Genomic DNA, 248,650 nt, shown 5'->3' on the forward strand with positions numbered 1-248,650 from the left:
CATCATCAAAAAGTCTACAAACACTAAACGCTGGAGAGGGTGTTGAGAAAAGGGAACCCTCTTTCACTATTGGTGGGAATGTAAGTTGATACAGCCACTGTGGAATACAGTATGGCGAGTCCTTTAAAAATTAGGAATAAAACAACCATATGACACAGCAATCTCACTCCTAGGCATATACTCTGAGGAAACCAAAATTGAAAAACACTCATTTACTCCAATGTTGTGGCAGCACCATTTACAATAGCTAGAACATGGAAGCAATCTAGATGTCCATTGACAGATGAATGGATAAAGAAGTGTGGCACATATACACAGTGGAATATTACTCAGCCATAAAAAGGAATGTATTTCAGTCAGTTCTAATGAGGTGGATAAACCTAGAGCCTATTATACAGAGTGAAGTCAGTCAGAATGAGAAAAACAAGTATCACATACTAACGTGTATATATGGAGTCTAGAAAGATGGTACTGATGAAATTATTTGCAGGGCAGCAATGGAGACATCGACACAGAGAACACTTACAGACCTGGTGGGATGGGGGGAGGAAGGAGACAGTGGGATGTATGGAGAGAGTAACATGGAAAATTACATTACCATATGCATAACAGATAGCCAATGGGAATTTGCTGTATGATTCAGGAAACTCAAACCTGGGCTCTGTAACAATCTAGAGAGGTGGGATGGGGAGGGAACATATGTATACCTAAGGCTGGTTGATGTTGGTGTTTGGCAGAGACCAACACTGTTATATAAAGCAATTATCCTTCAGTTTAAAAAAATTAAAATTAAAAAAAGAGGGGAAGGCTCTAGGCTCTGTAAAAGCTGTAGTCAGAAGCCTTGGCTCCCAACAATAAAACAAATATACCCATAGTTCTTCTAAGTAGCTTCAGAGACTCTAAATCAGGGATCCCCAACCACTGGACCACAGACTTGTACCGCTCCAAGGGCTCTTGGGAACTGGGCCACACAACAGGAGGTGAGTGGTGGGGGAGTGAGCAAAGCTTCATCTGCCACTCCCCATCATTCATATTATACCTGAGTGTAATCACTCATATTACACCTCCTCCAACTCCCCTCCCACCCCGTCCTGTCTGTGGACAGCTTGTCTTCCATGCAACTGGGTTCCTGGTGCCAAAAAGGTTGGGGACTGCTGGTGTAAGTAATTAAAAGGTATTTTTAATAATAAGTTTGAAAACAAATGGTACATATACTGCTACAAAATTTAAAATCTTTAAAAAATACTTTTTAAGGATTTATGAACAGAAAGTAAAAAACCCTCCACTCCTGTCATCACACAGCTCCTCCCTAGATGGAGCCCCAGCACCACTGTTGACTGTCTTGTTGACTTCTGTTCATCAGGAAGAACTTGTGAACATGTGGTCTTCCTGTTTTTAAGCACAGATGATAGCTGTTCTTTCCTTTTTTTCAGCTAATATTATATCTCAGATTATATCAATGCATATAGTTGTCTCATTCCTTTTAATGGCTACATAGTGCTACACTTTCTCCATTTCCTACTCCTTATTTTCAATACTTGTCAAGCAGAGTTTTTAAAACATAGGGATTACAACCTGATTTTAACATCCTAATTTGTTGTGCTCATATTATGAGAAACCATTGGGCAGACAGTATTAATACATTTCCCAGCCTCTTTGTCACCCTGTGTTTATCTCCAGGTTTTGAATTAGTAAAATGATTTTACTTATCAATTTGCTCTAGTGATAAACTTATTTGTTAATCAGAATGATCAGAACTCTAGTGGATCTACAGGTTGTTTGGCATTAAGTTCAGCCCCACTGAGGGTTCTAAGGGGGCTACTTCCTGCTGCTGCTGCTGCTGCTAAGTCGCTTCAGTCGTGTCCGACTCTGTGCGACCCCATAGACGGCAGCCCACCAGGCTCTGCTGTCCCTGGGATTTTCCAGGCAAGAACACTGGAGTGGGTTGCCATTGCCTTCTCCATTGTGTGAAAGTGAAAAGTGAAAGTGAAGTCGCTCAGTCGTGTCCCACTCGTAGCAACCCCGTGGACTGCAGCCTACCAGGCTCCTCCATCCATGGGATTTTCTAGGCAAGAGTACTGGAGTGGCTTGCCATTGCCTTCTCCGACTTCCTCTGTAGAATAAACACACCTGATTTTTTTAATTGTGTCTCCAGTAATGATATGATTTGCTTCAAATGAAGAAGTGGACCTAGAAATGTGTTGCCTTAGGAGAAGGACTTTAAAACTCTTAAACATTTTGTTTTTGGCTTTCCCCACCCCCAGGTGCATTTTGAAGGAAATAGCCAGATATCACTCACAGTGACTGTGTGGTTTTATCAATGTAATGAATGTCCAGTGGACAGCTTTCAGCCTTAACAATTTTTAAGTCAACTGTGTGAGTCTACCATGAGTTCATGTCTATTCCAAAGGCATTTTTCCAATAGGTTTTTGCACTACATAAATTGTACTTTTTTTGCATTAACAGCAAATATTTACATATCACAAGATGTTTATTTTTTTCTATAATTTTTTCCTCCCCCTTCACTCAGTGATGTCAAGCTCTTGCAAAAGGATTTATTATCTTTATTTATATGTTACAGTGTTTTCTTTCTTATCCAAATCAGAGTGCAGGCCACCAATAAACCTGTCTCCCAGGTTTTGTGTCTTGAGAGACTCCAGAGCCAAACTCATTTTCTAAGATTTGAGACAAAGTTGTCACAGATGTTTTTTGTTGTTGTTGTTGTTGTTGTTTTAGTTTCCAGAATTACATATTACTTTAGAATTATGTCAGGGCTTCTGTTTACTTGCAGATAGTGTGAAGTTGCTGTTTTGTGTCACTATTTCCTTTAACACTATGATCCATTTTTCCACTCAAAGATCTCTGGTTAAAATACTAGAGATAACTAATAGGAAAAACATACGACACATGTAGTTTAAGTGACATTATAGGAAAGAGAGGTGTTGCCCTCCAAAAAAAACTATGGTTAAAATATAGGACAATATTTTATGTTCATCTCCTGTGTCCCCTGCATTGCAGGCAGATTCTTTACCACTGAGCCACTGGGAAAGCCCTCTAAAAGAGAAGAAAGAGAAAATATGCTTTCTCAAAGTGGGAACCCTTCCTGGGATTTGCTCATGAAGGACAAACGTGTGCTATGACTGTCTTTTAGATACAGGATTTAATTTTTTTTACATTAAAAAAAGTGGTAAAACATATATAACATAAAATTTGCCATATAACCATTTTTAATCATACAATTCAGTGGCATTAATCATGTTTACAAGGTTGTGCAACCATCATTGTCTAGGTAACTTTTGGTAAAGTTGTTATTTCTGCAGAGTCATTCTGGTACGTTTCATTTTTCTAGAAGTGGATTTGTTTCCTGTGAGTTTTGAGCTTGACTGGCATAAATGTTTTCACAGTATCTTATATGCTTAATCTCTGCAGCATCTCTGTCCTTTTGGCTTTTAGTTTTCTTTAAGCTTTCACTTTTTTATTAACAATCTTGCATAACTTTTTCCTATGTTCAAAAAATCAACTTTTTGTTTTATTGAGGCTCCGTGTTTTTTTTTTTCTAATTCCTCACTTCATTTTTTCTTTCCTTCAACTTTTCCTGAGATTTTTTTCCCTCTAAACTCTTAAATTGGAAACATTAATAATGTCATTATTTTTCTAATATAAGTATATGAAGCAGACATTTTTTTCTGAGATCCACTTTAGCCGCAACCTACAAGTTTTGATACTTAGTACAACCAGTAGTCAAAGTATTATGTATTTTATAAATACTAATTTAATTCATTAACTATATCTTTTATCTATGGGTTATTCATAAGTATAATGTTTTCTAAGTTTCAAATGCTAATGGCTTTTTTCTAATAGATTCAACCATGTGGAACTGCTAACATTCAGTCTTTTTATAAGCTATAAAATGGCACTTTCATATAGTTAAACATAATCATTTTCTTTGGTTATTAATATATAACTTAATTTCATTTTGGTCAGACAACATTAGATTGTGGATTTTAAACCAAAGGTAACCACATTAACACAAAAAGTCCTTGTTTCTACCATTTTGTATTTTATTTGGGGGTTTTATAATGTTATAAATCTGTATGTAACCAGTAATTTTCAAATAAAAATCCTCCCCAAATACTGGAATGTTTTCTAATACATGCAGGCTGGTTCTCTAGGATGCAGACTCAGATGGAGTTTAGTGCTGGGGTGTATATCAGGGGTGCCCTTGGGGTCAGCATTGTGGAATCAGGAGGGACGAAACGGGATAGGGCAGAGTAACACTGGCCAGATGACCTTAGCTGACCACATGGGGGTCTGGAGTGATGAGGGCTCTCCAGGGTTGTCTTGACTCATCCACTGGCCAGGCTGTCATACCTCCCCCTGGATGGGTAGTGCACATAGACTGCTCCTGGAGGGGCTGGTGGTTTCAACTTGCCCACTGAGCACTTCCAGCTGCTGGACAGCGAGTCCTTGAAGGGAGGTCAGGACAGCACGTCTCCATGTTCCCCTCACAGCATGTATCACAGCTCCAGAGGTAGGTGATGAAGGTGTACTGTGGGGGAAACTCTTGATGACTGATATGTAAGTCAAAACAGTGATTTAGTGATTCTACTCAATACCTTCTGGTCTAAAAAATAGAGGAGAAGGTCCATATAGGGGAGATATCCTCATTCTCCAGGGTCAGCCCAGTTGTCACCTCTTCTAGGAAGTCATCACCCTAGGTAACTCGTATTTCTGTAGGACCCTGAGCGCCTCTCATTTGTTAAACTGAACCATGGTTGGTTAGTGTCCTGTTGTCTCCATCCTGAGATACTTCATTTGTCAACAAGGAGTCTGTTCTTTCCTTTGTGCACTGCTTCTATATGATGTAGCTTAGAGGTTAAAGCATCTGCCTACAATGTGGGAGACCTGGGTTTGATCACTGGGTTGGGAGGATCCCCTGGAGAAGGAAATGGCAACCCACTCCAAGTATTCTTGCCTGGAGAATCCCATGCGTGATGGGCTACAGTCCACGGGGTCGCAAAGAGTCAGACACGATTGAGCGACTTCACTTTCACTTTCACCCTGATTGTGAGTGTTCACACGTGGTCTGTTTTCTCATTAAATCAAGTGAGAAAAAGACTTGGAATTAACCCTATCCACTTTTTAATTACATCTTCCAGCACAGTGTGCATCATGTAGGGGGTGTTCAGTAAATGTTTGTTGAATGAATAAATGTTGACTGAGAACAAACCTTCCTTTTCAAATTTATAATTTTGAAATTCTAAGAGGTAGCCTGGGATAACAGAGAGCCCTGGTTTTGGAATTAGTCACACTGACCTGCCTGTCAGGTCTTTCTCTGCTCTCACCAGCAGTGTGGGGGTCCAAAGAATGTACTGTCCAGAGTGGGACACTTGAGAGTGATGAGAAACCAATAACCAGCCAGGATTCCAGGGAAATAAACTGGCACCATTCTTGATAAAATGGGCTCTGGACACCCTACAGCCATGTAGACTTAGTTTCATGCTTGGGAGAGTATCTTAACCTCTGCCTCTCAGCTACTTTGTCTGGAATATGAATATAATTCCTGCTCTTGAACCATTGCTTTGGTTGGGATGATGGATGGACCAAGAACATCCAAATACACAGGGTGCAATCACTGACCTTGGTGATTCTTAATCACCAAGAGAAAAGAGCAAAAGGGGTGTGGATGAAGGAGGTTTGTAGACTGTAGAAGGTGTATTTGAGGAGGTCCTCATCTGATGGGCTAAACCAGACTGTTCCTCCTTCACATGTAGTTAAAATGACACCAGCACATGGGGAAGAGCACAAGCTCTGGAGTCAGCCTTCCAGGGGCAAATCCTGGCTCCTCTGGACACTAACTGGGTTTAGATACAAGTTCAGCTGCCTGCTAATCATGGGCTTTTTAGGTTGGGAAGCCCACTGTGCTTCAGTGTCTTTGTCTGAAAGTTGAAGTGGGGATAGTATGATGCTCAGAGGGTTGTTGCAAAGATTAACTGTAACAGTGACACTCCCAATGTGGTCTGTGCACTAGTGCCAGTCTGTGGACTGTTTATAACCAGGTTAGAAGTACGCACAGGAAATTTAAGAAAGCTAGAAACTCAGAGCCATCAGCTATGGCTGTGACATCCACACTTAGGATGGTGGGATCCTGAACATCCCAGAGACCAGTGCGACTGTTGAACTTGCAGGGAGAGGGAGGGGCCCATGGCTGAGCTGCACACTAGCCGTGCACAGTGGATCACTGATTAGGTAGCAATGGACTGAAAATGTGAAATTAAATAAAACTGATGCTTAATCCCAGACAGGTGAGAAACACTGCTTTTGAACAATGCTGGATGTGTGATTAGCTGTCGATCAGTACTACCCTCGCCAGTACTACCCTCTTTATTAATTATCATCTTACTTAAGCTTAAAGACCATATGGGCTTTCAAAAGGTCCTGCTGTACATTATCAATATTTTTAATAGCATTAAAAAGTTGGATATAATTAAATTTCTCTTTACATTTAGAGGTCCCCCTCCCAAGCTAATACTGTGCATGTATTTATATTGATGCTATTCTTGAATCAGCAACATGGTCCTAAAGTTGAAGAAGGTACCTGGAAACACAACAGGCTACTTTAAAACTCTTCAGAGGTTTTGAAATACAAGGTTTTATGTGTGAGCTCTTAATTTTCCTTTAAAAACAGAAAGAATAGGGCTTAACTGACCTTTTGTTTTTTAAACCTAATGTTCTAAAGAATTTTTTTTCTGAAAACTAAAACATCAATGTGTGTTGAAAACTGGGATAAACATATATTTATTTGAATTTAGACCTAAAAAATAACATTACAAGAAGGAATAACATGCCCAGCACTATGAAACCTCCATCTGTACTCCAGACCCATCTGGCTTGCCTTAGGAGTTAAACTGGGATTTTGTGTGTGTGTGTGTGTGTGTGTGTGTGTGTGTGTTTTAAGAAGAACCAATGTTAAGACACACTAAGAATGTTTTACACAAAGTTTACATTGAATGGTTCTGAGTAAATTCACTCTTTCACTCAGCAACCATGCTCACAAGTATCCATCCCAATAGGTGGAAGCTTGGGGTATTCCATAACAGTGTTTGATCCAAAATCTAATCATACTGAATTCTGGAGAACACTATGTGAAAAACATTTTTAAAATTACATTTTGCAGACTATCTAGACAAAGAATGAGTCTCTTAGATGTAGTTTATATCACATTAGAAATGTCATGAGTAATGATAAGCAAAGGATTGAGGGTTTTAAAACCCTACATTTCACAACAATAAATTTTTTTTAAATCTGAATTTATATTGATTCCAATAAGACAGAAAATAGGAGGAAGGGAAAGCTCTTTTTTGCAGTAGAATGCCAACTCACAAATCTAAACAGATTGACAGAAAAGTCCCATATGGCGGCCATCATTGTCATAAATAATTCAGGCAAATTTCATCATTGGCTGAATAGACAGTGAATGTTTGGGGGTTGGGGGAGACATGGCATTTTCATGGGCTCAAACTATTTTCTCAGATTAATTCTTTAGGGAAGAATTATATTTTTAAGTAGAAAAATCTGGCAAACACCAGGCTAAGAAAGTAACCAAAATAAACATTACTAATAATGAACCTAATGACACCCTTAGCTTTTTTTTCATGTTTCTTTAAAAATTTATTTAAGTATAGTTGACTTACAATGTGTTAACTTCTGCTGTACAGCAGTGATTCAGTTATAGAGATACATACATTATATTTCATATAAATTAAATCAGGGTGACAATATACAGCCTTGTCATACTCCTTTCCCAGTTTTGACCCAGGCAGTTGTTCCATGTCCGGCTCTAACTGTTGCTTCTTGACCTGCATACAGATTCCTCAGGAGACAGATAAGATGGTCTGGCACTCCCATCTCTTTAAGTTTTCCAGTTTGTTGTGATCCACAGCAAGGCTTTAGCATAGTCAATGAAGCAGAAGTAGATGTTTTCCTGAGCAGAGACCATAAGGCCCCCAAAGCCTGGAAATATACTTCCTGGTCCTTTACAGGAAAACTCCACCCGCCCTGCTCCAGATCCCTGCTGTTCTAAACCAGGCCTGTGGACCAGCATCCTTGGCCTGCCCTGGGAGGCTGTTAGAACACGAAATCTTGTCTTTAACCCAGACCCACTGACTCAGAATCTCCGGATCCCAGGTGACTCCTGCTCCCAGTACAGAGAAGCGCTGGATTAGAAGCCCTGCTCCATCATTCTGTGGTTGCACCCTCCCCAGGGGCAGGCAGAGAGGACCAAGGGGTGTGGCCACCTGGAGCCCCGCCCCCTCCAGGCGTGCTCTGAGCACCTGGACCCCCAAATCCCTGCTCCCAGAGCCAATGCCCGCCTCCCTCCCGAGGCCCATGTCCCAGCCCGACAGGAGGTCAAGATTCAGCTCTTTAAGTGGAGGAAGAGGGTGGTCTGAGCTTGGACTTAAAGCCTGGGGGTGCTTTTTCTGAGCAGCAGATTGCTCAGGGCACAAAGAGGGTCAGAGCCAGAGTTGGGAAGAACAGGGGGAGGGCTGGGGGCTGGAGCGGCCCCTCCCTCTGCTGTCCTGCCTTCTGGCTTGGAGCTCAGTGTCCAAAACCCCAGTATGCCAGGTTTTAATAGTTATGAATGTGTAGTTGACAATTTTGATTGACTGATTTATAACTTTTAAATGTTTAAACATATAGTTGGGCTTCATTTGTACTGGGGCCACGGATGTGAGTGACAGGTCTGTTAAATGTTTCTCAAAGTGTGTTCAGAGGACCCACTGCATCAAAACCCACTGGGTTGTTGGTTAAAAATTCAAATTCCGCCCAGGAACCTGCATTCTGACCCCTCCTCTGGTGACTCTGATCCACAGCAGAGCTACAGGAGCACGTGTAATGAAGGTGGGGGTGTGTGGAGGGGAGCTGCCAAGAGTGGTGTGAAGTGTCAGGGAGAGAGAGGGAGGTCCCAGGTCAAAGGTAAGTGCTGACCACGAGCTCACTCCCTTCCTGCTTCTCTCCTGATTCTCCTCACAATCTGGCGTGACCCCACCCCCTGGAGCTGGCTGCAGGGAGAAGCTACCAGAACGGGACAAGGGTGTCCTCCTGCCCATTGTGGGGCCCTCGGGGGCTGCCCTGCAGAAGGAAGGACCCGAGTCAGGGGCAGTAGGAGCTAAGGGGCTGTGAGCGCCTGGAAGGACCTCACGGACCCACCCGGGGAGTCAGGCTGAAGCTGCTGAGCAGGTCTTTGGGCAGGAAAACCTCCTGGTCCCGCGGGACTCGGGTGGAGTGGGGACAGACTGTGTGGTCCCACCTGCCTGGGCTCACAGGCTGCATCTGTCAGGAGTCCTATGACATTGATCAAGGTCCTAAAGTGCTGTAAGATGGGGCTTCTAATACCCTCTGATCCTGTGTTAAAATTAAACACGATAGTCTTTTGTTCAGGCCCGTGACACTGGCAGAATGGGCAGATGTCGCAGTCTTCATACTGCCAGGAATTTCTGTAGCCACCGACAAGCCCAGAAGCGGCATGGTAAGTAGTACAAGAAAGCCCATTTGGACATAGCCCTGAAGGCCAACCCTTTTGGAAGCACTTCTCATGCCAAGAGAATTGTGCTCAAAAAAGTAGGGGTTGAAGCCAAACAACCAAATTCTGCCATCAGGAAATGTGTCAGGGTTCAGCTCATCAAGAATGGCAAAAAATCACAGCCTTTGTACCCAGTGATGGTTGCTTGAATTCTATTGAGGAAAATGATGACATTCTGGTTGCTGGATTTGGTTGCAAAGGTCATGCCATTGGTGACATTCCTGGAGTCCGCTTTAAGGTTGTCAAATTAGCCACTGTCTCTCTTTTGGCCTTATACAAAGGCAAGAAGGAAATATCAAGATCATAAATTTTGATGATGAAAGCATGATAGTAATAAATTTTTATATACCAAAAAATAATTAAATGTGATAGTTAAGTAAAAACACATCCTGGCACATAGAGCAGAATAAGGGGCGGCTGGGACTCTCATTACCTTACACCTCTGCACTTCTTGATGCTCCATATCATAGGCACTTGTTACTGGCTGTGCTCAGTCACGTCTGACTCTTTGCAACCTTATGACTGTAGCCTGCCAGACTCCTCTGTTCATGGGATTCTCTAGGCAAGAATACTGGAGTGGGTTTCCATTTCCTCCTCCAGGACGTCTTCCTAACCCAGACAAGGAACTTGCCTCTCCTGTGTCTCCTGCATTGGCAGGCAGATTCTTTACCATTGAGGCTGGGAAGCATCTGTCACTACCTGATAAGATCAATTTCCTCAACTCCCCAGGGGGCGCTTGTGGTAAGGAATCTGCCTGCAAGTAAAGGAGACCAAAGAGATGAAGGTTTTATTCTTGGGTCAGGAAGATCCCCTGGAAGTGGAACTGGCAACCCACTCCAGTATTCCTGCCTGGGAAATCCCATCCTCTGTCCATGGGGTCCCAAAAAGTCGTCATGACTGAACACACACCCCCCTCAGACCCCAGGCACAGGAAGACTCCAGTCACAGTCCTGTTATAGACTCGTGCTTGGCCAGTGGCCCGGAGCTTCTTGAGCTTCCCTGCACAGGAGCAACTCCTGAAATTACTGCTGAGCTGCTCATCCTGTACGGCTCCTAAGATTTCCCTCCCAGCAAGCCACACCTTAGGACTCAGGCTCAGGTTTGTGGTGAACTAAGGCTGTGGTGGTTTGGTTGCTAAGTCATGTCCGACTCTTGTGAATCCATGAACTGTAGCCTGCTAGGCTCCTTTGTCCATATGGGATTCGCCAGGCAAGAATACTGGAATGGGTTGCCATTTCCTTCTCTAGGGGATCTTTCTGAACCAGGGATTGAATCTTGCAGCTTCTGTATTGGCAGGGAGATTCTTTACCACCAAAGCCACCAGGGAAGCCCAACTAGGCTGGGCTCCTATGAAACCTCCAAGGATAACTGTGCTATACTGAACATCACCACCAGGGGACAGAAGAATCCATGTATCCAGGTGAGCAGCGTGGAAAGGCCATGGAATGAGGGGCCAGGAAGACCTCTCAGCGGGCAAGAGGTATCACAGACCCCCACCTCACCCATCTCATCTACACCCTAGACACAGAATCACCCGATTTGTTTACTCTGTTCCTCATCCAGATAGAGTCCTTATGGCTTAAACACGGCAAAGGCCTGTGGTTTGTAAAATCAAAAGGGGAGCTCTGTAAATCCCAGTACTGAAGCCTCATCTCAGTTAAACCAGAATCTCGGGAGAGGGAAGGCAGGAGGCAACGCTTTTTAAAACCCCACAGGTCTTCTTTGGAGAAATGTCTATTTAGTTCTTTGGCCCATTTTTTGATTGGGTCATTTATTTTTCTGGAGTTGAGCTGTAGGAGTTGCTTGTATATTCTCGAGATTAGTTGTTTGTCAGTTGCTTCATTTGCTATTATCTTCTCCCATTCTGAAGGCTGTCTTTTCACCTTGCTAATAGTTTCCTTTGATGTGCAGAAGCTTTTAAGGTTAATTAGGTCCCATTTGTTTATTTTTGCTTTTATTTCCAATATTCTGGGAGGTGGGTCATAGAGGATCCTGCTGTGATGTATGTCAGAGAGTTTTTTGCCTATGTTCTCCTCTAGGAGTTTTATAGTTTCTGGTCTTACGTTGAGATCTTTAATCCATTTTGAGTTTATATTTGTGTATGGTGTTAGAAAGTGTTCTACTTTCATTCTTTTACAAGTGGTTGACCAGATTTCCCAGCACCACTTGTTAAAGAGATTGTCTTTAATCCATTGTATATTCTTGCCTCCTTTGTCAAAGATAAGGTGTCCATATGTGCGTGGATTTATCTCTGGGCTTTCTATTTTGTTCCATTGATCTATATTTCTGTCTTTACAAACACATGAAAAGATGCTCAACATCACTCATTATCAGAGAAATGCAAATCAAAACCACTATGAGGTACCATTTCACACCAGTCAGAATGGCTGCGACCCAAAAGTCTACAAGTAATAAATGCTGGAGAGGGTGTGGAGAAAAGGGAACCCTCTTACACTGTTGGTGGGAATGCAAACTAGTACAGCCACTATGGAGAACAGTGTGGAGATTCCTTAAAAAACTGGAAATAGAACTGCCTTATGATCCAGCAATCCCACTGCTGGGCATACACACTGAGGAAACCAGAAGGGAAAGAGACACGTGTACCCCAATGTTCATCGCAGCACTGTTTATAATAGCCAGGACATGGAAGCAACCTAGATGTCCATCAGCAGATGAATGGATAAGAAAGCTGTGGTACATATCCACAATGGAGTATTACTCAGTCATTAAAAAGAATCCATTTGAATCAGTTCTAATGAGGTGGATGAAACTGGAGCCTATTATACAGAGTGAAGTAAGCCAGAAAGAAAAACACCAATACAGTATACTAACGCATATATATGGAATTTAGAAAGATGGTAATGATAACCCTGTGTACGAGACAGCAAAAGAGACACTGATGTATAGAACAGTCTTATGGACTCTGAGAGAGAGGGAGAGGGTGGGAAGATTTGGGAGAATGGCATTGAAACATGTAAAATATCATGTATGAAACGAGTTGCCAGTCCAGGTTCGATGCACGATACTGGATGCTTGGGGCTGGTGCACTGGGACGACCCAGAGGGATGGAATGGGGAGGGAGGTGGGAGGAGGGTTCAGGATGGGGAACACATGTATACCGGTGGCGGATTCATTTTGATATTTGGCAAAACTAATACAATCATGTAAAGTTTAAAAATAAAATAAAATTAAAAAAATAATAAAACACACACACAAAAAAAATAAAAAAATAAAACCCCACAGGTAATTCCACCCTGAAGCCAAGAGAGGACCTCTGTTGGAAGCAAAAGTTCTCATTTCTTCCCAAATGGCAGCAACTTTCATTGCTAGAAAATGTCACTCAGTCTTGTCTGACTCTTTGGAACTCCATGGACTATCAGTCCAGTTCAGTTGCTCAGTCGTGTCCGACTCTTTGCAACCCCATGAACGCCAGGCCTCCCTGTCCATCCATCAGAATTCCATGGAATTCTACACATAAGAATACTGGAGTGAGTTGCCTATTCCCTTGTCCAGGGGATCTTCCCAATCCAGGGATCAAACCCGGGTGTCCTCCATTGCAGGCAGATTCTTTACCATCTGAGTCACCAGGAAAACCAAAGATGGTTTGATTTCTTCCTACTTTGTTACTGACCCTCCCCAGTCAGACCCAAACGGGGGGCTGGGTGTGTTTGTGTGTGTGCTTAGTCACTCAGTCATGTCTGACTCTGCAACCCCATGGGCTGCACTCCTCCAGGCTCCTCTGTCAGTGGTATTTCCCAGGCAAGAATATTAGAGTGTGTTGCCATTTTCAGCTCCAAGGGATCTTCCTGACCCCGGGATCAACGCAAGTCTCCTGCACTGCCAGGCAGGTTCTTTACTGCTGAGCCACCTGGGAAGGCCCTCTGCCAGGTGTGGCTTGTCCCAATGGAATGTGCTCTAGAGGACACACTCTCTCCTAAAAGCACTCCTGGGACTGCTGTGTGTGATTCCTGTCAGCTGGGGGATGGAGGGGTTCTCACAGGACAGGCTCAGCTATGCTGCTCTTGGCTCCAGGTCGTAATGCTGGGTCAGCATCTCTGCACACAGCCCCCTTGCCGCCATCTTGAATCATAGAGCTGGGCTCAGCGTCTCTGCACTCAGCCCTGGGGCCGCCATCTTGAAACACAGTGCCGGGCACAGAGACACAGGGCCCTCAGAGCTGAGGTGTCAGCGCAGCCTTTTCACACCAGGGAGTCTCGTCTTAAGAGCCAGGTGTGAGGCTTCTGCACGAGGTGCCCTGTGAGCAAGTGAAATAAGACTCAGCACAAAGGGAGAGAAAAAAGGTGACACTTTATTTCATTATCCAGATTCTACTTTTTACTCCCAGGGAATTGTTGATAGGCTTTGTCGATGACGGTTCCATCACAGCCCAGCCTCCCTGAATATTAAGGGCCCCACCTTACCTTTAGTGACGGTTTCCTTTGTTACCTGTGGAGATAATCTTGATGAAGAGAAAGAGACCAATTTCTCCCTGTGCCTGAAGGTTCAATAGGAAACGTATTGATATAATCAGTTTTGTTTGTTTTGTTTTCTTTAATGCATAAGGTAACTCCCTCTTGTCTGGGGCTTGATGTTGCGCCTGAAATAAGTGGGAGTCCCTGGTGCCCTTCATTTGAGGAAGACAACCTGGTATTGCTTAAACGGGAAAGGTAAGGACATAGGCGTCAGGGTACAAATAGAACCCTGTGTAACCCCATACACAGGTATGGACTTTGAGATGACAGGCTAAGATGGCCTTGTCACTATGGAAACATGTGTCCATGCTTTTGAGACAGGAAGGAAGAGGGGAACATATATTGAGAAAAACAGGATCCCACAGAAACTGGCTTGAACCAGCTAGTCAAGGTGGTGTTGAGTGTGGTCTGGTCTCTGATTCTGCATTATAACAGTAAAAGTCACTCCCCTCTCACCATGGCTGGTGCTGTGATAGTTCAAAGGCTGGCCATAGAAGGCCAAAAAGTGATACTGAAGGGGTAGGGGGCGTCTGGCTGCTCGCCGCTCAAAAGCCAATAATGAGACCAGGTTGGTGGAAAAGAACGTTATTTTAGATGCCAGTATGTATGAGTGGCCTTGGAATTTGGCCTTGGAATACGGAAAAAAGCAGGGCAAAGACTAATAGAGTTTTGCCAAGAAAATGCACTGGTCATAGCAAACACCCTCTTCCAACAACACAAGAGAAGATTCTACATATGGACATCACCAGATGGTCAACACCAAAATCAGATTGATTATATTCTTTGCAGCCAAAGATGGAGAAGCTTTATACAGTCAACATAAACAAGACCAGGAGCTGACTGTGGCTCAGATCATGAACTCCTTATTGCTAAATTCATACTTAAATTGAAGAAAGTAAGGAAAACCACTAGACCATTCAGGTATGACCTAAATCACATCCCTTATGATTATACACTGGAAGTGAGAAATAGATTTAAGGGGCTAGATTTGATAGATAGAGTGCCTGATGAACTATGGATGGAGGTCTGTGACATTGTACAGGAGACAGGGATCAAGAACATCCCCATGGAAAAGAAATGCAAAAAAGCAAAATGACTGTCTGAGGAGGCCTTACAAATAGTTGTGAAAAGAAGAAAAGTGAAAAGCAAAGGAGAAAACGAAAGATATAAGCATCTGAATTCAGAGTTCCAAAGAATAGCAAGAAGAGATAAGAAAACCTTCTTCAGTGATCAATGCAAAGAAATAGAGGAAAACAACAGAAAAGGAAAGACTAGAGACATCTTCCAGAGAAGGCAATGGCACCCCACTTCAGTACTTTTGCCTAGAAAATCCCATGGATGGAGGAGCCTGGTAGGCTGCAGTCCATGGGGTCGCTAGAGTCGGACACAGCCAAGAAACTTCACTTTCACTTTCATGCATTGGAGAAGGAAATGGCAACTCACTCCAGTGTTCTTGCCTGGAGAATCACAGGGATGGGGAAGCCTGGTGGGCTGCCGTCTATGGGGTTGCACAGAGTCAAACACGACTGAAGTAACTTAGCAGAGATCTCTTGAAGAAAATTGGAGATACCAAGGGAACATTTCATGCAAAGATGGGCTTTATAAAGGAAGAAATGGTATGGACCTAACAGAAGCAGAAGATATTAAGAAGAGGTGGCAAGAATACACAGAAAAACTGTACAAAAAAGATCTTCACAACCCAGATAATCACGATGGTGTGATCACTGACCTAGAGCTAGACATGCTGGAATATGAAGTTAAGTGGGCCTTAGAAAGCATCACTATGAACAAAGTTATTGGAGGTGTTGGAATTCCAGTTGAGCTATTTCAAATCCTGGAAGATGATGCTGTAAAAGTGCTGCATTCAATATGCCAGCAAATTTGGAAAACTCAGCAGTGGCCACAGGACTGGAAAAGGTCAGTTTTCATTCCAATCCCAAAGAAAGGCAATGCCAAAGCATGCTCAAACTACTTTACAATTGCACTCATCTCACATGCTAGTAAAGTAATGCTCAAAATTCTCCAAGCCAGGCTTCAGCAATATGTGAACCGTGAACTTCCAGATGTTCAAGCTGGTTTTAGAAAAGGCAGAGGAACAAGAGATCAAATTGCCAACATCCGCTGGATCATCAGAAAAGCAAGAGGGTTACAGAAAAACATCTATTTTTGCTTTATTGACTATGCCAAAGCCTTTGACTGTGTGGATCACAAGAAACTGTGGAAAATTCTGAAAGAGATGGAAATACCAGACCACCTGACCTTCCTCTTGAGAAACCTATATGCAGGTCAGGAAGCAACAGTTAGAACTGGACATGGAACAACAGACTGGTTCCAAATAGGAAAAGGAGTTCGTCAAGGCTGTATATTGTCACCCTGTTTATTTAACTTCTATGCAGAGTACATCATGAGAAACGCTGGGTTGGAAGAAGCACAAGCTGGAATCAAGATTGCTGGGAGAAATATCAATAATGTCAGATATGCAGATGACACCACCCTTATGGCAGAAAGTGAAGAGGAACTAAAAAGCCTCTTGATGAAAGTGAAAGAGGAGAGTGAAAATGTTGGCTTAAAGCTCAACATTCAGAAAACGAAGATCATGGCATCTGGTCCCATCACTTCATGGGAAATAGATGGGGAAACCGTGTCAGACTTTATTTTGGGGGGCTCAAAAATCACTGCAGATGGTGACTGCAGCCATTAAATTAAAAGATGCTTACTCCTTGGAAGAAAAGTTATGACCAACCTAGATAGCATATTGAAAAGCAGAGACATTACTTTGCCAACAAAGGTCCGTCTAGTCAAGGCTATGGTTTTTCCAGTGGTCATGTATGGATGTGAGAGTTGGACTGTGAAGAAAGCTGAGCACCAAAGAATTGATGCTTTTGAACTGCGGTGTTGGAGAAGACTCTCGAGAGTCCCTTGGACTGCAAGGAGATCCAACCAGTCCATTCTGAAGGAGATCAGCCCTGGGATTTCTTTGGAAGGAATGATGCTAGAGATGAAACTCCAGTACTTTGGCCACTCCATGCGAAGTGCTGACTCATTGGCAAAGACTCTGATGCTGGGACGGATTGGGGACAGGAGGAGAAGGGGAAAACAGAGGATGAGATGGCTGGATGGCATCACTGACTTGATGGACGTGAGTCTGAGTGAACTCCGGGAGTTGGTGATGGACAGGGAGGCCTGGTGTGCTGTGATTCATGGGGTCGCAAAGAGTCAGACACAACTGAGCAACTGAACTGAACTGAACTGATGTATGAGTCGGGGGAGGGTGGGTACCTGTCCAAAGGCTGACTGTCCCCACTGTTGATAGTGGACAAGAGCTTTTATAGACAGGGAGAGGGCTATGAATGTAAAGAGCAGAGTCAGCGCTGACAGTTGTCTTGAAATTAGTCATTGGTGATCTGACCAGTGTCACCTTGATTGTTTTAAGTACAGCTAATCTTCAGTTTTCTGTGATTGGGGTTTTCAGTCTGTCAAGATTTCTGGGAGAAATATCAATCACCTCAGATATGCAGATGACACCACCCTTATGGCAGAAAGTGAAGAGGAACTAAAAAGCCTCTTGATGAAGGTGAAAGTGGAGAGTGAAAAAGTTGGATTAAAGCTCAACATTCTGAAAACTAAGATCATGGCATCCGGTCCCATCACTTCATGGGAAGTAGATGGGGAAACAGTGACAGATTTTCTTGGGCTCCAAAGTCACTGCAGATGGTGACTGCAGCCATTAAATTAAAAGACCCTTGCTCCTTGGAAGAAAAGTTATGACCAACCTAGACAGCTTATTATAAATGAGAGACATTAATTTGCCAACAAAGGTCAATCTAGTCAAAGCTATGGTATATCTAGTAGTCATGTATGAATGTGAGAGTTGGTTTATAAAGAAAGCTGAGTGCTGAAGAATTTAAGCTTTTGAACTGTGTTGTTGGAGAAGACTCTTGAGAGTCCCTTGGACAGCAAGTAGATCCAACCAGTCCATCCTAAAGGAAATCAGTCCTGAATATTCTTTGGAAGGATTGATGTTGAAGCTGAAACTCCAATACTTTGTCCAGCTGATGCAAAGAACTGACTCATTTGAAAAGACCCTAATGCTGGGCAAGATTGAAGGTGGGAGGAGAAGGGAACGACAGAGGATGAGGTGGTGGGATGGCATCACCAACTCAATGGACATGAGTTTGAGTAAACTCCAGGAGTTGGTGATGGACAGGAAGGCCTGGTGTGTTAGAGCCCATGGAGTCACAAGAGTCGGACACGACTGAGTGACTGAACTGAACCAGTTCTCAGACGATACAGACACAACTGTGTCCCACAATTAAGTCAATTCTGACACTGTCTGCCTGGAGTTTTTGTTAGACCTTGCTATAGGTCAAGGACCCAGTCCCACAATACTACCCCTTCTTCTCAACTTCAGAAGCCAGTGGTGAGTCTAGGTGGCTACCTGTTTTTCTTTTGGACTGATCATAAATCAGGCTTCCCATAACCTCCTCCTTGGGTTTGTAATTTTCTAGAGTTTCTTACAGCTCAGGAAAACAGTTTACTCAACTAGATCACTAGTTTATTATAAAAGGATTCAACTCCAGAACAGCCAGATGGAAGAGATGCAGAGAGCAAGGTATGGAGAGGGGCAGGGGTTTCCAGGCCTCTCCAGGTGAGTCGCACTCCCTGCACCTGCACAGGTTCACTAGCCGGGAAGCTCCGTGAACCCCATCCTATTGGTTTTTTATTGAGGATTCATAGAAGCATACTTTAGGCAAGACTGGTTAATGCATTAGCCATTGGTAGTTCAACTGTTTCCTGTCCATCTTCTCCCTAGACATGGCAGGGTGCGGCTGAAAATGTGAACCCTTTAATCAGGTGTTTGGTTTTTCTGACAAACAGATGAATTCACTAAAACTCAGGTGTAGTTGAAAGGGGCCTGTTATAATTATCAAAAGATACTTCTTCACTCTTACCTTAGAGTACCTAAGGGTTTTAGGAGTTCTGTGCCAGCAACATCATGAAGACTAAATACATATTCTAATTATAAGTCACAACATCACAGGCTTCAAGGTTCATCCACGCTGCAGCATGTGTCAGAATTTCCTTCCTTTTTAAGGCTGAGTGATATTTCATCGTATGTTTATACCACACTTTGTTTATTCATTCCAGAAATACTTCTTTGAATGCATTTATTTTCTTCATATATATTTGTATGGGCTTCATGTATGGGGAAAATGTCTGAAGTTATTCATTTCCCTCTTGAATTGATACCTGCTTATTGGCTGATTCAAAATTTATTTATTTGAGGGATAAACAAAGTAAATGTTGACTTCTTGCTTATGTACTTTTCTCTGTGCATCAGTTTACTGCTGAGTAACTGCCCTTCATTCCAGGAGAAGAATGTGCTGTGGTCTTTCCTTTTTCCTCATCTTATCAAAACAGGATTCTTCGGGGCCAGCCTAGCAGTAGAACAGACACTGGGGAGCCTGGGATTGTCATCTAAGTAGCCTGGCAGCTTTGTGCCCGTCATCTGTGCTCACCTCCACTGACCAGTACTGGCCACTAGTTCAGGTTATCTCGCGATGGGGTGGGGTCTCTTCCAGAAAGGCCACCCAGGGTCCTGCTCCATTCCAGTTGGAGACCTTCCCACAGCTCCCTTGTTTGGTCCTGATGAGGGAGGGCAGCGTGCCCGGAGGGCAGGCTGCTATCTCCTTCTGCCAGCTTTCTCCGGTCATCACCACAGCTGAGGGGCGTTTCTGCTGCCGCCTGCCCCTCCCTCTCCATCTTCTGGGTGGGGACACGAGCTCAGAGCGCGCCCTCTGGTAGACTTTGCAGCCCAGGGAGGGAAGGAGGGCGCATGAGGTCCTGAGACCCGCGCCCTGCCATTCCCCCACCGCCTCCATCAGCGGCGCCTTCGGCCTTGCCTCTCAGCTGCGTGTGGCCCCCGGTTGCCCCCACCCCACGCCCCCGGCCCGCGCGGGTCCAGGCTGGCAAGATGCGACCGGTGTCCCCGGAGGAGAAGCCCAACCCGTTGCAGGACGCGAACTTCTGCTCCCGGCTGTTCTCCTGGTGAGCCCCGCCTGGGCTGAGACACCCCGCCGCCTCAGGGCCAGTGCCTGATGCTGCTGCGCCTTTCAGGGGCTGAGGGTCGAGTGTCAGGGCGAGAGATTGCTTTCCGATGGCTGCTTGTAGCGGTGGGGTCTCCCCATGCGGCCGCGGGGGTCCCTGTCTGCGCCCTCTGGGTGAGGCGGCGGGAAGGGGTAGCAGGAAGAGGGACCTGGTGGCGGGGTGCAGGGTCTCTGTGCCTTGCAGCTCGCTGCCCAGTCAGCGTCCTTAGTCCCTGGGGGCAGGAGCGGCAGCGGGAGCAGGAGGCAGGGAGGCTGAGAACGCAGGCTGCCTAGCGGGGCCAGCGGGAGAAGGACCGGACCCCGCACGCCATCCTTAAGCGGCTTCCCCAGTACAGTTCTGGATTCATAGTTCTGAACTAATTCTTACTTTCCCCACTAAGCAAACAGCCCTGAACAGCTTCCATTATCTAATTAGTGCTCTGCTCCTGTTGCCATCTTCCGATAATGTCCCCACCTTTCCCCACATTCCTTAGGTGACAGCTGAGTCCAACCGCACTGGGTTCCCTTGTCCCTGTGACCATGTTTCCCTGCCTCCCTCTTTCTGTCCATGTGCATCTCTCACTGTACATCCTGGTATCTAGTTGTGACACATTTTATGTGTGTAAGAACACTATTGTTTTTTATTTAATGAACGGGGACATGATTCTTGAACCTATTTTGCTTTTACCTGGGATACATTGAGACGACTGGAGGATGTATTTGACCAGTCCCTTACCTAACTGTGAATGCCTCTGCTTCCACCTTTGAGAGTCACCCTAGGAATGGGGTCCCTGAAGCCTATGGTGTCTTATTTGCATCACTAGCCTTTCCAGAAGCAGTGCATGGTCTTGATGTAGGTGGTCCTACCCAGGAGTCTTCTGGTCCTGAAACCACTGAAGGGTCCCTGAACTGGGAGGAAACTCACAGATGAGAAGGGACTCAGAGAGATGAAGCTCTTAACTGAAGTTTTCCATCTGGTAGCTGCTGCTGCTGCTACTGCTGCTAAGTCGCTTCTGTCATGTCTGACTCTGTGCGACCCCATAGATGGCAGCCCACCAGGCTCCCCCATCCCTGGGATTCTCCAGGCAAGAACACTGGAGTGGGTTGCCATTTCTTTCTCCAATACATGAAAGTGAAAAGTGAAATTGAAGTTGCTCAGTTGTGTCTGACTCTTAGCAACCCCATGGACTGCAGCCTACCAGGCTCCTCCATCCATGGGATTTTCCAAGAGTACTGGAGTGGGGTGCCATTGTCTTCTCCACCATCTGGTAGCTGGGACCACTAACTAGGTATGGTGAAACCTTTGGGTTTAATCACATTTGAGTGATTATTATATCTTTCGTTCCTGGCCCCTAAACCTTCATCTTTCCCACACATTCTGGTGTTTCCTTTGTTGTTATGTGGGAGGGCCTTGGGGATCCCCAGGAAACAGAAACTCCTGTGCATGTTTTGATGGTGGTGTATTCAGTGTGTGTGGCTACATCTCTTGGCCGTTTGATAGCCCTTAAGGAAAGAGGGTCAAGAAAGAAAAATATGGGTGCGGGATTCCCTGTTGACTCAGTGGTAAAGAATTTGCCTGCCATAGCAGGAGCCCAGGAGACGTGGGTTTGATCTCTGGGTGAGGAAGATCCCCTGGAGGAGGAAATGGCAATCCACTTTAGTATTCTTGCCTGAGAAATCCCATGGACAGAGGAGCCTGGCAGGCTAAAGTACATGGGGTTGCAAAAGAGTTGGATATGACTGAGTGATTAAATAGCAACAACTGTAAATGATACCAAAGTAGAGACACCTCTCCTAACTTCAGGCAGGGCGAGGAACTCTCCAGGGATGTTCTATTTGTGGATTTTCAAAAGGTGTGTATATGGAAATGGAAAGATGAGGACTTCTCATTGATTTGGGTAGACCACTATTTCCAATTTTCCTGCTGAATTGGAAGGCGCTATTACCTCTTATTTTACATGTGAAGTCACTTAAGCAGAGAGTTTGAGTAATTTTTTTAACTTTATTTTATATTGGAGTATAGTCAATTTACAATGTTGTGGTAGTCTCATGTGGACAGGAAACGGACTCCATCATAGTTGCTCAGTTGTGTCCGACTCTTCACAACCCCATGGACTGCAGCGTACCAGGCTCTTCCGTCCATGGGATTTTCCAGGCAAGAGTACTGGAGTGGGGTGGCATCACCTTCTCCGATACATGTATCCATTCTCCCCCAAATTCAAAGAGTTTGAGTAACTTGTCTGCATCACACAGCTTAATAGCGAAAGTTGGACCCCAAATCAGGAGTCTGGCTCCCGAGTTTGTATTGCCCTTTATGTAACTGGTATTCTGAGCTGCTTCTCTTTGGATACTTGTTCTTAAATGCAGGGAGAAAGCAAATGCAAACACACCTTTGATCTTGTAGGCAGGAGTTTCTCAAGGGAAGTTCTTAAAGTTCTTGCTGTTGGAGATGATGCTCGTGAAACATCACTATAATCAAGCTTTAGGGCAGCTGTTCTCAGAGTATGGCTTTCAGACCTGTGGCATCCTTGTCACCTGAGAGCTTGTTAGAAATACAAATCTCCCTATCAAGTCCTTTTAGACCAATTCTGTAAATTTAGAAATGGTGGGGGTGGGGTTAAACAAGCTCCAGGTGATTCTGATGGAAGGTGGAGGAGGCTGGCTTCTGCTTTAAGCCTCTCCTAGCACTGGCATTGTTCCTTCAGTGCTAACTGTTAAAAGGGGTCCAGACTTTATGAAGTTAGTTGGTGACCACAATTGTCATCCTGTTTGTGAAGTCTGAGGTACCCTTGTGATTTCCTTGTGTCCCCCACTCACTGTCCTGGGAAAGTTGAAATGAGCCCAGGCAGGAAGTGCTGCCCAGAGACAAGGCCCACCTTGTAGAGAAGCTGAGTTTTCATCTTCTCATTGGGTGTTTGCTTTTCTTCTCACATTTCATCTGCTTTCTCAACTTGTAAATGATGGCAGTAACTAGCTTACTGACTTTATACAAATGACCACACTGAGATTTTAGTGTTTTCACAGCACAGGTAGGACAGAGAGTCTAAGAGAAAGAATACATTTTGACTATTGGTAATTGTAGATCATGGAAAAAGCAAGAGAGTTCCAGAAAAACATCTATTTCTGCTTTATTGACTATGCCAAAGCCTTTGACTATGTGGATCACAATAAACTGGGGAAAATTCTGAAAGAGATGGGAATACCAGGCCACCTGACCTACCTCCTGAGAAATCTGTATGCAGGTCAGGAGGCAACAGTTAGAACTGGACATGGAACAACAGACTGGTTCCAAATAGGAAAAGGAGTTCGTCAAGGCTGTGTATTGTCACCCTGCTTATTTAATGTATATGCAGAGTACATCATGAGAAATGCTGGGCTGGAAGAAACATAAGCTGGAATCAAGATTGCCGGGAGAAATACCAATAACCTTAGATATGCAGATGACACCACCCTTATGGCAGAAAGTGAAGAGGAACTAAAAAGCCTCTTGATGAAAGTGAAAGTGGAAATTGAAAAAGTTGGCTTAAACTCAACATTCAGAAAACGAAGATCATGGCATCCAGTCCCATCATTTCATGGGAAATAGATGGGGAAACAGTGGAAACAGAGTCAGACTTTATTTTTCTGGGCTCCAAAATCACTGCAGATGGTGACTGCAGCCATGAAATTAAAAGACACTTACTCCTTGGAAGGAAAGTTATGACCAAACTAGATAGCATATTCAAAAGCAGAGACATTACTTTGCCAACAAAGGTTCATCTAGTCAAGGCTATGGTTTTTCCTGTGGTCATGTATGGATGTGAGAGTTGGACTGTGAAGAAGGCTGAGTGCTGAAGAATTGGTGGTTTTGAACTGTGGTGTTGGAGAAGACTCTTGAGAGTCCCTTGGACTGCAGGGAGATCCAACCAGTCCATCCTGCAGGAGATCAGCCCTGGGATTTCTTTGGAAGGAATGATGCTAGAGCTGAAACTCCAGTGCTTTGGCCACCTCATGCGAAGAGTTGACTCATTGGAAAAGACTCTGACGCTGGGAGGGATTGTGGGCAGGAAGAGAAGGGGACAACAGAGGATGAGATGGCTGGATGGCATCACTGACTCGATGGACGTGAGTCTGGGTGAACTCTGGGATTTGGTGATGGACACGGAGGCCTGGCGTGCTGTGATTCATGTGGTCACAAAGAGTCGGACATGACTGAGTGACTGAACTGAACTGAATTGTGAATTTTAGAAAATAATATATATATTTTCTATTTCTATAAAAAACTTAAAACAATAGAAGAAGAAGGGCCTCCTAGATAGTTGGCACAGAGGTAAAGAATCTACCTGCCAGTGCAGGAGACACAAGAGAGGCAGGTTTGATTCTTGAGTTAGAGAGACCCCCTGTGTAAGAAATGGCAACCCACACCATTATTGTTGCATAGAGAATCCCATGGACAGAGGAGCCTGGTGGGCTACAGTCCATAGGGTTGCAAAGAGTTGGATGTGACTGAGCACATACAAGAAGAAAGGAATAAGGATTTTTTTTTTATTAGCCAGGTCTACCTGCTAATATTTTGGTTATTTCTCAGTCTTTCCCCTAGAAACCTTTGCATATCTGCACATGCAAAGTTTTTTTTTTTAATTAAAATTATAGCTCATGATTTTTTAGACTTGATTTTTATTGAAGTTGCTTAACCATGTTGTGTTCATTATGCACCACAATGAGACACCAGCTCACACATGGGGAAAAAAGGAAGAAACAATAGTGTTGGCAAGGATGTGAAGAAACGAACCCTGCACAGTGACCGCGGGGTTGTAAAATGTGTATCACAAAGAACACATATTTTATGATTTGATTTATGTGAAGTCCTCAGAGCAGTCAAATTCAAAGAGGAACAGTGTGACCTCATGGTTGCCAACGGCTGGGGGTAAGCGAAGTAGAGAGTTAGTGTTTGATGGCACACCGGTATAGAATGAAGAGATTTCTGGAAACTGGTTGCACGGTAATGTGAAGATAGTTACCAATAATGAACCGTGTGCTTGAAAAATTGTCAAGATGGTAAATTTTATATTGTGTGCATTTTCCACAGTTTTAAAAAACTTAATGCAAAACAAAAATGGCAACTGATGTGCCTCATTTGGAAGTGTTCCTGTGTTAGAGTCTAGATTTTTCCATTTCCTGGTTATATGACCGTGAGCCAGCCACATAACCTCTCAGTATGGCCTCAGGAAAGTGGGGAGAAGACCTGGAGAGAACACCTCCCTGGGATGCTGAGAGGGTCAGTGATGCTCTGAACAGGGCAAAGTCCCCCAGACAAAGAGCAGTCATCACCACCACAGAGTGCAAATCCCATGTGGTCCCCAGTAGAAAGCCTCTGATAACTTTGATAGATGAGGTTACAACAACAGCAGCCCCCAACAGGAAGAAGAGAGACTCCTCTCCTTTCCTGGCAAGGACACAGGCAATGAAAAGCCATGGACTCTGTAGGAGCCCTCCCAACCTCCTCTTCCCCTCTATAAAAGTGCTCTCCAGCCCTTGCACTTTGGGGACTTACACTTGGCTCTACACAAATGCAGACCTCAAACTGCCATCCTCTGCTGATTCTGAATAAACCCATCTTTGCTGAAGAAATATCTGGCAGTCTATTTGTTTCAGGTCAACAGACGGTAGGGAATCAACACACTGGGGGACCTATGGAAGACTCTGGGCACAAAATTATCCACTTGATACCTCTGAAAGGATACTAGTCTCAGGCTGATCAGGTGCAGAACTACAAAGACCAAAAAAATTAAGAGTAAACTACAGAAGATAAATTTAAATTTGTTAGGCAGTTCGTTTTGTTGTAAGGACATACCAGTAAATTTGACTATACCTTTGGGATGTTCTATTTCTTGCTTGAGGCTCTGGTTATTGTATAAAATTACCAAAACTCATCAAGCTAAACATTCACTGGGAACAGGTCAAGGTCAGAGAAAGAGCCCTGGAGAGCTCACCCAGCCTCCATCTACAGCATGTGGATTTCTGACTGTTAATGAAGAATAACAGATGGTATTCTGAAAATGGTTCAAAGAATCATAGTTTGAAATTAAACATTTCTATCCATTCACAATCGATAGTTACTGAGGGCCTAGCAGGACCAACCTCCCTAAATCATCTCAGCACTCGGCCAGTTCACATCCCCCCTCATGTCATCAGCTTCTCTGAAAAGTGTCTCCAGGGAGTCTGTCTTGATACCAGACAGTTTCCACATCCACACTCCCTTTGCAAGGGGACAGTTCACTGAGATGTGGCCAGTGTCAGGGGAGCAAGGATTTAACAGCTTCCTGATGGGCCAAGTGCATCTAGTCCAAGACCCTGCCCCAGCCTCATCCCTGGGGACAGGTCCTGCACTCACCCCCAACCTGCTGGCCTTTGGGATGAGGGTGGAGAGAAATGCAGAGCTCACCCCAGAGGCTGCAGTGAGGACAGAGTCTCAAGGGACTGGACAATCCAGTCCCCAGCTGGACACGCTTCATTAACTGTGCTTCTTATTTCCAATAATGAGGAATAAGAAAAAGTCAGTAAATCATAATGGGAGAATGGACTGTTTTATGAAAAAATGGGGCCTATCCTATATCAAAAACTAAAAAAAAAAGAAATATTCTAGCTGCCTTTACTTTTAGAAATAAAATAAGAAAAAAGCTATAATAAAACACAGAGATTTAGATGACATTAGGATATACTACAGAAGACATACTACAAAAGCAGCAGGAGAAATGAAAAAGAAAAGCTTGATTTTATTTAATGATATATAATTTTAAACCTCTAAAGAACAAATGAAAATCTGAAAAAGTATTATATGCACTATTACAAGTTATTTCAAAAATATAAATACTCTATAGAAAATATATTAATAGACATTTGAAGAAAGACAAATGATCAAGAGACATAAAAAGTGTTCCATCTTTTATAGTTTCTGGTCTTACGTTGAGATCTTTAATCCATTTTGAGTTTATTTTTGTGTATGGTGTTAGAAAGTGTTCTAGTTTCATTCTTTTACAAGTGGTTGACCAGAGTTCCCAGCACCACTTGTTAAAGAGATTGTCTTTAATCCATTGTATATTCTTGCCTCCTTTGTCAAAGATAAGGTGTCCATATGTGCGTGGATTTATCTCAGGGCTTTCTATTTTGTTCCATTGATCTATATTTCTGTCTTTGTGCCAGTACCATACTGGCTTGATAACTGTGGCTTTGTAGTAGAGCCTGAAGTCAGGCAGGTTGATTCCTCCAGTTCCATTCTTCTTTCTCAAGATCGCTTTGGCTATTTGAGGTTTTTTGTTTTTCCATACAAATTGTGAAATTATTTGTTCTAGCTCTGTGAAGAATGCTGTTGGTAGCTTGATAGGGATTGCATTGAATCTATAGATTGCTTTGGGTAGTATACTCATTTTCACTATATTGATTCTTCCAATCCATGAACATGGTATATTTCTCCATCTGTTAGTGTCCTCTTTGATTTCTTTCACCAGTGTTTTATAGTTTTCTATATATAGGTCTTTAGATTCTTTAGGTAGATATATTCCTAAGTATTTTATTCTTTCCGTTGCAATGGTGAATGGAATTGTTTCCTTAATTTCTCTTTCTGTTTTCTCATTATTAGTGTATAGGAATGCAAGGGATTTCTGGGTGTTGATTTTATATCCTGCAACTTTACTATAGTCATTGATTAGTTCTAGTAATTTTCTGGTGGAGTCTTTAGGGTTTTCTATGTAGAGGATCATGTCATCTGCAAACAGTGAGAGCTTTACTTCTTCTTTTCCAATTTGGATTCCTTTTATTTCTTTTTCTGTTCTGATTGCTGTGGCCAAAACTTCCAAAACTATGTTGAATAGTAATGGTGAAAGTGGGCACCGTTGTCTTGTTCCTGACTTTAGAGGAAATGCTTTCAAGTTTTCACCATTGAGGATAATGTTTGCTGTGGGTTTGTCATATATAGCTTTTATTATGTTGAGGTATGTTCCTTCTATTCCTGCTTTCTGGAGAGTTTTGATCATAAATGGATGTTGAATTTTGTCAAAGGCTTTCTCTGCATCTATTGAGATAATCATATGGTTTTTATTTTTCAATTTGTTAATGTGGTGTATTACATTGATTGATTTGCGGATATTGAAGAATAATAGCAAATGAAGCAACTGACAAACAACTAATCTCGAGAATATACAAGCAACTCCTACAGCTCAACTCCAGAAAAATAAATGACCCAATCAAAAAATGGGCCAAAGAACTAAATAGACATTTCTCCAAAGAAGACATACAGATGGCTAACAAACACATGAAAAGATGCTCAACATCACTCATTATCAGAGAAATGCAAATCAAAACCACTATGAGGTACCATTTCACACCAGTCAGAATGGCTGCGATCCAAAAGTCTACAAGCAATAAATGCTGGAGAGGGTGTGGAGAAAAGGGAACCCTCTTACACTGCTGGTGGGAATGCAAACTAGTACAGCCACTATGGAGAACAGTGTGGAGATTCCTTAAAAAACTGGAAATAGACCTGCCTTATGATCCAGCAATCCCACTGCTGGGCATACACACTGAGGAAACCAGAAGGGAAAGAGACACGTGTACCCCAATGTTCATCGCAGCACTGTTTATAATAGCCAGGACATGGAAGCAACCTAGATGTCCATCAGCAGATGAATGGATAAGAAAGGTGTGGTACATTTACACAATGGAGTATTATTCAGCCATTAAAAAGAACACATTTGAATCAGTTCTAATGAGGTGGATGAAACTGGAGCCTATTATACAGAGTGAAGTAAGCCAGAAAGAAAAACACCAATACAGTATACTAACGCATAGATATGGAATTTAGAAAGATGGTAACAATAACCCTGTGTATGAGACAGCAAAAGAGACACTGATGTATAGAACAGTCTTATGGACTCTGTGGGAGAGGGAGAGGGTGGGAAGATTTGGGAGAATGGCATTGAAACATGTAAAATATCATGTATGAAATGAGTTGCCAGTCCAGGTTCGATGCACGATACTGGATGCTTGGGGCTGGTGCACTGGGACGACCCAGAGGGATGGAATGGGGAGGGAGGAGGGAGGAGGGTTCAGGATGGGGAACACATGTATACCTGTGGCGGATTCATTTTGATATTTGGCAAAACTAATACAGTTATGTAAAGTTTAAAAAAAAAAAAAGTGTTCCATCTTTACAAATCAAATGGCAACCCACTCTAGTATTTTTTCCTGGAAAATCCCATGGACAGAGGAGTCTGACAAGCTACAGTCCATGGGTTTGCAAAGAGTGGAACAGGACTGAATGACTAAGTACACATAAGTCAAATAAATTCAAATTAAAACTCTTTGAATTATTTTTAACTTTAGGCCCAGAAAAACTGTAATTCAGGTACTCAAAGGTGACAATGAAATAAGCTCACAAACAGCTGTTAAGAGGGCAGATTGGTTTGAACCTAATGGAAAAGAATTCAGCCCTTCACTAATTATTCTACTTCTGGGAATTTGGAAAAAGGAAAGATGCACATTTTGGTCATAGATATATGATGGTCATAGATGTGCATCACATCCTAATTATACATTTCAATTAAATACCACATTTTGACAGAAACAGACTCTCAGACTTTAGAGAATGAACTTATGGTTGCCAGGGAGAGTGAAGGGGGAAAGGGATAGTTAGGGAGTTTGGTAGGGACATGTATATACCACTGTATTTAGGATGGATAACCAACAAGGATCTACTGTATAGCACAGGGAACTGCTCAGTGTTATGTGACAGCCTGAATGGGAGTGGGGTTTGAGGGAGAATGATACATGTGTATGTACAGCTCAGTCCCTTTGCTGTCCTCCTGAAACTATCATGTTGGCCATTGGATATACTCCTATACAAAATAAAAAGTTTAATTAAAAAATAAATGCCATGTTTTGCACATTAGATAATGCTCTAAATAAATGTTAAACTTTCCCATTGAAAGTTAGGAAGGAATCTGGATCCAAAGATATTTTGATGTTGAGTATCTTTTCCTCTTCAAGCAGAATTTTAAAGAGGGTCTTTTGTGGGCTTCCCTTGTGGCTCAGATAAAGGTAAAATAATCTGCCTGTAATGCAGGAGAACTTGGTTTAATCCCTGGGTCAGAAAGATCCCCTGGAAAAGGGAATGGCTACCCACTCCAGTATTCTTGCCTAGAATACTAGAGAATTCTGTGGACAGACCATGGGGTCCCAAAGAGTCAGACACAACTGAGTGACTGACGCTTTCACTTTGGGTGCAGGGTGTCATCATCTGGGTAAGTCCCAGTGCTGATTCCCTGAGCATTTTCTGTAGGGGACAAGTGTGGAATAAATCACCCAACATGTTTCAAACCCGCTTAGTGGTAAAGCTCCTAGATGTGCACTGTTGTTTTGGAAGGAAACTGAGACCTAGAGATGTTAAAGGTCGTGGAGCTGCTGAACTGGAGTGGAGACGTGAAGCAGAGGACAGCTGAGGCCCTGGGTGCTCAGCACCACTGCTGAGACTAGAGTCCAGTCTTCTGACCCCTGGACTGGGGTTCTTTAGGGGTGCCAAGTTACCCGGATTAGCAAAATCTGAAATTCAGTTTATCTTATCGCTTCTTTAATGATTCATGGATATTCATACATTCAACAAATAGTTCTTGAGCATCTGTACCTATGTTGTCCTGGGAATAACAGGAGAGAAGAAATGTAATCTCTGTTGTTGCTATTATTTAGTCGTTCAGCCGTGTCTGACTCAGCAACCCCATGGACCAGCACATTGGGCTTCCTTGTCCTTTACTCTCTCCCATAATTTGCTCAAGTTCATGTCCATTGAGTCGGTGGTGTCATCTAACCATCTCATCTTCTGCTCTCCTCTTCTCCTTTTGCCTTCAATCTTTCCCAGAATCTGAGTCTTTTCCAATCAGTCAGCTGTTTGCATCAGGTTGGCCAAAGTATTAGAACTTCAGATCAGGCCTTCCAATGAATGTTCAGGGTTGATTTCCTTTAGGACTGACTGGTTTGATCTCTATCCATGGGTTATTATGGTCTGGCCTTGGAATTTTCCTTACCCTGGCAAAATCAGTAAAATGGTATTTACCTATGGGCTGTCTCTGCATTCTAACTATTATCATTTAAATAATGTATAATCAATCTGAATATGTTTTTTTGGTGGGATCATCTGTACAGTTAGTTTTTTTTTTCCCTTTATAATAAATAATTGCAGAGTGGTAAGTTGAGATTATGTAAATATCATCTTTTGCTTCAAACTTTCAGCCAGTTTTTAATTTCCATTGATGATTTTCTTGATCCTTTTTTATTTTTGAATTGTTAAACATTTTTATTGTGTAGATTTATAACTTTACAGGACATGCAGGATAAAAAAGTGTAAAGTATCAAAAAGCATACAAAATTTCAGCAGTCTTTTGGACCAGCACTTGATTTGCACATGGGACTAAGCATCTGTCTAGAATAGACATGTCTTGGGACACATAGTTTACAGATTTACTCACAAAACAATTTCCCAAGGGCTTTTCTTCATATAAAGATAAAAAATATCTTACACTTGAAAATTATTCAGTGCAGTACATTTTCAGTTATGTACATAGCTTAAAATAACTGATTACTCCTTTTAAGTTTCTTTGGATTTGTTTGCAAGAGCTTTCCTTTCTCTCCTGTTTACGTAGCACTACGGATTCATGGATTCTTTTATTATTTACTGGGTTAAGGTTCATTGCCATTTGTTTGTTTTGATGCTCTAAGTATCTCAGATTTGTCTAGCAAGAGCCATTCAAGCTCCTCTGTCTTTCTACACATCCTCATGATTCCTTGAGCACTTCCTTATTTTATGGCACAGGATGTCCCAGACCCATCTTGGACTTTTTCTGCCTGTTGGTCTTGGCCTGTAGACAGTGAGGCTTTTGCCGGGATTGCCTGGGGCTCTTCTCACCAGGGCTCGTACTAGTTATGAGCAGCCCCCACAGAAATTCTCCTTTTACAGTCAGTGTTGTGGCTGGACCGGCCCTTGTGGTTCTTAGGATTGTGAGACACATCTCAGCAACAACCAACCATCAGGGAACTTTGAAATGGCAAGGTGTATCACTCACATGCCCTGGAGGGTACAAGGCACCCCTGGGGTGACACAGCGAGGTCCTGGGTGGAGAGAGAGAGAGAGCTCATGAGCAAGCTTGGACTTGGGATTCTGCCTTTTTGAGGTTGAGAATGGGGTGTCTAGGATTTTACAGGTTCACTCTTTATTAATGAATTTAAAAAATAAGAGCGGGAATTAAAGTGCGGGAAGGGAGAAGCAAGCAGTCAGTGAGATGGTCTGTTATCAGGTCAACCAGAGCTTTCTGAAAGAGGGAACTTCACGGGTGGGGTGGCCTGGCTCTTTATCTCATTGTGTAGCTGTCAAGTGTTCACCGGAGATGGATGTCTTTGACATGTCTACAAAGCTTCATGACAGGCACTTATATTGCTGTAAAAAAAACAAAACAAAACAAAAAAAAAAACAGAATTATCAGTGCTGACACACACAGCCCCAACCTTGGAATCAGTCATTTCTTCATTTGGTTCCTTTTTTGGGAAGAAGGATATTAAAAAGCCAAGACCTGGGTGAAGGGGGCCAAAAGACACAAACTTCCATTGTAAAATAAGTTATACAGTAGGATTAACTATAGTCACCAGACTGCATGTTACATCCTCGTGAAAGTGAAAGTCCCTCTGTCATGTCTGACTCTTTGTGACCCCCATGGACTATACAGTTCATGGAATTCCCACCTGCAACGCGAGAGACCCGAGTTTGATCCCTGGGTTGGGAAGATCCCCTGGAGAAGGCAAAGGCTATCCACTCCAGTATTCTGGCCTAGAGAATTCCATGAACTCCATAGTCGATTGGGTCGCAAAGAGTTGGACACGACTGAGCAACTTTCATTTTCATGAAGGTGTAATATCCAGTCTGGTGACTACAGTTAATCCTACTGTATTGAATACTTGAAAGGTGATAAGAGAGTAGACCTTAAAAGTCCTTCCCACAAGAAAAAAAAAAATCATAATTGTGTATGTTAAACAAAACCCCAAGAAACTGGGGCTGGAATGCTCTTTGCTACCAGTGTGTCATTGCTTCTGGGGCCTCTCAGCCTACAGAATTAGGGAGTGTGTATGTGTCTGTGTGTGAGTGTGTAAACACATGTCTAATTATTCCATCATATCTCTATATATTTAAAATATAGCTTTTTTTTTTTTTTAACAAAGCCCATCACTGTAGGATTCTAATTAGAGCTGTGTAATTTAGATATATGTCATTGTCCTCTTAATTTTTAACAGGTGGCTAAACCCCTTGTTTAAAATTGGTTATGAACGGAAATTAAAACAAGATGACTTGTACTCAGTGCTTCCAGAAGATCGCTCCCAGCGACTTGGAGAAGAGCTGCAAGGGTGAGCACAGGCAGCAGGGAGAAGGGGAGGGAGAGTGAGAATTTCCAAGTGGGGCTAAAGGTATGTGTGTTGGGGGGTGCGCTTTGCTTTCCACTGTGTTCTCTGGAGGCTTCTCCCCTGACACTGCACACACACCCCCTCAGGATGACCCCAGGCTTAGCCCACTTTAGAGGCTGGGGGTAGCCTGTGTTCCCTGTGCATCTGTGGATGTGGAGGGAGCCCGAAGCCATGGCCCTGGTGGCCGAGCTCTGTCCCTGGAGGTGGGGCCCCTGGAGGAGGGTGTCTGCCCCCATGAGCTGCTCATGATCTGTGAGTCCAGCAAAGCTTGGCAGGTACTTGTTTTCTGAGACTGGGACTTTTCCCTCAAAACCTGGTCTGGTGCTTTTACTGGTGCTTCAGTCTACACTGCTCATCCTTCAGGCGCCCTGTGACCCATTAGCCAGCATCTATGGGGCAGCCACAGAGTGCTCTGTAGTGAAGGCTCGTCTTCTGCTCTGCCCTCTCCTCCGTTTTACCTGTAGCAGGGCTCTTCTTCACTGTGCTCTGTTTCTCATTGCAGGTACTGGGATCGAGAAATTTTGAGAGCCCAGAAAGATGCACGGGAGCCCTCTTTAATGAAAACAATCGTCAAGTGTTACTGGAAATTCTATTTTGCTTTGGGACTACTTATATTTCTTGAGGTAAAAGTTTTTACTTAACTGTGCATTAACTTCTCAGTGTATGCAGATCAGTACTGAGATGGATGAGATGGGGACAAGAGAGGACAGAGCTTTCATGTCTGAAGTTAAAACTTCTCTGTGAATCATGATGTAGTTCAGCGGTTGTATTTACTTTTAGAATGGACAGGTGCTTAAAGACAAATTCTCCAGGGGATTACTATTGGGTTGGCAGAAAAATTCTTTCAGATTTCCCATAACAGCTTTTGGCAAAACTTGAATGAACTTTTTGCTAAGGCAATATTTTTCTTTTAACCAGTTAAAACATAGTATTGTGAAAGGATGGCACTGACATTTTATACCATACTAGGACATTGTTAGTGCTCAGTAAATGATATAAATGCTAAAAGTGATCCTTGAGAAAAAGAAGATCCTACAACCTCAAGGAATATTTGCCTCCTGGTTTGGAGGAAGTAAACTTGCACCTGAGCTGAAAACCTAAAACATTTTATAGTCACTCAGCAAGCAATTGTTAACTTGCCCAGGACACATCTGATAAATGCTCTCCCAAGAAGGGATCATCACCTCTCCCATTCCAGAGGAACAGGATCCAGGGCCCTGCATCTGGGCAGGAGCTGCCAGAGCTCCAAGAGCATACCATTCCCTGGGCTGCTCCCTCTCCATGGGCCAAGTTATCCAGGTCAGAGACTCCCGTGGGGAGGAGCTCCAGCTTCACCATGAATCGTGGAGAATCCATGCACCATCTGTGCTGGTTTCAGTCCTGACTATTGAGGTGGTTTGCTGTTTGAAAGGAGTATCTTGGTATCCTGGCATTGGCAGAGGGTCTAGGAGGGGATGTGCAGGAGAAAACCAAAGGCTGAAAGCTGCGAGGTCAGTGACTTCCATGACCCTGCAGATCCTGGGTCAAGATCCCCCAGTGAGACTGTCCACCTGGGGACACAGTGCCGTCAGCCCCCTGTTCTGGCTGAGCCTGCTGGGGGTCTGCTGCAGACCCCCCTGGGTGGCTCGTGCTCCCCGTGGTCCCTTAGTGCTGCCTTAGGGACACGGGTGGCCTGTGAGTGTGTGAGAGCAGGAGGGATGGAAGATGCAGTTGCTGTGAAAGGGGTGTTTTAGGTGGAGAAGGGGTGAGCTGTCCTCAGTCCATTGTGTTGGGGGTGAGGTGGGGGAGCCAGGTGGTTTAAAGGTGGGTGGCATGGCTCTTATTTAAAGGCTGTGTTGTACTGAAGGGCACTGTGGGCAGTGGGCAGGTGGGCAAGTGAAGTCTGATGCACACAACTGGAGAGACAGAATCTGTCAGCTCCCAGGTGACTGGGTGGTCCTGGGAGATGGAGTTCTTGTTGATGACAAAGGAGGGTTGACCATTGTGCCAGAGGGTGGGGCAGGTGTGTGGGGCAGAGTGCCACCTTAGACAGGGCTCTGACCTCCGAGATGCTGCAGTGCCTTGTGAAGGGCGGGGTGGAGTGTTTATTTCAAAGTTGTCCAGCCCCAGGAACACTTCCTGCTGGGGATCCAGGAAGGCCAGGCCTGGGGGCTGTGTCAGGTGTCAGTTGGTAGAGCCCCAGCCCCTCCTTCAGGAGGCTGGTTGTGGGGTGGTCATGGCAGAGAAGTGGGGAGTTGAGGACCTTGAAAACAAGGGAGTTCATGCTCTGTAGTACTAGAGGTTCCAGTAGCGGTAACAGGGGCTCCTACTCAGTAGTCATGGTGGTGGCAGCAGCTGTACTATTGGTAGTGCAGTAGGAACAATGGTAAGTCTCAAAACACGTTATGTATCAGGAACTGCTGTGGGCACGGTATGTGTAATATCACTCTTATTCCTTGGGCTAACTCAATGAAGTTGTAGGTTTCATTTTACCCCCATTTTAGAAGAGAGGACTCTAAGTCCAAGTAGTTACATAGGATGCCCGTGGTCACACGGAGCATAAAGAACAAATTGAGGTTCCACTTCGGGTACTCTGACTTACGAGCCTGTTCACCTCAATGCCTGAGAGCTCGTCCAGGGTCAGAAAGGCTTGTCTTTAGAGCTTTGTATTCATAGTGTCAGACACATGCATCCTGAATATTGTCTAAAGATAATAAATAGGATGCTAAGAACTTCCTGGAGCAGGAAGTCAGATTTGGGATCGTAAATGAGGGTAGAGTCAGGTGACCATGTCGCGTGGGTGCCAGATTTGACTAGAATGTTGATGCTAGAAGCAACATCATGCTGTGTTCAGATAGAGCAGGAGGTCTTTAACGTTGCCATCATTACCATCCCTAAGTGGGGATAATTTTAGATAGCAGAATATCTAAACTCAGCTCAGGACTCTCTAAAACATGAACACATTACTTTTGACCTCCTGCCGTCTTTTAATTCCTCTGGTGCACAGAATGACTCATGGGTTACCCATGGTTCCCAGACAGTGCTGTGACCCACCACAGTGCAGGCATTCCTGGCAGCACCAGTGGGAAGAGAAACCAGGGTGAAACCATTCTAGGGTGAGGCTTTAAGGGTTAGGATTTCAAAGTGTGAAACCTCTGTCCTGTGAGAATTGAGGAGTGCCCATAATGCTTGGAGAAGCAAGTACCAGGCTAATGTTCAACCTGGAGCACGTGCAGGTCACCCCTAATTAGAACAGAACAGCCAGCGAGTTCCTAGCATGCCTGGCCCCTGTGTGTACTTTCATGGGGATCTTGGGTGAGGAGAACAGGTCTCTGCCTGCTTGGGTCCCTCAGGGTGGAGAGGAGGATCCTAAAGACTCTTCCTGGACCAGAGACACAGAGACCACCTCCCCAGGTCATCAGGGCTTCTCTCTGAGAGATGAGGTCTCCACTTGCTGGTGTGTAAATGGGGTGACCTTGAAGTGCCAACAAAGGTCCATCTAGTCAAGGCTATGGTTTTTCCAGTAGTCATGTATGGATGTGGGATTTGGACGGTGAAGAAAGCTGTGTGTCAAAGAATCGATGCTTTTGAACTGTGGTGTTGGAGAAGACTCTTGAGAGTCCCTTGGACTGCAAGAAGATCCAACCAGTCCATCCTAAAGGAGATCAGTCTTAGGTATTCATTGGAAGGACTGATGTTGAAGCTGAAACTCCAATACTTTGGCCACCTCATGTGAAGAGTTGACTCATTGGAAAAGACCCTAATTCTGGGAAGGATTGGAGGCAGGAGGAGAAGGGGACGACAGAGGATGAGATGGCTGGATGGCATCACTAACTCAATGGACATGGGTTTGGGTAAACTCCGGGAGTTGGTGATGAACAGGGAGGCCTGGCATGCTGCAGTCCATGGGGTTGCAAAGAGTCAGACAGGACTGAGGTAACTGAACTGAACTGAAGAGCCTCAGTGGTTTTACTCACTCCCTACCCTGAGTGGGGAGGAGTGACCAGGGTTTATGTCCTCTTTGTGGGAACCTTAGAAATGACCGGCCTTGTCTAATCACTGACCTTTGTCCAAGGCCACTTTTGCTGGTTGTGTCAGTTTTAGGTAGAGGCTATAGGAAGGTACATATTTGTATAAATCTTCACTTGGGAGCTCAACTGATGGGCAGGAAGTAAGCAGAATCCTCTGTGTCCCAAAGTGAGCTTTGTGCCTGGACTTAGGGCTGGTTCCCCAAGAACTGGGTGGTCTTTGCATTTATTTCCCAACCCTTTCTTCCATGTGTCCCTCACTTCTGCTTAACCAGGGAGGCTGAGGAGTGGCTGCTAGTGGCAGAGATACTCTGGGCTCAAAGCAACCACCGAGGATCACGCAGCAAGGGAGAGGAGGAGGGGGCATTAAGCCAAGCAGACAGGGACCTGCAGAGCAGACCTGCTGTGTGCACCCTGCTGGTTCCTGAGAGCTTAGCATTAGCCATTAGGTGTCAGTAATATCCACAGTGATGACCTTGAGACATATATGAGGGTGATGCTTTTCAATTCATTAAAAAAAAAAACTGTATTTTTACTGTCTCATTGAAAACTTTTTCTAAAAATTGAACGATGATTGACTTAAAATATTATATTAGTTTCTAGTGTATAGCATAGTAATTCAATATTTTTTTACATTATAAAATCATCACCCTGATCAGTCTAGTTACCCTCTGTCACCATACAAAGTTATTCCAGTGTTATTGACTGTATTTCCTATGTTGTAAATTATATACCCATAACTGGAAATTTGTGCCTCTTCATCTCCCTCACCTATTTCACTCATTCTCCATCCCCCTCAATCCATTATCTTTAATAAGTCAAGGAAACAGGTGACTCCATTAAAAAGATTACTTTCATAATGGTGACAAATTCAAAATTCTGCTTAGAAGTGAAACTTTTAATTACTGTCCAGGAAAGTTGGCTTCTAGAAGTGACTTTTCTTGAGAGTTCTTGTTCTGCCATGATGGCCTGTAAACAGCAGTGAGTTTTCTAAGCCCTTTGTGAAACAGCCTCTGCCATTAAGAATAGAATAGGTCTCTTCCCAGGACTCCTGTCTTTTGTGCAAACTGTAGAAATCATTGCTAATTTTTCACTTTCTGGTGTGATGAGAAGGTTCTGATTTATGGTTCCACAAAAGAAGCTGTGCATCTTTAAGTACAAATTTGGCCCAGCCCTGGAATCTCCATTTCTCCAAGCAGCCATGGCTCCTTCTCATTGGAAATGGTATTTAGAGACTATGGTCTGGGCACTAGGGGTGTTCACTGCTGTTGAGTTGGCTATTGTTTCTCAGCTTTTTCAATGGACAAAGATATTATACATTTTTTGTAGTAAACAGACCTTGAGTTTATATGGATATTTCCAGTCAAAATTGGATTCAGGGCAGTAGTGCTTGTACTTTATCTTTTTATGCTTAGATTGCTATCTCTTTTCCTCTCATAATCTTTTCTCTTTTCTGCCATGCCTAATGGTGGCTCAGATGGTAAAGAGTCTCCCTGCAGTGTGGGAGACCTGGGTTCTATCCTTGGGTTGGGAAGGTGCCCTTGAGGAGGGCATGGCAATGCACTCCGGTATTCTTGCCTGGAAAATTCCATGGATAGAGGAGTCTGGCAGGCTATAGTTCCTGGGGTCACAAAGAGTCAGACACGACTGAGTAACTTCAATGAATCCCTGTTCTCAATGATACCGACATAATTATTCATTTAAAAATCTTATAATATCAACACTATTAACCATAATGTGACTTTTGAAAGCATATTGTTGTTGTTGTTGCTGTTCATATTGTTCTTAGATAGGCATATCACACAGGGAATGTGTTTTCAATTTTTTTTTTAAACCACTTTTAACAGTTCTTTATTGTATAACTGCCAGAGAAGGCAATGGCACCCCACTCCAGTACTCTTGCCTGGAAAATCCCATGGACGGAGGAGCCTGATGGGTTGCAGTCCATGGGGTCGCTAAGAGTCAGACGTGACTGAGCGACTTCACTTTCACTTTTCACTTTTTTACTTTCATGCATTGGAGAAGGAAATGGCGACCCACTCCAGTGTTCTTGCCTGGAGATTCCCAGGGATGTAGGAGCCTGGTGGGCTGCCGTCTCTGGGTCACACAGAGTCGGACATGACTGAAGCGACTTAGCAGCAGCAGCAGCATTGTATAACTGCCAACCTACTGGATGGATATAGTTTTTGTTTTATTTTACTCTGAAATTTTATGAATTGATTTTGAAAACTTCATTGTTTTATAATTATAATTCTGTATAATGTTTTCACAATTCCAAAGTCAAATCAACAGAAGAGGCTATTTTTAAAGAAGACTGGTATCCTTGTTCCATTCTAATTCTTCTCCCTCTTTAGATATAACATTACAAATTTGATTCATATTTTAATTTTGTAAATACTGTATTTTATAAACATTTATTTTTTTCCTGTGTTTTGAATGAAAGGTCTGAATTTCATATTTGGAGTCTCAAGAGTTTGGGTTCATAAGGAATTTTCTTAGAAGTATGATATGTAACACAGAACTCAGCATAAAACCTTCTGTGGTACTTGTAAGTCCTTCAAAGCAGATTCATGGCCCCTCAAGGCCCAGATGCCCCGATGATGCAGGATAATAGCAGATGTTTCCATGGGATTAGATTCTACATCTAGAATCTTCCAGGCAGAGGGAACTTCAGGGTCCATCCTTAATAAGTTGAACCTAACCCAGTTTCTGGAGGCTTGGCTTCAGGCCTCAGAGTGCTCTTAACCCCTCCTAGGTGATGCTAAGGTGCAGTCAGGATGAAGACCACTGTGTCAGGAGGAGTGAAGTTATATTTTAGCATCCTAATGTTATTATTTTCCCAGATTCACTGATTTTCCTCCTTAGCTCTAGATCTGTCTCAGCTCTGCTGTTTGTCACCTGTTCTCCCATTTCTGAAGGTAAATTGCCCCTTCATTTTTCCCACAAGCTCATTTTTCCTGCTTATATATTTCACTCAAGCATTTTTTCTTTGTCTGATATAGCTTGTTTCTGTTTTCTGTGTTTTTTTTTTCCTTGTGAAGCAGAGTTGGTGGAGTTGGGTAAGAAACCTTTTAAGTATGTGTGGAAATGTAATGGAGAAACTATAATGAGTAGGGAAATTTTAGCACTTAATCCTGTGAGAAGTTCCCCTAAGAAGCAGGAAATGGGGCCCAAAGTCAAGTGCTTTCAGGAGGCTGAATACCAAGGACTCTTCCAAGAAATGTCTGCCCCAGAGACTCTCAGATTCTTATAGAACCTTGATCAAATGTTGTTGTATTATAATAGACTCTTTAAAAAAATCTTTAATGATTTCATAGTTGTGAAGAATTCCTATGAAGATGTAATAACTCTATTCTGAATTGGTTTGTGGAAAGAATATTCACAAATCAAACTTAGACTGACGTTAAAGATGAAGAGTTTGAGGGAACAACTTTTGATCTTGTGCCTGCTTATCCAGAACGTTTTAATTTGGTTAGTTTCAAGTTTGATAGGGAATATTTTCTCAGCTGTTTTATTCCTTACTAGTTGAGGATTAGTATCCAGAATAGACAGAAGAGTAGAAGCTATAGGCCATGGACTGGCATTACTCCTTAGTGAGGCTGTTCACCTGGGTTATTAAAGACTGTCTCTCAGCAGATAAACCCAGAGACTTAGGCGGTAATGACCTGCCTTTATTTTGCACTCTTTTTTGCTGAATTTCTTGCATTTATTAGTATTCTTTTAGATGGGTGATATTACTCTTACTCCTCCTGTAATTGAAACGATACTAGGATCAAATAGATGAGTAACAGACAGCTGAGTAACACCCAACAAAGGTCCATCTAGTCAAAGCTGTGGTTTTCCAGTAGTTATGTATGGATGTGAGAGTTGGACTATAAAGAAAGCTGAGCACCAAAGAATTGATGCTTTTGAACTGTGGTGTTGGAGAAGACTCTTGAGAGTCCCTTGGACTGCAAGGAGATCCAACCAGTCTATCCTAAAGGAAATCCATCCTGAATATTCATTGGAAGGACTGATGCTGAAGCTGAAACTCCAATATTTTGGCCGCCTGTTACGAAGAACTGACTCATTTGAAAAGACCCTGATGCTGGGAAAGATTGAAGGCAGGAGGAGAAGGGGATGACAGAGGATGAGATAGTTGGATGACATCACTGACATCAGTTTGAGCAGGCTCAAAGAATTGGTGATAGAAAGGGAAGCCTGGCAAGCTGTAGTCCATGGGGTCACAAAGAGTTGGACATGACTGAGAGACTGAACTGAACAGACAGCAGTGATTTCCAAAGAGAATCACAGTTTTAGGGCATTTTGGGATGGCAGGTGTTACCACTGAGCTTCTGGTGGAGAGCCCCAGGTTTGTAGCCTGCAGCACTGGGCTTCCCTTGATCATATCTGGGCTGGGACTGCCATGTGTTGTTTGATTTTTGCTTCTCTGTATAAGTCTCCAGACTTCTATCTCAGTAAACTGTATCAACTGTGTGTTTTACAATCTATGAAGGGCTCTTCTTAAGCTCTTAGTGCCTCCAGGGGTGAATGATGAGGCTTCCTAGAAGTGTAACAGTGAGCCTTTGTGTTCTTGAGAACTGGTAATCTTCCTCTGATATGGTCATCTTACTCATAATTCTTCCAATAAACAGTCTTCTCTTCTCTGGAGTAGATGAAAGCTCCTATGACCTTGTGGGAGGTAAGGCAGGTGTTAAGGCCTGTGAACATGTGTGTGTAGAACAAGACAGACGTTTAGGACTATAGTGTCACATCCTTTTGAGAGATGGGGTCAGCTTTCTGCAAATAATCTGATCAGGCACCAGTTAGTTGAGCAGAAAATGCTTTTTAGTTATGCTTTGTGATTTGAGTTTGGGATTCTTCTCCTTCTCTTCCTCTTGTGGGTTCCTCAACATTTTACAGACAGAAGAGAGCTATCAAAAACAAACCTGACAGGGGACTTCCCCGGTGGTCCAGTGGTTAAGAGTCTGCCTTCCAATGCAGGGGTCATGGGTTTGATCCCTGGTTGCGGAACTAAGATATCACATGCCTCAGGGCAACTATGCTGGCGCTTTCCAACTAGAGAAGCCTGCACACTGCAATGAAGACCCAGCATAGCAAAAAAAGAAAAAAGAAAGAAAATAGGTTTGTGTTAGAGATTTCTTGGTGGATGATGTTTTACAGTCGAGTAGACCAGTTAAAGTTGATAGAGATCAAATCTAGACATTAATTGAGAACAATCAATGTTATATCCTGTGGGAGATAGCCAACATACTCAAAATATCAAAAAAAAAACAAACCCTTGAAAGTCATTTCACCATCTTGGTTATATTAATCACTTTGATGCTTGGTTTCCACCTAAGTTAAGCGAGGAAAAAAAAAGAAAAATCTTCTTGACTGTTATTTCTGCATGCAATTCTCTACTGAAATGTAACTATTAATAAAATGCTCCTTTTTAAAAATAAATTGTGATGGGCAATGAAAAGTGGATACTGTACACTAATGTGGAATGAAAGAGATCACTGGGTAAGTGAAATGAACCACCACCAACCACACCAAAGTACAGTTTTCATCAAGAGAATGTGGTGTTGTGTATATGGTGGGACTGGAAGGGAGTCCTCTATTATGACCTCCTTCCGGAAAACCAAACAGTTAATTCCAACGAGTACTTCTCCAAGTTAGGCCACCTTAAAGCAGCACTTGATGAAATGTGTTGGAATTATTCAACAGAAAATGAATTATCTTCCATCAGGATTATGTAAGACCGCATGTTTCTTTGATGACCAGGCAAAAACTGTTACAGCTTAGCTTGGAAGTTCTGACTCAACTTCCATATTCACCAGACACTGCTCCTTCAGGTTTCTGTTTATTTTGTTTTTTACAAAATTCTCTTAATGGAAAAAGATTTAATTCCCAGGAAGACTGCAAAGGGCACCTGAAATTGTTCTTTGCTCAAAAAGATATAAAGTCTTGGGAAGATGGAATTATCAGTTTCCTGAAAAATGGTAGGAGATAGTGGAACAGAATTTTGAATACGTTGTTCAACAAAGTTCTTGGTGAAAATGAAAAATGTGTCTTTTACTTTTACTTAAAACCTGAAAGAACTTTTTGGGCAACCCAATACTAAGGCTTTATTGTCTTTGAATGTAAGATTTTGGCTGATGTTAAAACTGTTGTCTGCTTGTCTTACTGGAGAGAGTAGATCTGTGTATTTTTCTTTTAGGTTAGCCATAAATGTAGCATTTTGTCAAGATGGCTTTTTAACATGCTAACAATAAAAGTAAGGCTTGTGTTAAGAAAACCTGGCATGACTTGTATTTCTAATTAAGGCTTTTTTTCTTTCAGGAAGGCACCAAAGTAGTTCTGCCCATATTTTTGGGGAAAATTATTAGTTATGTTGAAAACTATGATCCTGCCAATTCTGCCGCTTTGCACGAAGCCCAGGGCTACGCGGCGGGGCTGAGTGCCTGCGTGCTCGTGTGGGCCGTTCTGCACCACTTGTGCTTCTACCACATGCAGCGCGTGGGGATGAGGCTGAGAGTAGCCGTGTGCCATATGATCTACCGCAAGGTGAGTGTCGCTCGGTACCACGGTGTGTACCTCCCCTGAAGCATCAGGAACATTTAGTTACCTGTACATTAAACATCTTGTACCTGGGATCATTTACACCTTCCTAGAGAAGCTTGCAGTTTGCATCAGGCCAATTTTGTTGTTGTCATTTAAGCAAACTTTACCAGTAAATAATGAAAAGTTTTGTATTGAGATCAGGTCAGGGCTGCCTTTGATAAATTTTATCCACAGGTTTTTATGTAATATCCACACAGCTTGTAATGAAATCTAATTAAAAAATAAGTATAAAAAGTGTCAAATTGGTTTTCAGTGTTTTCATGCCTTAATCTTGTAGCTGTATTTGTGGCAATTTGTTGTTCATTAAGACCATCTTTTACACCAAATTTGTATTTAAAAGTAAACTTCATTGATCAGATTTGTAAAATTAAATCTAGGACCACAAAATGTATTTGAGAAAGGGAATGATTATATGTTTAAATGACCCATCTAGTCATATTGAATGTAATTGTGTGAACTAAAGAAAAATATAAATGGAATCCATGCCAAACATAGATTCTCTCGCTATATTCTATAGCTATGATTGTTTATAATGGTATTAAAGAATAGAGCTGAATGTTGGGATGAAACTTGAAATCTTATGCAGTTTTTAGTAATTTTGGTGGGAATTTGTTGCTATTCATTCAAGTTATTTTCTCAATTCAATATTTCCTTTTTCTTTAGTATGCATTTTAGCACTTTTAATAAGACCTGACTTGGTGTGTTCAGTCATTTTGTGTTGAGAATTGCCATGGAATTATTCTATAGTTTAACCTAGTCTTAAGTAGTTTAAAAGAATTAAGGATTTTAGCTGTTTTCACAAGGGAATTGCTACAGTGTTAAGAACTGAAGGGCCCTATATAAACTTGACCCTGAATATCTCTTTGCCCTGGGCTGTTTGTTTTTTTCTAGGAAAAAAAATTTATTTAGCTGTATTTTATTCTTGAAATTTGCTGAGAGAATAGATCTTAAGTGTTCTCACCACACACACGGAAGAATAACTATGTGCGATGATGGGTTTGTTCATTTGTTTTCCTACTGTAACCATTTCCCAATGTTTATTTACATCAAAACATCAAATTTCACATAGTAAATATATTTAATTTTATTACAAATGAATAAAATCCTCAATGAAAGCTGAAACCAGGCGATTTAAATGAAAATTTTTGCTTCTTTTCCTATTTGTTACTTATCTAGAGCTCCTATTTCTTGGGAATACCTTACTGGGGGAAATGTAGAATGTCTTCTCCCATCTTTGCTTGAGCAGACTCTTGTTAAATCTCGGGACTGTGCGGACTCAGAGGCCTGGCATCTCACTGTCTGTGTTTGGCACATGAACCCAGTTTCTCCTTGGGTAACATACCTTCCAGTTAAGGGTCTTCATTGTCAGCCTTCATCATTTTTGTTATTCTCTTGCACCTTCTGCCATTTAGTAGACAAATACTCAGATTTCCCCACAAATTAGCTAGATGTTCATCTTTCCAGATCATACTTAGCTCCCATAAGTATGCAGGAAATTTCACCAGAACTGCAGTGTGAAAACCTTAAGTTAGATTTGAGATGATGGTTTAGTCAAACAAAGCTCTTTCTTTGCTGCACAAGTGAGCCACTGTCCACCTGGTTTTTTTTCCTCTTCCCGCTAACACTTTGGAATGTCTCCTTTGGGGAATCTGATCTGACCTTGTATGTTGCTTATGGGAATGTAAACATCTCCCAAAGTGTTCATTTACTGGCTTAATTAGCCTAAAACAATTGTTTCTTTACAAAGTCAGAAACTGTATACATAACCTGAAATTCCAGAAACATGGGAATTTCCTCGTGCACAGCCTTACATGTAGATTTCTACTGAGATGCAAAAATAAGACACTTCTTGCAGGTCACAGGTGGGCCAATTCCTTAGGGTAAACCTGGTGCTGCCGAGCGGCTCTGAAAGGCCCCTGTGAACGTGTGTGGTTCATGCTGAGGCCCTGCCTCCTGATGCCTGGTCCTGAGGAGAAATCAGGTCGGGTGTTGGAAATGGAATGGCTGCTAAACTCAGTCATAGTTTGTAATTTTGAACAGGTATCATGTATAGTGGAGAAGGAAATGGCAACCCACTCTAGTATTCTTGCTTGGGGAATTCCATGGACAGAGGAGCCTGGAGGGCTACAATCCATAGGGTCACAAAGAATCAAACATGACTGAGTGACTAGTACACACATCATATATAAGATGACTTGTCATTTATTTACCTTTCTGCAGCTTTGGTAAAATTGCTTTTGACTTTGGTTCATTCATTTTAAAAAATTGTGGTAAAATATACACAACATAAAATTTACCATTTTAACTGTTTTTAAGTGCACCATTTGGTGACATTAAGTACATTCACATTCTTGTGCAGCCATCACCACTGTGCATCTCCAGAATTTTTTCTTCTTCCCATACTGAACCTCTGCACTCATTAAACACTAACTCCCCAGTCCCCTCCTCTTAGTCATCACCCTTCTACTGCTTCTTTCTATGAATTTTACTCCTCTAGGTCCCTCATATAAGTGAAATCATACAATGTTTGTCATTTTGTTTATGCCATGTAAGTACAATGTCTTTAAGATTCATCTGTCTTGGAGCAGATGTCAGAATTTAAGTCCTTTTTAAAGATCGGATCATATTCCTTTACATGTATATACAACATTGTGTGTATCCATTCATCTGTTAGTGGACATTTGAGCTGTTTCTACCTTTTGACTATTGTACATAGTGCTGCTATGAACATGGTGCACAAATAATCAGTTCAAGTTTATACTTTAATTTGAGTACATTCTCAGAAGTGAAATTGCTATACTATATGTTAATTTCATGTTTGGTCTTTTGAGGAACTGCCATAGTCTCTTCCATTGTGGCTATATCAATTTTAAATTGAGGACTAAATGGAACATTTTTATGAACCATGACATTTTGTTTGGATCGATGGCTACAGCTGGTGGTCTGTTGAAACAGCTCAAGGTGGTCTGTTCAGGTTCCTCAGATCTCTAGGGAATTTTTCAGAGCCTTTTATCAAATGAAGGAATCATACAGCATAGACTGTGCTTTTTGTCATGTCAGCAGACTGGAGTTAAGAACACAGGTTCCTCACAGGATTAGTGTTTTGACTATTATACTGGTTAGTTTTAGAATGAGGAAATTAAGACCAAAGTGTTTAAATGATGTCACACCTGGAATTAATGACTGATCACATATATAGTCCAAGTCCCCTTATCTCTTTCCTTGAGGCTGCCTCTCTCATCTTGTTGTTGTTCAGGCACTACTCAGTCCTGTCCAGCTCTTTGTGACCCCGTGGACTGCAGCACACCACCCTTCCCTGTCCTTCAGTATCTCCTGGAGTTTGCTCAAACTCATGTCCATTGAGTCAGGGATGCCATTCAACCATCTCATCCTCTGTTGTTCCCTCTTCTTCCTGCGCTCAATCTTTCCCAGCATCAGGGTCTTTTCCAGTTTGTCAACTCTTGGCATCAGTTGGTCAAAGTATTGGAGCTTCAGCTTCAGTATCTGTCCTTCCAATGAATATTCAGGGTTGATTTTCTTTAGGATTGAGTGGTTGGATCTCCTAGCTATCCAAGGGACTCTCAAGAGTCTTCTCCAACACCACATTTCAAAAGCATTAATTCTTCGGTGCTCAGCCTTCTTTATGGTCCAACTGTCACATCTGTACATGGCTACTGAAAAGGCCATAGCTTTGACTATATGGACCATTGTTGGCATAGTGATGTCTCTGCTTTTTAATATGCTGTCTAGTTTTTGGCTCAGAATTGCTTTGGTTGACCCTTAAGTCTATATCTATATTTCTTTATCCTTCAGGCAGGTCCAGGTTCACTGAGAAACGGGGTGGAGGGTTTTGCTTCTGTCTCCTGCTCCTCCCTTTGCTGTCCTTGTGGGCAGAGCTGGCGCCACATTGAATCATCAAAGGATGAACAAGGGTCCCTAGAGCCCTGCTTTCAGGCATCATCCTGCTCGTCCTGACACCACACAAGACCCCATGAAAATACAGTCCATTTTGCTATGTTCTCAGACTGACTTGGTATCACTGTAGGAATCCGATTCTCTGTATCTTTCTCTCATTTCAGTCACTTCGCCTGAGTAGCTTGGCCATGGGGAAGACCACCACAGGCCAGATAGTCAACCTGCTGTCCAACGATGTGAACAGGTTTGATCAGGTAAGCTGCCCAAGGGATCCTCTTCCATTCCCTATCGTTCTCACTGGATTTAGCTTATTGGGATGCCAGGTGCCAGGATTTGGTGTCAGCCAGGGTTCTGTTGAGGACATAAGACAAGGGTTCTCTTTATCCAATGCTCATTTCCTCTGTGTGCAGCTTAGATGTGATAATATGTGTTGTCCTGTAGATGAGGGTTGTATTTTTCTGACATTGTCTGTAACATACCTTAGTAATAGACAGGCAGCAGTGTTCTTGCACAGCTTGGTTAGTGTTCCTAGGGGTCCTCCTGGAGTGGCCCTTCTTGGTATGTGGTGTTGGTGTTGTGGGATTGTCTTCCTCCTCCTCTGGATGATGTAGGCCTGGTGGGCAGGGATTGTTCTTTCTGTGTGCCCTGTACAGTGCCTGCTGCATAGGGAGCCTTTGAGGAATATGCCAAGCGTATGGTCCCCAGTCAGACACAGCCTCCTCTCTGCTGTCCCATGATACCCATTTCACACTTACTTTATTAATAAATCATGTTACCCAGAGTGTTGTAGCTGTTGATCAGATCTGTATAGACCACTTCTCTTTCCTGGATGATCCTGGCTTTTAAGTTTGGGGCTTCCCTTGTGGCTCAGGTGGTAAAGAGTCTGCCTGCAATGCAGGAGGCCTGGTTTCTATCTCTGGTGAAGGAAATGGCAATCCACTCCAGCATTCTTGCCTGGGAAAATCCCATGGACAGAGAAGCTTGGTGGGCTACAATCCATGGAGTTGCAAAGAATTGGGCATGACTAAGAGACTAACACTTTCACTTCTCCTTGAATATTTATTCACTAAACATGATGTAAGGCCTCTACTTAATTTGAAGGTGAATAAGCCTTAATTTCTGCACTGGAAAGGCCACAGCCTGTCTGGAAGGTAAATGCACAAGTAGGTATCGGAGAGTGTGGTAGGTAGCATAATATAGGCTCTTCTGTGGAGATGGGGGCTGAATTTTGGGACAGAGAGTTTGGGGAAGCCCTGAGCTCATCTGTGTTGTGGACAAAATCAACATCTTCATTCAGTGCTACTGGTCGGGTTCTCCCTGGCACGTCCCTGAGGCTGGCCCTGTGCTGCCCCAGAACAGCATCATCTGGGGTGGACACTTGGACTTCTGCTTCATCATGAGATATAAAACTCACTGATATCATTTCTGTTTAGATTCCTGTCTGTTCCTTCAGAACAGATTGTTCTACACTTTGTCCTTACTGGTTTTGATTTTATACAGTCCTAAGAAGGCTTTGTGTTTCTCTTTTAAGGTTACAATGTTCTTGCACTATCTGTGGGTGGGGCCACTGCAGGCTATGGCAGTGACTGCCCTGCTCTGGATGGAAATAGGAATATCTTGTCTTGCTGGAATGGCAGTTCTCATTATTCTTCTGCTTTTGCAAAGCTGTGTTGGAAATTCGTTCTCGTCACTCAGGTAAGAGAAACACTGGTTTAAAAACTAGGTGATATGTGCTTGGTTAACATTCATCATTTGCTCGATGCTTCTCTTCAAAAACAAAACCAATGCCTTTTCTAGTCTCTTCTTTATGTGAATTGTAGGGCCTTCAGGCTTAGCCAGTGGAGGCTCCAGCCCTAAGCTGAAGGCTTATCGTGAAGAGGGAAAGGTGACGGCACTCACTGGCTCCTTCCAGCACCATACCTGTATAAGTGGAGTGTCTATGAGCAGAAGTTACCTATATTGAAGTTATTTAAGTATTATTAAATAGTAACAATCCTATATGCTCAAGTTTAGCTGCATATATTTTTGTTATGCAATTTTTAGGTATCTATGTTCATGTCTTGGTTTTAATTCAGTGTTTCCATTAACTTATATGTGCCTCAAGGACAAGATCAATCTTAATTAACTTTGTCTTCGTACAGCCCCACAGTCCTAGCAGCATATGTGATAGAACAGTGTCTGGTGATGAAGGGCCTAATGGTGATGAGATAGACCTGAAGCAGGTCCCAGAGGGTTGGAGGTGGGTCATTGTCTAGGTTGTCAGGTGATGGGGGTATTGTGCTGTTTGAAGGTTTTTTTTCTTCCTTTTTTTGGTGACTTTACATGTGATATTTTTGTCTATTTGAAATTTCCTTTCCTCTCTTGCTGTGGAGAGATGTTTCTTACCCTTTGAGGCTCTGTTGCAGTGCTGCCAGGTCTCTGAAGTGCTTCTTGTTCTCCTTTCCCAGTGGAATTAACAGCCCGATCTTTTCTGCTCACCGGCACTTCATTCCTATCTTATCACTGCACAGACACTGTCTTCCCATTAGATTCAGTGTCTTTTTGCCTTCCCTGCCCAACTGCGACCTTAGGTGGAGAGTTTGTACCTGACTTACTTCAGGTCTTCCTCAGCCAGTACTGTGAGTTCTCCAAGTTACTCCTTGAATTGGGCTGAATGGTTGACTTCCTAGAAGTCTTTTTCTCCATTTGCACTTTGAGAAGGACCTGCCTGTGATGTCAGCACAGAAGAGCTGTAGGGAATCATGGATCCCTGGTCCCTCCCTGTGCCCCCTGCTGCTGCTGAGGAAAGTTGGGCTGTGGTCACTATGGCTCATCTCACGTCTGTCCCCTCAGGAGTAAGACTGCAGCTCTCACAGACGACAGGATCAGGACCATGAGTGAAGTCATAACTGGCATCAGAACAGTAAAAATGAATGCTTGGGAAAAGTCATTTATAGACCTTATTACCAGACTGAGAAGGTAAGTTTTTGTATGTATCACACCATATTTTTGTACTTTCCCCCCTGCTTTTATAGACTGAAATTAGAAGTCTTACCACTTTTCACATGAAGATAAGCTTAAATACTATGAATCCACACCTCACATGTGGCAGGCAGGTTAAGTGAAAGAGGGGAGATGTCATTTTAATCTGCTGTTCCATTTATGATCTTCTTAAAGGCAAAATTATATATGCTTCTGAAGTCAAACAGTCAATAATCACATGAAAAAAATGTTCAACATCACTCTTTATTAGAGAAATGCAAATCAAAACTACAATGAAGTATCACCTCACACTGGTAGGAGTGGCCATCAAGAAAACATCTACAAACAATACCCTTTTGCTCTGTGGTGGGAATGCAAATTGGCACAGCTATTATGGACAACAGGATGGGGATTCCTTAGAAAACTAGCAATAAGGCTACGTGTGACCCAGCCACCCCACTACTGGGCATATGACCTGAGAAAGCCAGAATTCAAAAAGACACATGTACCTCAATGCTCATTGCAGCACTATTTGCAATAGCTAGGACATGTGCTTCCAGAGGGGCCATGGTGCCTGCCTCTGTCTGATGTCTTGGTGTCTCACAATTTTGGGGTGTCTTATTCTCTTCCCCCACAAGTTCATGAGTTCCTGGAGGGGATGGACTGTGTCTTTCTGTCATCAGTGGGGAGCCTGGCCCAGGACTTGTGGTTATGAATGCTTGTTGAATGAATGTTCAAACCCAGTCTGATTGACCCATAGTGTTTAAAAGGGTGACAGGAAGCCTCTGCTTAGTTGGAAGAGTGAAGCAGTGATGAAGTGTGTGGTCCTGGTGTCGGGATGGAGCCCTGGAGGTGGACTTGGATATTGATGCTTCTTTTAAAACCTATTCCGTTCTCTCTTTTCTTCCAGGAAGGAAATTTCCAAGATTCTGAAAAGTTCCTACCTTCGGGGCATGAATTTGGCATCATTTTTCGCTGTGAGCAAAACCATGATTTTTGTCACCTTCATCACCAATGAGCTCCTTGACAACCTGATCACAGCCAGCCAAGTGTTTGTGGTGGTGATGCTGTTTGAGGCTCTGCGGTTCTCGAGCACCCTCTACTTCCCCATGGCCATCGAGAGGGTGTCAGAGGCCGTTGTCAGCATCCGAAGAATCAAGGTTTGGGGACAAATAACTTTTTCAAGTTATAGGCAGATTTTACCTAAAATAGCTCCTTTATGTGGTCTCACTGTGTGCCAGTTAGGTGAGATTTAACTCTCCCAGTGCCAAAGCTGGCAGACTTCCCAGAATGTTGTAGGTACTTTCTTCTTTTATTAGGTAGAGTGTGTTACAGATATCCTAAGACTGGTTCTCATGTAGGACCAGTAGTATATATAGATAGCAGTGGCACAGGGCTCTTGAGTAGTGATGCCTGCAGAGTGACTAAAATGTCTAAAAGCAAGAGAAGCAAACAGATTGCATCTCCTGTGCTGACTCCGATGACTAGGCAGTGACTGCTCAGTCCTGGGGTACAGAGTTCCTCTCTGGGCCGGGAGGGGAGGAACTTGCTGAGAGCTCCGTGCTGCTTGTACAGGAAGAGTGGCCTCAGATTCACTTAATTCTCTGTGTTCAAAAATGAGTTCTTTCCTCCACAGATGTTTTGCTTGTTGGTGTCTGAGCCTGCCTTTTGTATCTGCCTTTTCATCCCTGCCCCCTTTTAATTACTGCTTAATCCTCTCTCTAATTGCCCTCTGCTTTTCAAATTTGTAATTCCCACCATTATGTGAACTGAGAACATCCACATTCACAAAATGGATTTAGAAAGGCATGGGAACCAGAGATCAAATTGCCAACATCCATTGGATCATAGGAAAAGCAAGACAATTCCAGAAAAGCATCTACTTCTCCTTCTTTGAATACACTAAAGTCTTTGATTGTGTGGATCACAATGAACTGTGGAAAATTCTGAAAGAGATGGGAATACCAGACCATCTTACCTGTCTCCTGAGAAAACTGTATTCAGGTCAAGAAACAACAGTTAGAACTGTTGCTGGAACAAGGAATGGAACAAAGACTGGTTTCAAATTGGTAAAGGAGTACATTAAGGCTGTATATTGTCACCTTCCCTCAAGGCTCAGTCAATAAAGAATCTGCCTGCAATGCAGGAAGCCAGGGTTTGATCTCTGTGTTGGGAAGATCCCCTGGAGAAGGGCCTGACAACCCAGTCCAGTGTTCATGCCTGGAGAATTGCCATGGACAGAGGAGCCTGGAGGGCTACAATCCATGGGGTCCCTAAGAGTCGAACACGACTGAAGCAACTAAGCACAGCACAGCACATCAAGGCTGTTTATTGTCACCTTGCTTATTTAACTTATATTCAGAGTATATTATGTGAAATGCCAGGCTGGATGACGCTCAAGCTGGAATCAAGATTGCCAGGAGAAATATCAATAACCTCAGATATGCAGATGATACCACTTTAATGGCAGAAAGTGAAGACAAACTAAAAACCTCTTGATGAAAGTGAAAGAGGAGAGTGAAAAAGTTGGCTTAAAGCTCAACATTCAGAAAACTAAAATCATGGCATCTGGTTCCATCACTTCATTGCAACATATGGGAAAACAATGGAAGCAATGACAGATTTTATTTCCTTGGGCTCCAATATCACTGCAGACGGTGACTGCAGCCATGAAATTAAAAGATGCTTGCTCCTTGGAGGAAAAGCTGTGACAAACCTAGACAGCATTGTTAAAAACCAGAGACATTACTTTGCTGATAAAAGTCCATATAGCCAAAGCTATAATTTTTCCAATAGTAATGGACAGATGTGAGAGTTGGACCATAAAGAAGACTGAGTGCCAAATAATTGATGCTTTGGAATTGTGGTACTGGAGAAGACTCTTGAGAGTCCCTTGGGCTGCAAAGATTTCAAACCAGTCAATCCTAAAGGAAATCAAATCCTGAGTACTCAGTGGAAGGACTGATGCTGAAGCTGAAGCTGAAGCTCCAATACTTGGCCACCTAATGCCAAGAGCCAACTCACTGGAAAAGACCCTGATGCTTTTTGAAGATTGAAGGCAGGAGAAGGCAGCAACAGAGGATAAGATGGTTAGATAGCATCACTGAATCAATCAGCATGAATTTGAGCAAACTCTTAGAGATAGTGAAGGACAGGGGAGCCTGGCATGCTGCAGTCCACGGGGCTGCAATGAGTTAGACACTACTTGATGACTGAACCGCAACAAAAGCACTATATTATTTGATTTTATTGATATATACCATGAGCTGTAATAACAGTAAATATTATTCCATATGTTATTTAATATGTTCTGATGTGAACTAATACTTTAAGTACAGTTGGTAAAACATTGTTTAGATTGTACAAAGGTTTTTATTGCAAATCCCAGGAAAGCAGTTTTTTTGTTTGTGCTTTCTTCCACAGTTTTACAATCTGTTTTTGTTGTTTGTTTGTTTGTTTTGTTTTCTGTAGGATTTTCTATTACTTCATGAGATACCAGAGCTCCACCCTCAGCAGCCATCGGATGGTGAAAGGATAGTGGACATGCAAGATTTCACTGCTTTTTGGGATGAGGTAACAAGTCTTCCATTCTAGGATCCTGACTTCTAACAGACATCTGTGACATGGATTTACTGGAGAATTTTTAGATTTTATGCATGGTGTAAACTTTGACTTGCTTATTTATTGAAAGTATGTTTTAAAAATTCCCAAAATTGGGACTAAAGTTGTATCTAATGGAGATTGAGTATAAAATCAACCTAAGACCTTTGACTCATTGCTTGCTCTCTATCTCATTTTCAAGAGAGCTTTCAAAGTATTAGCACCTTTTGAACTTAAAGTACATACATTTGTAATGTTAGCGTTTATAGGAATGGACAGAAAATGCTGCAGTGTGGAATGGGTTAATTGCACAACTGGTTGTTTAAGAGGCTTTGGGGAGTTAGTGTACAATTTTGCCTTGATTATCAGATCACATTATTATACGTAGAGTGAAGCTGTGATCTGGATTTTGGCTGGGGTAGGGTGAGGGCTCCCCCATCCTGAGCTTCTGGATGATTCTGTACACTTTTTTGGCAGCCAGGGGCAGGAGGAGACAGCAGGTGGGCATAATGAGCACCAGTGATTCCCAGTTAAAGGACTGCACTTAATGACAAGTTGACAGAGTTGTTAACAAGATGATGACAAGTTGGTGGTTTCCAACACTTGGTTTATTTGTTAGTTGCAGGCAAAGAGAAAAGACGACCGGGTCTGGTCTCAAGAAGCTGTCAGTATTGCACACAAAGTGCAGCCCCTTTACCAACGGAAATGCTGCCCCCACCCCAGGTTTCATGGTCCTCTCTGCTCACCCTCCTGCATCAGTGTGGATCAGTCAGGAAAACTGAATCCCACAACAGGAGAGGGAGTTCCATGCAGAGAGTTAGTTACGTAGGTGATAAAAGAGGGAGGAAAAATTAGAAAGGGTAAAACAGTGGTGGATGAGACAACCCAGAGATTAGCAATGGCAGGAAGCTGCCCTCACGTCCAGCACTGGAGGGACTCAGGGAGGCAGCACCTCCACCAAAGGTCCAGCCTCCAGAGCAGAGCCTAGGATCCCAGCTGCTGTCAGAGTGGGGACCACAGAGCACGTGTCCTGACTGTAGACTTATCCTGTCTTTCGTGCCTATGACTCTGTGGTGCCACCTGCATCTTGTTCACCTGCTTCTGACTCAGCACCTGCCTTCCCCACTGTCAACACAGTGGTTTGTTCCCAGATACATGAAGCCACAACCCTGCACCTTCTGTCCATGGAAACTCACACACGGTGCCTGACCTTCCCTGATGGTTTCTCCTACCTTAATATAGTAGATTTATCTCCTGCTTGGTGTTTCTCAGTATAATGCTCTTGAAGCATTTACAGAAATCACCACTAAAATTCCATTTTAAAGGCCACTCTATGTGAATGCTAACACATTCTTTATATGACTCATTAGCAGATTTCTTTTTTTCCCAGTAAACACATAGATTTATTTTATCATTTATTTATTTTTTGTAGATTTATTTTAAATAAGTGTGATATATGATGCAGATTGGTTCTGCAGTTTTTAATGAACTGAAATAAAAGTATCTATATACAACAGTATCTGCCTGTGCAACAGATATCTGTAAGGTAAAATAAGGGATTTTAGATGTACTACAGTCTATGTGAAAAAATCAGGTGAAAAATCTGAAAAGGTTTCTATATACCTTCTAGAGTAAAAAAAAAAAATATCAAATTATTAATAACTCAAGGTACTAAACTGCTAAAGGAAGAGGAACAGGCCTTGAGGCTTTTCTTGTAAACTCTAATTCCATATTATGGTTTTGTTAGAGCAGCATTCAAAATTACAGGAGAGGCTTCACCAGCCACATTTTCATAGAAATAGATACAGTGTTAACATTACTGTGTGGCAAGGTGTTCCTGTCTACCTAAATGACAATGATGCCATTGCAGCTAATATTTACCACTTTGGGAGAAGGGAAATTCTATGTATTGTCAACTGAATCATGTATCTTATAGCACTCACTAAAATCTAACACTCATGGCACTATTGTGAGGTACCTAGCTGCGAAGTTGGTTCAGTCGTGTCCGACTCTGCACGACCCCAGAGACGGCAGCCCACCAGGCTCCCTGTTACTACTGAGGGAAACACAAAAATGTAAGCCTGCCTTTCCCCAGAAACCTCTGAAGCCAGAGATTTTAAACAATGAAGGCCCTTGAAAACACTAGAGATATGTACAGATTTGCAAGGAAAAGAAACTCTAGCTGTACCAGCAAGTAATGAAGAAACAGTAAATCTTGATTTTATGAACCTTTAATTATCTAAATGTAAGGAGATTTGGCTTAAGAAATGGACAAAAGCAATTTGTCATTTCTTACCATAAAATGTTGAAAACCAAGTGCTAAATTCAACCACTATGGATTAAAGAAACGAAAACAAAAAAGCCTTAGTAATTGGAGCCTTAATGAGCAAAAGCTCATTTTAAATTGATTTGAGCCCCTGAACTAATCCTGTGTGTCAAAGTCAGGGAAGAAGGATCCCTCTAAACCTGAAAAAACTAGTGCTTTATAAGGAAACTAAAGAAATGAAAGTGTGCCCTCGTGTGAAGAGTTGGCTCGTTGGAGAAGACTCTGGTGCTGGGAGGGATTGGCAGGAGAAGAAGGGGACGACGGAGGATGGGATGGCTGGATGGCATCACCGACTCGATGGACGTGAGTTTGGGTGAATTCCGGGAGTTGGTGATGCACAGGGAGGCCTGGCGTGCTGCAATTCATGGGGTCGCAGAGAGTCGGACATGACTGAGCGACTGAACTGAACTGAACTGATGTGAATGAGTAAAGATATTAAATATAATTAAGATAAAAAAAAAAAAAAGAAAGTGTGCATGTTATCACACCACAGGAATTGAAACTGGTAAAGGATGGGAGAGAAGAAAGAAAAAGTATGATCTGTTTACCCAGGGCAATTATCATTAAAAATCCACAGTAATCTGACCAACTTAATTTTTTCTGAATTACACTGCTCACATTTACTGTGTTAAAACTTAAAATGATTGTCTAATTAAAGAGTAAATGATTCTAAAACAACTTCTTTCTTGCCTCATAGAAGTTACTTTTCAAGAAAGCTTGGTGGAAATCTTTTTAAGGCACAACAGTGTTAGGATAATTTTTTAAAGTACAGGGGAAAATAAAATTAAATCAACTTTATACTTTTTATTAGCCATAAGAAAACTTTTGGGTGGTTCAATAGATGAAGGCTTTTGACTTTGTATAAAATCGTTTAAGTTGCTTGGGTTTTGAATAAAATAGAGATGTTTTCAATTAAATGCTAACACTTAAGTATCTTAAAGCAGGTTTTTTACTGCCCACATCAACAGTTACATCCTCAGACCAACTTTTTCCTTCTTTAATGTGAAATATCGAATCACCAAAATTTTAGGTTAAGTTTACCTTTCAGGCTGTCTTTAAGGCACTGTTTTTTAATTTCTCAGAGATATAAGGTGCTTTACAAGTATCAACAATATGCTGCTATACTTCACTATTTTTCTTGTTTCTATGTAGAAAGAATAACTGTTATTAAGCACAGAATTTTGCTCTAAGGCTGCTAAATTTATAAGTCTATTCCACTTTGGAAATGATAGCCAAAAATCCACCTGATTGATGCTGCTTCAGCATATTCTTCTGAATTCTGGTCACTAAACTACATCCTGAGTTCGAATAAAAATAATGCAGCTTTCAGGCTTTAAAATGACAACATTTAAACTGTCAAGAGAGTCATGGGGTTGTTTGCACAGGACAGTGTTTTCCATCACTTACAGAGTCACAGCTGACATGTCAAGAAGAGAGAACCAATATCACAGCAACAGTCATTTAAGGTAAAAGAAGACACAAGGATTCATGCAGAATGTTTTAAATATTCCCTTGAACAAAGTGATTTAACTGATTTTTCTTCAAGGGCGATGCTCATATGGGAACAGTTAAGGGACATAGAATAACATCTTCCACGTGGGACATATTGAAAGAAAATGTTATTTCAGTTAGTTACACACCAGTCCTTGTTAATTTAGCAGGTCTGTTTTCACATTGTAGTAGTTTTGTTTTTTAGATCTGTAGAATTTATAGAGAAAGAAAATGACATCCTGCACACCCAAGATGAAGACATTTCCTCTAAAGAAACTGGATGTGTCAAAGGCAGACTTTGGCACAGGTTGGGAGGTCAGAGTTACAGTGGCGTTAGTTGTACCTGATGTGGTTGCTATGGTGGGAGCTGAGGAGGGGAAGGCAGAGTTGTGGTTTTAGAATTGGTTGGCATTGGTTGGCAATGGGCACAGGACAGAATTCAGCACCTGGCAGTCACTAATGTTGAGTTATCTGAACAGTAGCTTTTACCTTTCATTTTTTCCCAACGAAGTTAGTATTAGCAACCTTAGCATCAAAATAGGAAACACAGCTGTTGTGGTTTCCCAGATTTCTGGTGCTGGAGAGGTGCCTCTGAGGAGTGGCAGCACTGGGGCTCTCGTGGTGGTGCTCAGTAAAGCTGGGCTGTAGTCACATCAGGGCCAGGGTGGTGCCCTGAGCTGGTCATCACACAGAGCGCGGCCAGGCAGCCTGCATCCCAGAGCAGCGGGTGGGAGAGCCCGATAATGTGTCCTTCGTGCAGGTGTTCAAGTGGACCTGGGGTGCCCAATGCTGTCTGTCCTTCTGTCCCCTGCATCCTCCCCCCTCCTCAGTGTATGCAGGTGTCCATTGAATTGCTTTTGTGTCAAACTATGCAGCATTTTAAAGTGAACTATATTGTTCTTTCAAGAGCTTAATAACATGGTCACAGACTTCTGTGTAAATTGCACTGTAGTCCAGAACACCCTGTTCTGTTGCCCTGGCCTTGCCTATGGAAGGACTGTGCCCCTTGCTGGGGTCATTAGTCATTAGGGCTGTCAGGTTAGGTCATGGGTGAGAGAGCCCTCGGAAGGAAAGGGGAAGACATTGGGGTTTTGGAGAGAAGCTGAGTCTGAATGAAGCCCCTGCTGGGCTGGGAGGCAGGAGACAGACGTGAGCTCTGTAACCTGCTCCCCTAGACAGCCAGGTGGGTAGGTGGGGGCAGGTCTCAGGGACCCTGGTCTCATTCATGGAATGATGGGACTTGATCTCAATCTTTATGCTTTAAAATAAATGGCCCCAGGACTTCTCTGGTGGTCTAGTGGTTAAGAATCCACCTTCCAGTGCAGGGGACATGGGTTCCACCCCTGGTGAAGAACTAAGATCTCACACTCTGGAGCAATTAAGCCCACACACTGCAACAAAGACCCAGAGCAGCCAAAATAAGAAAAATGGTCCTGTGGGAGCCTGCAGATCTCATGGGACCGGGATTTCAAACTCCGTCTGCACAGAGTCCAGGCTCAGATGATAATCCTTGAGTCAGTGTCCCCCAGCCTGGATAACCAGTGGGGGAGGGGACCCAGCAGCCATGCACTGTTGAGTGCTGCCCCCTTCTGGTCACCGCGGAGCAGTGCCGGATCCTGAAGCCTGAACAGGGAGGGAACCCTGTCTGGCCCTGACAGACGGTTCAATTCAGTTCAGTAACTCAGTTGTGTCCAACTCTTTGTGACCCTATGGACTGCAGCACACCAGGCTTCCCTGTCCATCATCAACTTCCAGAGCTTCCTCAAACTCATGTCCATCGAGTCAGTGATGCCATCCAACCATCTCATCCTCTGTCATCCCCCTTCTCCTCCCACATTCAATCTTTCCCAGCATCAGGGTCTTTTCAAATGATTCATTTCTTTGCATCAGGTAGCCAAACTATTGGAGTTTCAGCTTCAGCATCAGTCCTTCCAGTAAATATTCAGGGCTGATTTCCTTTAGGACGGACTGGTTGGATCTCTGTGCTGTCCAAGGGACTCTCAAGAGTCTTCTCCAGCACCACAGTTCAAAAGTCCAGGTTCAATGCACGATACTGGATGCTTGGGGCTGGGGCACTGGGACGACCCAGAGGGATGGAATGGGGAGGGAGGAGGGAGGAGGGTTCAGGATGGGGAACACATGTATACCTGTGGCGGATTCATTTTGATATTTGGCAAAACTAATACAATTATGTAAAGTTTAAAAATAAAATAAAATTAAAAAAAAATAAATAAAAAGCCATGGGGAAAAAAAAAAGCATAAATTCTTTGGCGCTCAGCTTTCTTTGTAGTCCAACTCTCACATCCATACATGACTCCTGGAAAAATCATAGCTTTGACTAGATGGACCTTTGTTGGTAAAGTAATGTCTCTGCTTTTTAATATGTTGTGTAGGTTGGTCATAGCTTTTCTTCGAAGGAGCAAGCATCTTTTAATTTCATGGATGCAGTCACCATCTACAGTGATTTTGGAGCCCCCCAAAATAAAGTCTGTCACTGTTTCCATTGTTTCCCCATGTATTTGCCATGAAGTGATGGGACTGAATGCCATGATCTTAGTTTTCTGAATGTTTTTTAAGCCAGCTTTTTTACTCTCCTCTTTAACCTTCATCAAGAGGCTCTTTAGTTCCTCTTCACTTTCTGCCATAAGGGTGGTGTCATCTGCATATCTGAGGTTATTGATATTTCTCCCAGCAGTCTTGATTCCAGCTTGTGCTTCATCCAGCCTGGCATTCCGCTTGAAATTACAGACTGAGGGCCTGCAATAGGAAGCTGATGTTTGTAGGTGGTTCACTATTTTGTAGTCATAACTGAGTGAAAAATAATAAAATAGGAATCCCAAGCATCAGGCAGGAAGAAAGGAGTGGAGACGCTTAAAAAGCCTAAAAAATATTTCTTGCGTATTAAAATCGATGCATGATACTGGATGCTTGGGGCTGGTGCACTGGGACGACCCAGAGAGATGGTATGGGGAGGGAGGAGGGAGGAGGGTTCAGGATGGGGAACACATGTATACCTGTGGCAGATACATGTTGATATATGGCAAAACCAATACAATATTGTAAAGTTAAAAAATAAAAAAATCAAAAAAAAATTAAAATCTAGCTTCTTGTTGATACTTTGCCATTCCCCAAATCTGAAACTAGTTTTTTTTTGGTGATGAAAAATCATTGTCATTATTTTAGTATGTGAATGTTGTATAATCAGTTCAGTTCTTTCTAGAAAATACTTTCAGTTTGAAGATTATCCAGACTTTTAATCCAGACTCTGTGCTTTTAGTCTTTAGGGCATTTTACTGAATCACGTGTAACCACTGTTTTTTTTTCGCTTGACACAGGAGTTACTGGCAATTTTATTAACACTTTGAATATGTAAAGACACACACACACACCCTTAAGTCTACCAGGAATACAACCTGTGATTGGCTTGATGAGTACTTTGTCCTTCTCCCTCACATTGGAATGTGTGCTGTTGCATGTACCTTCCTGTTTTATATTTTTCTTACAGTACAAGTACTTTACTGCTCCTATTTAACCAGGACAGGTAATGCATGTAAGACACAGGAAATTGAGGCTTTATCACTTTATCCCATAATGTCATAATAAATTTCTTTATTCCCCAATTGTTGTTGTGTTTGTGCTACAGTAGAGCTCTCATTAAATGAGAGCTTTGACTGTTACTTACAAGAATTAATTTACCAAGAGTGACTTCTTCATATAAAGTGCCCCTTTGCTTGCTGAGCATTACTGAGGTTCATTTTATATTGAATGAAAATGGAGACATTTATGGAGATTCAAATTATTTATTGAAGGGCTAGGCACACCAGGTACTCATCCTGCCACCTTGTGGATTAATGAGATAGACAGTTAAAACCAAGGGTCATGATGAAAACTTGAAAAGAAAGTGAAAGTGTTAGTTGCTCAGTTGTGTCCAACTCTTTGCAACCCCACTGACTGTAGCCCACCAGGCTCCTCTGTCCCTGATATTCTCCAGGCAAGCGTACGGGAGTAAGTTTCCATTCTCTTCTCTAGGGGATCTTCCTGACCCAGGGATCGAACCCAGATCTCCTACATTGCAGGCAGATTCTTTACCATCTGAGCCACATGATTAAAAACCTCCCACACTGAACATTGTATTAAGCACATTATTTTAATAAACTAGTGTGCATCCTTCAGTTTGCATTTCAGGCAGGTGCCTTGTCATCTCTTCTATTTAAAATCTGTGGCTGTCTAGAGCTGTGTCCGGAAATCTGGTCAAAGAAGGAGCCTTCCTAAAGGCAGCTAAAACTTCTTCAACACCCCAAAGAGATAGGATTGGATGAAAAGACCTCTTGGACAAAGTATATTGCATTGGGATGGAGAAAAATGTTGGTTAGTGTTAGCATATCAACAACTATTACATTATTTTCTCTATTTTCTAAAGTAAGGTATGTGTTACTTTATTGAAATGGGTACATTTTTATAAACTTTAATTTGCAGGAATCAGAAACCCCAACTCTACGAGGCCTTTCCTTTACTGTCAGACCCGGTGAACTGTTAGCTGTGGTTGGACCTGTGGGAGCAGGAAAGGTAAGTTGTGATGCCCTTGATGCAACACCACAGTCCCTGTTAAATTCTCAAGAGTGGAACCCGGAGCTGAGTGTGACACAGTTTGAATTGGCTGTATCTAGAACGGAACTGGTGTCAGGAATTTGGATGTCTCAGTGAAGGAGATTATTTATGTGACAGCTGTTCAGGTTGGATACAGACAATGGGGACTTCTTTTTGTCACGGTGGCACCTCCAGGAATTCTGGAGGTGGTAAAGGCTCTTCTAGGAAGCTCTGAGCATTTCCTTACGTGACTTGACTTGGTCCCATCAGTGCACGTGCAGTGAAGGTGCAGCCATGTGCTGGAGATAAAGGTACAGACTTGAACAAGACCCCGATTCTCTGCCTTTCAGAGGCAACCAGGTTCTGGGGCAACACAGGTATGCAGGCAGGTTATTTCAGCCCAGTGTGGTGAGCACTCTGATGGTGTGGACACGGATATGTCATTTCTGTGTGTTACAGGAGATTTGATGGGTATGTGTAGGTGCACTTAGTGTCCTGTGTTTTGTATGACAAGATACAGAAACTTAAATATGGGATGTGTGCAGGAGAGGGTGATGATTTCCTCCATGAAGGGCTTTTAAAATTTTTATTTTTTTAAATTGGAGAATAATCGCTTTACAATATTGTGTTAGTTTCTGCCATACATCAACAGATATTTCCTCTCTCTTGAATCTCTTTCCCACCTCTCACCCCGTCCTACCACTCTAGGTTGTTGCAGAGCACAGGATTTGAGCTCCCTGGGCATGATGGACTTCTATTCTTCAAATACAACTAGCTCAGAGTTCTTTTAAATAATAATCTTTGGATATATTCTTCACACATAGCTTTAAAATTTTTTTAAATATATTTTTAAATTTATTTGGTTGCATTGGGTCTTTTCTTTTTTTTTTGAGGCGGGGAGGGGTCTCTAATTGTGGCATGTGGGTTGAGTTGCCCTGAGGCATGTGGGATCTTAGTTCCCTGACCAGGGGACCAGGGATCTAACCAGAGCCTCTGGCATTGGAAGGCGGATTCTTCTTTTTTTTTTCTTTCAGTGTTTATATTCTGAAAGTAGTTATTATTTTTTTTAACATTTTATTTTGTACTGGGTTGTAGCCAGTAAACACTGTTCTGATAGTTTCAGGTGAATGGTGAAGGGTGCATGTCAGCCATACATATACATGTATCCATTCTCCCCCAAACTCCCCTCCCATCCAGGCTGCCACATAACATCGAATAGAGTTCCGTGAGCGATAGAGTAGGTCCCTGCTGGTGATCCATTTCAAATATAGCAGTGTGTACCTGTCCATCCTAATCTCCCAAACTGTCCCTTCCGCCCATCCTGGAAGGTGGATTCTTAACCACTGGACCACCAGGGAAGTACCCACATAGCTTTTTTTCTTGTTGCAAATTATGTTTATTGATGATAACTTTATATAATTTACTCCCTATATTTGATGTTACAAACTTTAGGGTCTTTGAGATAGGCAGGATCCTTGTATGTAACTGGCATAAACCCCAAAATTTGAGCTCTCTTAATTGCTTTTGTGATTTCTTTTTGTTTTTTCCCACAAAGACCTGTTATATGCCTTCCATAAATGCAACCAGTAAATGGAGAGATAAACTGGGATAAAAGCTGTAGATTCTTATAATCTACACATTTTTCATACAAGGTACATTTTTTCAGAGGCTTCTTATAAGAATTTTCCATTGGAATAGGCAGGTCCCTGTTGCTGGTTACCTGTTAATATTATGAACAACTTTTTCTCCACATCCCTGCATGAATCCCAGGATTTGTGAGGCAGACAACAGTTGTTGTGAAAATGTGTCAACTTTCTCTTGCCTAACCCACTGCAAAGAGCTACCATAGCCGCCATGGTTCCTTGCTCTTCCCCTCCCCACATAGCTTTTTAAGAAAAAGTATTTGTCAAGTAAAAGATACCCAGATGCAAGAACAATTGCATTAAACATCAGATACAGAAAATACACATCATGCTTCTGCTCTGCTAGTGAAGGATGTTAAACATTCTTAGTCTTTGCTGAGTAGAGCACTTCATTCGGAGGAAACTCTGGCAGAGTGGATTGTTACAGTATTAATATTCCTTATCAACCTTTAGTCTACATTGACCAATAGTGCTGGTACTTTATCCTCTTCTGATATCATTGATCAAGCACCAGGGTGGGGTCCGCTGTGCTGCGGGGCGTGTTCCGTCCTGAGTGCTGCCTGTTCACACGTGTGTGTTGCCTTCTGTTTTAGTCGTCACTGTTACGTGCTCTGCTCGGGGAGCTGCCCCCGAGCCAGGGGAAGGTCAGCGTGCACGGGAGGATTGCATATGTTTCTCAGCAGCCCTGGGTGTTTCCAGGAACTGTGAGGAGTAACATTTTATTTGGGAAGAAATATGAAAAAGACCAATATGAAAAAGTAATAAGGGCTTGTGCTTTGGAAGAGGTGAGTAATGACTCTTGAGTTGCATGTATTCAAATTTCAAATAATGATAATATTGGTTTAAGCTCTAAGATTTGTTGAAAGTTCTTTTTATTTGATTTTGAAAGGTCTTTTATTTGTTGCTTTAAGCTGGACTTCTGAGTAAATATGCAGTCATATACATTGTTGTTTTAATTCTGGTGTGATAATGATGGTCACAGAATTCCTTTGTTTCATTTGGTGAAGTTTCATTCACTTTTAGATTCTTTTTTTAATGGACAATTAACAAAAATTTGTAAGAATAGAGAGCTCCATGTAATGAACCCTCATGTTCCCACCACTAGGTTCAGCCAGGGTCAGCTGGTGGCCAGTCTTGCTGGGTCTTTACCCTGCCCTGTGCCACCCCTCCACCCAACACCCCACCCCATCCCCTGGTATTCCAAAGCAGATCCTAGATCTCAGATTAGTTCACCTGTAAACATTTCATTGTTGTTCAGTTACTAAGTCCTGTCCAGCTCTTTCTGACCCCATGGACTACAGCAGGCCAGGCCTCCCTGTCCTTCACCATCTCCTGGAGCTTGCTCAAACTCATGTCCACCGAGTAGGTGATGGCATCCAACCATCTCATTCTCTGTCATCCCCTTCTCCTCCTGCCCTCAGTCTTTTCCAGTGTCAGGGTCTTTTCCAATGAGTTGGCAGTTCATACAAGTGGCCAAATTATTGGAGCTTCAGCTTTAGCATCAGTCTTTCCAATGAATATTTAGGGTTAATTTCCTTTAGTATTGACTGGTTTAATCTCCTTGCAGTCCAACGGATTCTCAAGAGACTTCTCTAGAACCATAATTCAAAAGTATCAGTTCTTTGGCATTCAGCCTTCTTTATGCTCCAACTCTCACATTCATACACAACTACTGGAAAAAACCATAGCTTTGACTATATAGACCCTTGTCAGCAAAGTGATGTCTCTGCTTTTTAATATGCTGTCTAGGTTGGTCATAGCTTTTCTTCCAAAAGAGCAAGCATGTTTTAATTTCATAGCTTCAGTCACCATCTGCAGTGATTTTTCTTTTTTTCATCTGCAGTGATTTTTGAGCCCAAGAAAATAAATTCTGTCACTGTTTCCACCTTTTCCTCACCTATTTGCCGGGAAGTAATGGGAGCAGATGCCACATAAATCAACAGTAAACATATTCTGTTACCATAAGCAATATAGTATGTAACATTTGACTGTCTATTATCTTTAACCACTTTTAAAAACTTAAAAAAAATGGTATGGTATGGTATGGTATGGTATGGGGAGGGGGGAGGGTTCAGAATGGGGAACACGTGTATACCTGTGGCGGATTCATTTTGATATTTGGCAAAACTAATAATTATGTAAAGTTTAAAAATAAAATAAAATTTAAAAAATAATAAAAAAAAGCTTTTAAGGATTTTAAAAACTTTTAGGCATTACATGAAGGTATCATGCTGATAAATTTTAGTTTGATATTTTCCCACATAGATTGCTTTACCTTACAAATCCTTCTTGGATGCCTGTAAGTTTGTACTTTCATCTTATATTTACACATTCCTGCCAACTTGGACATTTTCTTTTCAGACTGCCTTAACAATCATAGGATAATAAGTTAATTGATCCTTCTGTGTCTAGGTATAGAAGCCTTTGAGACTTGAGTTATTTTAGTGTTGCCTTCATTTCAAATATAATCTTCAGTCACCACCTGGGCAGTGTGATGTGAAAGAGCAAAAGGCTATGAACTGGTTCAAAAGGGCATGATCTGGTTCAGATTCCAGCTCTTCTGTTTAACAGTTGAGCATCCTCAGACCAGTGATATGACCTTACTTAGTCTCAGTTTCCTCATCTGTGAAATGGGGCCAGGGCTTCCTGTGAGCTTGTTGTGAGGATTAGAAATAATCAGTGTCAGGGTCCAGCACAGAGCTTCGTGCACTGATCTTACCCCCCAGGAGCTGAGAGAAGCTGTGTGAATGTGTACAAATGATGGAGTAGAATAAGACGGGTCCTTCATGAGAGATGAGAGATATGAACAGAGCCTTAGGAACCCAGCAGGTAGAAATGAATCCAGGATGGTTTCATGGGAGAGTGTGCTTAGGCTGAGCATGGGAAAGTGGGCAGGATATTGACAGGCCGTTAGAGGAGGGGCGATTCCACATGGAAGAAAAGCTGTGAAGGAAGCAGGGCTCCTGCTGCTTGACTCTAGAGTCCAGCCCTCCTCTGCCAGGGCCTCACGTCCATATCCACATTTACCATTTCAGCAGTCTGCTCCGTGGTGCTTCTACTGTAAGTCTCCACTATCGCTGAAGAGCCCTAGATGTGCTTCTGGATGGATGGCACCAAACCAGCATCACCATTTCCTAGTTTGCCTCTAGTTTGTGTGTCTGCTGTTTAGTGAGAATTGGGGAAACTTAACTTAAAGGAAAATAACGTGAATAAGAACACCTTTCTGTCAGTGGGGGGAATTGTAGTCTATACTCAAGTCAGGCTTTTCCCTTTAACCTAATTAGAAAATAGTGGCCGGGAAATTAGCCTGACTTGGATTTTATTTCAAATCCTGTGAAATGTTTTTCCCATTTGGGGCTGGTCCATAAATAATCATCAGAGTCAACAACACGCTTGCAGTACTGCTACCAGACTCAGAGAGAGCCTGTTTCTTGTGCCCTAACTGTGCTCAGTGAATGAGTGGATTTAGGTGCCTTTTCTAGAACATGATTAAGATTGCTGTGCTATGATGTGTTACTATTTTGAGAGACAAAACGAAACAATGTAGAATCAAAGCATAAAAGCTAAGTGGAACAGTTTGCAAGGACTTCAACTGTGAAGCAGCGGCCAACAACTCTGTGTGTGTGTGTGTGTGTGTGTGTGTGTAGGGCTGGGAACCTGTCTTAAAATGGCTCACTGTTGTTCATGAAAACCAAAGCAAGGGATGGTAATAACTTCTGAACTCAACAAAGAAAGAAGGTGAAATAATGATGAATTTTCATGACAGATCAGTTGCTGCCTTTCATTGGATGTACCTCAGTTAAGCTTTGAGTGAGCAGAGAACCTGTGTGTCTGTGTGCCTGTCAGGGAGGGTTACGATAGAGACACCTTCTTTCTTCTCTTTATGGTCATGTGCTTTGCATGTTATGACCCACACTGTGAATGTGGTCCCGCTGTTGGTTTTATGGGAAAACAGGCATCAGCCACCAGTAGCAAGTTATAATCACTTTCAGTCCTTTCTCCATTTATGGAGGGTGTTCTCACTTTTGAATTTAGTGACTTTTGTTTTTGTAGTACATTCTGTAGAAGAGGAATGTGAGACTTAGGGAGATCAAAGGACTTGTCTATCATGCAGACTCCAGTGTGCTACCCGTTTTCTCCCCAGATTTGCTAAAGTAGAGACAGAGTGAGCACGTCATCTGCAGAAAGGTACTGCTGTGTATCTTAGGTTGATGCCTGAGGGGTTTAGTAGATAATTCAAAGATTTCTAACATAATAATTGTGTAACTTAAACCTGATTGTTATCTTGTCATTTTGGGGATATTGTGTCATTTTTTTTTTTAATTTCCCCAGATGCTCTGGGGAAAATAGACTGATTTGTCTATTTACTTCTTAAATAGCATTCAAATATAACTCATGGTAGATTCCCAGATCCTCAAGTCAAAGCTTCATATCTTTCTTAACTTTGAGTTTTTCCTGCTTTCACAGATAAGCATCTGCTTAGTCCAGCTGATCTACTTGGTGTACGTCAAGCACACTGTTTCTTTCCTTTTGGTTTCCCTGCCCAGCCTGCTCTTTCTGGTCTCATTTCTTGTACAGACCTCATCTATCACACTATAACTTGCCTTAAGTATCACTGTGAAGACATTGGTCAGGTGGTATCCCTTCTCTGAAAGGGGGAAGCAGAGACCAAGATCAGCAAAAGTGATAATTTAAGATACAATGTGTCTCTGGCACAGACCTTCACACCTGCATGTCCAGCTGCACCGGTGGCACTCGGTGGCATCACCGAGTGGTCATCTCAGCTTGTCCACAAGAAAAGCCTCCTAAACCTGCATCCGCCATCTTCCCCAACTCAGCAAATGGAGACCCTGTCTTTCCCCTTCTTCTACCCAAACACCACAGTCCTCTGCTCTTAGAGCCAACACCCATCCCGTCAGCAGGTCTTACAACTCTGCCTTCCAAATGTGTCTGGAGTGTGACCCCATCTCTCCATTCCCACTGTTTTCTAGCTTATTCCAGTAGTGTCCTCACTTGTATCTGCCCTCACCCTTCCCCACTTACTGCCTGGTTTCTGCAAAGCACAGGAATTTCCTTGTAAACCTCAGACCATGTCAGTCCTCCCCTCACCCACCTCTTACTGGAGTGACCCCAGGGTCCTCCTGCTCTATCTCTGTCCTCACCCCCTCATTCTCACTCTGCTCTCCTGCCTCTTTGTCCTGAACCCCTTGGGCATCTCCCTGGGGCCCCTGCATCCGCCCCTCCCTCTGTGAGGAGCAGCCTCTCCAGGTCTGCCTGAGCCCCTCCCCCTCCCCAGATCTGCTCATACCGGCTCTGAGCAGAGCCCTCACACCCCAGTGTGGACTCACTTCCCCCCTTCACTCTCCATCCCCCTGAGCTGGCTTGCTTTTCCTTCTTGTCCTCAGTTCTTGTGCTCGGGTTAATTTTCCATATCATCATCTCCCACCATGGAAAGAAATTCCAGGGGCTCTGTTTCCTCGTGGCTGAATTCATTGTGCCCAGAACAATGCCTGGTGTGTAGTCAGTCCTCAATAAATACCTGTTAAAGTGGTCAAATGCATAAATGTTTAAAAAAAATACAGAATTAAAACAAATGAAAAGCCCTGAGAGGTTTTTTTAATTTTCCTGGTTACAGTTTAGTCACTATGAAATAAGTCCATTGCTGTTGATTAAATACTTGTATGAAGAAATGATGCTAAAATGTTAGGATGGCAGGAGGAGATCACACTTTAAGTCTTTTTCTTTTTTCCTTTTCTATCTCCATGCAGGATTTGCAGAATTTGAAGGAAGATGTAATTGTGAGAGGAGATGGAGGAACCCCACTGAGTGAAGGACAGAGAGCCCGGGTCAGCCTCGCCAGGTAAGTGGGGTTTCACTTGTCATCCTAACTCTCCTCCTCTGCGGCTCCTAGTGGACGTGAGCATGCAGACCCCGCTCACCGGGTGAGCCTGTGTGAAGCAGGGTCTTGGTCCTTTCCCTGGGCTCTTGGGATGAACATGGAGTTGCTGGACGCCATCATGATTCAGAGATGAGATCCAGCGAGTGTGAAGTGTCCTCTCCTGACGTCTCTCTCTGTTTCCTAGAGCTGTGTATCAGGATGCGGACATTTACCTCCTGGACGATCCGCTCAGCGCAGTGGACGCAGGAGTCAGCAGGCACTTGTTCGAACAGTGAGTTTGCTTCTGTTTTCTATCATTTCTGCTTTCCAAGAATACTGTAGAGATCAGAGAAGGGAGCTCAGGAAAGCCTTTGTGCTTTAGGAGTCTCAGCTCACTCTGCCTTGGTGTTCCTCTCTCCCGTTCCTTCCCTCCACACAAGATCCATCGTAGAGAAGTTTTGCATCATGATGAGGTCAGGACAGGAAAATACAGCAGGTGCTTCTAGTGTGTGGAGTAGAGTGGGATTGGTGCTTTAGGGAGTGAGGGATAGATGGCTGATTCCCCCATGACTTGCAGGTAATGGATCCAGACCCCAGGGATAAGAAGGATGTACAAATTTTAAATCAAAGAGTAGGCCTTGGGAACCTGATAACTGGATGCCAATCCTTTTCCTCCATCATGTGTTAAAGACACATTAGAAGTGAAGTTTTCAGTAGCAACATAGGGCTTCCATGGAAAGACTGTTGGTTTATTAATCCATTGGTTTGAAAATATTTAATAAAGTCTAGAATTTACAAATGATTTATTTCACATCTGAGTATGACTCAGATGTTTTACATTGCTTCATGGGTCCTTACTAAGATTAATACTTAGACCCTCATGTAGGGTTACCTTGAATTTGAAACTTGGTATCTTGGTTGAAGTCCTGACTCTCACTTTGTTCTGCAATGTGTTGTCAGTGGCTCTTTCTTGGCCACAGAACTCCTGAAAGTGGACAGCTCTGATGTCTCTCTGTCCTAACACATGCTGACCGAGGGCTCTGGTGGAGTCTAGACTGACCTCTTTGAAAGCCTCATGAATTTGCTCTTTCTGAAGCAGCCTCCACATCTACCCCACAGTTAGTTCTCTTGCTGTTGTTCACCTTGTTAAAGCCAATGAGCCTTCCAGCTGCACTTATTAACACCCTACTGTGTGCACTGAGATTGATGCCCTTACAGATGTTGCTGCACAAAACCTCAGTTTGCAAGGAGGATGGTGAGCTAGGAGAGGGGAGGACCACACTGGGCTGAACTAGGGAGACTAGGATGCCCAGCTGTCATTCCTGCCTCTGAGGAACCTGTCTCTACGTGGCGCTTGTTAAGACAGATGCCTGGGGAAAGGTCAGCTGAGTCAAGGTTTAGAGAGTTTCCATACAGGGTAGGAAATACTAGCGGAAGTGGCAGCTGGAGGCTTTCACTGAAGTTGGAAAGCTCCTTGTGCCTGGGGCTAGGCGGGCAGTGCCCTGGGGGCCTGCGGGCTGGGCAGGTGTGTGGAGGCTGAGAAGAGGACCCAGTTCTTTGCTGAAGGAAGGGTAGAAGCTCAGGTGTGGAGGGAGGAGGAAGCAGGGCTGTGAGGAGAACATCAGGCACGTCCTCACCTGGAGGAGGCGGGGTGTTTGGCAGAAAGAAGCTGTTTGGAAATTCTCGCTGTGAGGTCCTGTGTCAATTTGCTGAGGCTGTGTCCATCCAGCCTGCTCTCACAGGAGAACATAGCCTGAGTGGCTTAGAAATAATAGCAGTTTATCTCTCTTGGTTCTGGAGGCTGAGAAAGTCCAAGGTCAGGGTGCTGAGAGATTCAGCGTCTGGTGAGGGTCTGATTCCTGTGTCCTCACATGGTGGAAGGGTGAGGGAGCCCTGTGGTTCCTTTTATCAGGACACCAATCCCATGTATGCAGATTCCACCCTTATGACCTAGTGCTCCTGATGGCCCCACCTCCTAACACCAACACAGTGGGAAACAGCTTTTAATGCATGAATTTTGAGGACAAAAACATTCAGTCTATAGCAAGTTGTCACAGATGGGGGTGCTTGAAGAATAGAAATTAATTCTCTCACCGTTCTCAAGGCTGGGAGTTCAGGGTACGGGCAGCTTTGGTCTCTGCTGAGCACGCCTCCTCACCCACTGGCAGCAGCTACCACGCTGTGTCCTCAGGCGGTCTTCCCTCTGTCCTCAAGCACCCTGTGTCTCTGTCCTTTTTTATTAAAGTTTCTATTGAAATATAGTTGATTTACAATATTGTGTTAATTTCTTTGTACAGCAAAGTGGCTCAGTTATACACATATATACATTCTTTTTAATACTCTTTCATTCTGGTTTATCTCAGGATATTGAATATAGTTCACTTCACTATACTATAGGACCTTGTCCATTATACACATAATAGTTTGCATCTGATAACCCCAAATTCCCAGTCCATCCCTCCCCCCCACCCCCTCCACCCATGCAACCCCAAGTCTATTCCCTATGTCTGTGAGTCTGTTTCTGTTTTGTAGATAGCTTCATTTTTGCCATATTTTACATTCCAAGTGATACGTGATATCTGTCTTTCTCTTTCTGACTTACTTTACTTAGTATGATAAGGTCTAAGTCCATCCACATTTCTGCAAATGGTATTCTTTCTTTCTTTTTATTTTATGACTGAGTGGTGTTACATTGTCTATATGTATCATATCTTCTTTATCCATTTATTTGTCCATGGATATTTAGGTTTTTTCCATGTTTCGGTTATTGTGAATAGTTTTGCTATGAATATAGGGGTGCATGTATCTTTTTGATTTATAGTTTCCTCCAGATATATGCCCAGTAGTGGGATTACTGGATTGTAAGGTAATTCTGTTTTTAGTTTTCTGAGGAACCTCCATAGTGTTTTCCATAATGCCTGTGACACCTGATATTCCCACCAGCAGTGTAGCAGGGTTCCTTTTACCCCATTCTCCCTCAGCCACTGTTGTTTTAATAATGACCATTCTGACTGGCATGAGGTGATACCTCATTGCAGTTTTGATTTACATTTCTCTAATAATTCAAAATAGTGGGTTTCTTTTCATGTGCCTATTGGCCATCTGTATGTGTCCTTTGGCGAAATGTCTATTTAGTTCTTCTGCCCATTTTTTGATTGGATTTTGTTGTTGTTGTAGTTGTTAAGTTGTATGAACTGTTTGTATATTTTAGAAATTAAGCCCCTGTTGGTCACATCATTTGTAGTATTTTCTCCCATTCTGTAGGTTGTCTCTTCATTGTGTTTATGGTTTCCTTTGCTGTGAAAAGCTTGTAAGTTTGATTACATCCCATTTGCTTACTTTTTTCAATTAAAAATAATTATTTGTTTATGGCTGTGCTGGCTCTTTGTTGCTGTGGAGTTTTCTCTCTAGTTGTGATGAGCAGGAGCTTCTCTCTAGTTGCAGTGTGTGGGCTTCTCATTTCAGTGGCTCTTCTTGAGCAGAGCACCGGCTCTAGGGTGTGTGAGCTCAGTAGTTGAGGCTCCTGGGCCCCAGAGCACAGGCCTGGTAGTTTTGGTCCATGGACTGAGTTGCTCCGTGGCATGTGGGACCCTCCTAGACCAGGGATCGAAACCATGTTCCCTGCATTAGCACATGGGTTCTTCACCAGTGTGCCACCAGGGAGGCCCCCATTTGTATATTTTTACTTTTATTTCTGTTGCCTTAGCAGACTGACCTAAGAAAACATTGGTATAATTTATGTCAGAGAAAGTTTGCCTCTAATCTCTTCTAGAGTTTTATAGTGTCACATCTTTTGATTAAGTCTTTAATCCATTTTGAGTTTATTTTTGTGCATGGTGAGAGGGTGTGTTCTAACTTCACTGATTTACATGCCTGTGTCCATGTCCTTATGTCTTAGTCTCCTCTTCATCTAAGCACACCAGTCAGATTAGATTAGGTCCAGTATAATTAAGGGTAATGGTTACCTTTTAAAAGTCTCTGTCACTGAATTCTACAGTACTGATGGTTAAAGTGTCAAGTGAATCTGAGGGGACATGACTGATTTAAAGCAGGTCCAGAACATCAAAGTGAAGAGACTTCAGCAGAGTCCAGTGTGTGAGAGGGAGATGTGTGAGGAACTCTGAGCTCTGGATACGAGGAGCTGGGATTCCACATCCACTAAGCAGGGGTCGTTAGTCTTTGGTGGGACCTGCCCGTATGTAAAATGTGCTGAGTGTTGAGGTGATGAAAGAGTTGTGGAGATGGATGGTGGTGATGGCTGCACAACTATGTGAATGTACTTAATGCCACTGGGCTGTATGCTTAAAATTGTTAAAATGGTAAATTTCACGTTAGGTATATTGTAACACTTATACAAACCTGCATAGTAGTACTGAATCTGTGAGAACATGAGAGAACAGGGCAGATGACACATGGCATGGTCTCCAGCTCTCTGATCTGACCCTCCATTCCCAGCCTCTCCCATTCATGGCTTGATGAATTTTCCCTTAAAGAAGTGCCTGTGTCTTGTCACGAGTTCAGTGACAGGCGCTAGTGCTGTGACAGCGATTCCCCACCCCCACCCTCCTGGCATCATGAGTATCTCAGCCTCCTTGTTCCCAGCGTCCCGCCCTGAGCTCACAAATGTGTGTCACCCCATCTTGTGTGCATCTGCACAAGTTCTCCATCAGGCCAGGAACAGATTCTACTGGCTGTTGCATCTGTGTCACAGGGGAAGGCTGCTGCTGCTGCTAAGTCGCTTCAGTCGTGTCCAACTCTATGCGACCCCATAGACAGCAGCCCACTAGGCTCCTCTGTCCCTGGAATTCTCCAGGCAAGAATAATGGAGTGGGTTGCCATTTCCTTCTCCAATGCGTGAAAGTGAAAAGTGAAAGTGAAGTCACTCAGTCATACCTGACTCTTAGCAACCCCATGGGCTGCAGCCTACCAGGCTCCTCCGTCCATGGGATTTGCCAGGCAAGAGTACTGGAGTGGGGTGTCATTGCCTTCTCCACAGGGGAAGGCAATTGGTGTAAAATATAGTGTGCTGATCACAGAAGTTCTCCTGAGCTGTTTTTCAAATACAGGAGATATTTATAAAATCCTCTCAAATATTTTGGGTGCACCACTTTGGATATATATTTGATAGAAGCAGGCTTAAAACTGTTGTTTGCTAATCAGAACCACATTCTCTAGGGTGACTTAAAACAAAAGCAGAGAGCATGAAAGCAAATTAGGAAGTCACTCAGCAGCAGCTGGAGAGTGTTCTCAAGTTAGAGAACTGGATGGAACAATATGCTGTGAGAGGTGGTGGTCACGTGGAAGCTTAGTCATGTGAAGTGTTTTGTATTAAAAGTGAATGAATCACACTTTTACTTATGATTAGAAGATTCCTTCAGTAATGGAGGATGGTCACTAAGGTTTATGAGTTTTACAGTTTATGCTGTGAACACTAAATGGGTTCTGTCACCTACAGAAGGTGAGGGGCCTTGGGTGAACTGATGCTGTCTCACCTGTGTCCAGTCATGGATCCTGTCCTGGTTCTGCCCCACATCCCAGACCCCTGCCTCCTGCATTATCAAGTCTTCAGTTCTGTCCGGATCAGACTCCCATGCTGCTGTCTACACAGCTCACCCTCCTGCTGCAGCCCTTCTCAGACCCCTCTTCACATTCGGGAAGCAGCTCCAGGTCCTCAGACAGAGAACAGGCTTCTTCTACCCCCATCAGCATTTCTAGCTCATCCCCATATTCACTCAGTATCCAGTTGTGCTGGCTCTGTGGGGTCCTTTCTCACCCTCTCTGTCTGTGCATACTGGTCCCTCTGTCCCAGAGCCAGGGAGCAGTGCACAGGAGACAGAAGGAAGACGGACCCTGCCGTCCCCTCCTGCTCCTCCAGGGGCGCTGTGCCCTCTGTCTTCCCACAGCCTCAGTGGGTGCACTTGGCCATTTATGAGTCCCCCCTCCAGCCCCAAAGCTGTAAATGCAGGAAGGCGCCTCAGCCCAGTGTGTTCAGTCCCAGAACCCCTGCACCTGCTGTGTCTTCTTCCAGGATGTTTCCCCAGAGAGTCTCAGGGCTCCCGTGTCTCCCTATCTAAGACAGCAGACCCCCTTGCTTTTTCTTTAGAGCACACATCACTGCCCAATAGTGCATTTTCTATAATCGTTCAGTGCATCCCCCTGGGCAAGGTGCAGAGTGTTGTCTTCTATGTTGACTTCAGCATATCCTCAGCACTTAAGATAGTGCCTGGCTCCTCAACAAACCTCTGTTGATTGAATGAATGGAGGTGTGGCCTCTGTCTATTTCATTTGTGTCCCCTCCACCACGGGATGTGTCCTCTTTTAGAGTGAAAAGTGAAAGTTGCTCAGTTGTGTCTGACACTTTGCCACCCCATGCACTGTAGGAATTCTTCAGGCCAGAATACTGAAGTGGGTAGCCTTTCCCTTCTTCAAGGGATCTTACCAACCCAGGGATCAAACCAAGGTCTCCCTCATTGCAGGCAGATTTTTTACCAACTGAGCTATCAGGGGCCGCCCTTATATATGATTATATGTGGGATTATAGGATTAACACAGTCTCTGTATCAGAATAACAGCTAAACAACTGGTTGCTGACTCAATAATTGCTATGTCATGACTTGGAAATTTTTAATCTAAAAACTTGGAAAATAATATATCTTCCTAATGATTTGGATAAAAGCACTTTTTAGGAAAAAATATAAAGCCATCAGTTGATCACTTTGTTATAATTATGTTACCTCATCTGTGATGGACTGTTGAGAAAACATTTTAAAATTTTTGTGTTGGTCTATCTTGGACATAACAGCCCATTGGATTTGATTAACAAATCCAATCTTCTAACAATTAACAAATCATCTGAGACTACTGGCAGGTAATTATGAATTAAGGATAAAAAATTCTATTTAAATGCTTTAGTACGATATCTGAAAAAAGTGTTAAGAAACAGTATGAATGCTGAACTAACACATGTTACAGGGTAAAAATGAATCCTTTTGGACTTAATGAAGCGATGGTTTGTGTGTCTGAGTCCTGGGGTCCTGATTCTGATCACACACCCCGTGTCCAAAGTGTCCCTGTAGGACTCTTCTGTACCTCGTCCAAAGCACAGGGCCACTTGTGGTTAGGGAAGAGCGGAGAAGGGGGCTGACATTTACTGAGCGTGCTGGTGGTTTGATTTCTCAGAACGTGTGGATGACGTTGTCACTGACGTTCTGAGATGAAGAAACTGAGGTTTAGTCCCTTGTCCAATGTTGTCAGGCTCCTGAGAGGGACTGAGCTGAAGTCTGCTGCCTCCAGACTCTCCATCTGACTCACTCACAGGCTGAGCTCTGGCCCAGGTTCCTGAGATTTTCTCTGTGAGGGGCTGGGGCACTCAGACCTGCCTGTGATCACGCGGGCCCAGACCTGGGCACTTGCTTCCCTAGAGGGGTTGTGGACCCTTTGGGGTTAGACTGGGCTGAGTTCTGAGGGGTCTGCATTTAAAATGTAGGAGCAAGTTTTTTTTTTTCTTTCTCTGTGAAAAAAATTTAAGGTTGAATAATGAGGGGGGTCTTGACTATAGAGCACTGGCATGTGCTCTGAGCCACTGGGTGATTTCCACTGTGATTCAGGCCATTTGGATTCCGTTCTTTTATTCTCATGTTTGGAAAGTGTTCATTCCTAATGGAAGAAGACTTGCTTCCTGGATGGAATATTCCTCTGGAATATTGCAGAGACTACTGGAGGCCACATTGGCATTCATTTTTTATCTAACATTCTTTGGGAACAAGTGTCTAGCAAATGCACTCTGGCAAAGATTACCTAGAATCTATTAGTTTTTTGTTGTTGTTGTTAATATTTACATCATTAATTATAATCACCCAGAAAGCTGTCTAAGAATGTACACATTTTTATATGACATAGATCCCTCTCTTCCCATTCCTACATAGCAATAAAATAGTATTTTAGTTCAGTAGAATTTCAGAATCTCAGTATTACTCAATTGTTTTTCTTTATGAAACATGTATATAATTGTTAAGCTGAGTTTTATTAAAAAACCTTAGCTGTTTGTGCCTCCTTCAGTGGACTGCTTTTTAGAATTTTTTAAGCAGAGTTAGGTTCAAATTTGCTGCTGATAAATTTAAGAACCTAGTCGGATTAATTGATTTATGTTTATTTAATATTTATTATTGATTTGGTATTTAAATTGCAGATCTTTGACTGCTGTGTGGTCTTTGTCTTATTCTTTTCAAAATATAAGTTTCCAGTTTGAAGCACCCCCATTAACGTGCTTTTGCATACTGTACCTTTTACATTTGTAGGTGTATTCGTCAGGTCTTGAAGGAGAAGATCACAATCTTAGTGACTCATCAGCTGCAGTACCTAAAAGATGCAAGTCAGATTCTGATACTGAGAGATGTAAGTAGTCTATAGAAGTCTGTGGAATTGCTAGCACTCAGGTGTGTCCAAGGACAGACATCCCTGCAAGTCACTCTCCTCGAATTCATGGTAAACACCCTCTTCTCCTTGAGTTTTATGCCCTCTTCTTCTCACAGCTGCTGTTCATGCCTTGAAGGATGAATCCAAAGACCTGTAGCCCACCTGGCTCTTCTGTTCATGGGATTTCCCGGGCGAGAATACTGGAGGGGGTTGCCATGCCCTCCTCCAGGGGATTTTCCCGACTCGGGAACTGAAACTGAGTCTCTTACCATCAAACACTGTCTCATTGACAGGCAGGTGCTTTACTAGCGCCATCTGGAAAGCCCAGAAATATCACTACTACACTCTAAGCCTACACTCGAGGGCTTCCCTTGTGGCTCAGTTGGTAAAGAATCCTCCTGCAATGTAGGAGACCTGGGTTTGATCCCTGGGTTGGCAAGGTTCCCTGGAGAAGGGAAACACTACTCACTCTAGTACTTTGGCCTGGAGAATTTCATGGACTGTATAGTCCTTGGGGTCGCAAAGAGTTGGACACGACTGAGCGACTTTCACTTTCTTTCACACTCTAAGCCACATAAACCCTAGGTTACTGAATCATCAATCTTCTAATGAAATCTGTTAACTGTAATGTTTATTTAGAATATTTTATTTTCTTCTTCCATGACTTAAGTCAAAGTGTATTACTTAGAAATTAGAGATATGAATACCTGTTTGTATCTAGGTGATTGTTATACCTAGTTTGCTTCAAGAGCATCTACGATTAACAGGAGAAGCGAGGTTGGGTAGCTGAGCACCCAAATCAGAGATGCCCTCTCTGCTGGTGTCTCCAGTTGCCGGTCTCCCTGCCCAGGTCTCTATGTGCCCGATACGTGTGGGAGTCTGTGCAGCAGGAGGACAAGGCCTTGCCTTCACGAGGCTCCTGTTCTTATGGGGAGGATGTGACAGACAGTGACATCCTGGCTGCCTCCCTGAGGAGCTGGTGCCTTACGGGGTCTGAGTAACATGAAGGTAGGGGGATCATGCAGTCACCTGGGGGAGGGGGTCTGAGGCAGGAGGTCCTCAGCAAGGAGTGACCTGGCAGATTGAAGGAACAACAGGAAAACCAGCGTGTCTGACAAGAGTGAGCAAGGGAACGAAAGGGAGCTGGTCTCTGAGTAGTGGGCAGGGGACCAGAAGTGGGATGGAAGCCTTGCATGGTCCAGAGCAGAGGAGGGATGTGGTCTGATGTGGGAGTTAAGAGATTCCCCCATTGGTCACTGGAGGGGCGACAGAAGGAACAGTTAGGAATCTTAGTAAAGCTGAGAAGACAGAAGTGTGGGCTCAGGCTAGGGTATCAGTTTTTAGAGCTACTGTAACCTAGTACTGCAGACTGAGTGACTTACAACAACAGAAGTTTATCGTCTCCCTGTTCTGGAGGCTACAGATCCCAAATCCAGGTGCTGGCAGGGCAGTGCTCTCCCTGAAGGCTCCAGGGGAGAATCCTTCCTTCCAGCCTCTGGTGTTCACGGGACTTCCTTGGTTTTCCTTGGCTTCCAGCTGCAGCACTGTGATCTATGCCTCTGTTGTCACATGGCCATTGTCCCTCGTTGTGCCTGTGTCAGGCTAGGTCTCTTCTCATAAGAACATCAGTCATATTGGATGTAGGGTCACTCTGCTCCAGTGTGATCTCATCTTAACTTGATTACATCTGCAGAGACCCTGCTTCCAAATAAGGTCACATTCACAGGTGTCATGTTTGAACATGTCTTTTTTTAGGGAGGGAGCACCATCCAACCCACAGCTCATAGCATGGTTGAGGGTGGGGTGGAAATTAGTGAGAAGTGTTCAGACTTGGTGGTCGTTTGGTGCTTCACTCATTGGCTTTTTCACTTCTAGGTCTCAACACCTTTGTTATTAAGCCCTGACTGTTCCACAGGCCTGTTCCACAGGCCCTTGGTCAGATCCCTGACTTCTGAAATAAATCTCTGCTCCAAGAAAGATTATTAAAATACAGAACCCCTGCCTCTCTGGAAGCAGTTCCATGTGTCAACTCTTTCTCCACTCCTCTAGAAGGAGCTAAGTTTTGCAAGGTTGAGAGCAGTTGATTTCATGTGCAGAGGGGGCGATTCTAGTGTGTAAACCCAGTGTTGACAGTGTTATGAGCATAGGATCAGTGAGCCGGAGTATAACCTATTTATTCCATCCCTAGATGTTTTGGGACCCCCTTGTTGCTTCCTTTGAGGACACTACCCCCAATTTTAGTACTCACAAAGCAACTATTTGTCCACTGGTGAGCACTCGTGGATGAATCAGGGACCATCCTCACTGTTTGTCTGATTCCTCTCTCACAGCAGAGAGGGGATGGCTGCCCCCTTGTCCCATCGGAATTGTCAGTGCTTGACTGCTGAAATTGCTGTCTTTGTACCACCAGTCATTTCATTGTGCATATTACAGATTTGATGTGGCGAATGGTGATTTCATTAAAGAGCTATGTGAATTTTGCCTCCCAAGTGGAACAAGACACAGTACATTTTGCATAATTTTCTAGTTCTGCAGTATCTGACAGTACCCAGATACTTCCCTACATTTCTCCCAGTGGACCCCCTCAAGGGAGAGGGTGAGAGGAGTCACAGTGAGGGTCCTGGGCCAGCTCCCTCCACCTGAGCTGCCTCAACCAGAGCTGCTCTCATTTGATGAGTTTTGCATCCTGACATTTTTTTCCTCTGATGTTTTATTTGCTACTTAGTGAATCAGCTGAGTTTGGTTTTATGGGGTCAGAAAATAGCAAAACATCTGCACATTATTTTATATGTCTTTGGAAGGGAGGGAAACTGTGCAAGGATGTGTCACATGTGTTCAAATAAAGTGATTTGATTGGCTGTAGCTTAAGCAGTTGTCTGATTTGGGGAAACCTGGTTGGATGCTTGTGGTTGGTCATTCCTAAGTTTTTTCTTGGATCTGAGTGCATTGATTCTGGCTTAGTTTTTGGCTTGTGGGCACAGACTGCCAAGGTTTAAGAGCCATCCCAGCCCCATTACTTTAAAAGGTGGAATATTGAATTTTCAGTTGGGAACTTGCTGAGTGTGTAGGGGCCGTTGTAGAGACCATGGAGAGGCCTCTCATGGGTTTTCTGTCCGGGGCTGGCTCCTATTATCCCTGCCGGGCACATGATAGTGCGACAGTGACAGTGGTCAGTGAAGATTTCATGAGTGACTCTTACCCATATGCAGATGTGCTTGTGCCCACCTCTGGGTTAAGCTTAAATTTCTTTCCTGGAATTGCCACATGAGGCTTCTCTCAATTCCTGTGTTGTCTAAAAAGACTGTGCTGATCCTCCCACCAACCTCTGTGCTTCTTGCTTCCCTAAGTGCCCAGGGTAGTCATGTCAATGGCCTTTATTTTTAACACATGAGCACACCTTTCTTTCATATCCCCCAGGACCTAACACAGGGACAGGGTTTGGCAGAGAATGCAGTGCTCAGTTGTGTACTGAGCTGACTGAACTAGATTTCTCAACAAGACTTCTAGACCCAGGGATCATTTTTTTTTTCCTTCAAAAATCATATTTTAAGACCAGATAACTTTTTTGATTAGTATTTAGGTTGGTTTAATATTATCAAATATCAATTAATTTCTCACATTTTTTTTTTTAAATTTTAGGGCAAAATGGTGGAAAGAGGAACTTACTCTGAGTTCCTGAAATCTGGGATAGATATTTTTTCCTTTTTTGAGAAGGAGAATGAGAAGTCTCAACCATCTCCAGTTCCAGGAACTCCCACTGTGATTTCTGAGTCTTTGGTTCAGTCTCTCCAGTCTCCCAGACCCTCATTGAAAGATGCTGCTCCAGAAGACCAAGATGTGAGTTTCTCATCCTGCAGTGTGCCCGGGTCTGTCTGCTCTTGGTGGTCTCAGGGACCTTCAGTCTGCTTGTGACATCTTCATTTGTCCCAAAGTAGATCCTAAGTTCCCAAAGTCTTGTTCAATGGAATTAGTAGAGTTAGAAGAGCATGAGGGGAGCAAGCCTGCCTGGGGTTCCCCTTTGAGTGTAGGATGGAGAATCTTATGGAGATCAGAAGTGGGTGCACTGCTATGTATTTTGGAGTGCATGTGGCTCACACTGATTGAGAACTCTTCAGTTTACCTTAGTTACATCCTAGTCATGCTGGTGGCCCCTGGCTTCTCTTAGGCATCCAGAGGCTTAATGTGAAGACCCCCTTAGACTGAGTCCTGCTGTTGCCACGTTAAATCAGCTACTTTTCCTATATGTTGAAATGTTCTGGCACTGCAGGTGACTGATGGTAGTGTTTTGCCTCGGTGTCAGATGGTTTGTGATAGGCCAGAGGTAACGTGTGCAAAGGGCCTGACACATGGTAGACACTTTGGTGTTAGTTCCCATCCTCCTTTCTTACCCTTCAAAACTGAGAACCACATCTTATCAACCTTGAAGCCCAGTGGCCAGGGTAGAGCCAAGGACACACTAGGCTCCTGTGATGCTACAATGCATTCCAAGTCCTCCAGACAGAAATGAGGAAATGCACTAGATCTCCCATAAAAACATACACAGATATTCCCTTGATAGCCAAACCCTCAATATCCAAACCCAGGAGCCTGGAATGGTTCTGATAAGTATTCAGATTATCAGTTCACTTTCTAAACTCAGGAATCATTCTCTGAAACTTAGGAACCATATAGATTCAGATCATATGCTTGCAATGTGCTATCCAAACTCATATTACTCCAGCTCTCTCTGTGAACTCAGTTTACTGTATTTGGCTAGTATTTTGAGCCCCGAGAATGTTTTATGTTTCTATCATTGAATGACACAAGTCATCTAGAGGAATACATTAGCTCCATATCATTTTGTGTGTTATCTTAGATCAAACTTCTGCATTTATATGTTAATTGATTTTGTTGTGTGTGTTGAGAATCATGATGTATTTTAAGCAAAACTGCCCAACATTGAATGAACTCATGCAAATGACATATCCTTATTTCTAATATATTCCTAGAAGTAGGATGGCTGGGTCCAAGGGTAAACACATATGTGGTTGGCCAGATATTTCCCCACCCTTCTCTGTAGGAGATGGACCATCCTGCACTCCTATCAATGTATGAGATGTGTCTGTTTCCCACGGCTTTGCAGTGGAGGACATTGCTGAGCTCCTGAAATTTGGGATTCATTTTTAAAAATTTCATCTCTCACTGCATTTTTCCTTTCTAGACTGAGAATATACAGGTTACACTACCTCTGGAGGACCATTTGGAAGGAAAAGTTGGTTTTAAGACCTATATGAATTACTTCACAGCTGGTGCTGATTGGCCTGTCATCATCTTCCTTATTCTAGTCAACATCGCAGCTCAGGTACGTAAGGGCGTTTATTTTGGTTTGTGCACTCAGCTTGATATTCATATACTATTTATACTGTATTTTATAATTATTTTTAAATATATATATTAAGAGATTTATCTCAAAGAGTTTGCTCATGCAGTTGTGGGCCTAGCTTGGTGAATGTGAAATCTGAAAGGCACGCCTGCAGACTGAAACCTTAAGACAGGAGCTGACCCTGATGTCTTAAGACAGAAGTTCTACCTCCTCTAGGAAGCCTCAGGTTTTGCTCTTCAAGCCTTCATCTGACTGGACGAGGCCACCGCAGTGTTGAGGGTGGTCTCCTCTCCTGAAGTTCTGATGATGGATGTGAACCACATCCACAAAATACCTTCACAGCAACATCTAGATGAGTGTTTGGTTGAATCACTGGAGACTGACCTAGCCAAGCTGAAACCCAGAACTGACCATCACTGTACCTGTCAAGCTTTTGCTTTGAGAAAAATCCAAACATTTGTACTGTTATTACTGTCTTTTGCAGTCCACTTGGATTTGCATTGACGTACATTATATTTGGGGAGCAAAGTCTCCTAGGGAAAAGGGGGTTTCTTTTAAACGTATTAAGTTGTAAGATGCACTCCCCTGACCTGTGGTTATCTGGGGTGTAGGGTTTGGCACAGACCTGAACTGGAAGGACTGTCTTCATGTTCTGGAGCCTTTCCATCCCCCATCCTAGTGAGCGGGGTGTGAGGCTCAGTGATGTCAGTGTGTGAGTGACTGTTGTTTCCTGCTCCAGGTTGCCTATGTTGTGCAGGACTGGTGGCTTGCATTGTGGTGAGTGATTCCTGGTCTGACCCAGAGTACTATGAAATCTACACAAAGCCCTCTTTCCCACAGAATCAGGGGGAGAGATGGGGCTTGTTCAGCCTCCTCTTCTGACCCCCACGTAGTTTCCCTGAAGAAAGAGGAAAGTTCCTGCGGGTGGTGTGTGATCCCCCAGTGGTCTCTCCCCATGTTCTTCCCCGTAGCAGCTTCTTCACAGACAATTCTTTTTCTTTTTTTTTAACTTTTAATATTGTATTGCAATATAGCTGATCAACAATGTTGTGATAGTTTCCTATGAACAGTGAAGGGATGCAGCCATACATATATATGTATCCATTCTCCCCCAGACTTCCCTCCCATCCAGGCTGCCACCTAACATTGGGCAGACTTCCATGTGCTATACAATAAACCCTCGTTGGTTACCTGTTTTAAATATAGCAGTTTGTGCATGAGCATCCAAACATTCTATCTATCTTTTACCGTGGCAACCATAAGTTCATCTTCTGTCTTCCCAGATAATTTTGAAAACTGAAAGTCATGATTCAGATTTTTAAAAGGAAGACACACAGAGGGCCTTGTGAGCTGGGAAACACTTTCCAGCATAAAATACATTTCTTGAATGGTGGTAACTTTTTGGTGATATTTGTGTAAAATCTATGTATATCTATAGTGTAATATTTTTTATTTTCTGTTTCATAGGTCGAATCTACAAAGTGACCTGTATTCTGGGGCATCAGTAAAAGAAGATGAAGATGTAGTGTTTGTTCTGAACTGGTACTTAGGAGTTTATTCAGGTAAGGTTGAGTCATCTGCTCTGTAATACCAGAGTTTAAGGTGCTTTCAATGAGTCTGCATGAGCAAGAGGGCTTCCAGAGTAATTCAGTAATGTCTTAATAGAATAAGTATCTGAATTACATTTACTCTGTGACTTACTTAGAATAGTTATTTTAAAGATATACTAGAAGAAAATAGGTTGAATGAAGACTCTTAATTTGGTCCATACTGGATTTTGGTAGTTAAACCAGGATTGCATATTGAGAAAATCAGCCACTGGATATATGTAGCTATTGTGTATTCTAATAGGTTCTTTAACTAAATCTTATATCGCTGTATGGATGGGTAAGGGGAATAGAAATGGATCCCCACCCAGTGGTTCAGGTTGTTCCGGTTCTGTCTGAATAAACCGTGGCTTTTATTGATCTTGGATGAAATCCTCTGGCAGCGTGGGCCCCAGATAAAAGCATTATTCCCTCCCAGGTATGCAAAGCTCCCATTTCCACACTGCTCATCTCCTGGGCTTCACTAATAACTTGAGAAACTAAGCATGGGAAGTCCAGTGTCTGGAATTAGGATTCCTTCTCTTTCGTACCCTGAGATCACAGTGTTATTTCCTCCCCAACTGTGTGATTAATTCAAAATTTGGCTTGCTAGACTAATATTTTCATGACTGTCTCTATTCACAAGAGTATTTAGAATATATATAGCATAGCATTACATACTATTTAAAGGATGTCTTTAAGAAAAACTTTAAATGCCTTCTTTATCCATTCATCTGTTGATGGATATTTAGGTGGCTTCCATTTCCTAGCTTTTGTAAATAGTGTTGCTATGAACACTGGGGTGCATGTATCTTTTTGAATTATGGTTTTCTCAAGGTATATGCCCAGTAGTGGGATTTCTGGGTCATGGTGATTCTATTTTCTATTTTTTAAGGAACCTCCATACTGTTCTCCAAAGTGACTGTAGCAATTTACATTCCTACTAACAGTGTGAGAGGTTCCTTTTTTCCACACCTTCTCTAGCATTTATTGTTTGTATATTTTTTGATGATGGACATTCTGATTGGTGTGAGGTAATAGCTTATCAGAGTTTTGATCTGCATTTCTCTAATAATGATATTGGGCATCTTTTCACGTGCCTCTTAGCCATTTGTATGTCTTCTTTGGAGAAAGATCTATATAGATATTCTGCCCAGTTTTTGATTAAGTTGTTTGTTTGTTTTTTTGTTTGTTTTGATACTAAGCCGCATGAGCTGTTTGTATATTGTGGAGATTAATCCCTGGTCAGTTACTTATTTTGTAATTATTTTCTCCCATTATCAGGACTGTCTTTTCATCTCATTTATGGTACATATATACACTGGGTTGGGGGGTAGCTCAAATGGTAAAGAATCTGCCTGCAATGTGGGAGACCTGGGTTTGATCCCTGGGTCAGGAAGAACCCCTGGATAAAGGCATGGCAACCCACTCCAGTATTCATGCTTGGAGAATTCCATGGACAGAGAAGCCTGGCAGGCTACAGTCCATGGGGTTGCAGAGAGTTGGACATGACTGAGCAAATAACACACATATACACTGGAATATTACTCATCCATAGAAAGGAATGAAATTAGGTCATTTGTTGAGACACGGATGGACCTAGAGTCTGTCATACAAAGTAAAGTCTGAAAGAGAGAAACAACAACAACAAAAAATACTTGAATTAATGCATATATCTAAGGTTATTGATATTCCTCCTAGCAATCTTGATTCCACCTTGTGCTTCTTCCAGCCCAGTGCTTCTCATGATGTACACTTCATATAAGTTAAATAAGCAGGGTGACAATATATAGCCTTGACATACTCCTTTTGCTATTTGGAACAAGTCTGTTGTTCCATTTCCAGTTCTAACTGTTGCTTCTTGACCTGCATATAGGTTTCTCAAGAGGTATATCAGGCGGTCTGGTATTCCCATCTCTTTCAGAATTTTCCCCAGTTTATTGTGATCCACACAGTCAAAGGCTTTGGCATAGTCAATAAAGCAGAAATAGATGTTTTTCTGGAACTCTCTTGCTTTTTCGATAATCCAGCAGATGTTGGCAATTTGATCTCTGGTTCCTCTGCCTTTTCTAAAGCCAGCTTGAACATCTGGAAGTTCACGGTTCACATATTGCTAAAGCCAGGCTTGGAGAATTTTGAGCATTACTTTACTAGCATGTGAGATGAGTGCAATTGTGAGGTAGTTTGAGCATTCTTTGGCATTGCTTTTCTTTGGGATTGGAATGAAAACTGACCTTTTCCAGTCCTGTGGCCACTGCTGAGTTTTCCAAATTTGCTGGCATATTGAGTGCAGCACTTTCACAGCATCATCTTCCAGGATTTTAAATAGCTCAACTGGAATTCCATCACCTCCACTAGCTTTGTTTGTAGTTATGCTTTCCAAGGCCCACTTGACTTCACATTCCAGAATGTCTGGCTCTAGGTGAGTGATCACACCATCGAGATTATCTTGGTCGTGAAGATCTTTTTTGTACAGTTCTTCTGTGTATTCTTGCCACCTCTTCTTAATATCTTCTGCTTCTGTTAGGTCCATACCATTTCTGTCCTTTATCGAGCCCATCTTTGCATGAAATGTTCCCTTGGTATCTCTAATTTTCTTGAAGAGATCTCTAGTCTTCCCAATTCTGTTTTCCTCTATTTCTTTGCATTGATCACTGAGGAAGACTTTCTTATCTCTCCTTGCTATTCTTTGGAACTCTGCATTCAGATGCTTATATCTTTCCTTTTCTCCTTTTCTTTTCACTTCTCTTCTTTTCACAGCTATTTGTAAGGCTTCCCCAGACAGCCATTTTGCTTTTTTGCATTTCTTTTCCATAAGAATGGTCTTGATCCCTGTCTCCTGTACAATGCCATGAACCTCCGTCCATAGTTCATCAGGCACTCTATCTATCAGATCTAGTCCCTTAAATCTATTTCTCAGTTCCACTGTATAACGATAAGGGATTTGATTTAGGTCATACTTGACTGGTCTAGTGGTTTTCCCTACTTTCTTCAATTTAAGTCTGAATTTGACAATAAGGAGTTCATGATCTGAGCCACAGTCAGCTCCCGGTCTTGTTTTTGCTGACTGTATAGAGCTTCTCCGTCTTTGGCTGTAAAGAATATAATCAGTCTGATTTCGGTGTTGACCATCTGGTGATGTCCATGTGTAGAGTCTCCTCTTGTGTTGTTGGAAGAGGGTGTTTGCTATGACCAGTGCATTCTCTTGGCAAAACTCTATTAGTCTTTGCCCTGCTTCATTCCATATTCCAAGGCCAAATTTGCCTGTTACTCCAGGTGTTTCTTGACTTCCTACTTTTGCATTCCAGTCCCCTATAATGAAAAGGACATCTTTTTTGGGTGTTAGTTCTAAAAGGTCTTTTAGGTCTTCATAGAACCATTTGACTTCAGCTTCTTTGGCATTACTGGTTGGGGCATAGACTTGGATTACTTTTATATTGAATGGTTTGCCTTGGAAACAAATAGAAATCAAGAGGAGAGTGAAAAAGTTGGCTTAAAGCTCAACAGTCAGAAAACGAATATCATGGCATCTGGTCCCAAACTTCATGGGAAACAGATGGGGAAACAGTGGAAACAGTGTCAGACTTTATTTTGGGGGGCTCCAAAATCACTGCAGATGGTGATTGTAGCCATGAAATTAAAATACACTTACTCCTTGGAAGGAAAGTTATGACCAACCTAGATAGCATATTCAAAAGCAGAGACATTACTTTACCAACAAAGGTCCATCTACTCAAGGCTATGGTTTTTCCAGTGGTCATGTATGGATGTGAGAGTTGGACTGTGAAGAAAGCTAAGCGCCAAAGGATTGATGCTTTTGAACTGTGGTGTTGGAGAAGACTCTTGAGAGTCCCTTGGACTGCAAGGAGATCCAACCAGTCCATTCTGAAGGAGATCAGCCCTGGGGTTTCTTTGGAAGGAATGATGCTAAAGCTGAAACTCCAGTACTTTGGCCACCTCATGCGAAGAGTTGACTCATTGGAAAAGACTCTGATGCTGGGAGGGACTGGGGGCAGGAAGAGAAGGGGACGACCGAGGATGAGATGGCTGGATGGCATCACTGACTAGATAGACGTGGGTTTGAGTGAACTCTGGGAGTTGGTGATGGACAGGGAGGCCTGGCGTGCTACAACTCATGGGGTAGCAAAGAGTCGGATATGACTGAGTGACTGAACTGAACTGAACTGAATGCATATATGTGGAATCTAGCCTCTTCGTGGATCACTGCCTTATTGTTGCAAAGGGCCTTGCATAACTCAATGAAGCTATGAGATATGCCATGTAGGGCCATCTGAGACAGACAGGTCATAGTTCAGAGTTATGAAAAAGTATGATCCACTGGAGGAGGGAATGGCAAACCACTCCAGTGTACTAGCCATGAGAAACCCATGAACTGCATCAAAGGGCAGAAAGATAAGACACCAAAAGATTAGCCACCAGGTCAGAAGGTGTCCAATATGCTACTGGGGAAAAGCAGAAGACAACTACTAATACCTCCAAACAGAATTAAGTGGCTGGGTCAAAGTGGAAATGATGCTCAGCTGTGGATGTGTCTGGTGGTGAAAGTAAAATCTGAGGCTATAAATAATATTGCATAGGATCTTGGAATGTTAGGTCCATGAATCCAGGTAAATTGGATGTGGTCAGGCAGGAGATGGTAAGAGTAAACATCTACATCTTAGGAATCAGTGAACTAAAATGGACGGGAATGGGTGAATTTAATTCAGATGACCATTATATCTACTACTGTGGGCAAGAATCATTTTGAAGATATGGAATAGCCCTCATAGTCAACAAGAGTCCAAAATGCAGTTCTTGAGTGCAACCTTAAAAACAACAGAATGGTCTCAATTCATTTCCAAGGGAAACTATTCAACATTTCAGTAATCCAAGTCTATGCCCCAACCACTAATGCCAAAGAAGCTGAAGTTGACCAGTTCTATGAAATCCTAGAAGACCTCCTAGAATGAAATGCCTAGTCCCAGAGAATAGCAAGGAGAGACTGGAAGGACTTCAATGGACAATACAAAGAAATAGAGGAAAACAACAGAAAGGGTAAGGCTAGAGATCTCTTCAAGAAAATTGGAAATATCAAATGAACATTTCATCTGAAGATGGGCACAATAAAGGACAGAAACAGTAAAGACCTAATTGAAGCAGAAGAGATGGAAATAACACACAGAAGAACTGTAAAATAAAGATATTAATGACCTGGATAACCACAATGATGTAGCCTCTCACTGAGAACCAGACATTCTGGAGTGTGGAGTCAAGTGAACCTTAAGAAGCACTGCTGCCTATAAAGCTAGTGAAGGTGATAGAATTCCAGCAGAGTTATTTAAAATCCTAAAATATGATGCTATTAAAGTGCTGCACTCAATATGTCAGCAAATTTGGAAAACCCATCAGTGGCCACAGGACCAGAAACAGTAAATCCTCATCCCAATTCCCGAGAAGGGCAATACTAAAGAATGTTCAATGCACCAGACAATTGCACTCATCTCCCATGTGAGTAACGTTATGCTCAAAATCCTTCATGCTAGTTTTAAGCATTATTTGAATTGAGAACTTCCAGATGTTCAACCTGCATCTAGAAAAGGCAGAGGAACCAGAGATCAAATTGTCAACATTTTCTGGATCGTAGAGAAAGCAAGGGAATTCCAAAACAACATCTACCTCTGTTTCATTGGCTAAGCTAAAGCCTTTGACTGTGTGGATCATAACAAACTGTGGAAAAGTCTTAAAGAGATAGGAATACCAGACCATCTTACCTGTCTCCTGAGAAACCTGTATGTGGGTCAAGAAGCAACAGTTAGAACACTGTATGGAACAACTGATTGATCCAGGATGGAGAAAGAAGTATGACTAGGCTGTTTGTTGTCACCCCATTTATTTAACTTATACACAGAGCACATCATGTGAAATGCCAGGCTGGATGGCTTATAAGCTGGAATCAAGATTGCTGGAGAATATCAACCTCAGATGTGTGGGTGATAACACTCTAATGGCAGAAAGCAAAAAGGAACTAAAGAGCCTCTTGATGAGGGTGAAGAAGGAGGGTGAAAAAGCCAACTTAAAACTGAATATTAAATAAAAACTAAGATCATGGCATCCAGTCCCATCACTTCATGGCAAACAGAAGGGAAAATGTAGAAGCAGTGACAGATTTCCTCTTCTTAGGCTCTAAAGTCAATGTGGATGGTGACTGCAGCCATGAAATTAGAAGACAATTGCTTTTTGGTAGGAAAGCTATGGCAAACCTAGATAGTGTATTAAAAAGCAGAGATGCCACTTTGCCAGCAAAGGTCCATATACTCAAAGCTATCTTTCCAGTAGTCATGTACAGATGTGAGACCTGGACAATAAAGAAGGCTGAGCACTGAATAATTGATGCTTTAGAACTGTGGTATTGGAGAAGACTCTTGACAGTCCCTTGGACAGTAAAGAGATAAAACCAGTCTTAAAAGAAATCAACCCTCAATACTCATTGTAAGGACTGAGACTGAAGCTCAAGTTCCAGTACTTTGGCCTCCTGATGCAAACAGCTGACTCACTGGAAAAGACCCTGATGCTGGGAAAAGTTGAAGGCAGAAGAAGAGGGTTACAAAGGATGAGCTGGTTGGATGGCATCACTGGTTCATGAACTTCGGCAAACTCTGGGAGATGGTGAGGGACATGAAGGCCTGGCATGCTGCAGTCCATGGGGTTGTGAAGAGTTGGACACAACTTGGTGACTGAACAACAACAAGGAATATAGGAAAAGTGGTACAAGTGAACCTATTTGCAGGGGATGAATAGAGTTGTAGAGAATAGATATTTGGACACAGAGTGGGAGTGGGGAGGTGAGAGAGATGAATTGGAAGATTAGGATTGACATAAATACACTACCATGTGTAAAACAGATAGCTAGTGAGAAGCTGCTATATAGCACAGGGTGCTCAGGTCAGTGCTCTGCGATGACCTAGAGGGGAGGGATGGGGGGAAGGGAGGTCCAAGAGGGGAGGGATATATGTATACATACAGCTAATTTACTTTGTTGAACAGCAGAAACTAACACAACATTGAAAAGCAACTATACCCCCAATAAAATTAAAAACAAACAAACAAACAAACTAAAAATTGAAATATCCTCACAGGAAATGCTTGTACAAGCTTTTTACAAAGAGTAAGTTATGTAAAAATCCACTCATTGAAATTTGGTATTTATTTTATTGATCACTTGATAAGAAACTTGAATCTACCAGCTTTTTACCTTCTGAATTGGTGGACAATGAGGGCTTAAAGAAGAAGAAAGGGATTCTGTTATACATTCATATAGGATGGTGGGCTAAGGCACATGCCTCTTGATGGAATTCAGGAATAAGCAGCTTTCAGAGTTTAAATAACACTGATGTGGCAGCTGAATGGAAAAAAGTACTTGATGGATTGCCAAAGTTATCCCCACTCTATGTAGCATTGTGAATTGAAGAGATATTTGGAGGGCTATTTTAATTTTTACATGCATAGTAGTACTCATTTATGTCATTGATAAGACATAAATTTAAATGATTATATTTATTTACAAATGCTTTGGGGTTCTGTAAAATAGTGAGAGATTAGTTTAGATTATCTTGTTTAGATTATCTCATGTCAAAATATAATTTGTAGTTTCTTGCAGTACAATAATTTAAGAGATTGTCCACTTGCAACTTAACATGGTCTTTTCATACTCTTTATAGTTACTTGGGCATAGAAGTAGCTAGTTTATTTTTATTATTTTAAATTTCTATTAATTTTTATTATAGTTGCTTTCCAATGTTGTGTCAGTTTCTGTTATACAGCCAAGTGAACCATTGAACATATATATCTTTGGATTGCCTTTCCATTTAAGTCACCACAGAGCATTAAGTAGAGTTCTCTGTGCTATACAGTAGGTTCTTAAAAAGCTACTTTACATGGAAGTAAATTTTCTTGTAAATTACATGATAGATCATGCCTCCTTTTCCCTGTTAATTCACGTCTGGTAGCAAAACATTGGAGAAGGAAATTGTCAATCCATTCCAGTATTCTTGCCTGGAGAATTCCATGGATAGAGGAGCCTGGGGACTACAGTCCATGGGGTTGCAAAGAGTATGACACGGCTGAGCAACTAATACGTTCACCAAAGCATACCTTACTTTTAGATTATGGGACATGTTGTAAATAATGAGATTTGAAATATGGAGAAAGAAAGGTCAGCTACTTGTATAATTATCTATCTTATAAGTTTTATTAGAACTTGTAATTGAATTAGGCAAGCCTAGAATGAAACTGTAGTTTACACTAATTTTTTTTTCCCTGTGTTATTTGTATTTAGTGAGAGGAAAACAGTAATTTTTACACTTTTCTTTATAAATGTATTTTTGAAAGCATTAAACTCTTAGAGAATCTACTTTATATATATATATATATGTGTGTGTGTGTGTGTGTGTGTGTGTGTCAGTTTTTTATTCTGTATTCTATATATGTAAACCTCTATACAAATTTGATTTAGAATAAAATACACAGTATCTTTTTAAACTGCCTGCCATGCTTTGGCATGGTTGAGGATAAGACAGAGATCTTGTGCTGAGTGATGTTTCTTTATTTCAGGGTTAACTGTGTCTACTGTCCTTTTTGGCATCACACGGTCTCTGTTGATATTCTACATCCTTGTTAATTCTTCACAAACTTTGCACAGCAAAATGTTGGAGACCATTTTAAGATATCCGGTATTGTTCTTCAGTAGAAATCCAATAGGTAAGTCAGACACCAAATTTTTTAGTGAATATATCTTGTTAACACATTAAGTACCTGGTTACATTGTCATATTTGAAAGTGGAAGAGATGCTTGGAAGAAAATCACTGTGTATGTTTATTCATTTTCTACAAAAAGCTTCACTGATAACTTTTCCTGCCAGAGAAAATCTGAATATAGGAGCATATAAGCTTTTATTCCAATTTATGCATGTCTGTAAAAATACATGAATGTTTACTTTGCAGGATGATTTAGGTGTCCATTTGTTATGTGGCATATGAAACACCTAACAGAAGATGCAAATGTGTAGACATGTTTTTTTTTAATATAAATTTATTTATTTTAATTGGAGGTTAATTACTTTACAGTATTTTATTGGTTTTGCCATACATCAACATGAATCCACCACAGGTATACACGTGTTCCCCATCCTGAACCCCCCTCCCTCCTTCCTCCCCGTACCATCCCTCTGGGTCGTCCCAGTGCACCAGTCCCAAGCATCCAGTATCATGCATCGAACCTGGACTGGCGACTCATTTCATATATGATATTATACATGTTTCAATGCCATTCTCCCAAATCATCCCACCCTCGCCCTCTCCCACAGAGTCCAAAAGACTGTTCTATACATCTGTGTCTCTTTTGCTGTCTCACATATAGGGTTATCGTTACCATCTTTCTAAATTCCATATATATGCGTTAGTATACTGTATAGGTGTTTTTCTTTCTGGCTTAAACATTCGCTGTGTTACATAGTGTTAAGCTAACTAGGAAAGACCTTCTTCCAGGAACATCCCTATAGAAGACAGGCTGTGTGTTTCTTTCTTTCATTGCCCATCCATTTCTGGGACTACAGAGCTCTGACATGTGCCCATATTTTGAGTTTTACCTAAATGGTAATGTAAGATTAATTAAAATACAAGATCAGTGAAATGTAAACATCCTTTTCAATAAAATCAACCCTCTAGTTTTACAATGGACTTTTGCTTACATTTAAGAGGTCTTGTGGTACATAGCAGGTGGATCTTCAGTGTGAAGTGTGTCCCTGAAGGTTTCCCAGTGGTTGCTTCTCCCTCCCTGAGGCCTTCGACCTGTCTTGCTTCTGAAGGTAGCCTTCTGACCTGGGTTCCTCTGAAGAGTTAGTTCATCAGCGCATATGCCACTCTGTTCAGTTGGTTAGACTTGTGCTGGGGTCCAGGGTGGCTTTGTGTTTGCAGGTGATGATTGATAGGGCCTGTTGAAGCAGGGATGTGACTGGAGAGAGGACAGCAGTAGCCTTGGCCTGGCCACCAACTAGCTGTGTGATCAAGGCCAAAGTAGGTAGATACTACTGGGCAGGCAAATCTCCAGGCAGGATGTTGTCATGGTTATAAGTATGGACCCTGGAGCCAACTTCCTGGGTTCAATCATGGTGCTAGTTATTAATAGCAATAGCCAGTTATAGTTATGTTAATACTTATATGATAGTTATTTAATTTCTCTGTGTTTCAATTTTCTTACCAATAAAATGAGGATACTATTCACACACTTACCAATAGCTTGACGTTGTGGGCATTAAGCAGGTTAATACGTTCACAGCACTTAGCACAGGGTCAGTGCATAATTAACCTGAGTGAGGATGATGGCATGGTGTCTGGGAACTTCTCTCCTGTGAAATGGGAATAACTGCTGCCCTTCCTGTTTCACAAGACTGTTGTGAGGATTAAATAAGACTGTGTAGTGCAGCATCTTGTGTAGATTTATTCAACACATGTTCTTTAGTCCAGGCACTGTGAGGAGCACAGGATGGTAAACTGCAGAGGCCCACACAATCTCATCTTATTATGAAGCTGGAGTGAGGAAGTGATTGGAAGAGTCTTTGCTATTACAGCTGTGAGGTCTCTCTACTTTGCCTGTTAATGTGAAAACCACAGTCATAAATTTGGGAGCCATCAAGTGGGACTGAATTTCTGTTATCACAGCCTCTGAGTGGTTGTGACCACTGTTAACCAGGCTCTTGATGACCTGTAGACTTCTCCAGATGCTGATTTATTATTCAGGGATTTGGAGCCAAGTTTAAATCTTTAAGGTCACTAATCCAAGAGCAGCAGGCATACATAGTGTGTATCTTGTCTCCCCATCCTGTGTCTATTATCAGAACTTCATTTCTTCAAGAAAATAGAAGCCCAAATAAGTACTGCAAAGATAGGCCCAAAGGTTTAGGGGCATCAGTTATTTGCTCTTTTAGCGGTACATATATTAAATTAAACTCTTCTCTGTGTTTATTTTCAAAAGTAGAATTTTTAATAGATGATTTATGATGCTCTTGATTTCTGGTATGTGATGGGTGGCATGAAGAGAAAACCACATATAATGTTATTTCTTATTACCAAGTTCAAGCCCGTTCTGCTTGCCTCACAATGCCAATGAGTCTTACAGATGATGTGTTAAGGCAAAGAATAATGACTTTATTTGGAAACCTGGCAGACTGAGAAGCTGATGGACTAATATCTCAAAATAACCATCTTATTGGGGTCTGGATGCCTGGTTCTTTTACAGAACATAGGGGAGAGGAGGCGAGGAAGTGAAGTCAAAAGGCCACTTATCTTGCACAATAAGAGGGTGTTTTTTTCTGCAGCCATTCACAGCTAGTGAGGGTCAGATTGTCTCCCTGTGAGCTGATAAAAGCCACTTTAACATTCATGCAGAGGGCGGGGTTCCCTGACAAAAGCAGTGACTAGCAGCGGTCAAAGAGATCCAGCATGGAGTCAGTGTTGGCTCCTCCCTGCTACAATTCCTTTGGTGTGCACCTCCCCTGTCTGGGGCCAGTGTCCTGTTCTTTCTCATCCTGAGTCTTCTCAGTGAGCACCACCCTTGCAAGGGTGGCTGCAGAGTCCTGATGGCTGCAGCATCTTTTGTTTAATGATGTGACAGGTGACATTTTTAGTTCACACCAGACATTTACCAGAACTTCTCATATTCTATCCTGCAGCCTTAGTTCAGTTCAGTTCAGTTCAGTCGCTCAGTCATGTCCGATTCTTGGCGACCCCATGAATCGCAGCACACCAGGCCTCCCTGCAGCCTTAAGGATATACTATTATTGTGGATTCTGAGAAGGGAAGTAAAATCAATGATAAGTGATTCTTGGTCATTTAGTAATATTTCAGTTTTCCTGCCTACATCCCTCTCATCTTAGATACTTATGCATAAGTCTGTACTTGTCATACCTGGTATACTTCTGAAAATAATGGCTTATTACCCCAGTAGTAAACTTACAACTTGGAAATGAGCACAAGCCATAATTTCCCAAAATGTGAGCTGCTGTGAGCTATCTGGAGGGGGAAAAAATTGCAGAGAGGTTATAATTATGTTTATTTAAAAAGTATCACTTGGCAAAAGTAATCTTGATAATTAAAGCAAAATTGATTTAACAATTAGGATTAACTTAGGTATTTTGCAACTATTTATTTACCAATTTACCACTTGGAGTAAGTCTTAGATGGCATGAATCTAAAGAGAGGGAACATTCTCAAATCCACCAACCCTTCCTGTTACTGCCACAAGATTCCCCCATTCTTTTAGAAATCAGGACTCAATTTCTATTCCCACCCACTGCCATTTGGGGGTATTTTTGTTTCTCTTTAGGTATCATCCAATTTTGTCTTTCTTTTTACCACTGACATTCGCTTATTTCATATGAATTTGTAATGTATTAAATTTGTTGTTGTGTTACCACTAAGTCATGTCTGGCTCTTTTGTAGTCCCATGGACTGTAGCCTGGCAGGCTCCTCTGTCCATGGGATTTCCCAGGTAAGAATATTGGAGTGGGTTGCCATTTCCAACTCGAAGGTGTCTTCCTGACCCAGAAATTGAACCCTTGTCTCTTATGTCTCCTGCATTGGCAGGTGGATTCTTTAGCATGAGCTCCTAGGGAAGCCCAATATATTAAATATTTAATACATGTACTTTTAAAAAAAGATTTATTTATTTGTTTTTAGTTGCATTGAGTCTTTGTTGCTGCACATTGTTGTGGCTTTTTCTGCTGCAGATCTCAGGCTCTAGGCACATGGACTTCAGTAGTTGTGGTGCACAGGTTTAGTTGCTCTGTGGCATGTGGAATCTTCTTGCACCAGGGATCAAACCCACGTTCCCTGCACTGGGGACACTGTACCACCAGGAAAGTCCCTAATTACGTATACTTCAAAAATATTGTTTTGATTTGTTCATGAATTGTTTCTCTTAAAGCTCCTATCTGAGAAAATGAGTAATTTTTTGTTTTGTTTTTTTTTGTTTTTAATTTAGTTTTATTTTTAAATTTTACATAATTGTATTAGTTTTGCCAAATATTTGTATCCTGTTCTTGCAGGAAGAATTTTAAATCGTTTCTTCAAAGACATTGGGCATATGGATGACTTGTTGCCCCTGATATTTCAAGATTTCATCCAGGTAGTGTACCAGTCCTGCCAGAGTTCTCACAAGGAAGAACAGAGTGCCCGTTTCTCAAGGATTTTTCACAGGGACTGGAGGTGGGCCTTTCAGCCTGGTGATGTATCCTGTTATCTTCAGTAAGAGGCTGTGTTTCTGAGAGAAAAGTGTGCTGGGATTGGGAGGCTGAGTTAACATGAGTAACAACTGGGGCAGGAGTGGCTACACGGTCAGGTAAAGGTTGGTTTGGAGCAGCAACATGCTGGGTAAGTGGTTCTCCCTCTGCCGTCCAGGTGTCTGGCATGGATTCCCTTTACTGTGAGCACATTTCATAACAGAGAGACAATCATCTCTCAAGGAAAGATAACCTAGATTAACTAAATTATGCATTGTATTGGGCTTCCCAAGTGGCTCAGTGGTAAAGAATTTACCTGACAATGCAAGAGGTGCAAGAGATGAGGGTTCCATTCCTGGATTGGGCAGATGCCCTGGAGAATGGAATGGCAACTCACTTCAGTATTGTTGCCTAGAAAATTTCACAGAAAGAGGAGCCTGGTGGGCTATAGTCCATGGGGCTGCAAAGAGTCGGGCACAACTGAGCACAAGGATGATGCACTGCATTCCCACAGAGGACAGTTATTTGCTACATCATTTTATTTGGATAAAGCCAGATGTAGTTACTTTCAAAGAAAAGATTAGTTAAAAATAAGGTAAAAATAATACTTTAAGGAGGACAATGTTGTTTAGTTGCTAAATTGTGTCAGACTCTTTTGTGACACTATAGACTGCAGCCCACCAGGCTTCTCCATCCATGGGATTTCTTAGGGAAGAATACTGGAGTAGGTTGCCATTTCCTTGTCCAGGGAATATTCCTGACCCAGAGATCAGATTTGTGTCTCCTGCGTCTCCTACAGTGTAGGCCGATTCTTAACACTAAGCCGCCTGGAAAGTCCAACAAGTTTAATAGAGAGCAGCTTTAATGATACAAAGGCTTTTAAGCCAGTAATTTGATTATGGGCTCAGAGTCATCTCAGAAAATGTCTTTTGTTTTTGTAGATAGTTTTTCTTTTCACAAGCTAATTACTCTGTCTTAAGGTGTATTATTGCCAAATTCAGACTTAAATTGAAGAAAGTAGGGAAAAGCACTAGACCATTTAGGTATTACCTATCTCAAATCCCTTATGATTATACAGTGGAAGTGAGAAATAGGTTTAAGGGACTAGATCTGATGGACAGAGTGCCTGATGAACTATGGATGGAGGTTCATGACATTGTACAGGAGATAGGGATCCGGACCATCCCCAAGAAAAAAATGCAAAGAGGCAAAATGACTGTCTGAGGAGGCCTTACAAATAGCTGTGAAAAGGAGAAACTAAAGGCAAAGGAGAAAAGGAAAGATATAGCCATTTGAATGCAGAGTTCAAAAGAATAGCAAGGAGAGATAAGAAAGCCTTCCTCAGTGATCAGTGCAAAGAAATAGAGGAAAACAGTAGAATGGGAAAGACTAGAAATTTCTTCAAGAAAATTAGAGATACCAAGGGAACATTTCATGCAAAGATGAGCTCAATAAAGGACAGAAATGGTATGGACCTAACAGAAGCAGAAGACATTAAGAAGAGGTGGCAAGAATACACAGAACTGTATAAAAAAGATCTTTACAACCAAGATAATCACGATGGTGTGATCACTCACCTAGAACCAGACATCCTGGAATGTGAAGTCAAGTGGGCCTTAGAAAACATTATTACGAACAAAGCTAGTGGAGGTGGTGGAATTCCAGTTGAGCTATTTCAGATCCTAAAAGATGATGCTGTGAAAGTGCTGCACTCAATATGGCAGCAAATTTGGAAAACTCATCAGTGGCCACAGGACTGGAAAAGTTCAGTTTTCATTCCAATCCCAAAGAAAGGCAATGCCAAAGAATGCTCAAACTACCACACAATTGCACTCATCTCACACGCTAGTAAAGTAAAACTCAAAATTTTCCAAGCCAGGCTTCAACAGTACGTGAACCGTGAACTTCCAGATGTTCAAGCTGGTTTTAGGAAAGGCAGAGGAACTAGAGATCAAATTGCCAACATCCACTGGATCATCAAAAAAGGAAGAGAGTTATAGAAAGACATCTATTTCTGCTTCATTGACTATGCCAAAGCCTTTGACTGTGTGGATCACAATAAACTGTGGAAAATTCTGAAAGAGATGGGAATACCAGACCACCTGACCTGCCTCTTGAGAAACCTGTATGCAGATCAGGAAGCAGCAGTTAGAACTGGGCATGGAACAACAGACTGTTTCCAAATATAAAAGGGAGTACGTCAAGGCTGTATATTGTCATCCTGCTTATTTAATTTATATTCAGAGTACATCATGAGAAATGCTGGGATGGATGAAGCACAAGCTTGGAATCAAGATTTCCAGGAGAAATATCAATAACCTCAGATATGCAGATGACACCACCCTTATGGCAGAAGTGAAGAAGAACTAAAAAGCCTCTTAATGAAAGTGAAAGAGGAAACTGAAAAAGTTTGCTTAGAGCTCACCATTCAGAAAACTAAGATCATGGCATCCAGTCCCATCACTTCATGGCAAATAGATGGGAAACAGTGGAAACAGTGTCAGAGTTTATTTTTTTGGACTCCAAAATCACTGCAGATGATGAATGCAGCCATGAAATTGAAAGATGCTTACTCCTTGGAAGGAAAGTTATGACCAACCTAGACAGCATATTAAAAAAAGAGACATTACTTTGCCAGAAAAGGTCCATCTAGTCAAGGCTATGTGTTTTTCGGTGGTCATGTGTAGATGTGAGAGTTGGACTGTGAAGAAAGCTGAGTGCCAAAGAATTGATGCTTTTGAACTGTGGTGTTGGAGAAGACTCTTGAGAGTCCCTTGGACTGCAAGGAGATCCAACCAGTCTATCCTAAAGGAAATCAGTCATGAATATTCATTGGAAGGACTGGTGTTGAAGCTGAAACTCCAATACTATGGCCACCTGATGCAAAGAGCTGACTCCTGGTCCAGGAGGTTGGCAGAGCTTCTAGGAGGTAACCTTTGATCCTGGATGAGAGGGAAAGGCTGCTGTGGATAGTGGAGCAGAAGATGTTGGTGGAAGCCAAGTTCGTGTGTGGAACCTAGTCTTTCTATCACCAGCTGAGGGGGGTGGGAGGGAAGGGGCTGGAAGGTCCTTGTTCAGCTGTGTGAGCATAACTGTGTTAAAACTCATTTTGATGATTTTGCTTATCCTTGTATTTGATAAACCTTAGTAGATTCTTGCGGATAAGGCAATGGCACCCCACTCCAGTACTCCTGCCTGGAAAATCCCATGGACGGAGGAGCCTGGTAGGCTGCAGTCCATGGGGTCACTACGAGTTGGATACAACTGAGCGACTTCACTTTCACCATTGGAGAAGGAAATGGCAACCCACTCCAGTGTTCTGGCCTGGAGAATCCCAGGGATGGGGGAGCCTGGTGGGCTGCCATCTATGGGGTCACACAGAGTCGGACAGTACTGAAGTGACTTAGCAGCAGCAGCAGCAGTAGATTCTTGATCATTTTTATTACTTCTAAAGTGTTTATTCCATGTACTTTCCCTCATCTAATTTCTTCTCCCTTAAATTAAATTTTAGATAATTTATTTAATATTTTGTGATAGTGATGCCAAGTGTGGCTAAGGAAACCCCTGGATTCTGAATAGTGGTCCACACTGCAGGACAGTCCACCCCCTCAGGTGATGTCACTCAGATACCGCATCCCAACAGAAAGACAATCAGGAGTTTGTGCACCATCCTGTACGCTGACTCTCACAGGTACCAGCCTGTTCAGTCACATTATATGAGTGGTTGGGCACATTGGAGCTGTTCACCATTTCAAAGGATGAAGGAAACCAGCCTAAAAAAATCAGTTTATGTGGTGTGACTGCACCTGATAATCATTTATGATGCCAACAGCTTTAAAGTGTGGCAGTGCTGAGCCCCGCAGTCTCCCTTTCCAAGCCCCGGTCCAAGCTCTCCTTCTTACCATCTCTGCGCCACAAAGTCGCACTCTCCTTTCTGTAAAATGGAGAAAGTAACACCCACTTCCTAAGTTTGTTGGAAAAACAAAATGAAATTCATTTTAATATTATTTTTTGCATAACATCTAAATTCATATTGAGCACTAAGTAACTTTTTAAAATACCACATATGTGTTTTAGGTAAGAGAAATAGTTTGATGACTGTGGTATTTGTTGTTGTTCAGTTGCTAAGTCACGTTCAACTTTTTGTGACCCCATAAACTGCAGCATGCCAGGTCTTCCTGTCCCTCACTGTCTCCTGGAGTTTGCCCAAGTTCATGTCCATTGAATCAGTGATGCCATCCAGCCATCTCATTTGCTGCCGCCCTCTTCTCCTTTTGCCTTTGGCAAAGTGGCATTATGTTGCATTAAAATTATTGTCAGAGACAGTTTCAAGGACCATAAATATCATCTCATGAATTTGTACCACAGAGATTCTAGATTTGTAATCCTTGAAGATTTTGATGGATATTTTCTTATATAGATTCACAAAATAAAAATCAGTTGTTTCAAGATAGACCACTGAGCATTAAATATTTCAGAGTCATGTAATTTTCATACAATTTTCCAAAGTCCCAAATAACACTGAGGAAGAAGTCTCAATTATCTACAATTCTTGTCATTGAAATCATCACCTCCAAGGAGTCTTCCTACTGGTAAAACAAGTGAAAATGAAGGTGAGATGAGGAAGTTAGGTTTAGGCATTTTAATTTTACAAAAGAAAAGTTTGGGACTGCTCTGAGTGTGTGAACTTACACACAGCTGCTCTCAGCAAAATGCTGTAATTTACTGAGGAAAACTAAGTTGCAAAACGCTTATTCCCCACACATCCCTCATTCAGGGGGAAAAAAAAAATCAGCAGCTTGGCAGAGCTGAACTGAGTCTTCATGTCCTTTCATGGACACAAAGGGCTAATCCTGAGGGCACTTGAGTCACCAATGGCGGCCATGGTGGGACCACCAGGGACCATATAAGTCCCTCCTCAACACACACAGAATGCACTGACTGCAGTTTTATGAAGTGAAAATGCCTAAGAAAAATAAAATGTGAAGGAGGTGTCCTCAGTCATTTCTTTCCAGAGAGGGGAGCGCAGAAGAACAGGCCACTGCATCTGGATATTGAGAATGAAGCCTGAAACTCAGTGTAATAGGTTATTATGGGTCACTTGCCTTTACAGCCTTTACTTGTCTCAGCACCACTGACCCTTGAACTTCATTGTGTAGAGATGTCAGGGAAAGTGTGTAGAGTATTCCAGCCTCTCCCACTGAATAATGAGTTAGTCATTTTGACATTTCTGTGGTGTGTTTATCCCTTCCCCAACCCCTTCCTCAAATCCCCCTTGGGGATGTTTATTTTTAATATATATTTAATATTAGTCCTTTGTGGATATTTTCTTCCAATCAGTGGCTTGCCATTTATATCTTTAGTGGAGATCAAGGTTTAATTTTGATGAAGTCTAATGTTTACCTTTTTTTTTCTTTCATAGTTGATGTTTTTGTAGCCTAAGAAATCTTTGCATATCCTTAGGAATGTGAAGATACTTTTCTATGTTCTACCTTTTTATTTAAAACAAATTTTTTTCAGTGATTCCTCTTTCCTTTTTATTTTTAAGATGAAAAATTTCAATATACATACATCATTTACACATACATATTATATGCATACAAGTATATAATGTGTATACACTCACATAATTAAGGAAATTAACCTTTCATACTGTTTATAGAACATATATAATAGAAAAACTGTAGTGTTCAACAGAGGAGAATTTAATAAATTATAAAAAAATGCATGTTATTGAACACTGTGCAGTTGTTAAAAATGATGGTCCTGAATAGTAGTTATTCAAAGAGTCTGGGATATAGTTTTAGATTTTCTTTCTTTTTTTTTTGTATTTTTTTGTTTCTTTTTAAAAAAGTTTATTTAATTGGAGGCTAATTACTTTACAATACTGTATTGGTTTTACCATACATTGACATGAATCTGCCATGGGTGTACATGTGTTCCCCATCCTGAAACCCCTCCCACCTCCCTCCACATCCCATCTCTATGGGTCATCCCAGTGTACCAGCCCCGAGCATCCTGTATCATGCATCGAACCTGGACTGGAAATTCGTTTAACATATGATAATATACATGTTTCAATGCCACTATGCCAAACCATCCCACCCTTGCCCTCTCCCACAGAGTCCAAAAGACTGTTCTATACATCTGTGTCTCTTTTGCTGTCTCACATACAGGGTTATCGTTACTATCTTTCTAAATTCCATATATATGCATTAGTATACTGTATTGGTGTTTTTCTTTCTGGCTTACTTCACTCTGTATAATAAGCTCCAGTTTTATCCACCTCATTAGAACTGATTCAAATGTATTCTTTTTAATGGCTAAGTAATACTCCATTGTGTATATATACCACAGCTTTCTTATTCATTTGTCTGCTAGTGACATGTAGGTTGCTTCCATGACCTGGCTATTATAAACAGTGCTGCAATGAACATTGGGGTACACCTGTCTCTCAATTCTGGTTTCCTAGGTGTGTATGCCCAGCAGTGGGATTGCTGGGTCATATGGCAGTTCTATTTCCAGCTTTTTAAGGAATCTCCACACTGTTCTCCATAGTGGCTGTACTAGTTTGCATTCCCACCAACAGTGTAAGAGGGTTCCCTTTTCTTCACACCCTATCCAGCATTTATTGCTTGTAGACTTTTGGATAGCAGCCATTCTGACTGGCGTGAAATGGTACTTCATTGTGGTTTTGATTTGCATTTCTCTGATAATGAGTGATGTTGAGCATCTTTTCATGTGTTTGTTAGCTATCTGTATGTCGTCTGTGGAGAAATGTCTGTTTAGTTCTTTGGCCCATTTTCTGATTGCGTTGTTTATTATTCTGGAATTGAGCTGCAGGAGTTTCTTGTATATTTTTGAGATTAATTCTTTGTCAGTTGCTTCATTTGCTATTATTTTCTCAATTCTGAAGGCTGTCTTTTCACCTTGCTGATAGTTTCCTTCGTTGTGCAAAAGCTTTTAAATTTAATTAGGTCCCATTTGTTTATTTTTGCTTTTATTGCCAATATTCTGAGAGGTGGGTCAAAGAGGATCCTGCTGTGATTTATGTCAGAGAGTGTTTTGCCTATGTTTTTCTCTAGGAGTTTTATAGTTTCTGTTCTTACATTTAGATCTTTAATCCATTTTGAGTTTATTTTTGTGTGTGGTGTTAGAAAGTGTTCTAGTTTCATTCTTTTACAAGTGGTTGACCAGATTTCCCAGCACCACTTGTTAAAGAGACTATCTTTTCTCCATTGTATATTCTTGCCTCCTTTGTCAAATATAAGGTGTCCATAGGTGTGTGGATTTATCTCTGGGCTTTCTATTTTGTTCCATTGATCTATATTTCTGTATTTGTGCCAGTACCATACTGTCTTGATGACTGTGGCTTTGTAGTAGAGCCTGAAGTCAGGCAGGTTGATTCCTCCAGTTCCATTCTTCTTTCTCAAGATTGCCTTGGCTATTCGAGGTTTTTGTATTTCCATACAAATTGTGAAGTTATTTGTTCTAGTTCTGTGAAAAATACCGTTGGTAGCTTGATAGGGATTGCATTGAATCTATAGATTGCTTTGGATAGTATACTCATTTTCTCTATATTGATTCTTCCAATCCATGAACATGGTATATTTCTCCATCTATTAGTGTCCTCTTTGATTCCTTTCACCAGTGTTTTATAGTTTTCTATATATAGGTCTTTTGTTTCTTTAGGTAGATATATTCCTAAGTATTTTATTTTTCTTGTTGCAATGGTGAATGGAATTTTTCCTTTAATTTCTCTTTTATGTTTTCTCATTGTTAGTGTATAGGAATGCAAGGGATTTCTGTATGTTGATTTTATATCCTACAACTTTACTGTATTCACTGATTAGCTCTAGTAATTTTCTGGTGGAGTCTTTAGGGTTTTCTATGTATGGATCATGACATCTGCAAAGAGTGAGAGATTTACCTCTTCTTTTCCAATCTGAATTGTTTTATTTCTTTTTCTGCTCTGTTTGCTGTGGCTAAAACTTCCAAAACTATGTTGAATAATAGTGGTGAGAGTGGGTCTTGTTCCTGGCTTTAAAGGAAATGCTTTCAATTTTTCACCATTGAGGATAATGTTTGCTGTGGGTTTGTCATATATAGCTTTTATTATGTTGAGGTATGTTCCTTCTATTCCTGCTTACTGGAGGGTTTTTATCGTAAATGGATGTTGAATTTTGTCAAAGGCTTTCTCTGCATCTATTGAGATAATCATATGGTTTTTATTTTTCAATTTGTTAATGTAATGTATCACATTTATTGATTTGTGAATGTTGAAGAATTCTTGCATCCCTGGGATAAAGCCCACTTGGTCATGATGTATGATCTTTTTAGTATATTGTTGGATTCTGTTTGCTGGAAATTTGTTAAGGATTGTTGCATCTATGTTCATTAGTGATACTGGCCTGTAGTTTTCTTTTTTGTGGCATCTTTGTCTGGTTTTGGTATTAGGTTTTAGGGTGATGGTGACCTCATAGAATGAGTTTGGAAGTTTACCTTCCTCTGCAATTTTCTGGGAGGGTTTGAGTAGGATAGGTGTTAGCTCTTTTCTAAATTTTTGGTAGAATTCATCTGTGAAGCCGTCTGGTCCTAGGCTTTTGTTTGCTGGAAGATTTCTAATTACAGTTTCAATTTCTATGCTTGTGATGGGTCTGTTAAGATGTTCTATTTCTTCCTGGTTAAGTTTTGGAAAGTTGTTGTTTCTAAGAATTTGTCCATTTCTTCCAAGTTGTCCATTTTATTGGCATATAGTTGCTGATAGTAGTCTCTTATGAGCCTTTGTATTTCTATGTTGTCTGTTGTGTTCTCTCAATTTTCATCTCTAATTTTGTTGATTTGGTTTTTATCCCTTTGTTTCTTGATGAGTCTGGCTAATGGTTTGTCAATTTTATTCATCTTCTCAAAGAACCAGCTTTTGACTTTGTTGATTCTTACTATGGTCTCTTTTGTTTCTTTTGCATTTATTCCTGCCCTAATTATTAAGGTTTCTTTTCTTCTACTAACCCTGCTGTTCTTCATTTCTTCCTTTTCAAGCTGTGATAGGTGTAGAGTTAGGTTATTTATTTGACTTTTTTCTTGTTTCTTGAGGTAAGCCTGTATTGCTATGAACCTTCCCCTTACAGCTGCTTTTACAGTGTCCCTTAGGTTTTGGATTGTTGTGTTTTTATTTTCATTTGTTTCTATGCATATTTTGATTTCTTCTGTGATTTGTTGGTTATTCACCAGCATGTTGTTCAGCCTCCATATGTTGGAATTTGTAATAGTTTTACTCCTGTAATTGAGATGTAATCTTAACTGTATTGTGGTCAGAAAAGATGCTTGGAATGATTTCAATTTTTTTGAATATACCACGGCTAGATTTATGGCCCAGAATGTGATCTGTCCTGGAGAATGTTCCATGTGCACTTGAGTAAAAGGTGAAATTCATTGTTTTGGGATGAAATGTCCTATACATATCAATTAAGTCTAACTGGTCTATTCTATCATTTAAAGTTTGTTTTTCCTTGTTAATTTTCTGTTTAGTTGATCTATCCATAGGTGTGAGTGAGATATTAAAGTCTCTCACTATTATTGTGTTATTGTTAATTTCCCCCTTCATACTTGTTAGCATTTGTCTACATATTGCAGTGCTCCTATGTTGGGTGCATATATATTTATAATTGTTTTATCTTCTTCTTGGATTGATCCTTTGATCATTATATAGTGCCCTTCTTTGTCTCTTTTCACAGCCTTTGTTTTAAGTCTATTTTATCTGATATGAGTATTGCTATTCCTGCTATCTTTTGGTCTCTGTTTGCATGGAATATCTTTTTCCAGCCTTTCACTTTCAGTCTGTATGTGTCCCTTGTTTTGAGGTGGGTCTCTTGTAGACAACATATATAGGGGTCCTGCTTTTGTATCCCTTCAGCCAGTCTTTGTCTTTTGGTTGGGACATTCAACCCATTTACATTTAAGGTAATTATTGATAAGTATGATCCATGAATTAAGGCAAATTGGAAGTGGTCAAACAAGAGATGGCAAGAATAGACATTGTAGGAATGAGTGAACTAAAATGGACTGGAATGGGTGAATTTAACTCAGATGACCATTATATCTACTACTGTGGAAAGGAATCCCTCAGAAGAAATGGAGTAGCCATCATGGTCAATAAAAGAGTTCGAAATGCAGTACTTGGATGCAATCTCAAAAACGACAGAATGATCTCTGTTCGTTTCCAAGTTAAAGCATGCAATATCACAGTAATCCAAGTCTATGCCCCACCCGGTAATGCTGAAGAAGCTGAAGTTGAACGGTTCTATGAAGACCTACAAGACCCTTTAGAACTAACAACCAAAAAAGATGTCCTTTTCATTAAAGGGGACTGGAATGCAAAAGTAGGCAGTCAAGAAACACCTGGGATAACAGGCAAATTTGGCCTTGTAACACAGAATGAAGCAGGGCAAAGACTAATAGAGTTTTGCCAAGAAAATGCACTGGTCATAACAAACACCCTCTTCCAACACAAGAGAAGACTCTACACATGGACATCACCAGATGGTCAACACCTAAATCAGATTGATTATATTCTTTGCAGCCAAAGATGGAGGCGCTCTATAGAGTCAACAAAAACAAGACCAGGAGCTGAATGTGGCTCAGATCATGAACTCCTTATTGCCAAATCCAGACTTATATTGAAGAAAGTAGGGAAAACCACTAGACCAGTCAGGTATGACCTAAATCAAATCCCTTATGATTATACAGTGGAAATGAGAAATAGATTTAAGGGACTAGATCTGATCCATAGAGTGCCTGATGAACTATCAACTGAGGTTCATGACATTGTACAGGAGACATGGATCCAGACCATCCCTGTGGAAAAGAATTGCAAAAAAGCAAAATGGCTGTCTGGGGAGGCCTTACAAATAGCTGTACAAATAAGAGAAGCAAAAAGCAAAGGAGAAAAGAAAAGGTATAGGAATCTGAATGCAGAGTTCCAAAGAATAGCAAGAAGAGATAAGCAAGCCTTCCTCAGCAATCAATGCAAAGAAATAGAGGAAAACAACAGAATGGGAAAGACTAGAAATCTCTTCAAGAAAATTAGAGATACCAAGGGAACATTTCATTCAAAGATGGGCTCGATAAAGATAGAAATGGTATGGACCTAACAGAAGCAGAAGATATTAAGAAGAGGTGGCAAGAATACACAGAACTGTACAAAAAAGATCTTCACAACCAAGATAATCACGATGGTGTGATCACTCACCTAGAGCCAGACATCCTGGGATGTGAAGTCAAGTGGGCCTTGGAAAGCATCACTATGAACAAAGCTAGTGGAGGTGATGGAATTCCAGTTGAGCTATTCCAAATCCTGAAAGATGATGCTGAGAAAGTGCTGCACTCAATATGCCAGCAAATTTGGAAAACTCCGCAGTGGCCACAGGACTGGAAAAGGCCAGTTTTCATTCCAATCCCAAAGAAAGGCAATGCCAAAGAATGCTCAAACTACCGCACATTTGCACTCATTTCACACGCTAGTAAAGTAATGCTCAAAATTCTCCAAGCCAGGCTTCAGCAATACGTGAACCGTGAACTTCCAGATGTTCGAGCAGGTTTTAGAAAAGGCAGAGGAACCAGAGACCAAATTGCCAACATCCACTGGATCATCGAAAAAGCAAGAGAGTTCCAGAAAAACATCTATTTCTGCTTCATTGACTATGCCAAAGCCTTTGACTGTGTGGATCACAATAAACTGTAGAAAATTCTGAAAGAGATGAGAATACTACACCACCTGACCTGCCTCTTGAGAAATTAGTATGCAGGTCAGAAAGCAACAGTTAGAACTGGACATGGAACAACAGACTGATTCCAAATAGGAAAAGGAGTACGGCAAGGCTGTGTATTGCCACCCTGCTTATATCTCTTATAATCAGAGTACACCATGAGAAATGCTGGGCTGGAAGAAGCTGGAATCAAGATTGCCGGGAGACATGTCAATAACCTCAGATATGCAGATGACATCACCCTTATGGCAGAAAGTGAAGAGGAACTAAAAAGCCTCTTGATGAAAGTGAAAGAGGAGAGTGAAATGTTGGCTTAAAGCTCAACATTCAGAAAACGAAGATCATGGCATCTAGTTCCATCACTTCATGGCAAATAGATGGGGAAACAGTGGAAACAGTGTCAGACTTTAATTTTTGGGCTCCAAAATCACTGCAGATGGTGACTGAAGCCATGAAATTAAAAGACACTTATTCCTTGGAAGAAAAGTTATGACCAACCTAGAAAGCATATTGAAAATCAGAGACATTACTTTGGCAACAAAGGTCCGTCTAGTCCAGGCTATGGTTTTTCCTGTGGTCATGTATGGATGTGAGAGTTGGACTGTGAAGAAGGCTGAGCACCGAAGAATTGATGCTTTTGAACTGTGGTGTTGGAGAAGACTCTTGAGAGTCCCTTGGACTGCAAGGAGATCCAACCAGTCCATTCTGAAGGAGATCAGCCCTGGGATTTCTTTGGAGGGAATGATGCTAAAGCTGAAACTCCAGTACTTTGGCCACCTCATGTGAAGAGTTGACTCATTGGAAAAGACTCTGATGCTGGGAGGGATTGGGGGCAGGAGGAGAAGGGGACGACAGAGAATGAGATGGCTGGATGGCATCACTGACTCGATGGACATGAGTCTGAGTGTACTCCAGGAGTTGGTGATGGACAGGGAGGTCTGGCGTGCTGCAATTCATGGGGTCGCAAAGAGTCAGACACGACTGAGCGACTGAACTGAAGTGAACTGATGATTCCATTGCCATTTACTTTATTGTTTTGGATTCACGTTTATACACCCTTTTTGTGTTTCCTGTCTTGAGAATATCCTTTAGCATTTGTTGGAGAGCTGGTTTGATGGTGCTGAATTCTCTCAGCATTTGCTTGTCTGTAAAGCTTTTAATTTCTCCTTCATATTTGAATGAGATCCTTGCTGGGTACAGTAATCTGTGCTGTAGATTATTTTCTTTCATCACTTTAGGTATGTCTTGCCATTCCCTCCTGGCCTGAAGAGTTTCTATTGAATGATCAGCTGTGATCCTTATGGGAATTCCCTTGAGTGTTATTTGTTGTTTTTCCCTTGCTGCTTTTAATATTTGTTCTTTGTTTTTGATCTTTGTTAAATTGATTAATATGTGTCTTGGGGTGTTTCACCTTGGGTTTATCCTGTTTGGGACTCTCTGGGTTTCTTGGACTTGGGTAATTATTTCCTTCCCCATTTTAGGGAAGTTATCAACTATTATCTCCTCAAGTATTTTCTCATGGTCTTTCTTTTTATCTTCTTCTGGGACTCCTATGATTCGAATGTTGGGGTGTTTAATATTACACCAGAGGTCTCTGAGGTTGTCCTCATTTCTTTTAATTCTTTTTTTATTTTTTCCTCTCTGTTTCATTTATTTCTACCATTCTATCTTCTACCTCACTAATCCTATCTTCTGCCTCCAGTATTCTACTGCTGGTTCTCTCCAGAGTGTTTTTGATCTTTGATTGCATTATTCATTATATATTGACTCTTTTTTATTTCTTCTAGGTCCTTATTAAACGTTTCTTGCATCTTCTCGATCCTTGTCTCCAGGCTATTTATCTGTAACTCCATTTGTTTTCAAGATTTTGGGTCATTTTCAGTATCATTATTCGGAATTCTTTATCAGGTAGATTCCCTATCTCTTCCTCTTTTGTTTGGTTTGGTGGGCATTTATCCTGTTCCTTTACCTGCTGGGTATTTCTCTGCCTTTTTATTTTGTTTATATTGCTGTGTTTGAGGTGACCTTTCTGTATTCTGGCAGTTTGTGGAGTTCTCTTTATTGTGGTGGTTCCTTGCTGTGGGTGGGGTTGGACGGGTGGCTTGTCAAGGTTTCCTGATTAGGGAAGCTTGTGTTGGTGTTCTGGTGGGTGGAGCTGTATTTCTTCTCTCTGGAGTGCAGTGAAGTGTCCAGTAATGAGTTTTGAGATGTCAGTGGGTTTGGTGTGACTTTGGGCAGTCTGTATATTGAAGCTCAGGGCTATGTTCCTGTGTTTCTGGAGAATTTGCGTGGTATGTCTTTCTCTGGAACTTGTTGGCCTTTGGGTGGTGCTTGATTTCAGTGTAGGTGTGGAGGTTTTTGATGAGCTCCTATCGATTAATGTTCCCTGGAGTCAGGAGTTCTCTGGTGTTCTCAGGTTTTGGACTTAAGCCTCTTGCCTCTGGTTTTCAGTCTTACTCTTACAGTAGCCTCAAGTCTTCTCCATCTATACAGCACAAATGATAAAACATCTAGGTTAATGATGAAAAGTTTCTCCACAGTGAGGAACACTTGGAGAGGTATACAGTTACACGAAGAAGAGAAGAGGGAGGAGGGAGATAGAGGTGACCAGGAGGAGAAGAGCGGGAATCAAAAGGGGTGAGAGCAAGCTAGCCAGTAATCACTTCCCTATGTGCTCTCCACAGTCTGGATCCGTCAGAGATGTTCACAGAGTTACACAGAGAAGAGAAGAGGGAGGAAGGAGACAGAGGTGGCCAGGAGGATAAAAGAGGGGAATCAAGAGGAGAGAGACAGATCCAGCCAGTAATCAGTTCCCTAAGTGTTCACAATCCGAACACACAAAACGATTCACAGAGTTGGGTAGAGAAGAGAAGGGGGAGGGAGGAGATAGAGATGACCTGGTGGAGAAAAAGGAGAGTCCAAAGGGGGAGAGAGCAATCCAGCCAGTAATCTTTCTCCCAAGTAAAAATGGGTACTGAAGATTGGGTTCTTGAAGGTACAAAATTGATAACAAATACCAAAAAGCAAAGATTAAAAATCTAGACTAGAGGTTAGATTCTCAAAAATACAATATTAAAGAAAAAAAAGTCACGAAAATTATAAAATATATGTATATGAAGTTTGCTTTAAAAATAGGGTCTTTTTTTTTGCAAAGAAATAGTGGGTTATAAAAATGAAAATTAAAGGAGTAATAGAGGACTTAAAATAATTTTTTTTATTTAAAAAATTAAAAAAATGCTAATAGTAAAAGTATCAGATTAGATCAGATCAGTCGCTCAGTCATGTCTGACTCTTTGCGACCCCATGAATCGCAGCATGCCAGGCCTCCCTGTCCATCACCAACTCCCGGAGTTCACTGAGACTCACGTCCATTGAGTCAGTGATGCCACCCAGCCATCTCATCCTCTGTCGTCCCCTTCTCCTCCTGCCCACAATCCCTCCCAGCATGAGAGTCTTTTCCAATGAGTCAACTCTTCGCATTAGGTGGCCACAGTACTGGAGTTTCAGCTTTAGCATCATTCCCTCCAAAGAAATCCCAGGGCTGATCTCCTTCAGAATGGACTGGTTGGATCTTCTTGCAGTCCAAGGGACTCTCAAGAGTCTTCTCCAACACCACAGTTCAAAAGCATCAATTCTTTGGCACTCAGCCTTCTTCACAGTCCAATTCTCACATCCATACATGACCACAGGAAAAACCATAGCCTTGACTAGATGGACCTTTGTTGGCAAAGTAATGTCTCTGCTTTTGAATATGCTATCTAGGTTGGTCATAACTTTCCTTCCAAGGAGTAAGTGTCTTTTAATTTTATGGCTTTAGTCACCATCTGCAGCGATTTTGGAGCCCAGAAAAATAAAGTCTGACACTGTTTCCACTGTTTCCCCATCTATTTCCCATGAAGTGATGGGACCTGATGCCATGATCTTCATTTTCTGAATGTTGAGCTTTAAGCCAATTTTTTCACTCTCCACTTTCACTTTCATCAAGAGGCTTTTTAGTTCCTCTTCACTTTCTGCCATAAGGGTGTTGTCATCTGCATATCTAAGGTTATTTATATTTCTCCCGGCAATCTAGGACTTTCTCTGGTGGTATTGTGGACCATGTGGGGTCAGTTCATTTTCATATAGTTCCTTGATCTGGCTTACACTTCTCAAGATCTATAGGCCCCTTCCTATGTAGTTGGTGCTAGCTGCAGGGTTTAATCTATTGCACCTGTCACTTCCAAAGCAGTTGCCTCTGTTTATTTTAGCTTCTTCGGTTTGCTGGCCTCTTCAGTGTCTAATTTCCATCTTGACACAAGGGGGCGGTGGTGGTCACATTTTAGGCTCACTTGTTCAGTCCTGTTGTGGGGAGGGAGGAGCCCTGCAAATGTATATCACTGGCCTGTGTGGGGAGGGCTCACAGTGTATCTGCCACACTGGGTTTGTCCCCACTCACAGCATGTGTGCTTTCCCAGTCTACACTGTTCAGGCTCTAGGTTTCTCTGCTGGGAACTGTTTGAGGTGGGCCTGGGTTGCATGCCCTTCTCAAGTCTAAGCCATTCAGGTTCTCGAATACTCCACAAAGGAGAAGACTTGGTTGAGCCTGTGTTTTGTGCCCTTCCCAGGTCCAAGCAGCTCAGGTGACCAGGTGCTTGGTGAGCACAATCACCCCCAGTTGAAGGCTGCAACTTATCACCTCCCCTGTCCCTGCCGCTCGGTTTTCTGGGTGTACAATGTGTGCGCCTTCTCAGGTGTGCCGTGTGTCTCTTCTGGGGAGCTGATCTCTGTCTGCGACCCTCCCGGCAGATGTCGACCATCCAGAATCCCAAGAAGTCTTGGTTAGCAATGAAGCCTTCTTGCAGTTTGGTAGATAATGCCTCTTTGGGGCCATGATTTCCCCCTTCTGGCTCTGGCTGCCCACCCCTGCCTTTCTCTAGCAGGGGATGGGCTGGTCTGCAGCCAGCTAGCTTTGCTCAGTCCTTTGTTCTGGGAGCAGGCCTGGCAGTGTCTTAGGTTAGGGCTTTTCTCGGGATAGCTATCCCACACTCTGGGTTGCTATCTCTAGTTAGTTCCCTCAGATTGCCCTTGGGGCATTCAGGGCCTGTCCTTACCCTAAGCAATCAGCCCACTCCTGCCTGTTCAGCCCCAGCTTACTAGTGGCGGATGTGAGCATCTGGGCTGCTTCTCCGCTGGGAGTTGCTGTTACACACGTAATCTGTGGGTTTTAATTATTTATTTATTTTTCCTCCCTGTTAGGTTGCCCTCTGAGGTTCCAAGGCTCACCACAGACTCACCCGTGAGCGTGCTTTCTGGTGTTGGAAACGTCTCTGTTTTTTAAGACTCCCTTCCTGGGATGGATCTCTGTCCCTATCTCTTTTGCATCTTTTTTTTATCTTTTATATTTTGTCCTACCTCCTTTCGAAGACAATGGACTGCATTTCTGGGTGTCTGATGTCCTCTGTCAGCATTCAGAAGTTGTTTTGTGGAATTTGCTCAGTGTTCAAATGTTCTTTCGATGAATTTGTGGGGGAGAAAGTGGTCTTCCCGTCCTATTCCTCCACCATCTTAGGACTGCCCCCTTGTTCTACCTTTTTAGATATTGATGCATCCTGCACTAATTTTTATATGTGAAAGAGTAATTAGTGGTTGAGTTTTATTTTTTCCAATTATTCTGGACACATTTGCTAAAGACTTTTATGCATTGGATTAAGGAAATCTGCATCTGTATAATTTATTTTGTTCCTCAGTAGTTGCAGTTTATGCCAATATTTTGATCCTTATGCCAATACTGCATTCTTAGTTACTGTACATTTTAATAAGAGATGAAACCCACAGTTTAAATTGTGTAACTTTGTGGTTCTTTGTCAAGGTTGCTTTGATCATTCTGGATTCTTTTATGTGTAAATTTTAGAAGCCTTTCAATTTGTTTTTAAATAAAAGCCTGAAAATTTTATTAATATTTCCTTTTAGCTATAGAATATTTGAGAAGTCTGAGTCTTAACAATGTTGGATCTGCAATTACTAATATATGTCTCTCTCTGCTTATTTAGGTCTTTAATTTTAGAAATATTTTGAAATTTTTATTATAGACATCTTACACTTCTCTGGTTAAATTTATTCATGAATATTTGCTTTTTCATAGTATTTTGGATTGTTTTCTTAAAATTATTTATTCATCTATTTTGGATGTACTGGGCCTTCTTTGCTATGTATGGGCTTTCTCTACTTGTAGTGAGAGGGGGTGACTAGTTGCTGTGGGTGAACTTCTCATTTAGCTTTTCCTGTTGCAGAACAGGGCTCTAGGGTACATGGGTTTCAGTAGTTGTGGCACATGGGCTCAGTAGGTGCAGCAGTCTGGTTCTAGAGCCTGGGCTCAGTAACTATGGCACATGGGCTTAGCTGCTCTGCACATGTGGATTATTCTCAAACCAGGGATTGAACCCGTGTTCCCTGCATTGGTAGGTGGATTCTCAACCAGTTGGACCACTAGGGAAGTCTTGTTTCGGATACCATTATTCACTTGCTTGTTGCTAGTATATAGAAATATAGTTGATTTATTTGTGAATTAACTTTGCATTGCCTGGAGTCAATAGTGGTATTTTTTTTTTTTTAATTCTATAGTTTTTTGTCCATATGCAATCATGTCAGCTGTAAATAATGACAGTTTTGTATCTTCATTTCCAATATTTATGACTTTTACTTCCTTATCTTGACTTTTTGTGGCTAGAGTTTCCAGTTAGAGTTTTTTTTAATATAAATTTATTTATTTTATTTGGAGGTTAATTACTTTACAATATTTTATTGGTTTTGCCATACATCAACATGAATACACCACAGGTATACACGTGTTCCCCATCCTGAACCCCCCTCCCTCCTCCCTCCCCGTACCATCCCTCTGGGTCGTCCCAGTGCACCAGCCCCAAGCAACCAGTATCATGCATCGAACTTGGACTGGCGACTCGTTTCATATATGATATTATACATGTTTCAATGCCATTCTCCCAAATCATCCCACCCTCGCCCTCTCCCACAGAGTCCAAAAGACTGTTCTATACATCTGTGTCTCTTTTGCTGTCTTGCATATAGGGTTATCGTTACCATCTTTCTAAATTCCATATATATGTGCTAGTATACTGCATTGGTGTTTTTCTTTCTGGCCTATGTCACTGTATAATAGGCTCCAGTTTCATCCACCTCATTAGAACTGATTCAAATGTATTCTTTTTAATGGCTGAGTAATAGTCCATTGTGTATATGTACCACAGCTTTCTTATCCATTCATCTGCTGATGGACATCTAGGTTGCTTCCATGTCCTGGCTATTATAAACAGTGCTGCAATGAACATTGGGGTACACGTGTCTCTTTCAATTCTGGTTTCCTTGGTGTGTATGCCAAGCAGTGGGATTTCTGGGTCATAAGGAAGTTCTATTTCCAGTTTTTTAAGGAATCTCCACACTCTTCTCCATAGACCAGTTAGTGTTAAAGAGAATTGGTTAGGTTAGATAATCTTGTATTCTTAGGGCAAAATCTTTCAGTAATTTTTTATTACAAAGAATATTAATTGCATTTTTTTAGGTAGGTATATGTTATCAGATTGAAAATGTTTCTTTTAATTCCTCAATTGCCAAGAATTTTAGTTTTTTTTTTTTTTTTAATGAAGAATAGGTATTGAATTTTAGCAAATATTTCTTCTACATCTCTTCAGCTGGTCATATGATTATTTATCTTTACTCTTTTAATGTGAATTATAGTGATTGGTATTTGAAAGTTAAACTTAACATTCCTGGAAAAGACTTGGTCATAATGTAGCATTTTTTAAATGTATTGCTGTATGTAGTTTGTCAAGAATTTTTGTACCTGTTGTTCATGAAGGATATTGGCCTATAATTTGCTTTTCTTAAAATATCAACGTGTTTTCTTAATATGTCAACTTTTGTTAACAGAAGTATGTCAGTCAGTTCAGTCACCCAGTCATGTCTGACTCTTTGTGACCCCATAGACTGCAGCACGCCAGGCTTCCCTGTCTATTACCAACTCCCAGAGCTTACTCAAACTCATGTGCATCAAGTCGGTGATGCTATGCAACTGTCTCATCCTCTGTCATCCCCTTCTCCTCCTGCCTTCAGTCTTTCCTAGCATCAGGGTCTTTTCCAATGAGTCAGTTCTTTGCATCAAGTAGCCAAAGTATTGGAGTTTCAGCTTCAGCATCAGTCCTGCCAATGAATATTCAGGACTGGTTTCCTTTAGGATGGACTGGTTGTATCTCCTTGCAGTTCAAGGGACTCTCAAGAGTCTTCTCCAACACCACAGTTCAAAAGCATCAATTCTTATGTATCCTCATGAAAATACATGGGAAATATTTCCATTTTTAATGGTCAGTTTAATGTCGGCTTGACCGGACTACATTCCTCAGCTATTTGGTCAAAAGGTGATCTGTGTGTTGCTCTGTAGGTATTTTGTAGATGTGATTGAAATCCATAATCAGTTGATTTTGAATAGAAACAAAGCCTCCCTGAAGTAAAAAAAAATTCTGCTTGTAGAGAACAGTATCAGCTCCTGCCCAAGGGTTCCAACCTGTCCTTTGTAACAGGCAACCCTGAGTATTTTGGACTTGCCCAGTCAAGTTATATTGTGAAATATTATCTTTTTTATATTGCTAGAATCAGTTCATTGGTATGTCGTTTAATATTCCAAGACAGTTTGGTTTGCAATTTTTCTTTCTTTTAATGTCTTTATCTGGTTTTTATATTGTGATAATGCTGGACCCTGGAAAAGTACCCTGGAAAAGTTTGGTAAAGCTTTTCTGCACAAAGTTTTTGTGAAGCCCTCTGGACTTACAGTCTTTTCTTTGAGAAATTTAAAAATTATATATTCAGGGAATTCCCTGGTAGTCCAGTGGTCACGACTTGGTGGTTTCACTGCTGTGGGCCTGGGTTCGATTGCTGGTAGGAAAACTAAGATCCCACAAGCTGCACAGTATGGGCAAAACAATAAAATAAAGTAAAAATTTTAAAAAGGATTCAAATTCTTAAATCAATATGCAGTTATTCAGATTTTCTATGTCATTATTTTAGTTTTGTATGTCATTTTTAAAAGACATTTGTCCTTTAAATTAAAATTTAAAAATTTATCTGCACAATGCTTATTATATTCTCTTTATAATGCTTATTGTATCTTTTGTATTAAAATGAAAGCTAAAGTGTTAGTTCTTCAGTCATGTCTGACTCTTTGTAACCCCATGTACTGTAACTTGTCAGGTTCCTCTGTCCATGGGATTCTCTAGGCAAGAATACTGATGTAGGTTGCCATTTCCTTTTCCAGGAGATCTTCCCAACCCAGGGATCAAACCTGCATCTCCCCTATTGCAAGCAGATTCTTTACAGTCTGAGCCACCAGGGAAGCCAAATCTTTTGTGTTATCCTCTTTTAATTTGTGTGAATTGTAAAATTTCTCTTTTTTTTTTGTTTGCATTTTGTGATGATTTCAAAAAACCACACTTTGTGTTTGTTGATTTTTCTACTTAGAAGTTAGTTTTCTTTTTCATTCAGGTCTTTTGTCATTTAGTTGATCAGTTGTGCCTGACTTTTTGTGACCTCGTGGACTGCAGCATGCCAGGCTTGCCTGTCCTTCACTGTCTCCCAGAGTTTGTTCAAACTCACGTCCATTGAGTTGATGATGCTATCCAACCATCTCATCCTGAGTTGCTCCCTTCTCCTCCTGCCCTCAATCTTGCCCAGCATCAGGGTCTTTTCCAGTGAGTCAGCTCTTCACATCAGGTGGCCAAAGTATTGGAGCTTCAGCATCCAATCTTTCCAGTGAATAATCAGAGTTGATTTCCTTTGGAATTGACTGTTTTGATCTCCTTGCTGTCCTAGGGGCTCTTAAGAGTCTATTTTTTCATTCTTCTACATACTTTAATATGCTGTTTTTTTTTCTTTTATTTATAAAATGGATTTTAAAGCCCTTGACTTTTAGCTTTTTTAAAGACTTTTTTCTTTTTTAAAATTATTTTAATTTTTGGGGAATATGGTTGATTTACAATGGTGTGTTAATTTCAGATGTACAGCAAAGTGATTTAGTTATACATTTACATATATTCATTCTTTTTAAGATTCTTTCCTCATATAAGTTATCATAGAATGTTGAGTAGATTTCCCTGTGATATACTTTTATAGTGCTCTTCTTTTTAAGGTGTACCTTGTTAAGTTATCAAATAAAAGGACTCCAGACTTAAATTTGTATTAACGTTGAACCCTGACAAAAGTGGAAAGAAAACCATTGATCAATGAGATACACTAAACATGAAGGAAGAAATATACCATGTTTCCCTAAAGCTTCCTGTTGTGCTGGTTAGCAAACTGTGAACCAAACCCCACCATTCACTCTTCAGTGGAGTTAGCTGTGACTCTCGGTTGAGAGTGAATTGAAGGATACCCAGGTCCCAGAGCTGACATGGTTGTGAAAAGATCCAAGGCAGCCAAATGAGGGATGAAGGATGTGATTAATGTATCACAAGCAAAGGCCAGGTTTAGAAAAGCTTAGTCTTGGGGTTTGTCCTTGTGTGTGTACATGTGTTAGTCACTCAGTTGTGTCTGATTCTTTGCAATCTCATGGACTGTAGAATGCCAGCCTCCTCTGTCCATGGAATTCTCCAGCCAAGAATAATGGAGTGGGGTGCCATTCTCTTTTCCGGGGGATCTTCCTGACCCAGGGATCAAACCCTGGTCTTCCTGCATTGCAGGCAGATTCTTTACCATCTGAGTCACCAGGGAAGACCAGGGTTTGTATAGATCTCATCATATAGCTAAGACTCACCAATGTTTTATAATATCCTGATTTACAGAGTTAAATGAGTTGGGTGATATCAAAGGAAACAGAGGTGATGAAGGAGGGATCTGAGAACCAGAGTTGATCTCTAAACTTCCTGAGACGTACAAGCTACTGTATCTGCTGACATGAAGACTCAACACTGACCCTCGGTTAGTGTTAAGCTTGTGTGCTTAGTCGCTCAGTCGTGTCCAACTCTTTACAACCTCACGGATTGTAGCCCACCAGGTTCCTCTGTCTCTGGGTATTCTGCAGGCAAGAATACTAGAGAGGGTTGTCATGCCCTCCTCCAGATCAAAGGCAGGTCTCCCACATTGCAGGCAAATTCTTTACCATCTGAGCCACCAGGGAAGCCCTATTCCAGCACAATATTGGGCTAATGGAATTTCTCCTCCAGGTATAGATTGTCATTCTCAGCCAACTGAAGAATTTTTCTGAATTGTGAAAAGTCACCATTTTCTCTCAAGTGAAAGATTTCATCTAATAATTTTTTAATTTATGTGGATTCATAGACTTTGGATAGAATTTCCCAAATGGTGTGCTCCAAATGGGAAATATATAAAAATAATGATTCTCCTTATCTGGGGAGTATCAAGACTTGGGTCACTTGCTTCTGAGTCAATATGCTTCTTTCTGTATACTCCATCACTGTCTCTGTTCCATAGTGTGACAGAGGTGCAGAAGCACTGGCCATGGTGATGTGGTGCATCAGATGGGCCTGGAATCCAACCAGCTGGGGGGAATTGTGTGTGTAGCTTGAATTGGGCTTTTTGTAATTCCTGGGAATGTAGAAGAAAGAAATGAGGTTGGCTTCAAGGAAGGGATTTATTGTGTGTTTATTGTACACTAGAATATTTTGTTTCCTTCTTCAGATGTTGGCTCTTTGCTTAGATACTATTTTCATCTTCTACAAACTTCTATAAAGGGTTTGAGATGGCTGGCAATAAAAGATTCACAAATGTATATACATATAAAAGTAAAAATGCTCAGTCATGTCCAACCCTTTGGGACCCCATGGACTGTAGCCTGCCAAGCTCCTCTGTCCATGGAATTTTCCAGGCAGGAATATTGGAGTAGGTTTCCACTCCCTTCTCCAGGGGATCTTCCAAACCCGGGGATCTTCCAAACCCAGTGATCAAACCTGGGTCTCCTGCATTACAGGCAGATTCTTTACCATCTGAGCCACTTGGGAAACCAATATGCTGTGCGTGCGTGCGTGTGTGTGTGTGTGTGTGTGTGTGTGTATGTATAATAAAGCTGTTAGAGACATCCTCTTTGAATTGCTTTATAATTTAGGGCCATGAAATCTGAACCTAACTTCAGAGTTTCTGAGAGCATTAGTAATGGGTCTTCAATGGCTTCCTAAGGAAAAAGAATTGGCACAGCTTCCATGGAGCCCTTCATTTTGATCTTACCTCTGCTTCCCAGGTTACCTTCCAGGCTGGGTTAGTCATAAAAGGCCCTCACCTGGAATGGTTTAATCGCTCAGTCTTGTCTGACTCTTTTTGACCCCATGGACTCTAGCCTGCCAGGTTCCTCTGTCCATGGGATGTTCCAGGCAAATATACTGGAGTGGGTTGCCATTTCCCTCTCCAGGGGAACTTCCTGACCCAGGGATCAAACCTGGGTCTCCTGCATAGCAGTCAGATTCTTTAATGACTGATCCACCAGGGAAGCCACCTGGAGAGACCCAGATTATTGAAATGGATGAATGTTGTCCATCAAATGATACAAATTTGCTTAAAACCAGTAATTTGGATTTTTTATAATTGACGTTTTAGTAGTTTTTTTGTTTTTGTTTTGTTTTGTTTTGTTTTTGGACAAACAACAATGGCAAGACAAGTGACCTAAAGGCTAGACGTAGAAGGAGCTGGAAGGACCCCTTCCCATGAACATGAAGGTTGTAGCCTGGTAGGATGTACAGTCAAGCCACTGGCTGTAAGAAATTGTTTTCTAATAGGTCTAATAGGAGGGAGGTCAGACAGCCCTATTTTTCTCCACTTATGATTAGCATTTATTCCTTCAGAACTCTGCCGGGGTCCAGCCCCAGCAGGATCCAGGGATACACTCAGGAGGAATGGCATCAGCGAATGAGGAAAGTAAAAGGGGAGAGAAAGAGTCTTGATCTTCCTTGGTTTACACAGAAAGCCAATAAAGCTCCTGACACGGAACTTGCTCTGTTCACGGAGGCCGCAGGTGCCCTCTCGGTTGGGTGAGGATGCAGGACGCCCTCTCCCCGGTGAAGATGCAGTGCACCTTCCCGATTGGGTCTTAGAAGCCCAGGCAAAAAAGTGGACTCAGAGGGCCTCTGTGTTCCATGTAGTCAGCCTGAAAAAAGAAGAGAGTGAGAAAGAGAGAAAGAGAAAGAATGACACGGGGAGACCAAGCTTTGGTGAGTGAGGCCCATAACTTTATTTTTGAAAGGAGCTTTTATACTTTCAGTTGTACATAGAGGATAATGGAAGATACAAAGTCATGCAGGGTCAGTAGTCCTTGACCCTTATTGAGACCAGGCTTTCTTTTTGCAAACTTATCGTATACAAAGGCTTTAGGTGATTTACATCATCTTCTGGCCAGGACGCCTGCTAACATTATTCTTCTGATAAAGGTTAGTCAACCAGAAAACTTATTTTCACTAAAGGTGATTTTTATAAAGTTTGGCACCACTCCCCGAAAGCACTAGATAAAGTTGCATTTCTATAGGGCAAATATGCAGTGGGGTATAACAAGGAAAATATTTAAAGAATTTATTAACTCAAGGGCCTAAAGTTTAACACCAAGGCTACTACTTATTTTTTCTATACACCAACTATATCAACTAATATACTCCCAAGCACACAAGGCAGGAGATGTGTAAACTTGGCAGCAAGCATTAGCTCAACAATGAAATCCTTCACCAGTTCCATTCTAATAATTTCTGACTCCTTGAAAGGTTCTATATTTTTAAAATGTTTTAAGTTTCCTATGCCTCTCATGGTTCAGATCAGATCAGATCAGTCGCTCAGTCGTATCCGACTCTTTGCGACCCCATGAATCGCAGCACGCCAGGCCTCCCTGTCCATCACCAACTCCTGGAGTTCACTGAGACTCACATCCATCGAGTCAGTGATTCCATCTAGCCATCTCATCCTCTGTAGTCCCCTTCTCCTCCTGCCCACAATCCCTCCCAGATCAGAGTCTTTTCCAATGAGTCAACTCTTCGCATGAGGTGGCCAAAGTACTGGAGTTTCAGCTTTAGCATCATTCCCTCCAAAGAAATCCCAGGGCTGATCTCCTTCAGAACGGACTGGTTGGATCTCCTTGCAGTCCAAGGGACTCTCTAGAGTCTTCTCCAACACCACAGTTCAAAACCATCAATTCTTTGGTGCTCAGCCTTCTTCACAGTCCAACTCTCACATCCATACATGACCACAGGAAAAACCATAGCCTTGACTAGACACACCTTTGTTGGCAAAGTAATGTCTCTGCTTTTGAATATGCTATCTAGGTTGGTCATAACTTTCCTTCCAAGGAGTAAGCATCTTTTAATTTCATGGCTTCAGTCACCATCTGTAGTGATTTTGGAGCCCAGAAAAATAAAGTCTGACACTGTTTCCACTGTTCCCATGAAGTGATGGGACTGGACGCCATGATCTTCGTTTTCTGAATGTTGAGCTTTAAGCCAAATTTTTCATTCTCCACTTTCACCTTCATCAAGAGGCTTTTTAGTTCCTTTTCACTTTCTGCCATAAGGGTGATGTCATCTGCATATCTGAAGTTATTGATATTTCTCCTGGAAATCTTGATTCCAGCTTGTGTTTCTTCCAGTCCAGCATTTCTCATGATGTACTCTGCATATAAGTTAAATAAACAGGGTGACAATATACAGCCTTGATGTACTCCTTTTCCTATTTGTAACCAGTCTGTTGTTCCATGTCCAGTTTTAACTGTTGCTTCCTGACCTGCATACAAATTTCTCAAGAGGCAGATCAGGTGGTCTGGTATTCCCATCTCTTTAAGAATTTTCCACAGTTTATTGTGATCCACACAGTCAAAGGCTTTGGCATAGTCAATAAAGCAGAAATAGATGTTTTTCTGTAACTCTCTTGCTTTTTTCATGATCCAGCAGATGTTTGCAATTTGACCTCTGGTTCCTCTGCCTTTTCTAAAACCAGCTTGAACATCAGGAAGTTCACGGTTCACATATTGCTGAAGCCTGGCTTGGAGAATTTTGAGTGTTACTTTACTAGCGTGTGAGATGAGTGCAATTGTGCAGTAGTTTGAGCATTCTTTGGCATTGCCTTTCTGGGAGGCTGTAAACAATCACATGCATAGCTATAAGAGTCCGGATAAACCTGTCAGGCAAGTTAGAAAGACATCTGAGGGGTTTGAATTGAAACACTCCTATTATGCCCAGGAGACTTATTAACTAGAGCTCTAAGTTGATTTCCTTCAGAGAAAGTTGGTCGGGTATAGCCCCCCATTAATGTTAAGACAGATTCTGGTTTTGGGGTAGATCCTCAAGCAGGTCCAGGGGGTCCCTTGAGTCCTGGTCTGCCTTGCTTGTCAGGTCTCTTCTGCATGACCTTGTCGTGGATGGGATCTCCCATGCTGGATCCTGGCAGAACTCCATCCTCTTCACTCTGAGTTTTCTTTTGATACCACAGCACAGGCGGGGAGAAACAGGAAAAGCACATGGGTCTCCATCCAGATCATGCAGTTTGCTTCCCAAGGGCACCTGGCCACAGAGTCACAGTTCTGGTTGTTTGTTCCTCCTGCCTGCAGCTGTGGCTCTGGGACTCCCTGAGCACAAACTGTTCTTCTCTTTCACTAGGATAAGCAATACCTTCCTGGGAAACTTTAGGTCAACCACTTACCCTCCCAAATTTATTATTTCTTATCTGTAAAGAATACCCAGCGTTAACATCTCAACCTTCTCATCATAGCTCCTTTTTGGTCAAAATTTCCATCAACTGTGATTAGTGCCTGCACGTCATTCATGCCATTCTTTCTATTTGTTAAACAAGCCTATAAAATCAGTCATGAGTCTTAAAATTGTCTAAAAATATTCAGGTAGTATTCCCTGTGTTTCCCCACCCCCCTGTGCAAATGACCATGGATTTGTATACACCTGAGATTGTAAACTTTAGAGTCCTTGGTCCAGACTGAATCTGCAAGTGAATCCGCAAGTTCCTACCACCTCACCCCACTTTCATAGCAGGCAGACACTAAATGTTGATTGCATTGTTATTGCCTAATAACTGTCCTCCAGGGTATCATACTTTTCCTGATAAAGATGGATGCTTAAATCAGCATCAATCAATGATTTCATTTTCGATTCTACCTACTGTCTTTTTAGAGCAAGATCACTTCCCAAGAGAAAATCATCTCAGGGGATAATGTGATGATTAAGAGAATGTTCATGGAACTCAGCACAGGGCCTTACACACAGTACACACATTGTAAATGGAATCTGGTGGTGTTATAATAGTTAACCTTTGTAATTGGCATTTTAAATACTTAGTGTAATGATAGAAAGGTGGTAATATGTTGGGGGAAAGCTTAAATATGTCATAATGGCTCATGACATGGGCTTCCCAGCTCTGTGACTTAGGCTTTGCGGTTTCCATCAAGTTGCTTTTCCTCTCATTGTGCCTCACTGTCTCCATTTGTAATGTAATAATACTGTTACTAGATATGTTACACTGGATTTATAATTAACCAATTATTTATCCCTACATAGACAGCTGAGGCATCTGGATTCCTCATCTGTGATGCCTGCTCACTCCTTTCTCTAGTAACACCTGATGACTCCTGAAAGTTTGAGATGCAGCTCCTACTCTCTGAGCCTCAAATAGTCTCCTCTGTTAAAAATAATAATTCCTGCCTCAAAGGTCTACTGAGTGTATCACAAGAGCTGATACCTAGAAAGTTCTTATCAGAGTGTTTGGTGCATGCAATAAACATCATGAGGACCACCTATAATTTTATTTTTTTGCAAGGGGAAGCATTCCCTGCTGTTTCAACAAGTTTCAAGAAAAGGAGTTTAATCCTAACAAATCAATAAAAATTTATCTTTGAAAAGTATGCTTGACACGAAGGCCTCTGTATTTTTGCTATTTCAGATATTTCTACTTGTGATTGGTGTGCTGGGTGTGATGGTGGCTGCAATTCCTTGGACTGCTATACCTGTGATTCCCCTTGGCATCATTTTCTTTTTTCTTCGGTGGTATTTCTTAGAGACATCACGAGATGTGAAACGCCTGGAATGTACAAGTGAGTACCTGGGCTCTCAGGTTGGGAGGGCAGTGCAGTCTGTCTTCCATTCATACTGCAATTAACCAGACCCCTGAAACTCTGCAGAGTGTTCTGTGGAATTTCTCACTGCCAACATTAGGTGATTGAATGTTCTGGCCCCTGAGAGTAGGTTTGGCCCTTAAGGCAAATGGAGCTGGCGGCGGGTCAGCTGCACTTTGCATTTTAGCCCAAGGAGGATGGATGTGAGCACCATGAGGACAGGGACCGTTTCTGTCTAATTCTTGGCATACTTCCTAACACGGAGTATCCACTCTATTAATACTATTCTTGGACATATTTCTTCATGTTGGAACTATTGTAGAGGGAAAATATAGAATTTTTATTCAAAAGAAAGCTGAGCGCTGAATAATTGATGATTTGAACTGTGGTGTTGGAGAAGACTCTTGAGAGTCCGTTGGACTGTGAAGAAATCCAACGAGTCCATCCTAAAGGAGATCAGTCCTGAGTGTTCATGGGAAGGACTGATGTTGAAACTGAAACTCCAATACTTTGGCCATCTGATGCAAATAGCTGACTCATTGGAAAAGACCCTGATGCTGGGAAAGATTGAAGGTGGGAGGAGAAGGGGATGACAGAGGATGAGATGGTTGGGTGGCATCACTGACTCAATGGACATGAGTTTGGGTAAACTCTGGGAATTGGTGATGGGCAGACCCTACACATGGACATCACCAGATGATCAACACCTAAATCAGATTGATTACATTCTTTGCAGCCAAAGATGGAAAAGCTCTATACCGTCAACAAAAACAAGACTGGGAGCTGACTGTGACTCAGATCATGAACTCCTTACTGCCAAATTCAGACTTAAATTGAAGAAAGTAGGGAAAACCACTATACCATTCAGGTATGACCTAAATCAAATCCCTTATGAGTAAGCAGTGGAAGTGAGAAATAGATTTAAGGGACTAGATCTGATAGATAGAGTGCCTGATGAACTATGGACGGAGGTTCCTGACATTGTACAGGAGACAGGGATCAAGACCATCCACATGGAAAAGAAATGCAAAAAAACAAAATGGCTGTCTGGGGAGGCCTTACAAATAGCTGTGAAAAGAAGAGAAGTGAAAAGCAAAGGAGAAAAGGAAAGATATAAGCATCTGAATGCAGAGTTCCAAAGAATAGCAAGGAGAGATAAGAAAGCCTTCCTCAGCAATCAATGCAAAGAAATAGAGGAAAACAACAGAATGAGAAAGACTAGAAATCTCTTCAAGAAAATTAGAGATACCAAGGGAACATTTCATGCAAAGATGGGCTTGATAAGTGATAGAAATGGTATGGACCTAACAGAAGCAGAAGATATTAAGAAGAGGTGGCAAGAATACACAGAAGAACTGTACAAAAAAGATCTTCACGACCAAGATAATCACGATGGTGTGATCACTGACCTAGAGCCAGACATCCTGGGATGTGAAGTCAAGTGGGCCTTAGTAAGCATCACTATGAACAAAGTTGGTGGAGGTGATGGAATTCCAGTTGAGCTATTAAAAATCCTCAAAGATGATGCTGTGAAAGTACTGCACTCAATATGCCAGCAAATTTGGAAAACCCTGCAGTGGCCACAGGACTGGAAAAAGGTCAGTTTTCATTCCAATCCCAAAGAAAGGCAATGCCAAAGAATGCTCAAACTACCGCACAATTGCCCTCATCTCACACGCAATAAAGTAATGCTCAAAATTCTTCAAGCCAGGCTTTAGCAGTACGTGAACCGTGAACTTCCAGATGTTCAAGCTGGTTTTAGAAAAGGCAGAGGAACCAGAGGTCAAATTGCAAACATCTGCTGGATCATAAAAAAAGCAAGAGAGTTCCAGAAAAACATCTATTTCTGCTTTATTGACTATGCCAATGCCTTTGACTGTGTGGATCACAATAAACTGTGGAAAATTCTGAAGGAGATGGGAATACCAGACCACCTGACTTGCCTCTTGAGAAATCTGTATGCAGGTCAGGAAGCAACAGTTAGAACTGGACATGGAACAACAGACTGGTTCCAAATAGGAAAAGGAGTACGTCAAGGCTGTATATTGTCACCCTGCTTATTGAACTTCTATGCAGAGTACATCATGAGAAACACTGGGCTGGAAGAAGCTCAAGCTGGAACCAAGATTGCCAGGAGAAATATCAATAACCTCAGATATGCAGATGACATCACCCTTATGGCAGAAAGTGAAGAGGAACTAAAAAGTCTCCTGATGAAAGTGAAACAGGAGAGTGAAAAAGTTGGCTTAAAGCTCACCATTCAGATAACTAAGATCATAGCATCTTGTCCCATCACTTCATGGAAAATAGATGCGGAAAGAGTGGAAATAGTGGCAGACTTTATTTTTTTGGGCTCCAAAATCATGACAGATGGTGATTGCAGCCATGAAATTAAATGACATTCACTCCTTGGAAGGAAAATTATGACCAACTTACATAGCATATTCAAAAGCAGAGACATTACTTTGCCAACAAAGGTCCGTCTAGTCAAGGCTATGTTTTTGTAGTCATGTATGGATGTGAGAATTAGACTGTGAAGAGAGCTGAGCACCAATGAATTGATGCTTTTGAACTGTGGTGTTGGAGAAGACTCTTTAGAGTCCCTTGGACTTCAAGGAGACCCAACCAGTCCATTGTAAAGGAGATCAGTACTGGGTGATCTTTGGCAGGAATCATGCTAAAGCTGAAACTCCAGTACTTTGGCCACCTCATGTGAAGAGTTGACTGATTGGAAAACACTCTGATGCTGGGAGGGATTGGGGGCAGGAGGAGAAGGGGATGACAGAGGATAAGATGGTTGGATGGCATCACCAACTCGATGGATGTGAGTTTGAGTGAACTCCGGGAGTTGGTGATGGACAGGCAGGCCTGGTGTGCTCCAATTCATGGGGTTGCAAAGAGTCAGACATGACTGAGTGACTGAACTGAACTGAACTGAAAGTTTCCAGAAGTGACAAGGAAAGGAAAATATTAGGAAAAGGAAAGGAGCCTTCAGGAAATATGTGTCAGAAGTTATATATTTGAAAAATATTCTTTCACATGTTCTAGTAAGTTGCAGTTGTTAAAAGAATTGGAAAGATGTGTGTTAGTCACTACTCATATCTGTCTCTTTGAGACCGCATGGACTGTAGCCCACCAGGGTCCTCTGTCCATGCAAGAATACTGGAGTGGATAGCCATTCCCTTCACCAGAGGGTCTTCCTGACCCAGGGATTGAACCCAGGTCTCCTGCATTGTTGGTCAACTCTTTGATATCTAAGCCATCAGGGAAGACCCTTTGAAAAGATAAGCACTGTTATTTTCAGGTCTGCCCTTTGTCATTTTCAGTATTTGGGGTAATACCACACTGTTTGAAAGCTGAGTGCCGAAGAATTGATGCTTTTGAACTGTGGTGTTGGAGAAGACTCTTGAGAGTCCCTTGGACTGCAAGGAGATCCAACCAGTCTGTCCTAAAGGAGATCAGTCCTGGGTGTTCATTGGTAGGACTGATTTTGAAGCTGAAACTCCAATACTTTGGCCACCTGATGCGAAGAGCTGACTCATTTGAAAAGACCCTGATGCTGGGAAATATTGAGGGTAGGAGGAGAAGGGGTCGACAGAGGATAAGATGGTTGGATGGCATCACTGACTCAGTGGACATATTTTGGGTGAACTCCAGGAGTTGGTGATGGACAGGGAGGCCTGGCGTGCTGTGGTTCATGGGGTCGCAAAGAGTTGGACATGACTGAGCGACTGAACTGAACTGAACCACACTGTTTGTGTACCCCTTTCTCAAAGCTATTCATATAAATGATGCTGAAAATAATCCCTTAGGAGAACACAGGAGGGGGATCAGTTCACTATGTATTTATTTGATAACTCCATTCTCCTTCCTAGTTTTAGAATAATGGGGAACAGAGGCATCCCTGGTGGTCCTGTGGTTAAGACTCTGTGCTTCCACTCCGGGGGCCACCACTTTAGTTCGTGGTTGGGAAACCAGATCCTGCAAGGTACAGCAAAAAAACAGAATAATGTGGAACACATTTTATGATTAATTATTCTATTAAACAGGTAATCACAGATAATGAAATAATTAATTTTTCTCTTATTAATGCACACATTTCATCAATATTAAAACAAAAATAAGGAAAATATATTGTTATATATTTTTTAAAAGTTATAAAAACAATAGCCAAAAAGTAAGGAGATAATATGTTTGCATCAGAGACTCAACTGTGAATAATTATTGCAAATTAAAACCAACTTAACCTTCTAGAAACCAAGACAAGAACAGATATATGTTGAGTCTCATGCTTCTCTGTATCTACTAAGTGGAAAAAAATCTCAGTTCATCCAGTCAAAGGAGGTGTTTTTTGTGTGTGTGTGTGGCATTTGTATGTTTTATTTCTAATAATAAACACTTGAGGTACTTAACGTTATTTGCAAAAAGGATAGTGATCTTCAGTTTCATAAAATCTGTAGAATACATTTTCACTCATCAAGAGAAGCAGCTAACTTCCTGTGAGGTCGAGTTTGGTGAGGTGTTTGGGGGAGCAATAGTGTCCAGGTGTCTGTGACGTTCTACCTGTATAGCTCCATAGGATGGTAGGACCTGGGGAGACAGAAGAGGAAGTGATGAGCTCCATCCAGTCTTCTGTGTAGAAAGGGCTTCAGACATTTTATGGTTTGAGGCCACTCCTGAAATGGAGTCATTCAACAGTCTTGTTGCAAAGTTCTCTGGCACATTGAGAGAGGGATTGTTCCAGAAAGAATATTTGACAGAATTTTTGCCTGGGGCAAGGGCTATTTCTCATTCATATGGAAGTGGAGAGAAGGGTCCCTCCTAAGGCTTTTGTCAGAAGCAGTACAGGATTTTCTCAGTATTTGATCTGGAGAGTTTGAGAACTTTAGCACTATCACTGTGGAATATTTTGATTTTTTTCACCCAGTAGGCTGAAAGAAGTTAGACCATACATTTCATCCAGGTGCCCCATCCTGTACACCTCAGATAACCACATGTGGTGGCCAGTTGATTAGAATGTTTATGTTCTCTCTCTAGGTGGTAGTGGTGGTTGCGTTCAGTCCCTGGGTCGTGTCTGAATCTTTGACCCCATGGACTACATGCAGCATGCCAGGATTCCCTGTCCTTCACCATCTCCCAGAGTTTGCTCAAACTCAAGACCATCGAGTTGATCCCACCATCTCATCCTAGGGCTGAGTAGATGGTGACCTGGGCCCCAGCACAGGCTATCCTCCCCCAGTCCAGGGCTTCCCATCCTCTCTGAGCTCCAGTGTCTCACAGAAGGAAGCCTGATACTTCTTTCCTTATAGAACTGGGGACACTAAACACAAGAGGAGATTCTGTGTCTTTACCTATTTGTACCTCAACCCCTCCAAATGCACAGTGCCCAGATGTACATTGGTACTGACTGAAGTGTCACCAGACAGGCATTCAGATACTGGACTAAAGGGTGAGGACCCGTGAACAGTGTGGAGTTTCCCCCTTGATCCTTTCCCCATCATTTTATAAAATCTCTGTAGCCTCCTGTAAGATGTATTACTAACTTCTCATAAACAACCTACTTGTACTAACAGGTCTTCTCTAGGACACGCACAGGTAACAAGGTGATGTCAGTATTTCTTCCTGATACAGCACAAGTTATCACTCACCCCAGACAGAGGTCACAGGCTCACTATGTGCCCCTGACAACAACAAATTAAAGCCTCGTTCATGGTGAGGAATGAAAACCCCACCAGGGAGTGTCCTCCCTGCCTGAAAGCCTGCAGCCCACCTGTTCCCTGACAGACAGGAACCTGACCCTGGTGCTCGTGGTCAGTGTGCTCTTAGAGAAGAAGGCAGGAACAAATAGTCATGTGACACCCGACCCCAAACCCACATGAAGTCACTCAAAAGAAAATGGATACTAAGGCCACTGTCAGATTCTAAAAGATTGATGTGAGTGTCACATGCTGCAGTGATCTCTGAACACTAGGACATTTATCTAGCAAGCAGTTATAAAAACATCCATCAGATTCCCAGAGCAGAAGTCAAGAGTGTTCAAAGACTCCATCTGCCAGGTCCTGTGGGCACAAGGGCGGTGCAGTACCAGGTGATCAGTGACCCGCACAGAATCTCCTGGTGCAGGTGCAGGGGGAGGCCCAGGATGGGGGAGACAGCAGACTGTCTGCTCCCCTTATCTTACTGCTGTTCTGTGTTTGGCTCTGGTTCAGGGTGGGGGATGTACTGACTCTATCCCAGCCCTTAGGTAACATATCTAAGGAGGAAACAAAACACAGATAGCTCACCTAAATTCAGTGTGGTGAGGACTCTAATGAGGAATTAAATTTTAAAACGCTACTGATTCAAAAATTAGTGAATAGTAATTACTCACCCATGAAAAAGAATTAAATATTGCCATTTGCAGCAACATTGATGGACTTAGGGAATATTATTATTAGTTAAGTCAGAGAAAGATAAATATGATATCACTTACATATGGAATCTAAAAAATAATACAAATGAATCTGTACACAAAATAGAAATAGACTCAGAGACATAGAAAACAAACTTACAGTTGCCAAAGGGGATTGGGAGAGAGGGAAGAACAAGTTAGAAGTATGGGATTAATAGACACACTGCTATTAATGTGTCAAATAGACAACAACAAGGAATTACTGTAAAGCACAGGGTATTTTATTCAGTATCTTGTAATAACCTGTAATGGAATATAATCTTAGAAAAATAACTTAATGACTACCTGAAACTAGCACATTATTGTAAATCAACTATAATTCAATATATTAAAAAAAAATTGTGAACAATTTCCACCTGGTGAGATGCCAGAAAAATTTGGAGGGAGGCATGTTTGAGAGGATCTCGAAGAAAGAACAAGAATTTCTTTATCTAAATCTAGCTGTGATTTGAATTTGATCAAAGATAGTTTCAAGAAGAATCTTTCATTCCCAGGTCATTAAAGTGAAGCTTGGTGTGAGCAGGAGTTTAGGGTCACATGGAGGATTCCCTTTGGCGGGACATGTGACCACAGAGCCTGAGAGGCCGTGGTTTCCTTGCGTCCAGCCTCCCTGACTTTCTCTGTCATGTGTCTGTCTCTGCTTCCCCAGCACGGAGCCCGGTATTTTCCCACTTAGCATCTTCTCTCCGGGGACTCTCGACCATCCAGGCGTACAAAGCTGAACAGAAGTTTCAGGAACTGTTTGATGCACACCAGGATTTGCACTCAGGTCTGTCAGTTTCTGGAGATGATTTCAAAGAATGGAATGTGCTCCCTTCTGAGGCTGACCTCCCTCTCAGGTGGCCTGGCTGCCCACACCTATCTCTGTGTCACCCCTCGTCCCCTTCTGCACACCTGCCTCCCCCACCCCTTCCTCTCAGCATCCCCTCTGTGCTCCCTTCTTCCCTGTCATCCCCTGCTTTTCTCCCCTGACTGGCTTGCATTGTCCTTGCATCACTGTGCCCTGTAAACTTCTGTCTCTTTAGGGCAAGAATCAGCAAACTTCTTTTTTGTGAAGATCCAGATAGAAAATATTGTAGGCTTTATGTGCTATATACTGTGTCTGTTGCAACTATTCATCTTTGCTGTTGTAGCACAAAGACAGGCAAAGTAATAAATGAGCGAATGGTTGTACCTGTGTTCCACTAAAACTTTATTTACAGAACCAGGTGGTGGCTGTTTTCGCCCTCCAGGCTGCAGTTTGCTGACTCTTTTCAGAGCAGGGAGGGTGGCAGATGTGATTGAGGAAATAATTTCCTGATTTGCCACCCACTTGATTATGGTTTTTTCAGTGAAATTTTTTCCCTAGGTAGAAAATTCAGAATTTCCTCTAAGTCTATAAAATCCAAGCCACTATGGATAAAAATATGGAGATTCCAATAATTACTGTATTTTGAAGATAATAATGGCATTTTGAAAGTCACATGCAGATCCTGTTAGCTGATGGTCATATAGACACTGGCTCCTTATAAACACGGCAGGGCCCTGCAGTGAGGGCAGAAGGTGCTGAAAACAGTGTCAGCTGTGCTGTCTGCTGTGTGAGAGCTGGGAGCAGTTGGCCCTGTGAGAGGATGATCTTCACACTGAGGCCCAGCACTGCAGGAAATGCACCGATGAGATGATTTTCCATCTTCCTTCTTGTAATCGTATTTCTGTTGATAACCTGTGGGTTGAAGTTTTCAATGCATGCTTCCTGGACTTATTCCTGTGTCTCCCATACATTGTCTTGTGTTAGAACCTAGTTTTCTGGAATCTTCAGGTTCTTTGAGTGTGTAACTTTGCTGTCCTACCTATGTAAAATCTTCTGTAGCTCAACTGAGAAAATGTTCTCCCTCATGAGAAGCAGCTAACATGGTTTTTCTGTTTATGTTACACTTATTACGGTTCACAAATCCAGAGGCTTGGTTCCTGCTTTTGACGACGTCCCGATGGCTCGCTGTGTATCTGGATGTCATCTGTGCCATCTTTGTCACTGTTGTTGCTTTTGGGGCCCTGATTCTGGTAGAATGTAAGTACACATGTGAATACTTGTATGTTTACATTTTTTGGCTTTGTTTACAGTTATTAAAGTCTTGTCATCATGTCTAATATATACTCTTTGCTTCTAATGAATTGTATTAAAGTGTCTGCAGTATGTGACTCCACAGTGTGGTCCATGTGAAGTCGTTTGTGTCTTGATGAGAACTTTTTTCTTTTTTTTCATTTACTTATTTACTTACAGTAGGTTCTTTTGGAGGCCATTAGAAAAAATTATTGGCATATGGTTGATTTACAATGTGTTAGCTTCAGGTGTATAGCCAAGTGAATCTGTTATACATATATCCACTTTTTTTAAAGATTCTTTTTCCATATCCCATGAACATTAGGGTGCATGTATTTTTTTAATAATGTGTATTTTTATTAATACTTCAAATGAATTGTCCTTTAGAAAAAAATTTCTGTTTTTGACTTTCAGAATCCTTAGGAGCAAAGACCAGGTGTGACGTGCCTGTTCCAGCAGACCTGTGGTGACTTGGGCCACTGCTTTGGCTCACCCAAGCCATTCTTTCATTTTTGTTTTAAGTTTTATTGGGGTTTTGTTCATTTACACTGTTGTCTTAGTTTCCAATGTATAGAAAAGTCAATCTGCTATACATATTACATATATCCATTCTTTTTTAGGTTCTTTCCCATGTAGGTCATTACCGAGTTCTCTGTACTTTACAGTAGTTTCTTATTAGTTATCTAGTTTATTATTTTATATATAGTAGTATGTATGTGTCAATCACAGTCTTCCAATTTATCCCTCCCCTCCCTTATCCCCTGGTAACCATAAATTTATTTTCTACATCTGTTACTCTACTTCTGTTTTGTAGATAAGTTCATTTGTAGCCTTTTGTTAAATTCATATATAAGCAATATCATATTCTGTTTTTCTCTGTCTGACTTAGTTCACTCAGTATGAAAATCTCTAGGTCCAGTCATGTTGCTGCAAATGGTATTATTTCACTCTTTGTTATGGCTGGGTAATATTCCACTATATGTATGATAGTGCATCTTCCTTATCCATTGCTCTGTTGATGGACATTTAGGTTGATTCCATGTCCTGGCTATTGTGAATAGTGCTGCAGTGAACATAAGAGTGGATGTATCTTTTGGAAATATGGTTTTCTCTAGATATATACCCAGGAGTGGGACTGCTGGATCATATGGTAGTGAAAGATTGTTGTTGAATCACGTGAATACACTGGGATTCTTGGCCCCTGGAGGAGAAGAATTCAATCCGGGTCCAGAGACGAGGCTTGATCTCTCAGAGCTTTTGTGTAATAAAGTTTTATTAAAGTATAAAGGAGATAGAGAAAGCTTCTGACATAGGCATCAGAAAGCGGCAGAAAGAGTACCCGCTTGCTAGTGTTAACAATGAAGTTATATAATCCAAAGAATGTCTGGAGGTTGTAAAGACCTCATCAGACCTACTCCCATAATTTACATTTTAAGATAACACTGTCCTCAGGCAGGATACATCCTTGTAAAGACCAGGTCTACTCCCATAATTAACATTTTAAGATAACAGAAGGTTGAATCCAAAGACTGTCCTTAGGCAAGATACATTTTTGTTATATAACCCTAAGGAATGTGGAAAAAGAAAAAAATGTTTGTCCTTTCTTCCTCCTTGAGAATTCCAGACCCTGCTCTCCTTGGGGACCCCTAGACTCCCTATCAACATGCCTAGGAACTGACTCTCTCAGTGGCTCTCTTTTTAGTTTTTAAAGGAACCTCCATGTTTTTCTCCATAGTGGCTCTACCAATTTACATTCCCACCAATAGTGTTGGAGGGTTCCCTTTTCTCCACATCCTCTCCAGTATTTATTGTTTTGATGACGGTCATTCTGACTGGTGTGAGGTGAAACCTCGCTGTAGTTTTTGATTCTTTTTTCATTTTTTTTTCACTGTAGTTTTGAAATGCATTTTTCTAATAATTAGAGATGTTGACCATCTTTTCATGCATTTTTTTGGCCATCTGTGTTTCTTCTTTGGAGACCGTCTCTTTTAATCTTCTGCCCATTTTTTGGATTTTTTTGTTTATTTATTTATTTATTTTTTGATATTGAACTGCATGAGCTGTTTGTATATTTTGGAGAGTCATCCCTTGTAAGTCACTTTGTTTGCAAATATATCCCCCCATTCTGCAGGTTGTCTTTGGTATTTTTTATGGTTTTCTTTGCTTTGTAAAAGCTTTTAAGATTAATTGGGTCCAATTTGTTTATGTTTTATTTTATTTTCATTACTCCAGGAGGTGCTGCAATTTATGTCAGAGAGAGTTCTCCCTGTGTTTTCACCTAAAAGTTTTGTAGTATCTGGTCTTACATTTATGTCTGTAATCCATTTTGAGTTTATTTTTATGTATGGTGTTAGGGAAAGTTCTAGTTTTATTCTTCTACATGTAGCTGTCCAGTTTTCCCAGCACCAATTATTGAAGAAATAGTCTTCTCCATTGTATGTTCTTGCTTACTTTGTCATAGGTGATCATAGGCACATGGGTTTATCTCTGGGCTTTCTGTCCTGTTCTGTTGATCTGTATTTCTGATTTTGGTGCCACTTAGCATTTGGTGTCACTTTCAGTTACTGTAGCTTTGTAGTATAGTCTGAAGACAGGCAGCATGATTCCTCCTAGCTTCATTTTTCTTCTTTGTTTTTCTCAAGATTACATTGGCTATTTATGGTATTTTGTGTTTCCATACAAAATGTAAACTTTTTTGTTCTACTTCTGTGAAAAATGCCATTGGTAATTTGATAGGGATTGCATTGAATCTGTAGTTTGCTTAAGTAGTTTGTTTGTTTGTTTATAGTAGGTCTTCATGGAGATCTTTTTATCTTTCTTTGAATGGGCTGAGGTCTACATAACTGTAGCAATGAAAGGTTGTTGTTGAATCACGCAAATACACTGGGATTCTTGGCCCCCGGAGGAGAAGAATTCAATCCGGGGCCAGAGACGAGGCTTGATCTCTCAGAGCTTTTGTAATAGTTTTATTAAAATATAAAGGAGATAGAGAAAGCTTCTGACATAGGCATCAGAAGGGGGCAGAAAGAGTACCCGCTTGCTAGTGTTAACAATGAAGTTATATAATCCAAATAATACCTGGAGGTTGTAAAGACCTCATCAGACCTACTCCCATAATTTACATTTTAAGATAACACTGTCCTCAGGCAGGATACATCCTTGTAAAGACCAGGTCTACTCCCATAATTAACATTTTAAGATAACAGAAGGTTGAATCCAAAGACTGTCCTTAGGCAGGATACATTATTGTTATATAACCCTAAGGAATGTGGAGAAAGAAAAAAAGTTTGTCCTTTCTTCCTCCTTGAGAATTCCAGACCCCTCTCTCCTTGGAGACCGCTAGACTCCTTATCAACCTGCCTAGGAAATGACTCTGTCAGCAAAATGGCCTTTTGAACATCCCAGGTAGTGTCCTGTAGTTGGGTAGGGAGAACCAAGTTTACTATTAAGCTTAATGTATAGCTTAGGTTATAGGTATAACTTTAGGGCTACTTGGATCTCTTGGTTGTAGGGGTCTGATGTACTGGTGTGAGAAAGAGTCTCTGTAGCAAAAAACAGTATCCTCACTGCTGTGTGGGTCACAGATGAGCAGTTGTTGGAATGTGTGGCATGAATTCACTATCCCTCACTATTCCATAGAAATAACCCTGAATCTCAGTATTTAATGCAAAAATGGGAGTACTTTTTTAGATTTTATTTTTTTCCTTTTTTTAATCTTATTTTTTAACTTTACAATATTGTATTGGTTTTGCCATATATCAAAATGAATCTGCCACAGGTATACATGTGTTCCCCATCCTGAACCTTCCTCTCTCCTCCCTCCCCATACCCTAATTTTTTAGATTTTAAAAGAACTGCCTTGTTTTGCAAAACCCATTGCCTTGTTTTTGTGATTTCAACTGCAGCTACATTGGACATAGAAAGTGAAATTACATAATGATAATTGAAGCATAAGGCTACAAATCTGAACAGTGACATCCTCACCTATATTATACTGTCAAGTGTATCTCAATCCAGGTGGGATTAATATGATAAAGGATGAAAATGTTAAGGACATAAGAGAAGTAGAAGAGATTAGGAAGAGATGGCACAAATACACAGAAGAACTGTACAAAAGAGATCTTAATGACCTGGATAACCATGATGATGTGGTCACTCACCTAAGCCAGACATCCTGGACTATGAAGTCAAGTGGACCTTAACTTCAAAGCATTACTATGAGCAAAGCTAGTGAAGGTAATGGAATTCCAGCTGAGCAATTTAAAATCCTAAAAGATGATTCTGTTGAAGTGTGGCATTTAATATACCAGCAAATTTGGAAAATTCAACAGTGGCCACAGGATTGGAAAAGGTCACTTTTCATTCCAATCCCAAAGAAAGCCAATGCCAGAGAATGTTCAAACTATCATACAGTTACACTCATTTTGCATGCTAGCAAGGTTATACTCAAATCCCTTCAAACAAGACTTCAGCAGTACATGAACCAGGAACTTCCAGCTGTACAATCTGGGTGTACAAAAGGCAGAGGAACCAGAGATCACATTGCCAGTATTCACTGGATCATAGAGAAAGCAAGGGAATTCCAGAAAAAACATCTGCTTCATTGACTATGTGAAAGGCTTTGACTGTGTAGATCACAACAAACTGTGGAAAATTCTGAAAGAGGTAGGAATACCAGACCATCTTACCTGTCTCCTGAGAAACCTGTATGCAAGTCAAGAAGAAACAGTTAGAACTGTACGAGGAACAATGGACTGCTTCAAAACTGGAGAAGGAGAATGACAAGGCTGTATATTGTTACTATGTTTATTTAACTTATATGCAGAATATATCATGCAAAATGCTGGGCTGGATGAAGCACAAGCTGGAATCAAGATTTCTGGGAGAGATATCAATAACCTCAGATATGCATATGATACCACTCTAATGACAGAAAGTTAGGAGCCTCTTGATGAAAGTGACAGAGCAGAATGAGAAAGCTGGCTTAAAACTCAGCATTCAAAAAACTAAGATCATGATATCCGGTCCCATCTGGGGAAAAATTGAAAGCAGTGACAGATTTTATTTTCTTGGGTTCCAAAAATCACTTCAAACTGTGACTGCAGCCATGAATGCAAAGATGTTTGCTTCTTGGAAGGAAAGCTATGAAAAATCCAGACAGAATATTATACAGCAGAGACGTCACTTTGCCAACAAAGATCCACATAGTGAAGGTCTATTTTTTCCAGTAGTCATGTAAGCGTTGTCAACAGATATAAGAGTTGGGCCATTAAAAAGGCTCAGGGCCAAAGAATTGATGCTTTCAAGCTGTGGTTTTGGAGAAGACTCTTGAGAGTCCTTTGGACTGTAAGGAGATCAAACCAGTCAATCCTAAAGGAAATCAACCTTGGATATTCACTGGAAGGACTGATGCTGAAGCCGAAGCTCCAATCCTTTGACCACCTGATTCAAAGTGCTGACTCATTAGAGAAGACCCTGATGCTGGGAAAGATTGAAGGCAGGAGAAGAACGGAGTGGCAGAGGAAGAGATGGTTAGATGGCATCACCGACTTGATGGACATGAGTTTGAGCAAAGTCCGGGAGATAGGAAGGACAGGAAGCCTGGTGTGCTGCAGTCGATGGTGACACAGAGTCAGACATGACTTAATGACTGAACAAAACTTTGTTCAATTCAATTGCTCAGTTGTGTCTGACTCTTTGTGACTCCATGGACTGCAGTATGCCAGGCCTCCCTGTCCTTCTCCAACTCCCGGAGTTTTCTCAAACTCATATTCATTGAGTTGGTGATGCCATCCAACTATCTCATCCTCTGTCATCTAACAACTTTGCTAGTTCTTTCTAAATTCATAATTTTTTTTTAAAAATTACTTGTTTATTTGGCTGTACTGGGTCTTAGTTGGGGCATGCAGGATCTTCAGTCTTAGTTGTAACAGGCAGGACTTTAGTTGCAGCATGTGAACTCTATCTAGTTCCCTGATAGTGAAGTCTATCTAGTTCCCTGACCAGGAATCGAACCTGGACCCCCTGAATTGGGAGCTCAGAGTCTCAGTTATTGGAACACAAGGCAAGTCCCTCATAGTTTTTTTTTTTTTAACTTTATTATTGTCTCATACAACAGAAGTAATATTATGAGTAATACTATAATTATATGCAAACAATTTAAATATTATAAAGGAATCTTCTCACCAGGATTTCCCTGGTGGCTCAGAGGTTAAAGCATCTGCCTGCAATGCAGGAGACCTGGGTTTTATCCCTGGGTTGGGAAGATCCCCTAGAGAAGGAAATGGCAACCCACTCCAGTATTCTTGCCTGGAGAATCCCACGGATGGAGGAACCTAGTGGGCAACAGTCCACGGGGTCACAAAGAGTTGGACACGATTGAGTGACTTCACTCAGTCTTCTCACTACTATAAATAAAATAGCTAACTAAAACAGACCTACTGTATAGCACAGAGAACTCTATTTAATACTCTGTAATGACTTATGTGGGAAAATAATTTTAAAAGAGCAGATTACATATATGTCTGGCTAATTCACTTTACTGTACACCTGAAACTAACACAACTTTGTAAATCAACTATACTCCAATAAAAATCATAAAAATAATGGAGTCTTCTTAGTAGAGTGACAGAAGGACCTGTGTGAGGAGTTGAGAAGTAGACTGACTTTATCCTTCTTCTTCCTCATTTAGCTTTGGATGCTGGGAATGTTGGCCTCGTGCTGTCGCTCACCATCACACTTACCAGTATGTTGCAGTGGTGCGTCAGGCAAAGTGCAGAAGTTGAGAACATGGTGATGTTTATTTTTCTGTTCTTAGCCTTTTCAGGTCTTCTTGCTGTTATATGGCATAAAAGCAATTCTGATGTAAAATAATAAAACTGTTATTTTTACATCATTTTACAAAGTTTTTTACATTCTCCTGCATCTTTTTAAGGGCTTCCCTGGCGGCTTAGATGGTAAAGAATCCTCCTGCAATGCAGGAGCCACAGGAGGCTCGGGTTTGATCCCTGGGTTGGGAAGAGCCCATGCAAAAGGGAATGACTACTCCTGTATTCTTGCCTGAAGAATCCCCATGGACAGAGCAGCCTGGCAGGCTACAGTCCATGGGGTTGCAAAGAGTCAGGCATGACTGAGCAACTTTCACTTTCCATGTGCTTAACGTTAATGTAAAATAAAATATATACATATTTTTCTCAGTCATGTGTATGCCATGTCAGAAGGTTTTGTATTCATCATAAACTGTCTTCAAATACAATAAATGTCCCTGTAGGAGGGAGATTCTGAGATTCTGAAGACAATATAAGCTAATTTCTTAGCCGCTTGTTTACATTTGTTTCTTAATAGATAATTCCTCATTTTTGGTAAAAGAAAATACTACAGTGTTTTGAGGTTTATTTAATTACTATGTTTCTCCACCCCTCCCCCATTTTATCATTTATTCTTGTGTGAGTTGAGCACCAAATTTGCTGGTGGCCCTTCTTCTTGGTAGGGTAGGCTCCCTCTTAGAATGTGCTCTCTAAGGTGTGGAGTCATGGTTGTTTAGAAGACCTTTTTTTTTCTGTTTGTTTAGAAGACCTTAATCGATGTGTATATTATACACTTTTGAATATTTGTACCTTCTAAAGAGAGAAAAGCAATAAAAATGAAGTTTTTCCTTTTCTTTCTTCTAACAGAGTAGAAGTAGTGAAAGTCTCTCAGTCATGTCCAACTCTTTTCGACCCCATGGACTATACAGTCCATGGAATTCTCCAGGCCAGAATACTGGAGTGGGTAGCCTTTCCCTTCTCCAGGGGATCTTCCCAACCCAGGGATCAAACCCAGGTCACCTGCATTGCAGGAAGATTCTTTACCAGCTAAGCCAAAAGGCAAGCCCAAGAATACTGGAGTGAAGTTCCCCTTCTTCATGGGAACTTCCCAACCCAGGAATTGAACCAGCATCTCCTGCATTGCAGGCAAATTCTTTACGAACTGAGCTATCAGGAAAGCTCAGAACAGAGTAGAAAATGATCGATTATTAAAATGAGGTTTGATGACCATCCAGTTCTGTTCATCTGTAACACATGGCCCTTCTGTGGCCACACATTACTAATTGGTGTCCAAAAGTATTCCTTAATTTGAAAAAATTCTTTTTTAAAAAAATTCAGATATGAAAGGATGATCAATAAAAGTTTACCATAAATTTCTTTAATTTTTTAACTTTAATATAAAATTGAAGGAAGTAGTCGTATGTAAAAGTGTTGAAGATGATGAACAAGTTTTCAAATCATCCAAGGCCTCATCAGACTCTTACTTCTGTCCTTTGTGGATGCTGAGATCTAGGTTGTTCTGAACTGTATAAAAGCTGAAGGTTTCATTTACAATCTCTGAACATCCATAAACAAGACCCTCTGATACTAATTTATGAGATTTCATACATGTTTCAGATGATTTCAGTAGAAAGAGTGATTGAATACACAGACTTTGTGAAAGAAGCATCCTGGGAACTTGAGTATCGTCCACCACCATCCTGGCCCAACAAAGGAGCGATTTCCTTTAACATTGTGTACTTCAGACATATGTCAGATGGGCCTCTGGTATTGTGGAACACGTATGCATACTTTTACCCAGGACAAAAGGTTAGTTTAAGCCATTTGCCTTTTTAAAATCCAGCTAAAGATTTAACACCACATCTGCTCTTGGCTTCCTTGTCAGTGTGTCAGGGGGGACTCTGTCCTAATGGATGCAGATTAGATTAGTGACATTGTAGGTGAATCTTTATTGGAAACTAACTATGGAATCGGGATACCAGGAAATTTATTCACTGTGTTGAGAGCTCCCTCATGATGGTTGATGGTCCCTGGGATCCAGGGCACCGTCTTATCATGACTCAGGACACTATATGTGACACCTGATTATTCATACAAAGTCTGGGACATTAGCCTTGTCTTCCTGGCCTAACTCTCCAATATCTCATTCCTTTCCATTTTTTCTTGTTTGTATTTCTGAAATCTTCTCTTCCTCCCATGGTGCCCTCTGGTTGCAGCCTCCTTTTGTGTCCCTTAGCCCTTCCTGTAGCCTTGTCCTCCTCTCACTCACACTGAGCTGCCATCCCCCTGCCCTCCCCCCATAGACTGATTCTTTCTTTAGCACAGATCTGATCCTTACTGGCCTGGCTGAACCATAGCATAGCTTCAAGTCCACTCCTGCAGAGGCTGTGGGGTGAGCTTGTGTCTACCATAGAAAAGCCTCAATAATGACCCAGTAGCAGTGAGGAATCATGGTATCATATGGAGGCAAGGTCTAGAGATTGGTTCAAAGTCAAAAGCAAATTGATGGGAGCAGAGAAGATCCATGCAAAAGATGGCAAAGAGGCTTGTGACCTGGACCTGCCAGCATCCATGTCTGCTGGTGATGTTCCTTCCACACTCAGTTTGAGGCCCTTAGCTGGGATCAGGACAGAATTTTGAAGAAGAGACTGAACCGGAACAGACAAGGCATTAGGAGCTCTTCCCCACCTCGCTCTGCAGCCAGTTGTATCTGACACACCCGCCCCCACTGCACTGGGATTGTGCGTACCCACACACACGTCCTCCCTGTTCCCAGTGGACATGCTGCCCCTCAGAGACCCAGGCCCTCCATCATCTGGATGGTGAAAATCTCCACATATTCTGAGTCAACCCTAATGCATCTTCGAGACCCTGAGTTCTTCCTTAGTGTCTTATATATTCTTTTAAGGTAGAGTTTATGGTACACCTATATTTATAGCAGCCAAAACTTGGAAGGAACTAAATCTTTACAGTGAAGTATTATTCGGCCTTAAAAAGGAAGAAAATTCTGACCTGTGGATAAACCTTGATGACATCTTGCTAAATGAAATAAGCCAGACACAAAAGGAATGAATACTCTGATTCCATTTATGTGAGATTCCTAGAGCTGTCAAATTCAAGAAGACAGGAAGTAGGATGGTGGTCTCTAGGAACTGGGGGAGGGGAAATGGGGAATTGTTTGTTTAATGGGTAAGAATTTCAGTTTTATGAGGCAGAAAAAAATTATCAAGCTTGGTTGCACAGCAATGTGAATGTACCGAACACCCAACTGTCTACTTAAAAATGGTTAAATAGTTAAATTTTATGTTATGTGAATTTTATCATAATGAAAAGAAAAGATAGCACCTGTAGCATGCTTTGTAATTTGGGATCTGTATCTCATAGTACCTTGAGGCTTTTTAAAATCAGGGAGCATTTTGTTTTCATATTTGTTCCCAGAAAGTAGAATTCTGCAGAGCACAGAGAGGGTGCTGAGAGACTGCTGGTTGTGATGGTGAGTGAGTTACACAGGTGTGAGCAAGCAGAAACCAACACACAAACACAAACACATGCTGCTGCTGCTGCTAAGTCACTTCAGTCATGTCCGACTCTGTGCGACCGCATAGATGGCAGCCCACAAAGCTCCGCTGGGATTCTCCAGGCAAGAACACTGGAGTCGGGTGCCATTTCCTTCTCTAATGCATAAAAGTGAAAAGTGAAAGTGAAGTCATCGCTCAGTCATGTCTGACTCTTAGCGACCCTGTGGACTGTGGCCCACCAGGCTCCTCCATCCATGGGATTTTCCAGGCAAGAGTACTGGAGTGGGGTGCCATTGCCTTCTCCACACAAACACATGAAAACTCCATAAATAACTGAAAGAACTGCTCTTTAAAACTCTTAGCACCACACAGACCCATCTAGTGGAAAATAGCTGTAATGCTTTATTGATTATGTCAAAGCCTGTGACTGTATGGACCATAGTAAACTGTGGAAAATTCTGAAGGAGATGGGAATACCAGATCACCTGACCTGTCTCTTGAGAAACCTGTATGCAGGTCAGGAAGCAACAGTTAGAACTGGACATGGAACAACAGACTGGTTCCAAATAGGAAAAGGAGCACGTCAAGGCGGTATATTGTCACCCTGCTTATTTAACTTCTATGCAGAGTACATCATGAGAAATGCTGGGCTGGAAAAAGTACAAGCTGGAATCAAGATTGCCAGGAGAAATATCAATAACCTCAGATATGCAGACGACATCTCCCTTATGGCAGAAAGTGAAGAGGAACTAAAAAGCCTCTTGATGAAAGTGAAAGAGGAGAGTGAAAAAGTTGGCTTAAACTCAACATTCAGAAAACTAAGATCATGGCATCTGTTTCCATCAATTCATGGCAAATAGATGCGGAAACTGTATCAGATTTTATTTTGGGGGGATCCAAAATCACTGCAGATGGTGACTGCAGCCATGAAGTTAAAAGACGGTTACTCCTTGGAAGGAAAGTTATGACCAACCTAGATAGCATATTAAAAAGTAGAGACAATACTTTGTCAACAAAGGTCTGTCCAGTCAAGGCTATGGGTTTTCCAGGGGTCATGTATGGATGTGAGAGTTGGACTGTGAAGAAAGCTGACCGCCAAAGAATTGATGCTTTTGAACTGTGATGTTAGAGAAGACTCTTGAGAGCCCCTTGGACTGCAAGGAGATCCAACCAGGCCATCCTAAAGGAGATCAGTCCTGGGTGTTCATTGGAAGGACTGATGTTGAAGCTGAAACTCCGATACTTTGGCCACCTCATGCGAAAAGTTGACTCATTGGAAAAGACCTTGATGCTGGGAGTGATTGGGGGCAGGAGGAGAAGGGGACGACAGAGGATGAGATCGCTGGATGGCATCACCGACTCGATGGATATGAGTTTGGTTAAACTCCGGGAGTTGGTGATGGACAGGGAGGCCTGGTGTACTGCAGTTCATGGGGTCGCAAAGAGTCGGACGTGACTGAACGACTGAACTGAACTGAATGAATTAAACCCTTGTAACATAAAAGAATATTCAACTTAATGCCTGAATGTTACCCAGGGGAGCAGCTTCAGTTAGTAAGAGAGCAAAAGCTTGTCCTATTTATTTCCAGTTCCATTGTAGGTCAGGAAAATGGTGAACCGCTGTGTCAGGAAAACATTAACATCACAGTTCTTGATACAATTTTGTCCCTGAGAGCACTGTTTGTGATGTTTACTTACACTCAGACAATGTGTCTGTCAGATTTTCTTTTTTAAAAGTAATTCTTCTAACCTGAACTTGTCTTAAATTTTCCCCAAAGCCATAAAATATGAATTATCTAGGACACTCTGTAGTACAACTTAGGAACATAACAGATTCTTCTTCCTTCTTAAAACCTGTAAATAATAGGATCATTGCGATTCTAAAATGTTTGAGGGGAAATTGAATTTGGAGACTGAATTAATAAATTCAGTAACTTGACTTTTGATCTATGCCTTGGTCCACTCTCAGTATTATTGTTAGCTTCATTTCTGTGTTTGGAAATGATACCTGGGCAGTGTGTCCATGAATTTATTTCATTCAGGCTGTGTATAACCCAGGTTCCATCTCCTGCTCACCTGTCCCAGCCCCTGTCACTCCAGGACACGCCTTTGGTGTTGGATTTGATCGAGAGAAGCTATTGCCCAGACTGGGGGTCTGGGGACATGGGAGTGAGCCAGCCCAGCAGAAGGGGGGCTTTACTCTCTTTCCCTCATTTCTTCTTCTATCCCAGTTCCTAGAAGTTACAGTCAATAGGAGAGTATAGTAGGTACTATGCAGAATTTTAATTCACAGAAGAAATAATAAGTGAAAATAAAGAACTAGGACTTCCCCAGTGGTGCAGTGGATAAAAATTTGCCTGCCAAGGGAAGAGACACTGGTTTAATCCCTGGTCTGGGAAGATTCCACATGCCACTGAGCAACTAAGCCCTGAACCACAACTACTGAGCCTACATGCCACAAGTACTGAGCCTACATGCTACAACTACTGAAGTCTTTGCTCAGCAACAACAGAAGCCCCCTCAGTGAGAAGCCTGTTCACTGCAGGAGTAGCCCCCACTTGTCACAACTAGAGACAGCTTGTGCAAAGCAATCAGGACCCAGCACAGCCAAACAGAAAAAAAATCAACATGAGGTAAATAGCACTCTAGACTTCTGGTTAGAGTCTGAACATGGGCTGCATTTTTCATTTAGATGATTTTGTGGTTGATTTGATTATTTTAGAGAGTCCTGAACAATAAAGTATTGTCCAGCTCTTGAGGTAGATTGATTTTGCTTTGTTTTTGCTCACAGCTATTATTTGGATGATACAGTTTTACAGATGCTTAGTAGACCATGCTATAATGTGCAAAAATATTAGTTTACTACTTTTTCCCTTTTTTACATAATATTTTCTTAAAAACCGCTCCCTTCACTCCCAGATTATCCCCTTCCCCTGCTGGCTTCCTAATTCCCTGTGACTCAGACTATGGTGTCAGGGCCAGCAGCACCTGCCTCTCCTGGAGCTTCTTAGAAATGCAAAGTCTCAGGCTCACCCAGACCTCTTGACTCAGATTCGTATCTGAACATGACCTCTTCCTTTCTCTCCCATGGACAGTTTTTGATGAGTGATAACCTGTGATTCTCAAGAAATGTCCTTTGACAGTTTGAAATTGAACTCAAGAATTCCCAAATCTCTGTTGCAACTGAGCAAGAGGCTCTAGAATGTTCTGTGGCCCTAGATTTACTTACTTTTATGCTCTATAAATTGCACTTTTACATTATAATCTAATTCTGTGTGATTCCACCGCATTATTTGTGTCTTTCCAGTGGAGTCTGTCTTCATTACAGGCAGTTTTCATCCTGCTGTCTGTCGTTCCCCACACCAGTCTCGTGCAGGGACTGGAGGGATTTCCCACAGACTCAGCCCTGCCTGGACCTGGAGTCAGACACAGCCCCATGTAGCAGTGTATATTCGGCTGTTTCACAACCTGATGGGATCAAAAATGAGTCTTTCTGCCCCAAGCAGGGCATGATGTCTGTTTGGCCTGTTCCCCAGTCACCATGTGTCCCACTTATGCAGATTTCTCTCTCAGTCCGGCTGTGGGTGCCGGTTCTTCCTGCTGATGGCTAGTCCACCTGCCCACAGGTACCCTCTTCGCTCTCACTTGCCACATATATGCCTGTGTCCACGTCATACTTTAACTCTCTGACCATAAGATCTCTCTGGTGGGCCTGTTCCTTTAACTGCAACTACACTTCTCCCCACTTTCTCTGTTCTGTCTACACAGAGGGGCATGATAAGTTGTCAGGCCATCCAGGGGATAAGGAGGCCCATCAGCAGATGGAAAAGAGGCCAACATATGTGGATTTGAGTCGCATCCTGCTACTTATTAGCTCTGATATTCAGACAGACCAGTTTATCTAAGCCTAAATCTTTTCTTATGCAAAATGGAAGTGAAAGGATGTAACCTATAGGCCTGATGTACAATTTAAGATAAGACATGTAAAGCACCAAAAGTAAATACTTGGACAAAAATGGTCATCATTTTCATAGGGTGTAAAATGACCATAACCACTTACACTGTGGAAGGTGGTTTCTGTCCCATAAGAATGAGGTGTTAGCCATTTGAAGTTGTATTTATGGCTATAGGATCCATCTGCTGTGTCTGTCTCTGTCTGATTTATCTTATACATAAATAATATGGTAATAGATTTGCCATAAATTTCTCTGGCTTGAGTTAAAAATCTCAGCTCCCAGTGGAAGTTTCTTTGTCTCAGGGCACCACAGGTAATACAAATAAGAAAAAGTCAAATCCAATACAGATCCTGATGTCAACATATACAGTCTAGTTGAAGAAACAAGAATATGGCTATATTAACTATGTAAGCTAGAACGAGGTCACAATTTTTATGGATGTATATAAAAAATGACATAACATCTCTTAGAGTTGGAACAAACCCACATGAGGAGACACGGAGAGTATTTCCAAGGAATTAGACATATGAGACAGACTTAGAGATGTGTCGTTAGGGTTTCAGCAGGTGGGAATGCATGTAAAAGGCATTCCAGGAGGTGGGACCAGCATAAGCAAAAGTATGATGTCCTGATACAGTGAATGAAGACCTAGACACACACATTTTTACATTCAACCCTCACCACTACTTAGTGGTGCCAAGGAAGCTGACTCGTGTACATGAAGAATGGAGAGGTTAGAGAGGACAGTTTTGTAGAAGAGACATCCTGGGATGGAGTGTTGAGTGCTGAGCTGGAATTCAGAAGTTTAATCTGAGAAGTGAGAGCACATGGACCAGAGTAGGCAGGTGCAGGGGACAGGGAGCCAGGAGCTGTTATGCCTCCAGCAAGACATCCTGGGAAAGTGATTCCACTTCTTAGAATCAAATTGATGTTGATTAAAACAAAGCTATATCACCTGGATTTGTGAACATGCAGGGAAATGGGTGGGAGCAGAAAATGGTATTATACTTCTGGGGGTAGGTTAGCAGTTTAACAGCTTCCTCCTGAAAATGTTCATACCCTGTTGTTCAGTCACCTAGTCATGCCTGACTCTTCATGACCCCATGGACTGATACACACCAGGCTTCTCTCTATCCCTCACCATCTCCTGCAGTTCGCCCAAGTTCATGTTCATTGTATCAGTGATGCCATCCAGCCATTTCATCCTTCGTCCCCTTGTCCTCCTGCTTTCAATCTTTCCCAGAATCAGGGTCTTTTCCAATGAGTTGACTCTCTGTGTCAGGTGGCCAAAGTATTGGAGCTTCAGCATCAGTCCTTCCAATGAATATTCAGGATTGAGTTCCTTTAGGATTGACTGGTTTGATCTCCTTGCTGTCCAACGAATTCATACTTGCTGTCAAGGGGTTCATATTTGACTCTCAGCAATTCCACATCTGAGAATTTATGTGAAGAAAATGATTCAGATTGTTTGCAAAGATTTAGCTTCAGGGATATTTAAGACAGTTATTTATAATAGCTAACTGTTTGATGCTGCCTAAATATCAAGCAGTAGCTGCTGCTGCTGCTGCTGCTAAGTCGCTTCAGTCATGTCCGACTCTGTGCGACCCCATAGATGGCAGCTCACCAGGCTCCTCCGTCCCTGGGATTCTCCAGGCAAGAATTTCCTTCTCCAGTTCATGAAGGTGAAAGGTGAAAGTGAAGTCACTCAGTCCTGTCCGGCTCTGAGCAACCCTATGGACTGCAGCCTACCGGGCTCCTTTGTCCATGGGATTTTCCAGGCAAGAGTACTGGAGTGGGGTGCCATTGCCTTCTCCGATCAAGCAGTAGAGGATTTGTTAAATAAATGACGACCCAGAGGGATGGAATGGGGAGGGAGGAGGGAGGAGGGTTCAGGGTGGGGAACACATGTATACCTGTGGCGGATTCATTTTGATATTTGGCAAAACTAATACAGTTATGTGAAGTCTGAAAATAAAATAAAATTAAAAAAAAATAAGTAAATGATCACATGTACTATAATATTATGCAACAATTAATGTAATTTTTTATGAAATATGAAATGAAAGCACATATAATAGTATGTTCACATTAATCCCATTTTGTTTAAATATGTGAACTTGTATCTTTAAGAATACATCCAAAAAAATAACAACGGCAACAACAAAAAGAACACATATAGAAGCCTAGAAAGTTAAAAACATCATTTTAAGAATGTTTTTTTCAGAGTGCTGGGGCATAGCTAGTATTTATTTACTTTTCAAATTCATTTGCACTGATTATGATCAAGGAAAGAGTTTATTTTGTTTTTTAAACACTGTGAGCCTGGGAAAGATGTAATGAGAGTAAGTGGGGGAGACGGATGAAGGGGTGGTTTTGTGTGGAGCATTGGGTGTTGATTATGTTGAATTTGATGTGTGAAGAGAGATCCAGGAGCAAGTGTCTAACAAGTTGTGTTATCATCAGAGGGCAACCTGGTTGGAAAAACAGAAAGGGGCCACTGCAAGAAAATAACAGAAGATTTTCTTTAAGAGTCTTTATAATTGTATCTATTTCTTTATTTTTGGCTGGGCTGGGTCTCTGTTGCTGCTCGGGCTCCTCTCTAGTTACTGTGTGTGGGCTTCTCACTGTGGTGTCTTCTCTTGTTAAGAGCATGGGCTATAGGGTGAGAGGGCTTCAACAGTTGTGGCACATAGGCTCAATGGTTGTGGTTCATGGATTCTTGAGTGCAGGCTTAATAGTTGTGGTGCACAGGCTTAGTTGCTTTGCAGCATGTGGGATTCTCCTGGACTAGCGATTGAACCCACATCTCCTGCACTGGCAGGCAGTTTCTTTACCACTGAGCCATCAGGGAAGACCCCAGGTGTCTTTAGATTGAAGAATGTGAGCTTACTGACACTGGTGACACTCTCCATGGGCAATTGGTAAAACCCTATGGTTACCCAGAAAAGACATTTGGACTATAGCTTTGATGACTGAACTCTAGGAATGATCAGAATCAGGTTTTATTTGAGTTGCCTTTTTCTTTTTGGGGGGTGTGAGGCCATGCAGCATGTGGAATCTTAGTTCCCTGACCAGGGATCGAATCCATGCCTCCAGCAGTAGAAGCACAGACTCTTAACCCCTGGAATGCCAGGGAAGTCCCTTGGTTTTTTAGTCCTCTTCACTGGAGTTTGGAACTCACAGTCCTGTGGTAATGAACAGTCCTCGGTGCCCCTACATATCTCAGTCCATTTATGCAAAGTTTACAGATGTTCCCATTTTCACAGATGAATCAGTTTTGATGGAGCTGATAACATGGGAACATACACACATTCTCACAGATCAGTTCTCACCTGTGTCCTGATGTGTGTTGATTTATGTCTAAGAACACTCAGAAATATAGGCCCACCTGTTTTACTGTGCTTCACAGATAATGCTTTTAAAAAAATGGACATTTATGGCAACGCTGTGTCAGGCAAGTACACTGGCACCATTTTTCCTATAGCATTTGCTCACTTCATGTCTCTGTCAGATTTTGATAATTCTTGCAGTATTTCAAACCATTTTATTATTATTATATTTATTATCCTGATCTGTGATCAGTGGCTTTTAATGTTAATACCCTATAAATGCTTAGATGGTTAGCATTCTTTTAACAATAAAGTATTTGAGGTATGTACATTTTTTATATATAATGCTATTGTACATCACTAGACTACAGTATAGTATAAACATAACTTTTATTTGCATAGAGAAACAAAACATTCATATAACTTGGTTTATTTTGATATTCAAAATATCTTTGAGGCCTGCCTGTACACAGAATGCATGAGCCACATAAATACATACTATGACCTGCCTATATGCAGAGAATGGCCCATCTATATTATATGAATTAGGGTTTAACATAAGGTACAAAATGTCCTGAGAAGCCTGTATGCAGATCAAGAAGCAACAGTTAGAACTGGACATGGAGCAATGGACTGGTTCAAAATTAGGAAAGGAGTACCTCAAGGGTGTATATCATCACTCTGCTTATTCAACTTAATGCAGAGTACAGCATGCGAAATGCTGGGCTGGATGAAGCACAAGCTGGAATCAAGACTGCTGGGAGAAATATTGGTAACCTCAGATAAGCAGATGATATCACCTGAATGGCAGAAAGCAAAGAGGAACCAAAGAGCCTTTTGATGAAGGTGAAAGAGGAGAGTGAAAAATCTGGCTTAAAACTCAACATACAAAAAACTAAGATCACAGCATCTGGTTCCATCACTTCATGTCAAATAGATGGAGAAACAATGAAAAGAGTGATAGACTTTATTTTCTTAGGCTCAGAAACTCACTGTGGATGGTGACTGCAGCCATGAAATTAGAAGACACTTGCTCCTTAGAAGAGAAGCTATGGAAAACCTAGACAGAATATTAAAAAGCAGAGACATTACTTTGCTGACAAACGTGCGTATAGTCAAAGCGATGGTATTTCCAGTAGTCATGTACGGATATAAGGGTTGGGTCATAAAGAAGGCTGGGCACTGAAGAATTGATATTTTTGAACTGGGGTGCTGGAGAAGACTCTTCAGAATCCCTTGAACAGCAAGGAGATCAAACCATTCAATCCTAAAGGCAATCAGTCCTGAATATTCATTGGAAGAACTGATGCTGAAGCTCCAATACTTTGGCCACCTGACACAAAGAGCCAACTCATTGGAAAAGACCCTGATGCTGGGAAAGACTGAAGGCAGGAGGAGAAGGGGACAACAAAGGATGAAATGGTTGGGTGGCATCACGATTCAATGGGCATGAGTTTGAGCAAACTCCAGGAGATAGGGAAGGACAGGGAAACCTGGAGTGCTGCAGTCCATGGGGTTGCAAAGAGTCAGACACTACTGAACAATATCAAAATATCTTATAGTCATTGCATTATCTTTATAAGATAATAAAATTAGCTGAACTCACTTTTCTTACGTTTAATCTCTATAAAGATAAATTCTTTTTTGAAGTGCCATGATTGATTTTACAGACTAAGATGTGAAACTTCAGAGGTTTTCAAATCAGGAAACATAAAAAGTTCTAAGCATTCCGATTATATTACTCAGAAAGATTTATTTCTTCTTTATTTAAAGCCAGGAGTTTTAAAACTTTACTGATTTACAAATGATTCAAGCATATCTTACACTCTCATCAATTCCAGATTTTACATAGAGATGAAATCATCTCTTGGAAAACTTCCTTCAGAAAATTTGCACTTAGGCTTCCTGGGTGGCTCAGACGGTAGAGAATCTGCCTGCAAAGTAGGAGACACGGGTTCCATCCCTGGGTCAGAAAGATCCCCTGAAGTAGGAAATGGCAACCCACTCTAGTATTCTTTCCTGGAGAATCCCATGGACAGAGGAGTCTGGCAGGTGACAGTCCATGGGTCGCAAGAGTCAGACACAACTTAGCAACTAAACTACCAACCAGCAGCATTTTACCTACATTGTATTGATTCTTTAACCTTACTGTTAGTGCATTTAGTTTCTCTCTGCTTTGCTTTTAATAAATAGACTGACGCTTGACATGTGTTTTTCCAAGGTTCAATTTTAAGTATTAATAAAATGTCTTTTGAACTGCTCCAATGAAAGGTCCAATGTAAATATCAAATATTGTCTGTGTTGTTGTTGGTCTCATTATGTACATTTTGTCTACTGGCCTCTGTCTTTCAAGACTGAGACCTGCATTTTATATGTGAAGATGTTTCCTTTCAAGATAAAATGTAATTAAGGTATTTAATATCAGGAAGTGATTTCATTTTCCTGCCGAAGAATAATTCCTCTTAAATAAATAACATACCCCTGAGAAAGTGAATACTTGTTTGTGTATAATCCTTCTGACTTGACTTGTTGATATCTCTGTAAAATTACCCATGTAATTCTCAAGGTCAAATTACACAGGGAGTAGGAATAAAACTAATTCAAAATTGACTTCTTATGGACCACTTAGGAGACTGCTGGGTTTTCACTACAGTCAGGTTATTTAAGTCATCTTCTTCCTTTATTTATGGATGTTAGTTACATACATACACACAAACAAACACACATATATAACACATACACATACATGTCTCCCCCTCTAACATACCACATAATGGATACTATGTGATAATTATAGAAAACAAACAATTTTCTGCATATTAAGCATTTACTCAGGGAAATATGAATAGAAGGCATAAAAGTCATTATACTTTATATTGTGTATTCTAGAGATGATGGTGGTCTCATTTAGGGACATTTGTGAATTTCTGTCATTTTCGGTTGCCACAGTTTTGGGCGTTGCATCTGGTATCTAGTGGGTTCATGGCTACTGTTAATCATCCTACAATATACAGGACAGGCCCCCAACCCTCAACAATGAATTATCTGGTCCAAAATGTCAGCAGGACCTTGCTTGAGAAACTTATAGACTATTCTTTACATATAATAGAACTTATAAAATTCATCTTCAACAATCAGGGTTCTCCTGGGTTTTGTGCATCCTGTTAATTCTTCATCCCCCTGGGTCTCTTTACAGGTTGGCATTGTGGGAAGAACAGGAGCTGGAAAAAGTTCCCTCATTGCTGCCCTTTTTAGATTGTCAGAACCTGAAGGTAGCATTTATATTGACGACATCTTGACAACCAGGATTGGACTGCATGATTTAAGGAAGAAAATGTCAGTTGCACTTCAGGTATGCATAGCAGAGCACTCTCACATGTTCTTTTCATAAGGTGTCTAAAGTTTAAGTGCTTTTAATTTGATTGGTCTTTTCAAGTTAAGTGAATGAGTTGATCCTTTTCTACCCAATAGAGCATATTTTTAGCAGGAGGTATTTTCAACAAACACTTTCATTGGATACCAGGTTTTGTTTTGTTTTGTTTCATCTGTTAGTTTTGTGTGCATGTGATTTAATAACTTACTGAGATAGATTTCTGGACTCAGACTTCCTCAGTTTCCACAATGTTATCCACTGATAATCACATAATTCTGAGAACAGAAGGATAAATGGTTTGCTTAGCACTGCAGAGTTTCCTATAGGGAAACATGGATTTTATTAATAAGTGTCTTATAGATATAATTTTGATGTGGGAAATGAGGACATCTTTTCAAAAGTGATATCTCCTTGGAGAACTTTCTGTGAAATTGTGGGGCTTTGAGAATTATAGGATATATAGAAGCTTTGGGGAGACTGACAATTTAGCCATTAATGAATAATTTTCACCAGGGAGGCAGTACAGAATAATAAGGAAGAGCAGTGGACTCAGAATTCTGTCTCTGTGTACCTTGGTTTTCTCTGTCTAACAAAGCTGATAATGATATCACCCCCTCAGTCTGTTGTGAGGACAAAATAGGTCAGTGAGTGTGAAGTGGCTCATGTAGACCCATATGTGCCTGCTGTGATGGTGGAGTGCTGAGTTGGCCATCTCTTCCTGGGCTCTGATTCTGTTTTCTTTTCTTCTTCTTCGTAAAGTAGTATAACTTTCAGGGAGAGTTTTGGAGACTGGATTATATAGACGGGTAGACACTCCTGTCTTTCCTTGTGGTTCATTCACTGAACATAATTCCATGATATTTACTGAGAATTACTATCCTCCAAGTATATAGCCAAGGGCAACCTAGTTCCTGTGTCCTCATCTATCATCCTGCCCACTGCTTTGACAGACATGCTTATTTAAAAAAAAAATAGAGTTTTTTATTTATATACTTAATAATCATTTTCCCATCAAAGAAAGCTCAGAAAAATACCCGCTTGAGATGAGAAACAGAGAGGAGAGGAGAGAGAATGAGCCAGGCAAATGTGCTTCCTGGAATGTGGGTGCAATATGTCCTGAAATACCTGTTTATCAGGAAGCATGTACAACATGGCTCCCAAAGGAAGGCGAATGTGGACTTGGGTACAAGTGTTGCTACCTACCCATGACCTCAAAAATACCTGGAATTACTCTAAATAATTTTAAAACCAAGATATTCTTTTCAGACTCTAGTGAAATGCCACCTCACACCCCTTAAGATGTCTGTTATCAAAGAAAAGAGAGAGAAAAATGAAAATGATAAGCATTGGCAAGGATGTAGAGAAATTAGAATCCTTGTTCATTGCTGATAGTAATGTAAAATAGTCCAGCTACTATGGAAATCAACTTGGTGGTTGCTCTGAAAAGTTAATGATGGAATTGTCATCAGTTCAGTTCAGTTCAGTTCAGTCTCTCAGTCATGTCCGACTCTTTGCGACCCCATGAATCGCAGCAGGCTAGGCCTCCCTGTCCATCACCGACTCCCAGAGTTTACTCAAACTCTTGTCCATCGAGTCGGTGATGCCATCCAGCCATCTCATCCTCTGTCGTCCCCTTCTCCTCCTTCCCCCAATCCCTCCCAGCATCAGGGCCTTTTCCAATGAGTCAACTCTGCATGAGGTGGCCAAAGTATTGGAGTTTCAGCTTCAGCATCAGTCCTTCCAATGAACACCCAGGACTGATCTCCTTTAGAATGGACTGGTTGGATCTCCTTGCAGTCCAAGGGACTCTCAAGAGTCTTCTCCAACACCACAGTTCAAAAGTATCAATTTTTCGGTGCTCAGCTTTCTTCACAGTCCAACTTTCACATCCATACATGACCACTGGAAAAACCATAGTCTATTACCTACCTAGCAATTCTACTTTAGAGTATAAACCCCAAAGAATTGGAAGAAAGGTCTTGAAGAGATGCTGGAACGTGTTTGTTATAGCAACATTATTCTCAACAGCAAAAAAGTGGAGGCACTCAAATGTCCATTGACAGATGAGTCAACAAAAAAAATGTGGTGCATACCCATACAGTAGAATATTACTCAGCCTTAATAAAGAAGAAAATTCTGACACATGCTATAGCACAGATGAACCTTGAAAAAATTAAGCTAAGTGAAATAAGTCATTTACAAAGGATAAATACTGTATGATTCTACTAATAGGAGTTACCTAGAATAGCAAATTCATGGATACAGGATGTAGAATGGTGGGTGCCAGGAGTGGCCAGGAGAGGGGAGATGTTGTTTAATGGGTACAGAGTTTCAGTTCCTTAAGATGAAAGGAAATCTGTGGCTGGGTGGTGGTGATGGCTGTACAACAGTATGAATGTATTTAGCATCACTGGACTGTGCACTTAACGTGGTTAATCCAGCAAATTTTATGTATATTTTATCACAATTGAAAAAAATTTTTTTTCAAAGGTATCCCTTTCAGGAAAAATGGGAAGAATGTTTCAGCACATTCAGTCCCCATATTTAAAGATTTCCTCTGGTTATTAGATTTATGACTTATGGTTACAGTATAAAATAAATGAGCTTAGATTCCCAAGTTTTATGTTTTGATGGTACTCATCACTAAAATGGTCATGTGAGATTAGTTAGTAGAAATAAAGGGCATGTCTGTAAATTCCTTTCATATTATTGGATGCAAAGCTTTAGAAACATGCCCTGCGTTATTTTTAATGCTTCTTAATAGGAAAAAGTTGCATGTTTGTATACATAAAATAACTCTGTAAATAAATAACATTGGATGATTTTTTGGCTCTGCCAATAATATTTGGAAGCACATCTGAGCAAGGACTAAACAGGCCTTGACCTCAGCATGTTTTGGTTCTGTTCTGTTGGTTTCCATCCTTCCTTGGAGCATGTTCTAGGTACACACTCCAGAAAGTGTGTTTACAGAATAGTGCTGAGCTTTGTATCCATGTAGATTCCACTTTTTATGCCTTTGTCTCCAAGGTGCAGTGTTGGTTGATTAAAGAAAAAGAATCTGGAGAGAACTTTCAATGTGTAAAGATTCCCAGGAAGACATTCAGGAGGCAGACGGGGATAGAATGGTAGTGTAGACCCAGTGCCAGTGTGACCCACAGTTTATTCCTGCTCTGCCTCATCGACTGTGGGGCCTTGATGATGTAACTTGGCTGCCAAGCGTCAACATCCTCGTCCTTAAACCCGGTCTGGAAATCATGGACCCACAGATTTGTGAAGATGTAGCTTAGTGAGATAATGTTTGTGCCCATGTCTCATTCTTAGGAGTGCTCAGTCATCAGGAACTGTTAATATTCTTAAGAATCAGGGCACTGGCCTTTTGGGTGTTGTTTCTACTTAAGTAAAAAGAGTAACACCTTCTGAAATGACTTTTCTCTTTAATTTTTGTTTATGTGTTCATGGTCTTTGGTGATTTTCTTTATATTTATTGCTTAATAATAAAAACTAAGTTGTTACATAAATATTAATAGTAAAGCAAAGAAACAAAAACAAACAAAAAAACACAATAGGAATTTTGGGGAAAAGCATAACAGAGAAATGTGTCTAACATTTTCCACCAAGAGCAAGAACTCAGACTAAAATTTTTTTGTATTTTGATTTCTGGCTTTCCTCGCACCAGATTCTTTCCTGACTATCACCTTGTACATGATCTTACTTTCCAATCCCCCACCAAAACCTCCAGCCTTTTTCTCAGCCCTCTGCACACTCTTGACTATTTTCTTTCTCTCTTTGAGGACAGGGCCTATATCTCTCATTTCTGTTCCTCTAGTGCTTGTTACAGTCCCTGACAAGTTACAAGAATATTAATAATAATTCCTAAAGTTTATGGAATTGTTAATACATTTTAGTTTCTTATCCCACCATTTCCTGCTTAATCCTCACAATTTGTTGTTATCTTTATCTGACAGATTTAAAAACTGAGTTACTGGGAGCTTATCCTATTTTTCAAGTAAGGGGCAGAACCAGGATTCAAATTTTATGTGTGTCTATTTTTTTAAATTGAAGTATAGTTGATTCCGGAGAAGGCAATGGCACTCCACTCCAGTACTTTTGCCTGGAAAATCCCATGGGCAAAGGAGCCTGGTAGGCTGCAGTCCATGGGGTGGCTAAGAGTCAGGCATGACTGAGCAACTTCACTTTCACTTTTCACTTTCATGCATTGGAGAAGGAAATGGCAACCCACTCCAGTGTTCTTGCCTGGAGAATCCCAGGGACGGCGGAGCCTGGTGGGCTGCTGTCTATGGGGTCGCACAGAGTCGGACACGACTGAAGCGACTAAGTAGTAGCAGCATAGTTGATTCACAGTGTTTCAGTTGTATAGCGAAGAGTTTCAGTTTTATCTCCAAAGACTCCCATCGCAGCAGAGTAAAATCCAAAGTACTAGTAAGTACTAGTCATATAACAGAGACCTACGCTCTCCAGTCTCCACCTTGTCCACTTCTCAGTCATGTCCAACTCTTTGTGACCCCATGGACTGCAGCACACCAGGATTCCCTGTCCATCACCAACTCCTGGAACTTGCTCGAACTCATGTCCATTGAGTTGGTGATGCCATCCAACCATCCCCCTCTCCTCCTGACTTCAATCTTTCCCAGCATCAGGGTCTTTCCAGTGAGTCAGCTCTTCATATCAGATGGCCAAAGTATTGAAGCTTTAGCTTCAGTATCAGTACTTCCAGTGAATATTCAAGGTTGATTTCCTTTAGGAGTGACTGGTTTGATCTCCTTGCAGTCCAAGGGCCTCTCAAGAATCTTCTCCAACACCACAATTAAAAGCATCAATTCTTCAGCTGTGTTGTACTCATCAGATATTTTTACCATTTTTCCTACCATCCCACTTGGAAGGACTCCCCAAACCATAGCAAGAATGAATAAGTATAGAACAAAGCCAGAAGATACTACTCCTATTGCTCTGTCCCTCATTTGGACAATATCAATTTAGAAATGGGTTTATGCACTTGTATGTTATGGGCTGATATGTGTCAGTTGAAGATACTCAAAATGTTATCCCTCCCAATCAAGAGCCCTTTGTCTTTACAGCATCTTGCTAGCTGCAGAGGTGGAGAAAGTCTGTTAGTTTGGTTGCCTGAATTTACTTGTCTAAGTGCAAAAACTTACATTCCTCTTCCCCCAAATGAGTAGGAAGCAGTGATGCTTGTGTCTCAACACCCCAATATAGGGAACTTAGGAAGCTGAGAGCAGACTCTGAAGACGGGGAGCCCAGTGCTGTTTCTTTGAGTTGCCTCTCTTAGCTGAGCCAGGCCCATACCATCTTCCCTAGATCCTGGGTCCTTGTAATCCAGGAAGCATCAGGAGCTTCCATGGTGTTCTCTCTTCCTCCCAGGCTCATCCCCATCACTGCTTACCCTGCATGAACAGGTCAGAACTGGGGAGATGTGATGGTAACAAGGACCTGGGTAGGAGCAGAGACAGGGTAGTAGGGACATAGACCATCAGTCCTGGGGGGAACTTTCAAAGATAAATTCTGTGTTTTTAAGAAGATACTCCTCAACTTCTGTTCAAAATTTTAGGAATAATCTAAAATGAAAGTTCTTCTTAACAAATTTCCAGAAACACAACAGGTAGCTGAAGTATGTGTGTTCTTTGTGCTCAGGATCTGAAGTAGTTAAATTGAGATTGAGATTATATGCAGGGAGTAGCCTGCTTACTTGAAAGAAACTGGAAAATGAAGGGAAGATGGAGAGGGGAAGGAGGAAGAATATTGGGGACCAGCCTCCCCTCGCCTGGCTATGTCGCTTGTGTAAAACTCATGGAGACAGCTGAAGGATGAGAAATCACCTGCATGTGGGAATCTTAAGGTTGATAATTACAAAGAGTAACAAGTTTTTATAAAAATCTGAAGTAGAATTATGGTTATTCCCCTGAAAAGGAACATATTTATTTCAAGCTTCAAGCTCCAGGTTCTCTTTTATACTTTGACAAAAGCATTAGGTTATAGGTTTGACATTTTCAGTTCCCCTTCACCCAGATTAATTGTCTCATTGTTGCCCTTCAAACAGAGTTCCTGCCTCAGTGATTCTCTCAGAATCGTGTTTACTTGTGATTACATTGTAACTCATGTTTATGTCTGGGCTGCATACCACATTCCTCAGTTTATTTCTTATCTTTCTAAATCCTGCTTGCCCCTAATTTCCTAAACTCACTATCTCCTATAAAAGCTTCTAGTTATTAATATCTCTAAAATTCCTAATCCCTACAAGCTATAGTAAAATATGCTAACACTACAACATTCCTAAACTTTTAGCTTCTAACTATTCTTAACTATTCTTAAACCCTAAACTCAGCAAACTTCCTTTGCCATAAACATTTCCCTCACAAACAGATCTCAGATTATAATCCTTCCCATGGCCTCAAGCTGCGGCCTACGTGCTCATTCTGGAATGCTCTTTGTAAAGGTCCTTGAACAAATGTCAGTGGTTAACTTTATGGATTATTCTCTGGGCACAACTGCAGAAGGCTTTGTGCCTTCTCACACTCCTCTCAAGAACAATAACCACCTTAACATTCTTTCCAGCCAAGTCAACCGAAGAAAGGAAAAAACAAGTCAGAATCACAGGACCTAACTCCTTCATCCCAGGACCATGCCTGAAGGATGAGGAGAGGGGGTTGGGGCCGTGCCTCCATTTTGTTAGCAATGCCTAATGCAGCTCCCAACAAGTACTCATTCTGAAATATTTTATGAGTAGTGATTTTCAGTGCTTTGGAAGCATATTGGCCACTTAATCAACTTTGTGCAATTAAATCTCCCTTTATAATGTCTTTTTAATTGTGGATTTTGCTCAGGAGTATGTCTTTTTTTTTGGTGGCATACCCTGAGTTTTCTGTATTCATTTCTCTCTCACTAGACTTAAAACTGAGACCATATTGAAGGAAGGATTGGAAGGCTTCCTGAGTATCATTCTTCCTCATGATTAGGGAAAAGAAATGTCTGTCTTCTTCATCTTTCCTCTTGGGCTTTTGTGAAGTGAGGAGAAAAATCCAGCCCCAAGGCCAGGTGGGATTTGAATGTGGGGATTCTGAGCAGTTCTGGGCACTTGTGGAAGAGTCAGGTCTCCTCTTGTTCCCACACATGTGCCTCCCCTTGTCCTGCCCCCTTCACTGAAAGGAGCCAATTGGGCTCTTCTCTTCTGCGCATATTCTTATGACCTGGCTTACTGAGCCTTCCAGAAGAAAATGTAAACGGCCTACATTAGCTTATGTATGGGATTCTCTATTGAGGCAAGAAGAGACATATATTCCCAGATTAATTTACTTGTGGCTCCTCCTGAAGCAGAGGAATAGGAAGAACTATTTAAATTAAAATATCATGACACAGCAGAGAAGGCAATGGCACCCCACTCCGGTACTCTTGCCTGGAAAATCCCATGGATGGAGGAGCCTGGTAGGCTGCAGTCCATGGGGTCGTGAAGAGTCCGACACGACTGAGCGACTTCACTTTCATTTTTCACTTTCATGCATTGGAGAAGGAAATGGCAACCCACTCCAGTGTTCTTGCCTGGAGAATCCCAGGGATGGGGGAGCCTGGTGGGCTGCCCTCTATGGGGTCGCACAGAGTCGGACACGACTGAAGTGACTTAGCATAGCATAGCATAGCATCATGACACAGGTCACAGTGGGTTTCAGGTCCTCCTGTCCTTGCAGTTAATAATGAAGTTCTGTGAGGCAGGCCAGCCTAACACACATGTGAGAGAACATGGGGGCCAACTGATGCCAAAATCAGAGCTGATCTCTCCATGGACATTGGTGCTGCAGACCCCAGGAGCTGACGTTCCCCTTGCACATGTGGGGATGTTCATTTCACACATGTGGAGAGATTCCAGATCCTAGAAGACAGTCTGACCAATGGAGAAAATAGCCTAGTTTAGTCTTTGGTGCTAATGTGTAAATATTTAATGGTTTGCTTTGAGGCACAAACCTCTACTAATCATGCTGTTGGTATTTCCCAGTCACACCAGGATTGACAGTTAATTTATGTAGATCTTGATGTTAAGTTTCTTGTGTAATTATTTCCTCAGTTTGTGTGAGTGTTTAAACAGATATTTATTACCAGGGTGTGTGTGTGTGTGTTTTTTTTTTTTTTTTTTTAATCAAGTCTTCCTTTGTCTTCAGTTTTTTCCTTAAGATGAAAAAAACTTCTTCAACACTTTATTCTGTTAGTGTTCAGTAGTTCAGAAGATATTTTGTAGCATACTTGGTACAATGGAAAATTATTTTAGAGATACTGTTTTGCAAACATACATTTGCAACTTTATTATTAATAATTAATGAATTTAGATGTTTTTGTATTTTAATTTTGACAGTCTGTACACATTAGAATAAAATAAAAAGAGGTTAAGGTAATAACACTCACTGTTTTGGCATATTTAGGAACCTGTTTTATTCACTGGAACAATGAGGGAAAATCTGGATCCCTTTAATGAGCATACAGATAACGAACTGTGGAATGCCTTGGAAGAGGTAATTTATTAATAGTAACTGTAATTAACTTGTTAGCATCTGTATATGTGTGTTTACATTTAGAGCATTGCGGATAATTAAGGGGAGCCTGTCAGTTTCACTGACTTCGGTAATAGAAAACACTGATGACATGGGTGCACTTAAAAATGTGTGTATTGATGATGAAAATCAACAATATAATGTGACATGTTTTCATTTTAGCTATTTTCCTAGAACCCTGAACAAATAGACACATTATCTTGTCCTTAGCAGAGTACTCAATTAGATGTTAAAACTGTGGGATCAAATTCTACTAGTGACATAGTGAATTAATTACTCCATTACACTCCAATATTCGTTTTATTCCTCTGGTCTTAGGAAACATCTCCTAAGTGGAGACAATAGTAGTTTTTCCTTATTAAAACTAAAAGATATAAACAAGATCATACTAATAAAATGTAGGAGTTTCATAGGAAAGTGTTTATAAAGGTAAATTATATAGTCAGAATTAATGATGATTATTTATTGGAAATTATGTCATTTTAATGCTGTAGCATGAATGCAGATAACAGAACCCTGGAACATCTGCTCAGCTTTTCTATGGGAGGTTCATTTCCAGAGAATTTTCTGTTATTTGTGTCATGTTTTCCCTTGCTCCGTTTCTTTGAATTTCTTAACCCTTGCATGAAAAGAAAATTTGACTGTTGCTGTCAGTTTGTATTTTAATACAGACTATTTTGTGATTTTGCATTCCTTTTACAAATCAGTTCTACTGATGGCAGAAACCCTAGACTTCTTTTTTGTAATTTATTTAATTGGAGGCTAATTACTTTACTATATTGCAGTGGTTTTTCCATACATAGTCTTTTGCTTTTAAAAAGTAAGAATGAGCATTCCTATACATTAACAATGAAAGATCAGAAAGAGGAATTAAGAAAACAATCTCATTTACCATTGCAACAAAAAGAATAAAATACCTAGGAATAAACCTATCTAAGGAGACAAAAGACTTGTGCTCATAAAACTACAAGATACTAACAAAAGAAATCAAAGATGACACAAAACAGATGGAGGGATATACCATGTTCTTGGATTGGAAGAAACAATATTGTGAAGATGACTATACACCCAAAGAATCTACGGATTCAATACAATCCCTGTCAAACTACCAGTGGCATTTATCATAGAATTAGAGCCAAAAATTTTTACAGTTTTAATGGAAACACAAAAGATCCCAAGTAGCCAAAGCAGTCTTAAGAAATAAAAATGAAGCTGGAGAAATTAGGTTCCCTGACTTCGGAATATATTATTGAGTTGACCAAAACGTTTGTTACATAAGATTTGATGGAAAAACTTAAATGAACTTTTTCACTAGTTTAATACAGAGCTAGAGTAATCAAGGTGGTATGGCACTGGCACAAAAACAGAAATATAGATCAATGGAACAGGATGGAAAGCTCAGAGATGAACTCACATACCTGTGGTCACCTAACCTATGACAAAGGAAGTAAGCATATACAATGGAGAAAAGGCAGTCTCTTCAGTAAGTGGTATAGGAAAACTGGACAGCTCTGTGTAAAAGAATAAAATTAGAACACTCCCTGATACCATATACAAAATTAAACTCAAAGTAGATTGAAAATCTAAATGGAAGGCCAGATACTATGACACTCTTAGAGGACAACACAGGGAAAACACTCTACCTAAATAACTACTAAGTGTTTGATTGATCTTTTCATTTCAGAGAAGTGTGGCATATATATTTTTTAATCTTTGTTGTTGTTGTTGTTACACAAATCTGAGAGATTTATTGTTCATGTTGGTTTGAATTGGTGTGTTTGTCATTTAGTGTCACCCTTCCAGGGAAGCTCTTAAATCTGTAATATGCAGATAAGCCTTGACTGTAAGCAGGCAGATTTGGAGGTATGACCATTTCCAGCCAGTAATTCTGGTTTCTGAAGGATGTCACCACTGAGTCTTTATACACCCACCCTGCTTTTCAGCAGCATGTGGATTTTGTTTTCTTAAATTGGGTCGATTGCTTCACCTTCTCCTGCCTGAAAAACAGTGCACCGCTGATTTCATTTAAGTTTGTGAGTCTTTTATGCCAGAGTCCAGCTCCAGCAACCAGGGATTCAACCTGAAGGGGTGAGCAGTGTCAGCAAGAAATGGTGCAGCCTCTCAATTTTCTTGGACTGCGTATTTATTTCAAGCTTATAATTCTCTTTTGTACTTTTACAAAAGCATTAGGTTGGAGATTTTCTATTTCCCCTCACCCAGATTTGTTATTTCCATAAATCATTGTTGCCCTTCAAACACAGTTCCTGCTTCAGCGATTCTCTCAGAATAAGCTTTACCATCTATTATCTACTTCCTCTTATGTGTCCTATAGTTAACTTGTGGTTACATTGTAACTCATGCTACATTCCTCAGTTTATTTCTTATCTTTCTAAATCCTGTTTGCCCCTAACATCCTGAGCTCACTATCTCTTAAAAAGACTTCTATCAGTATCTCTAAAATTCCTAACCTCTATAAGCTATAATAAAATATGCTATTACAACATTTCTTAAATCTTTAACTTCTATTTTAATTATTACTAAGCCCTAAATTCAGTAAACTCCTTTGCCATAAACATTTTCCTCACAAATAGGCTACAGATAGCAATCGCTCCCATGGCCTCAAGCTGTGGCCTATGTGCTCATCCTGGAATACTCTTTTGTAAAAGTCCTTGAACAAATTTCAGTGATTAACTTTATGAATTATTCTCTGAGCACAACTGCAGAAGGCTTTGTGCCTTCTCATGCTCCTCTCAAGAACAATAAGAAGCTTAATATTCCTTTTCAGTCAACTCAGCCAAGGAGAGGAAAAGACAAGTCAGAATCACAAGGCCCAACTCCTTCATCCCAGGTCCGTGCCTACAGGACAAGGTGAGGAGGTTGGGGCCATGCCTCCATTTTGTCAGTAATGCCGAACGCGGCTCCCAACACTTTTGCAGTAAAATTCTACAAGAGAAGAGGTGTGTAGAGCATTTAACCATAAAACGCAAAGAACAAAAGGATGATCCATTATTCTTTAATTCATAGGACAAATTTAATGGTGAAATTGGGACACATCTTAAAAAAGAAAAAACAGGAAGTACTGGTAAATTATTTTTCTATTTGTTTCCTAGATTGAGACCTTTTTTCACAGATTCACAGGTAGCATTACTCTAGAATTTTAGAACACATTGTTCCATGGACAGAGAGGCAATCTAAATTATAAAAATGCTGAAGTAGTAGATAATACTAAGATCTACTTCTATTTAAACTACATTTGGAACTTTCTATTAAAAAAAAATGTGAGTTTATTTCACGAAGTGAAGTGTGTGGTTTCTATGTATTGCTTCTGGAATTAACCCTGTTAATTTTGGTGATATCACTTAAATAAATCATCCCATTATTATGCTTCTCTAGGAATTGATTCCTTATGACTATTTTAAAAGAAACCTTACCAAATCATTCATTGAAAAACATACAAATGTGATAAAGAAATAATTCCTAGAGGATCTGGATAAAGGGGTGATTTATCATTCTAAGTTATTGTTGTTCAGTTGCTAAGTCAACTTTAACTCTTTGTGACCTCATGGACTACAGCATGCCAGGCTTTCCTGTCCCTCACCACCTCCTGGAATTTGCCCAAGTTCATGTCCATTGAGTCGATGATGCCATCCAGGCATTTGATCGTCTGATCCCTCTTCTACTTCTGCCTTCAATGTTTCCCAGCATCAGAGTCTTTTCCAAAGAGTCAACTGTTTGCATCAGGTGGCCAAAATATTGGAACTTCAGCTTCAGCATCAGTCTTTCCAGAGAATATTCAGGGTTGATTTCCTTTAAGACTGACTAGTTTGATCTCCTTGTTTTCCAAGGGACTATGAATAGTGTTCTCCAGTACCACAGTTCAAAAGCATAAATTCTTCAGCTCAGTTCAGTTCAGTCATTCAGTCGTGTCTGACTCTTTGCAACCCCATGAATTGCAGCACTGAATTTCAGCACGCCAGGCCTCCCTGTCCATCACCAACTCCCGGAGTTCACCCAAACTCATGTCCATAGAGTCAGTGATGCTGTCCAGGCATCACATCCTCTGTTGTCCCTTTCTCCTCCTGCCCCCAATCCCTCCCAGCATCAGAGTCTTTTCCAATGAGTCTGTTCACATGAGGTGGCCAAAGTACTGGAGTTTCAGCTTTAGCATCATTCCTTCCAAAGAACACCCAGGACTGATATTCTTTAGAATGGACTGGTTAGATCTCCTTGCAGTCCAAGGGACTCGCAAGAGTCTTCTCCAACACCACAGTTCAAAACCATCAATTCTTCTGCGCTCAGCCTTCTGCACAGTCCAACTCTCACATCCATACATGACCACAGGAAAAACCATAGCCTTGATTAGACAGACCTTTGTTGGCAAAGTAATGTCTCTGCTTTTGAATATACTATCTAGGTTGGTCATAAATTTTCTTCCAAGGAGTAAGCGTCTTTTAATTTCATGGCTGCAGTCACCATCTGCAGTGATTTTGGAGCCCCAAAAAATAAAGTCTGACACTGTTTCCACTGTTTCCCCATCTATTTGCCATGAAGTGATGGGACCAGATGCCATGATCTTCGTTTTCTGAATGTTGAGCTTTAAGCCAACTTTTTCACTCTCCTCTTTCACTTTCATCAAGAGGCTTTTTAGTTCCTCTTCACTTTCTGTCATAAGGGTGGTGTCATCTGCATATCCGAGGTTATTGATATTTCTCACAGCAATCGTGATTTCAGCTTGTGCTTCTTCCAGCCCAGCGTTTCACATGATGTACTCTGCATGTAAGTTAATTAAGTGGGCTGACAATATACATTCTTGATGTACTCCTTTCCCTGTATGGAATCAGTCTATTTTTCCATGTCCAGTTCTAACTCTTCCTTCCTGACCTGCATATATGTTTCTCAAAAGGCAGGTCAGGTGGTCTGGTATTCCCATCTCTTTCAGAATTTTCCACAGTTTATTAATGTGATCCACACAGTCAAAGGCTTTGGCATAGTCAATAAACAGAAATAGATGTTTTTCTGGAACACTCTTGCTTTTTCCATGATCCAGCAGATGTTCGGAATTTGATCCCTGGTTCCTCTGACCTTTCTAAAACCAGCTTGAACATCTGGAAGTTCACGGTTCACTTACTGCTCAAGCCTGGCTTGGAGAATTTTGAGCATTACTTTACTAGCGTGTAGATGAGTGCAATTGTGCGGTAGTTTGAGCATTCTTTGGCATTGCCTTTCTTTGGGATTGGAATGAAAACTGACCTTTTCCAGTCCTGTGGCCACTGCTGAGTTTCCCAAATTTGCTGGCATATTGAGTGCAGCACTTTCACAGCATCATCTTTCAGGATTTGAAATAGCTCAACTGGAATTCCAACACCTCCACTAGCTTTGTTCATAGTGATGCTTTCTAAGGCCCACTTGACTTCACATTCCAGGATGTCTGGGTCTAGGTGAGTGATCACACCATCGTGATTATCTTGGTCATGAAGATCTTTTTTGTTCAGTCCTTCTGTGTATTTTTGCCACCTCTTCTTAATATCTTCTGCTTCTGTAGGTCCATACCATTTCTGTCCTTTATCAAGCCCATCTTTGCATGAAATGTTCCCTTGGTATCTCTAATTTTCTTGAAGAGATCTCTAGTCTTTCCCATTCTGTTGTTTTCCTCTATTTCTTTGCATTGATCACCGAGGAGGGCTTTCTTATCTCTCCTTGCTATTCTTTGAAACTCTGCATTCAGATGCTTATATCTTTCCTTTTGTCTTTTGTTTTTCACTTCTCTTCTTTTCACAGCTATTTGTAAGGCCTCCCCAGACAGCCATTTTGCTTTTTTTTCATTTCTTTTCCATGGGGATGGTCTTGATGGAGACAAGTCCTGTCTCCTGTACAGTGTCACAAACCTCCGTCCATACTTCATCAGGCATTCTATCATATCTAGTCCCTTAAATATATTTCTCACTTCCACTGTATACTCATAAGGAATTTGATTTAGGTCATACTTGAATGGTCTAGTGGTTTTCTCTACTTTCTTCAATTTAAGTCTGAATTTGCCATTAAGGAGTTCATGATCTGAGCCACAGTCAGCTCCTGATCTTTTTTTTTTCTGACTGTATAGAACTTCTCCCTCTTCGACTGCAAAGAATATAATCAGTCTGATTTCAGTGTTGACCATCTGGTGATATCCATGTGTAGAGTCTTCTCTTGTGTTGTTGGAAGAAGGTGTTTGCTATGACCAGTGTGTTCTCTTGGCAAAACTCTATTAGCCTTTGCCCTGCTTCATTCCGTATTCCAAGGCCAAATTTGCCTGTTACTCCAGGTGTTTCTTGACTTCCTACTTTTGCATTCCAGTCCCCTATAATGAAAAGGACATCTTTTTGGGGTGTTAGTTCTAAAAGGTCTTGTAGGTCTTCATAGAACCGTTTAACTTCAGCTTCTTCAGTGTTACTGGTTGGGGCATAGACTTGGATTACTGCGATATTGAATGGTTTGCCTTGGAAATGAACAGAGATCATTCTGTCGTTTTTGAGATTGCATCCAAGTGCTATAGATTGCACCCAAGGACTATACAGTCCATGGAATTCTCCAGGCCTGAATACTGGAATGGATAGCCATCCCCTTCTCCAGGGGATCTCCCCAACCCAGAGATGGAACAGTCCATAATCTAATCGATTCTTCAGTGCTCTATTGTCCAGCTCTTGCATCTGTAGATGACTATTGGAAAGACCATAGGTTTGATTATACGGACCTTTGTCAGCAAAGTGATATCTTTGCTTTTTAACACACTGTGTAGTTTTGTCATAGCTTTCCTGCCAAGAAGAAATCATCTTCTAATTTCAAGGCTACAGTTACCATCCGCACTGAATTTAGAGTCCAAGAAAAGGAAATCGGTCACTGCTTCTATCTTTTCCCCTTCTGTTTGCCATGAAATGATGGGACTGAATGCCATGATCTTAGTTTTATTAATGTTGAGTTTTAAGCCAACTTTTTCACTCTCCTCCTTCACCCTCATCAAGAGGTATCACTAAATCAATGAAGTCAGTTTTTAAGTGAACCAAAAACCCTAGTTATTAATTTGTGTATGATGCCTAACTGGATATATGAACCCAAACTCACAGAGTTAACCTGAGAATGAGTAGGAGAGAACCACTATGTTTTCCTCTTTATGAACTTCAGTTAAAAGGAAAATATGGCTTAAAATTTTTTTAATGTCCTCTAGTTCTCTTTCCTCCTTCTTCCTTGGCAGAGATGGGCATTCAGAAGGAAGACAGTCCTATGGATGCTGCCTGTCTCATTTTGTTTATTTTTCTAAATATGCTGAAAATACATTTTTCCTGTACTGAAAACTTGCCAACTTACTGTAAACTGATAAAAGTTCATCAGAAATTAGTGCTATTGGGGTGCTAAAAAGCAAAGGCAGCTCTAAAAATATAACATGAGTAGTACCTGAAGATGAAGCACTTTATCACTCAGAGGTTAAAACTTCATAGTAGATAAAACTCTGGGAATGAATCATTGATGTGTTGCTTCTGTTAAAAAGCAAAAACAAAACACCTTAGATACTGGGATTTGGAATTAAGGGTAGAGTATGTGGGCTTCCCCAGTTGCTCAGTGATAAAGAGTATGACTGTAATGGGGGAGAAGTGGGATTGATCCCTGAGTTGGGAGAATTACCTAGAAGAGGAAATGGTAACCGGCTGCAATATTATTGCCTGGGAAATCCCATGGACAAAGGAACCTGGTGGGCTATAGTCCATCAGCTTCACAACTTAGCAACTAAACAATAACAAAAATGTCCTGTCAAAACTGGGAAGAAATCATGTGGTTAAATGTCTGACATTGATAGTGCCTCTGTTAGGACACAAGTGTGTCACATCACACAGGAAACTGAGATAAAGAAATTTGGGCATCAGCAGCTGGTGCATCAGGAACCATGTGGTTCAGTCCTTGAGGTGGAGACAGGTCACATATCCATTTCCTGGGGCCTTGTGTTAGGTGAACTTCCTCTACCGCTGGCCTTGCTCTGGTAACAGCTCTTCCCCATCTGTTGATTGTATTTCAGTGTCTCCTTCTGGCCCACACCAGATTTTCTCTTTCAAAAGTAATAAAGTTCCACAAAATTTGGAAAGCACCTGACATCTGTGTTCACCTCATGTGAGGGGCGTCAGCACCTACCACACAGAGTGCACATAGCAATGATGGAGACAGGGTGCCATATGAGTCCAGTTTATTTTTTTTCAGTTTTGCTATATTCTATTATTTTCCCAAGTTCAAAAATAATCTGAAGTATTCTATACAGAGATGTATAGTTTGAATAGTTATTATTTGTTCTATTTTCCTTAAATTATAACTTTTTCAGTGCTTTCCTTTGTTTAAAGTGTGATATGATATCTTGGAGTCAGTTAATTGTTATAAGAATATATCCTTTTTACAATTACACTTACTAAGGAAACAGTGTTAGAATACTGGAGTGGACTGCAATTTCCTTAGCCAGGGGATCTCACCCAGGATCGAGCCCAAGTCTCCTGTTTGGCAGGTGGATTCTTTACCACTGAGCCACCAGGGAAGCCCACCTTCATCCAGCCAACAAATATCTACTAAGAGCTTGTTAGGCAATGCTGCAGATTCTGAGGCTGTCACAATCATCAAGAGATAAAATGTCTGTCCTTCAGGAGCTGAAATTCTCCTGGAGAAGTTGAAAATCAAGCCAATCATATGTAACAAAATACACATATGTAACGAAATCTCAGTGCTGATACATGCAAAGGAGAAGAGTGAAGCAGAACTTGAGGAAGGGTGAGCTGATAGCATTATTAATAATCGGCAATATCTATTGATCTGTTACAAATTCTACATGCACTGACACATTTAATATTCTTAACAATCTTAAGAGGTATACATGTTTATAATTATGATATTATAGTCTTACATAGAGTTTAGGAAGATAAGATAGAGTAGGTTCAGGAACTTGCCCAATTGGCACAGCCAGGCAAGACTTATGCCCAGGCTGCCTGGCTTCAAGTCTCCAATTTATTTTTGTTTGGCTGGAAAAAAAATATTTAACAAAAGTCTAAAATGCGGTATTTTGGTGCAATCTCAAAAATGACAGAGTGATCTCAGTTCATTTCCAAGGGAAATTCGGTATCACAGTAATCCAAGTCTATGCCCCAACTACTAATGCTAAAAAAGCTGAAGTTGAACAGTTCAGTGAAGAACTAGAAGACTTTCTAGAACTAAAACCAAAAACAATGTCTTCTTAATCATAGGGAACTGAAATGTGAAAGTAGGAAATCAGGAGATACCTGGAGTAACAGGCAAGTTTGGCCTTGTAGTACAAAATGAAGCAGGACAAAGGCTAACAGAGTTTTGTCAAGAGAACGTTCTGGTCATAGCAAACACCCTTTTCCAACAACACAAGAGACAACTCTACACATGGACATCACCAGATGGTCAATACTGAAATCAGATTGATTATATTCATTGCAGCCAAAGACGGAAAAGCTCTATACTGTCAGCAAAAACAAGATGGCAGTTGACTATGGCTCAGATCATGAACTCCTTGTTACAAAACTCAGGCATAAATTGAAGAAAGTAGGGGAAACCACAAGGCAATTCCGACATGACCTAAAACAAATCCCTTACAAATTATACAGTGGAAGTGACAAGTAGATTCAAGGGATTAGTTCTGAAGTGCCTGAAGATCTATGGACAGAGGTTTGTAACACTACAGGAGGTGGTGAACAAAACCATCCCCAAGAAAAAGAAATGCAACAAGGCAAAATGGTTGTCTGAGAAGGCCTTACAAATAGCTGAGAAAAGAAGAGAAGCTAAAGGCAAAGGAGAAAAGGAAAGATATACCCATCTCAATATTGAGTTCCAAAGAATAGCACAGAGAGATAAGACAGCCTTTCTAAGTGATCAATGCAAAGAAATAGAGGAAAACAATAGAAAAGGAAAGACCAGAGATTCCTTCAATAAAATTAGCAATACCAAGAGAACGTTTCCTGCAAGGATGGGCAAAATAAAGGACATAAACCGTATGGACCTAACAGAAGCAGAAGAGATTAAGAAGTGGTGGCAAGAATACATGGAAGAACTATTTTTAAAAAAGGTCTTAATGACCCAAATAGCTACAATGATGTGATCACTCACTTAAAGACAGACATCCTGGAACACAAAGTCAAGTGGGCTTTAGAAAGCATCATAATGAAGAAAGCTAGTGGTGACAGAATTCTAACTGATCTATTTCAAATCCTAAAAGATGATGCCATGAAAGTGTTGCACTCAATATGCCAGCAAATTTGGAAGACTCAGCAGTGGCCACAGGACTGGAAAAAAGTCAGTCTTCATTTCCATCCTAAAGAAGGGCAGTGCTAAAGAATGTTTAAATTACCACACAATTGCACGCATTTCACATGCTAGCAAAGCAATACTCAAAATCCTTCATGCTAGGCTTCAATAGTACATGAAGCAAGAACTTCCAAATGTACAAACTGTATTTAGAAAAGCCAGAGGAACCAGAGATCAAATTGCCAACATACATTGGGTCATCAAAAAAGCAACAGAATTCCATTAAAAAAAAAATCTACTTCATTGACTACACTAAAGCCTTTTACTGTGTGGATCACAACACATTGTGGAAAATTCTTAAAGAGATAGGAATACCAGACCATCTTACCTGCATCCTGTGAAACCTATATGCTGGTCAAGATGCAACAGTTACAACCGGACATGGAACAGCTGTTCCAAAGCAACAATTTGGACTGGTTCCAAATTGGGAAAGGAGTATGTCAAGGCTGTATGTTGTCACCTTGCTTATTTGACTTATATGCAGAGTACATCATGCAAAATGCCGGGCTGGATGAAGCACAAGCTGGCATCAAGATTTCTGGGAGAAATATCAATAAACTCAGATATGCATCTGATACCACCCAATCATAGAAAGTGAAGAGGACTAAAGAGCCCCTTGATAAAAGTGAAAGAAGAGTGTGAAAAAGCTGGCTTAAAACTCAACATTCAAGAAACTAAGATCATGCCATCCTGTCTCATCCTACATTGCAGTAGATGGGGAAACAGTGGAAACAATGACAGACTTTATTTCCAAAATCACTGCAGATGGTGACTGCAGCCATGAAATTAAAAGATGCTTGCTCCTGGGAAGAGGAGTTACAAGAAACCTAGACAGAATATTAAAAAGCAGAGACATCACTTTACTGACAAAGTCCATGTAATCAAACCTATGGTTTTCCCAGTAGTCATGTACCAATGTGAGGGTTGGATCATAAAGAAGGCTGAGTATTGAAGAACTGATGCTTTTGAACTGTGGTTCTGGAGAAAATTGTTGAGAGTCCCTTGGACAGCAAGGAGATCAAACCAGTCAATCCTAAAGGAAGTCAACCCTGAATTTTCCTTGGATGGACTGATGATGAAGCTGAAGCTCCAACACTTTGGCCACCTGATGTGAAGAGCCAACCCATTGAAAAAGACCCTAATGCTGGGAAAGATGGAAGGCAGGTGGATAAGGGTACAAAAGAAGACAAGATGGGTGGATGGCATCACCAATTTAATGGACCTGAGTTTGAACAAACTCCAAGCAATAGTGAAGGACTGGGAACACTGGTGTGCTGCTGTCCATGGGGTTGCAAAGTGTTGGGCACGACTCAGTGACTGGACGACAATAACCTGTATCCATATGCTTCGGGAAATAAGATGTTGTGTTTTATTTTTCATGTGTTTTCATTCACTACAATGCATTTATGACACTGAAGAAAATGCACTTGATTTGTCCACTATTTATAGGATTAAACTTGGGAAAGAACCATCATCAGAATGGGTTCCAGGATTACTAATGTATAAGGGGCAGTTTGTCATTGCTTGAACTTGCATATATTAAACTTCAGAAAATAATAAAGGGTCAATAAGCTTATATCTTCAGAGAACCAGTTTTTATGTAAAATTTTTGAAAGTTTTTCTCTAGTATACCAACTCCTATGCAAAATGTACTTTGGGAAACTTGACTCAACCATAAAGATCCTTTTAACTTTTCTGTTTAAGTCACATTGGGAGAAATAGCTTCACTTTTTGAGAGACTTCCGTAACTAACCCCTAGGTGGGGTTTCTGGTGGATGTCCTGTGATGGGAATGGGGGACACTGAGATCTTTCTGTCCTGAGTTGACTCCACCCTCTTTCTCAGTGAACATTCACTAGAAGGAGCTCTCCCCATCACCTGGCTGTACAGGAAAGATGCATAAGAAGTCCTGAGAATGTCAAAGCTCTAATGTCTAAGAGGCTTGTCTACTTCAGGAACAGTTTGCTTAGAAAAATGTCATTCTTTCTGTATCCATAGGTACAACTTAAAGAATCCATCGAATGTCTTCCTGCTAAAATGAATACCGAATTAGCAGAATCTGGATTGAACTTGAGTGTTGGCCAGAAACAACTGGTGTGCCTTGCCAGGGCTCTTCTCAGGAAGAATCAGATATTGATTATTGACAAAGCCACATCAAACGTGGATCCAAGGTATGGAGCTGAGCCCCAGGAAGTCTTGAACTGACTTGTAAATGTGGTAAATGGAAAACATTTAGTGAATCTTTGAAATGTTTCTAAGTGCTCTTTTGGCCTCATGGATATCTGTTGATAATATTAATTCCAGAAAACAAAAGAAAAAACCAAGACATGTTATATGGTGTTAATGTTTTGAGGCACAATAAGAGAGCTGAATTCCTAAATCCAACTCCTGATAGTTTCAAGCAATTTTGAGGGAAGACTAATTTTCCATCATTTTATAAAAAATATTAAATTTCTAAGTAGATTTTTATACTTAGTTTTTTAGGAACAAGACTATATGTTAAAGTATTGATCTTTAAAAACATTGTAAAAATATCATAGGTTATTTTTAAGTCTTAAGTCTGCTTTTCCTGTCTTTATTGAACTAAATAAACTTCTTTGTTTCTAGAACTGATGAGTTAATACAAGGAAAAATTCGTGAGAGATTCGCCCAGTGCACTGTGCTGACCATTGCACACAGATTGAGCAACATTATTGACTATGATTGGATACTGGTAAGACCCTCTCCATTTTAGTTGTTTCCATTTATGTTCAATTTTCAATGTATCCTTCCATGTAAAATTTGATAGGAACGTCCATTAATTTTTCTTTTAGTTTTTTCTCTCATTCCTGAAAATTACTCAAGTACTTAACTATACTTTTAGAATGCACTATTAAATAATATATCCAATAATCTTATATTTTCATATTAAAAGTTTATTTGAATTGTCATTTTTTTATGATCACCAACCATTAAAATATTTCAAACCCAAGTTATAGCTCCATATTTTAGTGGTGCAGAACGCCATCATCTTCACTGTATCATAGTAATTTCAGCATTTTTGGATTCTCTTATCAAAAAATTTGGCTCTAATTTAGATTGCCAGGAAGTTGATGGCTAAAGTTGTAGAATTTCTCAGGAGTCCATGAGAAGAAAAAGCCTAGTGAGAAAAACAGTACTTTAACTGAAAGGATTTCATATAAGAAATGTATTACATATGCATTAGAGGGCTAGAAAAATGAAACACTGGGGTAATGATTTTAGAAAGCAGCTACCATATCCTCAGACAGATCTCCAGACCTGAGAATTCAGAAGAGAGGCCCTAAAAAATTGATGCTCAGACCTCCAAGGAGAGGTCACTGCCTGGTTGCTGGTCATATTTGTGAGGGGGCAGGATGGGGCTGGTTCTCCAGGTGCTAATAGCTGGGAGCTGAGTCAGGTCCCAGTGCCGAGGTGATGCTAGTAGCAGAATCAGGTAGCACATTAGCTGTTTCCACCTTCAGTCTCCTTCTAGGGCCCCCTACTTGCAGGACCTAACAAAGGCCACCTGGAAAAAGAGTCTGAACTGCTGCAGTGACTTGCAGAGACCCAGCTTCTGCATCACAGATGAGAGTTTGGAAAGAAAGGCAAATCAGGGATGAGAGACTAACTAAACAACCAGCAAGTCTCTTACACAATATCTCTGTTCTGCACACATGGCAAGTTCCAGGCTTTGGTCTCTGGTTATCTGTCTAGTATATTCCTTCCAGGTTTGGTTGGCTCTTTCTTCCTTAGTAATTTAATATTTCCATCCTTAGCTTTATTTCCTTCCTCTAACTATTCCTTTTCTCTCTTTTTCATTTTATCTCTTTCCTTGTCCTTTCCCTCTGTTGTTTGCTCAGTTTCAATAAATGTTAGGATGTGGCTTTATAAAACAAAAAAAGCATTCCTCAAAGGAAAAACTTTGGCAGCAAATAATCTCAGGGAATGCAAGATACTTTAAGGTATTTTGATGCTTCATACAAAACAGGTAATAATCACTAATGAGTGGTCAGTAATACCCACAGTTCCTTATGTCTAAGGATAATAGTACCTTCTCTTTTGACTTCTTGGGCAGCTTCTAGAATATCACCTCCTATCCTACTTCACGTGCATTGTCAGATGGGATCATCAGTGGGACACTGAGAAGATACCAGGCTGTCAGCATTGAGGCAGTGCCTGTAGCCTCACACCCCAAGCTGGATGTGCTCAGGAGTGAGCTCTGGGGAGGCAGACAACAGGAGTGGGACATCCTGTCGTCTAGGCTCCAAGCAGTGTGTCTGGTCACGTGGACTAGATATCACAGTAGGAAGCAGGCTCTACCTGCAGACTTTCATGAAAGACGGGGTGACATTCAAGATTGCCCAACGGTGACTCTTAATTTCTAGAAATGTTTTGTGTCAGTCCTTCATTTTGTGTTCTTGAATGCTAATTGGAAAAGTAACCTTTTATTTCTAGTTTTTACCTGTCACTTTGTTGTTCTTACCTCTCAACGTTGTATTTCAAAGACTGTCCCCCAAAGCACCATTTTTCCATAATAAATAAATGATGCTGTGAAATGTACCTGTTTCAAGCCCTTTGTCAGGCTTTAGACATAGCAGCAGAAAGATGGCTTGATCTTCAGCTCAGTTAAGGGTCTGTTCAATTAAATTCTTTGTTCCTAAATGTACCCTAAAGATTTATTTTTGGTTTTTAGGTATTATAGCATTAATGACATTCATGGTAACAGATTCTTTTTATTATCTAATTCTTAGAAATACTGTCACCCTGGAATGTGTGGTTGGTTAGGGAAACTGAAGAAGCACAGAAATGGAGGACATGTCGCCTGATCAGTCCTAAAGTGTTATCACTCAGCACCTGATCTGCAGATGTGAATATCTATATCCTCTGAACCAGTCAGCTTTGTTGCTATTATCAAAATATGCTCATTTTTTAATGCTTTACTTATCAGTTTGTTGTTCAGTCATTCAGTTGTGTTTGACTCTTTGTGACCCTATGGACTGCAGCATGCGAGGCTTCCCTGTCCTTCACTATCTCCCAGAGCTTACTCAAACCCATGTCCATTGAGTCGGTGATGCCATCCAACATCTCATCCTCTGTCATACCCTTCTCCTCCTGCCCTCAATCTTTCCCATCATCAGGGTCTTTTCCAGTGAGTTGGCTCTTCATATCAGGTGGCCAAAGTATTGGGACTTCAGCTTCACCATCAGTCCTTCCAGTGAATATACAGGGTTGATTTCCTTTGGGATTGACTGTTTGATCTCCTTGCTGTCCAGGGAACTCTCAAGAGTCTTCTCCAGCACCACAATTCAAAAGCATCAATTCATTGGCTGGCACTCAGCCTTCTTTATGGTCCAAATCTCACATCTATACATGACTTCTGGAAAAATCATAGCTTTGACTCTATGGGCCTTTGTCAGCAAAGCAATGTCTCTCCTTTTTAATACACTCTCTAGGTTTGTCATAACTTTTTTTCCCAAGGAATAAGCATCTTGGAATATCTTGTCAATATCTCCTGGTAAATTTCTGTAACCTCAATTTTTTCTCTTTTGGTCAATGTCTGTGAACAAATCTTTAAAGGACTTTTATGAAGCAATGTACAGCCAGTCCCTCCCCAACTTTCTAGTTTTGTCTCACTCTCTTCTCCCTCCTTCCTTTACAGCTAAAAACCACACTGATGGTCTTTCAGTTCTCCAGATTCAATGTTCACTCTCTTACAATGTGCTCTCTGTAGACTGTTGACTTAGTCTAAGGTGCCTGCAGTGGATAATGGTGAGATGGTGGGACTTGGGGTAGATAAGAAAATGGAGCCAAGTGGACTGTGTGATGGATTGAACATGGGATCTGAGGGCAGAGAGAGAAGTTGATGCTGGTTTCTGGGTGCAGAGACTGAGCATCTGGGTGAATGGGGAAGATGGAGGGAGAAGGGAAAGGCAAGGGTTCTGTTTGGAGTCTGTCATCACTGTGATGAATGACCTTGTTTCCAGAAAGGATCTTACCCTTCACCGTGGAACTGCTCTTCCCACTCCTGTGTTGGGAGACCTTCAGTTTAAGGTTCCCTGGTTGAGATCATCAGTGGTGTCACAAGGAGGTCCCACCGGGAGATGTAAGCTTGGACCTGTGTTTACTTCTCATTCTGAGCTAGTTTTTGTTGCTGACTCCTCTTGTAGGAATAACAAGATTAGACCTCAGGGCACCAAGAGACAGGCATCCCCCAGCTTCAGGGTTGGGGATTGTCCTCTGTGCTCCATTCACCCCAGGTGTAAAGCTTATATGTGATTCTAGAGCTTCTAATTATCAATTGGCTTTCAGTGCAGCAAAAATATCACAAATAATGTTCTTTCTCAAACCTTCAATTTTTGAGGCAATCTTAATTTTTATTGCTTGCTTTAGAACTGTAGACATACCTTGTTTTATTGTGCTTCCCAGATACTGCATTCTTTACAACCTGAGAGCTTGTCATAAACCTGCATCAAGCACGTCTATAGGCACCATTTTTCCATCAGCATCTGCTTATTCCATGTCTCTGTGTCACCTTTTGGTAATTCTCACAATATATCAGACATTTTTACTATCATTGCAGTTGCTTTGATGAACTGTAACATCAATGATCTTTGATATTACTACTATGACTTACTGAAGTCCCTGATGATGGTTAATATTTTTTAGCAATGCCTTAAGTTAAGGTCTGTACATTTATTTTTTTTCAGACATAATGCTATTGCACACATGCTTGGGTATAGTATATTGTAAACATAACTTCTATATGCCCTGGAAAACCAGAAAATTCATGTGACTAACTTTACTGCAATATTCAGTGTATTCTGGTGTTCTGAAACTGAACCCACAATAGCTCTGAGGGATGCTTGTACCAGTTACTTTCTGGAAAGCAAGTGATTGTTCTGAAAGCTTTAAGGGCATAAAGACAAGTCAATCTGCTGCAAAGCCTGATGCTTCACAGGGCGGGCTGCCAGCCTGGGGGAGGGGCTGGGCAAGTGGCAGATGCTGACGAAGGAGGGGCATAACCAACAGCGCTGTCACCATAGAGTCCTGTCACTGCAAGTGTTAAAGTGTAATAATTACATATTGTTGCACTGATGAATATTTTGGCACAAACATAGATGGATATTTTCTTTTATTCTCTTTTTTAAAATGAAGAATCTAACTCATAAAAATATATTTTTGTTACAGAAGAGCAATAAATGTGCAAGGTAGAAATAGGAAAAAAATTTTAAATCTTGTAAAGGGAAGATTACAAAATACCCACCACCAGAACGTAACAGTTGTATGCTGCTGCTTCTGCTAAGTCGCTTCAATCATGTCCGACTCTGTGAGACCTCAGCCCACCAGGCTCCCCCATCCCTGGGATTCTCCAGGCAAGAACACGGGAGTGGGCTGCCATTTCCTTCTCCAATGCATGAAAGTGAAAAGTGAAAGTGAAGTCGCTCAGTCATGTCCGACTCTTAGAGACCCCATGGACTGCAGCGTACCAGGTTCCTCCGTCCATGGGATTTTCCAGGCAAAAGTACTGGAGTGGGTTGCCATTGCCTAGTGCTGTAATAATATTGGGATAAAATTAGAACTATTAATAGTGTAATGCTGCTGCTGCTGCTAAGTTGCTTCAGTCATGTCTGACTCTGTGTGACCCCAGAGATGGTAGCCCACTATGCTCCCCTGTCCCTGGGATTCTCCAGGCAAGAACACTGGAGTGGGCTGCCATTTCCTTCTCCAATGCATGAAAGTGAAAAGTGAAAGTGAAGTCTCTCAGTCGTGTCCGACTCCTAGCGACCCCATGGATTGCAGCCTACCAGGCTCCTCTGTCCATGGGATTTTCCAGGCAAGAGTACTGGAATGGGGTGCCATTGCCTAATAGTCTTATGCAAAACAGAGTGTTTCATCAGCAGAATTTTTATAGCAACAATATATTCTTAAAATCCCCCATGTCATTACTTCTCTATAGCACAATTTTAATAGCTGCCTAAAATTTCATCTTAGAGATCGAGTATAGTTAATCTGTAACTTTGACATAATATGGGCTTGCCTGGTGGCTCAGACTGTTATGAATCTGCCTGCAATGCAGGAGACCCAGGTTTGACCCCTGGATCAGGAAGATCCCCTGCAGAAGGGAAGGGCTACTCATTCCAGTATTCTTGACTGGAGAATTCCATGGACAGAAGAACCGAGCAGGCTGCAGTCCATGGGGTTGCAAAGAGTCGGACATGACTGAGCAACTAACACTTCACTTTAGAGATTATATATTTTTCAAATTGTCACTTTTTTTCAAAACTCTTGAAATAATTAGATGGATATGGTTTTGCTTAGCATAAGTAAACAAGAGAAAAGGCTTTTTGGGAAACAACTGTGACCCAATTAATACCTTTGTGTATGTGTTGGCTCTCTGAAGGGTCTTCCCTTGTGGTTCAGATGGTAAAGCTCTCTGAAGGGATTTACCCAGTTTTGGTTTGTTAAACCAAGCCATTAATGTTTCAGAGTTTTATTTTACAAAGAAATTCTCTTAAAGTATCTTAAAGATGTCATAACAGCATCTAAGTTATGATTAAGCATAAAAGTCATAACAGCAACTAAGTTCAACTTACTCATTTGCTCCAAACTAGTGGAGCAAGACAGACAAATTAGAAACCCTTTTTCTCTAAGACTCACTACTGTCTCTACATTAGAGGGTTCTTCCTACAGATTTTAGGATTAGCTGGGTGCTTGTGACCTGCTTTCTCTGCAGCCAATAGCACAGCTGTTGCCTCTAATTCCTGCACACTGCAGTTTTCATATCACCTGAATTCTCCCTAGAACCATGAACAAAGAAGCATGTGACAATCTGCACTTGCATTAACAGTATTGTTGTCTGTGGTCAACATTTTCACTGTCTGCAGTTAGAAAATTCTTTGGAAATGAATGATGAAGAACCAAAACCGGGGACAGGAAACACAGATTCCACCTCTTTTGTTTATAGTCAATCTTATGATTTTGTTTTTTGTTTCTTCCTCAACACAAACCTCTTCTCAGAAGAATTTTCCCCAGGGAAATCAAAACCAGAAACTGTTGTAACATCCCCACCTGGAAAGCACAAAACAGCTCATGTCTAACTAGAGTTTTACTTACATTCTGTTTTTCACCTTCATGGAACATTTCTTTCAGAAGCCTACATGGCTGCAATTAGAATATTTCAGAAGAGAAAACTCCTTCAAAAACTCCAAAAGATTTCACTCAAGTTTTCAAAGGAAAATAACTAATATGGAGGTAGAAAGCACAGTTGGGAAGAAGAGATACTTTAAGAGGGGAGTGCTTCTGTGCAAAGGCAGAAGATTTGGGAAAATGACTGTAGAGGCAACTATAACCCAGCCTTCATCACCCCCCTGGTGAGAGACTAATTTATTATTTAAAGATCTAGGAAAGGATTTTGAGTTAATACTTGCCATGTTGCCCTGTCACTGAGAAAATCGCGGGCACCCATGTTACCAATGAGGGACCCACGATGCAAGTTTGGACAGCTGTCCCTGTGTCATCACCTGGCGACCAGAAACAAAGATATGACACAGACCTTCCCCTTGCAGCTCTACTTGTCAATAAGTGGGGCTCTCTCTCTACTGTTGTCATCATTTCTTATCAGGCTTTAACTCCATCCTCTCCTGCCCCCCACCTCTCCATGCACTCGCCCACATCTCCTTGCATTCCTCCTTTTCACTGATGGCATCTTGCCAATGAAATGGATCGAGTTATTTTGCAGTGGGTCCATTTAATTTTTATGTCTAGACAGCTACCAAGAATATATACACATAAACAGGTTTGATAACTATGTCTCATTGGGCTTATGTAACTCACTTGTCCAACATAATGTTTTTTTACATAACTGACTAGAGCTTGATAAGTAATTCAAGGTTGGGGTTCCTGGAGAGATCCTGGGGTTCAGGGATTATTATCACACCAATTTGAATGTGTGATTTAGTTTATAGTTTAACTTGTGTTACAGCAAGGGTGGGGACATAGTGGGAAATCATACAACGTTATTCTTATAAGGGATGTTAAACTTCTAAAACTATACCTATTTACACAAAGAGAATTTAGATTTGCTTTATGTTTATTTATTCTGAAATATCTACAGTCTTTGATCAAGCCAGTAAATGTAAAGGCTAAGTTGGTAAAATTCTGTTTCTGGCTATTTTTCAGTCTATGCCCCATCTTAGCTCTTATAGCCCCTAATGTGAGTCTTTTAAGTTTAATTAGATGCAGCTTATTTTTGCTTTTATTTCTTTGCTTTGGGAGACTGATCTAAGAAAATATTGCTGCAATTTATGTCAAAGAGTTTTCTGCCTGTGTTTTCCTTTTTGTTTATAATACCCAGTCTTATCTTAGGTCTTTAAACTATTTTGAGTTTATTTTTATGTGTGGTATGAGGGAGTTTTCTAATTTCATTCATTTCCAGGTGTGCAGCTTTCCCAGTATTATCTAGCAAAGAGACTGTCTTTTCTTCTCTATATATTCTTACCTAATCTTTCATAGATTAATTAAACATAGATATTTTGAGACCTGTGTTTTAAAACTGCAGTTTTTCTTCTTCAACTTCAGGAGGAGCAGTTATGTTCTATTATGCTATGCTTAAGTAAAATTGCACGTTCACAGCATCTAAATTGGCATGCTCAATTGGCATATAGAAAATTAATTATGTAGATGAGACATTCAATTATTCTTGGACTCTTCTGAGAAAGCTGCTCTTAACAATGATTCACAGTATAAACAAAAGATTAATAGAAATATGCCCTTTGTGAGACTTAAAAAATGTTTCCAATTAAATAAAAAGGATGAAGTTAGCTGCAATACTTATGTGTAGAAAAAATAACTTGTGTCTTGTTTAGAGTTCCAGCATATTCTCTTCTTTTTAAAAAAAAAATAATTTTATTAATATATTTTTGACTGTGCTGGGTCTTCATTGCTGTGTGGGCTTTTCTCTAGTTGCGGCAAATGTGCAGACGTCTCCTTGCAGAGGCTTCTGTTGTTGTGAGGCACAGGCTCTAGGTGCTCAGGCTTCAGTAGTTGTGACATGTGGGCTCAGTAGTTGTGGTGCATGAACTTATTTGCTCCACAGTATGTGGGGTCTTCCCGGACTAGGGATCAAACCTGTGACTCCTGCATTGGCGGGCAGATTCTTTTACACTGAGCCACCAGGTAAGCCCATACCACATATTCTCTTTAGATACATTTACTCTAAATATGACCTAAATGAATAATTAAATTCCGCTTAACATCAGAACTGGAGAAGGCAATGGCACCCCACTCCAGTACTCTTGCCTGGAAAATCCCATGGACGGAGGAGCCTGGTAGGCTGCAGTCCATGGGGTCACAAAGAGTTGGACACGACTGAGTGACTTCACTTTCACTTTTCACTTTCATGCATTGGAGAAGGAAATGGCAACTCACTCCAATGTTCTTGCCTGGAGAATCCCAGGGATGGCGGAGCCTGGTGGACTGCGGTCTATGGGGTCGCACAGAGTCAGACATGACTGAAGTGACTTAGCAGCAGCAGCAGTAACATCAGAACTGTTTTTGTAGTTCTATTATTTGGGTCAATTATTTCAGGTACTTTTTCCTCTTCCATAACCATTAACCAAGGTCACTCATAAGTAGAGAGGCAAAGTTAAGAGCCCCTTCCTCTCCCTTTCAATTTCCAATTAGCAGGTTTATTAATGAGTAATAAAAGGGGTGAAACGTAGGTAGCTTAAGAAAGAAAGAGAAAGAAGCAAATAAAAGTAATTTGTGAAAACAGATTCATATCCTAGGCAGTTCAGGTTGGGCTGCCCCATGTGCTGTGCAGGCTGTGATCACTTCAGTTTGGAGCTCAATTTCTTATTTGCTTTTATAGTCTTATCCAAAAAGAAAACTGTATTTCTAGAAATTCCTTCTGTTCAGAGCAGTTCTGCAAAAGCTGCTTATATAGCAGCTCTTTTTGCCAGCCTTCCACTCTCATAATAATAAATTACAGCTACAACCAATGTCAAGAAGCATCTTAACCTCTTGGACAAGGGATTCTGCCCCTCTTATTCAGTCGCTCAGTCTCTCAGTTTCAGAGTCTTTGCAACCCCATGGACTGCAGCACTCCAGACTTCCCTGTCCTTCACTACTTACTGGAATTTGCTCAAACTCATGTCCATTAAATTGGTGATGCCATCCAACCATCTCATCTTCTGTCGTACCCTTCTCCTCCTGCCTTCAATCTTTCCCAGCATCAGGGATTTTTGCAGGGAGTCAGCTCTTCCCATTAGGTGGCCAAAGTAATGGAGTTTCATCTTCAGCATTAGTTCTTCCAGTAGGGGCTGACATAATCCAGGATCCTAAAGAAATTCCGGAAGCATTTACTTTTTTCCCCCAAAATATTGCTCAGATTGTCAAATCAACTTGACAATTAATTTGTTGTCAGGAAACTGCCATGTGGTTTGTATGATGTCAACCTACTTTTTAGATAAAAGCAGTCTGATTTTCTTGAATCAAGATATTTCCCAACTTTGTGTATCTGTATAAATAGCCCTCGAAGGTCAGAGTCTGAGAGCCAAAAGCACTAACTAATGATAACAACCCCAAATGCCCTGGGCAGTATATAAAATGCTACAGACTGTTCAGTTCCAGTAATCATATTCTAAACTTTTTATTTTCTTCCTTTCCTATAACCATATAATGATGAAAGGTCGGGCTGGGCCTTTGTCTCCCTAGTAAAACATAGTAATCAAACTATTTAAATATCAGTCCTACCACCCAAATTCTCCCTGACCTGCCCCTTTTTGAAATATTATCTGAGTTATGTTACTGGGGGATATTGTGTGCTAATGGGTTTCTTTCTGCTGTTAACAGGTTTTGGATTCAGGGACACGGAAAGAATATAGTCGGCCATATAATTTGCTGCAAAATAGAAACAGCCTGTTTTACAAGATGGTGCAACAACTGGGCGAGGCAGAGGCTGCTGTCCTCACCAAAAGGGCAAAATAGGTGAGCCTGCTGCGGGAAGCTGTAATTAAAATTCACCTCCAGGGTTCACTCTTCACAGGATCTCCACCAAGGGTCTGGGAGCAAGCACTCTGTGCTCTTTTCAGTTAGAAGCCTCCAGAGAGGAAGCTTCATGACTGGGTCTTAACAACATGTAGCAGGTGGAAGGCAGGTCTGCTGAGAATCTGCAGCAGTGCTGGGGGTGGGGTCGGGATGTGTGAACCCTTCTGTGTGCACACACCTGTGCCTGAGACAGATTTTGGATTCGACTTTCCACATGTTCGGACTCTGAGTTGAGATTCTCATGGAGCACTGAACACTCTCATTTTTTGGACCCTTTACATTCATTCTGACTTGTGCTCAACACATTTGTGAATCAGGTTCTGTCAAGGAATATCCAGGAAATTTGAGAGTTTAAGGGGAAAAACTTGGAATATTTTGATTCTAGGAAGCTGTTCTAGAGAAAGGTGTAGGTCTCTTCTGTTTCCTAACCTGTAAAGAAAACTCTCACCTGATATTATCACTTTCTCCCTAATTCTTTGTTGTTTAGAATTAGGTCCATTTTCACCGCCCCTGCCCCCCCATGTTTCCTCTGCCTTCTAGAAGGTGAAATTGTCATCAGTACAAATCAGGAACTCACAATACCCTTAAAACTGTAGTCTGAATGGTGCTTGAAGGTTACAGAGCACTTTCTCAGAGATGAGGTGTGTGAAGCACTAAGCACTGTGTGTGGTGTGAGGAAGGGGCTCAGTGAGTAACATTCAGGTCACGTGGTATCTTCCTAAGAGAGGTGTAGTGGTAACCAAGGTCTGGTTTAAGAGACTTAGCCATTGTCAAGCAGCCATCTGTAATTCTTTCTGGAACCAAGTGGGAGTGGGATTGGAGTTGATGAGAAGATAGAGGGAGGGAAGGAAGGTCTGGTGTTCTTACCTCTTAACGTGTGTGGTTCAGGGTGGGATGTGGTTTCCCCATCAAAACTTTATCTCTGGATGTTTTAAATTATGGATATATTTTCCATTTTTCATACTTTTCTGCCATTCCCAGATTTTCACTTGTAAATAGAATAAGAGTATTTGTGTAATATTTAAAATGTCTTAAAGAAAACATGTCCCAGTATCTTAGGTACTTGTATAAGAAAGATTTATCTAAAATGTGGCCTGATTTCATCACTGTCTTCTCTCAATCCTCTGTAGAAATGAGCAAATGCAGAGCAAGACCTTCTGCTGCTCATCAGGTAGGAGACTTCCTGGGTCCCAGAGCTGGCTGAAGAGTTGGTAGAGTTAGAGTTTGTGCTTAGGTTTAGGGACAAGGAAGTCTGTGTTCTGAACTTTTCATAAGTACTTACATTGTATGCAAATGTAGAGAAGCTGAACAAGGGTATTTTTTTTTTTTGTATGGCTGAAATTCACAGAGTGCTTTTATCCACTAGAGTGTCTCCCAGTCAGACTATCCATCCTGAGACCTAGAGAGCCAGGAATCTCCCAAACCCTTTGCTCTTTTGACCTTAGGCATTTCACATCAAAAAGAGGTGTTCCCACCTGTATGTCAAAGTATCCATTTTAAAACTATATCATCATGACATTGAATAATGAGAAATAGAACACAGGATTTTAGATTGGTCCAGATAATAAGATAATAGGATTCAACACTCTCTTTGTACAGATGAGGAAACTAAGGTGCTTTAGAAGGAGGGTGGCCCTATGTATATAACTGGTGTTAAGCTAGTCTGCAGCAGACACAGAATTATAAATTTGGTCTTTTAGTAAATGTTTTAAAACAAGTGTAACATACATACTGAAGCAGACATAGGTCATAGAATTAGAAATCTTGTGATTCCAGGTCTGGTAATCCTGCACCTACTGTAACAATATTAATGGTAAGTTACATTTGTGTAGTTCTTTGTTTTATACAGTTCTCACATGTATGATTTCACATAATCTCATGATGGTCCATTTTTATCCCATGTCATGGATGAGGAGAGTGTGTACAGGGCTCACCAAAGGTGACAGAGCTGGTCCAAGGAGCACAGAGGGGGGAACTGCTGGCAGAGTCGAAGTGCCGTCCTAGGTATTGTGTTCTGTGTCGAGCCTGAGAACACTGCTCCTGTCACATGTTAGCCAAGGTCGGGCCAGTCACCGAAGTTCACAGGGAGGCAGAACCTCACTCATGGATTTCAGTCCTGCCACTGGCTCAAGTCCCTCTACAGAAAGAAATACATTTCTTAATTCTCATCCCATCTTGACATTACTTCTGCATACTCTGCATCCTTTTAGGAGGATAAACTGTCAGATTATCGGTTTTTTTGAATGTGCAAGCATCAGATATCAGTGCATTGTTCAGAGCTGTAACACGGGGAGCACTAGCCTAAGTCACAAGGTTCTCACTCTAATAGAACAGAATTCATTCATCTGAAAAGAAAACCCAATATCTGGGAGAAGGTGCTTCCACATCACATTTTCTTGAACTTGCAGCTCAGGTGAGCTGACACTGTCTGATTGACCCTTTTGGATGATCCTTGAAATAGTAGAGAAAGTCCCTTTTAGGTACATAAAGCTAAAGGGGGCAGTAGTGTGCTAGGGCTGCCATACAAAAACCAAAGAGTAGGCGACTTAAAGAGCAGAAACTTATATCCTCACAGCCCTGGAGGTTGGAAATCTGACGTCAAGGTGTCAGCAGGGTTGTTTTCCTCTGAGGTCTCGCTCCTTGCCTTGTAGACACCATCTTCCCTCTGTGTCCTCACATGCTCTTCCTTTTATTTGAGCCTGTGTCCTGGTCTCTTTATATGAGAACTCCAATCTGTTAGATTAAGATCCACCTGTATGATTTCATTTTAACTTTATTGCCTCTTTAAAGACACTGTCTCCAAATACAGTCACATTCTGTGGTACTGGAGGGTTTAGGACTTCAACATGTAAAATTGGAGGAAGGAAGGCCAGGGGTCTCCAAATGGAGGGAGTGGGCTGCAAGTGTCAGACATTTTTTCTCTCTCTCATAAGCTGCAGGAAGAATCAAACTACTAGTGTTATATGTTTTCCCCTTCTCTATACAATTTATATCTGCCAAAAAAGAAATACAAAAAGATAAAATGGTTGTCTGAGGAGGCCTTACAAATAGCTGAGAAAAGAAGAGAAGCTAAAGGCAAAGGAGAAAAGGAAAGGTATACCCATTTGAATGCAGAGTTTCAAAGAAGAGCAAGGAGAGATAAGAAAGCCTTCCTCAGTGATCAGTGCAAAGAAATAGAGGAAAACAATAGAATGGGAAAGACTAGAGATCTCTTCGAGAAAATTAGAAATACCAAGGGAACATTACATGCAAAGATGGGTACAATAAAGGACAGAAATGGTATGGACCTAACAGAAGCAGAAGATATTAAGAACAGGTGGCAAGAATACACAGAAGAACTATACAAAAAAGATATTCATGATGCAGACAATCACGATGGTGTGATCACTCACCTAGAACCAGGTATCCTGGAATGCAAAGTCAAGTGGGGCTTAGGAAGCATCACTAAGAACTAAGCTAGTGGAGGTCATGAAATTCCAGTTGAGCTAGTTAAAATCCTAAAGGATGATCCTGTGAAAGTGCTACACTCAGTATGCCAGCAAATTTGGAAAACTCAGCAGTGGCCACAGGACTGGAAAAGGTCAGATTTCATTCCAATCCCAAAGAAAGGCAATAGCAAAGAATGCTTGAATTACTGCACAATTGCACTCATCTCACATGCTAGCAAAGTAATGCTCAAAATTCTCCAAGCCAGGTTTCAACAGGATGTGAACTGTAAATTCCCAGATGTTTAAGTAGCTGGATTTAAAAAAGGCAGAGGAACCTGAGATCAAATTGCCAACAGCTACTGAATCATCAAAAAAGCAAGAGAGTTCCACGAAAACATCTACTTCTGTTTTATAGACTATGCCAAAGCCTTTGACTCTGTGGATCACAACAAACTGTGCAAAATCCTTCAAGTGATGGGAATACCAGACCACCTGATCAGCTCCCTGAGAAATCTATATGCAGGTCAGGAAGCAATAGTAAAAACTGGACATGGAACAACAGGCTGGTTCCAAATTGGGAAAGGAGTACATCAAGGCTGTATATTGTCACCCTGCTTATTTAACTTATATGCAGAGTACATCATGAGAAATGCTGGACTGGATGAAGTACAAGCTGGAATCAAGATTGCCGGGAGAAATATCAATAACTTCAGATATGTAGATGACACCACCCTTATGGCAGAAAGTGAGGAAGAATTAAAGAGCCTCCTGATGAGGAGAGAGGAGACCCAAAAAGTTGACTTAAAGCTCAACATTGAGAAAACTAAGATCATTGCATCTGGTCTCATCACTTCATGGCAAATAGATGGGGAAACAATGGAACCAATGACAAGCTTTGTTTTTTTGGGCTCCGAAATCACTGCAGATGGTGACTGCAGCCATGAAATTAAAAGACGCTTGCTCCTTGGAGCTTCCCTGGTGGCTCAGAGGTTAAAGCATCTGCCTGCAATGTGGGAGACCTGGGTTCAATCCCTGGGTTGGGAAGATCCCATGGAGAAGGAAATGGCAACCCACTCCAGTATTCTTGCCATGGATGAAGGAGCCTGGTGGGCTAGAGTCCACAGGTCGCAAAGAGTCAGACACAACTGAGCGACTTCACATTCACTTTCTTTGCTCCTTGGAAGAAAAACTTTGACCAACCTAGATAGCATATTAAAAAGCAGAGCATTGCTTTAACTACAAAGGTCCATCTAGTCAAAGCTATGGTTTTTCCAGTAGTCATGTATGGATGTGAGAAATGGACAATAAAGAAAGCTGAGCACAGAAGAATTGATGCCTTTGAACTGTGGTGTTGGAGAAGACTCTTGCGAGTCCCTTGGACTGCAAGGAGATCCAACCAGTGCATCCTAAAGGAAATCAGTCCTGAATATTCATTAGAAGGACTGATGCTGAAGGTGAAACTCCAATATTTTGGCCTCCTGATGTGAAGAACTGACCCATTTGAAAAGGCCCTGATGCTGGGAATAATTGAAGGCTGGAGAAGGGGATGGCAGAGGATGAGATGGTTGGATAGCATCAGCAACTCAATGGGCATGAGTTTGAGTAAGCTCTAGGAGTTGGTGATGGACAGGGAAGCCTGGCATGCTGCAGTCCATGGGACACAAAGAGTAGGATAGGACTCAGTGACTGAACTGAAATGATACAAATTTGAAAAGGAGATTTCTTTTAAAATTATGTGTTGCCATAGGATACCTGGTTCCACCTGAACTTTTCTCAAACCTTGAGCTAACCAATGCATTTTTCTTATGGAAATGTTTTTCTTAAACTATGTTAATGAACTATGTATTTATCCTAGATTCTGTCTTCAAGTCAGTTCCCCTAAGACTCAGAATGGACTTGAGAAACCAGAATGTTTACTCATTCAAATGTTCTCTTAAGCTATGTCAATGAGAATATAATTGCTTAGAAATGTGCCTTTCTTCAAGATTCATGTCAATCGTTTTATGGCCAGGGACAGTTCATCTTGTGCCAATGTTGTCTCAAAATGCAAGTTGTTTGTGAGGGGCCTGGTACCATTCTCTGAGTTTTAAGACATTTCCTTTCTCTAATTAGCAGACTGCTAGTAGCTATATTGATCTTCCCTGTAACTCAGATGGTAAAGAATCTGCCTATGATGCAGGAGACCTGGGTTAGATACCTGGGTCAGAAAGATCCTCTGGAGAAGGGATTGACCATCCAGTCCAGTATTCTTGCCTGGAGAATCCCATGGAAAGAAGAGCCTGGCAGGCCACAGTCCATGTGGTCGCAAAGAGTCAGACACGACTGAGTGACTAACACTACTACTACTAATAGCTATATAACATCCGCCTAAAAACTAGCAGGGGGCACTCTTTCTGCCCCTTCTGATGTCTATGTCAGAAGCTTTCTCTGTCTCTTTTATACTGTATTAGAACTTTATTACACAAAAGCTCTGAGTGATCAGGCTTCATCACTGGCCCCAAATTGAATTCTTCTCTGGAGGCCAAGAATCGTGGCATCTTTTGTGTTCAGCAACAGCCTTTCAGAGGGGACACAGTTCAGCTCCAAGAATAAATGCCTGCCATCCATTCTCTTCTGTGACGAAGCAGATCAGGTTGAGATTTTTTGAAGTTTCTTTGTTCTCAGTATGTAACAGAGGTGTCATTTTCCCTATTCATGAAATCACCTAATACAGCCCAGTAGTTGTAAAAGTCTCATATCCTAGCTCTAGGAGCCTGGTCCAGTTGGATAGATGGAGCAGGCACTTAGCATCCACATGGTCTTGTGTCCCCCAGGTCTCTGAGCCTCAGGTCCTCACCTGTGTGTAGAGCAGGATTACAGCCCTGCTGGCTTCTTCACACTTATCACAGGGATCAGATGAGAGAGCACATGCTTAAGTGCTTTGAGGATATAGAGCATTTAACGGTATAAAAGTGGGATCATTTTATAAAAGTCTGTAGGTAGAAACCTTGCCTCCCAATAATAAAACAAATATACCCATAGTTCTTCTAGGTCACTTTAGAGATCCTAATCAGGTGTCTCCAGTTGCTGAAGATCCTTTGCAGTATTCAGTTTAGGTATTTCAGACCATGAAGCAAAGTCCTTTTTAATTAAAAGTTGCTAGAAATAATATGGGAGAAGGTAATGGCACCCCACTCCAGTACTCTTGCCTGGAAAATCCCATGGACGGAGGAGCCTGGTGCGCTGCAGTCCATGGGGTTGCTAGGAGTTGGACACGACTAAGTGACTTCACTTTCGCTTTTCACTTTCATGCATTGGAGAAGGAAATGGCAACCCATTCCAGTGTTCTTGCCTGGAGAGTCCCAGGGACGGGAGAGCCTGTGGGCTGCCATCTATGGGGTAGCACAGAGTCGGACACGACTGATGTGACTTAGCAGCAGCAGAAATAATATTTTCTTTATAAAAATTGTATTGAGAAGGGTTATGGAGAAAGGAACCAGATAATTTTGGAAAGAATATTAAGGAATAGAAAATGAAATGAATTTTCTTTGGTTCCTTTAACTGTTTTTAGTTTCACCAAAAAAGTACATAAGCATATAATCACCAAATATGTCTAGCTTAATAAAATGGAGGAGGGTGATGATATGCAATTAATCATCCCCCCCACTCCCACCAAAGACTTTATTTTTAAGTGCTTCCATTACAATGGAAATAGCCTCAGATTTCAGGCAGTGGGCCCAAGCATTCTTGGAGGGTTTATTTTTCTCCTTAAGTGACATTTATTTATTTTTTTTTAATTTTATTTTATTTTTAAACTTTACAAAATTGTATTAGTTTTGCCAAATATCAAAATGAATTCGCCACAGGTATACATGTGTTCCCCATCTTGAACTCTCCTCCCTCCTCCCTCCCCATACCATCCCTCTGGGTCGTCCCAGTGCACTAGCCCCAAGCATCCAGTATTGTGCATCGAACCTGGACTGGCAACTGACATTTAAATGTATAGCATTTCATATGCAGAGCAGGTTATGTTAGCAACAAGAGAGTAAGAAAGTGCACTTACTATGAAGGTAGCTGTCCTAGTGCTTTTCTGTTTTGTGTGTGAAGTTCATTCTCTCTCATGATAACTCTGTTTACAGCACCCACCTGACCTGCAGTCAGGTTTTATAAAGGAGATCTGGGATCATGTGTCTAAGTAAACCAGTTTGTGACAGGAGTCAGCCTCTGATAACCGATACATTTTCTGTTTTAAAGACTCAAATGAAACTTTTCACATTCTTCTTTGAGGATAAAGAGTTACACTTGAAGTCCTTTTTTTTGTCCAAACACATTCAGAGATAAGGCTTCACAAGCCCTGACATTATTTTATCTTGTTATGTGCATCTGTAAGGAACTGAGATACGACTCAGCTACTAAAAACTGATGATTGTGGAACTTGACAGCACTTCGTTTCCTCTGTGTTCTGATTATACACTGAGAAAACCTGTATCTCTTCCAGTTGAGCTAGAATTTGGTAGAATTCAAGAGCTCAAAGGTCTGGTAGAGATCTGTCCTATTATTGGGTATCATCTTACATTTTAGAGAAGTCTCTTGGTTGAGTCATTGTTAAAGCATTTGATTTTCTTTTCATTGTTGGGACCCACTATCCACAGGTCACATTTCTATAGGCCCTATAACTGCTTTGCTGCACAAATTAAACACCAGGATATTTCATACGTATATGCCAGTCCAATGGAGGAGGCAATGGCAACCCACTCTAGCACTCTTTCCTGGAAAAGCCCATGGACGGAGGAGCCTGGTAGGCTGCAGTCCATGGAGTCACGAAGAATTGGACACAACTGAGGGACTTCCCTTTCACTTTTCACTTTCATGCATTGGAGAAGAAAATGGCAACCCACTCCAGTGTTCTTGCCTGGAGAATCCCAGGGACAGAGGAGCCTGGTATCTATGGGGTTGCACAGAGTCGGACAGGACTGAAGCAAATTAGCAGCAGCAGCATTAACATCCAAATCTGTTGTGCTCCTTTTATGTGTAAAAATGACAAACCTTGTTCAGATGCTAGTTTTCCTGTCCTCTTTGTTACACTGTTTTAAATTTATTTCAGGGAATAAAATGATTTTGCTTATCAATTTACTGTAGTTATAAAGCATATATGTGATTCTGAATGACCAGAAATCTAGGAGATCTACAGGTTATTTGGCATTACATCCAGCGCCACTGAGGGTTTTAATGGGGTTGCTTCCTCCATAGAATAAATACAGCCCTGGTTTTTTAAAAACCATGCCTCCAGTAGTGATATGGTTGCTTTACATGAAGAAGGAAACCTAGAAATGGTTGCATCAGGAGGAGGACTTTAAAACTTTTAAACATGTTGTTTTTGTCTTTTTCTCCCTCAGGTGTACTTCAAAAAGAGATAGCCAGATATTATTCACAGTGACCTTGTGGTTATAAATGTTTCCAGAGGACAGCCCTCAGCCTGAACAATTTTTGCGTCAACACTTTGATTCTACCAGGAGTTCATGTCTATTCCAAAGGCTTTTTTCCAATAGGTTTTGCACTGCATAAACTATATTCTACTTTTTTTATGCCAGCAACAAATATTTACACATTACAAGATGTTTGTTCTCCAACTTCACTCAATGATTTCAAGCTCTTGAAAATGGATTTATTATGTTTATTTAAATGTTATATTACTCACTTTCTTATCCAAATCAGAGGTGCAGGCCACCAATAAAAGCTGTCTCCCAGGTTTTGTGTCTTCAGAGACTCCAGAGCTAAACTCATTTTCTAAGATTTGAGACAAAGTTGTGACAGATGTATTTTTACTGTTCCCAGAATTACATATTACTTTCCAATTATATCAGGGATTCTGTTTACTTGAAGACTGTGTGAAGTTGCTGTTTTGTGTCACCACTTCCTTTAACATGACTAGGATCCATTTTTCTACCAAAAAACCTCTGGTTAAAATGCTACAGAGAAAACTGATAGGGAAAACATAATAATATACTATAGTTTAAATAACAACAACAAAAAAATAGATATATGGTTAAATACCGAAGGACAATGTTATATGTTCTAAAAGAGAAGGAAGGGAAAATAATGCTGTCTCAAAATAGGAGCCCTTGTAGGGGATTTGCTAATGAAGGACAGATGTGTGCTAGACTGTCTTCTAGATAGATAATTTTATTTTTTTTAATATTACAAATTGTGGTAAAATATATATAACATAAAATTTACCATATAACCATTTTTAGTCACACAGTCCAGTGGCATTAATTGCATTCACAGTGTTGTGTAGCCACACTGTCTGGGTAACTTTTGGTAATTATGTTTTTCCTATTCAGTGTGTTATTTCTGCAGAGTCATTTTGATAAGTTTCATTTTTCTAGGAGGAATCTGTTTCCTGTGAGTTTTGAGCTTGGTTGACATAAATTTATTCACAATATCTTGTATGGTTAATCTCTGCAGCATCTCTAACTGTGTTCTTTTGGCTTTTTAATTTTCTTTTAGGCTTCTTTTTTATGAATAATCTTGCATAACTTTTTCCTGTTTTCAAAGAATCAACTTTTTGCTTGATTGATGCTCTTTTTTTCCCCCTAGTTCATCATATCATTCTTTCTTTCCTTCAACTTTTCCTTAACGTTGAGGTTTTTCCTCTAAATTCTTAAATTGAAAAAAGATTAGTAATGTCATCATTTTTCTAATGTAAATATATAAAGCTGATGTCTTCCCTAAGGTCCACTTTAGCTGCAACCTGCAAGTTTTGGTACTCACCACTGTCAATAGCCATAGTATTATGTATTTTCTAATTCCTAATTGAATTCATTAACTATATCTTTTACCCATGGGTTATTCATAAGTATAATGTTCTCTAAATTTCAAATGCTAATGGATTTTTTCTTTTAGATTGAACCATGTGGAACTGCTAATATTCAGTCTTTTTACAAGCTCTAAAATGGCACTTTTATATGGTTCAACATATAGTTGTCTTTTGTTATTAATATATAACTTAATTTCATTTGGTCAGACAACATTAGATTGTGAATTTTAAACCAAAGGTAACTACATTCACACTAAAAGTCCTTATTTCTACCATTTTGTATTTTATTGGGAGTTTTAAAAATGTTAACATTTAATGTTAAAATGTTAACTGGTACATGTGTAATCAGTAATTTTCAGTAAAAATCCTCCCCAAATACTGGAATGTTTTCTGATACATGTTGCAGGCTGGCTCTCTGGGATGCAGACTCGGATGGAGTTTAGTGCTGGGATGTGTACGGGGATGCCCTTGGGGTCAACACTGTGGAATCAGGAGGGAAGAAACAGGGTAAGGCAGAGGGAAGGATCAAGCTGGATCACTGGCCAGATGACCTGAGCTGACCGCATGGGAGTCTGGAATGATGATGGCCCCTCAGGGTTGTCCTGACACATCCAATGACCAGTCCTTTATACCTCCACCCAGATGGGTCATTGCACTCAGGCTGCCCCCAGAGGGGCTGGTGGTTTAAGGTTGCCCACTGGCAGCACTTACAGCTGCTGGACAATGAGTCCCTGAAGGGAGGTCAGGACAGCATGTCTCCATGTCCCCCCTCAGTATGTATCAAAGCTCCAGAGGTAGGTGGTGAGGGTGTACTGTGGGGGACCTCTTGATGACTGATGTTTAAGTGAAAATTATGACTCAGTGATTCTCCTGAATACCATCTGGTCTAAAAAACAGAGAAGGTCCATGTAGTAGAGAAATCCTCATTCTCCAGGGTCAGCCCAGTTGTTGCCTCTTCTAGGAAGTCGCATTAAGATCAGTCATCATCCTAGGTAACTCAGATTTGTGTGTTACCCTGAGCACCACTTGTGTTAAACTGAACCATACTTGGTTAGTGTCCTGTGTCACCATCTTGAGAGACTTTATTTTTAAACAAAGCCCTGTTCTTTCTGTTGTGCATGTAGCCTGCCCTGACTGTGAGTGTTCACACGTGGTCTTTTTCTCCCTTAGTTTAGGGCACTTGAAGCTGTGCCCTGTTCACTTTTTAATTATGTCTTCCAGCAGAGTGTTTGTGCACAGAGGGTGCTTAGTAAGTGTTTGTGGAATGAAGAAATGATGACTGAGAGCAAACCTTCCTTCTCAACTTTATAACTTTGAGATTTTAAGAGGTAGCCTGGGATAACAGAAAGCCGTGGCTTTGGAGTCAGTCACACTGATCTGTCCTTTCTCTACTACTCACTAGCACTGTGGGTGTGGGAAAGCAGTAACCAGTCAAAGTGCCAGGACATTAGAATTGCACCATCCTTGACAAAATAGGCTCTGGGCACCTTACAGCCACGTAGTCTTAGTTACATGCTTGGGTAAGCATCTCAACCACTGAATCTCAGCTTCTTTGTCTGGAAAATGAATATAGTTCCTGCTGTTGAACCATTGCTTTGGTTGGAATGATGACCTAAGAGCATCCAAAGACACAGGGTGGAATCACTGACCTTGGTGATTCTTATCACTAGGAGAGGAGAACAGGATGGGTGTGGATGAAGGAGGTTTGTAGGCTGTAGGTGTACTTGAGGAGGTCCTCATCTGATGGCCTAAACCAGACTGTTCCTCCTCCACATGTAGTTAAAATGACACAAGCACACGGGGAGGAGCACAAGCTCTGGAGTCAGGGACAAATACTGGCTCCTCTGGGCACTGACTGGGCTTGGATTCAAGTTCTGCTCCCTGGCAAGTGTGGGCTCTTAAGGTTGGGAAGCCCACTGTGCTTCAGGGTCTTTGTCTGAAAGGTGAGGTGGGGATAGCCTTCTTGATTCTCAGAGGGCTGTTGCAAAGATTAACTATGACAGTGATGCTCACAGTGTGGTCTGTGCACTAGTGCCAGTCCCTGACCTGTTTGTAACCCGGTTAGAAATAAGTACAGGAAATTCAAGAAGTCTAGAAACTCACAACCCTCTGTATTGCTGTGACATCCACCCTCAGGATGGGTGGGATCCTGAATTCCCCGGGACAGTGTGAGTGTAGCACTTGTGCAGTGGGGGAGGGGCCCGTGGCTGAGCTGCACACTAGCCGTGCACAGTGGGTCATTGATTAGGTTGCAATGGGCTGGAAATGTAAAGTTAAGTAAAACTCACATTTAATCCAAGACAGGTGAGAAAGACTGCTTTTGAACAATGCTGGATATGTGATTATCTGTCAATCGGTTCTATCCTCTCCAGCCCTATCCTCTTTATTAATTGTTACCATCATATTTATCTTAAAATTAGAGCACACAGGCTTTCAAAAGGCCCTACTATACATTACCGATACTTTTAATAGCATTAAAAAGTTAGAAATAATTAAATTCCTGTTCAAGTTTAAAGGTTTTTTTTTTTTTTTTTTCAAGTCTAAAAACAGTACTGTTGCATATATTTTACCAATTCTATTATTGAATCAGCAGCATGGTCCTAATGTTGAAGAATGTCCCTGGAAGCACAACAGGCCACTTTAAAACCTTCAGAATTTTTTTAGACACAAGGTTTTGAGTGTAAGCTGTTACTTTTCCTTTAAAAACAGAAAGAATGTAGATTAACTGAGCTTTTGTTTTTTAAACCTAATGTTCTAAGAAAAGTGTTTCTTTTTTCCAAAAACTAAAACAGCAATGTGTGTTAAAAACTGAGAAATATATATTTATTTGAATTTAGACCTAAAAAATAACATTATTAGAAGGAATTGCATGCCCCAGCTGTGTGAGACCTCCATCTGTACTCCAGGCCCATCTGACTTGCCTTAGGAGTCAAACTGGGATTGTGTGATTTTTTAATAAGAACCAAGGTTAAGACTTAGATACACTAGGAATGTTCTACAAGAAGATTACATTGGACAGTCCTGACTAAAATTCATTCTTTCACTCAGCAAACATACTCACAAGTATCCATCCCAACAGGTGGAAGCTTTGGGTATTCCAAACCAGTGTTTGATCCAAAAGCTTATCATATTTAATTCTGGAGGACGTTACAGGAAAAGCATTTTTTAAATTAAATTTTTCAGATTATCTAGACAAAAAATGAGTCTCTGAGATGGAGTTTTATCACATTAGAAATGTCATAAGTAAATAATGATAAACAGAGGGCTGTGGGCTTTTAAACCCTACTTTTTACAACACTAAATTTTTTTTTTAAATCCATGAGTTTATACTGATTCCTATAAGACATAAAGTAGATAGTAGGAAGGGAAAACCCTTTTTTTTTTTTTTAGTAGAAGGTCAACTCACAAATGTAGACAGATGTACAGAAAAGTACCATTTAACAGCCATCCTTGTCATAAACAATTCAGACAAAATTCATCATTGTCTGAATATATGGTGAATGTTCATGGCTTGGGGGAGACACAGATTTTCATGGACTCAAAGTATCTTCTCAGATTAATTCTTTAGGGAAGAATTGTATTTTCAAAGTGGAAAAATCTGGCAAACACCTGGCTAAGCAAATAACCAGAGTGAATATTATTAATAGTGAACCTACTGACACCCTTGACATTTTTTTCTTGTTTCTTTAAAAATTTATTTAAGTATTGTTGATTTACAATGTCTTAATTTCTGCTGTACAGCAGCGATTCAGTTATACATATACATACATTCCTTTTCATGTAAGTTAAATAAGCAAGGTGAAAACATACAGGTCATACTCCTTTCCCAGTTTTGACCCAGGCAGTTGTTCCATTTCTGGTTCTAACTGTTGCTTCTTGACCTGCATACAGGTTTCTCAGGAGACAGGTAAGGTGGTCTTTAAGTTTTCCAGTTTGTTGTGATCTACAGACTCAAGGCTTTAGCATAGTCAATGAAGCAGAAGTAGATGTTTTCCTAAGCAGAAACCATAAGACCTACAAATTCTGGAAATGTACTTCCTGGTCCTTTACAGAAAAATTCTGCCCACCCTGCCCTAGAGCTCTGCTGTCCTAAGTGTGGCCTGTGGACCAGCGGCATCGACTGTCCTAGGAGGCAGTTAGGACACGGAATCTTGTCCCAGACCTACTGACTCAGAATCTCCAGATCCCAGATGAGTCCTGCTCAAAGTACAGTTTGAGAAGCACTGGTTTCAAGGCCCTGCTCGGTCATCCTGCGGATGCACCCTCCCCAGGTGCAGCCAGAGAAGACCAGGGAGTGTGGCCACCTGGAGCCCCGCCCCCTCCAGGCCGTGCTCTGAGCACCTGGACCCCAGAATCCCTGTTCCCATCCCCAGTGCCAGCCTCCCTCCTGGGGCCCATGTCCTAGCTTGACAGGTGGTCAAGATACTGCTGTTCATGGGTGGGAAGAGTGTGGCCTAAGTTTAAACTTGAAGGATAGGAGTGCTCTTGCTTGAGCAGAAGATTCCTCAGGGCACAGAGACGGTCAGAGCCAGAGGTGGAAAGAGCAGGGGGAGGGGGCTGGGGGCTGGGTTGGCCCCGCCCTCTGCTGTCCGGCCTTCTGGCTTGGAGCTCAGTGTCCAAAACCCCATTCTGCCAGGTGTTAATAGGAAGGTGTACTTGACAGTTTTGTTTGATTGATTTATAACTTCTAACTATTTAAAAATACTCTATGGCCTTCATTTGTACTCTTGACCCAGGGCCCACAGATGTGAGTGGCAGGTCTATTAAATGTTTCTCCGAGTGTTCACAGGATCCCCTGCATCCCAATCCCCCAATCCACTGGGATGCTTGATAAAAATTCAAATTCCCAGGCCCCACTGTGTGACCTCCTGGATCAGATCTTTGGGAATGGAGCCTAGGACTCTGCATTCTGACCTCTCCCCTGGTAACTCTGATCCACAGCAGAGCTACAGGAGCACTTGTAATTGGGGGGTGGGGCGGGGGGGGGGCTGCGGCGGGAGAGGAACTTAGAGGGAAGCTGCCATAAGTGGTCGGAAGTGAGAGGTAGAGAAAGGGAGGTCCCAGGTCACAGGAAGGTACTGACCACAAGCTCACTCCCTTCCTCCTTCTCTCATGAGCCCTTACAACCTGGGCTGACCCCACCCTCGGGAGTTGGCTGCAGGGAGAAGCTGCCAGAACAGGGCAAGTGTGTCCTCCTGCTGACTGTGGGGCTCTTGGGGCTGCCCTGCAGAAGGAAGGATCGGAGTCAGGGGAAATAGGAGCAAAGAGGCTGTAGGAGCCTGGACGGACCACCCGGACCCACCGGGAGAGTCGGGCTGAAGGGCTGGGCAGATCTTGGGACAGGAGAGAACTCCGGGTCCTGCCAGGACACGGGAGGAGCGGGGACAGACTGTGGGGTCCCACCTGCCTGGGCTCAGAGGCTGCATCTGCCAGTTAGGAGTCGGATGACCTTGAGCAATTTCCTTAAGCTCTGTAGGCTTGTTTCCATGTCTGTGAAATGGGAATCCTAACACCTCTAGGCTTGTGTTACAGGTAAACGTGGTAATTAAGTAAAAACATAGCTTTGCTATACAGGAGAATGGAATATACAGCAGGACTGTTGTCGTTTACTGTGAAGCTTGTCAAGTTACACCTCTGAACTTCCTGATGCTTGATATCACAGGCACTTGTCACTGGCTGTTAAGACCAATTTCCTCAAACCCCAGGCACAGGAAGGCTCCAGTCACAGGCATGTGCCAGACCCATGCTTGGCCAGTGACCTAGAGCTCCCTGAGCTTCCCTGTGCAGGAGCAACTCCTGAAGTTACTGCCAAGCTGCTCCTTGTGTACGGTTCCCAGGATTTCCCTCCCGGCAAACCACATCTTTGGGATGTGAAGGAATCCTGCTCACAGATTTGTGATGAACTGAGGAGGGGCTTGTATAAAACCTCCAGGAACAACCGCTCAGTTTGGGTCAGTCGCTCAGTCATGTCCAACTCTTTGCGACCCCATGAATTGCAGCACGCCAGGCCTCCCTGTTCATCACCAACTCCTGGAGTTCACTCAGACTCACGTCCATCGAGTCAGTGTTGCCATCCAGCCATCTCATCCTCTGTCGTCCCCTTCTCCTCCTGCCCCCAATCCCTCCCAGCATCAGAGTCTTTTCCAATGAGTCAGCTCTTCACAAGGGTGGCCAAAGTACTGGAGTTTCAGCTTTAGCATCATTCCTTCCAAAGAAATCCCAGGGCTGATCTCCTTCAGAATGGACTGGTTAGATCTCCTTGCAGTCCAAGGGACTCTCAAGAGTCTTCTCCAACACCAGTTCAAAAGCATCAATTCTTTGGTGCTCAGCCTTCTTCACAGTCCAACTCTCACATCCATGCATGACCACAGGAAAAACCATAGCCTTGACTAGACAGACCTTTGTTGGCAAAGTAATGTCTCTACTTTTGAATATGCTATCTAGGTTGGTCATAACTTTCCTTTCAAGGAGTAAGCGTCTTTTAATTTCATGGCTGCAGTCACCATCTGCAGTGATTTTGGATCCCAAAAAGATAAAGTCTGACACTGTTTCCACTGTTTCCCCATCTATTTCCCATGAAGTGATGGGACTGGATGCCATGATCTTCGTTTTCTGAATGTTGAACTTTAAGCCAAGTTTTTCACTCTCAACTTTCACTTTCATCAAGTGGCTAAAAACAACTGTACCATACTGAAAATCACTACCAGGGGGCAGAAGAATCCACGAGTCCAGGTGAGGCACATGGAAAGTTCATGGAATGAGGGACCAGGAAGGCCTCATGGCAGGCAAGAAGGTTGGGGCCTCTAGCTTTGCCTCATCCTCATTCATCCCCACCTCCACACACAGAAATGCACACTCCTGCTCCTGAAGAATCACTTGATCCCTGTATATTCAGTTACCTTCTCCAGGTACAGTCCTTTATATCCTCAATATGACAAAGGCCGGTGGTTTGTAAACTTGGCTGCAAATTCGAATCACCAGAGGAGCTCTATAAAATCCCAGTGCTGAGTAGTCCTCTCAGTTAAATCAGAATCTTGGGGATGGGAGGCAGGAGTCGACACTTTTTATTACTAAAACCCCACAGGTGATTCTACCCTGTTGCCAACTGAGAACCACTGTTGGAGGCAAAAGATCTTTCTTCCCAAATGGCAGCTGCTTTAATTCACATTTATGACAAAACGTGGTCTACTGGAGAAGGGTATGGCAAACCACTTCAGTATTCTTGTCTTGAGAACCCCATGAACAGTATGAAAAGGCATAAAGATATGACACTGGAAGATGAACTCCCAAGGCTTGTAATTGCTCAATATGAAGAGTGGAGAAATAACTCCAGAAAGAATGAAGAGACAGAACCAAAGAGAAAACAATGGCCCATTGTGGATGTGACTGACCATGGAAGTAAAGTCTGATGCTGTAAAGAACAGTATTACATAGGATCTTGGAATGTTAGGCCCATGAATCAAGGTAAATTGGAAGTGATCAAACAGGAGATGGCAAGAGTGAACATCGACATTTTAGGACTCAGCTAAAATAGACTGGAATGACTGAATTTAATTCAGATGACCATTTCTTCTATTACTGTGGGCAAGAATCCCTTAGAGGAAATGGAGTACCCCTTATAGTCAACAAAAGAGTCTGAAGTGCAGGACTTGGGTGCAATTTCAAAAACAACAGAATGGTCTCTGTTTCCAAGGCAAACCATTCAATATCACACTAATCCAAGTCTATGCCCCAACCACTAATGCCAAAGAAGCTAAAGTTGAATGTTATATGTAAATCTACAAGACCTTCTAGGACTAATACCAAAAGAAGGTGTGCTTTTCATCATAGAAGAGTGGAATACAAAAGTAGGAAGTCAAGAGATACCTGGAGTAACAGGCAAATTTGGTCTTGGAGTACAAAACAAAGCATGGCAAAGGCTAACATAGTTTTGCCAAGAGTAGGCACTGGTCAGAGCAAACACCCAATTCCCAAAACACAGGAGATGACTCTACACATGGATGTCACCAGATGGTCAACACTGAAATCATATTGATTATATTCTTTTCAGCCAAAGATAGAGAAGTCCATACAGTCAGCAAAAACAAGACTGGAAGCTGACTGTGGTTCAGATCATGAACTCCTTATTGCCAAATTCAGACTTAAATTGAAGAAAGTAGGGAAAACTACTAGACCATTCAGATATGACCTAATCAAATCCCTTATGAGTAGAAATAACAAATAGATTAAAGGAATCAGATCCAATAAATAGAGTGTCTGAAGAACTATAGATGGAGGTTCATAACATCATACAGAAGGCTGTGATCAAAACCATCCCCAAGAAGAAGAAATGTAAAAAGACAAAATGGTTGTCTGAGGAGGCCTTACAATTAGCTGAGGAAAGAAGAGAAGCTAAAGGCAAAGGAAGGATATACCCATCTGAATGCAGAATTTCAAAGAACAGCAAGGAGAGATAAGAAAGCCTTCTTAAGTGATCAATGCAAAAAAATAGAGGAAAACAATAGAATTGGCAAGACTAGAGATCTCTTCAAGAAAATTAAAATACCAAGGGAACATTTCATGCAAAGATGGATACAATAAAGGACACAAAGAGAATGTACTTAACAGAAGCAGAAGATATTTTTAAAAAGTGGCAAGAAAACACCAAACTATGCAAAAAAAAAAAACAAAAAAAAAACTTAATACCTGGATAACCATGATGATGTGATCACTGACCTAGAGCCAGACATCCTGAAATGTGAAGTCAGATGGACCTTAGGAAGTATCACTATGAATAAAGCTAGTAGAGGTAATAGAATTCCGGTTGAACTATTTCAAATCCTAAAAGATAATGCTGTAAAAGTGCTGTACTCAGTATGCCAGCAAATTTGGAAAACTCAGCAGTGGCCACAGGACTGGAAAAGGTGAATTTTAATTCCAATCCCAAAGAAGGGCAATGCCAAAGAATATTCAAACTACTGCTCAATTACACTCATCTCACCTGCTGGCAAATTAATGGTCAACAATCTCCAGGTGAGGATTCATCAGTATGAGAACTGAGAACCGCCAGATGTTCAAGCTGGATTTAGAAAAGGCAGAGGAACCAGAGATCAAAATGCCAACATCCATTGGATCATAGAAAAAGCAAGAGATTTCCAGAAAAAAACATCTACTTCTGCTTTATTGACTACGCCAAAGCCTTTGACTGTGTGGATCCCAAAAAACTGTGGAAAATCCTTCAAGTGATGGGAATACCAGACCACGTGACCTGCCTCCTGAGAAATCTGTATGCAGGTCAAGAAGGAAGAGTTAGAACCGGACATGGTGCAACCTAATTGGGAAAGAGTACATCAAGGCTGTATATTGTCACCCTGCTTATTTAACTTAAATGCAGACTGCTGCTGCTGCTAAGTCACTTCAGTCGTGTCCGACTCTGTGTGACCCCATAGATGGCAGCCCAACAGGCTCCCCCGTCCCTGGGATTCTCCAGGCAAGAAAACTGGAGTGGGTTGCCATTTCCTTCTCCAATGCATGAAAGTGAAAAGTGAAAGTGAAGTCGCTCAGTCGTGTCCGACTCTTTGCGACCCCATGGACTGCAGCCTACCAGGCTCCTCTGCCCATGGGATTTTCCAGGCAAGAGTGCTGGAGTGGGGTGCCATTGCCTAGATCATACTAAATGCTGGGCGGGAAGAAGCACAAGCTGGAATCAAGATTGCCGGGAGAAATATCAGTATGCAGATGACACCAACCTTTTAGCAGAAAGTGAAGAGGAACTAAAAGACTTTTGAAATTAAACGAGGAGATTGAAAAAAGCTGCCTTAAAACTCAACATTCAAAATACAAAGATCATGGCATCCAATCCCATCACTTAATGGCAAATAGATGGATAAAGAATGGAAACAGTGACAGACTTTATTTTGGGGGGCTCCAAAATCACTGCAGATGGTAACTGCAGCCATGAAATTAAAAGATACTTGCTCCTTGGAAGGAAAGTTATAACCTACCTAGACAGCATATTATAAAGCAGAGACATTACTTTGCCAACCAAGGTCTGTCTAGTCAAAGCTATGTTTTTTCCAGTAGTCATATATAGATGTGAGAGCCGGACCATAAAGAAAGCTGAGCACCGAAGAATTGATGCTTTTGAACTGTAGTGTTGGAGAAGACTCTAGAGAGTCCCGTGGACTGCAAGGAGATCCAACCAGTCCACCCTAAAGGAAATCAGTCCTAAATATTCATTGGATGCTGAAGCTCCAGACTTTGGCCACCTGATGGGAAGAACTGATTCATTAGAAAAGACCCTGATGCTGGGGAAGATTAAAGGTAGGAGAGGGGGACGTCAGAGGATGAGATGGTTGGATGGCATCACTGATTCAATGGGCATGAGTTTGAGTAAACTCTGGGAGTTGGTGATGGACAGGGAAGCCTGGCATGTTGCAGTCCATGGGGTTGCAAAGAGTCAGACACGACTGAGTGACTTAACTGAAAGGAGTTGATTATGTGGGATTTTTAAATTTTTTTTTAGTCTTTAATTTTTTTCTCCTGTGTCTTAGATAGAGTCATTGTGTTTTATAGTTGGTGTTTCAAAAAGAACATAATTACATGGCCCACTTACTAGGAGGACTGAGTGTTATCACTATTTTCCTCCAGATCTAGTCCCAGGCCTGCCCTAGAAGGTGCTGAGGAAGGTTGGATTTTAACTACTCAGTGAAAAACCCTAATGGGGCATGTAAGGAGTTGGGGAAGGACTCTTTTAGGACAGAAGACTGTGTCCACAGGAGGAAGTGGGATGACTCTTCCATCACTTGAGTCCTGCCTGCTCTCCTGCTTCATCTCCAGACTTTCTCTCACTCTAGCCTGAGCTCCAATGTGTCTTAACTGTTTTAGTTTCTCACATCCACCAACCTCTCCTTTGCTCTGGACCTTTGGACCCATCTTTTTCTGCCAAGGAAACCTTCTCCCTGCACACATATTTTATTGACAGACTTTTACTCTCCTCTCAGGTCACAAGTGAGACATGGCTCTACCCAGCAGGACTCTTTCTCCCTGAGATGAACCCCCGTCCCTGCCCCTCTCCCCTCCTTTCTTGGCTCCTTTCTCCTCTCCTTCCTTCAGCCGGGAAGAGTGGCAGTTGTGTCTCCTCCAGGGACCCCAGCACCTGTCTAGGAGCCCGGGCACAGGTGGGCTCAGTATTTAGTGACTGACTTTGAAAACATCCAGGTGGTAGGTGAACAATTTTCCAAGTCTCAAATGTGTCCACTTGGTTTTCTTTTCCCCTTGGACTTAGGACATAGTGGCTAATAAACTTCAGGTGTTTGAGGGCAGGGTTAGGACACCTGCATGATTTAAATAGAAGACAGTTGGAGAGAGAAGGGAGAAAAGAACTGGGAAGTTCAGGAAGAGTATGGCCGACAGCTAGTTGCTGTGATTCGCACAAAGCTTGTCCTGTGTGTGTGAAAGAGGCTCCCAGGATGAATGTGCCATGGAGATGTTCCCTGAGGGCTTCCTATGGCTGGTTCTATGATATGCTGAGGCTCTGAGGTCAAGGCTGTGAATGGAAACTCAACCTGAGGGAAACACGTGTTGTGTCTCTTTGTATAAATGGCTGCTACTCTGTACCCCCAAACAAGCTGCTTAAATAGGGATGTCACACATTTTACAGTGTCCATATCTCTCATCCACTCCCAGGGAAGGAAGGACTGATTATCCCTGAGTCCTATCCTTCAACCTCTGAGAACTCTTCATTCACTTTCCCCAGAACAGCAGGCCTGAGGGTAGGAGAAGGCTTGTCATGTCTCCATCCCCAGCACCCTGACTGTTGAGTGAGCCCGTGACTTAGAGGTAGGGAGGAGGGTGAGATGAATGAGTGTCCTCTGGTCCCACAGCCAGTCCTTCCCCAGCCCTACCCCCAGCACCTCCACCCTTCCATTCCCTCTGCCCTTGTACTTGCCCTTGGATTTCCTCTCATATTCATTCAAGGCTTCCCAGAGTTCTATCTCAGAGCTGAAATCTCTCTTAAACCATCTTTTCCTTTGTGTAAAATCTTATCCCTTGATAGTTGAGTGACTTCACTCAGGAGGACAAGGGGAGAACTGGGAGTATGGCAAAGACAGGAGGGTCTGAGGTGTTGCTTAGTTTCTTATCTCACTTTTAAACTAGGGTGTGGAGCATGTAACACACAGCAAAGGCATACATCACAGCATTTCACCAGAACCAGATCCCCTACACCTGTGACAGGGAGGGAAATTAGCTTTGTTGGCCCCTGACCTCTGTGTCCATGAACTGTGAACTTCCAGATGTTCAAGCTGGTTTTATAAAAGGCAGAGGAACCAGAGATCAAATTGCCAACATCTGCTGGATCATCAAAAAAGCAAGAGAGTTCCAGAAAAACATCTATTTCTGCTTTATTGACTACGCCAAAGCCTTTGACTGTGTGGATCACAATAAACTGTGGAAAATTCTGAAGGACATGGGAATACCAGACCACCTGACCTGCCTCTTGAGAAACCTATATGCAGGTCAGGAAGCAACAGTTAGAACTGGACATGGAACAATGAACTGGTTCCAAATAGGAAAAGGAGTATGTCAAGGCTGTATATTGCCACCCTGCCTATTTAACTTATGTGCAGAGTACATCATGAGAAACGCTGGGCTGGAAGAAGCACAAGCTAGAATCAAGATTGCTGGGAGAAATATCAATAACCTAAGATATGCCGATGATACCACCCTTATGGCAGAAAGTGAAGAGGAACTAAAAAGCCTCTTGATGAAAGTAAAAGAGGAGAATGAAAAGTTGGCTTAAAGCTCAACATTCAGAAAACTAAAATCATAGCATCTGATCCCATCACTTCATGGGAAATAGATGGGGAAACAGTGGAAACAGTGTAAGACTTTATTTTTGGGGGCTCCAAAATCACTGCAGATGGTGATTGTAGCCCTGACATTAAAAGGCGCTTACTCCTTGGAAGGAAAGTTATGACCAACCTAGATGGCACATTGAAAAGCAGAGATATTATCTTGCCAATAAAGGTCCATCTAGTCAAGGCTATGGTTTTTCCAGTGGTCATGTACGGATGTGAGAGTTGGACTGTGAAGAAAGCTGAGCACGGAAGAATTGATGCTTTTGAACTGTGGTGTTGGAGAAGACTCTTGAGAGTCCCTTGGACTGCAAGGAGATCCAACCAGTCCATTCTAAAGGAGATCAGTCCTACGTGTTCATTGGAAGGACTGATGCTGAGGCTGAAATTCCAATACTTTGGCCGCCTCATGCAAAGAGTTGACTCGTTGGAAAAGACCCTGATGCTGGGAGGGATTAGGGACAGGAGGAAAAGGGGATGACAGAAGATGAGATGGCTGGATGGCATCACTGACTCGATGGACATGAGTTTGAGTGAACTCCGGATGTTGGTGATGGACAGGGAGGCCTGGCGTGCTACAATTCATGGGGTCACAAAGAGTCGGACACGACTGAGCAACTGAACTGACCTCCGTGTCACTGGCAGCCCTTCCCAACACTCCAGGTCTTTGGCCTGTTCCTACCTCTTCTCAAAGTGAAAGTAAAAGTATTAGTCGCTCAGTCATGTCCTAGTCTTTGTGACCCCATGGACTGTAGCCTGCCAGGCTTCTCTGTCCATGGATTCTCCAGGAAAGAATATGAGAGTGGGTAGTCATTCCCTTTTCCAGGGGATCATCCCAATCCCAGGGATCAAACCCAGGCCTCCCACATTGCAGGCAGATTCTTTACCATCTCAGCCACCAGGAAAGCCCTCAAACTCATGTTTATTATCTGGCTCCAGTTGTTGGGTGGAAAATTATCTCATTTGCTTATTGCATAATAATAACAAAAGAAAAAGAGTGGTATCAAGATAAGACTGAAGCTCACTATCCAATGTTTCAAAGGGAAGAAATAAATCATTCCAGAAACTGCCCTCATGTAAAATTCCAAATAAGTGTGAAAGAAAGTGAAAGTCACTCAGAATACTGGAGTGGTAGCCTTTCCCTTCTCCAGGGGATCTTCCCAAGCCAGGGATCAAGCCCAGGTCTCCTGCATTGCAGATGGATGTTTTACCAACTAAGCCACCAAGGAAGCCCAAGTGCAGTACTAAACCAATGGCTTGTGATGATTTAGAATGACCCAGAGGGATGGGATGGAGAAGGCAATGGCACCCCACTCCAGTACTCTTGCCTGGAAAATCCCAGGGATGGGGGAGCCTGGTGGGCTGTCGTCTATGGGATCACACAGAGTTGGACACGACTGAAGCGACTTAGCAGCAGCAGCAGCAGAGGGATGGGATGGGGAGGGAGGTGGGAAGGCATTCAGGATGGGGAACACATGTACACCCATGGTGGATTCATGTCAAAATATTGTACTTGGCATCCAATTAAAATAAATAAATTTAGTTAAAAAATAGAAAAGGAAGCAGTGATCATTGGAACAACCTCTTGGGTTCAATACATAAAGGATTGTAATGCTGAATTAAATGTGCATGCTTATAAAGGCTGATGGATCTGATGAAAACTGTAGTGAAATACTAGCATTAAGATTTTAGCAGGCAACTGTCTGTTTCTTAAGATGCTCTTGAGATACTGTACTGAGTGTGAGTATATATATTCATACACACGCATATATATTAATGTTCATGTGATTAGTAAAGGGATGATGGTACTGTGTTTATCTTTCTCAAGTGTTTAGCTCTTAGAAATGTGTACTCGAATATCAGTGGGTGAAATATGTATCTGGGAGTTGTGCTAAACATTGGTGGCACTACTGTAAAAGAGGAGAGCTTAATGAAATGAGATGGAAAACATGTGAATAACTGGTGAAGCTTGTTTCGTGGAAGTTCATTGTGCTATTCTACTTTTGGATATGTTTGAAAATTTCTATAATAAAAAGTTTAAACACCTACTTGCCACGATAGGATATGAACAAATAAGAACTAAGGACAGGGTTTTTGATCAGATGAATTCCCAGTGTTTTAGGGTTGGGAACTCAGCATTCCTCATGATACTTCCTTAATAGGCAGGCACAGAAGAGAGAATTATTATTCATTATGCAGAAAGAAACGTGTATGTGAGTCAAGAAGCAACAGTTACAACCAGATGTAGAACAACTAATTGGTTCAAAATTGGGAAAGGAGTACATCAAGGCTGTATTTTGTCACCCTGCTTATTTATCTTCTATGCAGAGTACATCATGCAAAATGTCTGGCTGGATGAATTAAAAGTTTGAATCAAGATTTCCAGCAGAAGTATCAACAGCCTCAGATATGTGGATGATACCACTGTAATGGCAGAAAGTGAAGAGAAAATTAAGAACCTCTTGATGAGGGTGAAAGAGGAGAGTGAAAAAGCTGGCTTGCAACTCAACATGAAAGAAAACTAAGATTATGGTATATGATTCCATCACTTCATGGCAAATAAAAAAGGAAAAAGTGAAAGCAGTAACAGATTTCATTTTCTTGAGCTCCAAAATCAATGCAGATGGTGACTGCAGTTATGAAATTAAATGACACTTGCTCCTTGGTAGAAAAGGTATCACAAAGCTAGAGAGTGTATTAAAAAGCAGACGTTACATTGCCGACAAAGGTCCATATAGTCAAAGCTCTGGTTTTTCCCATAGTTATGTATCCATGTGAGAGTTGGAGCATAAAGAAGGCTGAGGGCCAAAGAACTGATGCTTTTGAATTGTGGTCTGGAGAAGACTCTTGAGAGTCCCTTGAATAGCAAGGATATCAAACCAGTCAATCCTAAAGGAAATCAACCTTGAATATTCACTGGAAGGATTGTTGCTGAAACGTCAATACTTTGGCCACCTAATGCAAAGAGCCATCTCATTGGAAAAGACCCTGATTCTGGGAAAGAATGAAGGCAAAAGGAGATGGGGGTGGCAGAGGATGAGATGGTTAAATAGCTTCACTGACTAAATGGACATGAATTTGAGCAAACTCCAGGAGACAGTGGAGGACAGAGGAGTCTGGTGTGCTCTAGTTCATAAGGTCTCAAAGACTCGGACATGACTAAGTGACTGAATAAGAACATGAAAAACCAAGGGAATGAGGGCACAGTTATATTTAAAAACATGGTTGTCTCTGCAGACAAATGTTCTAAGGTTTGCTGCTAGTACCTCAGCAAGTTCATTCCAGAGCCCTCTCTCCATTGCCCTCACATCTCAGTTTGCTGTCCAGACCTCTAGACTTCCTTCATTTAAAAATAAGCCTGGGAGGAGTTCCCTGGTGGCACAGTGAATAAGAATCCACCTGCCAATGCAGGGGACACAGCTTCGATCCCTGGTCCGGGAAGATTCCACATGCTGTGGAACATCCAAGCCTGTGTGCCACAACTGCTGAGTGCCCATGCTGCAACTCCTGAAGCCCACATACCTAGAGCCTGTGGTCCACAGCAAGGGAAGTCACTGCAACCAGAATCTCACACATCACAATGCAGAGCAGCCCCTGCTCTCCTCAACTAGAGAAAGCTGCATGAAAGCAACAAAGACTGAAAGACTAGCACAGCCAAAAATAAAACAAGTAAACAAACAATCATGGGACTAACCTGCCTTCTTTCCTTTTTTTTTTTTTTTTTTAATGTCACACTGTGTGGCAGGGGGGGTCTTTGTTCCCCAACCAGGGAAAATAAGATTAAACCTGTACCTCCTGTATCGGGAGCACATAGTCGTATTAACCACTCGACCGCCAGGGAAGTCCCTTTTGTTGTTTTTTTTAACTTTTGGGTTTTTTGGCCCTACCTTACTGATTTTCAATCAGTTCCTTGATCAAACTTTTACCCCACGTGAGAAATCAATTCCTTTATCAGACTTCAACACTATATGAGTGTTGGATCAACTAACTACAACAGGGTGAAAGAGAACTTTACATTCCACATACTATCCTTTTGCCACCCAACTATGAGTATCCCCAACACAATACCAGATTCCTTCTTCAGAGCAGGTGGAATGTTGAAGGATGGAAGCAGAGAGAGGATTGAGAACTGGATCATCGTGATGGGTCTGTCCCCCCAAGTACTGCTGAGTTCATCTCCCGGTCTCTGCTATCCCATCTATTCATCTCAGCTCCACCTCCACCACTCAAGCCAGGTGAGGAGTATTTCTCTCCTGGAAGACAGAGGAAACTCTGCATTCACTCTAGCCCAGTGGTTCTCAACCAGGAACTGGCTTCCCTGAGGATACCTCACCAATAATGTCTGGACACATTTTTGGTTGTCACGACTGAGGGAGGAGGTGACTACTGCATCCAGTGGATAGAGGTCAGGGACGCTGTGACACACCCTGCAACGTACAGGTCCCCTCACCAACAAAGACTTGTCTGGTCCAAATATCAACAGTGCTAAGTTTGAGAAAGCCTGCTCCATTCCCCCTGTAAAACCTGAAATGCATAATCATGCTGTTTCTTTAAAGAGAGCATCAGGTCATGTCACCCCATTGCTTAAAACTTTTCAACGGTTTCCCACTCTTAGTAGGAAGATTAAAAACAAACAAAACCTCCTTAGCTCCTTGAATTTGCATGACCGGACACTCACCTCCCCTCTTTTCTTATATTACTTGCAGTAACCAACCTAACCTTATTCCTGTTTTTCTAGAAAGCATCATTCTTCCTCTTCCCTCACAGGGTCTTGCTATTCTCTTTTATAAGTCAATTTCTCCCCTCTCACCAGCCTCTCCCCCTTTTCCTTGCTCACTGCTGCCTTCTAATCCTTTAGGAGACCTCACCTTGAAGGTAACTCCATCACAGACTCCCTCCCTGACCACCAAGCTGTACTAAAGCCTGAGATGAGAGGCCACATGGGGAGAGAAACCAGGCCACCCCAGGTCCTCCAGCCATCCCAGCTCAGGCTGGAGTGGAAGTGAGTCCCATCTGGACACCCAGTGCCAGCGGGGTCCCTGGCTGTGGGCAGGACTGTGAGTGAGCCCAGGAGGCCAGCAACCTCTGCCTCATCAGCTTCACAACTGTACTGAGTAATGAAAAAGTGACCACTGCCTCAGGGTGCTTATGTCTCAGGTGGTTGATGTAGTGACAGACAGAAGATTCACTCTCCCTGGTGTTCCTGACTGTGCAGTAAGGAGAGCTCCCTGTTACTGTGGGGAATTTCCCCCTAACCTTCTGCTCTGTCCCCTTCACAGGACTGCTCTCAGGACCTGAGTTTTTGAGTCACGGTCCACTTGACAGGCTGACGCTCTCTCCCCATTAGGTCAGTGAGTGGATGTGGGGAGACTGTTCCCCTTTCTATCTCACCTTCTTGTCCCATCAGGCTCCCTGGAACTGCAGCCCTGCACTGGGCAGGGATGGTCTCAGTTAACTCAAGAACCAGAATAGGTTTCAAAGGGTCAGTATCTATTTCAGTAAGCAGGGAAAGAGCTAAAGTTTTTCACAATTTGTCTTTTCCTATATTATAAAGGGGAAATCACTTAGAGAATTGAGACTAGGCTTCCCTTGTGGCTGAGATAGTAAAGAATTTGCCTGCAATATGGAAGACCCAGGTTCAATCCCCAAGTTGGGAAGAGCCCCTGGAAAAGGGAATGGCAATCCACCCCAGTACTCCTGCCTAGAGATTTCCACAGACAGAGGAGCTTGGCAGGCTATGGTTTATGGGGTCGCAGAGAGTCGGAAACAACTGAGTGACTACAATTTCTTTCTTTGGAGGGAACTCCCCATGGCAACATAATCCCTCTTGAACCTGGGTTTTTACTGAGGGTCCCCTTCCACTCTGTTCACATGAATCTCTACCTGCCTCCTGCAGGAGACCCATCCTCATGGGAAAATCCCATCCCCATGAAGGTCTCATCACTTGAGTCAGGCTCCATTCCCTGGCCACTCAATAAATCTTGAGTTTAAATCCTCAGTTTAGCATGACAGGGTGTTTCTTGGGGCTCATGTCAGGAAAATTGGGGGCATCTGAAGGAGAAGATGCTCTTGGTTTCTGGGCCTAGTGTGAACCTGGTCACCCAGACAACAGATTTCCCTCAAGAGTCCCACTCTGAGAGGCTCCTGAGAATCTGGTACTTTAAGTCTTTGACCTGATAGAACAGGAATGTATGTCAGCTTCACCTGGCTTCTATCAGGAGGGGAGGCATAGATTTTCAAGAGTAAATATAACTTTTAAAGGGAATGATGCAAACTACAATGGTATTAAGTAATAATTTTCTTAACTAGTCTGCTGCTTCTCCCTTACCTACGTCTCTAGGAGAATCATACTCTTATTGAGCAGAAGGGGGTTGGATTTCTTCCTGTTCTGTTACCCACCATCCCACGTTAGACCCCAACAAGCATCCTTTACCAGGTGTGGCTAGTTCCAACAGAACTTGCTCTGGAGCACATGCTCCCCACTAAAAGCCCTCCAGGGGCTGCTGCCAGTGGTTCATGTGAATGGAGAGGGGCGGGGTTCTCGGGAGTCCGGGCTCAGCTGTGTAGCTACGCACCCAGATCCAGTGCCAGGTGCATCATCTCTGCCCACCGCCCTCTGGCCACCATCTTGATCACAGCCCCGGGAGCAACGTCTCTGTCCTCGGCCCTCAGAGCTGAGGTGTCAGTGGAGCCATTTCTCCCCGGGGAGTCTTGTCTGAAGGGCCAGGGATGCGAGCCCTCTGCAGGAGGTGACTCGTGAGCAAGTGAAAGTCAACTCAGCACAAAGGGAGAGAAAAAAGGTTAGATTTTTATTTTATGACCCAGATTCTACTTTCTGTTGTTTAGTTGCTCAGTTGAATCCAACTGTTTTGTGACCCCGTAGACTGTAGCCCACCGTACTCCTCTGTCCATTCGATTTCCTGGGCAAGAATATTGGAGTGCGTTGCTGTTTTTTTCTCCAGGGGATCTTCCCAACCAGGCATCAAACCTGCGTCTCTTGTGTCTCCGGCATTGGTAGGTGGGTGCTTTACCACTGAGTCATCTGGGAAGCCCCAGATTCTACTTTTACTCCAGGGAATTGTTGGTGGCTTTGCTAGTTACTGCTTCATCAGCACCTGGCCTCCTGGAATATTAAGGGCACCACCTTACCTTTAATGACTGTTTCCTTTGTTACCTGTGGTGACAATCCAATGAAGAGAAAGAGACCAGTTTCTTCCCTAAGCACAAAGAAATAATCAACTTTGTTTGTTTTGTTGTTGTTGTTTTTTACTCACAAAGTAACTCCCTCTTGGCAGGGGTTTGATGTTGCTCCTGAAATTAGTGGAATTCCTTGGAGTCCCTCATTTGAGGAAGACAACTAGGTACTGTTTAAATAGGAAAGGGAAGAGACTAGGCATCAGGGTGCAAGAGAACCATGTCTGGGCTCCTGGGTAAGGGGCTAAGATGGCCTCATCCCTATGGGAACTGTGTCTATGCTTGTGAGACAGGAAGGAGGGGGCACAATGGTTAACAGAATGAGGACAGGAACATAGATATTAAGAAAAACAGGATCCCACAAAAACTGGCTCAAACTAGCTACAATCAAGATGGTGTTGAGTATGATCTGGTCACTGACCTCTAACTCATTACACCTTCATTAGAACACTAAAAATCATTCCCCTCGCACCATGACAGGCATTGTGATAGTTCCAAGGCTGACCATGAAAGGCAAAAAATGTTCCGTGACCCAGCTCCTGACACTCCCCGTCCCTTCCTCAGAATAGCAAGAATATTCTTCCCACTTGCTATCCTATGAAATTCCCCAACCCATTAAAACTCACAACCCCATACTTTGGGGGCACTCTTGCCTTCTTAGAAAGTCCACATTCTGTCTGTGGAGTGTGTACCTCTCTGAATCAGTCCATTTTCACTCTATTTCAGCTCGCTCTTGTATTCTTTCCTGCAGAAGCCAAAGACCCTCATTGGACAGCTAGTCTCAGGGCTCCCAGGACACGATATTTCCTTCTCCTGCACCACTAGTAACCTGGAGAATGAAGGATAGAGATTATAGATCTAACCTGATTATAAGTAGTTGACCTGTATTTAAGAAGAATTCTCATTTATTGTCCTAGTGTCTCTTAAACTCTAGCAAAGTCTGGTTTCTGCTTTCCCAGCAGATTTTGTGTGTTTTTTTTTAACTTGTTTTGTTTTTAAAATCTACTTTGGTGCCGGTGCCAGCTGGCAAAGTCAATCAGGTCCCAAGAACATGCATGGCAGGGCTGAGAAAGGAAACTAAAGCAAGAGAAATCTACAACAAAGATGGGGTCAAAAGGTTCAGACATGTCTCCACAAAGGGACGCAGTCTGACACCAACTTTATTCAGCATCTCATATTTATACAGAAGAGCGTGAGAAAGACAAGACAGTTAGCATTTTTCTTGGTTGACCTATACATCTTACAAAAAGTCACAAGAAATCTTGAGAGCATGGGAATGGCACCCTGTTATTATTTCTTACACCAGATAACATTTCTCTGTGTGTGAGAAGTTTGCACAGAATCCAGGTGCCTGCAGTAAATAAGCGCCTAATCTCTGGGGTGGCGGGACAGAGAGCTATGTTTGCAAGCAAACCCTCAAGGACTGAGGCAGCTCCAAGAGCTGTGTCCTTCGGACAAAAGACCCCGTTCTCACGGGCAGCTCCCTGCATCTCCTTTCTTTTTATATAGGCATACACTTATGTTCCTTTAACTGCAGACCATTTCCATAGATGGAAGCCTTTATCATCCATAGATCATCAATCAGTTTTTTAATTAAACAAGGTGCAAGAACTAAAACAGTTAAAATGGGGATGGACTGACCCTCCCAGCCCACTGGTTGGAGAAGGGGAGGATCGGGAAAATAAGCCCAGTAAGCATTTGAATATTCTTTAGAATGTGCAGTATTAATCTGATTTAAGATAATTAATAAGGTTATCAGGAAGCTTAAAGGTGATATCAGATCACCCTGCACAGCAACACGATTCTGTGCCTCTCGCATCAATGTCTGAAGTTGTTGCCGAGATGGTAATTCATCATGCTCTTGAATCGCCAAACTCTTCATCTGGTTTACTAGAGATCGTCTGCTCCGTGAGTACCAACCTTTCCGGCAGCCAGCGCGGCGCTTCGGCATCCTGTGGGAAAACACAAACATGCCCTCGTCCCCAGATTAGTACAGGATCTGGTCCATACCATTTTCCTACAAGTGGGTCTTTCCAAAAGACTTTAGGTCTTATTGTTTGTGCATCAAAATTCCAAAATCGCTGTGCTGCTGAACGGCCACTTATATCCAATTGTAAAAAATTTAGAAGAAATAAAGCATGGTTTAGAGAGTTGGAGGGGGTGTTGGGATACAATTCCCCCTTCTTTAGTTTTTGCAATTGATGTTTGAGAGTTTGATGTGCCCGTTCAATAATTTCCTGACCTTGAGGATTATAAGGGATACCTGTTTTATGTGAGATAGACAATTGTGTACAAAATAGTTGAAAATTTTTTCCAGTGTATCCTGGACCATTGTCTGTTTTTATGGTCTTAGGGGTTCCCATAACAGCAAAACATTTAATGCAATGAGCTATACGTTGTTTGTTAGCTTCTCTGGATTGTAGAGAGGCATGTAAAAAGCCAGAGAAGGTGTCAATAGTAACATGAACAAATTTTTGTTTACCAAATTCAGGAATATGAGTAACATCCATTTGCCATATATCGTTTGGCAACAATCTTCGGGGATTAACTCCATAATGGGGGACACTAAAAAATTGAGGACGTGTTTGACATTGCTTAACAATCTGTCTGGCAGCTTCTCGAGTAACGTCAAATTGAAGTCTTAAGCTATTACTGTTTTGATGGTGTAAGCTGTGAGAAGTTTTTGCCATTTGTTCCAATGAAGGAAATATCATACGTGTAGCTTCATCAGCCAAAGCATTGCCTCATGCTAAGGGTCCAGGAAGTCCAGAGTGAGCACGAATATGACCAAAATAGCACTTATTAACTCTGGAGCAAATTAAATGTTGTATATCACGAAAAAGAGTTTGGATAGTAGAATTCAGAGTACCAATAAATGGAACAGTCTCAATAGTGTTTAAGGCTCTTATGATATATTGACTGTCTTTCCCTGTAATGCCGCGGCCAAAGTTATGCCTTGAACGTACGAAGGGCCGATATCGGCACAAATCCGTACATAATCGGATAAGCATCCCTTTTTTTCTGTAAGGTCTCAAGGCAGCTTGACAAGGCGAATTGGCATTCTCATAAGCAAGCTGTTTAGCCAACACCATCCCCGCCTGCTCATCCCCTATCACTTTACCAATTGCCTCAAGCAGGCGGGCAACAAAATCCTGATATGGTTCATCTGGCCCCTGGCGAATTTTAGATAAATCTTCAGTCTTTTTATCAGAATTTGGAAGTTTTTTCCATGCTCGTAGAGCCACAGCACTAATCTGAGGGTAGGCTCCAGGCAAATAATTGACTATTAGTGTCTCAATAATCTCCCTCTCCCACCATCATTTCATAAGTGGTGTTCAGTCCCTGTCACCGATTGATATCACCTGTGATCCCACACTGTTCAACAAACTCAGATTTCCATAGTAAATAATCTCCTCCAGATAGACAAGCTCGAGCAAACTGTTTCCAATCATTAGGTGGCAGATTTTGATTTCCTAAAGCCTCTATAATAGCCTGAGTAAACGGCGCAGTCGGGCCATATTGTGCACAAGCCATTTTTAACTCTTTAAGTTGTTTAAAGGGCAGCAGTTCATAATACCTCTGTTGTTGAGAATTTTCAAATACTGGATAGATTCCTGAAAACCCAGGAATATGTTCTCCTTCATTAGCTCGCTTAATCGCTTGTTGAAGAGGAGATAATAATATCTCACTTCTAATTTTTATGTTTTCACCAGGCAAAGAAGCAGGGATAGATATAAGCTCTCTCGGTTCTACAAAAGGTGGAGGTGGATCAAGTTCAGCAAGAACCGAGGGAGGACATGCTGGAGGCACAGGCTGACTGGAGTGGGAGTCTCCCTGTGCATCCCTTTTTACTGCTATAACAATCTTCTGAATTAAATTTTCCAGTTGTTCTTCAGAAAGCCCTGAATGCTTTAATTCCCCTTTTCCCGGGGGGGATTGCATGTTAACCATTATTTCCCAAGGCATATCCTCTATATGGTACTGAGCTGTTTGTTCATTTAACTCTTGTTCATCAGAGTTTAACACATCATCACTCCCTCCAGCCTTACAAGCTGTTCCCTCAGGCACAGCATAAAGCGGCTCAGGCGGAGGGGCAGAAGGCTCTGCAACTCTGGGTTCTGTGGAATCTCTGAGAGCCGTTTGAATTTTATGTCCCTCATGTTCAGGATACAGACAGTCTCTTATGAGAGTCCACAAAGAAAAAGCATCCACAGGTACACGATTGGGACCATGTAAGGAGTAATATGTCTGCAATTGTTTTCCTACTTTTTTCCAAGTTTCCAGACTAACTGTTCCTTCCTCTGGAAACCAGGGACAAACTTCCCCTATAAAAAGTAAAAACTTCTCTAGCTGTAACTTATTTACATGAATTTCCCTACCTTTTAACATAGTTTTCAACATATGTACAAATAACTGGCGGCTATTGCCTTGTCCCATGATTTATTACTCTCGACAGTAACACCCCCTGCCCTTTTACTTCATATAATTAGGAATTCCTTGTTACTTACTTCAATCCTGGCGGGCAGTGGCCGTCGTCGGGCTCCGATTCCCGAGTCCCTTTTTCGGGCGCCACCTGCCGGTGCCAGCCGGCAAAGTCGATCAGGTCCCGAGAACATGCACGGCGGGGCTTAGAAAGGAAACTAAAGCAAGAGAAATCTACAACAAAGATGGGGTCGAGAGGTTCAGACATGTCTCCACGAAGGGACGCAGTCTGACACCAACTTTATTCAACATCTCATATTTATACAGAAGAGCGTGAGAAAGACAAGACAGCATTTTTCTTGGTTGACCTATACATTTTACAAAGTCACAAGAAATCTTGAGAGCATGGGAATGGCACCCTGTTATTATTTCTTACACCAGATAACATTTCTCTGTGCGTGAGAAGTTTGCACAGAACTCCAGGTGCCTGCAGTAAATAAGCGCCTAATCTCTGGGGTGGCGGGACAGAGAGCTGTGTTTGCAAGCAAACCCTCAAGGACTGAGGCAGCTCCCAGAGCTGTGTCCTTCGGACAAAAGACCCCGTTCTCACGGACAGCTCCCTGCACTTTGGTATGGGATTTTAGGGCTTCCCTGATAGCTCAGTTGGTAAAGAATCCTCCTGCAATTCAGGATACCCTGGTTTGATTCCTAGGTTGGAAAGATCTGCTGGAGAAGGGATAGGCTACCCACTCCAGTATTCTTGGGTTTCCCTGGTGGCTCATCTGGTAAAGAATCCGCCTGCAATGCAGGAGACCTTGGTTCAATCCCTGGGTTGGGAAGATCCCCTAGAAAATCGAAAGACTACCCACGCCAATATTATGGCCTGGAGAATTCCATGGACAGTGCATGGGGTCACAAAGAGTTGGACACGACTGAGTGACTTTCACTTCTCTTAGCTTCATGGGATTTTAAAGAAGGGTGTAATTCGGTCTCATCTGCTCCCCAGCTGGACGGCACATACTTCATCTCTCTCTATGGCATTCTCTCATCCTGTCTCTAGATTCCATAAGCCGGTTGCTTTCTGCTTTCTGAATTTTCCAGACCCCAAGTGGGCAATCAGGATTTTCTACTTCACTCGTAATACAGGTTTATGGCATGGGAGTCTCCTCTACAAAGCTGATAACTCTGCTGGCTTCTAGAAGGAGGTAAGGCATGAGCCATACTTAAAGGGGTTTCTATCATATCCTCTATCCCTCCCTTCTTTGGGGATGGTGATCACTGGGGACAGATGTCTCCAGCTCTCTGCCTCTCATTCCCAGACCTTTGCTCTCTTCTGACTTGGGTTTTGATCTCTGTTCTGTGGAGGAAATCATGGTTGGCTGTTTTCTTGCCAATTGTGCTCTTTATACCAGCACCAGTACCCTTTAAGCTATAACCTCAAGAATTCCATTTTCATTCGTTTTACACAAACATTCACACCATAGCAAGGGACAGTCAATTTAATATTCTGGTAAAATATCTTTCCATAATTGTTTCCACTTATTGAACATCTCTTCTGTGCTAGGAACTGCAGTAAGCACTTTCACATCAACACTAACTCCATGAAATTTATACTGATTTTCAGTACCCACTTTACAGATGAGAAACTATGTTCAGGGAGTATGATTATCACCCAGAGGTAGAAGAGTTGTCCCTGTTAGGAGGTGCCCTTCCTTATTTATCTGATACATCTGCTGGGAACCTAAGAGTTTCCAAGTTTTGGAGGGATCAGGTAGAAAGAAAAGACTTGTTTTAGTTCTACTTACAAAGGTCTAATTTTCCAAATTGTTGTTAAGTCATAATTATCTTGAAGGGAACTGTTTCATTATATCTGGAAAATGCAAACTTAAACTGGTAATATTTTAGACAAAAACCATAAAAATCATAGCTGCATTCACCAGTTCACTCAGAAACAAATCCTTTTTGTTAACAGTTTTATGAAGCCATTAGGCTTTCTGCTAGATCTATAAAATTTCTTACAAAGTTGAGTAGCATCTGAATTTTATCAGAAACCTGTATTTATCAAAAGCCCTTTCTATGAATCTTCTTGAACATGAAACACTTTTGCAAAACTATCCGAGTACAACAATGCCAATCTGTAAATGATAGAAGATCTTTCCATAAGTGTGCATGCTGCACAGGTTAATAAACTGTATTTCTCTTGTTTATCTGTCTTACATCATTTGAATTTCCAAGGCTCCATCCAGAGAACCTAGAAGTATAAAATAAAGAGGAATTTCCCTCTCCCCTACACAGTAAAGTATACATAATGTAAAACTAACCCTTTTAACCATTTCTTAAATGCACTGCTCTGTGGCAGTAATTATATTCACATTGTTGTGACTCCATCTTCAGAATTTCTACATCTTCCCTTTAGATTTTATTAGGTTTGTCATAGCTTTCCTTCCAAAGAGCAAGTGTCTTTTAACATTATGGCTGCAGTCACCATCCGCAGTGATTTTAGAGCCCAAGAAAATAAAATCTATCACTGCTTCTTCCACTTTTTCCCCATGTATTTGCCATGAAGTGATGGGTCCAGATACCATGATCGTAGCTCTTTGAATGTTGAGTTTCAAGCCAACTTTTTCACTCTCGTCTTTCACCCTCAAGAGACTCTTTAGTTCCTCTTTGCTTTGTGCCACTAGAGTGATATCATCTGCCTCAGTTCAGTTCAGTCGTTCAGTTGTGTCTGACCCTTTGCGACCCTGTGGACTGTAGCACACTAGGCTTCAACTGCGTATCTGAGGTTATTGATATTTCACCTGGCAACCGTGACTCCAGCTTGTGCTTTATCCGGGCTGGGATTTTGCATGATGTAGGGATGGGGGAGCCTGGAGGGCTGCCGTCTATGGGGTCACACAGAGTCGGACACGACTGATGAGACTTAGCAGCAACAGCAGTCTGGATATAAGTTAAATAAACAGTATGACAGTATATAGCCTTGTTGTACTCCTTTCCCAATTTTTGTCTGTCTGAAAAAGTATTCATTTTTCCTTCACTTTTGAACAATCATTTCACAAATTACAGAATTCTAAGTTGGTGTTTTTTTCTCTCAACACTTAAAACTTTTTCACCCTACTCTCTTCCATGTTTGCTTGGTTTCTGAGGAGAATTGAATATAATTTTTATCTTTATTTATCTATAGCCAAACTGTTTTTTATTTAATTTGAACATAATAAGCCTAGTTAGGGTCCCCCCCCCCATTTCTGTTACACTGCCTTTTATCGCTAGCATTTACTCTTGGTTCTTTCTTAGAATCTCCGTCTTTCTGCTTTTATCACCCATCTGTTTTTATATATTGTATACTTTATCCATTAGAGTCCTTGGCATATTATTCATGTTATTGTTATTGTTTAGTTTCTCTGTAGCAGTTGACTCTTTTGTGACCCCAAGGACTGTAGCCCACCAGGCTCCTCTGTCTGTAGGATTTCCCAGGGAAGAATACAGGAGTGGCTTGCCATTTTCTTCTCCAGGGGATCTTCCTGCCCCAGGGATCAAACCCAGGTCTCCTGCATTGGCAGGCAGATTCTTTACCACTGAGCCACCAGGGAAGGCATAGTTGCCTTTCAATTCCTCATCTGATATTTCCAACATCCCTGCCATGTCTGGTTCTGATGATGCTTTGTCTCTTCAAAAATATTTTTCTTTTTTCTTTTGCCTTTTGGTGTGTCTTGTAAGTTTTTCTTGAAATGCGGACATGATATCCTGGATTAAAGGCACTGCTAAATGAGGAGGTGAGGTGTGAGGGCAGGCAGATCCCATGATTAGGTCTCAGCCCCTCAGTGAGCCTCTTCCTCTGGACTGTGAACCTCACAAGTGTTTCTCATTTTTCTTTCCCCTACCCCATCCCTTATGTGGGACAGAATGGCTTGAGCCAGCTGTAGCTGGGTAGTCCCTTCTGAGGGTCAGCTGGGCTCAGTTAATACCCCAGAGGGTTAGACTCTAGTACTAGTTTTCCTCTAGGGGCTTCTTAAGAGGACTGAGTGTTCTGGTCTATTTCAAATTGGCTACTATCACCCCACTCCTAGCAGGAAGGCTGAGGGGATTTTCCCTGGTATTCCTGTAGGATCCTGGTGAAGCTCCTGGAGGTAAATCTCACAATATTGTGAGTCCCCCCATGACTGGGTCCCGTGGAGTTTTTACTCTCAGATTGTTGACACTGAGCCTCCAGCAGTTTGTCACTTATGGCTCTGGTTTCCTCCCCAAGCACAGGTTCCCATGGTTGTTTCACCCTGAGGAAGCCTCAACTTCCTCTGTTCACCTGTGAGCCTCCCTACTCTCGGGGGTGGCAGTTTGCCTCCTTTGACAGATGCAAGAGCAGGTCTCCCTTTCCTCTTTTTTTTTTTTTTTTTAATCTACACTCATGTAAGTTATCTTATCCAATACCATGGAATTTTTTTACCTTTTTTTTTTTTTTGCTACCAGGTTTGCAGAAGACTGACTCTCTGGTTTTGGCTAAGTTTCTCCTCTAAGAAGCCTTCTTGACCACCTAATTTAAAGCAGGGCTTGCCAGCCATCTCTAGCCACTATCACTTCCTGTTCTTCATATTCCTCATCAAACCTAATGTTATCTTGTTCATCCATTTACTTTTTAACCATCTATCTCCCACTACTTCAATGTGAACACCATGAGAAGATAAACCTTACATATCTTGTAGTCCATTGATTCCCAGTGCTTTGAAAGATAGATGTATGGTAGATGTTAAAAAGCACTTGTTTAAAAATAATTCATAATTTGTTCAATCATGTTGCTGTTGCTAAAGTTAGAAGTTAGGACATTTCTAAATCCTATTACAATTTAATAATAACCACTGTTCTGAGAAACATTTGCATATAAATAAAATTGTGCATAAATACTTCTCTATAAATGACTTTTTTGCCTTCATCATCGTGTAAGTAAAAATCCTATTGAGTCAAATAAGATGAATGTTTTTAAGGCTTTTAATAGATATTGTCAGATTATGTTCTGAAAATGCTTTTCTAATTTATAGTTAACCAATAGACTACAGTGCCTATCACACTTTTCATTAGTGTGGGCTAGTCTGGTTTTTAAAGAGTGTTGCTGATTTAATAGGTGAGAATGAATATACTTCTACGTTTATATTATTTGTATCATTTTGCTGCAATTTTTTTTTTTTTTACCTATTCCTTTTCTAGATCGTGAGCCTAATGAAAGCAGGGTTTTCATCTTTTTAGGTATATTATTCTCTGAGGACACACTTATCAACTCTTAGCAGTTTCCAGATAACTTATCTCAGTAATGGACTAGTTTTCCAAAAGGCTGAAAACAAAATAACTGAAGCTCCCATTATTATTATAATGTCTTAATATTGTTGTTTAGTCACTCAGTCATCCTCTTTAGTACCACATGGACTGTAACTGCCAGGCCCCTCTGTCCATGGGATTTCCCAGGCAAGAACACTGGAGTGGGTTGCCATTTCCTTCTCCAGGGGATCTTCCTAACCCAGGGATCAAACCCGGGCCTCCTGATTGGAAAGCAGATTCTTTATCACTGAGCCCCCAGGGAAGCCATTGGCCCAAATTGAGAAGTTTTGCTTAATTTTTTACATCAGGTCTCTATATGATAGTGAAATGATGCAAATGGGATTGAGGGCCAGTGGGAAGTGACACAGGAACTCATCACTAACAACAAAGTTCTGAAATGTGAGTGTGACTTCTTTCCATGAATTAGATCACATTCGAAATTCGTATACTAACATGACCTTACTTATTTGCTTTCTTGAATGGGAGAGAAATTTTTGGTGCTAAAGCCTTTCCACTGGTTACAGCCGTGCTATCCATAGAAATTTACAGTGAACCACATCTGTAAATTTAAATTTGTAGTAGCCATGTGAAAAAGTTAATAGGGACAAATAATATTAGTAATCATGAGAAACGCTGGACTGAAAGAAACACAAGCTGGAATCAAGATTGCCAGGAGAAATATCAGTAACCTCAGATATGCAGATTACACCACCCTTATTGCAGAAAGTGAAGAGGAACTAAAAACCCTCTTGATGAAAGTGAAAGTGGAGAGTGAAAAAGTTGGCTTAAAGCTCATCATTCAGAAAACTGAGATCATGGCATCTGGTCTCATCACCTCATGGGAAATAGATGGGGAAACAGTGGAAACAGTGTCAGACTTTTTATCTTTTTTGGGCTCCAAAATCACTGCAGATGGTGACTGCAGCCATGAAATTAAAAGACGCTTACTCCTTGGAAGGAAAGTTATGACCAACCTTCGCATATTGCAAAGCAGAGACATTACTTTGCCAACAAAGGTCCATCTAGTCAAGGCTATGGTTTTTCCAGTGGTCATGTATTGATGTGAGAGTTGGACTGTGAAGAAGGCTGAGCACTGAAGAATTGATGCTTTTGAACTGTGGTGTTGGAGAAGACTCTTGAGAGTCCCTTGGACTGCAAGGAAATCCAACCAGTCCATTCTGAAGGAGATTAGCCCTGGGTGTCCTTTGGAAGGAATGATGCTAAAGCTGAAACTCCAGTACTTTGGCTACCTCATGAGAAGAGTTGACTCATTGGAAAAGACTCTGATGCTGGGAGGGATTGGGGCAGGAGGAGAAGGGGACGACAGAAGATGAGATGGCTGGATGGCATCACTGACTCGATGGATGTGAGTTTGAGTGAACTCTGGGAGTTGGTGATGGACAGGGAGGCCTGGCGTGCTGCGATTCATGGGGTCGCAAAGAGTTGGACACGACTGAGTGACTGAACTGAACTGAACTGAAGATATTTTTAAGCCAATGTGTCAAAAATACTATATCAACGTGTAATAAATGTAAAAAACCATTGAGGCATAAAAAGTTTTATGCTGTCTTTGAAATCCATGTTGTATTGTGCAGTTAAAGGACACTTCAGTTTGGACCAGATGCATTTCAATACCTCAAAATCATCATGTGAATATTACTGCTGTATTAATATTATAAACCCAAGGTTTATAATATTAAAAAGGATTTTCATGGGTTCAAAGAGAAAGTGAATATAGTTTTCAATACTTGGAATGATGTTCCTCAGAGGTTTCATTGTTTGGGTTTTCCAGTCACAGACTTTGAGGCAAACATTTGAGTGAAAGTGGTTTATTTTGGAAGTGATCCCAGGAAAACACATGTAGGGAGTGGAGAAGTGAGACAAAGTGGGAAGGAAACCAACAAAAAGTGTGTTAGCAAGAAAGTTACTGCTTTTACAACTGGGCTCCTTCCCTTGTGTTCACCTTGGTAGACACAGTTATTCCAACTCATAGGCAAGGGCATTGGGGCATTTATCTACCCACTCCCCATCCATCACTGGTTAAGGGTTGAATCCAAGGTTTTTGGCTTGCTTTTCATATGGCCCCAGTGTGCTTCCATAGCTAGAAAGAGGCCCTAAGTGGAGAGTTGCAGATAAGCAGTGGATTCCTTAGTCCTGGAGAAGAGTCAGAGGACATGAGCTAGAAAGTGACAGCTTCTGCTCCAGCAGGTCACACTGTCCAAGGAGGGATCCTGTTAGCCTCAGTATATTACAAAGACTTGATGTTACAAAGACTCTGCTTTATACCACTCATTCTATTCATTTATATATCCCTAGCTCCTGGAATAGTAGGTGTTTAATAAATGTTGACTGTATGACTTTCCCTGAGTGCCTGCTTTATTCTTTAAGGCTCTCAATGTAAATGGGACATATTGTTACCAATCATGGGTCATGTCCTTAAAACTCCCTCATCAGAAAGGAAAGAGAGGTTTTCTCTTTCTAGCTCCAGCAAAAAACAAAACAAAAATCACCCTCACCTCCCCAGCCCCTCACTGCTCAACATTCTCAAGGAAGAAATCCAGTTGGTCTGGTTAGCCATGAGGTTATCTCTCAACCAAGCCCTCTGGACAAGGTCATGGCATATGAAGATTGGCTAGATTTCAGCTGGGTGCTCACTGCTGAGTTTACAGAGGTGGATATATCACTAGGAGAAGTGATAGAGAAATTATCACTATATTCAGAACTATGCATACCCACAGGATTATGTTTAAATTGTGAATCTCATTTTCCTATATGTCTTGGTTGAAAATGCTTAAGGACCTGCATTATCTCAGCTGAATCATTTTAGTACTGCTCTTATACCTGCTGCAGGTTTAACACTTGAAGTTTTGACGATTTGACAGAGATCCTATAGACCAGTCATTTTCAACCTTTTTGGAACCAGAGACTGGTTTCATGGAAGACAATTTTTTTCACGGACCAGGGATAGTGGGATGATTCAAGATCATTCAATCAATTTATTTATTTTGAACTTTATTTCTATTATTATTACATTGTAATATATAATTAATTATACAACTCACTATATTTCAGAATCAGGGAGCCCTGAGCTTGTTTTTCTACAACTAGATGGTCTCATCCAAGGGTGATGGGAGAGAGCGACACCCGAAGTGTGTTCTTATGTCCAATCTACTTTGTGACCTTGCTTTGATTGCTGTCACTGCAGAAAACTCTGCTTTACAAAGATAGATTGTTTGAAATGGAAGCAGGCTTTTCAGGGCTTTGTGGCAATCTCTGCCACAGAGAATATCCTGTGGCAGGATATTCTGCCTTGACTTTAGAATGTATAGAAATTTGAAGTTGTCTCAAACATACTTTTAGGTCATCATCATTTGCAGTCTCATGAAGCTGATCCTCTTTCTAACATGAACAAAGTCGATTAACCTGGCTTATTCACAGATGGGTCACAGATCCATTCCTTCCCAGTTCAAGAGTCTTTTGCTGTTGGGATGTAATGCTCAAACTCTTTAGAAAGCTGAGATAGGTGATCACCCACCAGCTGGGAGAAAGAAGTCCCTGGCTCAGTCTCTTTCAAAATCTCTGCTAATATTTGAAACATGTCAAAAATCTCAATGTTCACTTGTCACCCCCATAGATCCAGTTTGGCACGGAATGCAGCCACTTTACTTTGTTGGATAACTGATTGCCACATATATGTGTTGCAATGAACCCATAATTGAAGTAGAACTCTCAATATTTTATCTTAAATTAAGTTTTCTTTTTGTTGGCGGTCTCAGAGTCTTTTGCTGTCTCATCATTGGGTCTCTCCCCATTATCAAAGAAGCTCTCCAGCTGTGTTTGTTTTTCACTCATTTTGGTAAAGTTAGCTGTGGACTTACCAGATTGAGACAGAGACAAGTGTGCAGTGCAGGAATAGCCACTGATGGAAAATAATGGGCAGGCCTTGTGCACAATGAAATGAGTGTCAAATTCTGACTTGAAGCCTATCACGAGATCTGGCTGTCTAGTTGAAGTACATCAACTCATGCTACTGTACAGCCTGCCAGCAGATGCAGCTTTTCACTTGCCTCTCACTGAAAGGGTTTTGATATGAGTCTGCAAGCAATTGTCTTATTTTGGCCTCTGTGTCGTCAACCTCTCTGCTCGTGATAATCTGTGTTTGCAGGTGCTCCCCAGTGCTAGCATCATCACTTCAGCTCCACCTCAGATCATTAGGCATTGGATTCTCATAAGGAGTGTAAAACCTAGATCCCTCATGTGGGCAGCTCACAATTAGATTTGTGCCTCTATGAGAATCTAATGCTGCTGCTGGTCTGACAGGAGGTGGAGCTCATGTGGTAATGCGAGTGATGAGTGGAGTGGCTGTAAATACTGATCAAGCTTCTCTCCCTTGCCCATCACTCACCTCTTACTATGTGGCCTGATTCATAACAGGCCACAGACCAGTGGTTGAGGACCCCTGCTGTAGACCATATAATATTTTATAGTTTGCACAGATACAAATTTCCACCATGTATCCCTGAGGTTTGTTTGGAAATGAATCATCAAGTCCAACAAGATTGAATTTCTCCTTAGATATTGTTTTGTCCTCCTCACTAGAGTCAATGGCTGGCTTCATTAACTCGGCATAATATATTCAATGTTCATCTGCTTTGTGGCATACATCAGTGTATTTATCTTGACAAGTCATATCCTATTGCATGTAATTCCAGATTTCATTTACCCATTCATAAGGTAGTGTACACTTTCTTCTTCCCACCCCTCACACCTTTATCTTCTATGAATAATGGTGTTATAACATTTGTATCTAAGTTTTCAAGTGGGCATATGTTTTCAATTATCTTGGATAGATAACTATGAGAAGAATTGCTGGGTTATGTGGTAACTTTGTGGTTGTACCATTTTACTTTCCCACCAGCAGTATATGAGGATTCCGGTTTCTCTGCATCCTCTCCATCACTTGTTATTGCTCCTTTAGTCATAGTATTGAGCCATTTCAGATCAATAAACAAGTGAAGATAGAGGTCTTATGACATCTCCCCCATTTGTAAGCTCTGTGTCTGGCCTAGTGGTCCTGCACCTGAAAGGCATTCACTGAACATCTGTGCAAAACAAAGTTTTATTTGTATGTTGTTTTAGGTTTTAGTTTTTAGAAAATGCTCTCACAAATCCTGAGGCTCACAGTAATCCTGTAGGAAGTAGGATGAGTGAAGGATCTGGTCCCCTGGTTCTAGAGCCACTCTTCTCTGAACAATTTAACACTGGATTTCAACATTTCTTCTAAACATCATATTAGTTTATGCTCATAAAAGAATGCTAAAATTTTCAAAAAACTCTTAGTTTTAAAAAATACAGCAGAAGCTGAGGGGACTGAATGATTTGACAGTTTAGAGATGACAATTATGGTCCTGAGATAGTTGGAACTGGAGAGAACAGTCTGGGGAATTGGGAAAAGGGAAGTCACCAGACTCCCAACTTCAGCAAGCAATTTCTTCATCTTTGAAGAAGAACTAGTAGCTGAACATTTATAGGGATGGAAAATGTAGAGAATTTCAAAGACAACTGGAAATTAGGTGAGGAGTGATTATTTAGATTGTAGATTGCATTATCTGAGAAAGAGTTAACACCAGAAAGATGGGTAATTGAAAACTGACGATTTTCAGCTCTGTCTTCCTTTTTGCAATAGAAAATTTCAAACCTGCATGCAAATTAAGAAAATAATATCAAGAAAATAGTATAATAAGCCACCATCATGCCCATTAATAGAAAATAATCAACACATTGCCATTGTTACATGTATGAGTTGTAAAAAATGTTTGAATACATTAAGGATTTCTTTAAAATTGATTTCTCCTTCAGCTTTATTGAGATCTAATTGACAATCAAAATTGTATATATTTAGACGTACAACTTGATGACTTGACATACATATACACTGAAATGCTCATCATACTAAGCCAATTAATGTATCTATCACTTCACATCTTAATCATTTAGATTTTTTTCTCTCTTTTATGTTGAGAACCCCTAAGCTGTACTCTCTCAGCAAATGAAAAGGACACAGTACAGAATTGTCCGTTGTAGCCACATTGCCATGCCCTAGTTCTGCAGGACATATTCATCTTGCATAACTGAAACTAAAACTCATTGTTAATAACACCATTTTAGCCAAGGTGCATGGGAAATTATAAAAGAATAATGAGGTGATCTTGTTATAAGCCCCATAAACTTGGATCTTTCTTCATTTAGGATGAAAGGGAAGTAAAGCTTCTGAGCTGATAAGGCAGCCACAGAAATAATTTATCACTTATGAGTGAGGGCCCAAGATTTTGTTCTCAGTCCTACGGTCATTGATTCATTCAGATAGTATATTCTTGGCACTTTTCACACACTGACCATCCACCAGTGGGACAGTCATGCTGGACTTGGACTTGAATCCAAATCAAGATTATCATTTACTGATTCAAAGACCTTGGAGAAGTTCTGTCTTTGAGCCTTATTTTTCTCATCTGTAAAACAGAAAACACCTCCTTGAATAGGGCATTGTTTGAGTTAAAAGTGAAGCAAGTTCCCCACAAATGCACATAACCTGTGTTCTATAACATATGCCACTGTTACATGTTTGAGTTATAAAAAATGTTTGAATACATTAAGGATTTCTTTAAAATAGATTTGTCCTCCAGCTTTATTGAGCTGAGAGCTCATGACGAAAGAAATCATAAGGCAATCTCTCTGCCCCAAATTCCCCTTGTAAGAAGGCAGCACAAAGCTCACAAGAGTACCCCCACAATGTAACCTGTGAGATGTAAGACATCTCACATGTTGAGGAGTTTTCTGATGACAGCAAATTCATGTTTTTAAATCATTGGGAGTTCTCTAATCTGTCACATTTCTCTAAATCTTGCAGCTGTATAAGCATAATATGTGCTAAACCCTGTTGTTCAGTTCAGTTCAGTCACTCAGTCGTGTCCAACTCTTTGCGACTCCATGAATTGCAGCACGCCAGGCCTCCCTGTCCATCACCATCCCCTGAAGTTCACTCAAACTCACGTTCATCGAGTCGGTGATGCCATCCAGCCATCTCATCCTCTGTCATCCCCTTTTCCTTCTGCCCCCAATCCCTCCCAGCATCAGAGTCTTTTCCAGTGAGTCAACACTTTGCATGAGGTGGCCAAAGTACTGGAGTTTCAGCTTTAGCATCATTCCTTCCAAAGGACATCTAGGGCTGATCTCCTTTAGAATGGACTGGTTGGATCTCCTTGCAGTCCAAGGGACTCTCAAGAGTCTTCTCCAACACCACAGTTCAAAGCACCAATTCTTTGGTGCTCAGCTTTCTTCACAGTCCAACTCTCACATCCATACATGACCACTGGAAGAACCATAGCCTTGACTAGATGGGCCTTTGTTGGCAAAATAATGTCTCTGCTTTGCAATATGCTATCTAGGTTGGTCATAACTTTCCTTCCAAGGAGTAAGCGTCTTTTAATTTCATGGCTGCAGTCACCATCTGCAGTGATTTTGGATCCCAAAAAGATAAAGCCTGACACTGTTTCTACTCTTTCCCCATCTATTTCCCATGAAGTGATGGGACCGGATGCCATGATCTTCATGTTCTGAATATTGAGCTTTAAGCCAACTTTTTCACTCTCCTCTTTCACTTTCATCAAGAGGGTTTTTAATTCCTCTTCACTTTTTGCCATAAAGGTGGTGTCATCTGCATATCTGAGGTTATTGATATTTCTCCTGGCAATCTTGATTCCAGCTTGTGCTTCTTCCAGCCCAGCGTTTCTCATGATGTACTCTGCATAGAAGTTAAATAGCAGGGTGACAATATACAGCCTTGACATACTCCTTTTCCTATTTGGAAGCAGTTCATTGTTCCATGTCCAGTTCTAACTGTCGCTTCCTGACCTGCATACAGATTTCTCAAGAGACAGGTCAGGTGGTCTGGTATTCCCATCTCTTTCAGAATTTTCCACAGTTTATTGTGATCCACTCAGTCAAAGGCGTTTGCATAGTCAATAAAGCAGAAATAGATGTTTTTCAGGAACTCTCTTGCTTTATCGATGATCAAGCAGATGTTGGCAATTTGATCTCTTGTTCCTCTGCCTTTTCTAAAACCAGCTTGAACATCTGGAAGTTCACGGTTCACATATTGCTGAAGCCTGAGTTGGAGAATTTTGAGCATTACTTAACTAGCTTGTGAGTTGAGTGCAAATGTCTGGTAGTTTTAGCATTCTCTGGCATTGTCTTTCTTTGGGATTGGAATGAAAACTGACCTTTTCCAGTCCTGTGGCCACTGCTGAGTTTTCCCAATTTGCTGGCATATTGAGTGCAGCACTTTCACAGCATCATCTTTCAGAATTTGAAATAGATCAACTGGAATGCCATCAATTCCACTAGCTTTGTTCGTAGTGATGCTTTCTAAGGCCCACTTGACTTCACATTCCAGGATGTCTGGCTCTAGGTGAGTGATCACACCATCATGATTGTTGGCCATCATCAAATGTTTGGTGTCTGGTTTGTATTGGCCAAACCAAGGTCTTGTGCCCAATGTACATTGAGGTGAAACAAACTCAAAAGTTGGAGTTCTGAGCAGAGAAAGGTTCATTGCAAGGGTCAAGCAAGGAGTACAGGATGTTCATACTCAGAAGGCTGGAACTCCCCAGTGGATTTCAGGGGAGGATTTTTAAAGGCAAGCTGAGGGAGAGAGTCCAGGGTACTTGATTAGCTCATGCACTATTCCGATTGATGTTGAGAAGCAGGGTAATGTAACAGGGGTTCTCATCATAAATCCTTAGGTTCCAGTTGATCCTGGTCATCATGCAGTTAACTTCTTCCACCTGTTGGACATTTTAGCATCTGCAATACGACTCAGGAATATACACCAGACCCTTTTATAAAGATTCTGTGACTGCTGTATGGCTAATCTATCGATGAAGTTTTTTTGTTATTACATCTTCACATTCTTCCAATTATCCTTGAGCCAGCCTTTTGTGACTCAGAGGAGGTCTGGGAGACTGAAGCTTTTCTACAAACAAGAGCCAGGCAGAGGGCATGGGGTGGGGGTAGGGTCTATCCCAGGAAGGTCTCTCAGTGTCCTGCTCCATTCCAGTTGGAGAGCTTCCCACAGTGCCCTTGTTTGGTCCTGAGGAGGGCAGCATGTCCAGAGGGTGGGCTGCTGTCTCCTTCTGCCATCTTTCTCAGAGTTTCCTCTGCAGGGCATGGGCAGCCTCTGAGCAGCAGAGATGGGCGGGGCTTGAGACTCCAGCCTCCTATGAGTTCCTGGACTCAGAGCAGGAACTTCTGTAGAGTTGCAGCCAGGTGTGCTCCAGGAAGCTGGGCTGGATGTGCCCCGCAGTCAGTCTGCCTGCCTGCCTTTATCAAAGAGCTGGTAGCTTTGCCTCCCACCTGCGTGGGGCTCCTAGAAGCGTTTACCTGGGTATCTCATGGTCCTGCAGCCCCACATGTGGCATGCTGTATCCATCCTAGGCCTGTGGCAGCAGCTGCACAGAGCGGGTGCCTCAAAGGTGGACTCTGGCGGTTTCTCAGTCCTGGGAGGTGAGACCTGGCGTACAAAGGCACTCCACTCTCAGAAGCAGGTGTTCTCAGGCTCCGGCCCAGTGGACCTGCGGGACTGCCAGTCTCCAGCATCCGCGCCTGCACCTCCAGGAGCAGCAGGAGCCCCACCACCTCCTGAGCAGGGTGACCCCGGTCTGTGTCCGCCTTGGCCAGCAAGATGCTGGCTGTGTCCCCGGAGGTGAAGACCAACCCGCTGCAGAAGGCGAAATTCTGCTCGCGCCTGTTTGTCTGGTGAGCGCCCCATCTAAGCTGTGACAATTCCTGCGAGCACGTGCCTGACACTGCTGGCTTCTGTTGGGGACCAAGGGACAAGGAGAGGGTGCGCTCGGGACTGGTAGCACTAGGGGTGGGAGGAGGACCCAAGGACCTGGTGTCCACCTTATCCAGCTGCCGCAGAACCACTCAGCAATTCACTGTCAATTCTGAAAGAAGCTGCGACTTTCACCCCAAGGAAGCAGCTTATGAACAACTTTATTTATCTAATCAGTGCCCTGAACTTTTGCCATCTTCCAATAATGTCCCCCCCTTTCCCCATGTTCCTTAGGTGAACATCTGAGTTCCAACTGCCCTGGGCTCCCCCTCTCACCCTGTCTATGGCCATGGCATTCTTTCTCTCCCTGCCTCCCTCCCTGTGTGGTTGACTGTTTGTCCTGGTACCTAGTTGAGGCCAATTTCATGTGTGTACAAAACACAATTGTTTTTTATGAAATGAATGGGAACACCATTCTGGAACAGCTTTTGCTTTTTCCTGGGACACACAGCCAGGAGCAGAGTGTCTCTTTGACCATAGCCCCTTTCCCTACTGTAAATATCTCCACTTCCACCTTTGAGGACCAGATCCTGGGAATGGGGTCCATGAAACCTGTGGGGTCTTATCCAGATCTCTAGCTGAGAGAAGCAGTGCATGGTCTTGATGTAGATGGTCCTGCCCAGGAGTCCTATGGTCCTGAAACCACTGAAGGATCCCTGAGCTGGGAGGAAACACACAGGTGAAAAATGCTGCAGAGTGCTGAAGCTCTTAAATGAAGTTTTCATCTAATAGCTGGGACTACAGAAAGGCTTCCCTGGTGGCTCAGAGGGTAAAAGTATCTGCCTGCAATGCGGGAGACCCAGGTTCAATTCCTGGGTCAGGAAGATCCCCTGGAGAAGGAAATGGCAATCCACTCCAGCACTCTTGCCTGGAAAATCCCATGGATGGAGGAACCTGATAGGCTACAGTCCATAGGGTCGCTGAGGGTCGGACACGACTGAGCAACCTCACTTCACTTCACAGAAAGGCAGGCCTGAACCTTTGGACTTTAATTACACTTGGGTGATTACTAGATCTTTTGTTTCTCGACTCTAACCCATTCATCTTTCCCACAAATTCTGATACTTCTTTTCTGGGGACAGCCTAGGGGATCCCCAGGGCGATGGCAGCTCCTATGCTTGTTTTGATGGTGGTATAGTCAGTGTATGTGGCTACATCTCATGGCTATTTGATGTTCCTTAAGGAAAGAGGGCCCTAAAAGAAGGAATATGTGTGTGGTTACCATAAATAATAGCAAAACAGATAAATGTCTCTTTAATTTCAGGTAGGGCAAGAAACTCTCAAAGCACATTCTGTTTGTTGATTTTGAAAATGTATGTGCATAGAAATGGAAGGTGGAGACTTTGATTTTGGTTGGCATCCATTTCTAGTTTTCCTGCTGGAGAGGAAGGAGGGTAAAGATCATCTGCAGAGGTCTTTACACTCATCTGGAGAGGAAGGATGGGTAAAGACCATCTGCAGCTTGATTATCTCAGTTCTCCAAGAGATGAAACTAATGAGACAATTGAGGAATCATGGACCAAAGAGCAAGAGAAGGAGAGTAACTGGAAAAGGCTCTAAGAATGGCCTTAGAAGCTCAGGGAGTCTGTGGATCTTTCTTTTGAAACTGTCACAAATTTGTTCAGTCAGGCCATTCTTGTTCTAAGCATTTAGCCAAGTGGCCTCTCTAAAAAAAAAAAAAAAAAAATTTATTGGAGTATAGTTGATTTACAATGTTGTGTTAGTTTCAGGAGTACAGCAAAGTAAATCAATTATACATATATCCACTTTTTAAAAAAGATTATTTTCTTTAAAAAAGAAAAAATGATAAAGTCTATTGCAGAGTATTGAATAGAGTTCCCTCCATTATACAGTAGGTTCTTATTAGTTATCTATTTTATATATGCTTCCTTGGTGGCTCAGATGATAAAGAATCTGGCTGCAATGCAGGAGACCTGGGTTAGATCCCTGGGTTGGGAAGAATCCCTGGAGAAGGAGATGGCAACCCACTCCGATATTCTTGCCTAGAGAATCCCATGGACAGAGGAGCTTAGTGGGCAACAGTTCATGGGGTCACAAAGAGTCAGACACAAATATAGTAGTTTATATATGTCAATTCCAGTCTCCCAATTGTCCCTTCTTCCGTTATCTGCTGGTAACCATAAGTTCGTCTTCTACATCTGTAACTGTATTTCTGTTTGGTAGGTAAGTTCATTTGTACCGTTTTTTAAAGATTCTATGTATAAGTGATACCATATGTTTATCTTAGTCTGCAAGCAGCTTTCTCTGGCAGTTGGGATGTACTCTCTTTTATCAGACCACTTGTATTAACATAGAAACAACAGGAAATGGTTGCTGGAGCACAGATTCCCCCTTGATCAGCCGGCAGGTAATCAAGAGCTTTATAGTGGTCAAGTGTCATGTGGGCCAGAGGGTCTAGTGAAGATTTTGTCATTCTAAGGTTAGAACTGGGTCCTCTACTTACCCAAGCCAGTCTCTGACTTTTTTTTTTATGGTTATGGGATTATAAATCATTTCTAGTTCTAGGCTCATCAGGGATTCCACAAGAGAGACAACTGCTATTACCAGTCCAGCTCCCCCGCTGACTAGATGAATGGCCCCCTTTGATTCACAGGTTGTGAGAGTGTAATTAAAATCTGAATGTAACCTTGATCTGGGTGTGAACCACCTATAGCCCAGTGTCCCCTGGTAGAGTTTTCTTGGAGACAGTTGATGGCCCAACATGGGTGGCCCTTGCCACAGGGGCCTTGAGGAATAAACATCCCTCAGGGGTGCATACACTGTCTTTGAGTTTTCTTGAGTCAAGTTTAGGCTCATGGTGGCGCCCTTCCATCCAGGGTACTGGTTGCATAACCAGACCCCTCTATGTTCGGTATGATCCTGTTCCCACAGCCATTAAGCATGATAACTACTTAGAGTTGGCCATGCCTGTAGGTGGAGGGCTTATAGTGAACAGTTGGTTGAACTCTCAGAAAACAGGGATTTGACTAACACATATGCCTTTGCAGGGGTGTGGTGGCAGTGGGCAACCTTGATGTCCCTGGGCAGAAGCCTGGGCATGGAGGAATTAAACCATAGTTTGGTGATGTTGTCAGTTGTTAGTGGAGTTCCCTGACTGAGGCTGATTGTGAAGATTCCAACAGTCAGTAAAACTTCAGCCCTTTTGGATGCTTGAATGTTACTTTTTAAAATAAATGAATCTGCCAGGGAGTTTTACCAAGGAGGACCATAAGAAGAATCAACTGTGCACTTTAGCTGGGAAGGTGTTACTTATCTTGAGTTTGTCTTCAGAAGATTGGGGTCAGAAAGAGGCTCACGTGAGCATTCTGGCTGAGGGGAGTCTGATAGGAGTGTAAGGAGTTCAGGGTCCAGAGCCTGTTAGACTCAGGGTTTTGTGTCCATAAGATAATTGCCTGTAAAAATTCCTCTCTGTTGACAGCTGATCTAAGAAGATCTTGACATAAGGGTTGAAACTGCTTTGAATATGACTGGTGCTCAAACACTTTAGTCGTATCCGACTCTTTGCAACCGCATGGACTGTAGCCCGCCAGGTTCCCCTGTCCATGGGATTTTCCAGGCATGAATACTGGAGTGGGTTGCTGTTTCCTTCTCCAGGGGATCTTCCCAACCTAGGGATCGAACCAGCATCTCTTACATCTCCTGCATTAACAGACAGGTTCTTTACCACTAGTACAATGTAGGTATCCTTGAATCTGATACAGTTCAGAAGATTTAAGTCCTCAGTAATACAGGAACGTATCTGCAGCCTTACCCACAATGGCCATTCAGCTCTATTCTGCTTTCCTGAAACACCGTTACTTTATTTTCATTTCTAGATAAATTTTTTCCTAAATAATTAAAGCAGATGTACAGTGTATGTTCAGTAGGCCACAAACAGCCTGCTTTTAAGTTATACCATGTATAAGCCAGCATGACTTTCCTAGAATGTATGCGTGTAAGCACATATCTAAATTCTCCCTGTATCTTTATATATTTAAAATGTAGACTTCTTTTTTAACAATGTCCATGAGTGTAGGTTTCTAATTAGAGATGTGTAATTTGGATATATGTCACTCTCCTTTTCATGTTTAACAGGTAGCTAAACCCCTTGTTTAAAATCGGTCACAAACGGAAATTAGAACCGATGACATGTATTCAGTGCTTCCAGAAGATCGCTCTCAGCACCTTGGAGAAGAGCTGCAAGGGTGAGCACAGACATCAGAGAGAAGGGAGGAAGAGTGAGAATTTCCATGTGGGGCTAAAGGTTTGGGGAAGGCTTTACCTTCCTCTGGGTTCTCCTGAGCCTCCTCGCCTGACACTGCACGCTCACCCCCTCAGGCTGACCCCGGGCTTAGCCCACTTTGGAGTCTGGGGGAGCCCGTGTTCCCTGTGCATCTGTGGACGTGGAGGGAGCCCTCAGCCACGGCCCTGGAGGCTGAGCTCTGTCTCCGAGGTGGGGCCCCTGGAGGAGGGTGTTTACCCTCCTGAGCTCCTCATGACCTGTGAGTCCAGCAAAGCTTGGCAGGAACTTGTTTCCAGAATCTGGAACTTTTCCCTCAAGGCCTGTTTCTCTGGTGCTTCAGAGTCTGCACCGCTTGTCTTTCAGGAGCCCTCTGAGCAGGTAACCAGCATCTATTGCACAGCCGCAGAGCGCCCTGTAGTGCAGGCTCGACTCCCACTCTGCCCCGCCCCCTTTCCCCTTTGGTGGACAGGCTGTGCTTCCCTGTGCTTTGTTTCTCATCGCAGGCACTGGGATCAGGAAGTGAAGAGAGCCCAGAAAGAGTCACATGAAACTTCGTTAATGAAAATAATCGTAAAGTGTTACTGGAAATCCTATTTAATTCAGGGAATGTTTACATTTCTTGAGGTAAAAGATTTTTATACTGTGCATTGGTTTTTGGTGTATGTGTTTCAGTACTGAGGTGGACGAGACGGGTGGGGAGAGAGGCCAGTGGTCTAAAGTCTGAATATAAACCCTCATGGAAACATGATAGAGCTCAGACATTGTATTCATCTTTAGAATGACAAGAACTGGACTCCAGGGGTTACTATTCTTCTTTTAACTGATTCAAGAGTGTTGTGGAAGGATGGCCTTGAAATAAAAGGCATTTTATAGTATGGTAGAAAGTTCCTGGTGCTCAGTATAAATGCTGATTGATCTTTGACCAAAAGAAGATTCCAGCAACCTCAGGCAATATGCGCCCTGTGATTTAGAGGAAGGTAATTTGGAGAAGGCGATGGCATCCCACTCCAGTACTCTTGCCTGGAAAATCCCATGGACGGAGGAGCCTGGCAGGCTGCAGTCCATGGGGTCGCTAAGAGTTGGACATGACTGAGCGACTTCACGTTCCCTTTTCACTTTCATGCATTGGAGAACGAAATGGCAACCCACTCCAGTGTTCTTGCCTGGAGAATCCCAGGGATGGGGGAGCCTGGTGGGCTGCCGTCTATGGGGTCGCACAGAGTTGGACACGACTGAAGCGACTTAGCAGCAGCAGCAGCAGCAGCAACTTGGACCCAAGCCCAGAATAAAATACCTTTTATGGTGCTTTGTTATAGTTTAACAAGTTAAAAATTGTTACCTTGATCAGGTCACATCTGATAAATGCTTTTCTAAGAAGATACCATCGTCTTTCCTCTTCCAGGGGATCAGAACCCAGGGCCCTGCATCTGGACCACCTGCCCAGAACTCCTAAGAGCACACCTTTCCCCAGGCTTCCCCCTTCCCCGTGGGCTGGCACTGTGAGCAAAGCCCCCGTGGGGAGGAGCTCCAGCTTCACTGTGAATTCTGTGCACCCTCCACGCTGCTTTCTTTCCCTGGTTGAAGGGGGATCCTGGTATCCTGGCATTGGCAGAGGGTGTAGGAGGGAATGTGCAGGGCAAACCAGAGGCAGAAAGCTGTGAGGTCAGTGACCTCTGTGACCCTGAAGATCCTGGGTCAACATCCCCCAGAGGACAGTTCACCTGGGGACACAGTGCCGTCAGCCCCCCTGTTCTGGCTGAGCCTGCTGGGGGTCTGCTGCTGAACCCCTTGGGTGGCTCGTGCTCTCTGTGGTCCTTAGCGCTGCCTTAGGGACATGGGTGGGCTGTGAGTGTGTGAGGATGGGAGGGATGGAAGATGCAGTTGCTGTGAAAGGGGTGTTTTAGGTGCAGAAGGTGTGAGCTGTCCTCAGTCCATTGTGTTGGGGGTGTCGTGGGTGGGCCAGGTGGTTTACAGGTGGGCGGCGTGGCTCTGGTTTAAAGGCTGTGCTGTGCTGAAGGGCACTGCGGGCAAAGGGCAGCTGGGGAGGTAAAGTCTGCCCCACAAAACTGGAGAGACAGAGAATCTGTCAGCTCCCAGGTGACTGGATGGTCCTGGGGGATGGAGTTCTCACTGATGTCAGAAGAGGATTGGCCATTGTGCCAGAGGGTGGGACAGGTATGTGGGGCAGAGTGCCGCCTTTGAGAGGGCACTGACCACCTAGGTACTGCAGTGTCTTGTGAAGGACAGGGGTGGGAGAGGGAGCAGAAGCCCGTCAGGCTGCCCCAGCCCTTCTTTGTCCCGTGTGCAGCTGTCCCAGTCATGGAATTTCCACTTAGTCACAGTAAGTCTGTTTGAAAGACACAAGTGGCAAGTTGGTGTGGCCTGTTTGTGCAGGATTTCCCGACCTCACACAGCAGAGGTCTCATGAATCCTGCTTATCAGGAAACCCTGGGGCCTCGGTGTGTGCCTGTGGCTCATGCCAGGTGCCTGGTTGGATGAGTGGCCTCCGGGTTTAATGTTGGATCGTATCCTGGGGCAGGTCTTTCTCTGCTGTCCCTGGTTCTCTGGTTTCTCTTTAGTAGCAGATGCTAAAGAGTCTTAAAGTCAGGTGGGTTCAAAGCAGAGCCCATGTGGCTGGGTTTGAACTGAGCTAGTTTTTCTTGCTGTCCTGGGCTGTTAGTCCCTTGAGTGGAGTTGCTAAGCCTTGGATGGATCCCATCCTAATATGAGCTTTGGGTCTTGGCTGTGTCAGCTCATGGGAAAAGCAGACATAGAGGGACAGGCCACAGGATCTAGGGTTCTTCCTGAGATGGAATCCTCCCCACTGTGGTGCTGGGAGTGTTGATTTCAAAGTTGTCCAGCCCCAGTAATACTTCCTGCTGGGGGTCCAGGAAGGCCAGGCCTGGGGCTGCATAAGGTGCAACTGGTAGAGCCCTGGGCCCTTTCAGGAGGTTGGTCACTGGGTGGTCATGGCGGAGAAGTGGGGAGTTTAAATTTAGGGGCTCATCTGTGTGGCAGTACTGCTAGCACTAGCAGCAGTGCTAGTTAGTTAATAATTGATTTTATGAAGCAACTTCCCGTGTTGTGATCAATCTATACTTGTTATTCTTTATATTTTAGATGGCGGAAATCTAAACTCAACCCAGGATTTTCTAAAACACAAACATGTTTCCTTTTTGACCTCTGGCCCTCTTTTAATCCCTCAGGTGCACAGAACGCCCCATGGATCATCCATGATCCCAAGCAGTGTGGTCTTTCCACCCACAGCACAAGCAGGGCCTCCCAGGTGCTCCTGGCGGCACCAGTGGGAGAAAGCAGGGAGACGCCAGTCCAGAGTGAGTGTTTTAGGATTTTGAGATATGAAACCTCTGTCCTATGAGAAGGGCGTCCCTGATAGCTCAGCTGGTAAGGAATCTTCCTGCAATGAGGGAGACCTGGGTTCAATCCTGGGGTTGGGAAGATCCCCTGGACAAAGGAAAGGCTACCCACTCACTCCAGTATTCTGGCCTGGAGAATTCCATGGGCTGTCCTGTGAAAACTGAGGAGTATCTCTTCCTCTCAGAGAAACAAGTAGCAGGCTGTGGAGCACTTGCCTGTCACCCCTAATTAGAATAGAACAGCCTGAGAGCTCCCAGCACCCCTGGCCCCTGTGTGCACCTCCACGGGTACTGTGGGTGGAGAGGACAGGTCCCCACCTGCCCGCAGCCCTCAGGGTAGAGAGGAGGAGCCTGAAGCCTCTGCCTGGGCCTGAGTCACAGAGACCACCTCCCCACGTCATCAGTGCTTCTCTCTAAGAGATGAGGTCTCCATTGCTGGTGTGTAAGTGGGGTGATCTCAGAGAGCCAGAGTGGGTTCACCCAGTCCCTTCCCCTGAGATGGGAGGTGTTTCTGGGAGTTGTGTCCTTTTCCCAGGACTCTTAGAAGTGGCCCAGCCTTGTCCAGTCACTTGGCCTTTGTTTGAAGCCACTTTTGCTGATGGTCTCTGGTCCAGTTGGAGGCTGTGGGAAGCCCATGTGTGTGTAAACCTTCACTTTGGAGCTCAGCTGATGGACAGGAAGTAAACAGAATCCTCTGCATTCCACAGTGGGCTTTGTGCCTCAGCTCACAGCTGGTTCCCCAAGAGCTGAGTGGTCTTTGCATTTATTTCCCAATACTTTCTTCCATGTGTCCCTCACTTTGCTTAACCCAGGAGCAAAGGAGTGGCTGCTGGTGGCAAAGATACTGTGGGCTGAGAGCAACCACTGAGGACCACACAGCAAGGGAGAAGAGGAGGGGGCCTTAAGCCAAGCAGAAGGGGACCTGTGGAGCAGACCTGCTGTGTGCACCCTGCTGGTTCTTGAGAGCATAGCATTAGCGATTAGCCATTAGGTGTTAGTAATATCCACAGTGATGACCTTGAATTATAAATTAGGGTTTTATATCCACCTTATTTTCTTTTTCTAAGCATATGTAAGTTTTTAATGTAAAATTAAAAGAATTTTTTAAAATTGAAGTATGATTGGCTTACAATGTTATATTAGTTTCTGGTACATCAGTTCAGTTCAGTTCAGTCACTCAGTTATGTCCGACTCTTTGTGACCCCATGAATTGCAGCACTCCTGTCCATCACCAACTCCAGGAGTTCACTCAAACTCACGTCCATTGAGTCGGTGATGCCATCCAGCCATCTCATCCTCTGTTGTCCCCTTCTCCTCCTGCCCCCAATCCCTCCCAGCATCAGTGTCTTTTCCAATGAGTCAGCTCCTCACATCAGGTGGCCAAAGTACTGGAGTCTCAGCTTTAGCATCATTCCTTCCAAAGAACACCCAGGACTTATCTCCTTCAGAATGAACTGGTTGGATCTCCTTGGAGTCCAAGGGACTCTCAAGAATCTTCTCCAACACCACAGTTCAAAAGCATCAATTCTTCAGTGCTCAGCTTTCTGCATAGTCCAACTGTCATATCCATACATG

The 248,650-nt window shown here is 41.9% G+C and overlaps 1 protein-coding gene, 1 long non-coding RNA gene and 2 pseudogenes across 2 annotated transcripts; 3 read left to right on the plus strand and 1 right to left on the minus strand.

Moving 5' to 3' along the window:
* The first annotated feature begins 9,459 nt into the window (after positions 1-9,459).
* Positions 9,460-9,890, plus strand: LOC129624173 (40S ribosomal protein S23-like; annotated as a pseudogene).
* An 8,129-nt stretch (positions 9,891-18,019) lies between these two features.
* Positions 18,020-200,183, plus strand: LOC129624642 (ATP-binding cassette sub-family C member 4-like). Its single transcript, XM_055542795.1, is given in 31 exon segments — positions 18,020-20,103; positions 33,450-33,560; positions 34,120-34,240; positions 43,949-44,173; positions 48,310-48,399; positions 49,677-49,840; positions 50,978-51,103; positions 52,017-52,266; positions 54,578-54,679; positions 63,000-63,089; positions 65,347-65,538; positions 70,522-70,613; positions 70,837-70,923; positions 78,929-79,025; positions 82,686-82,883; positions 84,247-84,387; positions 85,148-85,185; positions 85,876-85,970; positions 94,605-94,751; positions 99,095-99,174; positions 127,945-128,095; positions 135,217-135,336; positions 136,504-136,614; positions 143,339-143,439; positions 145,071-145,262; positions 157,453-157,608; positions 166,074-166,163; positions 178,532-178,704; positions 179,141-179,246; positions 189,386-189,520; positions 198,384-200,183. Coding segments are annotated over 31 exon segments (3,963 nt in total). The 5' UTR covers positions 18,020-20,029; the 3' UTR covers positions 198,492-200,183.
* Positions 64,502-64,966, minus strand: LOC129624641 (28S ribosomal protein S18c, mitochondrial-like; annotated as a pseudogene).
* Positions 200,184-239,072: 38,889 nt separating the features above from the next.
* On the plus strand, positions 239,073-244,324 carry LOC129624174 (uncharacterized). The gene is made up of 3 exons (XR_008700796.1): positions 239,073-239,376; positions 243,551-243,660; positions 244,202-244,324. It is a non-coding gene; the product is annotated as an uncharacterized LOC129624174 (long non-coding RNA).
* Positions 244,325-248,650: the final 4,326 nt, after the last annotated feature.

The sequence above is a fragment of the Bubalus kerabau genome, chromosome 12, assembly GCF_029407905.1.
Source record: "Bubalus kerabau isolate K-KA32 ecotype Philippines breed swamp buffalo chromosome 12, PCC_UOA_SB_1v2, whole genome shotgun sequence".
In the NCBI taxonomy this organism is placed as follows: domain Eukaryota; kingdom Metazoa; phylum Chordata; class Mammalia; order Artiodactyla; family Bovidae; genus Bubalus; species Bubalus kerabau.